At 42.3% G+C, this 288,358-nt stretch overlaps 3 protein-coding genes across 4 annotated transcripts in view; 1 reads left to right on the top strand and 2 right to left on the bottom strand.

The window, feature by feature from the left end:
* Nucleotides 1-79,936: 79,936 nt before the first annotated feature.
* Nucleotides 79,937-169,394, bottom strand: TUBGCP2 (tubulin gamma complex component 2). The gene is made up of 18 exons (XM_075217186.1): nt 169,300-169,394; nt 154,511-154,670; nt 151,582-151,710; nt 149,970-150,140; nt 149,649-149,808; nt 139,663-139,870; nt 131,245-131,444; nt 129,905-130,094; nt 118,768-118,913; nt 118,442-118,622; nt 108,962-109,142; nt 108,328-108,500; nt 107,506-107,634; nt 95,604-95,724; nt 93,563-93,706; nt 82,432-82,560; nt 82,192-82,355; nt 79,937-81,785 (listed from the first exon to the last, which is right to left on the bottom strand). Exons 2-18 carry the CDS (start codon nt 154,658-154,660, stop codon nt 81,677-81,679), a joined length of 2,685 nt encoding a protein of 894 aa, XP_075073287.1. The 5' UTR covers nt 154,661-154,670; nt 169,300-169,394; the 3' UTR covers nt 79,937-81,676.
* A 50-nt stretch (nt 169,395-169,444) lies between these two features.
* On the top strand, nt 169,445-208,598 carry ZNF511 (zinc finger protein 511). Of its 2 annotated transcripts, none has more exons than XM_075217188.1 (6): nt 169,445-169,524; nt 176,735-176,808; nt 177,684-177,885; nt 190,152-190,276; nt 196,738-196,896; nt 208,336-208,598. In XM_075217188.1, exons 1-6 carry the CDS (start codon nt 169,453-169,455, stop codon nt 208,403-208,405), a joined length of 702 nt encoding a protein of 233 aa, XP_075073289.1. In that variant the 5' UTR covers nt 169,445-169,452; the 3' UTR covers nt 208,406-208,598. The 2 variants fall into 2 exon arrangements, with proteins under 2 accessions (XP_075073289.1, XP_075073288.1); XM_075217187.1 differs by lacking the exon at nt 169,445-169,524 and adding an exon at nt 169,802-169,954.
* Nucleotides 208,599-284,658: 76,060 nt separating this feature from the next.
* The window catches only part of LOC142160370 (homeobox protein MSX-2-like), a 12,059-nt gene continuing 8,359 nt past the window's right edge, over nt 284,659-288,358 (bottom strand). Inside the window, exon 2 of the mRNA XM_075215278.1 lies at nt 284,659-285,771. Coding sequence (XP_075071379.1) covers nt 285,356-285,771 — 416 coding nt within the window. The 3' untranslated portion in view covers nt 284,659-285,355. The remainder of the gene's footprint in view (nt 285,772-288,358) is intronic.

Here is a 288,358-nt window from a genome sequence, read left to right as displayed (position 1 = left end):
CAGGTCGCTTTTCCATCCCCTTTTAATTGCATGTCAGCCTGGTCACCTTGGGTGAGTGTTTGATGCTTGATGAAGTGCAGATCATATAAGTCTTCTAGTGATCATACCTGCAGTTGTAGAGATTCCAGCTTTAATTATTGATAGATTTAAAAGAGTTCTGTTTTTATAGAGAGTGGATGAAGAAACAAAGGGAATTATAGATATAGTCTATTCCAGACTAACTGGTCTGTTCACAATGGTCAAGCACATATCCTGAGCAAACCTTATTAAATCAGGGCTTGTAGATGCTAAACTTATAAAACAATATTAGTAAAACCATAGACAAAACCTTGTATTTTGTCCTAACAGAATATTAGCAGCACTTTCAGCATAATGTACTATGTGTTTAATGAGCATTTCTCTACTTTTACATTGTATTTTATTGAGCTTTAAAACGTCTTAATACTGTAGGCAATTAAGCAAAGCGAAGTTAAACATTGTCCAAAAGTGTTTTCCAATATTTGATCTTTGATGGGACACTGGTATTAGTACAAACCTCATATTTTGGCACTTTTCTTGCTCTGTGTTAGTAGTCCAAAATTGTGTCTACAGGTTCAACCGCTCAGATGATATTTTGGACTATAAGCTTCAGATTGTGTTTAATAAGCTTTGAAAATGTGCATTATACATTTTAAACTAATGCTGTTGTGTATGAGGCCTTAAAAAGGGAGTTTATTGGTTGAATTTGAATTTGGCCTGATCAAGTAACGTTACAGCTACAACATGTAAAGATAAAATGCAGAGATCTCTGTACAGAATAGCATTCAGTGGAGCCTGGATATATTAAAGTTTCTTTTTCAAATGTAGGAGATGTCCCTCATATCAAATCCCATGCCAAAATAGTGGTATCTACCAGGCCTTGCTACATGTATAGCTGTAGTCCCAAATTTCAGTCCAGATTCTGGTTCAGGTTTCCACAGCATTGCCTGTGAGTGTGAAAAGATGATGTTGAAAGCATTGTAAATATCAAAGGACAGGGGAGTGGATTAAAAAGAAGGGATTGTTTGTGTCCTAATTTATGTTCTTAAACAAGAAATGGCACTATCAGGATCACCTGACAAAATGATGGATAGCTGCTATTTACTGTCCCTGGAGGTTTTTCAGCCGATTATCGGGCCAATCACCCAATAAATGACCACTCAGTCGCATATCTCATTAGTGTGTATACTTACACGATGAATGACATTCGATCCAAAGTTCTGATTGTCATTTCATTTGGTTTGTCGAAGTCAAATAATTTGATGAAAGAAATTATATTGATTAATATTGTTATACCGTGCGATTGCGATCAGTACGTCACGTTATTATGATGCAATCGCACAATAAACAACGCACTCATACACTTACACATTCACTTGTACATAGTTCATTTTTCTAATAGTTCCAACCCACAGTTGTTTTTGAACAAATGTTATTGAATTTATAGTTAAATATGATAATGTTAGAAGCACTTTATTGACATCTAAGGTTCAGGTTACAGGAAACATATCATGTTTGGTGTAATTCTAATCCCCTATTTATCCTTAGTGATCCGGTTCCATCGGCTATGAGATCGTACCTCGCGTATGCTAGTTATGGAATATAGGGAATTAATGATCAGAATGGTATTGTCTGTGTAATGTAAATAGACCAGTTTGAACTAGCTTTCAGCAGGAAGATTAGTATGCAGCTGTTGGAGAGCTGACCCCGACCCTTGGAGGGCATTGTTTGAACTAACCTATGAACTACACTATACAGGACTGTCCCGGAGCCTGAACCTTGGGAAACATGCCAAAACATCTGTATTGTATTTACTGTAACACCAAATGTATATATATATATATTGCTCTCTGGAACCTATATATTGCTCTCTGGAACCAGCATTCAGTCTCTTTGACCACAGACTTCAGGATTGAATGACTGTAAGCTGGATCCAACAGAGTGCGGCTTATGTATCGGCTGTTCTTATTTATTTGTTATTGTTTTGCTTTTCTTAATAAATCGCTTTGTGAGTTGGAATCACACAAATCGCAGCAGACAATGATTATTGTTAAACGATAAAATAACTTCAATAGCTACAAATGTTATTACACTACCTTATGTATCAACTGTCACCCACACCTCTTGTAAGCTCTTTTGGCAGGGTCATCTTTACATTCTGTTTCACATTTTTATCTTATTTATACTGTGGGTATGACATAACTAAAAAATAATAGTTATGGAGGAGAAGGATTAATGATATGAAGGGGCCTTGAAAGCAAGTGATCTGTTCAGTTCTGCATCTCATTAATGTCCTGTCTAATCCTGGTAACATCTAAGTCTAGGGTACCAATTTTGGGGTCAGGTGCTGCATGTGAACTCAAAAGAGACCTATGGTTGCTCCAGAAGTGGGAAACAGTCTGCAGCTAACATAGCTCCACTAGAGCATGTGCATAGGCTAGTGGTGTAATGACGCCACCTGTACATGTGAACATTAAGGAGTAGATAGGACCTTTTCAAACTATACAAATGATGGAGCAGCTGTTGAGATTTGTGACTAATCTACAGTAGAAATGAGCAACACATTTGCATTGTTCAATGCAGATAGTCTTTGTTTTTTTATTGCCTAAGTATATGAGTTTTCATTAAACAAAGAATGACATAATGTCCATTTTCACAATTTTTAATGCCAGCTCTATAACTGTCACTTTTAAGCTATCTACTGTAAACACGACATATACCTATGATGTGAACAGATAACAGTCTTTGTTTTACATACTTGTCATTACTGCCCTCAAGTGGAATGCAGTTGTTATAACATCTGCTTTATATGAAAGTCCTGCTTTTTTTAAGACATAGTTCAACACAAACACAGATCTTACACAATATATGCTTTGAAAATGAAGAACAGGTATCCCAATAGTTTATATCTCTCTCCCTCTCATATGTACCTAATGTATGTATATACACATTATATATATATATATATACGGGTGGGTGATTTTGTAAACATATTTTGTGGAACTACAGGTCCCAGCCAGCTGTGGGTATCAGGGCATGTTGGCACTTGTGGTTCTCCAAGTGACAACATGCCCTGGCTGCCGTGGGTATGCTGGTGTTTGCAGTTATACAAGTAGCAGAATACCCACACTATTTAGGGAAACCTGGCTTGCTGGGACTTGTAGTTCCACAAAATAAAATGGCGTCTGTTTGTTTTTTTTACATTTATATTGGCATTATTACCATACACCCACAGCTCAGGGGTGTAGGAAGAGCCCTAGTACTATCAGCACTGGGCTGGGTGTCCCAGGGGGGGGGCGCTCGTTTTTTTCGGCGGACCCCACTCCCTAGGGAATCTAGCCCAGCGCTAAACAGCCTGGGGTTGATTAGTCATTACGGCAAGGGGATCCCTGCCGCGTGTCCCCCTGCTATAGTGCCTCCAACCCCGGCTGGTTTGCCTAGTGCTAGTTCTGTGAAAATCAAGGGGACCCCACGTAAATTTTTCCCCTGATTTTCACGGAACCAGCAGTAGGCTGGCAGCACTAGGGTTAAAAGTGAATAGAGGGGGACCCCACACTTTTTTTTTTTAAATCTCTGCAGGAACCTGAGCACTTTTAAATTTCCAGCCCCCCAGCTCAGTGCAGTGAATAAATTAACTGACATCACTTAGGGGCGGGAGGTTTAAAATGGCTCTTTTACACAGCTGCTCTGGCACCGCTCTGAGGGATTAAACTATGAAATAAGAGCGGTTCCAGGGCTAAAAATGCTAGTGTTCCCCCTCCTTAGTCCCAAAACCGCAGCCATCCTCCCTCTACCCCACAAAAGTAGCTAATTTCTCTTGCTCACAGAATATTTTTTCTTAGCAAGAGGTCAGTCATCCAAGTTTCTGCTCTCAAGTGAAGCCACTTTCAGTACACCCAGCACAAGACTCTATCTGAGATGCGCAACGTTATGAACTTTTCTGAAATCCCCTATATTTAAAATGGGGCATGTTTTACCAAATTGTAAAAAAACTGTAACTTTCTCAAACTTGTGAAACCTCAAAGGCACTACTCAGCCCTAATAGCTTTCTAACAAAACTTACAGCGTGTCTTTAAACGCCCTGTACACCGAGTTACGCTCTCCCAAAAAAACCAGAAAAATAGTGACTTTTGCAAAACAGGAAGTGGAATAAAAAGGCAAGATTTTGAAATTTAGATTTTTCCTGAATTGTCATTTTTTATTCTTTTTTTCTGAAATTTAACATACGGCACCAGCGCACAGTTCTCCATTCGCATGCCAAATTTCAGCTTAATAGCTTTAAAATGTTTTAAGATGTAGAGCCTCAAACACCATGCCCCCCCTCTCACAGATTTCAGTAAAATGTGTGTTTGTGATGGGTTGAATGTCAGTAAAGTGTATGTGATTAGCAGCATGTCAGTAAAGTGTGTGTGTGATGGCAGCATGTCAGTTAAGTGTGTGTGATGTGCAGCAGGTCAGTAAAGTGCGTGTGTGCTGGGCAGCATGTCAGTAAAGTCTGTTTATGTGTGATGGGCTGCATATCAGAAAAATGTGTTGTGTGTGTGTTTGATGGGCAGCATGTCAGTAAAGTGTGTGTGTGATGGACAACATGCCAGTAAAGTGTGTGTGTGTGATGGGCAACATGTCAGTAAAGTGTGTGTGTGCTGGGCAGCATGTCAGTAAAGTATTTTTGTGTGTGATAGGCAGCATGTCAGTAAAGTGTGTGTGATAGGCAGCCTGTCAGTAAAGAGTGTGTGTGTGTGTGTGTGATGGACATGTCAGTAAAATGTGTGTGATGGGCAACATGTCAGACAAGTGTGTGTATGATGGGCTGCATAACAGTAAATTGTGTGTGATGGCCTGCATGTCAGTAAAGTGTTTGTGAGCAGCATGTCAGAAAAGTGTGTGAGATGGGCAACGCACCAGTAAAGTGTGTGTGTGTGTGTGTGTTTGATGAGCAGCATGTCAGTAAAGTGCGTGTGTGATGGGCAGCCTGTCAGTAAAGTGCGTGTGTGCTGGGCAGCATGTCAGTAAAGTGCGTGTGTGCTGGGCAGCATGTCAGTAAAGTTTTTTTGTGTGTGATGGGCTGCATGTCAGTAAAGTGTATGTGATGGGCTGCATGTCAGTAAAGTATATGTGATGGGCAGCATGTCAGTAAAGTCTTTTTGTGTGTGATGGGCTGCATGTAAGAAAAATGTGTGTGTGTGTTTGATGGGCAGCATGTCAATAAAGTGTATGTCATGGGCAACATGACAGTAAAGTGTGTGTGATAGGCAGCCTGTCAGTAAAGAGTGTGTGTGTGTGTGTGTGTGTGTGTGATGGACATGTCAGTAAAATGTGTGTGATGGGCAACATGTCAGACAAGTGTGTGTATGATGGGCTGCATAACAGTAAATTGTGTGTGATGGCCTGCATGTCAGTAAAGTGTTTGTGAGCAGCATGTCAGAAAAGTGTGTGAGATGGGCAACGCGCCAGTAAAGTGTGTGTGTGTGTGTGTGTGTTTGATGGGAAGCATGTCAGAAAAGTGCGTGTGTGATGGGCAGCATGTCAGTAAAGTGCGTGTGTGCTGGGTAGCATGTCAGTAAAGTCATTTTGTGTGTGATGGGCTGCATGTCAGTAAAGTGTATGTGATGGGCAGCATGTCAGTAAAGTGCGTGTGTGCTGGGCAGCATGTCAGTAAAGTGCGTGTATGCTGGGCAGCATGTCAGTAAAGTCTTTTTGTGTGTGATGGGCTGCATGTCAGTAAAGTGTATGTGATGGGCTGCATGTCAGTAAAGTATATGTGATGGGCAGCATGTCAGTAAAGTCTTTTTGTGTGTGATGGGCTGCATGTAAGAAAAATGTGTGTGTGTGTTTGATGGGCAGCATGTCAATAAAGTGTATGTCATGGGCAACATGCCAGTAAAGTGTGTGTGTGTGTGTGTGGGTGTGTGTGATGGGCAGCTTGTCAGTAAAGTGTGTGTGTGCTGGGCAGCATGTCAGTAAAGTCTTTTTGTGTGCGATGGGCTGCATGTCAGATAAATGTGTGTGTGTGTGTGTGTGTGTTTGATGGGCAGCAGGTCAGTAAAGTGTATGGGATGGGCAACATGCCAGTAAAGTGTGTGTGTATGATGGGCAGCATGTCAGTAAAGTGTGTGTGTGCTGGGCAGCATGTCAGTAAAGTCTTATTGTGTGTGATGAGCTGCATGTCATAAAAATGTGTGTGTGTGATAGGCAGCATGTCAGTAAAGTGTGTGTGATAGGCAGCCTGTCAGTAAAGTGTGTGTGTGTGTGTGTGTGTGTGTGTGATGACCAGCATGTCAGTAAAGTCTGTGTGATGAGCAGTATGTCAGTATAGTGTGTGTGTGTGTGTGTGTGTGTGTGTTTGATGGGCAGCTTGTCAGAAAAGTGTCTGTGATGGGCAACATGCCAGTAAAGTGTGTGTGTGATGGGCAGCATGTCAGTAAAGTGTGTGTTATGATGGACAGCATGTCAGTAAATTGTGTGTGTGTGTGCTGGGCAGCATGTCAGTAAAGTCTTTTTGTGTGTGATGGGCTGCATGTCAGTAAAGTGAATGTGATGGGCTGCATGTCAGTAAAGTGTGTGTGTCTGTGTGTGTGTGAGATGGGCTGCATGTCAGTAAAGTGTATGTGATGGGCTGCATGTCAGTAAAGTGCATGTGTGCTGGGCAGCATGTCAGTAAAGTGCGTGTGTCATGGGCTGCATGTCAGAAAAATGTGTGTGTGTTTGATGGGCAGCATGTCAGTAAAGTGTATGTGATGGGCAACATGCCAGTAAAGTGTGTGTTATGGGCAGCATGTCAGTAAAGTGTGTGTGAGCTGGGCAGCATGTCAGTAAAGTCTTTTTGTGTATGATGGGCTGCATGTCAGAAAAATGCTTGTGTGTTTGATAGGCAGCATGTCAGTATAGTATGTGTGATAGGCAGCATGTCAGTAAAGTCTGTGTGATGAGCAGTATGTCAGTATAGTGTGTGTGTGTGTGTGTGTGTGTGTGTGTGTGTGTGTGTGTGTGTGTGTGATAGACAACATGTCAGTAAATTGTGTGTGATGGCCTGCATGTCAGTAAAGTGTTTGTGAGCAGCATGTCAGAAAAGTGTGTGTGATGGGCAACATGCCAGTAAAGTGTTTTTGTGTGTGATGGGCTGCATGTCAGAAAAATGTGTGTGTGTGATAGGCAGCATGTGAGTAAAGTCTCTGTGATGAGCAGTATGTCAGTATAGTCTGTGTGTGTGTGTGACGGACAACATGTCAGACAAGTGTGTGTATGATGGGCTGCAAAATAGTAAATTGTGTGTGTGATGGCCTGCATGTCAGTAAAGTGTTTGGGAGCAGCATGTCAGTAAAGTGTGTGTGATGGGCAACATGCCAGTAAAGTGTGTGTATGATGGGCAGCATGTCAGTAAAGTGTGTGTGCGATGGGCAGCATGTCAGTAAAGTCTTTTTGTGTGTGATGGGCTGCATGTCAGGAAAATGTGTGTGTGTGTGTGTGTGTGTGTGTGTGTGTGTGTGTGTGTGTGATGAGCAGCATGTCAGTAAAGTCTGTGTGTGTGATGGACAACATGTCAGTAAAATGTGTGTGATGGGCAACATGTCAGACAAGTGTGTGTATGATGGGCTGCATAACAGTAAATTGTGTGTGATGGCCTGCATGATAGTAAAGTGTTTGTGAGCAGCATGTCAGTAAAGTGTCTGTGATGGGCAACATGTAGGTAAAGTGTGTGTGTGTGATGGGCAGCATGTCAGTAAAGTGCCTGTGTGATGGGCAGCATGTCAGTAAAGTGCGTGTGTGCTGGGCAGCATGTCAGTGAAGTCTTTTTGTGTGTGATGGGCTGCATGTCAGTAAAGTGTATGTGATGGGCTGCATGTCAGTAAAGTGTGTGTGTATGTGATGGGCAGCATGTTAGTAAAGTACGTGTCAGGCGCCGCTCGGCGGCCGCCCGCTTGTCCTCACAGAACGTCTGGTTGCCTAGCAACCAGACGCATCACTTCCCCTTCCGCCCGGCCGGCCAGCTCAGGACCAGAAGCGTCCCCGTTGCTAGGCAACGGGACGCTGCTTGAAGAAAGCGCTACGGCGCTACAGTATGACTAGCGCTACGGCGCTACTGCTATGACAGCACTACCAGCGCTGAGGGCATTGGCTAGCAGCACTATTTAAGGCCCTCTGACCTCACCTCCTGTGCCAGAGTTTCAGGTCCTTTCCTGTCCTCCAGCGTTCCAGTGTTCCTGAGTCTATCTGTGTCCTGACCCTTGCTCCCCTCCAGTTTATTGCTGTTTGCCTGTGACCATTGTGACCCGGATTGCCTTGACTACCCCTTTTGGATCTCCCGTTTGTACCTCGCTGCCAGAACGTTATTGACCCGGCTTTATTCACACCCCGCTCGGATTCTCCTTGTGTACCTACATTGCCCGCACCGTTGCCGAACCTGCCTGTCTGACAATTCTCCCGTGCCTCGCTATCTGACTCGTGGAAGGACCGCGACCTGCGTGTTTCCTGCCGCTAAGCCCATACCTCCATGCGGGGGTCCCTGGTGAACACCAGGGGCACGTTAGACTCCGCGCCTTCTTCCGAGTAGTGCCAACGATAGCAGGTACGCTATACTAGTCGTGACAGTAAACTCTGGCGATGACTACCGAAGGAACGGGGGAACCCTCGGCCCGGGACCTTCTCATTCATTTGGCTCAGCGAGTAGAACAGCAAGAAGCAGCCCAAGCACACCTCCTACAATGTGTTCAAGGTATCGCTACACGCTTCGACGCCTTACAAGGCTCCCTGCCTGCTGCTCCTGCCATTACCACCGCTCCAGGGGCGTCCGCTAGTGTGGTTACTGTATCCACCGCAACTTCTGGCATGCGTATCCCCACGCCTGAAAAATACGCTGGAGATCCCAAGAAATGCAGGGGTTTCTTGAACCAGTGCTCCATCCAGTTTGAGTGCAATGCAGGAGCATTTCCTTCAGAGCGAACGAAGGTGGCGTTTATGATCTCCCTCCTGAGTGGTCAAGCACTAGCCTGGGCTTCGCCTTTGTGGGAAAATGGAGACCCTCTTCTTAATAACACCGGCTCCTTTATCGAAGCTTTCAGGAGAGTCTTCGATGACCCTGGGAGAGTAGCCTCTGCTGCCACCAGCTTGCTGAACCTGCGTCAAGGCAACTTATCGGTTGGACAATATGCCATCCAGTTCCGGACCTTAGCGTCAGAGCTGAAATGGAACAACGAGGCGCTGGTCGCAACTTTTTGGCAAGGTCTAATCGACCGTATTAAGGACGAACTAATTTCTCGGGATCTTCCCTCTGATCTTGATACTCTAATTGCGCTATGTATCAAAGTAGACCTACGTTATCAGGAACGCACCCAGGAACGTCCGGTCTCTAAGCGGTTGGTTCCTCGTCTGGCTCCTCAATTTCAAAACCCAGTTTTGCCTATGGATGAACCCATGCAAGTAGGACGTTCCCGCTTATCCCCAGAAGAAAGAGAGAGGCGCTTCAGGCAGCGTCTCTGCCTTTACTGTGGCGATTCCGGACATGTTCTTAAGGTCTGTCCTAAGAGACCGGGAAACCCGTCCTCCTAAACGGTAGCAGGGAGGCCGGTTTAGGAGTATCCACAGTTGCTCCCTACTCAAAAAACACCCCTGAGCTTCTTATGGCAGTCACCCTGAGCACCCCTAGAGGTCCTTTCTCGACCACGGCCTTTGTGGATTCCGGCTCCTCCGGGAACTTCATTTCTGCCACTCTCATTGCTGGGCTTCAAATTCCCACCCTCCCCTTGCCTCAATCATTATCATTAACAGCAGTGGATGGAAACCGTGTCAGCAGTGGCTCCATCTCCTTCATCACTTCACCTATTCGGCTAATGGTTGGAGCCCTCCATAGCGAGATGATTCAGTTGTTGGTGTTGCCAAAATCCATCAATCCCATTATCTTGGGGCTTCCATGGCTACGAAGACATTCTCCGCAGATGGATTGGGATCGAGCTCAGGTTACGCGTTGGGGCACAGAATGTCATCATAGATGTCTACCTAGTGTTCTGCCTCCTGGTTCCCAAGTTGTTGCTCAGTCCACGGTGACGGAAGTTAGCCTTCCAGCTGCATACACCGACTTCCAAGATGTGTTCAGTAAGACTGAGGCCGAGTTATTACCTCCCCATCGGCCCTGGGATTGTTCCATCACTTTGCTGCCCGATCAACCTATACCCAAGGGGCGAACGTATCCACTTTCTCGCCCAGAGACCCTGGCAATGTCCCAATATATCAAGGAGAATCTGGAACGTGGTTTTATTCGCAAGTCTACCTCTCCTGCTGGGGCTGGATTCTTCTTTGTCAAGAAAAAAGATGGGTCTCTGCGCCCATGCATTGACTATAGACCCCTGAATCGTATTACCATCAAGAACCGGTACCCGTTACCTCTTATCTCCGATCTATTTGACAGAATCAGCGGGGCTCAAGTGTTTACTAAATTAGACCTACGAGGGGCCTACAACCTCATTCGTATAAAGAAGGGTGACGAATGGAAGACCGCCTTCAATACGAGGGATGGTCATTTTGAATACCTGGTAATGCCCTTCGGTCTTTGCAATGCCCCTGCCATCTTCCAGAATTTCGTTAATGACATCTTTCAAGATCTGTTGTACACCTCCGTAGTCGTTTATCTAGACGACATCCTAGTGTTTTCTAAAGATTTGAGTTCTCATCAAGAACAAGTGAGGGAGGTCTTACGAAGACTGCGCAAATATCATCTTTATTGCAAATTGGAAAAATGTGTTTTTGAAGTTCTCCAAGTGTCCTTCCTTGGGTTCATTGTGTCCGGCTCCGGGTTACAGATGGATCCCACCAAGGTGTCATCCATCTTGAATTGGCCTCAACCGCAGGGTCTTAAAAGTATCCAAAGATTCATTGGATTCGCCAATTATTATCGACAATTCATCCAAGATTTCTCTTCCATCATTGCTCCAATCACAGCATTAACTAGGAGATCTGCCAATCCTAAAATATGGTCTCCAGAAGCTGTTTCTGCCTTTACTACCCTGAAGAAAGCCTTTTCCTCAGCCTCTGTTCTCTCTCAGCCGGATCAACAGCGACCTTTCTTTGTGGAGGTAGACGCCTCTTCAATAGGCATTGGAGCCGTGTTATTCCAAAAGACACCTTCAGGTACCCATTCTCCATGTGGGTTCTTCTCCAGACGATTTCTTTCCAACGAGATTAATTACGGAATCGGAGACAAGGAGCTTCTCGCTATTAAAGCAGCTTTGGAGGAATGGCGGCACCTATTAGAGGGAGCCCTATATCCAGTTACCATCTTTACAGATCACCGAAATTTGACATTCATTCGGGAAGCTCGCTGTCTGAATCCTCGGCAGGCCCGCTGGGCATCATTCTTTGCTCGCTTCAACATGATTCTTACCTTCTGTCCAGGTGCTAAGAATGGGCGGGCAGACGCTCTATCTCGTTCTTTTGATGATACAGACCGCCTGAATCCATCGATTCCTCATTGCATTATTGACCCTTCGAACATCATTGCTATTACCAATACTGTGAAGGATGCCCCGCCCACAGGACGATCATTTGTGGAACCACAATTACGACCCAAGGTATTGCGCTGGGCCCATTCGTCCTGTATTGCGGGTCACGCCGGCATAAAGAAGACCACATTCCTTCTCTGCCGTCGTTTCTGGTGGCCTACCATACGCGCTGATATACGGGACTTTATTGCAGCATGTACCATTTGTGCCCAACACAAAACTTCCAGGAAGGTTCCTGCTGGGTTGCTCCAGCCCCTACCCACGCCTGATGCTCCTTGGGAGAGTATAGCCATGGATTTTATTACTGACCTTCCCTGCAGTTCTGGATTCAATACCATCTGGGTTGTCATTGACCGATTTTCTAAAATGGTGCATTTTATTCCTCTTTCAGGTCTACCTTCAGCCAGTCACTTAGCCGACACATTTATCAAGGAGATCTTCAGACTTCATGGTTGCCCTAAGGAAATTATCTCTGACAGGGGAGTGCAATTCATCTCCCGGTTCTGGAGGACTTTCTGTAAAAAACTGGGTACGGAGTTAAAATTCTCATCGGGATATCACCCCCAGACCAATGGTCAGACCGAGCGGATCAACCAGGATTTAGAGACTTTTCTCCGTTGCTTTACCGCTGATAATCAAAGCAGATGGTCACAATTCCTTTCCTGGGCAGAATTCTCACACAATCACCATGTCCATGAATCTACCGGGTTTTCTCCATTCTTTATTGTGACCGGGATGCATCCTATTATCCCAGAGCCATTTCCCAATTCTTCCTCCTCTGTTCCAGCGGTGGACTCACTTTATCGAGAATTCTCTATCATTTGGGCCACAACCAAAACAGCTCTGCAAAAGGCATCACAGCATCATAAGATCTTTGCAGATCGCCACCGAAGAGCTACTCCTCTATTGAAGGTAGGGGATCAAGTATGGCTTTCCACTAAAGATTTAAAACTCAAAGTACCATCTATGAAAATGGCTCCACGTTTTATTGGTCCTTACATCATCTCACAAGTTATTAATCCAGTGTGTGTTAAACTAAAACTACCGGCTTCTTTACGATGTCATAATACTTTTCATGTGTCCCTACTCCGGCCATTGGTGCTTAACAGGTTCTTTGTACCCCCATCTCGACCTCCTCCTATTCAAACCTCCTCTGGAACAGAGTTTGAGATCAGCCGGATTCTGGATGTCCGCATTCGCTACGGGCAACAACAGTTCCTTGTGCACTGGAAGGGATTTGGCCCGGAAGAAAGATCTTGGGTGAATAAACCGGACCTTCACGCTCCTCAGTTACTCAAGAGATTCCTCCAAACAAGGGGAGAAGGAGGAGGGCATACTGTCAGGCGCCGCTCGGCGGCCGCCCGCTTGTCCTCACAGAACGTCTGGTTGCCTAGCAACCAGATGCATCACTTCCCCTTCCGCCCGGCCGGCCAGCTCAGAACCAGAAGCGTCCCCGTTGCTAGGCAACGGGACGCTGCTTGAAGAAAGCGCTACGGCGCTACAGTATGACTAGCGCTACGGCGCTACTGCTATGACAGCACTACCAGCGCTGAGGGCATTGGCTAGCAGCACTATTTAAGGCCCTCTGACCTCACCTCCTGTGCCAGAGTTTCAGGTCCTTTCCTGTCCTCCAGCGTTCCAGTGTTCCTGAGTCTATCTGTGTCCTGACCCTTGCTCCCCTCCAGTTTATTGCCGTTTGCCTGTGACCATTGTGACCCGGATTGCCTTGACTACCCCTTTTGGATCTCCCGTTTGTACCTCGCTGCCAGAACGTTATTGACCCGGCTTTATTCACACCCCGCTCGGATTCTCCTTGTGTACCTACATTGCCCGCACCGTTGCCGAACCTGCCTGTCTGACAATTCTCCCGTGCCTCGCTATCTGACTCGTGGAAGGACCGCGACCTGCGTGTTTCCTGCCGCTAAGCCCATACCTCCTTGCGGGGGTCCCTGGTGAACACCAGGGGCACGTTAGACTCCGCGCCTTCTTCCGAGTAGTGCCAACGATAGCAGGTACGCTATACTAGTCGTGACAGTACGTGTGTGCTGGGCAGCATGTCAGTAAAGTCTGTGTGATGACCAGTATGTCAGTATAGTCTGTGTGTGTGTGTGTGATGGACAACATCTCAGACAAGTGTGTGTATGATGGGCTGCATAATAGTAAATTGTGTGTGATGGCCTTCATGTCAGTAAATTGTTTGTGAGCAGCATGTCAGTAAAGTGTGTGTGATGGGCAACATGCCAGCAAAGTGTGTGTGTGTGATGGGCAGCATGTCAGTAAAGTGTGTGTGTGTGATTAGCAGCATGTGAGTAAAGTCTCTGTGATGAGCAGTATGTCAGTATAGTCTGTGTGTGTGTGTGACGGACAACATGTCAGACAAGTGTGTGTATGATGGGCTGCAAAATAGTAAATTGTGTGTGATGGCCTGCATGTCAGTAAAGTGTTTGGGAGCAGCATGTCAGTAAAGTGTGTGTGATGGGCAACATGCCAGTAAAGTGTGTGTATGATGGGCAGCATGTCAGTAAAGTGTGTGTGCGATGGGCAGCATGTCAGTAAAGTCTTTTTGTGTGTGATGGGCTGCATGTCAGGAAAATGTGTGTGTGTGTGTGTGTGTGTGTGTGTGATGAGCAGCATGTCAGTAAAGTCTGTGTGATGAGCAGTATGTCAGTATAGTCTGTGTGTGTGATGGACAACATGTCAGTAAAATGTGTGTGATGGGCAACATGTCAGACAAGTGTGTGTATGATGGGCTGCATAACAGTAAATTGTGTGTGATGGCCTGCATGATAGTAAAGTGTTTGTGAGCAGCATGTCAGTAAAGTGTCTGTGATGGGCAACATGTAGGTAAAGTGTGTGTGTGTGATGGGCAGCATGTCAGTAAAGTGCCTGTGTGATGGGCAGCATGTCAGTAAAGTGCGTGTGTGCTGGGCAGCATGTCAGTGAAGTCTTTTTGTGTGTGATGGGCTGCATGTCAGTAAAGTGTATGTGATGGGCTGCATGTCAGTAAAGTGTGTGTGTATGTGATGGGCAGCATGTTAGTAAAGTACGTGTGTGCTGGGCAGCATGTCAGTAAAGTCTGTGTGATGACCAGTATGTCAGTATAGTCTGTGTGTGTGTGTGTGTGATGGACAACATCTCAGACAAGTGTGTGTATGATGGGCTGCATAATAGTAAATTGTGTGTGATGGCCTTCATGTCAGTAAATTGTTTGTGAGCAGCATGTCAGTAAAGTGTGTGTGATGGGCAACATGCCAGTAAAGTGTGTGTGTGTGATGGGCAGCATGTCAGTAAAGTGTGTGTGTGTGATTAGCAGCATGTCAGTAAAGTCTCTGTGATGAGCAGTATGTCAGTATAGTCTGTGTGTGTGTGTGTGTGTGTGTGATGGACAACATGTCAGACAAGTGTGTGTATGATGGGCTGCAAAATAGTAAATTGTGTGTGATGGCCTGCATGTCAGTAAAGTGTTTGGGAGCAGCATGTCAGTAAAGTGTGTGTGATGGGCAACATGCCAGTAAAGTGTGTGTATGATGAGCAGCATGTCAGTAAAGTGCGTGTGTGATGGGCAGCATGCCAGTAAAGTGTGTGTGCGATGGGCAGCATGTCAGTAAAGTCTTTTTGTGTGTGATGGGCTGCATGTCAGGAAAATGTGTGTGTGTGTGTATGATAGGTAGCATGTCAGTATAGTGTGTGTGTGATAGGCAGCCTGTCAGTAAAGTAAGTGTGTGTGTGTGTGTGTGTGTGTGTGTGTGTGTGATGAGCAGCATGTCAGTAAAGTCTGTGTGATGAGCAGTATGTCAGTATAGTCTGTGTGTGTGATGGACAACATGTCAGTAAAATGTGTGTGATGGGCAACATGTCAGACAAGTGTGTGTATGATGGGCTGCATAACAGTAAATTGTGTGTGATGGCCTGCATGATAGTAAAGTGTTAGTGAGCAGCATGTCAGTAAAGTGTCTGTGATGGGCAACATGTAGGTAAAGTGTGTGTGTGATGGGCAGCATGTCAGTAAAGTGCCTGTGTGATAGGCAGCATGTCAGTAAAGTGCGTGTGTGCTGGGCAGCATGTCAGTGAAGTCTTTTTGTGTGTGATGGGCTGCATGTCAGTAAAGTATATGTGATGGGCTGCATGTCAGTAAAGTGTGTGTGTGTGAGATGGGCTGCATGTCCGTAAAGTGTATGTGATGGGCAGCATGTTAGTAAAGTACGTGTGTGCTGGGCAGCATGTCAGTAAAGTCTGTGTGATGACCAGTATGTCAGTATAGTCTGTGTGTGTGTGTGTGATGGACAACATCTCAGACAAGTGTGTGTATGATGGGCTGCATAATAGTAAATTGTGTGTGATGGCCTTCATGTCAGTAAATTGTTTGTGAGCAGCATGTCAGTAAAGTGTGTGTGATGGGCAGCATGTCAGTAAAGTGCGTGTGTGCTGGGCAGCAAGTCAGTAAAGTGTGTGTGTGTGTGTGATGACCTGCATGTCAGTAAAGTGTTTGTGATGGGCAGCATGTCAGTAAAGTGTGTGTGATGGGCAACATGTAGGTAAAGTGTGTGTGTGATGGGCAGCATGTCAGTAAAGTCTGTGTGATGAGCAGTATGTCAGTATAGTCTGTGTGTGTGTGTGTGTGTGTGTGTGTGTGTGTGTGTGATGGACAACATGTCAGTAAAATGTGTGTGATGGGCAACATGTCAGTAAAATGTGTGTGATGGGCAACATGTCAGACAAGTGTGTGTATGATGGGCTGCATAACAGTAAATTGTGTGATGGCCTGCATGTCAGTAAAGTGTTTGTGAGCAGCATGTCAGTAAAGTGTGTGTGATGTGCAACATGTAGGTAAAGTGTGTGTGTGATAGGCTGCATGTCAGTAAAGTGCCTGTGTGATGGGCAGCATGTCAGTAAAGTGCGTGTGTGCTGGGCAGCATGTCAGTAAAATCTTTTTGTGTGTGATGGGCTGCATGTCAGTAGTGTGTGTGTGAGATGGGCTGCATGTCCGTAAAGTGTATGTGATGGGCAGCATGTCAGTAAAGTGCGTGTGTGCTGGGCAGCATGTCAGTAAAGTGCGTGTGTGATGGGCAGCATGTCAGTAAAGTGCGTGTGTGATGGGCTGCATGTCAGAAAATGTGTGTGTGTGTGTGTGTTTGATGGGCAGCATGTCAGTAGAGTGTATGTTATGGGCAACATGTCAGTAAAGTGTGTGTGTGCTGGGCAGCATGCCAGAAAAATGTGTGTGTGTGTGTGTCTGTGTGTGATAGGCAGCCTGTCAGTAAAGTGTGTGTGTGTGTGTGTGTGTGTGTGTGTGTGATGAGCAGCATGTCAGTAAAGTCTTTGTGATGACCAGTATGTCAGTATAGTCTGTGTGTGTGTGATGGATAACATCTCAGACAAGTGTGTGTATGATGGGCTGCATAATAGTAAATTGTGTGTGATGGCCTTCATGTCAGTAAATTGTTTGTGAGCAGCATGTCAGTAAAGTGTGTGTGATGGGCAACATGCCAGTAAAGTAAATGTATGATGGGCAGCATGTCAGTAAAGTGCGTGTGTGATGAGCAGCATGTCAGTAAAGTGCCTGTGATGGGCAGCATGTCAGTAAAGTGTCTGTGATGGGCAGCATGTCAGTAAAGTGTGTGTGTGTGATGAGCAGCATGTCAGTAAAGTCTGTCCGATGAGCAGCATGTTAGTAAAGTCTGCGTTTGTGTGATGGGCAGCATGTCAGTAAAATGTGTGTGATGGGCAACATGCCAGTAAAGTGTGTGTGTGTGTGTGTGTGTGTGTGTGTGTGTGTGTGTGAAGGGCAGCATGTCAGTGAAGTGCGTGTCTACTCTGCAGCATTCCAGTAAAGTGTTTTTGTGTGTGATGGGCTGCATGTCAGTAAAGTGTGTGTGATGGGCAGCATGTCAGTAAAGTGTGTGTGATGGGCAACATGCCAGTAAAGTGTGTGTGTGTGTGTGTGTGTGTGTGTGTGTGTGTGAAGGGCAGCATGTCAGTGAAGTGCGTGTCTACTCTGCAGCATTCCAGTAAAGTGTTTTTGTGTGTGATGGACTGCATGTCAGTAAAGTGTGTGTGATGGGCAGCATGTCAGTAAAGTGTGTGTGTGATGGCAGCATGTCAGTAAAGTGAGTGTGATGGCAGCATGTCAGTAAAGTGAGTGTGATGGCAGCATGTCAGTAAAGTGTGTGTGTGTGATGAGCAGCATGTCAGCAAAGTGTGTGTGATCAGCTGCATGTCAGTAAAGTGTGTGTGATGGGCAGCATGTCAGTAAAGTGTCTGTGATGGGCAGCATGTCAGTAAAGTGCCTGTGATGGGCAGCATATCATTAAAGTGTCTGTGATAGGCAGCATGTCAGTAAAGTGTGTGTGTGTGATGAGCAGCATGTTAGTAAAGTCTGTGTGTGTGTGTGTGATGGGCAGCATGTCAGTAAAATGTGTGTGATGGGCAACATGTCAGTAAAATGTGTGTGATGGGTAACATGTCAGAAAAATGTGTGTATGATGGGCTGCATAATAGTAAAGTGTGTGTGATGGCCTGCATGTCAGTAAAGTGTGTGTGAGTAGCATGTCAGTAAAGTGTGTGTGATGGGCAGCATGTTAGTAAAGTGCGTGTCTGCTGGGCAGCATGTCAGTAAAGTATTTTTGTGTGTGATAGGCTGCATGTCAGTAAAGTGTATTTTATGGGATGCATGTCAGTAAAGTGTATGTGATGGGCTGCATGTCAGTAAAGTGTGTGTGATAGGCAGTATGTCAGTAAAGTCTGTGTGATAGGCAGTCTGTCAGTAAAGTGTGTGCATGTGTGATGAGCCGCATGTCAGTAAAGTCTGTGTGATGAGCAGTATGTCAGTATAGTCTGTATGTGTGTGTGTGTGTGTGTGTGATGGACAACATGTCAGTAAAGTGTGTGTGATGAGCAGTATGTCAGTATAGTGAGTGTGTGTGTGTGTGATGGGCTGCATGTCAGTAAAGCGTGTATGATGGGCTCCATGTCAGTAAAGCGTGTATAATGGGCTGGATGTCACTAAAGTGTTCGTGATGAGTAGCATGTCAGAAAAATGTGTGTGTGTGTGTGTGTGTGTGTGATGGGCAGCATGTCAGTAAAGTGTGTGTGATAAGCAGTATGTCAGTAAAGTGTGTGTGATAGGCAGCATTTCAGTAAAGTGTATGCGTGTGTGCATGTGTGATGAGCAGCATGTCAGTAAAGTCTGTGTGATGAGCAGTATGTCAGTATAGTCTGTATGTGTGTGTGTGATGGGCAACATGTCAGTAAAGTGTGTGTGATGAGCAGTATGTCAGTATAGTGAGTGTGTGTGTGATGGGCTGCATGTCAGTAAAGCGTGTATGATGGGCTCCATGTCAGTAAAGCGTGTATAATGGGCTGGATGTCACTAAAGTGTTCGTGATAGGTAGCATGTCAGAAAAATGTGTGTGTGTGTGTGTGTGTGTGTGATGGGCAGCATGTCAGTAAAGTGTGTGTGATAGGCAGTATGTCAGTAAAGTGTGTGTGATAGGCAGCCTGTCAGCAAAGTGTGTGCGTGTGTGATGAGCAGCATGTCAGTAAAGTCTGTGTGATGAGCAGTATGTCAGTATAGTGAGTGTGTGTTTGATGGGCTGCATGTCAGTAAAGCGTGTATAAAGGGCTGGATGTCACTAAAGTCGTTGTGATGGGTAGCATGTCAGAAAAATGTGTATGTGTGTGTGTGATGGGCAGCATGTCAGTAAAGTGTGTGTGATGGACTGCATGTCAGTAAAGTCTATGTTTGTGTGATGGGTAAAATGTCAGTAAAGTGTGTGTATGATGGGCAGCATGTCAGTAAAATGTGTGTGTGTGAGATGGGCTGCATGTCAGTAAAGTGTGTGTGATGGGCAGCATGTGAGTAAAGTCTGTGTTTGTGTGTGATGGGAAGCATGTCAGTAAAGTGTGTGATGAGCAGCATGTCGGTAAAGTGTGTGTATGATGGGCTGCATATCAGTAAAATGTGTTTGTGATGGGTTGCATGTCAGTAAAGTGTATGTGATTGGTTGCACGTCAGTAAAGTGTGTGATGTACAGCATGTCAGTAAAGTGTTTGTGCTATGGCAGCATCTCAGTAAAGTGTGTGTGTGTGATGGGCAGCATATCAGTAAAGTGTGTGTGTGTGATGGGCAGCATGTCAGTAAAGTGTGTGTGATGGGCAGCATGTCAGTAAAGTGTGTGTGTGATGGCAGCATCTCAGTAAAGTGTGTGTGTGTGATGGGCAGCATGTCAGTAAAGTGTGTGTGTGATGTGCAGCATGTCAGTAAAGTGTGCGTATAATGGGCAGTATGTCAGTAAAGTGTGTGTGTGTGTGATAGGCAGTATTTTAGTAAAGTGCATAAAGTGTGTGTGATGAGCAGCATGTCAGCAAAGTGTGTGTGATGAGCTGCATGTCAGTAATGTATGTGTGATAGGCAGCATGTCAGTAAAGAGTGTTTGTTTTTGAGTGAGTATGTGATGGGCAGAATGTCAGTAAAGTCTGTGCGTGTGTGATGGGCAGCATGTCACTAAAATGTGTGTTTGTGATGGGCAGCATGTCAGCAAAGTGCGTGTTCTGCTGGGCAGCATGTCAGTAAAGTATGTTTGTGTGTGATGGGCTGCATGTCAGTAAAGTGTATGTGATAGGCTGCATGTCAGTAAAGTGTATTTGATGGGCTACATTTCAGTAAAGTGTATGTGATGGGCTGCATGTTAGTAAAGTGTGTGTGATAGGCAGTATGTCATAAAGTGTGTGTAATAGGCAGCCTGTCAGTAAAGTGTGTGCGTGTGTGCATGTGTGATGAGAAGCATGTCAGTAAAGTCTGTGTGATGAGCAGTATGTCAGTATAGTCTGTATGTGTGTGTGTGATGGACAACATGTCAGTAAAGTGTGTGTGATGAGCAGTATGTCAGTATAGTGAGTGTGTGTGTGTGTGTGATGGGCTGCATGTCAGTAAAGCTTGTATGATGGGCTCCATGTCAGTAAAGCGTGTGTGATAGGCAGCCTGTCAGTAAAGTGTGTGTGTGTGTGTGTGTGTGTGCATGTGTGATGAGCAGTATGTCAGTAAAGTCTGTGTGATGAGCAGTATGTCAGTATAGTCTGTATGTGTGTGTGTGTGATGGACAACATGTCAGTAAAGTGTGTGTGATGAGCAGTATGTCAGTATAGTGAGTGTGTGTGTGATGGGCTGCATGTCAGTAAAGCGTGTATGATGGGATCCATGTCAGTAAAGCGTGTATAATGGGCTGGATGTCACTAAAGTGTTCGTGATGGGTAGCATGTCAGAAAAATGTGTGTGTGTGTGTGATGGGCAGCATGTCAGTAAAGTGTGTGTGAAAAGCTGTATGTCAGTAAAGTGTGTGTGATAGGCAGCCTGTCAGTAAAGTGTGTGCATGTGTGATGAGCAGCATGTCAGTAAAGTCTGTGTGATGAGCAGTATGTCAGTATAGTCTGTATGTGTGTGTGTGTGTGTGTGTGTGTGATGGACAACATATCAGTAAAGTGTGTGTGATGAGCAGTATGTCAGTAAAGTGTGTGCATGTGTGATGAGCAGCATGTCAGTAAAGTCTGTGTGATGAGCAGTATGTCAGTATAGTGTGTGTGTGTGTGTGTGTGTGTGTGTGTGTGTGTGTGTGTGTGTGTGTGTGATGGACTGCATGTCAGTAAAGCGTGTATGATGGGCTCCATGTCAGTAAAGCGTGTATAAAGGGCTGGATGTCACTAAAGTGTTTGTGATGGGTAGCATGTCAGAAAAATGTGTGTGTGTGTGTGTGTGTGTGTGTGATGGGCAGCATGTCAGTAAAGTGTGTGTGATGGACTGCATGTCAGTAAAGTCTATGTTTGTGTGATGGGTAAAATGTCAGTAAAGTGTGTGTATGATGGGCTGCATGTCAGTAAAATGTGTGTGTGTGAGATGGGCTGCATGTCAGTAGAGTGTGTGTGATGGGCAGCATGTCATTAACGTGTGTTGTGTGTGATGAGCAACATGTGAGTAAAGTCTGTGTTTGTGTGTGATGGTAAGCATGTCAGTAAAGTGTGTGATGAGCAGCATGTCAGTAAAGTGTGTGTATGATGGGCTGCATATCAGTAAAATGTGTTTGTGATGGGTTGCATGTCAGTAAAGTGTATGTGATTGGCTGCACGTCAGTAAAGTGTGTGTGATGGGCAGCATGTCAGTAAAGTGTGTGTGTGATGGCAGCATCTCAGTAAAGTGTGTGTGTGATGGGCAGCATGTCAGTAAAGTGTGTGTGTGTGTGTGTGTGTGATGTGCAGCATGTCAGTAAAGTGTGTGTATAATGGACAGTATTTCAGTAAAGTGTGTGTGTGTATGTGTGTGTATGTGTGTGTATGTGTGTGTGTGTGTGTGTGTGTGATAGGCAGTATTTTAGTAATGTATGTGTGATGGGCAGCATGTCAGTAAAGAGTGTGTGTTTTTGTGTAAGTATGTGATGGGCAGAATGTCAGTAAAGTCTGTGTGTGTGATGGACTGCATGTCAGTAAAGCTTGTGTGATGGGCAGCATGTCACTAAAATGTGTGTTTGTGATGGGCAGCATGTCAGTAAAGTCTGTGTGAAGAGCAGCATGTCAGTAAAGTGTGTGTGAGCAGCATGTCAGTAAAGTGTGTGTGATGGGCAACATGCCAGTAAAGTGTGTGTGTGATGGGCAACATGTCAGTAAAGTGCGTGTCTGCTGGGCAGCATGTCAGTAAAGTATTTTTGTGTGTGATGGACAACATGTTAGTAAAGTGTGTGTGATGAGCAGTATGTCAGTATAGTGAGTGTGTGTGTGTGTGTGTGTGTGATGGGCTGCATGTCAGTAAAGCGTGTATGATGGGCTCCATGTCAGTAAAGCGTGTATAATGGGCTGGATGTCACTAAGGTGTTCGTAATGGGTAGCATGTCAGAAAAATGTGTGTGTGTTTGTGATGGGCAGCATGTCATTAAAGTGTGTGTGATAGGCAGTATGTCAGTAAAGTGTGTGTGATAGGCAGCCTGTCAGTAAAGTGTGTGCATGTGTGATGAGCAGCATGTCAGTAAAGTCTGTGTGATGAGCAGTATGTCTGTATGTTTGTGTGTGTGATGGACAACATGTCAGTAAAGTGTGTGTGATGAGCAGTATGTCCGTATAGTGAGTGTGTTTGTGATGGGTAGCATGTCAGAAAAATATGTGTGTGTGATGGGCAGCATGTCAGTAAAGTGTGTGTGATGGACTGCATGTCAGTAAAGTCTATGTTTGTGTGATGGGTAAAATGTCAGTAAAGTGTGTTTATGATGGGCTGCATGTCAGTAAAATGTGTGTGTGTGGGATGAGCAACATGTGAGTAAAGTCTGTGTTTGTGTGTGATGGGAAGCATGTCAGTAAAGTGTGTGTGTGATGGCAGCATCTCAGTAAAGTGTGTGTGTGATGGGCAGCATGTCAGTAAAGTGTGTAGGTGTGTGTGTGTGTGTGTGATGTGCAGCATGTCAGTAAAGTGTGTGTGATGGGCAGCATGTCAGTAAAGTGTGTGTGTGATGGCAGTATCTCAATAAGTGTGTGTGTGTGTGTGTGTGTGTGTGTGTGATGAGCAGCATGTCAGCAAAGTGTGTGTGATGAGCTGCATGTCAGTAATGTATGTGTGATGGGCAGCATGTCAGTAAAGAGTGTGTGTTTTTGTGTGAGTATGTGATGGGCAGAATGTCAGTAAAGTCTGTGTGTGTGATGAACTGCAAGCCAGTAAAACGTGTGTGATGGGCAGCATGTCACTAAAATGTGTGTTTGTGATGGGCAGCATGTCAGTAAAGTCTGTGTGTGGAGCAGCATGTCAGTAAAGTGTGTGATAAGCAGCATGTCAGTAAAGTGTGTGTATGATGGGCTGCATAATAGTAACGTGTGTGTGATGGCCTGCATGTCAGTAAAGTGTGTGTGAGCAGCATGTCAGTAAAGTGTGTGTGATGGGCAACATGCCAGTAAAGTGTGTGTGATGAGGAGCATGTCAGTAACGTGTCTGTGATGAGCAGCATGTCTGTAAAGTCTGTGTGTGTGCGTGATGGGAAGCATGTCAGTACAATGTGTGTGTGTGTGATGACCAGCATGTTAGTAAAGTGTGTGTGATGGGCAGCTTGTCAGTAAAATGTGTGTGTGATGGGCAGCATGTCAGTAAAGTGCATGTGATGGGCTGCATGTCATTAAATCTGGTGTATGATAGGCAGCATGTCAGTAAAATGTGTGTGAGTGTGATGAGCAGCATGTTTGTAAAGTCTGTGCATGTGTGATGGGCAACATGTCAGTAAAGTGTATGTGTGATGGGCAATATGTCAGTAAAGTCTGTGTGATGAGCAGCATGTCAGTAAAGTATGTGTGTTTGATGAGCAGCATGTCAGTAAAGTGTGTGTGCGATGAGCAACGTGTGAGTAAAGTCTGTGTTTGTGTGTGATGGGAAGCATGTCAGTAAAGTGTATGATGAGCAGCATTTCAGTAAAGTGTTTGTATGATGGGCTGCATATCAGTAAAATGTGTATTTGTGATGGGTTGCATGACAGTAGTGTGTGTGATGAGCTGCATGTCAGTAAAGTGTGTGTGATGAGCTACATGTCAGTAAAGTGTGTGTGATGGGCAGCATGTCAGTAAAGAGTGTGTGTGTGTGTGTGTGTGTGATGGGCAGCAAGTCAGTAAAGTCTGTGTGTGTGTGATGAGCTGCATTTTAGCAATGTGTGTGTGATGAGCAGCATGTCATTAAAATGTGTGTTTGTGATGGGCTGCATGTCAGTAAAGTGTGTGCGATGGGCAGCATGTCAGTAAAGTGTGTGTGTGATGAGCAGCATGTCAGCAAAGTGTGTGTGATGAGCTGCATGTCAGTAATGTATGTGTGGTGGGCAGAATGTCAGTAAAGTCTGTGTGTGTGTGATGGACTGCATGTCAGTAAAGCGTGTGTGATGGGCAGCATGTCACTAAAATGTGTGTTTGTGATGGGCAGCATGTCAGTATAGTCTGTGTGAATAGCAGCATGTCAGTAAAGTCTTTGTGTGTGTATGATGGGCAGCATGTCAGTAAAGTGTGTGTGTGATGAGCAGCATGTCAGTAAAGTCTTTGTGATGAGCAGCATTTCAGTAAAGTCTTTGTGTTTGTGATGGGCAGCATGTCAGTAAAGTATGTGTGTTATAGATACCATGTCATTATAGTGTGTGTATGATGAGTTACTTGTCAGTAAAATGTGTATGTGTGTAATAGACAGCATGTCAGTAAAGTGTGAGTGTGATGGGCTGCATGTCAGTAAAGTGTGTTTAATGGGCAGCACGTAAGTAAAGTGTTTAGGATGGGCAGCACATCAGTAAAGTGTATGTTTGTGTGTGATGAGCAGCATGTGAGTAGTCTCTGTGATGAGCAGCATGTCAGTAAAGTCTGTGTATGTGTGATGGGCAGCATTTCAGTAAAGTGTGAGTGATGAGCAGCATGTCAGTAAAGTGTGTGTGATTGGCCGCATCTCAGTAAAGTGTGTGTGTGATGGGCAGCATGTCAGTAAAGTGTGTGTGTGATGGGCAGCATGTCAGTAAAGTGTGTGTGTGATGGGCAGCATGTCAGTAAAGTGTGTGTGTAATGGGCTGCATGTCAGTAATGTATGTGTGATGGGCAGCATGTCAGTAAAGAGTGTGTGTTTTTGTGTAAGTATGTGATGGGCAGAATGTCAGTAAAGTCTGTGTGTGTGATGGACTGCATGTCAGTAAAGCTTGTGTGATGGGCAGCATGTAACTAAAATGTGTGTTTGTGATGGGCAGCATGTCAGTAAAGTCTGTGTGAAGAGCAGCATGTCAGTAAAGTGTGTGTGAGCAGCATGTCAGTAAAGTGTGTGTGATGGGCAACATGCCAGTAAAGTGTGTGTGTGATGGGCAACATGTCAGTAAAGTGCGTGTCTGCTGGGCAGCATGTCAGTAAAGTATTTTTGTGTGTGATGGACAACATGTTAGTAAAGTGTGTGTGATGAGCAGTATGTCAGTATAGTGAGTGTGTGTGTGTGTGTGTGTGTGTGTGTGTGTGTGATGGGCTGCATGTCAGTAAAGCGTGTATGATGGGCTCCATGTCAGTAAAGCGTGTATAATGGGCTGGATGTCACTAAGGTGTTCGTAATGGGTAGCATGTCAGAAAAATGTGTGTGTGTTTGTGATGGGCAGTATGTCATTAAAGTGTGTGTGATAGGCAGTATGTCAGTAAAGTGTGTGTGATAGGCAGCCTGTCAGTAAAGTGTGTGCATGTGTGATGAGCAGCATGTCAGTAAAGTCTGTGTGATGAGCAGTATGTCTGTATGTGTGTGTGTGTGTGTGATGGACAACATGTCAGTAAAGTGTGTGTGATGAGCAGTATGTCCGTATAGTGAGTGTGTGTATGATGGGCTGCATGTCAGTAAAGCGTGTATGATGGGCTCCATGTCAATAAAGCGTGTATAAAGGGCTGGATGTTACTAAAGTGTTTGTGATGGGTAGCATGTCAGAAAAATATGTGTGTGTGATGGGCAGCATGTCAGTAAAGTCTATGTTTGTGTGATGGGTAAAATGTCAGTAAAGTGTGTTTATGATGGGCTGCATGTCAGTAAAATGTGTGTGTGTGTGTGTGTGATGAGCAACATGTGAGTAAAGTCTGTGTTTGTGTGTGATGGGAAGCATGTCAGTAAAGTGTGTGTGTGATGGCAGCATCTCAGTAAAGTGTGTGTGTGATGGGCAGCATCTCAGTAAAGTGTGTAGGTGTGTGTGTGTGTGTGTGTGTGTGTGTGTGTGTGTGTGATGTGCAGCATGTCAGTAAAGTGTGTGTGATGGGCAGCATGTCAGTAAAGTGTGTGTGTGATGGCAGTATCTCAATAAGTGTGTGTGTGTGTGATGAGCAGCATGTCAGCAAAGTGTGTGTGATGAGCTGCATGTCAGTAATGTATGTGTGATGGGCAGCATGTCAGTAAAGAGTGTGTGTTTTTCTGTGAGTATGTGATGGGCAGAATGTCAGTAAAGTCTGTGTGTGTGATGAACTGCAAGTCAGTAAAACATGTGTGATGGGCAGCATGTCACTAAAATGTGTGTTTGTGATGGGCAGCATGTCAGTAAAGTCTGTGTGTGGAGCAGCATGTCAGTAAAGTGTGTGATAAGCAGCATGTCAGTAAAGTGTGTGTGATGGGCAACATGCCAGTAAAGTGTGTGTGTGATGGGAAGCATGTCAGTAAAGTGCGTGTCTGCTGGGCAGTATGTCAGTAAAGTATTGTTGTGTGTGATTGGCCGCATCTCAGTAAAGTGTGTGTGTGATGGGCAGCATGTCAGTAAAGTGTGTGTGATGAGGAGCATGTCAGTAACGTGTCTGTGATGAGCAGCATGTCTGTAAAGTCTGTGTGTGTGCGTGATGGGAAGCATGTCAGTACAATGTGTGTGTGTGTGATGACCAGCATGTTAGTAAAGTGTGTGTGATGGGCAGCTTGTCAGTAAAATGTGTGTGTGATGGGCAGCATGTCAGTAAAGTGCATGTGATGGGCTGCATGTCATTAAATCTGGTGTATGATAGGCAGCATGTCAGTAAAATGTGTGTGAGTGTGATGAGCAGCATGTTTGTAAAGTCTGTGCATGTGTTATGGGCAACATGTCAGTAAAGTGTATGTGTGATGGGCAATATGTCAGTAAAGTCTGTGTGATGAGCAGCATGTCAGTAAAGTATGTGTGTTTGATGAGCAGCATGTCAGTAAAGTGTGTGTGCGATGAGCAACGTGTGAGTAAAGTCTGTGTTTGTGTGTGATGGGAAGCATGTCAGTAAAGTGTATGATGAGCAGCATTTCAGTAAAGTGTTTGTATGATGGGCTGCATATCAGTAAAATGTGTATTTGTGATGGGTTGCATGACAGTAGTGTGTGTGATGAGCTGCATGTCAGTAAAGTGTGTGTGATGAGCTGCATGTCAGTAAAGTGTGTGTGATGGGCAGCATGTCAGTAAAGAGTGTGTGTGTGTGTGTGTGTGTGTGTGTGTGTGTGTGTGTGTGTGTGTGATGGGCAGCAAGTCAATAAAGTCTGTGTGTGTGTGATGAGCTGCATTTTAGCAATGTGTGTGTGATGAGCAGCATGTCATTAAAATGTGTGTTTGTGATGGGCTGCATGTCAGTAAAGTGTGTGCGATGGGCAGCATGTCAGTAAAGTGTGTGTGTGATGAGCAGCATGTCAGCAAAGTGTGTGTGATGAGCTGCATGTCAGTAATGTATGTGTGGTGGGCAGAATGTCAGTAAAGTCTGTGTGTGTGTGATGGACTGCATGTCAGTAAAGCGTGTGTGATGGGCAGCATGTCACTAAAATGTGTGTTTGTGATGGGCAGCATGTCAGTATAGTCTGTGTGAATAGCAGCATGTCAGTAAAGTCTTTGTGTGTGTATGATGGGCAGCATGTCAGTAAAGTGTGTGTGTGATGAGCAGCATGTCAGTAAAGTCTTTGTGATGAGCAGCATTTCAGTAAAGTCTTTGTGTTTGTGATGGGCAGCATGTCAGTAAAGTATGTGTGTGATAGATACCATGTCATTAAAGTGTGTGTATGATGAGTTACTTGTCAGTAAAATGTGTATGTGTGTAATAGACAGCATGTCGGTAAAGTGTGAGTGTGATGGGCTGCATGTCAGTAAAGTTTGTGTAATGGGCAGCACGTAAGTAAAGTGTTTGGGATGGGCAGCACATCAGTAAAGTGTATGTTTGTGTGTGATGAGCAGCATGTGAGTAAAGTCTCTGTGATGAGCAGCATGTCAGTAAAGTCTGTGTAGGTGTGATGGGCAGCATTTCAGTAAAGTGTGAGTGATGAGCAGCATGTCAGTAAAGTGTGTGTGATTGGCCGCATCTCAGTAAAGTGTGTGTGTGATGGGCAGCATGTCAGTAAAGTGTGTGTGTGATGGGCAGCATGTCAGTAAAGTGTGTGTGTAATGGGCAGCATGTCAGTTAAGTGTGTGTGTGGTGGACAGCATGTCAGTAAAGTGTATGTGTGATGGGCAGCATGTCAGTAAAGTGTGTGAGTGATGGGCATCATGTCAGTAAAGTGTGTGTGTGATGGGCAGAATGTCAGTAAAGTGTGTGTATAATGGGCAGCATGTCAGTAAAGTGTATGTGATGGGCTGCATGTCATTAAATCTGGTGTATGATAGGCAGCATGTCAGTAAAATGTGTGTGTGTGTGTGTGTGTGTGTGTGTTATGAGCAGCATGTTTGTAAAGTCTGTGCATGTGTGATGGGCAACATGTCAGTAAAGTGTATGTGTGATGGGCAGCATGTCAGTAAAGTCTGTGTGATGAGCAGCATGTCAGTAAAGTGTGTGTGTGTGTGTGTGTGCTGAGCTGCATGTCAGTTAAGTGTATATGTGTGTGATGGGCAGCATGTCAGTAAAGTGTGTGTGTGATGAGCAGCATGTCAGTAAAGTCTGTGTGATGAGCAGCATGTCAGTAAAGTCTTTGTGTGTGTGATGGGCAGCATGTCAGTAAAGTATGTGTGTGATAGATACCGTGTCATTAAAATGTGTGTATGATGAGCTGCTTGTCAGTAAAATGTGTGTGTGTGTGTGTGTGTGTGTGTGTGTGTGTGTGTGTGTTAGACAGCATGTCAGTAAAGTGTGTGTGTGATGGGCTGCATGTCAGTAAAGTGTGTGTGTGATGGCCACCGTGTCAGTAAAGTGTGTGCATGATGGGCTGCATGTCAGTAAAATGTGTGTGTGTGATGGGCTGCATGTCAGTAAAGTGTGTGATGGGCAGCCTGTCAGTAAAGTGTGTGTGTGATGGGCAGCATGTCAGTAAAGTGTGTGTGTGATAGGCAGCATATCAGTAAAGTGTGTGTGTGTGATGGGCAGCATGTAAGTAAAGTGTGTGTGTGTGGTGGGCAGCATGTCAGTAAAGTGTGTGTGTGTGATAGGCAGCATGTCAGTAAAGTGTGTGTGTGATGGGCAGCATGTCAGTAAAGTGTGTGTGTGATGGGCAGCATGTCAGTAAAGTGTGCGTATAATGGGCAGTATGTCAGTAAAGTGTGTGTGTGTGTTAGGCAGTATTTTAGTAAAGTGTGTGTCATGAGCAGCATGTCAGTAAAGTGTGTGTGTGTGATGGGCAACATGTCAGTAAAGTGTATGTGTGATGGGCTGCATGTCAGTAATTCTGGTGTATGATAGGCAGCATGTCATTTAAATGTGTGTATGTGATAAGCAGCATGTTAGTAAAGTCTGTGCATGTGTGATGGGCAACATGTCAGTAAAGTGTATGTGTGATGGGCAGCATGCCTGTAAATTATGTGTATGATGGGCAGCATGTCAGTAAAGTGTGTGTGTGATGAGCAGCATGTCAGTAAAGTATGTGTGATGAGCAGCATGTCAGTAAAGTCTTTGTGTGTGTGATGGGCAGCATGTCAGTAAAGTGTGTGCATGATGGGCTGCATGTCAGTAAAATGTGTGTGTGTGATGGGCTGCATGTCAGTAAAGTGTGTGATGGGCAGCATGTCAGTAAAGTGTGTGTGTGATGGGCAGCATGTCAGTAAAGTGTGTGTGTGATAGGCAGCATATCAGTAAAGTGTGTGTGTGTGATGGGCAGCATGTAAGTAAAGTGTGTGTGTGTGTGGTGGGCAGCATGTCAGTAAAGTGTGTGTGTGTGATGGGCAGCATGTCAGTAAAGTGTGTGTGTGTGATGGGCAGCATGTCAGTAAAGTGTGTGTGTGATGGGCAGCATGTCAGTAAAGTGTGCGTATAATAGGCAGTATGTCAGTAAAGTGTGTGTGTGTGTTAGGCAGTATTTTAGTAAAGTGTGTGTCATGAGCAGCATGTCAGTAAAGTGTGTGTGTGTGATGGGCAACATGTCAGTAAAGTGTATGTGTGATGGGCTGCATGTCAGTAATTCTGGTGTATGATAGGCAGCATGTCATTTAAATGTGTGTATGTGATAAGCAGCATGTTAGTAAAGTCTGTGCATGTGTGATGGGCAACATGTCAGTAAAGTGTATGTGTGATGGGCAGCATGCCTGTAAATTATGTGTATGATGGGCAGCATGTCAGTAAAGTGTGTGTGTGATGAGCAGCATGTCAGTAAAGTATGTGTGATGAGCAGCATGTCAGTAAAGTCTTTGTGTGTGTGATGGGCAGCATGTCAGTAAAGTGTGTATGTGATGGGCAGCATGTCAGTAAAGTGTGTGTGTGATAGGCAGCATATCAGTAAAGTGTGTGTGATGGGCAGCATGTAAGTAAAGTGTGTGTGTGTGGTGGGCAACATGTCAGTAAAGTGGGTGTGTGTGATGGGCAGCATGTCAGTAAAGTGTGTGTGTGATGGGCAGCATGTCAGTAAAGTGTGCGTATAATGGGCAGTATGTCAGTAAAGTGTGTGTGTGTGATAGGCAGTATTTTAGTAAAGTGTGTGTCATGAGCAGCATGTCAGTAAAGTGTGTGTGTGATGGGCAGCATGTCAGTAAAGTGTGTGTGTGATAGGCAGCATATCAGTAATGTGTGTGTGTGATGGGCAGCATGTAAGTAAAGTGTGTGTGTGTGGTGGGCAGCATGTCAGTAAAGTGTGTGTGTGTGTGATGGGCAGCATGTCAGTAAAGTGTGTGTGTGATGGGCAGCATGTCAGTAAAGTGTGCGTATAATGGGCAGTATGTCAGTAAAGTGTGTGTGTGTGATAGGCAGTATTTTAGTAAAGTGTGTGTCATGAGCAGCATGTTAGTAAAGTCTGTGCATGTGTGATGGGCAACATGTCAGTAAAGTGTATGTGTGATGGGCAGCATGCCTGTAAATTATGTGTATGAGTGTGATAGATACCATGTCATTAAAGTGTGTGTATGATGAGCTGCTTGTCAGTAAAATGTGTGTGTGTGATAGACAGCATGTCAGTAAAGTTTGAGTGTGATGGGCTGCATGTCAGTAGTGTGTGTGTGATGGCCACTGTGTCAGTAAAGTGTGTGCATGATGGGCTGAATGTCAGTAAAATGTGTGTGTGTGATGGGCTGCATGTCAGTAAAGTGTGTGTGATGGCCACCGTGTCAGTAAAGTGTGTGCATGATGGGCTGCATGTCAGTAAAATGTGTGTGTGTGATGGGCAGCATATCAGTAAAGTGTATGTTTGTGTGTGATGAGCAGCATGTGAGTAAAGTCTCTGTGATGAGCAGCATGTCAGTAAAGTCTGTGTAGGTGTGATGGGCAGCATTTCAGTAAAGTGTGTGTGATAAGCCGCATCTCAGTAAAGTGTGTGTGTGATGGGCAGCATGTCAGTAAAGTGTGTGTGTGATGGGCAGCATGTCAGTAAAGTGTGTGTGTGATGGGCAGCATGTCAGTAAAGTGTGTGTGTGTGATGGGCAGCATGTCAGTAAAGTGTGTGTGTGATGGGCAGCATGTCAGTAAAGTGTGTGTGTGATGGGCAGCATGTCAGTAAAGTGTGTGTGTGTGTGATGGGCAGCATGTCAGTAAAGTGTGTGTGTGGTGGGCAGCATGTCAGTAAAGTGTGTGTGTGATGGGCAGCATGTCAGTAAAGTGTGTGTGTGATGGGCAGCATGTCAGTAAAGTTTATGTGTGTGACGGGCAGCATGTCAGTAAAGTGTGTGTATAATGGGCAGTATGTCAGTAAAGTGTGTGTGTGTGTGTGTGTGTGTGATGGGCAACATGTCAGTAAAGTGTATGTGTGATGGGCTGCATGTTAGTAACTCTGGTGTATGATAGGCAGCATGTCATTCAAATGTGTGTGTGTGATAAGCAGCATGTTAGTAAAGTCTGTGCATGTGTGATGGGCAACATGTCAGTAAAGTGTATGTGTGATGGGCAGCATGCCAGTAAATTATGTATATGATGGGCTGCATGTCAGTAAATCTGGTGTATGATAGGCAGCATGTCATTAAATCTGGTGTATGATAGGCAGCATGCCAGTAAAATGTGTGTGTGTGTGTGTGTGTGTGTGTTATGAGCAGCATGTTTGTAAAGTCTGTGCATGTGTGATGGGCAACATGTCAGTAAAGTGTATGTGTGATGGGCAGCATGTCAGTAAAGTCTGTGTGATGAGCAGCATGTCAGTAAAGTGTGTGTGTGATGAGCAGCATGTCAGTAAAGTCTGTGTGATGAGCAGCATGTCAGTAAAGTCTTTGTGTGTGTGATGGGCAGCATGTCAGTAAAGTATGTGTGTGATAGATACCGTGTCATTAAAATGTGTGTATGATGAGCTGCTTGTCAGTAAAATGTGTGTGTGTGTGTGTGTTAGACAGCATGTCAGTAAAGTGTGTGTGTGATGGGCTGCATGTCAGTAAAGTGTGTGTGTGATGGCCACCGTGTCAGTAAAGTGTGTGCATGATGGGCTGCATGTCAGTAAAATGTGTGTGTGTGTGTGTGTGTGTGTGTGTGTGATGGGCTGCATGTCAGTAAAGTGTGTGATGGGCAGCATGTCAGTAAAGTGTGTGTGTGATGGGCAGCATGTCAGTAAAGTGTGTGTGTGATAGGCAGCATATCAGTAAAGTGTGTGTGTGTGATGGGCAGCATGTAAGTAAAATGTGTGTGTGTGGTGGGCAGCATGTCAGTAAAGTGTGTGTGTGTGTGATGGGCAGCATGTCAGTAAAGTGTGTGTGTGATGGGCAGCATGTCAGTAAAGTGTGCGTATAATGGGCAGTATGTCAGTAAAGTGTGTGTGTGTGTGTTAGGCAGTATTTTAGTAAAGTGTGTGTCATGAGCAGCATGTCAGTAAAGTGTGTGTGTGTGATGGGCAACATGTCAGTAAAGTGTATGTGTGATGGGCTGCATGTCAGTAATTCTGGTGTGATAGTCAGCATGTCATTTAAATGTGTGTATGTGATAAGCAGCATGTTAGTAAAGTCTGTGCATGTGTGATGGGCAACATGTCAGTAAAGTGTATGTGTGATGGGCAGCATGCCTGTAAATTATGTGTATGATGGGCAGCATGTCAGTAAAGTGTGTGTGTGTGATGAGCAGCATGTCAGTAAAGTATGTGTGATGAGCAGCATGTCAGTAAAGTCTTTGTGTGTGTGATGGGCAGCATGTCAGTAAAGTGTGTGTGTGATGGGCAGCATGTCAGTAAAGTGTGTGTGTGATAGGAAGCATATCAGTAAAGTGTGTGTGTGATGGGCAGCATATCAGTAAAGTGTGTGTGTGTGTGGTGGGCAGCATGTCAGTAAAGTGTGTGTGTGTGGTGGGCAGCATGTCAGTAAAGTGTGTGTGTGTGATGGGCAGCATGTCAGTAAAGTGTGTGTGTGATGGGCAGCATGTCAGTAAAGTGTGTGTGTGATGGGCAGCATGTCAGTAAAGTGTGCGTATAATGGGCAGTATGTCAGTAAAGTGTGTGTGTGTGATAGGCAGTATTTTAGTAAAGTGTGTGTCATGAGCAGCATGTCAGTAAAGTGTGTGTGTGTGTGATGGGCAACATGTCAGTAAAGTGTATGTGTGATGGGCTGCATGTCAGTAATTCTGGTGTATGATAGGCAGCATGTCATTCAAATGTGTGTATGTAATTAAGCAGCATGTTAGTAAAGTCTGTGCATGTGTGATGGGCAACATGTCAGTAAAGTGTATGTGTGATGGGCAGCATGCCTGTAAATTATGTGTATGATGGGCAGCATGTCAGTAAAGTGTGTGTGTGATGAGCAGCATGTCAGTAAAGTATGTGTGATGAGCAGCATGTCCGTAAAGTCTTTGTGTGTGTGATGGGAAGCATGTCAGTAAAGTATGTGTGTGATAGATACCATGTCATTAAAGTGTGTGTATGATGAGCTGCTTGTCAGTAAAATGTGTGTGTGTGTGTGTGTGTGATAGACAGCATGTCAGTAAAGTTTGAGTGTGATGGGCTGCATGTCAGTAGTGTGTGTGTGATGGCCACTGTGTCAGTAAAGTGTGTGCATGATGGGCTGAATGTCAGTAAAATGTGTGTGTGTGATGGGCTGCATGTCAGTAAAGTGTGTGTGATGGCCACCGTGTCAGTAAAGTGTGTGCATGATGGGCTGCATGTCAGTAAAATGTGTGTGTGTGATGGGCAGCATATCAGTAAAGTGTATGTTTGTGTGTGATGAGCAGCATGTGAGTAAAGTCTCTGTGATGAGCAGCATGTCAGTAAAGTCTGTGTAGGTGTGATGGGGAGCATTTCAGTAAAGTGTGTGTGATTGGCCGCATCTCAGTAAAGTGTGTATGTGATGGGCAGCATGTCAGTAAAGTGTGTGTGTGATGGGCAGCATGTCAGTAAAGTGTGTGTGTGATGGGCAGCATGTCAGTAAAGTGTGTGTGTGATGGGCAGCATGTCAGTAAAGTGTGTGTGTGATGGGCAGCATGTCAGTAAAGTGTGTGTGTGATGGGCAGCATGTCAGTAAAGTGTATGTGTGTGATGGGCAGCATGTCAGTAAAGTGTGTGTATAATGGGCAGTATGTCAGTAAAGTGTGTGTGTGTGTGTGTGTGATAGGCAGTATTTCAGTAAAGTGTGTGTGATGAGCAGCATGTCAGTAAAGTGTCTGTGATGAGCAGCATGTCTGTAAAGTCTGTGTATGTGTGTGATGGGCAGCATGTCAGTAAAGTGTGTGTTTAATGGGCAGCATGTCAGTAAAGTGTGTGTGTGTGATGGGCAACATGTCAGTAAAGTGTATGTGTGATGGGCTGCATGTTAGTAACTCTGGTGTATGATAGGCAGCATGTCATTCAAATGTGTGTGTGTGATAAGCAGTATGTCAGTAAAGTGTGTGTGTGTGTGTGTGATGGGCAACATGTCAGTAAAGTGGATGTGTGATGGGCTGCATGTTAGTAACTCTGGTGTATGATAGGCAGCATGTCATTCAAATGTGTGTGTGTGATAAGCAGTATGTCAGTAAAGTGTGTGTGTGTGATGGGCAACATGTCAGTAAAGTGGATGTGTGATGGGCTGCATGTTAGTAACTCTGGTGTATGATAGGCAGCATGTCATTCAAATGTGTGTGTGTGATAAGCAGCATGTTAGTAAAGTCTTTGCATGTGTGATGGGCAACATGTCAGTAAAGTGTATGTGTGATGGGCAGCATGCCAGTAAATTATGTGTATGATGGGCTGCATGTCAGTAAAATGTGTGTGTGTAATGTGCTGCATGTTAGTAAATCTGGTGTATGATAGGCAGCATGTCAGTAAAATGTGTGTGTGTGTGTGTGTGTGATGAGCAGCATGTCAGTAAAGTCTGTGTGTGTGACGGGCAGCATGTTTGTAAAGGGTGTGTGATGGGCAGCATATCAGTAATGTGCGTGTGTGGGATGTGCATCATGTCAGTAAAGCGTGTGTGTGATGGGCAGCATGTCTGCAAAGTGTGTGTGTGATGGGTTACAGAAACCATTACAAACTTCACGCCCCTCAGTGACGTTAGTTAATTTATTCACTGCAATGAGCTGTGCACGGGAAATTCAAAAGTGCTCAGGTTTCTGTGGTGATTTAAAAAAAAAAAAAACACGTGGGGTCCCCCCTCTAGTAACTATTAACCCTATTGCTGCCAGCCTGACTGCTGGTTCCGTGAAAATCGGGGACATGAAACAGTGGTCGGCTTGCAAAATATTGGGAGACTCCAGACTAAGGGACCTAGGTGTCGTACTTTTCCCCTAGTGACCTCCCACACATAATTCAGGTACCTTTAGGAATATTTAGCGGAAAGAGAACTAGTCATACTCAATATAATCACTGAGGTATGTGAGAGCACACCCAGCACTTTTTAGTCTACAACCTTACCCACCCAAGAATGATAATCATTTTCAAGGATGCTTGCTCAAGTCCGAATATTACTGGACTGGCATCGCTGGATGTACCTCTCTTCAACTATGGGGTCAACGTACTTACGGACGCAATACTCCTCAGACAATAGCCCCTCGCACTTTCTCCAAGCTCCAAGGTTTCCAAATTTTCCTTTACCCCTGAATTGAATAGAGTAATTGGCTGGACCGATTGTGCTACCAACTTCTCCTTCATCCCCAACTCCTCAATATCATTAGCTTAACCAGCCTCTGTCACCTGTTCACAATTAAAAGAATTGACTGTTCTGAAAAGAGAATGAAATGAGAGAAACACAAAACAGGAAAACTACAACTTCATGCTGGACAACTCTCTTAGTCTTTGGCTCAGGTGCAACTAACTTCATTCGAGGCCTCCCAGAACAGATTCAGGAGTGCACTTGGACCCTTCTCTGGGTGTTGGCTCCTCTGCAGTGGGTGAAATGGGTACCAGTGTGTCTCTGCTACCCTTGAGGTCGTGATGCTGGTAGCCTACACTTGGTACCTGTCTGTCAAATAATCTGAGCCTAGGAAATTGCTGTTCCACAGCTTTCTCTAGTGTAACTTTTCAGGTTGCCATCTCACTATTTACCTTTCCTCTCAAGGTCTAGACCAGTCACTCAGTTACAAACTCATCACAAGAAAAGTCATAAACATTTCAAAAGTCAACAGGTTAGGAGGCAGCCCAGGAGTAATCTTGATAGTGGGGAGGACTAGTGGCCAAAGCTACCAACCACTTCAATCAAGTTACAACCCTCATTCTATTCAATTCGTTCTAACTAGTACCGTTACTTTATGTTCACACTGGTTTGTGGCTAATCAAAAGTATGTAATTTGTTACCACTACTCATACATTATACATTTATTATCAATAACATGAATACCCCTATCACCTATTATAACTCTAGGGCTATCACATTGAATGACAAAAGCTTTGAGTATGACACAGTAATACATTAGACACATTTCAATAAACCTTTACCCAGACATATTGCATCGGTACACCAGTGCATACTTGAGGATCCTGCAAGGTGGTAATTGTATGACAAGGATTTTGTTTTACCTGGAGAAAAACCCATCTGCAGGAGGGATATGGGATGGCTCTATTGGTATCATCTTCCTGACAGTCTCTCAATCAAGACAGGATGTTGCCTTCCTACTAGCTTGAGAAGAAACGTCTGGTGCACCCCAATATACTCTTACCAGCTTGCACATATCTTCTGTACCCAGCTGAGCCAGACCATGTGCTGCCTTCGCTAGGTCTGGAAGATACACCCTGGGAGCTACTGGTCTACCTTGTCCATCTCTCCAGGGTCCGCCAGACTCCTAACCACATCTCTTCACCTTCCAGACAGTTTATTCTTCAGGTAACACAAATCTTCATATATTAACTAATATGTGTATGCGTGCATGTGTGTGTGTATTCACATTTTAAAACAATACAATGAACAACAAAACAAAACATAGATTTGTCCGCTGTCACATAAAACCCTGCTGTCTATTTGACAGACATGTTCGCCCTGGTGTGACAGCCATGTTTAGTCGTGTGTGTGTAAGTGTGGATTTTACTAGCAGCTACTTCAGTTGGTAACTGTGTCACTGTATCAAGTCCTCTATGTAATGTCCTACTCATGTGCTGGTATTGCTATAAAAAGATTTTTCAGTACATTTAATACATTTACCCCCGTGTCTATGTCTTTTTTTTTTTGTATCTCTATACAAGAGAAGAGTGAGATACTAAAAGGGATGTAAAGAATGAAGAATAGGAGAGCAATGAATAATAAGAATATGAAGATTTGAATACAAGGGTTTGAGAACAAGCAGAAATGTAGAAAGGGAGATTTTACAGCAAACATGACAGCTGGATTGGTCACTATGGGAAAATGGCTGTATTCATTCCACTAATCCCCTTAGCTATTCGCTAAACTATGACCCCTCCCCATACTTGACTAGGGGGTCTTACATTAACCGTGCAATCCAGTGTCGTCCGTCATTTGTTCATTAAGAACTCGGTATCACCATAACTATATACCTTTGTGACGGACTTCCTGACTTATAATAGAGAAATGAAAAATTAACTCTTAGTGACTCATACTTATCTGAAATGCATAAAACAATATTTTAGAGCAAAGTATGTACATACTTCATTTTTGAATAAAGATTCTGAGCCAAACAAATTATCATGAGCCACTGCAACCTAAAACAAAGAGTGTTCCAATGATCCATTGTTAATTTGTCTTTCAAGAGTAATTTTTTCCACTTCTCTATCCCACCCCCTTAATCACTAAGTCTATTTCTTTTGTCTACCCTTATCTGTGAGAAAAAAAGACAAGATAGTTATCTTTAAACGACAAATGAAACAAACATTTTCATTCCTTACCATCGGCCAGCGATCAGGAAAGCAAACATGTGACAACATAAAACAAACAAGCAAAATCAACAAAGTATACTTTTAAACCAGTTTCTTTTTTAAACCTGCACACTAATACTTACCATTGATTAGTATTTACCTTGCCTGGTTGTAGGACTACAGGTATGACCTGACTTCTAGAGTTGACTATAGTTCTTCCTCAAAACATTTGCTGCTGTGAGGTGTGCAGGTAACTGTTGAGAAACTTCTGAGACTTGTGTGCGCCTTCTCTGTGGGTGTCTATGTGATTCCCCCTTAGGTGGCCCAAGTCTATTTGCTTCCGCTCTTGTCATTGTACAGTCCCTTGCTTGATGTCCTGTTTTATGGCATCTAAAACACTTCCTCAACTCATGTTGTTTCTTTTCCTTAAACCAGGTGTTATTATACTGTTGTCGTGTGTGCAGTCCCTCTAGTGCTGGGATACTTACCATCATTACCCTATCACTGTATCTCTCTGTTTATTTCTTCTTCTATCGTGTCCTATAGCTGACTCCCTGAGAACATTTACAGTGATTCCTTTCCAGTGTGGTAATGAAGTTTGCACCCTGCTTTTCAAATCTTCCCTGAGGCCATCCATTAAGACTAAAACAGCAACCTCTCTGTTAACCTTTACATTATTCTCACCGATTTCAGCTGCTGCCCCTGCTGGTGGGACCGTTCCTTTTTCTTGTCCGTGTGGTGCCGCTTCCACATTACCAGCATGGGCAATGGCCGAACTGACGGTGGGTACATTTTCTTCTTCTAAAACATGACTTAATACAACATACAAGTTACTGGTTACAGTTTTTACATTTTTGGTATCGGCTGTACTTACCGCCCCGACCGCATTTGTCGGGGGCACGCTTGCGCTCAGTTCTCCACGCTTTGCAATGCACACTTCCGGAACGCTTATTTCTGGTACGCTTACTTCCGCTGCGCTTATACCCTGCCACATGTTGACACCTTCCTGTTGCCACAGTTTTAAACGGTCACCAGATTCAATTCTTGATTTTGTTGATTCAATCAACCGTACTTTATCACTAACATTATTCACCACCTCTGAATCGAAATTACCTATTATTGGGAAAGGCCTAACACAATCCTTGGTCATCTTGACCCATGTGCCGCAATACGCCATTGCGTATGCACCATATTTCTTACACATAAGAAATCTCGCTGAACCACTAGGCCCTTCCTTAGGCAGTACATCAACCATCTCTAGCGTATGTGTAGCACTCATATTAAACAAGCCCCAAGAATACCGCAGTACCCTATCTATCAAACCTCTAACTTTTATTCAACATGCCCCAGGAATACCTCAGTACCCTATCTATCCAGCCTTTAACTTTAAATCTTTGCCACCTACAATCTACCACTAGAGATCTTTACTGGTCGTGGACGTATTTACTCAAGCCGCATCCACTTGCTTCCTCTCGTACTAAACAAGGACCTCCTAACACAGAAATATCACCGTGAACCACAGGAATACCGCGGTACCCTGTCTCTTTCACAAATCTGTTGAGTTTATTATCACTGGTAGCACAAAGACGATACAATCAACCAGCCTTTCCAATATAATTCCTCCTCGCAGTTCTCCCAAGTCACAATCACGGCGTTACTGTGCGATCCGATCGCACCGCTTAAAGATACTATCAGTAAACGTTGCGATAACTATTGGGCGCGCATGCGAAAATCTCCTTTGTTTTCGCTCCCGCTATAACTGCTCCGTATACCGTCCTTCAGTTGGGCAACCTGCTTTGTCAGACAGCAACTGAGCACAATCAAAAAATAAAACAGTGTATATACGTCACAAAATCACACAATATACACCTTTTCTGCGCAGACAATCAACTTCTCAACAATAGTTATATCGTTTCAGAGGCTTTACCAAGTCATTATACTATACATATAACAAACTACACAAATGACTGTTTAAACACGTGGCAACATCACCGGAAGTGCGCATACTCACTGCAGGAAGCACATATACGCTATGCAATGCAATACATTTTAAAACTCAAAACGACAATAAAAAGAAAGGTTTCTTTCTTTTCCCTAGATTCAAGTTAGCGTTCCTTTAGATTAAGCAACAACGGACATTCGGTTTCGCAACACAGAATGAACAACAGGTTTTGAACAAATTGCGTTCTTTCCCGTATGTGACGCGTCTTCCACCCTTTGTTGAGGAACCAAAATTCGTATGCGCTGCATACCTTCCGGTAACGTAACCTCACTGCTAAGAGCCCCCAAATTATTAAAGTAATTCTATCGTTTTCAAATAAGCATTGTCTAAGCGATTGTGTTGTGTTTCCAAAGCACAAAGTAATTTATTTTAGCAGATGCAAAATTTAGCAGTTCAATACATAAATATAATACAGTACAGACAATACCAAAAACATACATACATACTGCGCCCGCATGCGCTCGCTAAGCTGCGCTCCACTGGTACCAGCTTACAGTACTTCACTCCAGAATACTGTGGTCAGAGAAAACTGGGCTAATACCAGCTAGAGCTATATTATATACACTCAGTGTTACAGAGGGAACAATGCAGATGACGTGGCTTGCTTCTATAGGTCCAGGTTTCAGGAGGGTCCAGTGTAAACAGGTCATAGGCTAGTTTAAACAACCCCCTCCAAGGGTGAGGGTCAACATTCCAGATGATTCTTCGGCCCAGAAACCAGTTTAAGCTAGTCTATTTACATATTACAGTTAGTATCACTTTAGACATTTATTTCCTTAACATCGCTAATTAGAGTATGCAATGTGCGATCTCTTCGGCGAATGAACCGGAGAACTGCTGATGAATAAGGGATTAAAATGATACTAAACATGACACAGTTCCTGCAACCTGAACCTCAAATAACACTAAAGTGTACATATAATCATAATATATAAACTAATAATAAACTAAATACTATCTGCTCATAAATCACTGTAGAACAGAACCAATATGAATATGAAATATATAAAATAAACTAAATGTTAGAGTGCGCGTGCGTATTTTACCGCGTGATCGTGCCATGCCACGTGTAACGTGGCATACTGATCGCAATCGCACGGTAAATCAATATTAACCAATATACTTTTGTTCATCCAATTATACGACTTCAACAGTGTACAGTGGGTAGAATGGTATTTTGTAGCCCAATAATTACAATTTTACGAACTTTCTGGTAGAGGTGAGGAATAGCTTTTCTAGTAAAATGGTGTTGTGATGGAATTTGGTAATAGGGACAGAAGACCTCAAGTAACTGTCTAAAACCAGCTGCATTAATATTGGATATTGGACGCAGATCCAATACCAGAATAGTCCCCATGGCGCCTGTGATCCGCTTTGCGACTGGGTGACAGCTTTCTTACTTTCTTCCTCTAGCAAAGGATTGTTTAACAGTCAATTGTTGCAAATTACTAGTAGTATTCTTCTGGGTTGAAGATCCACCCCCAGGAGCAGCAGGACTAAAGCTCAATAATTCTTCAGAGGAATCATGGTTAGTGAAGGTGTCATCTAGCCTTAGCAACTTGGATGCAGGACTAACTCCCATCACTTGTGAGATATTGATGATGAAGGTGTTGGGGGTGTAGAGTGCAGGTGCTGGGATCTAGATGAGAGAAGGGAGGTAGATGATGCTGGACTGCTTGCTGTTATTTTTTAACATAATTTTCTGATTTTTTTCCAACAGCTTTCCATGAACTCGCTTCAAATGCCTTAACATGGATGAGGATCATATATATATAAGCATGGGTGTTTATATATACATATAATTGATGCTTAATTGATGATGAAATAACAAGGGAATAGACCACACACGTCCATGAAATAGCCTTTGAGTCAATTGTCCCATTACTTTTGGTTCCTTAAAAAGTGGGAGGCACATATAGAAACCGTTGTAATTCCTACACTGTTCACCTGATTTGGATGTAAATTCCCTCAAATTAAAGCTGAAAGTCTGCAGTTAAAGCACATCTTGTTTGTTTCATTTCAAATCCATTGTGGTGGTGTATAGAGCCCAAAATATGACAATTGTGTCGATTTCCCAATATTTTTGGACTTGACTATAAATATATATATATGTGTGTGTGTGTGTGTATATGTATATATATATATTAGAGATGCTCACTGACTCCCGTGAAGTTTAGCTTCGTGTTTTGGTTTTGACAAAACTGCCCTCGTGTGTTTTGGAACCGTATTTTTTTTTTAAAAAAAATTGCTAAAATATGCTAAAAATGCCCCCTCTGCATCCAGACACTCTGCCCTCAGGCACTCTGCATCCAGACACACTGCCCCCTCTGCCCTCTGTCACGCTATCCCCCCTCCTCTGCTCTGTCACGCTGTCCCCCATCCTCTGCCCTCTCTCACAATGTCCCCCTCCTCTGCTCTCTCACACGCTGTCCCCTCCTCTGCCCTCTCACGCTGTGTCCCCCTCTTCTGCCCTCTCACACGTGTTTCAGGAAGGGATAGTGAATATAAACGCCCTTTGGGCAACTTAGAACCGGGTACCAATTCAATTGCGCAGTCATATTCCCGGTGTGGTGGAAGTGAATCAGCTTTCTTCTTGCAAAAAACATCACTGAAGTCCTGGTAGGGTACCGGCAACAATTCTGGACTAGGCTGTATAATTCTAAGAGGCAGGGTCAAGCAGGACGTAGAGCATCCGGGACCCCAACGGACAATTTCTCCTGTTTTCCAGTCAATAAGGGGGTTATGACTGCGAAGCCAAGGATACCCCAGAATCAATGGAGCAGAGGGACAGGTAATTAAGTAAAAGGAGAGTTCCTCGATATGGAGGGCTCCTACAGACAACCGAACCATTGGAGTCCTGGCAAGAATTCTTCCCCCGGGCAAGGGGTTACCATCTAACCCACAGGTGGAAATGCTTGATCCTAGCTTGATATCCGGAATGTTGAGCTCACAAGCCAATTTTATGTCCAGGAAGTCGCCAGCCGCACCACTATCCAGAAATGCTGACAGATCCATGGATTTACCACGGAAGGCCAAACGTCCAGGCACTAACAAGGAATTCTCTGAAGACCTAAGCACACCTCTTCGCCTGCACTTAGCTTAGGCTTTGGAGTTTCCCGACTTATTGGGACACAAACGAACTAAGTGGCCAGGTTGACCACAATACATACAGAGACCTAGTGAGCGTCTCCTGGAATGTTCATCTGGAGGCAAGCGGTAAGCGCCCACCTGCATGGGTTCAGAGTAGTCGGGCAGAGTGGTACAGGAACTGAAGGATAGATCAACAGGTACGGATGAATCCCGTTCAGTCTTCCTTTCTCTGATCCGACGATCAATTTTAATGACGAGTTGCATCAACTCCTCCAGTGAATCGGATACCGGATACTGGGCTAAGGAGTCCTTCATCTGCTCGGTAAGTCCTAAGCGAAATTGACTTTGCAATGCTGGACCATCGTCGGAATTCCGCACAATATTCCTCCACGGAGCGACGTCCTTGCCTCAACGCTCGGAGATGAGACTCAGCTGAGGCTACCCGGTTGGGGTCATCGTACAATAATCAAAAAGCTTGGAAAAAAGCATCCACGGACCGCAAGGCTGGGCTTGTTGAAGGCAAAGAGAAGGCCCAAGATTGAGGGTCGCCCTGGAGTAATGATATGATGATCCCTACCCGTTGTTGCTTAGAACCAGAGGAACGTGGTTTCAGACGGAAGTATAACTTGCAGCTCTCTTTGAAATTACGGAAGGCTGACCTGCTTCCAGAGAATCGGTCCGGCAAGTTCATTTTAGGCTCCGGTGTGTCACCAGCGGGAACTTGCTGGAGCTGCAGGTCTCTGGAAGCCCCTTCTTGGACTGCCAGGCGCTGGGATAAATTCTGCACCACTTGGGAAATCGTCTGTATCTGATTTGCCAGAATCTGGGCTGGAGACAGGTCTGGCTCATCGTTGTCCATGGCCGTATAATACCAATCTTCCTTGGCCGGTTATAATGTTAGGAACTCCCAAGCCAGTACAGTGAAACTCGGGGACTACTCTGAAGGCCCGGTGTTCGCTGGAGCCCCTAGTGGTGGGGACAGACTTGGCTGCGGGCCGACCGAGGGTCGAGTAACGTATACTGACTTAAAGGAGTACTTAGGAGTGGAGTGATTGGTGGGCTGTAGTGAAGAGGGAATCCAAGGTCAAAGGTCACTAGCACAGATACAAAATCCAGGGACAAGCGAAGGGTCAGACACACAGGCAAAGAAGCAAAATCCGGAATCCAGGCAAAAAGGTCAAGGTCAGAAGAGAAGGTTCTCAGGTCCAGGAACAAGCAGAGGTCAAAACACGGGTAGTCAATCCAAGGTAGCAATAACCAAACAGAGAGAACAAGCAGGCAGCAGGACTGCGGGCAGAACGCTATAACCGGCAGTGAGGCTGCAAACCTCACTGCCCTAAATACCACAAGCCACCAATCAGAGCCTAGCTGAGCCTCACACAGCCCCTATATTAATTAAATTAATCAGCCCAAAGGCTGTGTTAAATTGCGCGCATGCGCCCGGTCACTAGTACTGCCGGGACGCAGCGCCAGATGAGAAGCGTCGGACCGTTGCCTTGGCAACGGCCGGCCAGGAACTGGAAATGACGTCCCGGTCATCAAGGTGGCGGCCGGGACGCCAGAGGACCCTGGAAGCGAGCCGCAGCGGCTCGTGACACCAGGGTAAGAAGGAGGACCAGTTGTCGTGAAACTCCGAAGTGTAACAACGCAGGAACTGCTCTAAGGACTGGTTCACCCTTTCAGTTTGCCCATTAGACTGAGGGTGGTATGCGGATGAAAGACTGACCTTGATGCCAAGAAGGGAACAGAAGGATTTCCAGAATTGTGCTATGAATTAGGACCCACGGTCCGAAACAATGTCAACCGGAAGACCATGGAGGCGGAATATATGCTGGATGAACAGGAGAGCCAGATTTCGAGCACTAGGGAGCCTGGTTAATGGTATGAAGTGAGACATCTTGCTAAATCGATCTACTACAACCCATATGGTGTTGTGCCCTTAAGAGAGTGGCAGATTGAATATAAAGTCCATGGACAAATGAGTCCAGGGTTTTGCAGAAACGGGCAATGGAATCAACTGACCTACCGGACAATTCCTGGGAACTTTATTCCTGGCACAACCCTCGCAAGAGAGAACATAACTCCTGACATCAATAGGAAATGATGACCACCATACAGTACGGGATAAGACTTCCAATGTTTTCCGGATTCTGGAATGTCCGGCAGTCTTACTATTGTGAGCTTCTGCAAGAACTGCCTTCCTTAAATGACCTGGCACAAATAAACGTCTCTCCGGTGTATTATCAGGGGCTATCCTTTGAAACCTTTGGAGTGTAACGCTCAGGTCTTGGGTTAAGCCAGCGTGGATTATGGAAGAGGAAATGATAGGTTCTGGGTTCGTAATTGGAACATAATTCGCCAGGAAGCTTCTGGACAGAGCATCTGCTCGGACATTCTTAGAACCTGGTCGGTAGGTGATCACAAAATCGAATCAAGTGAAGAACAGCGACCAACGGCCTGTCTGTTCAGACGTTTGGCCGACTGAATATATTGTAGGTTTTTATGATCCGTTATAACGGAAATCTGATGAGTAGCACCCTCCAGCCAATGACGCCACTCCTCAAAGGCCCACTTAATTGCCAATAGTTCTCGGTTACCCACATCATAGTTGGCTTCTGCCTAAGAGAACTTGCGAGAAAAGTAAGCACATGGGTGCAGATGGTGAGTATGAGAGTCCTTCTGAGACAAAATAGCACTAGCACCGACATCAGAGGTCGACCTTAAGAACAAATGTTTTTTTAGGATCTGGGTGTCTAAGGACCTGAGCGGATACAAAGGCCTTTTTCAAGCTTTTAAATGCAGCTATTGCTTGAGGTGACCAATAAGTGGAATCCATTCTTTTGCGGGTCAGGGTAACAATAGGAGCCACAATATCAGCAAAGCCACAAATGAATCTTCTATAATAATTGGCGAAGCCCAGGAACCTCTGCACCGCTTTGAGATTATTTGGTCGCACCCAATCCAGGATAGCTTGGACCTTGGTTGGATCCATGGAGAACCCTTCCGAAGAAATTACATAACCTAGGAAGGATACCTTCTGCACCTCAAACTCGCACTTTTCCAATTTGGCGTAAAGGTGGTGTTCTCGCAATTTCTGTAGGACCTGTTTGATGTGACCGCGATGTACAGTTATAGAATAGATGAGAATATCGTCTAAATAGACAACCACGAAACAATAAAGGAACTCCCATAGCACTTCATTAATCAGATCTTGAAACACAGCAGGTGCATTACTGAGGCCAAACGGCATGACCAGATATTCGTAGTGACCAGAAAGCTTATTGAATGCCGTCTTACACTCATCTCCTTCTCTGATCCGTATGAGGTTATATGCACCCCGAAGATCGATTTTGGTGAAGACGGTTGCACCTCTTAACTGGTCGAACAAAACGGAGATGAGAGGGAGTGGATAGGTGTTTTTGACCGTGATGAGGTTCAACCCTCTGTAGTCAATACAGGGTCTAAACCCCCCGTCTTTTTTAGACACAAAAAAAATCCAGCTCCTACTGGAGATTTGGATGGTCTGATGAAGCCCTTTTCCAAATTCTCCTCAATATAATCCTGCATGGACTTGGTCTCGGGACCCGAGAGAGAATATAAACGTCCCTTGGGTAACTTGGAACCAGGTATGAGCTCGATGGCGCAGTCGAGGTCATGGTGAGGTGGTAAGGTATCCGCAGCTTTCTTGGAAAACACATCCCAGAACTCGTGGTATGGTGAGGGAAGTTGCTCCGGAATAGACTGGATCATCCGCAGAGGCAGTGTCAAGCAAGACTGTGAACAATACGAGCTCCACTGAACAATCTCTCCTTTCTCCCAATCCACAAAAGGGTTGTGCCAGGAAAGCCAAGGATGGCCCAGGATCAAAGGAACTGACGGACATTCGATAAGGAAGAATGTAATAGACTCAGAATGGAGAGCTCCAATGTTCAACTGTAATAGTGGGGTCTCCCAGGTAATCTTACCATCAGGCAAAGGACTCCCATTTAGGCCACATACAGTAATGGCGGATTTGAGGTTTACCATCGGAATTCCAACAGAGCGGGCAAACCCGATGTCGAGGAAGTTGCCCGCAGCTCCGCTGTCAATGAAGGCCAATAGGTCCACAGATCCAGAACTGGACGTGAGCCGTGCAGGAATTAATACAGCATTTTTTGGGGAAACAATTTGCAGACCTAGGAAAACTCTCCCCTCATTTCCTAGGCATGCTCTTTTCCCGGCTTATTAGGGCAGGAACGGGAGAAATGGCCCTTAGTGCCACAATAGAGACAAAGGCCTTGTGATCGCCTCCTATCTCTTTCCTCGGGGGAGAGACGGTATGCTCCTAATTGTATGGGCTCCTCACCATCCGTGGTAACAGGAATCAGGGCAGATGGAGGTGAAGATGCCTCCTTTTCGGTTTTCCGCTCTTTAAATCTCCTGTCGATTTTAAGACAAGGACATACGTAAAACAAGACATACGTAAGACAAGGCAGACAAAATGAATAGAGACATGAAAACAAAGGATCTGGAGTATCCTGCTCATTAGAGAGCTTACATTCCAAAGGGAAGAGGCCACAGCTGAAACAAGAGGAGCGAGTGTGGCTCATAGTGGCGATTGGGATAGTTATGAAGGTGTACTAGTGTGAATAGTGTTAATGAGGATGAGGTCACCTCTAAAAAAGAGATGGGTTTTCAAAGAATATCTAAAGATTTGAAGGCTGGGGGAAAGTCTAATTGAGCGTGGTGGGGAATTCCATAAGTGGGAAGCAGCACGGGAGATGTCTTGAAGGCGGAAGTGAGAGGTGGTTATCAGAGATGAGACAAGGAGCAGGTCAGAGATAATACCGCTGACAACCTGTTTTAAAAACTAAGGCATGTCATTGCAACATGGCTTATCCTGCTTGGACTCTCCTGAGGATATGCCATTTGTGATAACGACACCAATATTGTTAGAGCATTACAGCGGGGGAATTCCATCACATTTCCTGTTTTACTTACACAATCAACTTGGTGGAACAGAACTTTTTAAAAAAATGACAATGAAATGCAGGAGATCCTGTCTGTGTCCTGAAATATTTAGTGTAATTTTCAGGATTGTGCAACAGCATGTAGGAGAATGCTGCAGCTGCAAGAAGAATAGAATTTAGGGGGAATGTACTTTAGTCCAGCAAAGTAGTCACCTGTTGTTAGGAACTCCTCCAGTCGGCACAAAACAACCCGGAGTCTACTCTGCCAGTCAGGTGTTCACTGGAGCCCGTGATGGTGGGGACAGGCTGGGCTGCAGACTGACAGAGGGTCGTGAAGTGTGTACCGGCTGGGGAGAACCCAGGCAAACGGAGTGGAGTCCAAGCAGAGGTCAGGGGCCGGCAGCAGACAACAGTACCAATAAACAAGCCGAGGTCAGGGGTCACGAGCAGAAAGGGAGGTCGGTATTCAAGCCAGAGGTCAGGGTCACGAGATAAACAAGCAAAGTCCAAATCCAGGCCAAGGGTCATACACAGATAATCAACGGCAAGTCCAACAGGCAGGAACAAGACAGAGAGCAGGTTTAGCAGACTGGATACAGAAACTATAACCGGCAGTGAGGCTGCAGACCTCACTGCCTTAAATACCAGTGGCCACCAATCAGAGCCTAGCTCTGAATCACACACAGCCCCCTCACCGGTAATCAATACAGGGTCTTAGTCCTCCGTCCTTTTTGGATACAAAGAAGCATCCTGCTCCTACGGGAGATTCAGATGGCCTGATGAAGCCTTTCTCCAGGTTTTCATCAATGTATTCCTGCATGGATTTGGTCTCTGGACCAGAGAGGGAGTACAAGCACCCCTTAGGTAACTTGGAACCAGGAATAAGCTCGATGGCACAGTCGAAGTCACGGTGTGGTGGTAAAGTATCAGCGGCCTTCTTGGAGAACACATCCCAGAACTCATGATATTGTGAGGGATGCTACTACGGAATAGACTGAATCACACACAGAGGCAGTGACAAGCAAGACTGTGTACAATAAGAGCTCCACTGGACAATTTCTCCTTTTACCTAGTCCATGTGTGGCCCAAGATCAAGGGAACCGACGAACAATCGATAAGGAAGAAGGTTATTGACTCTGAATGGAGAGCTCCGATATTCAACTGTAGTGGCGGGGTCTCCCAGGAAATCTTGCCACCAGGTAACGGACTTCCATCTAAGCCACAGACAGCAATAGCAGAATTGAGTTTTACCATCGGAATTCCAGCAGAGCGGGCAAACCCGATGTCAAGGAAGTTGCCTGCAGCTCCACTATCAATGAAGGCCGACAGGTCCACAGAACGAGCATTGAACGTGAGCTGTGCAGGGATCAATACAGCATTTTTTGAGGAAATAATTTGCAGACCTAGGTGAACTTTCCCCTCGTTCCCTAGGCATGCTCTTTTCCCGGCTTATTTGGGCAGGAACGGGAGAAGTGGCCTTTAGTGCCACAATAGAGACATAGGTCTTGTGATCGTCTCCTGTCTCTTTCCTCAGGGGAGAGACGATACGCTCCTAATTGCATAGGCTCCTCACCATCCGTGGAAACAGGAATAAAGGCAGATGGAGGTGAAGATTCCTCCTTTTCGGTTTTCCGCTCTTTAAATCTCCTGTCGATTTTAATAGAGAGGTGCATCAGATCCTCCAGGGAGGTAGGATATGGATATTGCACCAAAGAGTCTTTAATCTGTTCCGACAGGCCTAGACAAAACTGACTGCGTAAGGCAGGATCATTCCATCCACTGTCAGATGACCATCTACGAAATTCCGCGCAGTATTCCTCTGCCGACCGCCGGCCTTGTTTCAAGGCCCGTAGATGAGATTCAGCGGAGGCCATTCGATCCGGGTCATCATATAGTAGATCTAATGCCTCGAAGAAAGCGTCCACTGACTGCATGGCAGGACTGGTCTGCGGCAAGGAAAAGGCCCAGGACTGAGGGTCACCCTGTAGGAGGGAAATGATAATCCCGACTCTTTGTTGCTCTGAACCGGAGGAGAGGGGTCTCAACCAAAAATAGACCTTACAGCTCTCCCTGAAATTCCGGAACAGGGATCTATTTCCGGAGAACCGATCTGGCAAATTCATCTTAGGTTCACAGGTGGAACTCGGAGTGGGTTGTGAGGTTTTTGTAGCTTCTTCTTGAACGGACAAACGCTCAGACAATCCCTGGATCATTTGGTACAGGGACTCAACATGGCCCGCTAGGGCTTGCGCCGGAGACGGTGTCGTTCCGCTTCCATCCATTCCACCCTCATCTCCGGTACATGTTTTGGGCCGGTTATAATGTTAGGAACGCCTCCAGCCGGCACAACACAACCCGGAGTCTACTCTGCCAGTCAGGTGTTCACTGGAGCCCCTGATGGTGGGGACAGGCTGGGCTGCAGACTGACAGAGGGTCGTGAAGTGTGTACCGGCTGGGGAGAACCCAGGCAAACGGAGTGGAGTCAAAGCAGAGGTCAGGGGCCGGCAGCAGACAACAGTACCAATAAACAAGCCGAGGTCAGGGGTCACAAGCAGACAGGGAGGTCGGTATTTAAGCCAGAGGTCAGGGTCACGAGATAAACAAATCCAAATCCAGGCCAAGGGTCATACACAGATAATCAGCAGCAAGTCCAACAGGCAGGAACAAGACAGAGAGCAGGTTTAGCAGACTGGATACAGAAACTATAACCGGCACAGAAACTATAACCGGCAGTGAGGCTGCAGACCTCACTGCCTTAAATACCAGTGGCCACCAATCAGAGCCTAGCTCTGAATCACACACAGCCCCCTGCATAATTAATATACCAAAGTATTAATCAGCCCACAGGCTAGCGCAAGGCTTGTTTAATCAAGCCACAGGTATTTCAAGTGCTGCGCATGCGCGCCCGACTTCCTCCGCTGTCGGGACGCGGCGCAGAAGACAAAGCTTCCGACCCTTGGCAACGGTCGGCTAGGATCCGGAAGTGACATCCCGGTCGTCATGGTGACGCCAGAGGGGGCCAGAAGCGAGCCGCAGCGGCTGTGAGTACCGCCGCGGCTCGTGACACCTGTGAAGAGAGTGCAGATACAGTTAGCTTGAGTCAAGTGATTGCTCTAATTAGACTTTTGAGAAACAGCTTGAGAAACAGCTAGAGAAACTGAAGTAGGAAATTAAACAAAGCAAATACTCTAACTATATTGTAATTGTAGATTAAGTACTTAATTTGCTTCGCCAGGATCCAAGAGTTATCAACATCTTGTAATGGGATCACTACATTTTGTCAACTGTGCTTGATACTAGGTTTAAGAGCTATGTCTTTATTTCCCACTGTCCCAGATCACAAGAGATGCAATGAGCTCCTGGTCAGCAGGCTGACAGCTCAAGTGGTACATGACACAAGGACATCTCCTTCAGTTTCTCTGCAACTGCTTCTAGGAAAAAAACTAAGCTTTCCTAAGATACCCAGTGGTGATGCAGATGAGGCAGCACAACATTTTGACATTTGGGCTGGTGTACAAGAATTGCCCAAAAATTGTGACAGCTCTGCCATAAATTGAACTACAAATTCCATGAGGAAGGCCATTATTGGCAATTACATCAAAATACACAGACTTCTGTGATGGTGTATTTCAGTGGGGATGAATTAGTACTGTTTGAGGAAGATGTACACAATGATGAGGGTGAATATGATAACAGTGTAGATTGCAGGTGCTGACATCTAGCTAAGAGAAGGAGCTACCTGATGTTGGTATGCTTGGTAATATTTGGGGTAGAATGGCATCTTGGCAATTTTATGTTTGTTTACAGTAAACTTTCAGGTTTATTAGAGAGGCTTGATTTTCTTTAAAAAGGTACAAGCTTTTTATTTACATTTTTGTTTCCCTGACTTAAAACCACTATGCAATTGAACATAAACTTTAGCACATGAGGTAGTGGGATTAGTATCATGGAGAGTGACCAGAACAATGCCACCCCTCCTGTTTCTGTATGAGCTATGGCACATAAGAATGTCACTGGAGACTTTTAAGAACACTGACAGCGCTATTATTACAATTTCTGTTTCAGCACTGAACCCTGCCACCTCTCCTGTTTCTGAGTAAGCTATGATACAAAAAAATGTAACTGCAGATTTAGACCAAGCCTGCCAGCCCTAGTATTTGCATTTCAGCAATGACTGTTAGCAATGGAGCACTCCTCTTTGTGTGCAACCTATATAACACCGTACAATTTGACTGCAAATTCAGAAAACAAGCCTGCTAGCCCTAGTATTTGTATTTCTGCAATGACTCTTAGCAATGGAGCACTCCTCTTTGTGTGTAACCTATATAACACCGTTCAATTTGACTGCAAAGTCAGAATAAAAGCCTGCAAGGCCTAGTATTTGTATTTCAGCAATGACATTTAACAATGGAGCTCTTTTTTTTGTGTGTAACCTATATAACACCGTACAATTTGATTGCAAAGTCAGAATACAAGCCTGCAAGGCCAAGTATTTGTATTTCAGCAATACAATTAGCAATGGAGCTCTCCTTTTTGTGCGTTACCTATATAACACAGTAGAATGTGACTGCAGAATTACACCAAACCTGCCAGCACTAGTATTTGCATTTTTCTGAAATGAGAATTAGCAATGGAGCTCTCCTCTTTGTGTGTTACCTATATAACACAGTAGAATTTGACTGCAGAATTACACCAACCCTGCCAGCACTAGTATTTGTATTTTTCTGCAATGAGAATTAGCAATGGAGCTCTCCTGAATGTCACTGTAGACTTTGTTGAACACTGCTACCCCCTCCTCTTTCAATTCTATGTGGCTGCCCTACACACTGTGCTACCCCTTCTCTGTCCCTCTTTCAAATGGTGCTAGATCGCCGTGGAGGGCGGTATTTATAGATTTCAAAACTTGCGAGATCTGACGATGTAACAATGACGTTTTGCCTTGTTTTCGATTCCGGAAAAGCGCGAAAGTTTGTGTGTGTTCAGTTCTCGAGGAACTGAGCATGAGCATCTCTAGTATGTATGTATATATATATATATATATATATATATATATATATATATATATATTTATATACATATATACATATGGGCTTAGCGGTTAGCACTCCTGCCTCACAGCACTGGGGTCATGAGTTCGGTTCCTGACCATGGCCTTATCTGTGTGGTGTTTGTATGTTCTCCCCGTGTTTGCGTGGGTTTCCACCAGGTGCTACTAGTAGGTTAATTGGCTGCTATCAAATTGACCCTAGTCTGTATTTCTGTCTGTGTGTGTGTGTGTGTGTGTTAGGGAATTTAGACTTCAAGCTCCAATGGGGCAGGGACTGATGTGAGTGAGTTCTCTGTACAGCGCTGCGGAATTAGTGGCGCTATATAAATAATGATGATGATATACGTACATATACATATATACACATACACACACACACGCGCACACACACACACACACACATAAAACAAAACCACTACACAGTGTCATAATGTGGAAAAATAGCGAGAGTATCAACCAAAGATCCGACCGCTGTCATAAAGTATTTAATGAAAATATTACTACAGATTGTACATCTGAATTAGACAACCTATTCTGAGACATTGAGAAACTGCTGATTAAAGAAACATGAATATGGTGTGATGTTAAGGGTTTGGATAGGGCCTGAGCAGCCAGCAGCCTGGGGTGCTGGGTCGGGGGGTGGGTGCAGCGCTGGTTAAGTGAAAGAAAAAAAATTTCTGAGAAAATATGTTGTCACATTAGAATCCTACCTTAAAGACACAACAAGTGTATTTAATCTGTTTGAGAATTTTGAGTGGAATCCTAACTACACTTGGCTTACTATAGATGTACAGTCATTATATACTGCTATTGAACACGATAAGGGGATTTCTGCTTGTAGACAATTTTAGATCCGGACCCTCTCCTCTTCCCAACACATAAAGATTTTATTTGTGAATTAATTCTTTTTATTCCGACTCTAAACTATTTTAAATTTTTAGATACTTTTTATCTCCAGCTATGTGGTATAGCTATGGGGATTATTTTCATGCCCAGTTTCATGAATCTTGTGATAGGGCGTTGGGAACCGGAATTTATTTTAAACCCAAACCCCTTCTCTAAACATATAAAAATGTATAAAAGGTATATAGATAACATATTGATAGTATGGGAAGGAGACACTGACTCAATTAATGAATTTTTATCTTACATTAGTAACAATGACTACAACCTTAAATTTATAGCTAACTTTGATTCTACTAGCATTGAGTATCTGCATCTAGTCTTATCAGAGATTGACAGGAAAGTGGAGACTAAGAACTTTATCAAACAAGGCGATACCAATAGCTAACTACACTATAAAAATGGACACGTTAAAAAATGGAAAACAAATATCCCCTACTCACAATATTACAGGATCAAAAGAAACTGTAGCACTGAATCACAGTGTAAAGAACAAGTTTCCAAATTTGCTGAGCATTTCCCAAATAGAGGTTATCCTGATAATTTAATTTTGCATGCTATAACAAAGATTGAAGGGGTTAACAGGTCGGACTTACTGAAGTATAAAGAAAAGGAAAAGAAAAAATATATAGTTCCCTTCATTACTAATTATAATTGTTGTGAACACAGAATAAGATCCACAATTACTAAACATTGAGAGATCTTGAAAATGGATCCTGTATTGGATCTTTCAATTAAACACCCTCGCCCCATCAAGTTTCAATGAAGGCTATGAAATCGCTACCTTCTTATGATTTGATACTTGTACGGTACTCTGCATGTTATGTGGTTTTTTATAATGACTCCTGTGACAGGATGGACCTATGCCACCCTGTCTGTTGTTGCTGGGAACCGACTGGGCTTACTTTGCCACCGTCCCCTTTCGTTATTCCGAATACACCCTTCCTGATGCAGTGGGAGGGGTCTGCTGCCACCACTTAGCTCCTTTATGGCACTCAGAGCCACGTTCCTTTGCGTGGGTTTCCTCCCACACTCCAAAAAACATACTAGTAGGTTAATTGGCTGCTATCGAAAATTGACCCTAGTCTCTGTCAATCTCCCTCTTTGTCTGTCTGTGTCTGTGTGAGTGTGTGTATATATTAGGGAATTTAGACTGTAAGCTCCAATGGGGCAGGGACTGATGTGAATGAGTTCTCTGTACAGCGCTGTGGAATTAGTGGCGCTATATAAATGATGATGATGATGATGATGAAGTTGTCAAGCAGGTCTTTGAAGCAGAGTGATGTTTAATGCTCAAGTGTCCTGACAAGGACAGTTCCACTGATTAGAGGTATCAGTGGTCAGGTCAGATGGGACATCAGAATGATACATTTCAATGTAGAAGACAGTGCTTTTATACAGATTTCGACACAGGCTATTTTTAGACTCATGATGTACCCTGTTTTCTAAAACATAGATTTACATGCATTGCAAAGCTAACAATATTTACATATAACTGTGAAATTCTAGAAACGCTGTGATGTCCTGCATCTTTGTTTTAGACGAGAAAATGTAGCAGCACGTTTTAAAGTAAACCTTCCTGTCTCCAAGTGAAACCTCACACATCAAAAGGCCTGATTAACATATGGGCCTTTCTTCAAACCATTCGGAAAAAACATTCCCAAAGACAGGAACAACAAAGCATTTCCTTGCACCAAGATATGCAAAAAGGCTTTCAAACAAAGACTTATTGCATCAGATATGCATAAGAGATAAGGTATTTGCTTTTGAAAGGTTAAAACAGAAAAAACAAATCTCAGTGATGATTTCCTATTTCACAATATCAAAAATAAGTGCACGTGCAATTATATAAATAAGTGCCCTGCGCTATTTCCTTTAAATAAATTTGTACCAAAAGTTATTTAGCAGTGATCCAGTCACACTCCTCCCCACCCTTGTCTATGCGGCAACCAGCATGCCATGTCCGACGATTTGGCTCCTGGTCCGAAATATCCTAGGTTTATCGGAGGTGATCCGGCTCTTCCTGCCGAGACAGTCCATCCGCATTGCAGTGAGCCTTTCCTTGCTTGTGAATTATGTCAAGGTCATGAATTTGAAGTGCAAGGCTCCAGCGCAACAAACGGCCATTTTCCTCTGAAGGGGGTTGCAGCCACTTTAAAGGGTTATGATCAGTTACCACAGTAAAATGTCATCCATACAAATAAAGTCGCTTTTTCACTGCCCACACAATGGCCAAACATTCCTTCTCAATTGTGGTATACCCCACCTCCCGATTTAGCAGTTTTCTGCTCAAATAGGCTACAGGGTGCTCCTGCCCATCTGGCCAAGTACTGCTCTCAGTCCATACTGTGACGCGTCAGTTTGCACAATAAATTCCTTGTCATAATTAGGCGCCAATAGTACATGAGCATGAACCAGGGCTTCCTTTAACAACTAAAATGCCAGCTTGCAAGCGGGTGTCCAGTCAACAACTTTGGGGAGTTTATTCTTAGTAAGATCTGTCAGGGGCTTCGCTACAGTACTAAAGTCTGGGACAGAACGTCTGTAGTCCCCTGCAGTCGTTAAGAATGCTAGTACATGTAACTGGGTTGTGGGCTGGGGCCAGTCTCGGATTGTCTCTACCTTAGCTGGTTCTGACCTAACCCTTCCTCCACCCACATGATCACCAGTCAAACATGCCCATCCCAACATCAGCCCTATTTGATTCGGATTATCTTCCCAAATCTTACTGAAATTGGAAATGTCTTCTAGGTAACCCTGAACTCTGTCCAACTCATCTTCAAAAGTGTTAATAAAGAGCACAGGCAGGGGACCTACTATGTCCACAGCCACTCGCTGAAAAGTTTCCACAATTATTGGCAAGGACCTGAGGGGAGCACGAGCACTGGGACGCCCAAGATGCTGACACATCACAGGGCTTACAGTAGGCCTGGAAGCCATCCGTCATTCCAGGCCAGAAAAAGTTCTGTGTCAGGCACTTCAGTGTTTGGTCCCTGCCCTGGTGTCTTGCCATAGGGATTCCATGGGCAACTGACATTAGTTGCGCACGAAAGCCCCATGGTACCACCAGTTGAACTTGTTCCCAAACTGATCTATCCCCATCTACACGGTACAACCACCCTTCATGTCAAATCACACTCCCTAGCTCCCTCGCTGGAAGGATTCCGCCAGCCTGGCGCCTCATGCCTTCCTGTGAGGGATCATAGAGCTGCACTGCCCTGAACTCTTCCCTGTGGCCCTCACTATTGTCTATGTCAGGATACGCTGCAGGGGGGTCTATGCTGGGGTGACTAGGGTCAGTCAAAGGGGTGTCACTGTGGTCAGCTGTACTCGCCGCTGGAGCTGGCATACTGCTAGGGACAGGAGCATCACCGAACACCCCCACAAGATCAGATTGGCAAGAGACAACATCCTCTGTGTTGCTAGGGGACATAGTCTTTCCAGAGGCAAAGGGCTGGCTGTTTCCTGAAGAAAAGCAGATGTGTTATTTTCCTCTGGGCTGGCTGAAGCTGTGGTTGCAAGTGATGACTGTTGTCTAGCAGCTGTGGTCTTTTCCTCTAGGCTGGGTTGTGCAGGTGTAGATTCAGAAGATTGTAGCTTAGCAGCTTGGCTCTGGGTGATAGTGTTGAGAAATGTGGTCAGAATTCCACCCTCAACATCATTGCCCAAAATAACATCAGGTGGGAGGCCATCCATAATGGCAACATCTCGCAACTCCTGGCCATCTCCCCAATCCAGATACACCCTTGCTACAGGCACTTCTTTTTCCAGTCCATCTGCCACACTAACTTTGGCAGTGCGATCCTGCAATACTGCAGCAGGATCAATAAGATGGGGACTCAACATTATCAACATTGAGGCCCCTGAGCCCTTCACCCTGCAGGGGTCCCAGTTGGAGCGGCTGCAGGCTTATCAACATGTTTTTGGGGGGTCTTTTGAACACACAGGTGACTCTCTCCGCTGAATCACCTACAGACATGCTACACTCCATTGGGCTGGCAGGGGTGGAAACAGTCTCCAATGACTCACCTTCGCCAGTTAAGCAAGTCAGCCAGGCCCCAGGACTCGGATTAGGGGCACAAGTCTAGGGTGCTGGGGCTGTGGGACAGTCCATCCTTAAATGACCGGTTTTCCCACAGTTGTAGCACTTCTTCTCCAGCCGGGGCTCCGGTGGTCTCTGATAACTCCCAGGGACAGGGCGGCGCGGTGGCTGGCGAATGGTACCCGAAGGGTTAGGTACTTGCTTTTGTTGGTGAGTAGAAAAGGGGTGTCCCACTGTTTGTACAGTCCTTTGGGGTTGGCTGTTAACCTGGCGCTTCTGCCAGTGTGGTCTCACTGCCACATACTGATCCGCCAGCTGGACGGCTACTTCCAGGGTGCCAGGCTTTCTGTCCAGCACCCATTCTGTCACCTCCGGTGCGCACCGTCAGTGAAACTGTTCTTGGCAAATTAAGTCTATTACCTCATCCACGGTCTGGGCACCTGCTCCGCGCACCCACTTCCTGGCAGCTTCCCATAGCAGGTTGGCAAACTCCTCATGGATGGTGTGGAGGTGCTTTGTAAAGTCCCGGAACTTCAGACGATAGGTCTCTGGGGTAATAGTGTACCATTTAAGAAGTGCCCTTTTCACTACATCATAGTCCACACAGTCCTCTGTGGGCACCCCACGGTAGGCCTCCACTGCAAATCCTTGCAGTGTGGACACCAGGTGCTTAACCTGTTCCTTTCTGGGTACAGCGTGTAGTCTGCAGGTCCTTTCAAATACCTGCAGATGCTCATCAATATTCCCAACACAGTCCTCAAATTTAGGGCAAGGTAAAGATAGCAGTCCTGATCCTCTAGATGACCTGCGCCCGCTCACCTGCAGATGTTTTGTCTCCTAAGGCCGCCAGCTGGATCTTTAGCCCGGCAGCCCTGTGCTCTTCATAGGATAGAGGGGCTGGTTGTGCGGGTGAAGTGTGTTGGGTAGAGGTCTCTGCAGGCGGTTGAGCAGGGATCTCTCCTGTCTGGGCGTCTGGCAGGGCCCGACTAAGGTTTCTGGCTGCCCTAGGCTTATACGGCTACCCGCCCGCACCACCCCCCCGCCCCCGATTATATAGTTGTATGGGAACATTCCTTAATATGAATGTTCAGGGTTATTTTCCAGGATTTAAATTTAGACAGATCGTGCCATTGTTTCTTACCTCTTGCTCTGCTCTCTTGCAGCTTTGTCATCCTCTCGCTGGCTTCTGGAAAGTTGGGGTCCTGTTTTGAAAATGCAAAAATGTATTATAATGCAATATGTTAACAAACCCTGAATGATCAGGCCCTTTAGTTAAAACAAAACAGTCCATTACGGGCAGCTAAAAGTACCCCATTGTACAGGCATATATAGGCAATATCTGACCATTTGTGGTCAATCAAATACAAACCTCTACCAGCCCCATCTCACTAATATTTAGTCAGAGTCGTAACTAGGCAGGTGCGGGTGGTGCCGTCGCCCAGGGGGCGCAGCGGCCGCCCGCTACCTGCCTTTTTGCTGACAGCTAACACCTCAGAATCAGACTGCTGGCCGCCCGGCTTCTCCCCCCTTCTGAACTCTGCCCCTCAGCATCTGATGTCATGAAGCTGTTAGGCAGCAGAGGAGCATAGAAGAGCTAGGCAGCGACGGCTGGACAGGAAGAAAAAAAGGTTGGACTTCAAGCAAAAGCTTCAAAGGGGGGGATGTGTGCTACTATTATGGAGGGAGGGAGGGGGGGATATATGCTCTATAATGGAGGGAGGGAGGGGGGATGTATGCTGCTATTATGGAGGGAGGTCGGGATGCATGCTATTATGGAGGGTGGGGAGGGGGGATGTATGCTGCTATTATGGAGGTAGGGGGGATGTATGCTGCTATTATGGAGGGGGGATGTGTGCTGCTATTATGGAGGTGGGGGGATATGTGCTGCTATTATGAAAGGGAGGGGGATGTATGCTGCTATTATGAAGGGGGGATATATGCTGCTATTATGGAGGGCGGGTGATGTGTGCCATAACTATAGAGGAAGGGGGATGTGTGCTGTAACTATGGAGGGAGGGGGGATGTATGCTGCTATTATGGAGGGAGGGGGGATGTACGCTGCTATTATGAAGGGAGGGGGGGATGTATGCTGCTATTATGGAGGGGGGATGTGTGCTGCTATTATGGTGGGGGGAATGTGTGCTGCTATTATGAAGGGGGGGAATGTGTGCTGCTATTATGGAGGTGGGGGGATATGTGCTGCAATTATGAAAGGGAGGGGGGATGTATGCTGCTATTATGGAGGGGTGGGTGTATGCAGCTATTATGGAGGGGGTGTATGCTGCTATTATGGAGGGAGGTCGGGATGTATGCTGCTATTATGGAGGGGGGGTGTGTGCTGCTATTATGGAGGTGGGTGGGATATGTGCTGCTATTATGAAAGGGAGGGGGATGTATGCTGCTATTATGAAGGGGGGATATATGCTGCTATTATGGAGGGAGGGTGATGTGTGCCGTAACTATAGAGGGAGGGGGATGTGTGCTGTAACTATGGAGGGAGGGGGGATGTATGCTGCCATTATGGAGGGAGGGAGGGGGGGAAGTATGCTGCTATTATGAAGGGAGGGGGGATGTATGCTGCTATTATGGAGGGAGGATGTGTGCTGCTATTATGGTGGGGGAATGTGTGCTGCTATTATGGAGGGGGGGAATGTGTGCTGCTATTATGGAGGTGGGGGGGATATGTGCTGCTATTATGAAAGGGAGGGGGGATGTATGCTGCTATTATGGAGGGGTGGGTGTATGCAGCTATTATGGAGGGGGGAATGTGTGTGCTATTATGGAGAGGGGCATGTGTGCTGCATGCTGCTATGCTTTATGAGGGAAGGGGGGGTATGCTGCCATAATGTGTGAGGGAATGGAGGGGTGTATTAATATAATGTGTGATATGAGGGTAGGGAGGTTGGGTTTGTTAGTACATGGGTGGGAGGTAAGCTACTAAATTTAATGGTGATGTTATGGTGGGGGCTAATTGCTTAATGGGAACTTATTTATTTGTGGGGTGCTGGTGGTTCAGTTTAATTTATTGATGGGGCTTTTTAATTTAAGAGTGGGGTCTATTAATTTAAGGTGAGGTGACGGCACCTTTAATTTAACGCTCGGGTGGTTTGGGACTGTTAATTAACTGTGGGGCTGAGTTTGGTGAGGAGGGCTATTTTTTAAATGTGAATGTAAAATTATTTAATTCCGGGAATTGTCGAAGTCGTATAAATGGATGAACGAAAGCATATTTGTTAATATTGTTTTGCCGTGCGATTGCGTAAAATACGCACGCACACACTCGCATTACAACATTTATTTATTTATGTAATTCATATTCGTATTGGATCCATTACACAATAATTTATGAGCAGACAGTATTTGGTTTATTATTAGTTTATATATTATGATTATACGTACACTTTAGTGTTATCTAAGGTTCAGGTTATGGGAAATGTTTCATGTCTGATATCATACCAATCCCCTATTCATCAGCAGCTGTCCGGTTCCATCGCCGAAGAGATCGCATATTGCATACTCTATTATTGATGTTAGGGAATAAATAGCCAGAGTGCTATCAGAATGTGAAATGCTAATGAATTCATTGTAACTGGAGGATATCCCCTGGAGAGACGACCCCCACCTTTGGATTCCTTAGATTGAATCAGCCTATGACCTGTTTACCCTGGAACCACCCTTGTCTGGACCTATAGAAGCAAGCTACGTCATCTCTATTGTTCACTGTGTAACACTGTACTGTATATAATCATAGCTGCACCCCCACGGCCCTCAGACTTCACTGATCACAGTATTCAAAGGTGAATCACTGTCCAGGGGTGCCTGTGGTTAGCGCAGCGAAGCACAGCAGTATGTATGTAACTTTTGGTATTGGCTGTACTGTACTGTATCATAATATAATAATGTATTGAATTGTTGACTATTTACATCTGCTAAAATAAATTACTTTGTGCATTAGAAACACAATACAATCGCCTATGCAATGCTTATTTGAAAACGATAGAATTACTTTAATAATTTGGGGGCTCGAAGGTGAGTTACGTTATCGGCAGGTATGCAACGCTTACGGTATTCGGTTCCTCAACAAAAGGCGGATTGACGGACGCGTCACATACAGGAAAAAACGCAATGTGTTTAAGACCTGGGGTTCACTTTGTGTTGCAAAGCCGAATGTCCGTTGTTGCATAGACTGAAGGAACGCTAATTTGAATCTAGGGACAAGAAAGAAAAATGTTTCTTTTATTGTCGTTTTGCGTTTTAAAGGGTATTTCATTGCATAGAGTATGTGTATTTCCTGCATTGAGTATGTGTACTTCCGGTAATATTGCCACGTGGTAAACAATCGTTTTGATAGTTGTTATACATGCATAGTATAATCAGTTGTTACCTCTGGAACATTATTACTATTGTTGGGAACTTTTTGATTTTCTGCGCAGAAAAGGTGTATGTCGTGTGATTTGTTGACTTTAAATACACTAGTTTTTTTTTTAATCTATTATGAAATAGAGTGTCAGTTGCTGTTTGACGAGGCAGGTGCCCAACTGCTGTACGGTATACAAGGCAGGTATACCGGGGGCGGAAACTAAGCTAGTTTTCGCGACGTGCACCCAAGGGTAATCGCATCGTTTACTGATAATCAGTATCTGTAAGCGTTGCGATTGCACCGCACGCACGGATATTTCTGGGACCCTATATTGTGGCAGGATATTGTTATATTCCTGGGACCCTATATGGTGGCAGAATAATGAAAGCTGTGATTGCGACTTGGGAGCAACGGGGAGGAATTACGTGGTAAGGCTGGTAATTGACTTTACCGGATGCTTCCGGGCGTAATAAACTCAACAGATTTTGTTGGAGAGTCAGGGGTAATCGAGGAGCTGATAACCCTTTAGCCCACATTGATATTTCTGTATTAGGGGTCCTTGTCTAAGACAAGAGGAAGCGAGTGGACGCGACTTGTAGCAAATACGTTCACGGGCCAGTAAAATATTTCTAGCGGTAGATTGCGGGTGGCAGAGTGTTGAAAGTAGTGGCAGGATAGTGTGATATTCCTGGAACCCTACTGTTCAACATACGCTAGAGATGGCCAATGTACTGCCTAAAGAAGGCCTTAGGGATTCAGCAAGGTTTCGTATGTGTAATAAATATGGTGCATACGCAACAGCTTATTGCGACACAGGGGTCGAGATGACCAAAGAGTGTGTTAGGCCTTTCTCAACAATAGGGAGTTTTAATGCAGAGGTAACAAATAACGTAAAAGATAAAGTGTGGTTGATTAAGTCAACCAAAGTGAGAAATAGACATAATGATTGTTTAAAGTCGTGGCAAACGGAAGGTAACACGTGGCAGAGCAGCGAATGCACAGCGGAAGTTAGTGTGGCGAAAAACACGTGCACAGCGGAAATGAGCGTACCGGAAGTGTGCGTTCCGGAAGTGTGCGTTGCAAAGCGTGGCGAACTGAGCGCAAACACGCCCCTGACAAATTCGGTCGGGGCGGATAGTACAGCCAATACCAAAAATGTGAAAACTGTAACTAGTAACTTGTATGTTGTTTTAAGTAATGTTAAAAGTAATGTTTCAGGACAAAGAAAAGGAACGATCCCACCAGCAGGGACAGCGGTTGAAAGTGGTGAGAATAATGTAAAGGTTAACACAGGGGGAGACATCCATTGTACTGTAGCAGCAATTTCAACAACTAGTTCAGAACATAGTATTTGGTAGGCTTACATCCTGTCTGCGCAACAGCAGTTCCCAATGGGAAGGCGGACAGATATGATGAAGTTCCCTTAAAACATGTAGCAAAGCATGATCCATGGACTAGGTCTGAAATATTTAAAATTTTGTCTGATTTCCCTGATCCTAGGAAAGATTTGACCAAATGTCAGAAGTTCATTAGATATTATGGTAATGTGTACGAGCCAACTAATAACTATTGGCGAGTATTATTGAAGACCTGTCTTCCTCTCAAAACTGATATACAAAAGTTTATTAAGGATTGTATGTTGGAGGAGGATGAATCCTTAACCGAGGATGATAATAAGGACAATATTAGACGTATAATCACACATTTGGCTATATATTTTCCTGTGATGGTAGACTGGAGTAAAATTTTTACTATCAAACAAAAGGACAGTGAAAATGCAACAGACTATTTTTGCAGGGCTCTGATAGCGATGGCCAAATATACTGGGGTTTCAGACATAAAGGATAATGTACACTACAGCGTGGTTGCTGTTAAAGTTCTAATGGATGGCCTCAGGGAAAACTTGAAAAGAAGGGTGCAAACTTCATTACCCCACTCGAAAGGAATTACTGTAAGTGTTCTCAGGGAGTCAGTTATAGGACATGATAAAAATATATGTAAAGAGAAAGAGACACTAAGTGATAGGGGAATGATGGTAAGTATCCCAACACTAGAGGGACTGCACACACGACCACCAGCATACGACCCACACAACAGGAAACCTAGAATATTGAGATGTTACAATTGCAGAGAAGGACACATTAGGAGAGATTGTAAAAAGGAAGAGAAACAATATGCGTTGAGGAAGTGTTTTAGATGCGCTAAAACGGGACACCAAGCAAAGAACTGTACAATGACAAGAGCGAAAGCAAAGAGACTTGGCCCATCTAAGGGGGAATCACACAGACACCCACAGAGACGGCGCACACAAGTCTCAGAGACTTCCCGACAGTTTCCTGTGCACCTCATAGCAGCCAATGCCTTGGGGGAGAACCATAGCCAACCCTAGAGGTTAGGTCAGACCTGTAGTCCCACAACCAGGTGGGGTAAATGTTAATCTGTGGTAAGTATCAGTGTGCAGATTTAGGAAGAAATTGATTTAAAAGTTAATCGTTGTTGATTTTGCTTGTTTTTTTTATATGTTGTAACATGCTTGTTTTCCTAATCGCTGGTCGAGGGAAAAGAATGGAAATGCTTGTTTTGTTTGCTGTTTTAAGATAACTATCTTATTTTTCTTCAAACAGATAAAGGGGTACACAAAAGAAATATAGACGTAGTGTTTAAAGGGGTGAGGTAGACAAATAGAAAGATTACTCTTGAAAGACTAATTAACAATGGAGCATTAGAACACTCTTTGTTTCAGGCTGCAGTGACTCATGATAATTTGTTTGGCTGAGAATCATTATCCAAAAATGAAGTATGTACATACTTTTCTCCAAAAATATCGATTTATGTATCTCAGATGAGTCATCAAGAGTTAACTTCTATATTTCTCTGCCATAAGTTAGAAAGTCCGTTGAAAAGGTATGGAGTCAATGTGATACCGAGTTCATAATGAACAAATGACGGACGACACTGGATTGCACGGTTAAGACCCCCTAGTCAAGTATGGGGAGGGGTCATAGTTAGCAAATAGCTAAGGGGATTAGTGGAATGAATACAGCTATTTTCCCATAGAGTCCAATCCAGCTGTCATTTGTGTTGTAGAATCTCCCTTTCTACATGTATGTTTGTATTCAAATCTTTGTATTCCCATTATTCATTGCTATCTTATTTCTCATTCTTTACACAAATGCTAGTACCCCTCTATCTTTCTTTTTCTCTTTTTCTCTCTCTCTCTCTCTCTCTGCTCTGGTAGAGATAAAATCAGACACAGTCTCATCAATGGGGCTAAGACATATATTTTTTTTTTTTTTTACACAAGACAAATTCAGAGATACACACACTAGATTGACATGAGTTACAGAAACAGTCAGGGGTTTTGTTTTCATGTGTATAGAAACTGCTGATTTTAAGCAGAAAGGTTCTGTTGTGGAAATACGATTCATGTTTTATAGATTGCATATCTGTTTCGTTGTTTTTTTGTTTTGGTTCGTGCCTCCTGTACAAAAATGTGCCTTTATATGGATGCACAAAGAGTGGGGAGGACAGGAGGACAGAAGAATGCTAGAGGTTAAGCATACAGATATGCATCTCTGTACAGAACATTGGAGTAGGATTTGTGCCACAAGATACAACATAATGTGAAACCCTAGAAAATGTAGAATTTTCATGTTTTATATTTTTTCACTGTTAGACAGACATGTACTGGATACTGTTATATTTGAAGAAAGTGTTATAGAAATAGACCCCTTTGCCTTTCCCACTTAGTCAAGTAGCTGAATGTGAGGTACTGAGAATGGCATGTGAGTTGGCAGACGGAAAATCGATTTATATATATTGGTCTTCAGCATTTTTCTAGTCTAGGGGGCGATGTTGAGTTAACTGAAAAATCGTTTCATAGCAATACCAGCACACTACATAGAGGACTTTATACGGCACACATTCCGCTTCCTGTTTCCACCCTGCTCGGACCTGCCCCGCGAGCTCTCCACTGGGACCCAGAGCCTGGGCTCCCTATTTCTGTGGAGTAGCCCCTGGCACCTCTCCGCAGCCTACCGCCTACCCATCTCTCCTCCATCCTGCCTTCTGCCGTGTCCCTACACCCGCCTGGCTACCTGGCTCCTCCGGCTGTGCCTGTCCTCGTCCCCCGGCAGCACCTATTCGGGTCCCCGGCTCCGGCCCAGCTGCCCCCACCGTGCCTCCTCCACTCTTACCTGGCTCCAGTGCTGCCCGATTCTCCTCTCCTGCAGACCTCCAGCCGGCTGTCTTCCCGGACCCTCCCGCTGCCGTCCGCGAGGCCTACTTCCGGTTTCATCCCCGGCCTCGACCGCCGCACCTCTCCACCTCGTCTGGGTCCTGCTTTCGGCCTGCGCTGCTCCAGCTTCTTCTCAGCGCTCCTCCTGAAGACGACCGCCATCCACTCCGCTCCAGTGTTCCCCGGCTGTCTTCCTGGATCTTCCCGCTGCCGTCCGCGTGGTCTACTTCCGGTTTCACCCCCGGCCTCAAGTGCCGCACCTCTCCTCCTCGCTCCAGTGTTCCCCGGACCGACCCGCTCTGAGGCCTCCTCCTGGTGGACTCCGTTGCCTCCGCCGGCCTCCTCGCCTCCGCTGCCTCTCCACTCTGCAATTACCCTCCGGATTTGACTTGAGCAGGATTCCAACAACTACTCACCCATCTAAGCACACACCAGCACCTTGAAACTACAAGCAACTTCCCTTGGCGAGTAATTCAAGGATATGTTACCTGCTTCCACGCCCGGGTCTGTCTCCATCGCTGCCTCCGCTGCCCACGGTCCCTCCATCCATGCCCTGGACTGTCTCCATTGCCACCTCTGATGTCCACGGATGCTGCCCCACCTTCGATGTCTCCTGGCTCTCCTCTAACTTTCACCCATGCTCTCCAGGTAACGTCTACGGACTACACTATTGTTTCTCTGGATCACACCTCTGACATTTTCCCTGACTGTTCCCTGGAATCTCGAACTCTTCCCCTGGCTTGGCTTGCCACTCTGAACAGCTCCTAGCCACATTTAGGCACCCATTGCTTACTGCCATTTATTGCCTGTTACCTATTGCCAATTGCTTCTATAGCCTGTTTTATTGCCTCTATTTTTATTTTCCTGTTACCATCTGTTATTCATTCTCTCCATTCTCAGTTTTTGTCTCTATTATCCAGTTACTCCATTATTTTGTCTCACTGTTTTTGTCTCTATTATCCACTGTTACGCCATTTTATTGTCTCCATTACTCACTGTTTTCACTCTATCACTCACTGTTTTCCTCCTGCCTTGTTTTCCACTTGCCACACCTTTTCTCCCTTCCACCTCTAGCCTCATTAACTGACTTCCTCTCTCCCCCTCATTCTCTTCGTGTCCTTTGTCTCCCCGTCACCTGCAACCTGTTCCTCTGCCCTCCTGGCATCCTCCCTTAGCCCTCTCTCTGTCTCCCTCGCTCCTCTCTGCATCCCCCCCTATCCGCGCCTCTCTCTCCCCCCCACTATGCCGCCCTGTCCAAACGCCATTCCCATTCTCTCCCGCTGCCCCACCTCACCATCTTGCCCCCGTTCTCCCCAGCGCTCTGCCAACCTTGCCAACCTCATCCTTATCTCTCCTCTTTCCTCCTTTCTCTTCTCCTCTGCCCTCTGGAATGCTCGATCTGTCCGCAACAAACTCACCGCTATCCACGACCTCTTCTTGTCTAACTCTTTTAACCTTCTTGCCATTACGGAAACCTGGCTCTCTGACTATGACACCGCCTCCCCCGCCGCCCTCTCCTATGGTGGCCTCTCCTTCACCCACTCCACCAGACCTGGCGCCCGCCCAGGCGGTGGTGTGGGCTTCTTCCTCTCCTTCGCCTGTACTTTCCGTGTCATCCCCCCTGAACCCTCCCTTACCTTCTCCTCTTTTGAATCCCACTCTATCCGTCTCTTCTACCCCATCCACCTCAGAGTCACTGTCATCTACCGCCCCCCTGGTCCCACCTCCCTCTTCATTGACAACTTCACCACCTGGCTTCCTCACCACCTCTCCTCTGACCTCCCCTCCATCATCCTCGGCGACTTTAACTTCCCCATCGACAACCCCTCTGACCCTGCGTCCATTAAGCTGCTCACCCTCTCCTCCTCTCTTGGCCTCACACAATGGACCTCTTCCTCTACCCACTGCCTTGGTCACTCCCTTGACCTAGTCTTCTCCACCCCTGTAATCTCTCTGACTTCTCCATCTCTCCCTTTCCTCTATCCGACCACCTTCTCTCTTTCTCTCTCCTCTCCTCCCCACCCCACGCCCATTCCTGCACAGTCCAGGCGCAACCTTGATGCCCTCGATCCTGCTACCCTGTCTGCTACTCTATATACTCTCCTTTCCCCCCTTTCCTCCCCGGCCTGCCCCAACCTGGCGGTCTCCCTCTACAAGCACGCCCTCACCTCCGCTCTTGACGCTATCGCCCAGGCCCACTCTGTCAACCCTCGTCGCTCCAAACCCCAACCCTGGCACTCCAAATTCACCCGCTTCCTCCAAATATGCTCCCGCACGGCTGAACGATACTGGAGAAAATCCTGCTCCCAGGCCGATTTTCTCCATTTTAAGTTCATCCTCTCTTCCTATAGCTCCGCCCTCTCTCTAGCCAAACAATCTTTCTTTAAATCCCTCATCTCCTCCCAGTCCTCCAACCGCCGCCGCCTCTTCGCCACTTTCAACACTCTCCTGTCCCCCCCTGCCCCTCCTCTCCCCTCCTCCCTCACCGTCACCGACTTTGCCTCCTTCTCCTCGAAAATTGATGCCATCCGACTCAAAATCACCTCCTCCCATCTTCCGCCCCCCCACACTTCCTCCCTCCCCCTCCCGCCACCGCCCCCTCTTCTCCTTCTGCCCCACTACGGGCGAAGAAGTACACTCTCTTATTTCATCCTCCCCTCCGTCCTCCTGTCCCCCATCCCCTCCCACCTCCTTCGCTCCTTCTCCCCCGCCACCTGCTCCCACCTCTTTAATCTCTCCCTCTCCGCCGGCATCTTCCCCTCCTCCTTCATACACGCCCTTGTATCCCCCATTCTTGAGAAACCTAACCTTGACCCCACCTCTTTCTCTAACTATTGCCCCATCTCTCTTCTCCCCTTTGCCTCCAAACTACTTGAGAGGCTCGTCTGCAGCCGCCTCTCCACCTACCTCTCTGACCACTCCCTCCTTGACCCTCTTCAATCTGGCTTCCGCCCCCTCCACTCCACTGAAACTGCCCTGGCCACAGTCACTAATGATCTCCTCTCCGCTAAAGCCAGGGGCCACTTCTCCCTTCTCATTCTCTTGGATCTCTCAGCGGCCTTCGACACCGTTGACCACCCGCTCCTGCTCCTCACCCTTCAATCCTTTGGCCTCTCCGGCCTTGTCATGGTTCACCTCCTACCTTGCTGACCGTTCCTTCTCTGTCTCCACCTCTGGATCTCTCTCCCCCCCCTCTTCCCTTCCAGTAGGGGTCCCCCAAGGCTCTGTTCTCAGACCCCTACTCTTCTCTCTTTACACCTCTTCCCTGGGGAAACTCATCAGCTCTTTTGGTCTCCAGTACCACCTTTATGCCGATGACACCCAACTCTACCTTTCCTCTCCCGATCTCTCTTCCTCCCTCCTCTCCAGGGTGTCTGCCTGCCTCTCTGCCACCTCCTCCTGGATGTCCTCTAGATTCCTCAAACTTAATCTCGCTAAAACCGAACTTATTATTTTTGCTCCCGCTCATTCCCCCTCCCCTTCCGACCTTTCTATCTCTGTTCTCAACTCCTCTATTTCCCCTGTTCCTCAACTTCGCTGGCTCGGTGTCATCCTTGACTCCTCTCTCTCCTTTGCTCCTCACATTCTCTCTCGCCAAATCCAGCCGCTTCCAGCTGCGGGATATCGCACGCATTCGGCCCTTCCTCTCCCAAGATGCCACTAAGGCTCTTGTCCACGCTCTTATCATCTCCCGCTTGGACTACTGCAACCTCCTCCTTACCGGCCTCCCCCGCACTCATCTCGCTCCCCTTCGCTCTGTACTTAATGCAGCCGCTCGGCTCATTTTCCTTTCTCGCCGCTCCTCTTCTGTCTCCCCCCTATACCAATCCCTTCACTGGCTCCCCTTCCCCTACAGAATAGTGTTCAAGCTCCTCACACTTACTTTCAAGGCCCTCTCCAACTCCACTGCTCCCTACATCTCCAACCTTATTTCCATCCACGCTCCATCCCGCCCTCTGCGTTCGGCTAATGACCATCGCCTCACCTCCCCCCTGGTTACCTCCTCCCATGCTCACATCCAAGACTTCTCCCGCGCTGCCCCCTTCACTGGAACCAGCTCCCCCGCTCCATCAGAACATCCCCCAACTTGTCCAGCTTCAAACAGGCCTTAAAAACCCACCTCTTCCTCAAAGCCTTCCAGTCCCCCACCTAACCGACCTACTTCCAGCCTCCCACCTACCGCCATCCCTATCCTGCCCTCCTCCTGCCTCCCTCCTCGTAATTCTCCTCAACCCCCTCTCCCTCTCTGCGTTCTCCCCCTTTCCTCCTCCCACCCTTGTGTCTCTGTCCGTCCTACCCTCCCGTTAGATTGTACGCTCCTTTGAGCAGGGCCTCCTCTCCTCCTGTTCTCCACCACCTTAACTCTGCTCTCCAGCTCCTTGTCTCCTCCGTGAGGTCCTCCTGCCCTTCTAGCTTCACTGCTGGGGGCTCTCACCTTTCATCTAGCTGTACTTTGAGCTTCTGAGTTACTGTGCTTTTTGTTAACTGTACCGTGCTGTCTCACCCTGTATCGTGTTTCTGTATGTCCCTGTACGGCGCTACGGATACCTAGTGGCGCCTTATAAATAAAAAAATTAATAATAATAATAATACAGTGACACAGTTACCAACTGAAGTAGCTGCTAGTAAAGTCCATATTTACACACACGACCATACATGGCTGTCACACCAGGGCGAACACAGCTGTCAAATAGACAGCAGGGTTTTTAAGTGACAGCTAACAAATCTATGTTTTGTTTTTCGTTGTATTGTTTTAGTTTTAAAAGGTGAACACACACACACACTCACGCATACACATATTGTCACGGGCACTAGAAGTCTTGCCCAGGAATTCACCAGATGACTGGGCTTACCAGAGTAGTGAAGTTCACACAACGGTCCTCTGGTAGCAGGGTGACTAGCGGAACATATATCACAGCAGATGGAGAGAGAATGCCAATAAATAATAGGAAAGTCAGTGACTTGCAGCAATCTTGGTCAATGAGTCAGCGACTAGCTGATATTGTGGAAAGGCAGATTTGAACACGGAGATCAGGATGGACGTGCGTAGATGCGGGAAGGTAGTAGGGAAATCAGTGGTCTGCGTACAGCAAGTCGTACCACTGCTATGGTGAGAAGACTTGTCCAGGTGCAGGTAGCTGGCGGGGAAGTCAGTGGTCTGCGTACAGCAAGTTGTACCACTGCTCAATAGGTGAGGATGTGTACAGGTGTCGATGAGTGGAGGCATACAAAGGATAATAGAATGCAGACACTGAGAGCACAGAGGAACTTGATCCCAATAGATATGCAGCGTATCCAGCAAAGTCTATAACGGTATGTGGCGCTGCTTGGTAAAGACTTGCTCAGCACAGATATGCAGGCCAATAAAGGATAGTCAATCACAATTATGCATATAACGACTGAGTAGTACGGTTAATTCCAAACAGATATGCAGCATAACAATAACAGTCTATAGCGGGTATGGATACCGCTGCTGAGAGTGGAAACTTGTCCTAGCGGATATGCAGAGTAAATGTAGAAAGTCAATAACAGATAGGCATACCGCTATTCAGTAGAACAGTCTGTCCACAGGGAGATGCAGGGACTGCAGAGACGCTGGACGGCAGAGACGAGTGAAGGAACCACAGGTGAGTAGATCCGGTAATCAGAGTCCAGCTTGAGAACACAGGCAGGAAACAGGAGACTGTAGCAGGTATGGAAACCAGCGATGAGTAGCACAGGGAATCCACAGGAACTGAAGACACTAGTAGTACACAGGAGACAGTAGCGGGTATGGAAACCAGCAATGTGACACAAGGAATCAGCAGGAAACTGAAGACACTAGTAGAACACAGGAAACACCTTCAGAGACTCACAGGGAATGAGACTCAAGATCAGGCAATTAGGTAATGAGCACAGGTGCCTTAAATAGGGAGTTGCCTGATCAACCAATTTAGATTAAAAGCAACAGTCACCAGAGTTCTTGGGAGCTGCGCATGCACAGACCATCAGGATGGCGGACGGCCGCGGTTCAGGATAGGTGCCAGCAGGAAGGCTAGGGAGCTACGCACCAGCGCAGAGGCACTCACGGTCCGGTGAGTGACACATATTGGTTAATATATGAAGATTTGTGTTACCTGAAGATTTAACTATCTGGAAAGTGAAGAGATGTGGTGAGGAGTCTGACAGACCCTGAAGAGATGGACAAGGTAGACCAGTAGCTCCCAGAGTGTATCACCCAGACCCAGAGGCATCAAATGGTCTGGCTCAGCTGGGTACAGAAGGTATGTGCAAGCTGGTAAGAGTATATTGGGGTGCACCAGACATTTCGTCTCAAGCTAGTAGGATGGCAACGTCCTATCTTAAGAGAATGTCAGGAAAATGATACCAATAGAGCCATCCCATATCCCCCCTGCTGATGGGTTTTCCTCCAGGTAAAACAAATACACGTCATTCAATTACCACTATGCAGGATCCTCAAGTATGCACTGGTGTACCAATGAAATATGTCTGGGTAAAGGTGTATTGAAATGTGTCTAATGTATTACTGTGTCATACTCAAAGCTTTTGTTATTCAATGTGATAGTCCTAGAGTTATAATAGATGATAGGGGTATTCATGTTATTAATAATAGAGGTAGAATGTATGAGTAGTGGTAACAAATCACATACTTTCAATTAGCCATAAACCAGTATGAACATAACGTAACGGTACTCGGTAGAACGAATTGAATAGAATAAGAGTTGGAACGCGATTGACGTGACTGATAGCTTCAGCCACTAGTCCTGTCCCGCTACCAAAAGATCACTCCTGGGCAGACTCTTAACCTGTCAGTTTTTGAAATGTTCTTGACCCCTCGTGAGATGAGATTGTAACTGGGAGGCTAGGTTAAACCTTGAGAGAAGGTAAATAGTGAGACAGCAACCGAGAATGTCCAAAACACTGTTTCCTGAAAAGTCACACTGTCAGGATGTTGGATCAGGAGAGTAAGTTGTGGAGCAGTAATTTCTTAAGCTTAGGTTATTTGCCAGACAGGTACCTGGTGTAGGCTACTAGCCTCACGGCTTCAAGGGTAGCAGAGACACACTGGTGCCCATACCACCCACTGCAGAGGGGCCAACACTCAGAGAAGGGTCCAAGGGCACTCATGAGTCTGTACTGGAAGGCCTCGAATGCAGTTAGTAGCACCTGAGCCAAAGGCTGAGACAGTTGTCCAGCATGAAGTTGTAGTTTTCCTGTTTTGTGTTCTCTCATTTTATTCTCTTCTCAGGACGGTCAATTCTTTTAATTATTGGTAGGTGACAGAGGCTGGTTCAGGTAATGATGTTGAGGTAGTGGGGATGAAGGAGAAGTTAGTAGCATAATCGGTCCAGCCAATTAGTCTATTCAATTCAGGGATAAAGGAAAATTTGGAAACCTTGGAGCTTGGAGAAAGTGCGAGGGGCTATTGTCTGAGTAGCATTACGTCCGTAAGTACGGTGACCCCATAGAAAAAAAAAAGTACACCCAGCGATGCCAGTCCAGTAATATTCGGACTGGAGCAGGCATCCTTGAGAATGACTATCATTCTTGGGAGGGTAAGGTTTTAGACCAAACAAAGTGCTGGGCGTGCTCTCACATGCCTGTGATTATATAAAGTAGGATTAGTTCTCTTTCCACTAAATATTCTTGAGGTACCCAAATTATGGGTGGGAGGCCACTAGGGGAAAAGTACAACACCTAGGTCCCTTAGTCTGGAGTCTCCCAATATTAAACCAGAGTAGTGGGAGACTGGGAAGAACGAACAGACAATAGCCCGCCCACAAGTGTTGATGAAAAGAACTGATGACATTATTAGAAGTGTATATATTAACGCAAGCTGAAGGAGATTGTATATGACATTATTGTTAGACATAGGATGATGCTATTGATGAACATGAAGTGTTTAAATGTATTCTGAGCTTAAAGACATGCGTTGGACAGAACCTGTTAAACTTGAAGAACTGTAGTAGAGTATTCTGTATAGCTGATACATGTTCTATTGTACGTTTCCAAATAATGTATTACGTGTTTTATTGCACCCTTGAAGGGCATACAAAAGGTTATCTCCAAGCTCCAGGAATGTACGGTCTATAGTAAAAGAAGAAATCGTTTTGAGGATTAAGATTCTCTCTTATGATAACTTGTTTAGATCTACAAACAGCGTAGTCTTACCCCAAGGGGGATTTGCATTACATAACAATGAAACGTGGTACTGAGATCCTGCATATAACATCTTTAAGGTGATAGTTTATTGTACTATCAAAGGGTGGACTGTCGAAGTCGTATAATTGGATGAACGAAAGTATATTGGTTAATATTGTTTTGCCGTGCGATTGCGATCTGTACGCCACATAACACGTGGCATGGTGCGATCGCACGGTAAAATACGCACGCACACACTCGCATTACAACATTTAGTTATTTATGTAATTCATATTGGATCCATTACACAGTAATTTATGAGCAGACAGTATTTGGTTTATTATTAGTTTATATATTATGATTATACGTACACTTTAGTGTTATCTAAGGTTCAGGTTATGGGAAATGTTTCATGTCTGATATCATACCAATCCCCTATTCATCAGCAGCTGTCCAGTTCCATCGCCGAAGAGATCGCATATTGCATACTCTAGTTATTGATGTTAGGGTATAAATAGCCAGAGTGATATCAGAATGTGAAATGCTAATGAATTCATTGTAACTGGAGGATATCCCCTGGAGAGACGACCCCCACCTTTGGATTCCTTAGATTGAATCAGCCTATGACCTGTTTACCCTGGAACCACCCTTGTCTGGACCTATAGAAGCAAGCTACGTCATCTCTATTGTTCACTGTGTAACACTGTACTGTATATAATCATAGCTGCACCCCCACGGCCCTCAGACTTCACTGAACACAGTATTCAAAGGTGAATCACTGTCAAGGGGTGCCTGTGGTTAGCGCAGCGGTATGTATGTAACTTTTGGTATTGGCTGTACTGTACTGTATCATAATATAATAATGTATTGAATTGTTGACTATTTACATCTGCTAAAATAAATTACTTTGTGCATTAGAAACACAATACAATAGCCTTTGCAATGCTTATTTGAAAACGATAGAATTACTTTAATAGAATATTTGGGGGAAATGGTTATATTTATTATGTAAATGCCCTCTCCCTCCCTACAGATTTGAATGGTAGATTCCCCCTTCTCCCTCCCTATAGATTTGTATGGCAGACCCCCCCCCCTCCCTATAGATTTGTATGGCAGATCCTCCCCCTATAGATTTGTAAGGCAGACCCCCCCCTCCCTATCGATTTGTATGGAAGATTCCCCTCTCCCTCCCTATAGATTTGTATGGCAGACCCCCCACTCTCCCTCCCTATAGATTTAGATTTGTATGGCAGATCCCCCCCTTCTCCCTCCCTATAGATTTGTATGGCAGATCCCCTCCTCTCCCTACCTATAAATTTATATGGCAGATTCCCCCCCCCCCCCCCCTTCCTGGCAGCCCTGTCACTTACCTGTAGTTGTGCTAGTCAGCGTCGTTCCTCTCCTCAGATCAGCAGACAGGAAGTGAACACTTCCTGCTTCCTGTCTGCTGCACAGTATTGTGGACGCTCACACAGCAACGAGCAGCTTAGCAATTGGCTGCCAGTTGCTAACCACTGACCACCAATGACTTTGGCCTTTCCATAAAATGTAGACCCCCCTCCCCCACGTGGCGAACTGCGCCGTGGGTGGGGGGCGGAAATCACTTTTAAAAAAAAAAAAATTAATTACCGGCAGCGTCACACCTTCCCGGGACCCATCGCACCAGGCTGCAGTCTGATCAGCCTAGTGGTTGATAAGGCCCTAGCGTCTGGGGGTACCATGCGGTCTGTGCAATTCCCTCAGCGCCTCTCATCTCCGCCCTGTTTGGCGAATGGTTGATGTCAATGAGCTTAGCACTGCACAGTCTCGAGATACTCCCTGGACACGTTGGTGTAATCAGACATCCTGTGAGTTCGCCTGGTTGCAGTTATTCCTCTCCTGAATAATTCGGCTCTCCTGATTGGTTCACGAATAGCCGCCTGCGGTTATCTCACTGCTTGCCACCAGAAATCTGGGACAGGATGGACCACCTATACTGCCCTGTCTGTTGTTGCTAGGAACCGGTTGGGCTTACTTTGCCACCGTCCCCTTTCGTCATACTTAAACAATACTAATTCATCCCCGCTGGAATCCACCATCACAGAAGTCTGTGCACTTTGATGTAATTGACGATAATGGCCTTTCTCATGGAATTTGTAGTTAATTTTAAGGAAGAGCTGTCACGATTTTTTGCCAATTCTTTTAGACCAGACCAAATGTCAAAATGTTATGCAGACTCATCTGCATCAACACTGGGTGTCTTGGGAAAGCTAAGCTTTTTCCTAGCAGCAATTTCCAGAGAAAGTGAAGGAGATATTGTGTCATGTACCACTTGAGCTGTCATCTTGCTGACCAGGAGCTCATTGCATCTCCTGAGATCTGGGTCAGTTGGAAAGAAAGAGAAGATATAGCTCTTAAAACCTAGGCTGAAGCACAGTTGCCAAAATGTAATGATACAATTTCAAGATGTTGATAACTCTTGGATCCTGGTGAAGCGAATAAAGTACTTAACCTACAAGTCCAACATAATTAGCAGAATTGCTTTATTTCCTACTTCAATTTATCTTGCTGCTTTTCAAAAAGTCTAATTAGGGAAATCATGTGACTCAAGCTAACAATATCTGCACTCTTTTCTCAAGTGACTACTTCTAGTGGTTTCAGCACCTTGCACAACACGAAAAGTATTCTCCACTGCGCTGGCCTAAAGTACATTCCCCGTAATTTCTATTCTTCTTGCAGCTGCTGCATTCCTACATGCTGTTGCAGAATCCCGAAAATGACCCTAAATATTTCGCATCTCCACATCTCCTACAGGTCATTGTCGTTTTTTAAAAAGTTCTGTCCAACCAAGTTGATTATGTGAGCAAAACAGGAAATGTGATGTAATTCCCCCCGCTGTAATGCTCTAACAATAATGGTTAATCACATATCCTCAGGAGAGTCCAAGTAGGCTAAGCCATGTTGCAATGACATCCCTTAGTTTTTCAAACAGGTTGTCAGCAGTATTACCTCTGACCTGCACCTTGTCTCATCTCTGATAACCACCTCTCACTCCCGCCTACTTGACTTCTCCCGTGCTGCTCCCCACTTAGTGCGTTTCAAATCTATAATAATATGCCTTAGTGAAGCAGATGATACACATAGGAGTCTGCCTCTGAAAATGTGACGTTCTTGGGTACATGCTGCTCTTGTCCCTGTTGGTGAAGGCGAATCACCAACCAATCATATAATCTTTAGTTTGCCCAATTCCGCTTGTCCCCATATCTATGGTTAAGTGTACAGTGGGTAGAATGGTATTTTGTAGCCCAATAATTACATTTTTACGAACCTTCTGATAGAGGTGAGGAATAGATTTTCTAGTAAAATGGTGTTGTGATGGAATTTGGTAACGGGGACAGAAGATCTCAAGTAACTGTCTAAAACCAGCAGCATTAATTGTGGATATTGGACGCAGATCTAATACTAGCATAGTCGCCATGGCGTCTGTGATCAGCTTTGAAACTGGGCGACAGCTTTCTTACTTGCTTCCTCTTGCAAAGGATTGTTTAACAGTCAATTGTTGTAAACTACTAGTAGTCTTCTTCTTGGTCTGCTTCTGGGTTGAAAACCCACCCCCAGGAACAGGAGCAGCAGCACTGGGCCTACCACTCAAGGATTCTTATGAGGAGTCCTGGATAGGGGAGGAGTCATCTCGCCTTAGAAACTTAGATGCAGGATTAACTCCGATCACTTGTGAGGATATTTATGATGAAGGTGTTGGGGGGTGTAGATTGCAGGTGCTGGGATCTAGCTTAGAGAAGGGAGGTAATTGATGCTGGATTGCTTGTTACTTTTGAGCATAAGTTTCTGATTTTCACAAAAGCTTTCCATGAACTCGATTCAAATGGTGTAACATGGATGAGGTTCCTAGATGGTTAAGGTCACCTCTACTGACTGTGGCTTTACTATGCTACAAATGTCTAGACAACTGTTATCAGGATTTGTGCAAAAATAATTCCACACATAAGAGGTGGATTTTTTGGTCTTATGCCCAGGCATGACAATGGCCTTCGTCTTATCACTGGAAAGAACTGCTTCCACTGGTGCATGACTTGCCACAGTAGCGTTCATTAACACCACCGTTTGCTTAGGTGCCTTAAGCCCACTGCTAGCTTGTTTTGTAGGGGTCCAAACAAATAAAGCACTTCAGCCACAAAAGTGGCACTGCTTGTCGCTGAAGTGTTTGCTTTAGTAAACTGTACATGTTCTTTTCAATATCTTACATAAGGGTGGTTGGGAAAGCACAAGGACAATTCCATCTTGCACCACTTTTCTTTTCTGCCACTGTTGTGTAACAATGTTTCCTAGATGAGCTATGAACTGCCGTGTGTTTGTGTCATTGCTCTGTCGCTTAGCATCCAGGCAGGTCGCTGCAATCTTTGTTTGAAAATGTATGAAAATAATATTGTGACCAGTGACATGGGAAAAATTGACTGCAAATGACTTAAAATTAGTGTTATTGAGGTTAAATAATAATGTATGGGTGGGGGGAAAAAAAAAAAAGAAGCAAAAATTATGTGATTTTAGCAAAAAATAAAAATAGGGATTTTAGGAAAAAAAAAGGGATCCACAAATGAAACCAAAACATGCAAAGGCGGTTTTGCCAAAACCAAAACACGGGGGTCAGTGAACAGCTTTAATTGTTATCATAACTTACTAGTTGGAAAAATACTTGTAATCAATTTGCTGGTTGACATCTCCTTTTAGTACAGACAGTTTTTACAGAGAACAACTTATTCATATTTTTTATTATTCATATATTGAAAATAATTTAGCCAATGTTACTGTTGTGAATAGCATCCAGTTTCAATTTACGTGATTAGATAGCTGCTAATGCCCACATCAGAGAAAATATGTCGGTTATTTTGTTTAACCAGGAAGGGGAACACTCAAAACAGCGCACTACAAATTAATAATAAGTTAAAATCACTCAACATAAGTAATGGCATTGAGGAAAAACAAAAAAAAAAAATTTTTTTTTTCTTGCACAAAACATGGCAAAATTTCATGACAATGGCATTTCTTTCATATTATTTCTAGTAAGCATTATATGATGTGGATTTCTATATAAAATAAAATGACAACAAATTAAATAAACTTGTGTTATGTCTGGTCAGCTAGAATTAAAGATCTCACCCCAAAAAATTTTAAATATATATATTCCCCAAATTACGATAAGGTTTTCATACAATTTCTGTAATTTCCTATTGTTCCACAATAAAAATAACATTACAATTGTACTAGTCAGGTCTAAAATTTGCAAAGAAAGTGAATATGACCACATTTTTAGTTGTAAGGAAATAAAATTTACCTGAACTGATGAAGAGTTAACAATGATTCCCCTAGCAGCTTTAGGATATGTTTATTTCCAACAAAAGGCAATAGAATATAAAATGGTTGCAAAACAGTTATTGTATCATGAAGATAGGATTTAAAGATGATCCAGTGGAGTCACAATTTTTTTAAATCAGGTTCTCAATGTAAACAGCAATACTTTAATACCTGTAGTCACCATGGCCTTTTGAATTATTTATAAACTTGAAAAGAAACATAAATACAATAATAGAACATGGGCAAGCAAGACATGACAGCCCAGCTAGATTTGAGAGCTACTAAACTAGGACTCGTTAGGACAGACAGTTGAAATGAAAATGATTAATGGTTGCCTTTTTCTTCACCTGTAGTCCGCATCGGTGGTAGTCAGTTTAACGGTACTGACTACCCCAACAGAAAAGACGACGACAGGAGGACACTGAATGCCTAGTAGAGTAACCTGAAAATAAAAAAAAAATAAAAAAAAGTACTTACCAGGATGCAGATGTCTTCATGGGACACCTCGTTGTGTTAGCAACTTTGCAAGATGACGTCATCACAAACCGCGACTTGACTTAAAGCTGCGATGGGCGGACACAGCTTTCATTGATGTCATAAGTATTATTTTAGGTGTTAGCTGTGTCCATCCTAACCCTAATACCCCTGTCACATCAATGACAGCTGGTTCCGTCCATCGCCGCTTTAAGACAAGTCGTGGTTTGGGATGACGTCATCTTGCACAGTTGGCAACACAACGAGTCGTCCCATGAAGACATCTGCATGCTGGTATTATTTATTTTCAGATCGCTCTGCTGGGCATTCGGTCTCCTTCTGTCGTCTTCTACTCTGTTGGGGTAGTCAGTACCGTTAATAGGTACTACTCCAGTCCGCATAATGTGTAGAAGTATATTTTCCTCCAATGAGCTTTTCTGAAGCACAGAAATCTTATATAAAGACACTACAGATGTGAATGATGGGTGTGAAGCTCAGGAAGGAAGCATCAGGATGGCTTGCACATAATTCCTGTGACTTTTTTGGAAAGGATCGTTACTACATGGCAACAGGCTGTCGAGCCTGTCCTGTTTGAGAGGGCAGCTTTTGGCTTCTTTCCGCAGACAATCTCTTCAAACGATCTGTGTAGAATCCATTAAAGTCCAACCTGTGGAATAAAATTTGTATCACAAACCAGCAAAACACATTACATTTAACCATACATAGCAATGTGCAGTTGTCAGGATATTTGGAAAGTTACTAAAAATCAGGTTGCAATGCTGTCATTTTTTGATGTCATTATTTTCATTTTATTTCACGAGGAGGGATATTCATCACAAAAGCTTTCTCCGTTTCAAAGCACGCAGCAAGTACGATTTTATTACTATTATTGCTAATATTTAGCAAGAATATTTAAATAAAATATTTTTTACCCTTCCTTATTAAAACCAGGGAACACACATATCTAACAAATTAAGGAAATATCCACTTCTAAGTCCCTCGAATTCTATGATGCAACAAGTGAATGAGGGGAGCATTCCCCACTTTACCTTCCCCAACATTTCAGTACTCACCTGTATATTATGTTAATCATGCTGTGCTCGCAGTCATTGGTACTGTACATGCTTAGTTTATCAAGAAGGTCCATCAAGTGGGTTGAAAAGTTGGTATCAAAATTGTTGATTGTGGATTCAAAGCCAGTTGATGACTGAAATGCATCAACATGTTCTGCCAGGAACTGAAAAATGAAGTCACAGGATAAACTTTGATTTCCGTTCCGAGACTGTAATTATTACCTGCTTTACACTGTTTACCTTCGAGGTGAGTTTTTTTTTCATAGCCTCCTCCGTTTTTTCGCTCTGTGTTGGAGGACCCATCATTGTGCCGTGCTCCAATGTCAAACGTTCCATCTCTGTTTGCACCTGCATGCTCTGTGTGAACCTCTAACAAATGTAGGGAGAGAAAAATTATATACAATGAAGACTCAGTGTGTTCGATGAAGATAATTACCTACAATTAAATGCCTATAAAACTACAATGTAGAGAGCTGTAATCGCCTAAACAAAACTGTAAGAGGACAGGTATCACATACTTTGTTTAGCAATGCCAATTATACTTGCTTTTATTATACTTGCTTTTACGCAGTACAACCACAATATAAAATAATCTAGATTTTTACTTCCTTTTGAAAGGAGCAGACTATTTTTTATTTTCCATCTGTCCAGCCAACCAAATATTTGTGTTGCAGAATGTTGTGTACTTTCTATACGTTAATAAATTTGCTTACACATTTCACAATCTAGTAGACTGCCATTGTCTATGTCTGTCTCATAATAACTATATATCTTCTGAAAGCCCTCCTATCTTGTTTGTGTATGATAATTTCCTCGCATTGCAATGACATGAGGGAGTGGCCTAGTGGTAGGGAGGCTTGTGTTTTAGAATTGTGGTGCAGAACATTCAAAAAGTCCAAACTTATGATTGAAAGTAGGTAAAGAAATACCATGTGTAGCAGTATGTAGTGTGGGTTGGGTACGCTTCACAGATGACAAGAAATCTGACAGACAAGACTTACAAAAAACAAAAACAAAAACAAAACAAAACGATTTCAGGAAAAAATGACTGCAATATACACAGACTTAAACAGTTAATCTGCGGGGTCCCGACATTGCCGTTTTAAATTAAAAATCATTTAGATCGCACTGATGTCAGACACTACTGCCGGAAACTGTCCATTCGGAAGGAGGTCCTGTCAGCCTTCTGCTGCTATCGGATATCTGCAGAATCGGTTTTCAGGTAAGTGTGTATATTGCAGTCGTTTTTTCCTGAAATATTTTTTATTTTTTTTTGTGGGTCTTGTCTGTGTCGGACTTCTCTTCCTCAAAGCGATTACCACCGTGCAGTGCCCTGTAGTACACACACAAGTAGAAAACTAAAATGTTTGGAGGCTAGAGTATCTTTAAAGGACCAGTAATCATCAAGGTAATAATGGATCCCTTCAAAAAAATAGACTTCCCTGTCCCCTTCTCCTCTACGAGTTTAACATTGCTACCCTACAGCAAAAGATGGACATCTTTGGGATTCCAGCAATGCATGCCATTGCACAGGTGACTGACCAGTTTGGAATCCTCTTGTTTTTACTTGCCGTTTAAATAGGTTTTCATGGTGGTGATTTCATATACGAGAATAGTCTGAGACAACAATGCGGCTAATCAACTAAAAAAGAGGATTTATGTACTTACATTAAATCCGTTTCTCTGATTCCGTCTGGGGGACACTGCTTACCATGGGTTGTGGAGGGGAGCTCGGGAGTTGGCACCTAGCTAGTTAACTTTAGCACTGCTGACAGACCCCTCCCCTCTTCCTGTCAGTTAATTAAAAAGCCCCAAGGAGAAAGGTCAATCAACCAAGAGCATACAGAGGAAAAGCAGAAGGGAGGGATTGCAGTGTCCCCCAGACGGAATCAGAGAAACGGATTTAACATAAGTACATAAATCCTCTTTTCTCTTTCATGCAGTCTGGGGGAACACTGCTTACCATGGGGACGTTCTAAAGCAGCCCCTTAAGGGTGGGACCGCTCTGAAAACCCCGCTCGTAGGGCACTACGAGCAAAATTTGCATCCGCAGATGCGAATACATTAAATTGATAGAATTTGGTAAATGTGTGGACAGAAGACCAGGTGGCTGCCCTGCAAAGCTGGTCGTCAGAAACCCCATTTCTCGCTGCCCATGACGCCCCTACCGATCTGGTGGAATGGGCCGTAAGTCTCTCTGGAACAGGACGGTTAACCCTTAAGTAAGCTAGCTTAATGGTTGCCGTAATCCATCTTGCAATGGACTGTTTTGAGGCTGGCCAGCCTCTTTTGTTAGAATCATAAAGAACAAACAGAGAATCGGTACGTCTAATCTGAGAAGTTCTTTTGACATAAATACGGAGAGCCCTAACCACATCTAACTTTTCCATAGATTGTTGATCAGAATGGGAAGTAGATGAAAAGACCGGAACTACAATTTCCTGGTTCAAATGGAAAGCCGACACTAGCTTTTGGAACAAAGGAAGGGAGTGTTCTCAATACCGCTCTGTCCTTGTGAAAAACTAGATATGGTTCCCGGCAAGACAGAGCTCCCAATTCCGACACCCTACGTGCAGATGCAATTGCCAAAAGAAAGACGACCTTCTAGGTGAAACACCTAAAATCTGCCACAAGTAAAGGCTCAAAGGGAGGCCCTTTAAGCATACCCGGTACCAGGTTAAGATCCCATGGTGCTGTAGGAGGAACATAGGGAGGCTGAATATGTAAGACTCCCTGAAGAAAAGTCTTGACGTCTGGCAAATCCGCTAACTTCAGGTGAAAGAAAACTGAAAGTGCTGATACCTGAACTCTAAAGGAACCTAAACGGAGCCCTGCTTCCAGCCCATCCTGAAGAAAGGCCAATAAGCGAGGGAGCCGAAAAGAAGACGTGTGACAGGACTTATTTTCACACCATCTGATATAGGCTCGCCAAATACGATGATAGATGCGAGCCGAAACCGGCTTTCGAGCTCGCAGCATAGTGTTCACTACACTGGGGGAGAAACCCCTAGCCCTCCAGAGGCTGGCTTTAACAGCCATGCCGTTAAACTGAGCTGAGATAAATTCTGGTGACGAAAGGGACCTTGAAGAAGAAGGTCGTCTCGTGACGGAAGATGATATCCTTTTCCTTTCGCCATGGAGATTATGTCCGCGTACCACACTCGACGCGGCCATGAGGGAGCTATTAGAATTACCGGCAGACCGCCTTGCCTCACACACCTGAGCACGCAAGGAAGCATAGGAATCGGGGAAACGGGTATCCCAACCTGAATTCCCATGACATGGTCATCACGTCCACCGCTACCGCTAAGGGGTCTCTTGCCCTTGCGCAAAACCTGTGAACTTTTTTGTTGTGTCTTGAGGCCATGAGATCTATATCCGGAAGACCCCACCTCTGAACTAGAGACTGAAATACTTCCGGATGGAGTGACCACTCCCTCGGCATCATTGGATTTTCGACTTAGGTAATCGGCCTCCCAATTCTTTATTCCCAGAATGAACACTGCCGAGATTGCTGGAACATACTGTTCTGCCCAAGCAAAAATCTGAGCTGCAATTCGCATTGCAGCTGCACTCCTGGTTCCTCCCTGCCTGTTGACATATGCCACAGCCGTGGCATTGTCGGACTGAACTCTGACTGGGTGGCCCTGAAGGAGGGTCTGGGCCCCCTGAAGAGCTAAAAGAATTGCCTTCAACTCCAAATGCGTTGATTGATAAGGCCGATTCCTGAACAGACCAAAGTCCCTGGAGCCGGAGGTGCAGGATTACCGCCACCCAACCTATCAGGCTGGCGTCTGTTGTGGCTATGATCCATGACCATGGAGCGAAAGACCTGCCCACCGACATGTGATCCTGATTCAGCCACCACTGGAGCGAATCTCTCACCCCCGGTGACAGCGAGATCCTCTGGAGATCCAAACGTAGGTGGGATCCTGACCATTTTGTTAACAGATCCCACTGGAAGCATCGAGAATGAGCCCGACTGAAGGGGATCGTTTCGAAGGAGGCCACCATCTTCCCAAGCAGCCGCATGCACAAATGAATTGAGAGATTTGGAGAGAACAAGACCTGAGATGTTATAGTTCGGATTGAACTGATCTTCTCCGTAGGCAGGAACACCTTCTGCTGACTGGTATCCATGATGAGTCCTAGGAAGACCATGCGTTGGCACGGAACCACCTGGGATTTCTTTACGTTTATCAGCCACTCATGGCTCTCAAGAACCGCTATGGTGAGTGGTAAGTGCTGACGTAAGCAAATCTTTGAGGATTTGATGAGTAGATCGTCTAAATAAGGAACGACCTGAACTCCCTTAAGGTGAAGACACGCTGCCATCACCGACATGATCTTCGTGAAGACCCTTGGAGCTGTGGAGAGGCCGAAGGGAAGAGACCGAAACTGATAGTGGGAGTTCCCCACTGTGAACCTCAGGAGACTGATGATTTCTCCAAATGGGAACGTGGAGGTATCTGTCCTTTATGTCTATGGACGCCATAAACTGATCCTTCTCTAGGCCGTTTATCACCGACCTCATGGACTCCATAAGAAATTTGTCCACTCGTAAGTGCACATTGAGGCTCTTTAGGTTTAAAATGGGTCGAAAGGATCCGTCCGGCTTCTTAACCAGAAAAAGATTTGAATAAAATGCCTTCCTTTTTCTGGTTGTCTAGGACCCTGTAAATGACTCTTTGCGAAAGGAGAGGAGACATAGGCCTGCATTGCCTGTCCTCTTTGTGGATCTCGGGATAGCAGGATTCCAAAGAAGAGCTGTGGTATTGGCCCCAGCAGATCTATCATGTACCCTCTTGATATAATGCCCCGAATCCAAGGGTCTTGGGATGACGCTGCCCACTGTTCCTGAAAAAGAGAGACGTCCCCCCACCGGCGCCATCTCTTGGGAGAATAGAGTGGCAGTCAGGACGCAGGCTTCTCCTGAGTCTTGGAGGCCTGGCGCCTAGCTGCAAACGAGGACCTGCCTCTGACAGACGAGCCTCGAGAATTCGGTTGTCTACCTTTAAACGACTGTCCCCTGGGCAAGGAGGTTCCCCGAAAGGACTGCCGAAAGGAGCTAAACCGTGGGGCCCGGCCTCTACCTGGGAGGACCGGCAAAGAGGTGCTTTTGCCCCCCGTTGCCTGGGAAATCATATTATCCAATTCCGGGCCGAATAGAGCTGCTGCTGCAAAAGGAATGGATTCCATGGATTTCTTTGATTCTGAATCCCCTTCCCAGGATTTCAGCCATAACGTTCTTCTAGCTGAAACGGACGCAGCCTGAATAGAGGAGGACACAGATGCTGTGCTCTGAGCCGCCTCAAATGTACCCTGATGCCTCTTTCAAATGTAAAGTTAGGGTGAAGCTGAAGCAAAAGTGGGTCTAAAGTGGGTCTAAAGGAAGAACCCGCTGCTACAAATATAGATTTTAATTGAGATTCTAATCTGCGGTCAGTGGTATCTTGCAGAGTTGCTGAGCCCGGGGCTGGAAGGAGAGTGTGTCGGGCCAAACGGGCTACTGAAGTATCTACTTTCGGAATTTCCTCTCAGCGAGCCACGTCCTCCTCCTGTAATGGATACAGGGAAGAGAACCTCTTTGGAACCGAGAACTTTTTAATCAGGCTGTTTCCAGGCTCCCTCTGCAATATCTCTGAGTTCTACAGAAGGGGGAAATCGAATAACCTTCCTTTTGGCCTTCTTAAAGAGACTTCTGTCTCTAGGACTAGGATCCTCCATTTCTGGGAGGTCCAACACCTGCCTCACCGCTAAAACAAATCATCAATAAACTGATATTTAGTGTTTTCTTCCTGTTCCAAGGATTGAACCTGGTCAGAATCCAAATTTGATTCTCTTTCCTCTTCTGAAAATCCCTCCGAATCTGAAAGAACCATGAGAGGATTAGCGGATCTAAGCCGCTTTCTTTTAACTGGGGGCAGGTTTGGGGATTCAAGTAACTGGTTAAGTCTGTCCAAACCCTTTATAAATGCTGAGGACCATGCCGGTTCTGTGGATACAGGTGGCTGGTCCGTAAGCAAAGAGGAAGGTCCTGCTATAGCCGTTTCAGTAGAAACCGTGGCAGCAGGGAGCCCCACAGGTGTAATAGCATTATTACTCACAGAGGCTGCCACACTAGATAACAATTGAGTAGATTGGGAGATCATCTGTGCTAAAGAGGAAACCGACTGTGTCAGGGAAGCCACCCAGGCCGGTTCCTCCGTCAGTGGGGCTGGAAGGAGCTGGGTTTGCGCAGAGTGGACCTCTCCTTCGCAGACTGAGCAGAGCGCCAACGGGTCTTTCTGCACACATGGTAATTTAACTTTACATCTGGAACATGTAAAATATTTAGCCATAGAGCCTTTTCCCTTTTCTGACATTTTAAAAGGAAAAGCACACCCAACACACTTAGATAATTTTGAGAGAGACAGAGTAAACAACAAGTAACCAACTTGTACTTGTATGTGTGTAACAGATAAAAAGATATATGTGCAAGTAAGAAAATACAATAATCCTTACTAGCCTCCCTCTTGTAACCACAAAATACAGTTTGTAAATGGTTAAAGAAAGGTTTTGGTACTTAGTCAAAGGGGCCTCTCAGGGGAGAAGTCCAACAGCAGTGTTGTGCCTGCTCCCTCCAAGATAAGTTCCTTCCCAGGCTTCTTTTGGTGCCAGAAGTCCAAACTGTACCACTTGTGCTGCAGAGCAGGGGAGCTTTGTGATAGTGCCCCCTCTTATCCTTATTTCTGGCAGAGTTATGGAGACCCCTTGAAGAGGTCTCCTGCAGCGTTGAATACCCTGATGCCCCCTCCTATTTTCCTAAGGGGGGATCTTGGTATGGCCCCCGACTCTCCTCTTCCTTCTGTGCACCTCCGCGGACCGATGACGTCATCATGGCCGCTGGCGAGGTAATGCGATAAGCAGCGCTCTATGCCTATAATGGCAGCGCCGGTTATCGTTGGAGCCTCCAAGAGTGACAGCGGTCCGGGAGACCGCTTGTCACTCTGTACTGTGACCACTAATGCTCTGCCATTGAGAGTAGTCTGCTCTCTCTGACAGAGTCCGGTCACCGCTGCCCAGTCTCTGTGAGTGTGTTCTCTATGTATAGAACACAGTCCCAGCTCTGTCCTAATCTAACACTATGTCTAAAAATAAAAGAAAAATTAAAGTTATTAAAAATAAATAAAAATAAATCACTAGCTGTTTCTAAACAAGCCCAACTCCTTTGGGCACCTAGAAAAAAAACTGACAGGAAGAGGAAGAGGCAGGGGGATTGTAGAGGGGAGGGGTCTGTCAGCAGTGCTAAAGTTAACTAGCTAGGTGCCAACTCCCGAGCTCCGTTCCACAACCCATGGTAAGCAGTGTCCCCCCAGAGAAAGCAAACATGGATATGAAAAAAGATGGTGCTATATCTGCCTCAGTTTGATTATATACCGTATATACTCGAGTATAAGCCGAGTTTTTAGCACATTTTTTTGTGCTGAAAAAGCCCTCCTCGGCTTATACTCGAGTGACTTACCTGATCCCGCCGATCTCTCCGACTTGCTCTCCGATCCCGCCGCTGTTAACTTCCGCAATGGAACTCCTATGCGTTCCACTGACAGGAAGTCCGGCATTTGGAAAGCAAACTTGCGTTCCAACTGCCAAACTTCCTGTCAGTGGAAAGCACACGCATATGCGTTCCGCTGCAGAAGTTACCAATTAAATGGAGAGAAGGCGCTCTTTTGAAAACATGCATCCTATTATTAATGTGCTTTTCTGTCGTTAGTGGATACAAAACCCATATTAACAGTGGACAGCTATGAAAGAGCCAGGTGGGTGATAACTTAGAGATTATAAACCTCTGCATCTGTGTTTGTATCATTTGCATTTACAGCATATAATTTGACAAAACAATTGCATTATTTTTGGGTTGTGGGGCTATAAATAGTTTTTGTATGTTTTTCTTTTTACTAAGGTGTAAGCATAGAAAATAAGCACTTCATAATAGTTTCCCATTCTCTTTTTTTCCCAAACTGGAATGTTTCCTATTTAAATTTTCTTCTTTTTAATCAGCCAATCACAAGTGGAAAAAGCTTTGCATGCAATATAGATGACAGAAAGAGGCACAGTGTGTTCCTGCGATAATTGTACAGACAAGAAATGCCCATTGTCACACTCAGCCACTTACGCTCAACTTCTGTTTGTGTCTGCTAAATATACAAATGTTTACTTGACAAAAGCTGAACAAAATTAAGTGGCTGAGTATATACATATATAGGTAGATAAATACACAGGGATAAATAATTTCAAAACAGAAAACAAGTATGCTTACAATTTAATAACTTAATTTCATCGTGTATTGATCAGTAGCTGCAGCATTTCCCACCCTAGGCTTATACTCGAGTCAATAAGTTTTCCCATTTTTTTGTGGTAAAATTAGGTGCCTCGGCTTATATTCGGGTCGACTTATACTCGAGTATATACGGTAATTGCTGGTAAGTATTGTAAACAGGTCAGGAGAGCAGCGAACGCGGCGTTCGCTGATAGATAGCAATTATATAATCTATATCATATTTTTTCATATCCATGCTTGCTTTCTCTTAGAGGTCCGCCTTATAAAGGGAATCACTCCGGAGTTAAAGCTGAACATTTGTATTCTTAACACAGTGAGCTCGAGTGACATGTGTCTGTGAACAATGTACTAAGCAGGGGACTTTGGGAGTATACCAGAACTCTCATACATTAACCCTGCTTGCACACTCCTAAATACATGCCATAAAGTAATTCAATTTGTCTCAAACTCAGGTTCTGTTGAATATGGAACTTTAGCTACACAATATTAGTTCAGCGCTGACAATATTAGTGTATGATACCTATTAATTGAGCCTCAGTCTTATACGAGAGTTACAGAAATCTCATGACATTTGGAATAGGACTTTCCTTTTTATGCTATAGTCCTATGGATAGAAGATTCATTTAATGATGAGTGGGTATATCTCCCTTAGTGCATAAAAACCGAATAAGATATAGTGCAAATAGAGACATCCACAGACAATAAAATCCCTAAAGATATTAAGGGATTTGTCTCATTGTACATATTGGGAGACATCCGAGAACTCACTACTGGTTGCTGTATACGGTCAGATTGATTTATTAAATAGAGTACTGGTTATACCTATATAAAAAGGACAGTCTCATCTATATTTATATAAAATAGTAATATGAGCGGCATCGCGGCTAGGTAGTCCTTGTTACTACCTATCTTAACAGTAACAAATTTAGTTAATCATTTCATATTTCACCTTTTAACAATTTTCGCTATAGGTCCTTGGATGGACTAAATACTCAGAGAACTTTTTAATGGATAATAATAAAAATTAAAGTTTTAATTTCAAGACCATTTGAGTGCCTCGCTATCCCAACACACTTTTTCCTTCTTTTTGTCTTATATTGATTCTAATATGGTGTGAGAGTGCACCCTCTAGTATAGGAGATATAAAATGTATCCAATATACATTATACGTGAGCAATAATGGTCTACTTGGTGCGGTGTAATACTATTTTACTACAAGGTTCAGGATTGACTACGCTAGAGTTTGGGTCCCAAATGGCTCATCGGGTGGAGCCAATACAGGCCACAGGACCCTTGACTGAGAAACCGCAGATGAACGGACTGGTTTGCTATAGTTTCAGCAGAGGAGGCAGAAAGGAGGTTCTCTTGAATACCTTATGGAAATGTGTTTTGAGCTGTGTAAGTTCGTGCAGGGCACATGGCTCTCAGGGTTATCAGATGCTTATGCATTTTTACACACTAAGGTAAATTTTGAGTTACATTTAGAACAACTATAAAATGGAACAGACACCTCTCCTCCAGATTCAACCCTGGAATTGTTCCCTTATAACAGATAAAATTGGATAAAAATGGCAGATACACAAAAGGAAAGTTAAACCTGCAGACAAACACAACCAACGAGGGTGTAGGCAGAACCTGCACAGAAACCTGTCTCGAATACTTCCCTCACGAGATATATAGAGGAGGAGCTGGAGCTCCCAGAGTCTGTTAGCTCTGGCAGGCTAATCTCTGTGAGGATAGGCTGTGAAGGAGGATGTGTTAAGCTGTCTGGGATTTTACATACTCCCCCAGGGCCCAGCACTATACATGACAACTGTCTAGAGGACAGACCCCTATTAGCCTAACTGTGCGTAGTGAGGGGGTTCTGTATACAGGAGACCCAACTTAACTTATCTTCCTAAAACTGAAGGCACTGTACTTCGGTGCAGGCCCTAGTAGTTGGGGGGACTGACTATTACCTGACGCCGCGCCCATGTTGCACGGCGTGGTAGTAGTGTGGGGTCTGACTGTCATCAGCACCTGTGGAAACAATGACTGGGACCTCCCCAGAGCCGGTTCCTTTATAAAGGAGTGGGGGGTGTTCGTAGGAGGCACCAAAAGGGAACCTCTTTAGCCCTCTTATGGCATTCAACTCTTTTTACAAGGCTGTCTGGATGGGGCTGGTCATATTTGTAAAGGAGATTAAATGAAGTAAATAAAATCCTTTCCTGCCAAATGGTAGCCCTGAAAAGCACACCTGTGGAGACTCAGGGAAAAAAAAAAGAAAGAAAAAAAAAAGGAGGTCCTTGCAGGGAGAGGATACCGATGTTAGAGGAGTTTCATACTTTGTGAAGGAAATTTAAGTGCCAAACTCCTACCAAGTCCCTCTTTGCCCATGGTCAGTGTCCTCATAGGACAAAACTGAATTTCTCTGAAGGATTAACAGATGATTTTTGTTTCCTGTCTTAGACCACTGTCTAAGACAGGAGATAGAATCATTGCTGAAACTGTTTCGACTTGGAATAGAACACCCCCCCCACCCCAAAAAAGCTTTAGTATAGTACCATAGCAGGAATTCAGCCTTCATTTTGATAAGAAATCAAAAACAGAAATAAGTGAAACATTAGATAAAAGTAATCAAAAATTCAATAGCACTTTGAAAATGTTACAAAACTAAATCACTTTCCTCTGCTAATATTGCCCCTGATGGACTATGAGAGAAGGGGAATTAACTGTAAGTAACAACCCTAATATATGTCTTGGGTAGTACTAAGGGACACAGAACAATGTTATCTAATATACTACATAAATTATTCTGCCAGTAAAACAAAAGCTGTAGGGTTAATAAGCTCTTATATAAAATTCAGACAACACTAGAGTAGAAGGTGCCAAGTCTTTAGGTCTTGTGGAACAAAATATCCAATTATGTACAAACATAACATTGTAGTAAGGCACAGATCATCATCATTTATTTATATAGCGCCAGCAAATTCCGTAGCGCTTTACAATTGGGATCAGCATTACCTTTGCACTACTAATGACTAAGTTGATAAGTAAAGGTCTGGCACTGACCTGCATGCAGTTGGTAAACATAACACACACGGACATAAGTTTTGAGAAGATCTTGAGAAGCTCTGGGTTGGTAAGCATGCAGTCCTTCAAACAATTGTCAAGGAAGCTTGTGTGGTGGCTCAAGACATCATCTATGTTAGAAGCCTGTTGGGAATGTGGGAAGACATATTTCAAAAACTCTTTACATTTTGTGGCACATACTTCACTCAGCAACCAGGTATAATCATCTGAGGATTCTTGGTCCATTGCAATTAAATCAATTCACTAGTTGCACTCCATGAAAGTCCTAAGTAGCACTAGACTGTGGTTCAATTTCCTGGCCAATGACTCAATCTATGGATTAGGTTGATCTTCTTTAGTTTTATTTTATTTAAAACAAAAATATTTATGAAAAATCATGTCACACTTCTTATAAGATTCACAGAATTTCTGATTTTAGACATGGTCTTTCTCCTGAAGACTTTAGCTTCCTGTAATGAATCTTGTTTCTTTTGGAAATACAATTGTATAACTATAGTGGTCTTTACTGGCTGCGTCACCCCACGTCACAGTATTTCATTTGAGTCAAGATCAGGGCTTAGCTATTATATAAGTCAATAATTGAATTTACAGACGCTGGCTACACACAGCACTTTTGATGCGCTTGTGACCTGAGATGATTTAAAATCATTCGGAATATTTACTTGTAATACATTGGCTTATAGATTTCTATAAAAAACAAACACTTTTCACCACGTATATGTACATAAATGTTAAGTTTATTTAACATGCTTGCATAGTAGGATATATGTAAAGCTCAAAATATGAATAGTTAAAATTAGGTTTTCTTTATTAAATACTATAGTATATATTTAAGTTGCAATCCAACTTCAAATTTTATATTTTCTTAATATTTAATTAACATCTGGGCATTGAGTCCTACAGAGTCTGCCCAAGCAAAATGTGGGTTGGCAGAAAGGGGTTCCAAAGCAACAAGGCTCCCAACAAGAGAGTCTCATCACTGCAGGAAAATCTTGCAGGGGTTGGTGAATGACAGACAGTTGGCTTTGCAAGTTTTTATTTCTGAATAAGAATGAAAAAAAAAAAAAAAAGTTTTAATTCTGGTGGAAAGAATTGTTATAGAGAAAAGCAAATCCATCTCGCTCTAAGGTTAGGACTTCCTCATCATTTATATCTAAGAGTTATTTATAAAATTCAAAATGAGGGGGTGCTCTCACAACCAGAGTAACTATCAGGAAAGAAATGGTGAAAGGAATCACCTTAAGAGATTGTTGATTGAGGCACTCCAGTCCCTTGGAAAATATTTATTTAAGAACAAACTTTATTGAAAATTTATTAAAAACTGATGTGCCAGATAACATCATAGTCGGCGAATATTAAAATAGAGAGGTGATGAAAAATAAAGATAAGTGATAGAAATAATTCAAAATACCCTTCCGGGAAGCCGGTGGTCACACCTGCTGGCTATATGTGACATACTATGTATCGATGAACATAGGGAATATAATTGAATCCCAATAAATTGGTTTATTTTGAATCTCACTGATACAATGTCCACAATTATGGGTATCTTTCCCAATAAATCATAAGTGTCACAATTTTGTGACCACCGGCTTCCCGGAAGGGTATTTTTTAATTATTTCTATCACTTATCTTTATTTTTCATCACCTCTCTATTTTAATATTCGCCGACTATGATGTTATCTGGCACATCAATTTTTAATAAATTTTCAATAAAAAGTTTGTTCTTAAATAAATATTTTCCAAGGGACTGGAGTGCCTCAATCAACAATCTCTTAAGGTGATTCCTTTCACCATTTCTCTCCGGAGAGAATTGTTATACAGTCATGATCACCAATTTACGGTGGTGACTGATAAAAAAAAAAAAAAGCCCCCACATGCTCCATTAATGTGCAGAGATATTGTGCATGGAGCCTACAGAAGAGGCTGGCCCTGCAGATCAGCTTGTATTTTAGGTTTAGTGGCGTTTTGAAGTAATAGTAATAGTGTAATTGACTCTCTTATTTGCAGTGCTACTCACCGATTTTAGGTTTTTCTCCAGAACGTGCCACGTTGGCTCCATCACCTCAAACATCATATAATACTGAATGTTTTGTACAAAGTTGAACATCCTTTGGCGGAGTGTAAATGCTCCTGCAAACCTGGATAGAGATAGAAGGGGAAACCAAAATAAAAAAAAATCACACGTAAAGGAAAGACAATATATCTTTGTAAAAGGACAAAATAAATTCAAGAGGCAGAAAAAACAATCTAGAAATGGTCGCACGTCACTTCTGTTGCCGAATTACAAATTTAAATTAGCCACAAATTGACACATATACATGACTTTAGTGATCACCAATGATTGGCCAGAAAAATAAAAAAACATGTTCAGATTTTTATTGTAACGGCCATGGAAAAGTATTGGGTGATGACCACAAGACTTGTGTGTGCAGTAGTCATCTGACAGCACCAGTATTCCATGAAGTCATACCATTCAATATGAACAACTAAACCTATAGTTTGGCCAATGATGTTTCACGAAAATAGACCTGCATTTGGCCATGTGTGCATCAGGCTAAAGAACCTGATCTGAACATCCCTCATTTTGAAAAGGAAAAGGGAAAGAAAAAAGAAATATAGCAGCATCAATTTGAGATCAAGCAATGCTATTATTGGTCAATGTCTGGTAGCCATCACAGATAGGACAGAAAATAGGAGACTGCTCTTTAGTAAAAGTATGAACGATTATAAAAACAGAATATAGCTATTGAATTTATTATAGCATCCAGTTACTGTACAAGCGTCACAAATTATACAGCACAAGGGAGTTTAACCACCAACATGTGCTCTTTTTTTTTAATATGCAATAAGTATTCATGTCAATAAGGAAGAATGTTATAACCTTAGATCAGCAGTAATGAATGTGTTGTTTCCAGACTTCTATAAACCTGTTGTAACAGTGCTAAGTTGTGGTATAATGAAAAACACCAGAGTAAGTAATTTATTAGCTGTATACTGAGAATGTGTGCGTGAAGAGAACTGGAACTTTTAGGTTATGCTAATATTTTGCACTATAAAAATTGATAAATACATAAATGCTCAGGTTCTATTCAAGTGAACTCAACAACTACATAGTCAGAGCATTTGCTTGATACATATTTTAAGCTAAATTGGCCAGTACTACCATAGCATTGTGTATTTTCAACTTACAACCCATCTGCAATTCATTAATATATTTCACATGTGAGCAATTACTATATATCTAAACATTTTGATCACACATATTGAGAATATTTTAGTTTTGGGTCTTTCTATATTTACAGTTGTATTTTAAGAATGTGAAATACATTTTGACAGAATTATAAAGTTTGTTTTAATTTGCATTTTTTAAAAACACATTCTCATGATGTAGACCCTTTACCTGCACACTAGTCTTACATTCCGGCACACAAATTATTGTTCTGCAAATTAACTTTTTGGTGGGTCATCAGAAATGCTTCAGGAAATGGTAACAATGTAACTAGCCAACCTTATACACATAATTATTATAATTTATTTATAATGCACTGGAATTTTACACAGTGCTGTACACTGAAGGAATTATGGCAACCAAATTACATACAATGACATGAAACCGAAGATAAAGATCTCTCTGCCCAAGTGAGCTTATAATCTAAGCGGTTTGAAGAACACTTGATACAGCAGGTGAAATAAGTACTGAACACATCAAGATTTGTCTTAGTAAATATATATTTAATGTGGCTACTGTAATGAAATTTACAGCACATGTCAGCAACAACCCTTGCAATCCACACATGCAAAGAAATCAAACCATAGATGTCCATAAATTAAGTTGTGTGTAATAATGTGAAATGACACAGGGAAAAAGTATTGAACATGCTTCCTGATTTATTTAATACTTTGCACAAAAGCCTTTGTTGGTAATGACAGCTTCAAGACACCTCCTGTATGGAGAAACTAGTTGCATGCATTGCTCAGATGTGATTTTGCCCCATTCTTCAACGTAAATAGTCTTCAATTCTTGAAGTTTATTTTTCTATAAACTCTGATCTTTAGTTTTTTCCATAGAATTTCAATTGGATTAAAGTCAGGTGATTGGCTGGGTCATTCTAGCAGCTTTATTTTCTTTCTCTGAAACCAATTGAGAGTGCCCTTAGCTGTGTGTTTGGGATCATTGTCTTGCTGAAATGTCCACCCTCATTTCATCTTCAGCATCCTGGTAGATGGCAGCAGATTTTTATCAAGAATGTCTCGGTACATTTTTCCATTCATCCTTCCTTCAATCACATGCAGTATGCTAGTACTGTGTGCAGAAAAACAGCCCCACACCATGATATTCCCACCTCCAAACTTCACTGTTAGTATGGTGTTTTTGGGGTGATGTGCAGTGCCATTTCTCCTCCAAACATTGTGTGCATTATGGAGCCCAGAGTTCAATTTTGCTCTCATCTGACCACACTATATACTCCCAGTATTTCACAGGCTTGTCCAAATGTTGTGCAGCAGACTTTAAACTAATTTCAACATGTTTTTTTCCTTCAGCAAAGGAGTCTTGCGTGAAGAGCGTGCATACAGGCCATGGCGGTTGAGTGCATTACTTATTGTTTTCTTTCAAACAATTGTACCTGCCAATTTCAGGTCTTTCTGAAGCTATCCACAAGTGGTTCTTGGACAACTCTTCTGATAATTTTTTTCACGCCTCTGTCAGAAATCTTGCGAGGTGCACCTGGTTGTGGCCGGTTTATGGTGAAATGATGTTCTTTCCACTTCCAGATTATGGCATCAACAGTGCTCACTGGAACATTCAGCAGTTTAGAGATCCTTCTGTAACCATTGCCATCAGCATATTTTGCAACAATAAGGTAGAGAAGGTCTTGAGAGAGCTCTTTGCTTTTACCCATCATGAGATGTTTCTTGCGCGACACCTTCATAATGAGACACCTTTTTATAGGCAATCAGTTGTGGCTGAACCAGCTGGCACGATTGTTTACTAATTACTGATAAATTTCATCTGGTATCTTGGCTTTCCATGCCTTTTTACACATCCCGTTCTTCGTGTGTTCAATACTTTTTCCCTGTGTCATTTCACATTATTACACAAAACTTAAATTTATGGACATCTATGGTTTGTTTTCCTTGCATGTGTGGACTGCAAGGGTTGTTGATGACATTTGATGTAACTTTCATTAAAATAGCCACATTAAATATATATTTACTGAGAAAAATGTTGATGTATTCAATACATATTTCACCCACTGTACATAAGTTAGTGAAATACCTGTAGCTGCTGGTGGGGAAAGTGCAGATGGCTACTGTAAGGCAGCAGCAGCATTATTCAGTCATCATTAAACAACCATTGGCATTTCTGTGTAGCTACTGGTGGTGTGGTACGGTTAGAATGAGGAGAGTGAGTGTGGAGAGATGAAACTTAAACTAGGTCAGTGTAGAAATCCTGATTAACCATAAATTACATCTGTGCAGCCACCCTAGACAACTAGCAGAGGGGGACAGAGCAGTGATAACTCTCATTAATCATCACCATTTATTTATATAGCACCACTAATTCCGCAGCGCTGTACAGAGAACTCACATCAGTCCCTGCCCCATTTGGGCTTACAGTCTAAATTCCCTAACACACACACACAGACAGAGACAGAGAGACTAGGGTCAATTTGTTAGCAGCCAATTAACCTACCTGTATGTTTTTGGAGTGTGGGAGGACACCGAAGCACCCAGGAGGAAACCCACGCAAACACGGGGAGAACATACAAACTCCTCACAGATAAGGCCATGGTCGGGAATTGAACTCATGACCCTGGTGCTGTAAGGCAGAAGTGCTAGCCACTACGCCACCGTGCTACTCATTATGAAGTGCCAACAACCATACTAAAGTATGCGCTGATCGGCGATTCATGGCTGACTCAAATCAAACATTAGAAGGCTTGCCTTTTGATGGTATTATTATGTATGGTTCAGAGTTAAAGAAGGTTATCCAGGTGGCCACTGGAGGCAAAAGTATGTGCCTTCCCATCAGCTCCCCTGGACCACAACAGGGACTCTATCGGTCCTTTCATTCCTTTGGAAGAGGTTGGGGTACTGCATTGCGAGGTCAATTCTCAGCCCCCAGCGGAGGGCATAGTAGAGGCAGAGGCGCTGTTAGGCGGGGAGCCACGACACCAGATGACAAGCCCGCAGCATGACATACTTCCTCCAGGGGAGTCTGCGGTGGAGTGGTGTCTTCTTCATTTCCAGAGTCAGTGGTAGACATCCACCACAGATGTTTGGGTGCGTGGAATTGTGTCCTGATTGTGTCATAGACCTAGTCCAATTTCCACAGCCCTTCCCCATTGTCCCATCAGGGGCAGGGCACTTCAGGAGGCCATCCAAAAGATGCTGGCAGCTGGGGTCATTGTCCAGGTCCCTCAGCAGGAAAGAGGTCAAGGGTTTTATTCCAACCTCATCCTCGTACCCAAGCCGGATGGGTCATTCCAACACACTTTAAATATGCAGTAAACTAGAAAGTCAGACTTTAAAAATTTCGGATGGAGTCCCTTCAGATTGTCATTCCATCTGGCAGGAATGGAACAGGGAGAGTTCCTAGCTTCCATAGGACATCAAAGATGCCTATTTCCATGTACCAATATAGAGGGGACACAATTGTCTTCTCTGCTTCGCGATAAGGAACTCTCATTTTCAATTCAGGGCCCTACCCTTCAGTCTAGCAACCAAGCCCAGAGTTTTCACCAAAATAATGGTGAACATGGCGGGGCTTCTGCGACACGATAATTCCTTATCTGGACGACCTCCTTCTGAAGGCTCCATCAGCATCGCTCCCATCACATCACATCCAGATCTCCATTCAGTTTAAAGAAGCACACAGCTGGGTTCTGAACCTACTCAAACCCTCGCTCATTCCGGCGCTGCAGATGCGTTTCTTGGACCTCATCTTCAACACTATGACCCAGACGGTATACCTACCAGAGGACAAGGTCCTCTCACTTCAGCGCAAGACCAGGTCATTCCTGGCACGGAGCAAGGTCTCTCTCCTCAGTTGTATGAAGCTTCTGGGAACAATGGTATCAGTGTTCGAGGCAGATCGGTTTGCGCAATTCCACTCTCGACCTCTCCTTATACTTTGAAATAGTTCAAAAGTAGTCAGACTCCAAGGTGCATTACAACAGATGCAAGTCTGTTGTAACCAAGGTTACAACCCCGCCCCAACCATGTTTGGGGCGAGGTAACAGGATACCTAAGATTCCAGGGTCTCTGGTCACTCCAGGAAGCGGCTATCCCAATCAACGTCCTGAAGTTCAGAGCAGTGTACAGGGTGTTGACGCATGCCCATAGGTTTCTGTCAGGAAATACTCTACAGATTCAGACAATGCCACGGCCTACCTGAATCACCAAGGGGGAACTTGCAGCGTAAGGGCCATGCAGGAGACAGCCAGGATCCTGGTATGGTTGGAGCGTCAAGTATATCGGCCATATTCATTCCCGCCCTCCTGGTGGAGCACTGGGGCACGTCAGACATCGACCTCATGGCGCACAGACTGAATGATCAGGTTCCTCTATACGGCTCGAAGTCTAGAGACCCTCAGGCTGGATTCACCGATGCCATGACAATTCCATGACTCTTACAACTGGTGTACCTGTTTTCTCCAATACCCATACTCTCGCAGATGATCAAAAAGTTAAAGAGAGCCCGCAATCCTGGTAGCCCCTCATTGGCCTCGCAGGGCATGGTTCTCGGAAATTCTGGGACTGGCAGTGGCGCTTCCCTTCAGTCTACCAATGCAGCCAGATCTTCTGGTTCAAGGGCCTCTTACTCTGCCACTCTTTAGATCGTCTAGCTTTGCCATATACCATTGTATCTGGTAGGCATACATCCTTTGGTGTGAATCCCAGGGTTTTCACACATCCAACTTTAGACTCCCTTTACGGTTATCCTTCTTGCAGGCTGGCCTAGATAAGGGGCACTGCCTTGGGCCCCTTAAGGTTTAGGTGTCAGCGCTCTCCATTTATTTTCAGCGCAAGCTAGCGGGATTCAGGAATGTTCAGGAGGTACATTCCTTCAGGGAGTTCTTCACGTTCAGCCCTGTGACTGGATCAGTTATAAAGAACTTATTTATTTAAAAGGAAATAGCGCAGGTTGCTTATTTATATAATTGCATATGCACTTATTTTTGATATTGTATATAGTTTGGTAAGGGAAATCTTTAATTCTGAGACCAGTGGAGAAAATTAGTTTTTTCTGTTTTAACCTTTCTAGAGGAAATGCCTTATTTCTGATGTATATATCTGACAAAAAAAGGCCTTTGTGAATGGAAGTCTTTTGTATATTGTGATGTGGGGAAATGGCTTGTTTGGGGGGTTGTACCTTTCTTTGGGGAATATGTATTCTGCAACTGTTTGAAGAAAGGATTCATGTTAATTAGACCCTTTGACTTGCTAATAAATTTCCTGCCTCTGAAATAAGATGCAGGGAATCACAGCAAGGTTTTTAGGATATCACAGATAAGTGTAAATATTGTTAGCTTTGCATTGCATGTAAATCCATGTTTTGGTAAACAGATTACATCCCGATTCTAAAAATAGATCGGACCTCGAGGGGGCTGGCTTACCCAGTGAGACGGTGTTTAAATATGTATAAAAAAAAGCACTGTTTAGTATTAAAAGTTGGCCTTCTGATTTCAGCACGGGAGAACACTAGCAGTAACAGTTATTTAGAAGGAACGTGATTCTTGGCGCCATAAAGGAGCCCAGTGTTGGCAGCAGGTTTCTCCTACTGCGGAAGTAGGGGCGTATTCGGAATAGCGAAAGTGGATGGTGGCAAAGTAAGCCTAGCCAGTTCCCAGCAACAACAGACAGGGTGGCATAGGCGATCCATCCTGTCACAGGCCCCCCTTAGTTCATCCTGTTGAACCATGAGACCTCAATGCACTAACCTTGGCCCCATGTGAACTACTAGATTCCGGTGATTTACACCCTCTTACTTGGAAGACCGTGTTCCTTCAGGCTATCGCTTCCACTTGTAGGGTTTCAGAACTGGGAGCAGTCTGCTGCTTTGCCCCATTCTTAATTTTCCATGAGGATAGAGCGGTGCTTCACACAAAGCTGCGAGCTGAAATCCAGCGAGTAAATTACCATATTAATGTTTTTTCCGTGCAGCATTACCGTAATAATGGTAATCCTGCGCGGACCGCGGGATTTTCGGCAATCCTGCGGACAATTGAATATGTCCCTATGGATCTTGTTGTCCTTTACATTGCTCATAAGCAGGACTGGCCAGCTTCCAAGCAGTCACTTGCCCGCTGCATTACTTCAAGCATTCGGTTGGCTTATATGCGGTCCTCTCGGCCTGTCCCTATGACTTTAAAAACTCGCTCTATACCAGGACTGTTGGCGCTTCTTGGGTGGCGCATCATTGTGCTTCGGCACCATGACGCGTGTGGTATTGCGAGCAGCCGTTCCAGGGCAATCCCTCCCTTAGAGGCAGGTTTGGTATGTCCCCAATATCTCGCAGTGTCCCCCAATGGTAGGAAGAAGAAAACAGGAATTTTGCTCATCGTAAAATCTGTTTCTCAGACTCCACTGGGGGACACAATGTACCCTCCCTTGCTCTGAAAATAGTTATGTTATGTTCAGTTATGGTTAGGTTCTAATTATGCCCTGTTGGTCTTTTTCTCAAATGCTTGGTTATGCAAAACGGAGGTATCTGCAGGAGAGGAGTGCCATAGTAGGGGAGGAGTGTGTGAATTAAACAAGTGTAAGTGCCTAATTCCTAGTCCCAGCTACTATACCCCAATGTCTTGCAGTGTCCCCCAATGGAGCCAGAGAAACAGATTTTACGGTGAGTAAAAATCCTATTTGCAATATAGAGATCAGCTTAATGAAAAATGGACTGAAAAGGCAGACCTACTTGACTAACATGGGCCAAACCACTTTAAAGTATCCCCAGAAGCAGGAAGGACATTTTAGCCAGTCATAAGATGAGCAATGAGAAAGTAAATAAATATAAATAAAGATCCTGGATACAGGCTGGAAGCCCTTTTAAAGATCATTAATTTTAGCTTAATTATTGTTATTAACCTTTGATGGCAATAACTGTATTTACAGCATTCAGAAGATTTTAAACCAGAATATGATGAATATATTTCATCCAATACAGAAGGGTCCTTTTAATTCTTGTAGTGTATTAGTTTGTTTATCAGTTTTCAAGGTTGGTTTCTAGTATTTCTAGTTGTTCGAAAATTCTGGAGATTTTAGTGTCACATGATGTTTGTGGTTTCCAGAAATTATTTTAATCCACAATCTGAAAAGGATGTCTTTAATTTTCATTGAGTTTGTTGGGGTGTTTTAAGTTTTCCTTTGCTGAAGGTATACCATGAAAGCCTGGAGGTATAGCAAATCATTCATATATCAAGGATTTCATGTTTCTTTCTTTATTCATATATTTTTTCAAGTGGGAAATAAATTCTACAATGAATTCTAGGGACATCTGTTGATGTACTTTCTGGCTTTAGAGAAATCTATCAACATTGTGAGGGTGTTCACTCAATATCCAAATCAATTGAATTTGATTATTTCTAAGAGGTTCTCTCTTGTTTTATTTTGCTTGCCTCTGAATTTAAACCCTCAACTAGAGAAAATAGAGTCTGGTTTTGTTGGTGCTTCACATTTCATTCTTCATAATTTTCCAGGTCTACAATCCTGCTGTGGGCAAGTTGCATAGCTGTTCTAAGTTCAACGATTTCTTCTGCCTTACAGGATGTTATGATATGTTGAATCAATTATAAAAAGAGTTCCTCAGTTTACATTTTAGGTATGTATCTATGGTTGCAGTATCAGTTTACAAGTCTCCCTCTTCAATATCTTCCAGATCTATGCCTGGTAGGTAGGTAGCAGGCGCAATCTTGGCAGACTTACTTGCTGTCTGAAGCCCTGGGAAACAGCTGGGTTCTGATGGCAGAAATCAACCATTTCTGTGCTGGAGTTTCTAAGGTAGTATTTCTTTGCTTTTTTTTTTTTGCTTGCTTGCAGTAAGGGCTTTTCTAAAATGCAGTGCATAGACCCATCTTAATGTATTGGAAACAAAATATGACACCGTAGTATATTCAATTTTCACCTTCTTGAACAGCACTGTGTAATATGTTCTCACCATATAAATAAAGTAGAATTTATAAACTAACTACAATATTTCCTTAGCATCTCTTCTTTGTGAGTAACACAAACAGCACCAGTGAGACATCACGACTATTCTGTTTGGTAGAAACACGGCAATGGACACCCCACATCATTAGGCCAGAAACACATGCCAAAAAGTAATTTGCCCAAGAAGCAATATTACTTATTTTGTGGTAAAGATTGTGATTTATTCTTAACATTTCAGAGACGAGTCTGCTTCTTTATTAAGGGTAATACAAAGATGTCTTTTGGCACTACTGATCCTGCTATTCTTACTGAATGAGGTAGTGTGTTCTTTCTTATGAAAGTGGGACACGACTATCTCTATGCTAATATATAGAAAAATCATATTATTAATTTCTAACTAGCTGATTATTGATATAGTTTTTTCAACCTACAGATTACTCTACTATTCCTGGATTTCATTAGTTGGCTTGCCATGAATTTTAAATAATTAAAATTATGTTTGCCAATAGACAATGCTGCAATAGTAATACTACGGGTGATGTGACTCCAAAACATACTATTAGGTTAATTGGCTGTGTCGAAGTCAGCAAATTGGATAAAGTCTTTGTCTGAAAAGATGCATAGAGCACGCTACGGTGTGGAAGGGCGTATCCAGCAACACGTGGCAATAACAGTTTTTACACACATTCGCACAAACACACACATTTGTAATTAGTACACATTAATTGTAGTTGCAACACAGTTATTTATGTCAAAATATAGTAGTATTTATGTTTAATATTATAAGTTATATGCATGTTAATAAAACATAAGGTTCAGGTTATAGGAAATGTGTCTGGTATCATTTTAATCCCCTATTCATCAGCAGTTGTCCGGTTGTATCGCCGAAGAGATCGCACATTGCATACTCTAGTTAGCGATGTTGGAGAATACATGTTTAAAGTCATACTGACTATAAAATTCTAATAGACTAGTTGAAACTGGCTTCTGGGCGGGAAAGTCGGAGCACATGCCCTGGAGAGATGACCCCCACCTTTGGATATTTTGGTTTGAACTGGCCTATGATCTGCAACATCCTGGACCTTCCTGAAACCTGGACCAATAGAAGCAAGCCACATCATCTGCATTGTTTTACTGTATTTCTGACTGCATATAAGCAGGAGCTCTTAATCCAGTGACCAGTCTTCTTTGACCACAGACTTCAGACATGAATGACTGTTCACTGGATCCAGGGCGCCTGCGATAAGTAACGGCTGTACTTATTATTATTTCGCCTGAATTATTCTGCTACTTTTGGATAATAAATTACTTTGTGCTTTGGAAGCACAAATCGAGATTCGACAATCATTATTGGATATCGACAAGACGTGCATAACAGCTGCTATCAAATTGACCCTAATCTCTCTCTCTGTGTGAGTATGTTAGGGAATTTAGACTGTGAGCTCCAATGGGGGCAGGGACTGATCAGAGAGTTCTCTGCGCTGCGGAATTAGTAGCGCTATATGAATAGATGATGATGATGTTGTTGTAAGTGGCTGCATGATTTCAAATTAGGGAACAGAACAAACTTTTTTTTTAAGCTCCAAATAAGGTTCCATTATAGCTTTCAACATTTAGTGAACTGGCATACAGGACTTCATGATCAATGCTAAAAAAGCACATTACTACTAGTGACATGTTCACAAGTCAGTCACAGTAAATATTAAAATAAAATCAGTTTGTATATATTTGATAGCATTTAAGTTACTATTACTGTGGTTTTAAGATGGAATACACCATAGTGCAGAGAACAGAGGATACACTATGCAATATCATATACTGTGAAACAACAGCAGGACAATGTAAAGGGGCCCACATTTCAGCTCATATTCTATACCCACACTTACTATTTTTTCATCTAGGTCGCTAAAGGATTGCAAAATAATGCATAAACAGAGAAACTATTTTGTGGAAACACTATGTACAATGTGGCTGCTGAAGAATGTGATCAATTCTCAAATATTTACACATTTCCAAAGTGATCTACAATGAACAACAAGTTACACTAATTAATATATTAGGGGGGAATTCAATTCCCCAGAAGTACCGCCGCGTTAAAACTATTACCGTTATTATGGTAATAGTGCGCCTAATTACCGTTATTACGGTAGTTCTAATGCCGGCTTTTTGCTCGCAAAGCTGGGTTATTACCGTAATAACGGTAATATCTATAACGCAGCTGTACTTCGGGGGGAATTGAATTCCCCCCTTAATGTTTAAAATTGGGGGTTAACTTCACAGATTTCACACAAAAATAAACAAAAATATACTTTAACCATTACACAAAATAAAGAAACGATAGCAGAAGAAAAAACTATTTTTAAGATGATGCTGTTCACCCATGATTATGCTGTAAACACCACTCCTCCCCAAATATAAGTGTCAGGGGTCCAATGCCTGAAACAACTGCTATAAAGAAACATACATATGAACATTCTAGCGTTGCATTCTGAATGAAATGCAAGAAAAACACTGACAAAAGAACACAGCATAGAGATCCTGTGACCATGTGGATGAGCCATTAAGAGGATACACATTCCTTTGTTCCCTCTGCAACAGCTAATAAGATAAATATGAATTCATGTCAGTGAGCTGCTATCCTGGTATCTTTTATGTTCTGCTACTTGGTAGGAGGGGAATTTTAAGTTAAATCTCTAGTACGGTAGGGCATCTTCTTTGAAAGAGTTTTAATTGTTTTTTTAGATCTCCAATGCTCGAGTCAAGCTTACCATTTGGCGGAATGTAGCGAGAACTGTTTAGCAGCCTTGTTGCTGATCCACACATTGCACAACAGTCTCTCCACATGTTTGCAGTAGAACATATGTCGGAAAAGCATCTGGTAGCGCGTCAGAGCCTTTCTGCAATTGAAAGGAAGAAAAGAAAAGTCACACAATGCTCCAATAGTTAAGAAATAATTTCAACCCTCCCAATCTCCCACATACATATTTTAATAATGCTTGAACTAGTACATGCTCCGACTACAATTTTCCAAGAATAGTTTCCTTATAAACAATATTAATTACTGCCTATCTGATGTACATATATGAATGGTAGACCATAATATGGTGACCACATGCTCCTAAGGTCCCAATGTCGTCACCATTAACAGTCTAACACACTCACAGATGCTCAGTAAAAAATAAATATCTAATTACAATGATATATTTGGTTTGCGGAACAGGTTATATAGAATACATCTTGGAGTACATTCTCTGGGTTGAACTAGTTATAAAGAGAAATTACTACTTTAATGCAAACCCATATAAAGAGAAACTAACAAAACTAGTTAAAGGATACTCAGATCAACATGGTTATAACAAAACACCAACCATCATGAAAAGTTATTAGAATACAGACAGAGAAAATTAAAAGCAATTAGCCCTCTACTAAGATATAAATGGAGCATAGTTTTGATATAATTATGTATAGACGTTTAGTTTTCATTTTACTTCTAAATGCAAAAAATGTAATGTAATGTAAATAAGCAGGCTGAACAAATATTGCTGGCTGTTTCTGCTGTTACCATGTGGTGTAGGTTTATTGTGCTCTACCTGTTAATTATTAGTGAAAGAGGCCACTTGACAATGTAATCAAATGAGAATGCCTCCAGCCCACTAAGTGCTAATTCCGTTGGATCAACATTAATCAAGGCTTTCTCCTGACGAGTTTCAATAGCAAGGACACGGAGGAGCTGCGTGATGAGGTCATGTGTCATAAGATCAATCTGAAGAGAGATTAACGCACAAATTAAAATGTCATCTTTCACAACATATGAAATGAAGGGAGATTTACACATACAAAAAGGGGAAAGGAGCAAATTTAAAATGGGTGTGCCACCCAAAAACAAAACAACACAAAAGAAAAACCACATGAAACTGTTCAGTTGTCCATACAATTGTTAAAATATAAACAGACCCATTATTTCTCACTTTAAAATTATGTTTTACCATTGTGAAAATGGAGTATGAAAATCTTTGTCAATGGTTTACGGCCATATTTGTTTAATAGGCATATATGCAAATTTCTCGGAATAATATTTCAGCAAGAGAGAGCACTTTCTCAATAAAAACGGATTATGGTGCTATATGTAAAGTGGCCAATGTTTGAGCTCATATTTAGCTCAATATCTGCCTCCGCCAGGGCCCGTGTAATAAAGAACATGTAATCTATTGCTACAAATTGTACCTTTAGATCATCCTTAAAAGGGTCATTGTTGGCAGTACTCATTCTCAAGGCCAATTCCAACAAAGCCTCCAGCCGGGTTGGTATTATGTCTTCCACCGATTTTTTCAGTTCCTCCTCTGTCAGGTCCATGAAGTGCACAAAGAAATCACCTTGGTCCATGAGGAAGTAATGTTTTATAGACCTTAAGGGAAAAATAATTAGCTGATTAGAGAGCAACTAAATGCTGGGCAGGTAAAAAAGGATCTTTAGTAGAATGAAGTGAACTTTGTAAATCAAGTGGTTTATCTTTTGACTCAATTGAAAGGCAGAAAAGCAGTTATTACCCCTTTTAACGGGGTTTCAATGATTTTTCTCTCACTGTATACCCCTCTTGATTCAACACCACTGTCTTAAGTTTTTCTCACCATTTATATTTGTGCACAGGCTCTGAAAGGATTGCTATAGAACCATCTGCCAATAAACACTTTGATTTACACCCCTAATACGTTCAAATCCCTTTTTTTTTCACACCCATTAAAGATGTCTCTATTCCAGGAAGTTCAGCTTTATTCTCAGATCTTTGGCATTTGGACAGAGCTGCTCCCCAAAGACTGACTATTTGTATTCTTACTTTCATAACTCCTTTACTCCTTTTTTATTTCTCTTTTACCACAGCATTGATAGTCTGCCTCTATCTTAAATTACATCAAGTAGTCTAACTTTTCCACATGAAGCAAGCTTTGATAATTAGGACTGGAGGTTACTGTACACTAAATTTATTTTGGAAACTCTTAAGGACTCAGTGGTAAGACAGGAAGTGACTGGCATTGGAGCGTTATTCTGAAATCATCCATCCCTCTGACACATCTGCATTTCTCTGCTGGGATGCCCATAAAACAGTTAATCATAGATGTCTTCATGTCATAGGCAGCCAGATTGAGAGAAATTATACAAGGGACTGCTTTCTGCACTTGTTAAAGAACCTAACAAGTGAAATATAAACAAGCAGTCAGCAGTTACAACTTGTAGAGCTTCTCTCACCTACGGCTGACAATATAACTCTATTGAATGGCTCTGGACACCGTATCAGGTGCTTTTTTCTCTGCTGGGGAAATTAAAAGCTTCCCCATGTTTGAAAAAGGTGCGATATCAAATGGTGATCCATGCATGTAAACGAGGCGTGCATGTGAGGCTTTCAGGGTCTACGAGATGCCTTACTCCTTCTCATTGCTTCTGGCAACATCTCGCTAAAGAAATTGGCACGGTTTATAGAAATAGTAGCTTTTAAAATCAGCTGGTGAAATGGACCATTACGGTAAATCTATTTCTCTGAGTCCATCTGGGGGACACTGCTTAACCATGGGGTTGAGTAGGGAAGGGAGGAGTCTGGCACCTAAAGAGTTAACTTTCTTCCTGCTGACAGCATATCCCTCCCACCAATTCCCCACATACCTCAGTTTGATTACCAAAGCCCTAGGACCAGAGGCCAATCAACCAAGATACACCCCTCAACAGAGGGGGGAGTGGAGAGAAGAGAAAAACAACGAAAAAGGGGGGGACCGCAGTGTCCCCCAGATGGACTCAGAGAAAGAGATTTATCATAAGTATAAATCCTGTTTTCTCTTTCATCCATCTGGGGGACACTGCTTAACCATGGGGACTTACTAAAGCAATCCCTCTGAAGGGTGGAACCGCTCGGATCTCCTTGCACGTAGAACACTACGGCCAAAGGAGGCGTCCCCAGACGCAATACATTAAATTGGTAGAATTTCGTAAAAGTATGGACCGAGGACCAGGTGACTGCCCTGCACAGCTGGTCCACCGTGGCTCCATTCCGTGCCGCCCAAGACGCCCCAAACGGGTAGAATGGGCAACAATACGCTTCGGCACAGGGAGATTAATACGGACATAAGCCTCCCTGATAGTCAGGGTAAGCCATCTGGCAATAGTTTGCTTAGATGCTGGCCATCCCCGCTTAGAAAAGTCAAATAATACAAATAGAGAATCTGTCTTACGTATCTTTGCAGATCTCATAACACATATACGTAATGCCCTCACCACGTCCAACATTTATTTGTTCACGTTCCAGGAGACTGAGGCTCCTCTCTGAACACTGGAACAACTATTTCCTGATTAATATGGAACCTGAGACCACCTTAGGGAGAAAGGACAGAATAGTCCTTAAACTGCTCTGTCCTCATTTTTATTGTGGAAGTACACTGAGAAAGCTGATACCTGAACCTTTAAGGTTCCTAGTTTAAGCTCCGCCTCTAAACCACGCTGTAAGAAGGCAGAAATCTAGCCAGACCAAAGGATCTAGAATTGTAAGCCCTCTTCTTACACCATTTTATATATACATGCCAGATGCGATGGCAGATCCTGGCCGAAACTGGCTTCCTGGCACTTAGGAGGGTGCCCACCACACCCCCCGAGAACCCTCTCGCTTTCCACAGACTGGATTCGAAGGCTCTGCCATCAAATTCATCCGGTTCAGATTTAGATGCAAGAACGGTCCCAGGGTCAGTAGATGGCTCCGTAGCCCTACTGGAGTTACCAGAAAGACTGGCATTGTTAGGACGTCCACTGCACTGTCAGTGGATCTCTTGATCCTGTGCAGAACTCTGGGACTTCCCTGCCTTTTGTTCGGTTGTCCTCCAACAACCACACGCTGAGGACCTACTTCCTCCGCTGGTACTTCCAACAAAAGAAGGCCCCTGCCTGCTTCCTCCGAATGTCCCACCAAAGACATCTGGGGTGGATCCATGCGTAGGGTAGGGTCACGAAAGATGTCACCATCTTTCTTAGCAGCTCCAAAGACCTGGGTACTGACAGCTTCTTGCCTGACAGGACCCTGCCTATCCACTCCATCAGGGACCCTAACCTGTCCTGTGGAGGAAACATTCTGCTGCGTGCTAAGTCCCTTACTAGTGCCAAGAAACTCATTCTTAGACAAAGGATTCCCTGTGACCCTATAACACTCCAGAGGTTCAGCCCCGGACTGAACGACCCTTCTGGCTTCAGCACCACAATTGGGTTTGATTAAAACCCTTTCCTTCTCTGGTACCTCCAAACCTGTATAGCTTTGTTTAAACTAAGCCAATCGGCAGCCATGAGCTCTCTCTGTCTTGACTAAGGACACTGAGGAATACAGTTAATGAAAACTTGAGACGAACTGGCCCCATGATTCTATCATGATATCCTGGACCTACCCGTCCGCCGAGGACTCTGTCTACTGCTGGGCGAACCCAAGCAGTCGTCCTCCCACCCCACCCCACCCTCTGTGACCAGAGGCGGGTGGTAGTCATGCTGCTGGTCTATCCGGCAGCTTAGCAGAAGGGGCCTTTTCTGCTGCAGGGGCAAAGGATGACCTTCCTCTACGGGACTGTCTCCTGGTTCCAACGGCCCCTGAACTGGTAGTCTGGCGTCTGACAGACCCGCCCCCGTAAAAAGGCTGTCTGAAAGAGCTAAACCTAGGCTTAGTCCTAGGTTTTGGAGCATCTACAGGCAAGGACGTCTTCTTACCCCCCTGAAGCCTGTAAAATCCAGGAGTCCAACTCTGGACCAAATAGCCTCCCACCCGTATACGGGATGGATTCTAACGCCTTTTTTGACACTGAATCCGCATTCCAAGTCCTTCTAGCTACTATAGCTGTAGCCGAAATAGACGATGACATGGAGGCCAAATTGTGGGCCGCTTCATATACGTAGCCTGCTGCTTCCTTCAGCTGCATGGCCAGAGGTTGAAGATCTGAATCCTGCAGAGCGGACTCTAACTGCCCTGCCCAGACTTCCATAGCCCTAGCTACCCAGGTAGCAGATAGTGCTGGTCTGAGGCTAGTACCGGCGGCCAAGAAGACCGACTTCAGCAGGGATTCTAATTTACGGTCGGTCGCGTCCTGTAAGGCCGCTGACCCAGGTACAGGTAGTGTGGTCTGGCGAACCAATCTCGCCACAGGCGCATCCACCTTCGCCACTTGTTCCCAACGGGTCATATCCTCCTCTTGGAGAGGATATAACGAGCCAAACTTCTTTGGCATAGAGAACCTTTTATCTGGGGATTTCCAAGAGGCCTCTACCATATCTCTCAACTCAGCTGAGGGAGGGAACCTGACCACCTGTTTAGACGCTTTTTTTTAATGAGAGAGCGGTCCAAGGACTGCGTCTCCTCCACTTCAACAAATCCCAGGGTCTGACTAACTGCTTTAACCAGATCGTCCATACCCTGGTGTCTAGAGTTTCCTTCTGACTCTATTATGGACAAGTCTGAATCGTCCATCCATTTCCCTTCCTCCTCTGAGGAAGTCTCAGAGTCAGACACTGACCACAGCGCCTTAGCTGGTCTACGTCTTTTAATACTACGTTTATGTCTGGGATTCTCCAGAAGTTGGTTAAGTCGGTCCAGGCCTTTAGCCACTGCTAGGAGGGCCGGGGAGGGATTTAATCCGACCCCTGGGGAAAATGACTCCTCTGTCATTCCTCCTGTTATACCCTGAGAAGCCACTGATGTAGATGGGATCTCTACAGGTTTCGATAACAGTTTAACAAGGGTATCAACCCCTTGTGACAGGGTAGCCGCCCATTCGGGGGGTTCTACCATCCGAATGGAGCTGTCTTTAGGCTGCAGTTTCACAGGAGCCACAGTGCAAGCAGCACAGAGCCCCCCTGATCCAGCGTTCATCTGTTAATTTAACATTACATTTTGAACAGACAATTAGCAGTGAACAGTGTTCACTGTGGACCTCTTCTGATGCGCAGCCCTTCTCCTAGGGCACCCAATTCAAACTGAGGTATGTGGGGAATTGGTGGGAGGGATATGCTGTCAGCAGGAAGAAAGTTAACTCTTTAGGTGCCAGACTCCTCCCCTCCCTACTCAACCCCATGGTTAAGCAGTGTCCCCCAGATGGATGAAAGAGAAATAAAAAAATAATACTGTAATGATTAACATGACTAGTTTACCTTAGGTACTGGAGAAAAAAAAAGGACTGTATGAAGGAAGGTGAAAACTTCAATAAAACAAAACAAACAAACTGAGAAACCCACTTGCTGCACCTATTTCACTTGCCCAGGAGAAGAGAACATTTCCAACACTGCATATAAGCTCATGTGAAGCCTGTATTATCAAGGTGCTTCACTGGGTGACATCAGGCACACCAGATCATCAGATGTGCCCATTTACTTCGAAACTTTGCTATCAGGATACAAGTCCCTTGTGTTGTTGGTAGGCCAGTCAGTAGGGCAGAAAGCTGTCAGCACTAGACCACAATAAATATGTGGCAGTGGGTAAGCCTCCCATCTGGTAGCAACATCAGGTCATTTAGTGTTTGTTCTTGGAGCGGACCTTGCAAGCCTCGGCTCTGTAGACTATGTGGAAGCAGCAGCGACTCCTCGCTATCACAGTGAAGAGGCCGCTTGTGTGGTAATATACAGCTAATTTTCACCACATGTAGAAATCTGACAGGTCTAACACCTAATCACCACTAAGGCCACAGAGACTGCAGTTTTGAACTGTTGCACATGTACAAAGGCTTGGAGTGAACGTGCGTCACTTACTGTCTGCCCCTGGCAGAAAGCCAACAAATTCACGCCTTTTGCAAACTGCACCAGCCTCTTGGAGGAGTCATTGCCTGGGCAGCAATTGGAAGTCTACCAAAACAAAAAGGTCAGGTAGTGAGTGTCCAGGAGTTAAGAGGTGTAGGAATGGATAGATATTAGCTGTGGCAGAGAATTTAAAAAACAAAAACAAAAACCGGAAGGAACATATGGGGTGGAGAACCTCTCTTATGTGGTCATCTTCTTTGGTGTCACCCTCCAAAAATATATCTAAAACCATTCAGTGGTTACATGTGTAATGTTTCTCCTTGCATTCATTTTTGGATAGAAATAATAATAAATAAAAAGATTTTTGGGATTGTTCATGAATCAATATTGATTGCATTATTTCTTGATCAACTAGCTGTGGTTCTGCAAGTTTTCCCATTCACTTTCATTTATTTTGAAAAAAAACCTGGACGACTACATTATTTATCCTTTTTTCTCATGTTGTTTACATAGCTGTGGTGGTGCGTTATTACCACCTTTTATGCAACTAATGATTTTTATTTTTCACAAACGTAATATTTGTCATTTCTTGATCTATGTTTTGGTGGTTATTAAAGCCTTATACATGGCCATGAATATGTATTAAGCCCTCAAAACTAGGACGCTTCCATCTCCAATGGCCTTTTTCTTTTTTTTTATTCATACTTCTCCAACCCATCATTTGGTTCCACTTGGTATACGGACATTGAATCATAAATATTTTATTATTCAGTGCATATTTTCAACTTGCACAAGACGGTCAAAGTTTGACGTTGTACGATTTTCCACAATATCAGACGTAGTGACTTTGCCAATACACAATTTATGTTAAGAATATGCATTATAAAAGCAGTGACACCAAAGAAGAGATATTTGATGCATCACTGACACCAAAACTCCACAACTGCGTGGAACCATAACAATTGTTACTCCAGAAGTCTCTGCAGCTCTCGATCGGACTAAAACCAGCGATCAAAATGCTGTTCACATATTTTCCTCAATAGGTGCCACGAGTAAATTTCAGCCGGATGTAGAAGAGCTTAATTTAAGCCCCATCGCTATACGGCGAGCAAGAATGAAGGATTGAGAAGCTTACACAAGTGAGATGAAAGCCATGTTTCAACCAAATGTACCACGGATTCTACACTGGAATGGCAAGATCATGGATAATCTCACTGGTCCAGGTCCTGGCCGCAAATAGGTTGACAGGCTCCCTATTCTGGTTTCAGGACAGAATATAATAAAGCTGCTCTCAGTTCAGAAAGTTCAGGATTAAACAACAAAAACTATGGCTAAGGAAATGGTGGAAACCATAGATGAGTGGGGATTGCGGGACAACATCCAAGGGCTATGTTTTGATGCCACAGCATCTAACACTGGAGTGAAAGGTGGAGTATGTGTGCTGCTAGAGTCTGAGTTTGGCCGACCACTACTAAATTTGGCTTGTTGACATCACATCTCTGAAATGCTGAAAAAGGTCTTCAGTATCCATGATGTTTCTAAGTCTCCAAACATGGAGCTTTTCGTCCTCTTCCGAGGCTTTTGGCCTAGAATCGATCAAGCTTCATTCAGCACAGCATTTGAAGATGAAGACATCAGCTGTGGTTTCTCCCTGGAAAGATGACATTAAGTTTGCAGTTGCTCATTTGTAGAAATCCCAACCAAGAGAGGATTACCGTGAGCTATTGGAACTCACCATAATTTTTTTGGGGAGGCATTCCTCCACGTGTAGTACATTTAATATTTCCTGGAACTATCCAATCGGGCTCGGTAGATGGCCCGGGCCATTTACTCCATCAAGATGTGGCTGTTCCGCAACCAGTACAATCCAAAGCAGCCAGGGTTCAGCAAGTCACGGAAGACTCGCGGGATATGGTACTGTGACAAAGTTTGGCATCATCTGCAGGAAGTTAGTGTGTTCATTACTGCCATTTATGTGAGATACTGGTTCCAGAGTTCATCACCAACTGCAGCTCCAAGGAATGACCTTGCCTTGTTACATGCACTCTCTGTGTATCCAAACAAAGAAGTTGCAATGGTAGCCAAAAGGGCATTTAACTACCATCAATGGTGTCTTTCAGAAACACTGGTCGATTTCAGTTTTTTTGATGAAGTGTCAACAGGAAAAAAAAAAAACCCCAAAAAAAACCAAAAACATATGGCTGCTGCCATCAAACACTCAGATGGATCCGACAATCCTCTAAAATGTATTCCACCAGTCCTTCAGCCAGCTACAAAGAGTTTACACAACTTCGTCACAAGATCAACGCTGAATTTGTTCAAAATTCTTGGTCTGTCTGAGGAATTCTTGGAGTATAACCAGGCGGAATGGTAAAACCTTGAATCATACCAAAACAATCAGAAGATTGCAGACTCAGTGAAGGTGGTAAATTATCTTGCGGAGAGAGGTGTGGCGCTAATCCAAGAATTCAATGCTTCAGTAAGACGAAACGAGGAACAGAAAAAATTCCTTTTGCAAGTCGTGGAGGAGCATCACAGTAAGTTCTGCACGCCAGCAAAAACTGTTGCCATCAAGAGATCATTATCAAAGTGACTAACGTAAACTTGGTGATTGTTTAAAATATTTGATGAAAAAAAAAAAATAATTTAGTATACTATGAAACAAATTACCGTTCTGCATTATCGAAATGTAATTGTCATATTATAAACTTTGGTTGAGTTGTGCAATTTCTAAATAGAATATGATTTCAAAATAAAAATTACGGTCATGTTTTTTCACATAATGTTACATTTTGGTGGGTTGGTGGTTGTCATTTTCAAACAAAGATTTTTTGGAATCACCCTACTCAACACTGATCTACAAATTATCAAGTAGCATGTGGTAACATTTTAAAACCTTTGCACAAACTGTTAAAAATGAAAAACAGAAATGATTAAAATGTAAATATGCATACCCCTTGTAGTCCAAATGTAAACACATTATCTCAAGTCACAAAAGGTGCCAATTAGCTCCATATGTGTAACCAATTATTTGGTAAATATAAATACCACTCTCTCTGTGAGGTCCCACAACATGATAGTGACTTTCCAAAACAAGAATAAAAAGCTTCAAAAGAAAAGATGAAATAACTCCAAACAAGTCAGAGATATGATTATAAGGGAATGGTTCATGCAAATGCATGAACACTCATTGTACAGAAGTGGAAGAAGTACACACTACAGCCACACTACTTTTTGTTCAAGCTGTACCCATAAACTTAGATACTGGTCAAGAAAAGAACTTAGAGAAGCTACTGTGAGGCCAACCAGGACGCTACAGAATTCAATGGCTGTGATGGAAAATAACCTGCAAGCTATTCGACATAAAAGGCAAGGATAAAAAGGTTGCAGAAAGAGGCACTAGCTAAAAATAAATAATTTGTAAAAAATCCTCGTCTATAAAATGCCACATAGAAGATAAGGTAGAGGTGTGACAGAAAGTCTTGTGATCTCCTGAAACTCCAATTCTAAACTATAAACAATCTAGGCTGTGAGATTCTCAAGTGCTTTTTCAAGACATTGCATATTTGTTACACACATTTTTGAGTCTTCAGTTGTATGGGTTTAGCTAATGAAAAGAAATACATTCAGACTAAAATCAAGCATGTCAAAGATAAAAAAAAAAAATCTGGAGACCAGTAGGGAAGCATACTAACTAAGGTAAGAGCTTATATTAATAAAACCAGTTCTATTACAACTGTGGAACATATAACAAAATAGCTTTCAATCAGTCTACATTCACTTTTCCCACCACTTCCAAATTCTTAAAATTCTGTTTTAACCTACACTACCACACTGATTATACCAAATTTGATTTATGGGAATAAGATATCTATTTTTTAGAATAACAACAAAACACAAGAAAGATCTGACATGATCAAACCCAAAAATTGTATGCATTAATACTTTTGTATGTTCACATACCGGAGATGAGCCACTAACTCCTTTTCCTCCATTAAGAAGTCCAAGAGCACTTTACTGGCATAGCTGTAAGCTTTCTCAATCTGCTCGACATAGGCACGTTCCTTAAGTGTGTAGATAATCTCCTTAGCATCTGGACAAGTTACATCATGGCCGCACTCTCTGACCACATTCAGGTATTTACCTGGGCAACAAAAAAATTACAATGCCGATCAGAAGCCTATACAGAAGCCAAGACAACGTCTTGGTTCTATGATTTACTGGAAAACATATAATAGACATGGGTTCCAAACAGAAAAGTCAGGTGTATTTTTCTTATTTCCCTTTACCGGTACTAAGGATCTTGTCTGCTACTTTCTGCAGGAAAGAAGGGATTTGCTGTTGTACAATGGTGTAACGTTGATCCCAATACTTGTCATTATAATCCTCCTGGATTTTCTCTTTCTGCAATTCATGTTCCTCCACCATGAATTCACTGCGTTCGATAAATAAAAAGACCAGTCAAAAGGCAAAAATTTAAACCAAGAAAAATCTGCATGTACATTCATACTGCTTAAGGAGCATATATTATAATACATGTTACATTTTATTGAAGGTCATAATAAGATGCAGCATCATATTCTCCAACTATAGACCATCCTCGCAAATTTCGAGGCTGGGTTGAGAGATAGCAATAGACGCACTATGCAGTATAGTTTCAACAGCCTAATAACACTCTTGTTATAATAGAACCCAACATGAAATGTCAGTTGTCCTTACCAGCCTCTTACCAGAGAAGGCAAAGTGTTTATTGATGTCACTGCGAGGGCTGATTGTTGTGCATGAGCATTCAGTTTCTTAAATTTATTATTGAAATGTGAGGACAGTAAGCGTACAAAAGCAAGAAAGGATAAACATTGTGTCATGTCATAATCCATGCATAATTATGCACGACATGACATCTGCGTTACGATTTGACAGGTGTACCAAGAGATACTCTGTCCCCTTTCATCTGGCTATCTACTGGCAAAGCATGCTGGGACTGTGCGTGTTTTGACAGTCTTTCAACATAACCTATGTAATTAGGTACTGTCCAAACATTTGCCATCTTCCCATAGGGAAGGACCACTTTAAGTCACAAATACATCAAAATTGAGGTAGATAAAAAGGAAAAGGTTACATATAATGTCAAACATCTTACAAATTACAACTGAATTGTAAAACAAAATAACCAGCGCTACACCAGTCAAATACTCACTGTATTAGTAGTCTCTTAAGATCAATAGAATATTACATTCTATTAAATTCTATTCATGTGGGTGCTGCTCAAAAATAGATCCCTCTATTCAAATTTCCATATAAAAAAAAAGCGTATATCCTCTAGCATCAGATTATCAATATACTTCATAAAACCACTATTTATTGTAAATAAAATCCAATCAAATTACAAGACACTTCATATAACCATATACATTTGAGGGTAAAAGAACGAAATAAAAAAACATAAATATAAAGTGCTAGATATAGTTGCAGTACATGAACAATTGAATTGTCTCTTAATTCATATGATAATAAAATAATGAATATTCGCCAAAGGATAGACGAAATCCTGTAAATTTATATACCAAAAGGAACCTTATCCAATGTCCTTCTCTATTCAATCTAACTCTTAAGGTACTGATAAACCAGAGCCATATTCAGCCTAATTTCAAGGGTTGAAAAAGTCAAACAGGACGAAACGTGTTGAAACGATCCTATTGGTCCTAGATTTGTCACTTTTTTTTCAAACTGGAAATTGTGCGCACAACTCACCATGCCAAAGGACCGAATTGAAACGCAGCGGAGATCAGGACTGGCAAGGAGACATTAGGCTGAATATGGCTCCGGTTTAAGTGAGTACCGTAAGAGTTAGATTGAACAGAGAAGAACATTGGATAAGGTTCAACTGTTCATGGACTGCAACTATATCGAACACTTTATATTTAAGGTTTTTAATTCTGTTTTTTTCACCCTTGAATGTATATGGTTATATGAAGTGCCTTGCAATTTGATTGGATAGGATTTTATTTACAATAAATAGAATGGTTTTATGAAATATATTGATAATCTGACTTACACTAGAGGATGTGCGCTGTATTACTTAAAATAACAACTGAATGTCAAAACGCAATTTTTCACACATGAAGAACTACAGTAATCATTCATTTTATACCTAGGACAATGGGAATGCAGTCAAACAAGATCTAATTTATGGAATGCCTGAGGAGAGCTGTAACCACTACTACAGCGATTATCTCTTTTTAAAAGCGGAGGTTGACAATTTGATATTTTTCAGAGGGATTTCAAGCATCCATTGGTCCTACAAATGGACAGCACAATTTCTCTGTGGAGTATCCTCAGATCACAAAAAGATCAGAGCACCAGCATGAAGTCTTCATGCAGCCCAAGTAGTAAGACATCTAGTGATCATCCAACTACATACCAATGTACTACACAGGTTGTGTAAATGAACTTTAAGGAGCGGACAACAGAGGAAAGGTAACATGAACCTCAAACGCATTATACGTGGCTCTCCTCAGTTTTCGACTACTGGTCAGTAGAATATTACAGACCACTTGCTATACAGACTTAGTTAAGTGAACTTCAGTCTTCTAACCCATGTCATCTCTTTGCTACCTTCAACTCCCTTCTCTGCCCACCTGCACCTCCTCCCCCTTCTTCCCTCACAGTCCATGATTTTGCCATCTACTTCAAGACTGAAGGGGAAGGGGGGGGGGGGAAGACACAAGTCAATAAAATACTTCCTCATGCCAAATTCCATACGCTCCACCCACTCTTATTTATTCTCGCCAGCAACTGAAAACGAAGTCTCTACACTCATCTCATCCTACAACTTGTCCCCTTGACCCTATTCCCTCCCAACTACTCCACTCACTCCATGCCCACCTCTATTTCACCTCTTCAACCTGTCACGCTCCACTGGCACATTTCCATCCTCCTTTAAACATGGGCATATCTCACCAATTCTAAAAAAACCATCTCTTGATCCAGCCTCTCTCTACAACTACCACCATATTTATCTCCTCTCCTTTGCGCACCAATCGCTCAAGTAGTTTGGAGGCAAACGCCAGTCTCACTTTCTCTACTCTTATTCCAACCTCAACTCTCTGCTATAAGGCTTCCGCCCCCAATATTCCATTGATACTGCTCTCACAAAAGTGATCAATGATCTACTTACTGCAAAGTTTAAGAGTCATTTCTCCATACTCATTCTTCTGGGCCGCTTAGCTGCTTCTGACACTGTTGATCACCCTCTTCTCCTACACACACTTCACTCCACTGGCCTTCGTGGCACAGTTCTTCCCTGGTTCACTCTACCGCAAACCGCTCCTGTAGTGTTTCTACCTCTGGTACTTCCTTCCCTCCACTCACACTATCTGTTGGGGTCCCACAAGACTCTGTTCCTGGCCCTTTACTTTTTTTCATTGTACACCTCTTCTCTTGGGGCATTAATTCGCTCATTGGGCCTCCAGTACCACCTCTACGCTGATGACACCCAAATCTATCTTGTCTTCCCCTGACCTCTCCCCTTCTGTACTAGCTTGTGTAACCAACTGTCTTCACATGGATGTTCCAAAAGGTACCTAAAACTCAACAATCCAAAACAGAGTTTATGATCTTCCCTCCTGCCAGAATAACCATCTGCAGTGGCGCCCACAGGGGGGGGTTTCTGAGTCTCTAGAAACCCCCCTCCCTTGCGCTAACTAAGTGGCCACTGTCCTATACAGCAGCCGCGGCGCTGTCAAAGAAGCGCCCACGGCGATGCTGTATTGTATACAGCACCGCCGCAGCTCTCTCTCGTTTTTGTTTTTTTTGGGTCGGTGGGGAGAAACCCCCCCCCGACAATCCTCCGTGCGCCGCTGATCTTCCCCTTAAATCTCACTCACTGTTAATACCACAATATTAATAGTCACCCAAGCCCGCTGCCTTGGTATAACTCTTCACTCTGTCACCTGCTTTATTCTTCACATCCAGGGGGATGTTGCTCAGAACATTGTGATTGCCGTATTTTTACAAGAACTCTCCACTGATTTTCAACAATAAAAATACACTTTCGCAATGTTCTCAGGAACATCACTGCTAATTGAATGCCCCCCAGACTTGAGCACAGTCCTGTTGATTCCACTTTAAAACCATTTTGCCAGAATACACCCATTTCTTACTCAACATGCTACCAAAACTCTTAACCATCCTCTCATCATCTCCCTTGACTATTGAAATGCCCTGCTTTCTGGCATTCCTCACTCCACACTTCAATATATCCTAAATGCTGCTGCAAGATCTTCCTCTCTCACCATTCCACATCTGCTGCACCACTATGTAAATCCATACATTGAATTGGATTCTGGAGGACACAGGGAGACAAATTACTCAGCCCTACCTATAAAGCCCTTAACACCACCACCCCTTCATACATCTCAAATCTCTTTTCAAAATACTCACCCTCCCGCCCTCTTATAACTACCTGCAATCAGGCTTTCCCACAGTCTTCATCTCGTTTTTGTTTGTTTTTTTAAAATCAATTATTTTTATTAAAATTTTCAAAACAATACAGATACAACATAAATAACTTAGCAAACAGTTCAATTTATTTTGAGTATATAACTCTGCACGGTAATATATATATAAATCATTAATTGTATATGCAACACACAGTTCAAATAAATATCCAATATAACATTTGACCAATTCAGGTATAGCTTCCCCTCTTAGCCCCACCAAGCACCATGGCCCCCAAACCCTAGGAACCAGTTATCCAATAGAGACATATACACCAGAAGTAGGTTTATATTGTTGAAAAAGGGCAGGGGGGAGGGAGGAAGAGGGGGGTACTCATGCTGGATCAAAATCTGCCGCTAGCGATCTCACTACAAATCTAGACTTCACCCAACTAGACCAGACTTTATAGTACTTAGGCATATTGTTTCTGGACTGGTAGGTGAACCGCACATGTCCCACAGCCTCGTTTACCAAAGCTACCCAGGCAGCAAAATTGGGCCCATCACCAGCCATCCACTTTTGGGCAAAAATAACCTTAGCCAATACAAAGAGGTTGGCGAGGTATCCGATTGCATTCCTACCCAATAGTAAATACACTCCAATGCCAAACACGCAAGTCTTAGGAAATACAAAGGGATCCTTACACCTGTAACACGTATCCCCTCCACCACCTCCGTCCAAATGTCCCCAACGACAGGACAGTCCCAAAGGAGGAACCAGAAATCAGCAAGGGTTCCCCCACACTTTGGGCACATAAAGTTAGTTCTGACACCCATCTGGTGCAGCCTGTGCAGGAAGTAATAGACTCTCTGTATTATATATACTGCACCTGCCTAAACCTGGTACAGGAGGTGGCCTCCTAGCACTGTCAAGAATGGCACTCCAGTTGTCGTCATCCAAGGGGCCCAAGTCCATCTTCCACCTCATCTGCAGCTCACCCAGGTCATCAGGAGCAAGAAGGGGAAGGACATTGGTATATAGAATGGAGATGGTCTTGGTTGTGCCCACCTGTCCCAGAAGCGAGAGGAGATGGGCAATGCCAAAGGTAATGGGAGTTCTGCCAAACTGGGCTTCCAGGGCATGTCAGAGCTGCAGGTAAGCAAAGAATAAGTAGTTTGGGAGCGAAAATTCTGATTGCAGTTTCGCAAAGGATTTAAAAACACCATTCCAATAAAGTTGACACATGGATGAGGCACGCCATCGGGGAAATTGCCGCAATTTATACAACTCAGGAAAGGTGGAATTAACCCAGATTGGAGTATCAGGGTCTATCCCAACTGTATCTATCACTCCCTGAAGCGCATTCCATACAAACAAGGCCTGCCTAAGTAGCGGTAGAACAATTCTCGAAACTCGGGTACCCAACAAGGTCTGGACAGGTGGGCACTCAAGACTTTTCTACCTAGCCAAATAACTGACAAGGGTGGCCGGTGGGGAAACCCCCAACCATCCCTTCAGATGCATCAATTGTGCAGCTAGATAGTAGGCCCGAAAGTCCGGAAGAGTAAGTCCCCCAGAAGCTTGGGAATGACACAAGAGTGGCTAACCTGATTCTCACCCGCCCCAAACCAGAGAGGACAGGAATTTGTTAATCTTGAAGAACAGCAATCTTGGGAGATATACTGGAGAGTGGTGCAATGGGTACAGGAATTTTGACTGGAGAACCATTTTTATTAGATTAACTCTACCCGATTGTATAGGGACAATTTTGTCCAAGTAGAAGTCTTGGCCAAAAGAAAATTAATCACAGGGTCAATAACCAGTGGTATGTAATCAGCAACTGAATCCGTGAACCATATCCCTAGATATTTAAATTTAAGTGTCCATTGGAGAGAATGGGAGGTAGCAGGACGTGCTGGAATCTCCCCAGAGATAGGGAATATGTTAGACTTGGACCAATTTATCCTCAGAGCCTAAAAAATCACTGAACTCCTCCACCAGACACAACAGTGTAGTCAAGGACACTCCCGAATCTCTAAAAAACAGGAGCATGTCATCTGCATATAATGCAATTTTGTCACTCCTTGAGAAAGTCCGTATAAGGACGAAACGTGTCGGAGGTCTCCACCTAACTCACCACCCATTGTTGCTTTTGTTCCTGCGAAATTTGTAAATGTTATTTCTTATTTGGGAATAAATTTAAAACGGTACATCACCATGTAGTTTGTTATTCTTTCCTGAGCCGCAGCCGCGAACACCCCACACGGTAAACAGTGTTACCACATCGTCAACAAGGGGCGGGCCCAGAACACAGTTCGGACAATCGGAACTTCTCGAGAGGAACATCGCCGGCAAGACAACCCGGGGACGGACCCCTAAACTCCACATCCTGATCGGTCACTCTGTACACCGGCTCACACAACACTACATCCTCCCGAAACCTACTGGTGCATATCCTCACCATTTCAGGTACTTTGCCACCCACGCTGCGCATCACTAAGACAGGTTCTAAAACACTGTTCACAGCACGTTGATGCCAACTGACCACCTTACCACCGCTCTACTAGTGTTATTACCACAGGCTCGCACTCATTCTTATTAAGGTAATTACACAACAGACACTATACACGGCAGGAGCCCGCAAGACCACGTGCTTCCCAGAAACACAGCACTGATCACCACTGCCTCTAACAGCAGCGCCACCGTTAACATTATCTATTGTTATTCAGACTCAAACTAACTCAGTCTCACTCTGTTAGGACCCTCCCCCACCTCCATTCAGCACTCAGTTGCGCAGCACACATACCTGTTCCATTGATGTACTCGAGTGCTAAGTGATACCCTCTTTCCATATTACTATAGGAGTGTGGTTAACTCCTTTTCACACAGCAGCTCGTACATCCTTATTGCCCTAGTGCATCCACTCTTTCCTCACTCTCAAATTTTGTCAAGCCCATCCCCGACCCTGAGGCCACAGATAGCAGGAGGAGTTCGTATTAAGCAAGCCAGTGGCTCAATACCTATGGCAAACAAGGCTGGGGAGAGGGGACAACTCAGACGTGTGCCCCTGCCCAAGTCAAAGGAGGAGTTAACATGGCCATTAACACTAAATCTGGCTGTCGGTGCCTGAGTAAAGCAACCAAACCCAGCCCCAATCTATACATAACGGACCACAAATATTCCCATTCCACAGAGTAATAGAAGCCTCCAGGCACTCCACACCCTCCATAGATAGTGTAGGAAGAAGCACCTTGGACAGATAATTGTATAGTTGAGTTGCAGAAAAATATGCCTTGGAGGGGTAAATTGGAATAAAAAGATCTGAACACTATGGCTATGCGTTCCGTCGAATAGTGTATGTCATCCAACCAATCAATTATAGCAGTAATTGTATTGTTTTGTAGCCCAGTCCTGTCCAGATAAACCATAAGACTGCCATATTTACCCCCCGTGCGCATATACAGCGTGCCTTGAGAAGAGGAGTTGAAGGGAGGACTTGTCCACCAAGTGATCATTCTATGCCTTCTCTGCGTGGAGTCAGACCAGTTGGTCTTCAGATGTACGTGTGGAGAGGTAAACCTGCTCTAAAGCACCACATTCCCATTCCATCCTTAACTCCTCTCTGGAAAATCGGACCAGGGGAGTGGTCAGATATCGCCCTAGAGAGATAGCGGACCTCTGTGACCAAGGGGGCCAGTCTATTAGAAATCAAAGCCAAGTCTATGCGGGAGAATGTGTTATGAGAAGAGGAATAACAAGAAAAAGTCTGGCTGGTGGGGAAGAGGGCACTCCATATATCTACCAAACCCATATCCACTATCAACTCAACAAAGAGGGATAGACCACTGCCCACCACCTGTGGCGTCTCACTCCACCTATCAGCCCTGGCATCCACAACTGCCTTAAAGCCCCCCATACACACCACTGGAGCATGAGGGGAGACTGCAATAAACTTGGAGGCCTGCTTAAGTACCTCAGAACTGAAAGGAGAGGAGACATAGATGGCCAAGAATGTAACCTGGAAATTATCTATTAGGGCTCGAGTACCCTGCTCCAATACAAATGGCAAATTTCGTCTAACTAGTACTGAAACCTCCCGTGAGTGTGTTGAGTAAACTGAATGGTAGGTCCAACCAACCCAAGATTTCTTAATGGCCAGAACTCTGCCCCCCCACCAGATGAGTCTCCACTAAGCACGCTATATCAGGATTATATTTTTTAAACTGCGCAAGGACCAAGGAACTTTCTATGCGGTCATTAAGACCCTTTACATTCTATGAGAGAAATCTCAGTCCCTCAACCCCTAACTCCACTCGAAGTCATGAGTCATGTAACCGTGAATAGGGGGCAACCTGTATAGACCCAAATTGAGTACTTCTAACAAAAGAGAACTGTTATAACCAATGCATCTCAAGCAAATACATATTGGAGAATTAAGATACTCAAAAACTGTATGTTGCATAAAGGTCCCGGAGTCTTTGCTTCACTAGGGTGAATTGGGCTCTGCTCTTTTGAACTTCAACGGCAAAGTCAGGGAATAGAGAATGTGGTTGTTGAATTTCAGAGGGCCCATGATCCGGGCCAAGCGAAGCACAGTATCTGTCTTGATAATGCAGCACCTTGGCTATGAATGTGCGGGCCGGAGCCCCAGGCTTTAGAGGCTGTGCAGGAAGATTATGAGCTCGTTCAATTACAAATTGTATGGTGAAGGCCTCCCTACCAAATGTCGTTATCAGCCAGGATTCCAGGGAAACCTCTAGGCTAGAGCCCTCCGCTTTCTTAGGCAGGCCAACAAAACGTAAATTGTTGCGGTGTGGGTGCCCTTCAAAGTCTGACATTCTTTGCTTGCAGAGATTAACTTGAGTAGTCAGCTCCGCGATGTCTGCCCGAACGGCTGCATTAGCACCCGCCAACACCGATATACATTGCTATGCCTCCCCAATCCGCTCCCGCATCGTTTGCATATCTTGCCGGATAAGAGACAGGTCCACCTGCACCTCACCAATACAGTCAGCAAGCTTCTTCTCTGATGAGCTAATAGCCACAAGAACTTGTTAGACGGAGGAAGAGTCCTCTGCAGGATGCGGCGGCTGGGGGGGGTGAGTGAACAATTTCCTGGTACCAGCAGAATCCGTAGCACCGACTACAGAAGAGCCACGGGCATATTCTTCTACCTCAAAGTGGCAGCAGCCGCATTGGGCTTCCCTGTGTTGGGAAATATGAAGGGAGGGGTGCGAGGACCACCTAGATACATAGCAGGAGTCAACAAGCCCCGAAAAGGAGGGGATGGATCAGAGATATCAATGCAGCCACAGCACCATTTGTTGGTGGCACAGCTCCTTACCCCGAACTCAGAGGAGCTTACAAATAACTAGAGAAAAGAAGGTCAGATTGTTCTTCCAGTATATTTCTAGAGTGTAACAGCGCTTATGTCCATCAGCATTTGCACACAGTATCAGCACAGCAGATATATAGGCACTTCAGTTGCAACAGGAACACCACCAAATGGCAGCACAGCTTCTCTCCCTGAATTAATAGAATAAGATGAGCTCTGTGAAGAATACTATAGTGATGCACAAGACCAGCAGACGGCAGCACAGCTCCACACCCACATCCGAGGGGAGCTCACATAAAAGGTAGGATAATGAATGTTCATTAGTTCAGGTCTATCTGAGCTGGCGGACCCACACACAGAGACTCAGCTCCTTGTCCACGTCCTTGGGGAGCTTACAGATATTCAGCAGGAGTCTCCAGCTGCAGTTTTAGGTGGCCAGCCGTGCTGTATTTGTTTTTTGGGTGCTGCTGTGGAGATGTCAGTTTTTCCAGTTAGAGAGAACTGCACATACAGTGTCTCAAGCTGCAAACCCAATGTATCAGGCACTGAATGGAAGGGAGGGGGAGTCATCCCCTACACCCCAGCTTCGTGGGGAGGAGAAGGGGGGGCCCCAAGCGATCACAGATTTCTGGTAGCACCAGTAGAGCTAGTTATAGCAAGTCTTGGGTGCCTTTATGCTACGAGCGACGGGTCACCACTGCAGGGGAACGTTCCCCACTCTGGCCGCAGATAAAGATGGCTGCTTCCCGCCAGTCATCGGGAGTGCAGGAGGGGGCAAACAAACTTCTTTTGACACAGGAATGGATTGCCGGCGGCCAGCTCTCGCACAATTCACAAAGCGGGCAGCAGCAAGGGAGGCAGCTCAGAGTCAGAGACCTTCGGGATATCAGGTGGCGGTGCTTACCACCAACTAAGCTCCACAGCAACCGGCAGACTTCACACAGGCAGGGTTCCAACGAAGGTAAATTCAATGTGTGCAGGGACAGGTATGAATCCACTTTCACCTGAAATTCAGCAGATTTAGTGCGTGGAGCAGGATAACAATCAGGATTTTAGACGGAAAGCAAGCGCCATGCGACTTACTCCATGCCCGGTCAAGCCACGCTTACCTTATCCATGAGACTACTCACACTAATGCACCCTCACAGCTGTGCCAATCTCCACTCTAAGCAACACTTGCTCCTCTTGTTTCAGCTGTGCACTCTTCCACTTAGAATGTAAGCTCTCTAATGAGCAGGGTCCTCCATAGCCTTTGTTTTCATGCCTGCATTTATTTCGTCTGACATGTATGTCCTTGTTTTAGGTATGTCCTTGAATTCCCTACTGTATGGCGATGCGTAGCACTATGGCGCCTTACAAATCTACAATATTATATTATTTAGCTGTATAATATACAGATTTAATATATTTTAATGCTCAATGTGGATTTACTTGTACTTTGTCCTGTTATTACAGGAGAAACTTACATATATTTGTGAAAGGATCAAAGTTTTATATGGTGATCTGAACATTCCTATCCACCTATGACTGCACACACAGGCCAAAGAGGTCAAATATGCAACATCGGCAGGCAAATTTAGTTGAAAACAACCAAATTGGCTGACAACCTACATTACCAGCCCTGCCAAGAAAGATTTTTTTATTTTTTTTACCTGTAAGGATCGTTGACGATTCCCCTATAAATCCACCTCTCCAGGATCTCAAAGTATGGGGCACTGGCTGCCTTTGTCAAATAAAGACATAGCTCCTGGGCCTGAGTATCTCCTGTGTAACCAAATGTTCTGTCATGCAGTAGACTGAGTGTGGCTCCACCTAGACACTCACCTTTATCCAATGAACTGGCTGACAAAACAATAAAATAAAGTTTGATAAACCATTAATCAGTACACATTTGTATAGTAAAATAGAAAAACTCATTTATCACCATTGCATTTAGGTGCAAAATTTGCAATAAACCACAGAAAGTAGATATCATCCATGTTCCACTAAAAAAATAAAATCTAATTGGATGTGGGTGCAAACTTTGCTTGGTATTATAGTATAAACTGCATATATTAATTAAGTGCTAAATTCCGGTAAATGTCTGTGGTTGTGCAATAAGCATTTTTTGGACAAGTTGGTAAGTTGAAATACTAGAGAGCAATTTAATGGCATTCTCTCTACAGGCTGAATTGATTATTGCCATCTTCACAGCCTAATTAAGGGCAAAACATTTTTTGGAAGGAGTTAAAAAATTACAACAAACAAAAAGAAAAGATCATAACCACCATGTGTGCACTCACAGGTCAGACACCACTCTGTTCTGTCCTCTTGAATCAGGTTGAGCAGTTGTCAATGCCCCTTCCCTGGGAATGGAACTTGATGGGAGTGGGGCACAGACAGGTAAGAACAGTGAACAGAGCTTGGTGGGACCATTAGAGCATTCATGAATCCAGTAAACCGTGCATCCAAGGTAAGCACGACTTCGCTTTTTAACTGGACTCAACTTAACTCAATCCAAAACTAAATTTTCAGTGTGGGTGAAGTCTGTTAACACTTTGTACAATTAAATAACTATTAGATATTGATGCTTCAGCTTCATCATATAGGTTACATATAGGACATAGAAGACACTGTATCTGTACCTATAGCTAAGAGAAGAACTAAGTAAACATATATGTCCAATAACATCAATAAACAAAACATAGCTTATATCAAAACAGTCTCTGGACTAGATGGTATTCCATCTGGTCCAGAGACAGATGGAATACCATGTCACATTATATCTAGTTTTTATAATTACAACTACGCAACCACTACACAATATATGTATCCAAACTAATCTCTCCACAATCATCGCATCATAGACCAGACTTTAAAGTCCCATTATTCTCCAACTTCACAGATGATGCTAGTCACCACTTAGTGCACATCATACACCCATGTACAGTACTGAGGAAAGAAATCTGTCTGTATATATGGATGAATGAATATTAGGATCATGTCCACTTACCAAGCGATGCCAATACTTCCATTGTTCGGAGTGTGGGTTGGATGTAGAACCACAGTTTTTGCAAGGAAAGCAGACCCTGGCGCTGCAGGTGCTCCAGCTGGGTAATAAGGATCATATACTCCTTCACCAGCATCCTCATAGCAGCACTTAAGGCATGGTTCACTTGCCCATACTCAAAAGAAGATTTTTCCTCAATAAATCTGTGGACGGCATAAGAGGTGTGCTGCATTAGACGGGATGTACCATGCACAAATTTAAAATGCTTATCTGAAGCTACATATAAATGAAAATTGAACAATTTGATTTCCCACCATCGAATTTTCACATATGAACCTTCAGGTAGAAAATACATTGTTCAGTGTTAACCTGACATTCCATTGCAGCTAGTGGTCGAAGTGGGGCGGTATGTGCTGGTAGGAGATACTGGCACTTCTCCTCACTGTCTTTGATGCTTCACACGTCATCTGCAAAACGGTGCAGTGCTTGGGAGGGGGGGGGGGGGGGGGGTTTGCGGCAATTTGTGATACACTAGCTCCATACCTGAATCTCTCTGTTATAATCAATTAATCCTAACTGTGAGGACCTCACTACTGCCTGTCTCTTTGGTGGCAGGACCCTCCTCTATGAACTGCCACTGGGACCTAACTGCATGCCAAGTATTCCCACTAAGTGCGCGCTTGCGACTCTCCAATATCCTCATTTACAGCTTCTTCCAGTGTAGAATATACACGTTTAAACTCGGATTACAATTGAGGTGGCCCAAATACCTAAAGGTCAGTGAAGGATCGCAGGAGGCTAAAGGTGTTACCAGGTAGATGTGTACAATGCTTCTTCTCAGTGGAAATCAAATTACCTTTTTTTTTTTCCTGTGGAAGCGAAATTGATATGCACATGGCACATCAGTGTAATTGAAAGCCTAAATGTGACTGACCTGACACATGAATGACACTGCTATTTCCCCTCTATATTTCAGGGTTCTTTAATTGCACTATGAAGGAACAGTTAAAGTACAGTAATATGACTTTTTTGCAAGCACACGTGTTGCCCTCAGGTCCTGTTGTGTGATCTGTACATGAATCATCTGTGACTTTTTTAAATATGTGTTTGCAGAAATAATGCAGTACTGCATGTGGTATATCGCACAAGTTGTGTAACTTCTTCCAAAGTAATTACAATTATTCTTGTGTTTAATTGTGCTTGGAAAATTTGAATAAAATTATTCTTGTACAAACTGTTAAGTCAAAGACGTGTCAAACCCCTTTAATTATATCAGTTTGGTTTATTAGTACGAAAATCACCAATCATGGACATTCTAAGTGTACAGTCGGACGTAAATAATAGAATAAGTGATAATGATGCTGGAATCAGTGATAAATATTGTAGGGAGAAATAGTCCTGAATGACCCTGGGATTTTTTTTCATTAGACCAGAGACGTATCTTAAAAAAAAAACTGAGCGTTCCCAGATATGGTTAAAATATAATTTTCTGTTTAGTTCCAGTTATGTGATCGCATCTATTTTTTATATCAGTATGTGTTTTAGTGCTCCAAGGTTTTCATTAATAGGTATTTTAGTGTAATTATAGTGTTACAACACCTAACAAATGTCACACTGCACCTACTAATGAAGACTTCATGTAAAATCTGTGTTTTACTGTGTTAAGCAGATTCAAACATACAAGTAATGAATTAGTGCGGAGAGCACTGTCTTGGTTTTCTATGTTGAATGTTGTAGTGCAGAATGTGACTCGCTGGTACAATCATAGGAGTCATAGATATTCAGGAGCAGGGGGTAGTGGTAGGATAGAGTGAGAGGACAAAGCAGGGGAATGGGGCACAAAAAGAGCTTATTGGCAGGGAGAGATGGGATTACCTGGTATGAATATACAGGGTGTGGAAAGAGAAAGGAAACTCATAAAGGAAAGGAGAAGGGTCACATGGAAGACATAAGGAAGAGGTGGACAAACACAGGGAAATATTAAAGAGATTTAGGAAAATGGAAGAAATTAATGAAATGTGACAAGGGAGGGGTACCCGGACACAAGAAAGGAAAGAAAGACAGGGTAAATAGCCTTGCATCATTTAATGTCTTAAACTATACTATATAGTGTAAAAAGCATCTAAAATTATTTTTACACTATGAAAATCCCCCCAGACCGCAAGTCTTTCTATTCAAATCTCCATACTAGCACTTCTAAATTCCCACTTCAACCATGGACTGCAACTGTTAAAAAATAAAAGCATCATCTTCATACTCAATTACAGACAGATGAAGCTCTTCTCACATCCTTAAAACAGCTTTTCATCTAGGTTTATTTTGACCATTTCTGCCCTATGACTTATTGAAGTCTGTGCACATACAACTGTTGTTTTACGTGACAGTAGGAGCTCTTGCAACTTAGTTTGCATTTTTAAAGTGTATGTATCACTGTTTGTTATATGTTATTTTAAATATTTCGCTCTCTTCTCTACCCCCATTTTTAATGTACATCATTAAAAGTTATATTTTATAAACATCCCCTCATTGGAGTGCCCCAATATACATCCTTTTTCTTTCTACTCTATTGGTACAATTTATATCATGTAGGGTGCACCCCCTGGTTGGTATATCGCTATATGTACCCCAGGTTTGTTACACAACATTTATATATTTTTGAAGGAGACCAATTTATATTACATACTATCTGGTGCGGTGGTATACCTCTTTTGCTTTCAATTTGCTCTAGGATGTAATTATCTTCATCCTTTTCATTATCACCAGCACAGATATAATTAACTATAGGGTATTATACCCAGTAACTTGAATATAATCTCCTATACTCTCTCTTTTCCTAGGGGTAGATTACACAACATGTCCACTTTTAGTATTTGTAATGATTTAGATATCAGACGACAAAAAATGTTAAATAACGAGGATTTTAATTTCCTAACTGATATAGTGGAACCAGATATAGAGTCAAAAAACTGGTCAGAATATCTTAATGATCTCAAACAAGCAATGTCAAAACAGATTTAAACACACTGGAATAAAACAATGTTTGAAAATTATACTCGTCAATGCATGATACCACGAGGTCTGAGACCAAAAATACATCCTGCTTTTGACCTTGCTACTGATGATCTTACTAAAGAATGGGAATCAGCTTTAACTAATTGTGCAGAGAAATTAATAAACATCTTAGTTAGACACGATACCATCATGTTAGAACGCTATAATAATGAGATCTCTTCTTTGGGTGAAAAATTAAAAGAATTTGATGACCTTGATAATTTTCAAAAAGCCTATGAAAAAATGAAATGTGATCTTGACAATCTGGAAAAACAAATTATCTTTAAAAAGAAAAATAAATTTATTCGTGATCAAAAAGACTATGCCTCTAAACAAGTCTTCAAAAAGGGTGGATCGAAAACACGGAGATCTAACACATCCATCTCGGCCAGTGAATCAGATTCCATAGAGGTTGATAATTCTTCAAATTCAATATCCAGTAGAGACTCCTCTTACCAAGATTTTTTAGGGAAAGAGGCTATGCCTATGGGCAAAGGAATTATAAATACAAGAAAATACGGAGGGGGAGCAAAAAATTGGCGAAACAGAACAAATATGCAGGAAAACGTGGTGTATCGCCGCAGTCAGAGGAAACACAAGACCTAGATGCCAATTTTCGAATTATTAATCTATCGGATAGGATACTTCAACCAAAACACATAAACCTTTTGAGCAAAGGTCTATCTTTTTCACCTACTAAAAACATGGATCCCTTTGAATGGGAGAAAGATCTGAACCTATTTGTTAGAAAGTTACTCCTCAAGAAATTTTATAAATCTAAAAAACAAGAAAAAGTGGACATTAACATTGTATGTACGGGTTCTCAACAATCTACATCATTGACAAATGACAGCATAAATTTGCCTCTAGTTGGCATTGACATTAATACTGCTGAAGATCAGCAGGCTCTTACAATTTTGGAGGATCTCCAAGATAATACCTTACAAATAGGTCCTTCCAATATGGAACTCAATAAAATTATGAAACCAACATTTAAAAAGAAATCGTCGTTTTTTCCAGACATCACGATATGCCCCCAAATAAAAGTTTATTCTGATTTAGTCTCTAGAGATCTTGATCTCTTTTTTCGAAAAAATCATAAACAGGGCTATAAAAAGAACTTAAGCCCCTGTGAGATCGAAGCACTAAAGGAAATAGATAGTTGGCAGGATATTATCATCAAACCATCGGATAAGGGTGGCAATATCGTTCTATGGCCCAGAGATAAATATATGAGTGAGATTGAGCGTCAACTCAATAACAAACAGTGCTATCAGCGGCTAATTTTCAATCCCACCTCTAATTTTTTAGGTACATATCTTGGCATTATCAAATCTGCACTACAAAATGGTACAATTACACAATCGGAATTTGATTTTTTGGAAATCAAAAATCCTAAGATACCAACGATTTACATTTTACCTAAAGTACATAAAAATGAAACAAATCCTCCGGGGAGGCCCATCATCTCCGGAATTGGAAGTTTATCGGAAAATGCCAGCAAATTTGTAGATTTCTACATGCGGCCTTATGTAGTGGGTCTACCGTCATACATCAGGGATACCCTGGATGTCCTTACTAAAATACAGGACATAGTAGTGGGTCCCAATGTTAAATTAGCATCATATGACGTAGAGTCGCTTTATACCAATATTGGGCATGAACAAGGCCTTAAGGCTGTCCGCTATTTCCTAAATATGGATCTCAATCATGACAAAAATGATTTTGTAATGACACTCCTCCAATTTATTCTAAACAAAAATTACTTTGTGTACAATGAAGGCTTTTACTTACAGATCAGAGGGACGGCGATGGGGACAGTTTGTGCACCATCGTATGCAAACCTGTTCCTAGGCTGGTGGGAGCAAGAATACGTTTTTACGGAAAAAAACGAAGAATTCACCAATCATATAATCATGTGGCTGAGATATATTGACGATGTCCTCATCCTATGGGATGGGGATACTGATCACTTTGATATCTTTACAACCATCCTCAACAATAACGATCTTAATTTAAAACTAACATCAGAAATTAACACAGATAAGATCAACTTTCTAGATCTAACAATTTATAAGACGGATGAGGGATTACTTAGGAGTGATATTTATAGAAAGGAGACTGCCACTAATACTATCCTACATCATACCAGTGCTCACTTTCCACCGGTTATCCGGGGTATCCCTAAGGGGGAACTCCTGAGAATTAAAAGAAACTGTTCGGATAATTCTACTTTTGAAAAAAGAGCAAATGAACTTACAACAAGGCTTAAAAATAGGGGGTATAGTAACAAGAGCCTCAAAAAAGCCACAAAAATTGTTTCTCAAAGAGATAGAGAATCACTTATCTATCCTAAAAATAATTTGAAAAAAGAGAAAGAAACCTCAAAGATTCGTATGGTTGGTACATTTTGCGCAGAATGGCGACATTTGCAGACTATTTTCCAAAAACATTGGCATATCTTGCTTTCTGATAAAGATCTGGGAACAGAATTAGACAAACATATCTCCTTTAGTTGGAGAAGAACTAGTAGTTTGAAAGATAAACTAGTCCATAGTCATTTGCAAAAAAATCAAATAACAAACAAGAAACCGAAAGGATTTTTTAAATGTGGCACTTGCAATTATTGCCAATATATGATACAGACTAAGTATTACACAGATAAATTTGGAAAAGTGTGGCATATAGATGATTTTCTTAATTGTAAGTCTATGGGCATTATTTATTGCCTTTCTTGTCCATGTTCCAAACTGTACATTGGAATGACAACTCGACCTTTCAAAAAAAGATTATCAGAGCATATCTGCAATATTAAAAATGGCCTTAGAGACCAAAAAATTTTTAAACCTATTACCACAGTGGCAAAACATTTTTTGACTCACCATGCGAGTAATCCAAAATTTCTAAAAGCCTTCGCGATGGAAAGTGTCCAACTTGGGATTCGAGGTGGTGATATTCAAAAAGAACTTTATAAAAGAGAGACGAGAAAATTTTTTCTCATGGGGACCATGATTCCCAATGGTCTCAATGACTATAATAGCTTTACCTCTTTTCTCTAAAAACATATCTAATTCTAGTACCAAGGTCCTGTACAATACCATCTACTCCTATAAAACATTCCCACTCCTTTTCTGATTTGGAGATATCAAAATTCTATACCAATATGGTCCTCCAAACATCGAGTATATCTTATGATAAATGTAAAACAATGTAAGATCTCTCATGTGTAAACTTTATTTTGTGGTTGCTACTTATGGAACAGCCACAAAAAAATTACACAAATAAGTATTATAATAAATTACAAATAATTTTATATAGAAATTTCCAATAGAAATAAAATAAAATTGAATGTTACTTATTTGGAAATTGATTGGTGATTTTATTTATAAATCCACCTGACTAATCGATACTATATATGGGACCTGCTGATTGACTGTACTGATAAGTACTTTATCATGTACTGCCTTAAATCATGGCAACTGTGAGGATATGACAGTGAATACTGTTGTACCTACTCTGAATACCAGATTTGTATTTAAATAATTGAAATCTTTTTCTCTATAGAAGTTAAATATTAATAAATTTTAAAAGATAATTATGAACATTACATTATAGATGACGATTTATTATCCCTATGACTAGGAGCCGCTGAGACCAGTACACTTGTCTCTTGCAACTGCAGCGCTTAATGGGATTAGTGCATTTCGTATTTCAGAAATCTCTGTATGACTCTTTTTTACACATCAGGGATTATTAAAAATTGTAACTCTCTAACACAAGTGAATTGCGAGATCTCATTCATTCTACTCGCTAACACCTATGTCAATCAATGCTCTAGAAATACGCTAATTGGCTTTCAACGTGACATGTGATGCATTCATGAATATAAGTGTTGGATTGGTGCAGATCATCATGTGATCGAACACGCTTACAAACCAGCAGTATATAAGAGCTGTCATTTGCCTCCCGTACCCAGCCTTGAAAAAGCAGCCGAGCGAAACGCGCGTTGGCGTTTCAGGGCTCCTACTTTCTTTTTCTGCCTTGTGTCAATTTGGACCTGTTATCTTCCTGATCGCTCCCCAGTTATTATAGGCAGGGAACTTATCACAAAATCCCGCGATCAGGGGGGAATTACTGCTGACCTTACCTCACTTGTGGTGTTTTTCTTTTTTATACCATAAGATAGTCTCTTACTATTACAATGGAGACACTTTGGTAAATGCTCATTTTTTGCATTTAATACAGATGACACTTTTTGAGGTCTGGCGCACATATATATGGAATATCAATAGGCAGTTCTAACAACAGCTTTTCATCTAGGTTTATTTTGACCATTTCTGCCCTATGACTTATTGAAGTCTGTGCACATACAACTGTTGTTTTACGTGACAGTAGGAGCTCTTACAACTTAGTTTGCATTTTTAAAGTGTATGTATCACTGTTTGTTATATGTTATTTTAAATATTTCGCTCTCTTCTCTACCCCCATTTTTAATGTACATCATTAAAAGTTATATTTTATAAACATCCCCTCATTGGAGTGCCCCAATATACATCCTTTTTCTTTCTACTCTATTGGTACATCCTTAAAACAGCGTTGTCATGACCACTGATACAGGTTAAAAGTCTGAGACTGAGTTGCTCTTACCTCACTGGTCCTGCGTTTGGGTATGAATAAACCAATCCACACTGTAAAGCAATTCTACCTAGTTGTCTGTCACTACTTGTTTAAAGAAACACCTGCCACCAAAAATAGCACCATGATTCAGTGGAGTAAGGCCTCACACACACTGGCAGTAATTAAGAGTCTTTAACATGGCGCTCCAAATGCTAGTAAAAACTGTAGTAATAAAATGCAAGTAGAACATGCTTGTGTTTCACATGTATTTTCACTTGCATTTTTACCTGCTAAAGCCACAACAAAGGATGCAAAGTCTAAAAGAAAGAATGTGTGCATATTGCATTTGGTATAAACACTGGATTTACTGCATATATATTATCCAGATCATTAATACACAGTCTTTGACAGATATTAGTATGAAATAGTGGCTTTACTTTCTTTTTAAATTTACTTTCTTTTTTGATCTCATTTAGTTGTCAAACTGTATAGCCAAATGCCCAATATGTGGATTGTGAGACAGACAGAAAATATAGAAATAAGGAAATATTTAATCATTTAGGCATTTCAGCTAGACAATTTAGCAATGGTGCTATTCAAGGAAAAATATATTTTATACTTGCAATGTTTGAAATTGCAATATCTTTTTCTAATGTTTAAGTTATTTTGGTAGACCTGTTGACTAAAGCAAAGTCATTGTTGCAAAGAAAGATTGTATAATAACAGTGCATTAATCATATGTAGTTTCATTACCTCGATACAATGGAGTAGCTGGCAGCCGCAGGCAAGATTCTGTTCACCAGCTCCCTTATAGACATATCCAGGTTTGGGTCTACTGAAAAGGAGCGAGTCTGATGTCCCACCAGGGACTGGGCAGTAATATATCGACCATCAACGCCAATCAAAATGTAAAGTAAGTCCTCAACTATTGCTGCCTCCTGAGAAGGAAGGGGAAGTGTCCCTGTGTGAGAGGGGAAAAAGGGATCTATGAAAAGCCGCTACATGTTAAAACACACAGGTAATCAACACATTCCTTTACAAGCAAGTACAAATTTAAGGGGGAAAAAGTTTTTGTTTTTTTTTATAAAAAGGAGGATTTTTTTTTTTTTTTTACTCACAGTAAAATCGTTTTTTTCTGACTACATTGGTGGACACTGCAAACATTGGAATATAGTAGGTGGACTAGGAGTATGTCACAACTAAAAAACAAAACAACCCCCAATATGGCGCCAATATGTTAACTAGAAATAGTACAATAACCAATATGTTGTAATGCTATACTAATAAAAGATAGCAACTGTAAATATGATGTATGACAGGGGTCAAAGCTGCTGCAAAAACAAGGTGGCTGCACCCACCTGAAAACAAACCGTTAACACACACAAGGATGCAGCGCTAAAAACCCAGCTGTCTCAAAAACTGTTGTACAAATAAAACTGGGTCACAGATCATCAAATGTACATATTTATTAGAATACAATAATAAAAACAATATATAATTATTTTTTTTTAAAAAATATACATAATAATGCTAAATTACCATGGTAAGATGTGGAATACTCCCCATGACATAAAACACAGTGCACTATGATATATTATGTGTGTATATAAAGAAGATGATAATGACGTTGCTCATGAGTTAATTGATCAAAACAGCGCTACTAATTACATAGATCTAACAGCTGTACCAATGTAGCCAATGCTGCGATGGTCAAAAATGTATAAAATATATATAGAGCTTATAGAGTATTTCCACAAGAAAAAAATGCTATTGGTTGCCACGATCATCCAGCCGGGTGTCGGGTTGGTTCCACACACAGCTGTGGACCGCGGATCACGCGTGGTCCATTGATTTAGTTCATTGCTCGCACACAGTCAAGACATTACTTCGGCAAGCCCGAGGTACTACAGATACCATCTACAAGTGTGGTGCGCTTGTGATTCATAGGATTTCCACTTACACTGTGGGACAGCCAGTGTAAGATAGGAGCGGATTTCCATCGGAGTTTCACCTGATGCCGGTATGTGGAGCGGTATGTGACATCTTATCATTCCGTACGGCTAGAGAAAGTGAGCCTATATACTATCGATTGCGCACTCTTGATCTGTCTAATACTATGGGGTATGGACTGGAACTATGGTAGTATTTTCTAAGACTTATGTTCATTGAGACACTTGAGCGTTAGTTCTATACCATCTGTGCTCGAACTAGACTCACATGGAGCCTTACACGGATACCGAAACACCAATATTAGTCTAGATTTGATTGATTACCATTTTTATATGGATCATCAAGGCAACCAATAGCATTTTTTTTTGTGGAAATACTCTATAAGCTCAATATATATATATATATATATATATATATATATATATATATATATATATATATATATATATATATATATATATATATATATATATATATACACACACACACACACACACATTTTTGACCATCGCAGCATTGGCTACATTTGAACAGCTGTTAGATCTATGTAATTAGTAGCGCTGTTTTGATCAATTAACTCAAGAGCACTGTCATTATCATCTTCTTTATTTACACACATAATACATCATAGTGCACTGTGTTTTATATCATGGGAAGTACTCCACATCTTACCATGGTTATTTAGGAGTATGTCACTTTAAAATTAACCTCTTTGAACATACACTCTCCAACTATTAGGTTCCACCCATCCGGGATCGAACTCAGTTTTTGCAGACCCAAGTTCAGAACAGAGTGCCACCCTGGCGTAATAAGAAACCTCAACATCAACAAATCAGAGGAAGGGGAGAGTGCACAGTGTCCCCCAATGGACTCAGAGAAATGGATTTTACGGTGAGTAAAAGCCTTTCTTTTCTTTCCGGCCATTGGGGGACAGTGCAAAAAGAAGATTTATGTACTCACGTTAAATCCGTTTCTCTGATTCCGTCTGGGGGACACTGCTTACCATGGGTTGTGGAGGGGAGCTTGGGGAGTTGGCACCTAACTAGTTAACTTTAGTACTGCCGACAGACCCCTCCCCTCTACAATCCCCCTGCCCCCTCTTGTTCAGTTAATTAAAAAGCCCAAGGAGTAAAGGCCAGTCAAACAAGAGCACACAGAAGAAAAGCAGAAGGGAGGGATCGCAGTGTCCCCCAGACGGAATCAGAGAAACGGATTTAACGTGAGTACATAAATCCCCTTTTCTCTTTCATCCAGTCTGGGGGACACTGCTTACCATGGGGACGTTCTAAAGCGCCCCCCAAGGGTGGGACTACTCTGAAGAACCCGCTCGTAAAGCACTACGAGCGAAATTTGCATCAGTGGATGCAAATACATTAAACTGGTAAAATTTTGTAAATGTATGGACAGAAGACCAGGTGGCTGCCCTGCAAAGCTGGTCTGCAGAAGCCCGATTTCTTGCTGCCCACGACGCCCCTACCGATCTGGTGGAATGGGCGGTTAGTCTCTCCGGCACAGGACGGTTAGCCCTTATGTAAGCCTGTTTAATGGTTGCCGTAATCCATCTTGCAATGGACTGTTTAGAGGCAGCCAGCCTCTCTTATTGGCATCATAAAGAACAAAAAGAGAATCGGTACGTCTAATCCGAGAAGTTCTTTTGACATAAATGCGTAGAGCCCTAACCACATCTAACTTTTCCATAGATTGCTGATCCGAATGGGAAGTAGATGAAAAGACCGGAACTACAATTTCCTGGTTCAGGTGAAAGGCCGAAACTACCTTAGGAACGAAGCAAGGAAGGGTTCTCAATACCGCTCTGTCGTTGTGGAAAACCAAATATGGTTCCCGGCAAGACAGTGCTCCTAATTCAGATACCCTACGCGCAGATGCAATAGCCAAAAGAAAGAGGACCTTCCAGGTCAACCACTTCAACCTTTAAGCATATCCAGCACCAGGTTAAGATCCCATGGTGCTGTAGGCGGAACATAAGGAGGTTGAATATGCAGGACTCCCTGGAGGAAGGTCCTGATATCTGGTAAATCCGCTAGTTTCAGATGAAAAAACACTAAAAGAGCCGATACCTGAATTTTAAGGGAACCTAATCGAAGCCCTGCCTCCAGGCCATTCTGAAGGAAAGCCAACAAGCGAGGGAGAGGAAAGGAAGACGAGGGACATGTCCTGTTTTCGCACCATCGGATGCAAGCTCTCCAAATCCGATGATATATGCGAGCTGAAACTGGCTTTCTGGCTCGCATTAAAGTGTCTACTACTCTGGGAGAAAAACCTCTAGCCCTCCAGAGGCTGGCTTCAACAGCCATGCCGTTAAAGTGAGCTGAGGTAAATTCTGGTGACGGAAGGGACCCTGCAGGAGCAGGTCGTCTCGAGATGGAAGAGGAATTCCCTGTCCTTCCGCCATAGAGATTATTTCCGCGTACCAGACTCGGCGCGGCCATGAGGGAGCTATCAGAATTACTGCCAGACCCCCCTGTCTTACTCGTCTGAGCACGCGAGGAAGCATGGGAATCGGAGGAAATAGGTATCCCAACCTGAATTCCCATGACATCGTCATGACGTCCACTGCCACAGCTAAGGGGTCTCTTGCCCTTGCGCAGAACCTGTGAACCTTTCTGTTGTGTCTGGAGGCCATGAGATCTATGTCCGGAAGACCCCACCTCTGAACCAGAGACTGGAAAACTTCCGGATGGAGTGACCACTCCCCCAGCATCATCTGGTTTCGACTTAAGTAGTCGGCCTCCCAATTTCTTATTCCTGGAATGAAAACTGCGGAGATTGTAGGGACATATTGTTCTGCCCAAACCAAAATTTGAGCGGCAATCTTCATTGCAGCTACACTCTTGGTTCCTCCCTGTCTGTTGATATATGCCACGGCTGTAGCATTGTCGGACTGGACTCTGACCGGTTGGTTCTGGAGGAGGGGCTGGGCCCCCCGGAGGGCCAAAAGAATAGCCTTCAATTCCAGCACATTAATAGATAGGGCTGCTTCCTGAACCGACCAAAGTCCCTGGAGTCGGAGGTGCAGGATTACCGCCCCCCAACCTTTTAGGCTGGCGTCCGTCGTGGCTATGATCCATGAGCATGGAGCGAACGACCTGCCTACCCTCAAGTGATCCAGGACTAGCTACCACTGGAGTGATTCTATCGTCCTTGGGGATAGAGATATTTTCTGGAGATCCAAGCGTAGGTGGGATCTCGACCATTTTTTTAGTAGATCCCACTGAAAACATCGGGAATGAGCTCGACCGAATGGAAGGGTCTCGAAGGAGGCCACCATCTTTCCCAGCAGCCGCATGCACAAGTGCATTGAGGGGCTGGGAGAGTACAAGACCTGAGTTGCTACACTCTGAATAGAACTGATCTTCTCGACGGGCAGGAATACCTTTTGCTGACTGGTGTCCATAATGAGCCCTAGGAAAACCATACGTTGACACGGGATCATCTGAGATTTCCTTAGGTTTATTAGCCATCCATGGCCCTCGAGAACTGCCAAGGAGAGGGATAAGTGATGCCTTAAGCCAATCTCCGAGGAAGATTTGATGAGCAGGTCGTCCAAATAAGGAACTACCTGAACTCCCTGTAGGTGAAGACATGCTGCCATAACTGACACGATCTTCGTAAAAACCCTCGGCGCTGTGGAGAGGCCGAATGGGAGGGCCCGGAACTGATAGGGGGAGGATCCCACTGTGAATCTCAGGAGAGATTGGTGGTGGATCCAAATGGGAACATGGAGGTAAGCGTCCTTTATATCTATGGACGCCAAAAACTGATTCTTTTCTAGGCCGTTTATCACTGACCTTTAGGGATTCCATCCGAAACTTGTCCACCCTTAAGTGCACATTGAGGCCCTTTAAGTTTAAGATGGGCCGAAAGGAGCCGTCCAGCTTCTTGACCAGAAACAGGTTTGAATAGAAGCCCTGTCCTTTCTGGTAGTTTGGGACCCTGCTGATAACTTTTTGAGAAAGAAGAGAGGCGACACAATCCTGTATTGCCTGGCGTCTTGATGGATCTCAGGGTAACGGAGTTAAGAAGAAACAATGTGGAGCCGTGCCCAGAAGGTCTATCCTGTACCCCTCTGATATAATGCCCCGAATCCAAGGATCTTGAGAGGACGCTGTCCATTGTTCCTGAAACAAAGACAGACGTCCCCCCACTGGTGCCCCCTTTAAAGGAACAGGGTGGTCGTCAGGATTCAGGCTTCTCCTGGGTCTTGGAGGTATGACGCCTACCTGCAAACGAGGATCTCCCCCTGGAAGAGGAGCTTCGAGAATTGGGATGCCTGCCTCGAAAGGACTGACCCCGAGGTAAGGAAGTTACCCGAAAGGGCTGGCGAAAGGAGCTGACCCAAGGGTTACGGCTCCTACTATGGAATACCGGCAAGGAAGTGCTTTTGCCCCCCGTTGCTTGAGAGATCAGGGTATCCAATTCCGGGCCGAACAAACCTGCTGCAGAAAAAGGAATGGTTTCCACAGACTTTTTTGATTCCGCATCTCCTTCCCAGGATTTCAGACAGAACGTCCTTCTTGCAGAAATAGATGCAGCCTGAATAGAAGATGAAACAGCTGCAGTGTTCTGGGCCGCCTCATAAAGGTACCCCGATGCCTCCTTTAAATGCAAAGCCAGGGGAAGTAAGTCAGAGTCCTGTAAGGCCTCTGCTAACTGGTCTGCCCATGTTTCCATGGCTCTAGCCACCCAAGCAGAAGCAAAGGTGGGTCTACAGGAAGAACCCGCAGCTGCAAATATAGATTTCAGCTGAGACTCTACCCTACGATCATTGACATCCTGCAGAGATGCTGAACCCGGGGTTGGGAGCAAGGTGTGTTTGGCCAATCGGGCAATAGGGATATCAACCTTTGGAATAGTCTCCCAGGGGGCCACATCTTCCTCCTGTGACGGATACAGGGAGGAGAATCTTATTAGGTACAGAGAACCTTTTATCAGGCTGTTTCCAGGCTCCTTCAGCAATATCCTTAAGCTCTACAGAAGGTGGAAAACGGCTAGCCTTTCTTTTGGCCTTCTTAAAGAGACTTCTGTCTCTAGGAATAGGATCCTCCGGTTCTGGGAGGTCCAAAGCTTGTCTAACTGCTAAAACCAAATCATTAATAAATTGGCTTTTAGAACTTTCTTCCTGACTCAAAGGTTGAACCTGGTCAGGATCAGAATTAATTTCCCCTTCTTCCTCTGAAACCTCCTCAGAGTCTGAAAGGACCATAATGGGATTATCAGACCTAGGACGCTTTCTTTTAGAAGGCGGGATGTTAGGGGATTCAAGTAACTGGTTCAGCTTATCCAAACCCCTTTTAAATGCTGTGGACCATGGCGGTTCTGTGGAAACAGAGGCCTGGTCCGTCTGTAAGGAGGAAGGCCCTGGCATAGAAGTTCCAATAGAACCTGTGGCAGTAGGGAGGCCCAGCTGTGTACTAGGATTATTAGCCACCGAGGTTACAACACTAGACCACAACTGATTGCATTGGCAAACCATCTGAGCTAAAGAGGAAACCGACTGCGATAGGGAGGCCACCCAGGCTGGTTCCTCAGTCGTGGGGCTGACGTTTGCTGGGTTTGCGCAGATGGGACCTCTGCTTCGCAGGCAGAGCATAGCGCCAACGGGTCCTTCTGGCCATTAGGTAATTTAACATGACATTTAGAACATGTAAAATATTTAGCAATAGGGCCCTTTCCCTTATCTGGCATTTCTTAATAAAGGAAGGCACACCAAACACACAGACTAAAATTGTAAAATTTAGCCGAGTAGAGAGAGAGGGAGAGAGAGAGACATATAATGAGTGGAGAGAGAGAGAGAAGTAACTACAAGTAATCAACTAATCTAGATATAAAAGTTGTACTTGTAAAATTTTTAAACACACTAAAATACATAAGCAAGTAGGAGAACTATAAAATAACCCCTACTAGCCCACTTGTACACAGCAGTACAGAATATGTGTTTAAATAAATCAATACTTAGCCCATAGGCCAAACAGGGGAGAAGTCTAGCAGCAGTATCCTGGTGTCTGCTCCCACAGCTCTGATCTCTCTCTTCCCGGGCTTCTCCTTGGCGCCAGAAGACTGGGACAGACCATCTCTCTCTGGAAGGAGAGCTCTATGTCTTAGCTCCCCCCCTTTACAGTAATGCTGTTCCTGCAGCTCCAAATCCGGAAAAAAAAACAAAAAACGGGGTTAATGTGGCAGAGTAATGGAGACCTCCAGGGGAGGTCTCCGCAGCGGAAGATACCTGATGCCCCCTCCTATGCATGAGGGGGGATCCTGGTATAGCCCCCTTTCTCCTCTCCTTAATAGCGCTGTTTCCCCTTCTTGATCCGGATCCAAGATGGCCGCCGCTATAATAGATATCCGATAACCGGCGCTCTATGCCTGCAGTGGCAGCGCCGGTTATCGGGGAGGCTCCAGGAGTGACAGCGGTCCGGTGAGACCGCTTATCACTCCAAATTCAGGCACCCTTTCTTTCTATCCCTGTCAGTGAGAGCCGCTGGCTCTCATCTGATCAGGGGAGTGCCTGCCGCTGTTCTGCTATGTGTGTTCTCTATAGCAGAACACACACCAGCGCTGCCACCTAAAAAAATAAAAAGGTTTTTGAAAATAAAATAAATGAAATAAAAGAAAATTACTGACAGTACAATAAAAAACACAGCCCAACTCACGGGCACCTAAAAAAAAAAACTGAACAAGAGGGGGCAGGGGGATTGTAGAGGGGAGGGGTCTGTCGGCAGTACTAAAGTTAACTAGTTAGGTGCCAACTCCCCAAGCTCCCCTCCACAACCCATGGTAAGCAGTGTCCCCCAGACTGGATGAAAGAGAGACATTGAGGACATACCAGAGCGGACCCTAAAGGAGGGATTGCTCTGGAACAGTTGCGCCCCAAACTAGCATCCAGATATGTAAAGCCTTGCAAACGTTGCAGCCCAGCACAATTGCTCAGCAGAAGCTCCATGAGGCACCAACAGCCCTGGTGGAATAATCTTTTAATCCAACTGGCATAGGCTTAGCCGTCTGGACATAGGCCAAGCAAATAGTTGACATAAGCCAGAGGGCAATTGATTGCTTAGAGGCAGGTCAACCCTGTTTGTGAGCATCATACAGGATGAAAAGTTCAGCGGTCTTGTGAACAGAGAATGTCCGGTCCACATAGCAACGAACGGCACTAACTACATTCAAAAGAGACATCACCAGAAGACCTGGACGCAAGACATTTAGATTAAACCGGGAGACCACCTTCAGCACAAACAACGGTTTTGTTCATAGCACAGCGGACTCAGCAAGAGATACCGCCAAACCTGTTTCAGCCCAGTCAGCTCTACTAACAGGTGTGGTGTGAAGGTGGAATGAATGTTGTAAAGAAGTAAAAGAGTCACCTACCTCTTTTGACTCGGACATCACCCAAGCGAGAGCGGTTATGGAAGTTGTCGGTGATCTAGCTCAAGCTCCTCTGGTACCACAGATGCCACCACAGACGCACATTAAATCACGGAACTCTGCATCACATGCTGCACACAAGGGGCTTCTGGGTCAGTCCATCCACAAGATAATTTTACATTACATTCTGCACAAGTATAATGTTGCAAAGACATTCCAGCGGACACCTTGGTCTTGGAAGTCCCTTTCTCAGATATATTTATGTTGTACAAGAAAATGCCTAAAATCCTCCCTTTTGTTTTTAATATCTAGAGGAGCAGAATTTAAACAGATAATTGTTTTTACACTTGTATGTCACACTCTGAGGCCCACTATACTGAAAATCCGTAATGATATAGCCATCCAAGTGAGAATCAATGCCTACAGCACTGTAGTAACAGGCGCTAAAGGCATCAGAAAATGAGCGCTACAGTATTTTTGATTCTTTTACCAGACAAGATAAATAGGGAGAACACAGTAGTCAGCAGTATTTCTACACTGAGAAAAATGTCTGCTTCTGTGAGGGAGAGCCCGCCAGCACACACAGCAGAGGAGTGAGTCCCTCCCCTGAGCTATACCCGCTCAGTAATTGCTGCCTCCATGAGGGAGATATCTCCGTTCTATAAAATTGGTGACCCAGTCGCTTGCTGCATCATATAATAGGCTACTTACATTTGTATCCTGTGGCACCCACCTCCGGTGCTCTCCCCCCTTTTTCTCCTGACTGCTGGTGATGTTTACTACATTGGGGAGTTATTTTGTGCAGTCTTTCCCTTGCATAGAGATCCCCCGCTGTGAGGGCACTACTCATTGCTATGTGGATGACGGCAAGTCATGAGACTGACATGAGTGTCTTACAGCTTCACTCTCATAGAGCGCATGTGAAAACACACAGCTAATCCCTTACGGCTACTGCAGCATCAGGGGTGAGGGAAGCCCAGAAGCTGTTCACTCCCTGCAGGGACCCAGAGTGATGGCAGCTCCTAGGCTATTCACTCCTGGGGCACAAAATGGGCCCCTGCGATACAGTTTAAAATAAAAAGAAACAAAAAAAGAAGGAGAGGTTAAAATTGAAAAGGATAAAAATAAAACAAAATGGGCAGGAGACCCCCAAGCCTCCCAAAAAAAGAACATCTGAACACTTTAATTAAGACAGAGTTCAATCCCAGATGTGAGGGGCATAGTAGGGGAGGAGTGTATGTTCAAAGAGTTTAATTTTCAAGTGCCATACTCCTAGTGTATCTACTATTCCCCAATCTTTCGCAGTGTCCCCCAATGGCATGAAAGAAAAATATGTAGTTTTGGAAGAGTGCAAAAAGCTTCTATTAAAATATTTTAAACACAGGTTCTATATCATTAACACACACCTATTGGCACTGTTACATCTGTGCTTATGTTGCAGAGAGAAGAGAAGTCCCCTATCAGTGCTGTACGCTCATACACCCATGGTGGGAACACAGGGATGGGCTGTCCACCATTCTTCTTGTTCAGTTTATCCCTGAGATGTTTCCGTAGAACTGCTACTGGCTGTTAAAAGTGTAGTGAAAAAATAAAAAACAAAAGAAAACAAAATGGTAAATACACTTTTAGAAAACAAACAACTCCCCCTCCCTTCCCCAGAAAACTGCACTGCTAATTGTATGCCAGAGAATGTAAGGATGTAGGAAGATCACATAGTTATACATTACCTGTGGCCCACTGGCTGTTGAAGCAGTTACACTTCCCAGTTGCCTGCGTAGCTCCTCCAGCTCCTGGATAGAGATCTTGGACGTGCTAGGAGGGATAGGAAGGCTGCTAGAAGCTGCACTAGTAGTGAGTTCAGCTCTGTCTTTAGCATTCTGCTGCAAATACTGTAGTGTCTGTGGAAACAAATACACAAACTAATTTATAACAAAAGGAAAAGGTGCCTGCTTAGTACTATTCAGGTTTACATGTCTAAGTGGAGAAACTTGAAAGGGTGAAGTAGAATGACAGCCTCTAATAACTGCAAAACAAGGGTTTCTTTGAATCCAATTGCTGGTTGAAGAGATTTGTTTTTGTGGAACCAATAAATTTAAATTTTCAAAGTCTATCGCAGTGGGGACAAACATCCAAACTCCAACATGCATCTTTATTGGATGGATTTTTTTTATCACTACTTTTTGAAATCTTTGTGGATTGCTGATCTGAGCATCAACCAGGAAACATTAAAATAAGTTACTGGACTGCTGTAGCCCCATTCTTCTAATTTTGAGCAGACCAGTTATGTAAAAACCCCACTTCCTATAAAAAAAAAATCCAAGTTATTACCTTTAAAACAAATGTAGTGGAATATATATGTATATTTTTTATTTTATTAAGTGTAGAAAATAAGCGAACGGCAGAAAAAATAAGCTCCTTCGTCTCACCAAAGGTATTTTGTACATTTTCACCAAAATATAAGAATATATATACATATCCTATTAAAAATGAAGTCCTATATTAGTGTGGTTACAAAGGATGGAACAACTCTGTTAAATAAGGGGTTAGAAATATCACTTTGCTTTCCCAAATTCCATGGTTACAAAATGAAGGGAATAATCTAAGTACTGTGCTAGAGGCAGACATGTTACTATTGTCATCATACAATGGAAAAAAGTAAGTAAACAGTGAATTACTAGAAAAATGTTTTAGAAAAATAAATGTATGTACGGATTACCACACATTTTAAAAGTGTCTACGATCAGACCAACTTATGGTCTTCAATTTACATTTAGTTTTTTCTGTGTACCCCGATTATTAGTCAATCATATCAGAATGTTCAGAGTAGCAAGAGAGGAGTTGGTTGAACTTGTAGGATACAGTCACCTGTCCACTTGATGATTATGTGTTTGATTACGTGCTAGCAAGAACAAGCCTACACATGTCACTGGTACTGTCATGATGTGAGCAGGGGATGGAGATAAGCCGGAAGACACAGACTGAGCTATATAGTAGCAGGAGCGGGGTTCGCAAATAGCACTGAGTATTAACGGGAGACTCCTGAAGTACAAATGCCAGAAGACTGCGGAGTAAGATGCACACATCATAAAGTTACTCTGAAAATTGTAAATGTGGGGTAGAAAAAAAGAGTGAATTAAAGAATCATCTGAGAACAGGGATAAAACACACTTTTTACATGCTCACTTTTAAAATTTGTAAAATAAATAAAAATAAAATAAAAGCGGTGAGTTTTATTAAGGAGGACAACCGTTAATAATAGAACTTCTGTTCTTGTGTTTTACTCAAATAACGACATACACTATTTATTGTATTATCAATTTTTTAGATGTGCTCTCTTACCTCCTTGTCTTCTGTGAACTTGGAGAGCAAGTATACTAGTGGATCAAGATTACGTGTGTTTTTTGACTTCAACTCTTCATATTTCTTGAGAAAATCTTCTGGTGTCCTGGAAAACTCTGCTATTTTAACCTAAAAGAAAAAGTGTTTAAAAAAAATAATAATAATAATAATAATAAATATATATCTAGTTAATATTTTCAGTATATAAAGTAAGGCTGGGTTCACACTACAGAAAATTTCTCCCGGTGTGATATCACAATTTTTACCAATGACTGAAAGTCCCAATCAGCATATGCACTTCATCTGTCATAACCATCTGCTAAAAAGATTGCGACTCATGAGTGCACACACACTTTAGAATGTGCCCGACATCGTTCCATCGTTTATAGAAATTTTTACTTTGTTTATAAAATCAAACGATAAGATGTGCTTTGATACAATAAAACATGATTGTTAGAGTGTATACACAAATTCGATATCAGACCGAATGGTCATTTATCGTATGATTGGTACTATAATCAGGTGAAAAACATGTAGAGTGTACCCATCCTAAATAGTTAGAACTTTACCAGTGTTCTCCCCAGCACCTATTTCCCTGGTGCTCCACCTGGCTGTTTTTTACTATTACTTGAATAAACCATTGTTTCCTCTATTAGAACAGGCACTATGTTAGCATTACAGCCAACAGTGTGTTTGGGTGATCAAATTGCGTCCCACCAAGTAGACCATAAATACTCCTTTTAATTTTCCTGATAAGGAAATAATTTTCTTGTGATACTTAGTGGAGGGTGCACTCACACACTATATAGAAATCTATATTAGTTCCAAAAAAGAGAGAAAAAGTGTGTCCAAAGGTTGAGGCACTCAAATGGTCAAGACTTGACCATTTATAGCCAACAGTGTGTGTTAGACCACTGACCACCAGTCCTGTTAGGTGTGGGCAATAACCTCTAACATTTTTCAATATTGTTGCAAAGTATTACAGCTGCCCCCACCAGATTACTTCTTAATGCCACCAGGCTGGCTAAATTTTTTGGGGAGAACACGATTTACAAAACAATTATCTTGCATTCATTAAGAAAAATAAACATTATAACATTATAAAAACAACAACTCTAAGGGCTACAATTTGTTCTTTAATAATGCTCATGTAAAAAAAAAAAAAAAAAAACCAGAAGCGCTAAAAAGGTTGCATGTAGCATTTGCAAAGCATTGGACTGATCAGTCAGAAAAATCGCTACAACAGATGCAATTATTCAGCAGTTCAGAAATGAATTTTGTAAATACAGAGCTGATTTTCAATAGTCTAAGAAAACAAAGGAAAATATTAAAAACATTTTGTTTTTACTATGATCAGTTGAACTATTTTCCCACCTTTTGACAATTTCAAATTTATATTGGAATGTCAAATAGTCTGCACACACAAACATCAGCCAGAAATCCCCTTTAATTCCAGTTATTTCTAAAATTATTACTAAAGCGCAATATAGCTACGAGATGGAAACTATAGATTTTAAATATTCTACAGTGGTTTCCTCCCCATTGAATAAATGGTTCATATGGTATGAATATTTTACGGAATATAGATCAGTGTCTGATTCTTAAGCCCTGTTGAGGGTTTTTTGAGTTGTGCACTTAGGTCAGAACCAAAGGTTCTTGTAATCTGACTGTCGTCAGTCCCGTCTTTGCCCCCTCCCCCACTTGTCCTCCACTCCGTCTGTCCTTCCAGTTGTTTTTGTTGTAAGCGTCTTGTGATATAAGGTGTGTACTTATTTTTACTTTTATTTGTTTGATTGTTTGTCTTTGGCAGTGCTGATTGGTCATTATACTCAATTTGTTGATTTATAACCTGTATTCACTGCTATGCCTGTATTATGTTCTTCGAAAAACTCAAAAATCAAGTTAAAATGAAAGGGGTGAAAAGAGTTTTCTATTCTGCACATAAGTTAAATACTGTCTGTTTTTTCATGCAGCACACAAATATAAACTTTAAATTTCAGTGTACAAATAAGCTGTCAAATATTTGTGTGCTGCATGAAAAAACAGACAGTATTTAACTTATGTGCAGAATAGAAAACTAATTTTCACCCCTTTCATTTTAACATTGTTTTGTCCAGAAAACTTTAGTAGGAAATTTCTTGCTCAAGTTCCTTAATGAATCAGGCCCACAGACATATGTGCACACATTTCTGGTTTGTATATTTGGTTGAGCAATGCCTTGCATAAAATAGGTTAATGTGGCCCAACTGTAAGTAAGCCCTAGGTCTCTAAAAGGATTTCATAAAAATGTAACACTTGATTAAAGGTATGTGCAGCAAATTATTATTTAATTCCATATCTCCTCTGCAGTTTTTTTTGACAGCTGCTCGTTGGAGAGGCAGAAGCATACATAGAGATCATTGATCTTTATGCAGCGATGATGTGCAGTGCACAGTCATCATACAAATGTTTATGATGAAGCGTGGATGGGGGAAAGCTAAAAAGAAAAGAAGAAACTCTGTTTTCCCCATCGCTACTCAGATATTTGCCAAGATAATACAGCCATATAGCACCAGCATTTCTCTGCAAGGACTAGTGATCTTTATTTGAGCTTCCACCTCTCTTCCTTTGAGTTCTGACAGGTGAATGGAAAAGAGATTAAATGAAATAATGCTTGTATGCGTAGAGCCTAACTAAGTAAGCCTCATTTCCCTTAAAATATATGGATTTTTGTACAGGCAGAGCATGATATAGTTTCATTAACGAAAATTGTTCTAAAAGTAACTGTAGGAAATATAGTGTTGCCGATAGCAACCAGTCAGATGTTTATGTTCCTTTTCTACAGAATAGAGAAAGGCAGTTAGAATGTGATTGGTTGATATGAGCTGCACCTTCCTTTCCTATACAGTTACATATGGAAAAGTTTTCATAAATGTAGAAGAGTTTTTACCTTGGCACTGTGGGCAGACACACTGGTGGTGACATAAGGAGTGCGATTCTTCTGCAAGAGATCTATGTAAACCTCAGCTCCTTCAGTTCCATGCACACGGAGCAGGCTGATGAGCTCATTTACATCATGATGTATTCGAAATTCACTCATCGTGAATGATCTGAGACACAAAGAAAGATATTATTGTATTAGCTATTGAAAACGCATTAGTAGAGACTGCAGTTTAGGAATGTTCCAATTAGGTAATTCAGGTATGGGATCCATTATCCACATAACCCTTAAGGTTTTACAGACAAAGTTTTTTTAAGTTTTATTTATGAACAAAATTTTCTTCAATGGTTTTAAATGAACTAATAGGGGTTGGGAAAGATATAGTCAGACGAACTATATAAAAAAAAACAAGTAAGAACAAATATAAATATAAAAAAAAGAAATTTATAAGTAGAAGTATGGAAATGTAATGGGAATGTAAGTGAATGCAATTTGACACAGTGAAAACAGTAGAAGAGTTGGCATGGCATACCACTGTTGACACCCACACTTCGACCACTGGCCTATGGAACAGGTTTATTAACAAAAAAATATTAAGAGGTAAGTCGGGTTAGTATAATAAATAAATTCTCCTTGGTTTGGGAACCCAGGATTGGCTTTAAATTATCTAGTAGTTAACCCTAGTTACTAAGTAGTTAACTTAGTCTTATCAAGAAGCCTGCAAACTATCTAACCTTAGAGATTGGTCCCTTCCCCCCTAACACAAAACCGTGGGTTGATCTAGAACGAGGCTCCTCCCCAACATATCCTTTGATAGACTTGTTGTGGATCCCTAAGAACACTCATCCACTCCCCTCTCTCTCTGTCTCCTCTCCATTTCGGACAATCTGCAGATGTGGGATAGACTAATGACCAGACATACTAAGCTTTCACTGCCTTCACGCCCTTTCTAGGCTTATCCCAGAGCTTAACCTCTCTACCTGGTGCTCCAGGGGTCTGACCTCTCAAAGATCTGTACGCTCAAGATCTGTTCCTCCACTTTGTCCTTATTCAGCAGAATTTTGACATCCCCACCAAAGACATGTTTAAATATGCCCAAATACGTTACTGGATAGGGTCAGCATTTAAGATGCCTCACTCCCTAGCACTACCTCCGGCTCAAATTTTGGACAGGTTATTGAAAGGCTCCAATAAGGGATTGTGACCGGATGGATCGCCTATGCCATCCTGTCTGTTGATGCTGGGAACCAGGTGGACTTACTTTGCCACTGTTCCCTTTCTTTATCCCAAATTCGCTCTCTAACCGCAGTAGGAGGGGCTTACAATGCTGTCACCACTGGACTCCTTTACGGCATCCAGAACCGCATCACTTCAGGGTAACGGTTGCTGCTAGGGTACCCCCTTGCCGGTACCCCTTGGCTGGTAGCCCTGACCTCTTCCTATAGATCAGGGTTGCTGTGAATGGATCCCCCCTGGCCTGTCACACTGGCCAGAGCTGCTGGGTAGCGGGTAGAGCAGTGATATTGGAAAGCTGGGTCCAAACCTCAGAAACAGATTAGAGTTGAGTCTAATCTGTAGGCCATAGGAATTTCAGCATGAAAGAAGTTGTCAAGCAGGTCTTTGAAGCAAGTAATTTTTATTTAACTCCAGTAGTCCTAACAAAGACAGTTCACACTGGTTGAAGGCACCAGTGATCAAAAGATCAGAAGAAACAATAACGATACATTTCAGTACAAACCAGTGCTGGTTTAAACAGTTTTGGACATAACCTCGCAGGGCAAGCCAGCCCCCTTAAGTCCGAGTTATTTTTAGTATCAGGATGCAATAGGTTTCCCCAAACATGAATTTAAATGCAATTTATACTTAAATAAAATTTACACTTATCTGTGACATCCTACATCACGTGTTTTTTACATTGCTAGGTTTTCTGTCTGACCTGGTAACGATTCCCTGTTGTGTATTCAAGTGTTGGTCACACACATTGAATAAACTTACTAAGCATTTCCTGCTATCAGCAAAATAGACTTCATGCCCACATATGCCTAATTGGAGATTTCCTCTAGCAAAGTTACCAAACCAGACTTTCTCAACAAATGCTTATTGCATCAGAAATCAAACCTTATATATTGTGTGGCACTTAGAAATTAATTCATTTCATATACAAAGTGCATTTCCAATACACAGGATCAAGAATCAGTACATTTGCAACAATATAAATTGGCACACTGTGTTAATAATTTAAATATATTTTTACAATAAGTTATTTATAAAAGTGATCCAGCCATAGGGGCATGTAACTTTCTGGCATCAGTATCTTCAAAGCCCCTTCTCAAGTAAGATGGGATTCGGACTTCAATCTCACCTTCTCCTCCCAACACTGGGAAACCATATATACTACATCGCACCGCATGCCTAAGTGCGATGTAGTATATATCCCACTGAAATGTATGTTAAGCTAGTATACAGGCTCAATCTTACTCCTGGCAGGCTCCATGTCATTTGGCTTTCCCAAATTAAATCTTGCTGGCGTCAATGCACCCAATATATTTCATGTACATTTGACATATATAGCCATACAACCACTCTGGTGGGAGGTATTTGACTTTATAGCCATCGTGTTAGGAAGACCTGTAGATATGGACCTGGCTTTGACATTACTTCACCTGTATCCCCACTCGGTCCCTAAACACGACAGGTATCTACTAGGTCACATTTGGATCGCAACACGAGCAGCGATAGCCCAAAACTGGAAGACTCCCGCACCTCCTGTTCTGCCTAAAATTATCTTTAAAATCCACCATAGCTACGAAACGGAGACGATTGAGATGTCCTACTCTACCTCTGCTTCAGCCCCCATCATGAAGTGGTTCAAATGGCACGTATACACCACAGAGGTTGATGGAACCAATAGAGAAACCCCTTCTTCCTCCCCCTCTCAAGTATTCTTAGCATCTCCTGACTCTCCCCGAGAGGACAAGTGGCCCCTATCACATGGATCTTTCAAGCACATTCTTATTACCACACTGCATATCAAAATGTTTTTCTCTCTGAAATGCTTTGGGTTGTTTTATTTTTTGCAATTATGCTAACTACAGTCTCATTTATGTTGTGCTCTTCCCTGAGCAACTCTAATTTTTTTTTTTTTAAATGAGTTTTAACATTAAGTTCACAAACAATAATTAACAATTGGGAACAATAGAAGATGAAAAAGCTGGGGTGGGGGGGGGGGGTGGGGAAGACAAGATAGAGAGTAAAATGTAATCTCATCAACTTGTTCTCATGATAATTGTACAATTATAATCAGCGTACTTCTGTAAAATCACTTTTGAAGAATATAAAAGAAATTACAACTTCAAGACCACTTGTGGTATGTCAACTGGAATATATGAGGTATTATCCTATGAATACACAGGATAGAGGCGAGTAACAAGCCTGCTTTACACCCAATCCTTGCCCCATCAACTACCCATTATAACCTTGGGTAACACTTTGAGCCTCAGTTTTGCCATTTATTTCGACTGACCCACAAATCCCATATTTTATTTTGACAATTTCTTTCTTTGTATATAAAAATCAACATAATAGACAAGTCTGCATTTACCATACTTCCCCAAATTTGTAATGAGGGTATTTCTGGTGACATCCATTTGATGGTAATACATTTCCTACCATAAAATAAAGCTGCGTGGATGACCGCCTCATTGGTGAAGGTTACAGTGTAAGATCCCAAAATGTCCAGCAGGCAAATCTGCAGGTCCTTTGCTATAAAGAATTATGTAAACAAGTGTATATTCTACCACTTTATCCCAGAAATCATTAATTGTGATAGCAGCTCCAAATCCAAGGTATAAATGTACATTCACGATTTTTGCATTTAGGACATTCAGGTGAGTCTCCCCTGCTACACAACTGAACTGGGTATAAGCATACTCTATGCCAATGGTGGGAAGCAGGCAGGAGAAGCATTGAAAAAAAACCCACATATGGACAAAGGGCAGGGAGAAAAGTGGATAAGAGGTAGGTAGACGCATTTTCAGCAGGTAACCTGCGAGTGTGAGAGACATGTTGGGGGCCACCCTGTCTGTTGCTGGGAACTGGCTGGGCTTACTTTGCCACCGTTCCCTTACGTTATCCCAAATGCGCCCTCTTGCCGCAGTAGGAGAGGCTTACAATGTTGCCACCACTGAGCTCCTTCTGGGTAACGGTCAGTGCTAGTGTACTCCTGTGCTGGTACACTTGGGCTGGTAACCTGACCTCTTACTATGGATCAGGAAACCGGTGGATGGATCCTCCTTGGCCTATCACACTGACCAGAGCTGCATGGGTAGCAGGCAGAGCGATGGTACTGGAAAACTTGGGTCCAAAACTCAGAACAGCCAGGAACGGATTCGATTTTGGATCTAATCTGCAGGTCAAAAGAATACAGCAATATTGAAGATTTTCCAAGCAGATCTTTGAAGCAAGATGTTTATTTGCTCTCTCAATGGTTAAAAGGTACCAGGTGATCACTCAAGATGAAATCAGAAGAACAAGTTTTCAATACAAGCCAGTACCTTTTATACAGTTCAGACACAGGCTACTTTTAGAATCAGGATGTAACCGGTTTTCATAAACACGGATTTACATGCATTGCAAAGCCAGCCATATTTACACTTATCTATGAAATTCTTAAAAACCTTGCTGTGATATCCTGTATTTTATTTCAGAGACAGGAGACCTACTAGCAAGTCAAAAACGTCTAACTGGCATGAATACTTCAGACAGTCGCAGAATACACATTCCCAAAGAAAAAGTACAACCCTCAAACAAATCATTTCCCTACATCACAATACACAAAAGACTTTGTAAACAGAGGCTCATTGTATCAGATATATACATCAGAAATTAGACATTTGCTTTAGAAAGGTTAAACAGAAAAAACTAATTTTCTACCCTGGTCTCAGAAATAACGATTTCCTATCTCAACATATACACAATATCAAAACATAAGCGCTTGTGCAATTATCTAAATAAGCGCCCTGCCCTATTTCCTTTAAATAAATTTATACATGATCCAGTCACAGCGAGTTTTGGAGTACATGTAAGATCTGAGGGTTTTGGAGGGTATGAAATACATCTAAATGTCAGGCACTGCCATTGGCACCTCTAACGACTCATTTAAGAGTAAGAAGCATCAGCATAAAATGCAAATTTCTCATCTGGTCCCCCAACGTCAGTCCCTTTATTATAAAATTGTTATTTCTAATACCGATTGCCATCATATCTGCCACCAAAGCAAGAGCTCTGTGCACAGTGGACACTCCTGTCTAGTACTTCTATGCAATTTGAAAATTTGAAAAAATCTTAACTGACCACAAGTATTTCCACTTAATCATGTAAAAGACTTTAGCGATGATACTACTTGTATTTCTGTGAGGTGACGTGCAAATTAGATATCTGCCAATATTTATTGAGGTGAATTTTCCAGGCATGAGCTTGATTGATACCTTTGAATTATGTTGTGGGTAACTCAATTAAAACGGTTAGCCAAAACTTTTGCCAAAAGCTTGACCGTGGTGTTGATTAGCGATATGGGACAGTATAAGCTGCACTCTGCAGACTTTATATGGTTTGGAATATATCACTGATGAACTTTTCAGTCGATGGTTATGACAATTGAAGAGCACATTTAAAAAATATATAGTGTGTACACATGAATCGGCATGCTGATTAGGATTTTTTTTTTTCCAGTCATTTGTAAAATCGTTGTAGATAACACATTGGTCAGAAAATTCTGCAGTGTGCAACCAGCCATACTGTCTGTGACTGGAGCTTTAGCGCCCAGGGAGGATTTAACGACTTCCACTACTTAGGCTTGGTACACACTGCACAAATTCTCCACCAATAGGTTAACACTAACAATTTTACAAACGACTGAAGTTAAAAATCAGTCTGCCGATTCATGTATACACACACTACAGACGATTTACCTTCAGATCTGTACTCTTAATCTGACACAAAAGTAGTATAGTCAGTCATTCCTGTCACACGGATTATAACACAAAATAAAGTTTGACTTTTCCACAAGGTCATTGAATATTTCGTTTCACAGTCACAGAAGCTAACGAAATTTATAGTCTTAGAACGAATGTTTGAATTAATCCACCTACAGCACTCGCTACATTTAACAACACAGACACAGTGACAGGTTCCTATTCTGTCTCTTGCCTGACAGTCATGCGACTGCATACACACTGCAGGATCGGAAGGTGGTTGGAACGAGATTTTTAAACAGCACGAGCAATCAAAAGAATCGTACTTTGGAACAACTATCGTTCATCATGCAAGTATACACACCAATGCGATGTCAGGCTAAACTGTCGTTTGGCCCGATACTCAGCTGAAAATCCTCCAGTGTGTGCCTAGCCTTATTCAATCTTAATCATGTCATCTACCAGAGCTCCATATGTAGAGTGTAACATTGGAAAGGTCATGGAAAGATTGCAGGTCTTTATCATAAAACTCTAAATCCAGTAGGTCTATTAGTAAATTACCTGTAACATCCTAAATTGCCAAGATAGGAGCAATACTGGGCAGCACAGTGGCTTAGTGGTTAGCACTTCTGCCTGACAGTGCTGGGTTCATGAATTAAATTCCTAACCATGGCCTTATCTATGCGGAGTTTGTATGTTCTACCGGTATTTGCGTGGGTTTCCTCCGGATGCTCTGGTTTCCTCCCACATTCCAAAAACATACTAGTAGGCCAATTGGCTGCTATCAAATTGAGGGGTTAGGGAATTTAGACTGTAATCTCCAATGGGGCAGGGACTGATGCAAGTGAGTTCCCCGTACAGCGCTGCATAATTAGTGGCGCTATATAATGGGATTTTTATACTTACGTAAAATCCGTTTCTCTTAGTCCATTGGGGGACACCGGGGACATTGGGGTATAGAGTGGGGACATTGGGGTATAGAGTAGGGACAGGGCGAACTGGCACTTTAAACTTTTGTTTAACTAAGCCCTAGCTCCTCCCCCTCTATACCCCACCTCCTGTCCAGCCTCAGTTTATGTTTAACCAAGCCCACAGAAAGCGGAGAGAAACAGAAAAAGAGAATAAAATTAACAAACAACAACATTCTCTTACCAACAAGACTACATGTCAAACTGTAGGAGAAACTAGAGCGTTAAGGATGGGCACCCGGTGTCCCCCAATGGACTAAGAGAAACGGATTTTACGTAAATATGACAATCCCATTTTCTCTGTCTTCCTTTGGGGGGACACCGGGGACATTGGGGACATCCCAGAGCTGCCCTACGGGAGGGAACGCTCAGAAGAAATGGCACGAAACACCTTTCTTCTAAAACTAGCATTCTTGGATGCAAACACATTAAACTTGTAAAAGTTAGTGAATGTGTGTACAGACTACCACGTGGCCACCTTACTCAGCTGTTCTGTGGAAGCACCATAGCGGGCCACTCAGGAAGCACTTACATATCCTGTAGAGTGCTTGCATAGATTATCTGGGACAGGCTCCCCAGCCTTACTATAAGCTTGACGAATAACAGCCATAATTCACCTAGCAATAATTACTTTAAAAGCAGGCCAGCCTCTTTTGTGAGCATGATAGAGACTCAAAAGATTGTCAGTCTTGCACATCTTCTGAGACCTCTGCACATAAATTCGGAAGACTCGGACAACATTGAGAAAACCAATAGAAATATCATTAAACTGAATACATAAAATCATTCAGGAACGGAATGACACTGTGTTGATTTAGATAAAAACCAGACAACCATAGGAAGGAAAGAGGTCCTGTTTCGAAGAACTGCCCTGTTTTTATGAAAAACAAGAAGAGGAGACTTGTAAGATAACGCACCAAGCTCTAAAAACTGTGCGTGCCGTAGAAATAGGCAAAACCGTTTTCTAGGATAGAAATTTGAATTCCACTGTATTCAAAGGTTCAAAAAGGCGGATGCCGTAAAGCATTCAACACCAAATTCAAATCCCATGGTGGTACCGGAAGAACATATGGAGGTTGTACATGAAGAATGCCCTGAATGAAAATGTGCACATAAGGAATGACAGCAAGTTTTCTTTGAAAGAAGACAGAAAAAGCCGACACCTGACCTTAAAAAGAACTAAGGCGCAAACCTGCATCCAACCCCTCCTGCAAGAACCTAAGTAACCTGGCCAAGCAAAAAGAAGTAGGATATCCCTTCTTTTTACACCAGTCAATAAGTTTTCCAGACTTGATGAGAAATCTTTGCAGAGGCTGGTTTCTGAGCACAAAGCATGGTTTGCACCACAAGTTCGGACCTTAGCGCTTAGGATCATAGCTTCAACAGTTACACCGTTAAAGCCAGACGTTGTAAACGTAGATGACAAAAAGGGATCTTGAGTTAATAGATCTGGGCGTAGCGGCAATCGCCAGGTCCAAGCTCGTCGGTGTACCAGGCCATCTGTGGCCAATCCGGCGCTATCAGAAGAACTGGAACACCCTCTCTCTTTACCTTTCTAAACACCCTTGGAAGCATGGCTCCTGGTGGAAAAAGGTACACTAAGCAATACTTCCAAGGGATAGACATGGCGTCTACTGCAACAGCCATAGGATCTCTTGCACGGGAGCAGAAGAGGAGAACCTTGTGGTTCATCAGAGATGCCACCATGTCGATATTCGGGTGACCCCACCATTCCACCAACTGACAAAACACCTTAGGATGAAGGAACAATTTCCGCATGGCCAAGGAACTTTTGGTACCGCTCTGATGATTGAGGTATGCCACTGATGTGGCATGGTCTGACTGAATCTTCACTGGCCTTCCCTGCAGCAAGTGTTGTGCGCTTATAAGAGCATGAAGACTGCTCACGGTTCAAAGACATTGATTGGAAGCTTGGATTCCTTTTGAGTACAAAAACCCTGAAACCAAGCATGAAGACAAAAGGCCTCTAATCTCGAAGGCTAGCATCCTTTGTGATTAGAGTCCAATTTTAAATTGATAAATTGCGTCCCCTGGCGAGAATCTGTTTATGTAACCACCAAAGAAGCAACTAACTGGTCTGCGGAGACAGGTGAAATACCTGGGCCGCCAGATTCAGATGGTATTTGTTGCATTGCAACAGAAGATCCAACTGGGACTGCCGTGCATGAAACTGAGCAAACTGGACCGACTAGAAAGTTGATACCATGTTGGCAAAAACGCTCATGGCGAAATGTACTGAAGGCTACCTTGCCACCAACCAAGATCTTAACCTGTTCTACAAGGCTAGAATCCTGTCTTGGTTGGTAAGAACACGTGTTTTGACGGATGTGAAATAAAAATACTCAAAAAGATCATTTGTTGAGATGGGAGCAACTTGGACTTTTTGAAGTTGAGAATCCTCCCGTTAAACTGTAGAGTCTGGATTACTACTTGGATATGTCGCCTACAGCACCTTTGGAGACTCTCATTAAAAGAAGATCGTCCAGACAAGGGATGATTGTAATCCTCTTGGACTTTAGCAGAGCAGCCACGGCATGATCTCTGTGAAGATACGTGGGGTCGTGGCCAGACCAAAGGGACGAGCCTGAAATTGTTAGTGCTGTGACCGAACCGCAAACCTCAAAAGGGACTGATGACCCCCTCTAGATAGGTACAAGAAGATAGGCATTTTTGATGTCTAGAATCCCCATGAATTTTCCTTGTTCCATGCCGTGAATGACCGAGCTCAAAGACTCGATCTTGAACCTGGGCACTGTGACATGGGTGTTAAAACATTTTCAGAGTCAGAATTGGTCTGAATAAGCCCTTTGATTTTAGTATGAGAAAAAGGTTGTAATAAAAACCCAAACCTCTTTGAGAATCTGGCATCCGAATCATCACACCGGAATAAAGGAGGGATAGAATCGTTTCTCGTAAAACCAGTCGCTTTCGTGGACAAGTGGGAAGCCCTATGGCAAAAACTCTCTGGGAGAAAGACCGAGCAGATCAATCTTGTATCCTCAATCCACTACAACCAAGCCCAGACATCGGTAGTAGACTGCAACCACTGATCCCTGAACAAAAAGAGACGAGCTCCCACCACTGGAGACAGCGGAGGAGCAAAATGTCCGTCATGCGGACTGCTTGTTTGCAGGTTTCGCTGCTGGACGTCAAGCCGACTAGGCCTGGCGTCCACGCAGCAAACCACCCCTAGGGGCTGCTGACTGGCCTGTAGAAGATTGGCCTGAGGAATATTAACCCTGCAAACCTTCCTGAGGACTGAAAGGACTGGAATTTGGATAATCTTTGTTTGGGAGCATTAACTGGGAGAAAAGTGCCCTTTCCACCTGTAGCTTGACTGATAATGGAGTCAAGCTGAGGTCCAAACAAAAGACCCCCAGAAAACGGTATGGTTTCAAGAACCTTTTCAGACTCCCCATCAGCCTTCCAGAACTTAAGACAGAGAATACAACTAGCTGAAACTGCAGAGGCAGAAATACGTGCACCAGTCAGTCCAGCGTATGTAGCTGCCTCTCGTAAATAATCTATCGCCCTCTGAATTTGCTCCACTAATGGAAGCAGTTCAGAGGAAGGCCTGCCAACAAACCTTGAAAACAGTGTTTTGAACAGCGTTCTACTGCTTTGTTAACCCACGCAGATGCCAAAGCAGGCCTGAAAGAGCCATATGCTGCCACAAAAATGAACTTAAGGACGGCCTTAACCTAATGGTCTGTACCATCCTTAAGAGTGGCTATGTTAGGACAAGGAATAGTAGTTACCTTGGCTAACCTGTAACTGCAGCATCCACACGTGGAAGCGTCTACCATTTAGCAAAAAACTTCAGGAGGAAAAGGATAAACTGACTGCAGTCACCAAAATACTTGGAACTTGCTATCTGGGGAAGTCCAAGGCTCTGACAACAAATCTTCCAGTAAGGAAGAAGCCAGGAAAAAGAAAGAATTTTTTTTTTTTTATTTCTTTTTTCTTTTCCGTGCAAAAAGAGGAGCCTGTGCAACATGAGGAACCTCTTACTTAGGAAAGTGAAGTACCTGACACACAGCTTGTATTAATTCCTCCACACTCTGACGAACCGAATGAATCTCCTCCACAACCGAAGGAGCATCCATGTCAGAATTCACCGCTAAATTACCTTCATTCTGGGAACTACAGTCAAATCTGGCTTATTTTCCTGAAGTTGTGGAGCCATCCTACTACGCTTATGTGAGGAAGACGGTGCCGCAGATTGTAACATCCTCTCTAAGAGGAAAAAACCTAAACCAAACCAAGGATGTACAGAGGATGCAATTCCCTGTACCCAAGCAGGCTGTACAGACTCTGCCAGGGAGAAATAGTCAAACCTTGACTTAGCGAACTAGAACTCATGTCAGTTGCTACAGTGCAAGCAGAATCAGAAGATGGAGCGACCACAGCCTGTGACAGCACCAACTGAGCAAGTTCAGCCACTGTATTGGAGGGAGACCGAACCCAGGCATGTGTTGCCGTATGTAAAGCAGCAGCTGCTGTATTACACGGTATGCTCTCTGAAAGCCGGCAGGCTGCGACCAGAGCCTGCACGCCTGACTGACATGATGGTAACTTAACGTGAGAGACAGCCCAGGTGAAATTCAACATTGATGTAACACCAGCTTTTCCACGCATGGTTTTTCCCCTTCTGACATGTTAACAGATGGGACAAAACACAAACAAAACAGTGTAATTAAACACAATATAAATAACAAGCAGCCCACAAAACTGAACAGAAAGTGAGCCTGCAATACAGCCAATAAAACCCCACAGAGTAAAAAGTAATAAACTTTTGAAAATAACAATCCCCAAACCTTTCTATCAGGATTCAGGACAGAAAAGGGGAGCTATAAAATGGCTATTTATTCTGGTGTCTGCATACATAATAGTGAGAGACTACCATGGAGGAAGTGTAATTAGAAAAAACACCACTCCCCCCAGGGCCCAGCACTGAATTGGTAACAATCAACAATCCAGTGCCTAGCAGGGCTTCACTATCTTAGTGACCCTTGCCTGACCCTGTCTCCTGAGCTAAAAATAGAAGCTCTTGGTTTGTTTTTTTTGGTTTTTTTTTCATAGAATGACTGCTCCTAGTAAGAAGCAGCCTGTTTAGGGACACACTGCGATTTTCTAGCCCTCTCTCTCAGCACTGTGCTGGGAGAGGGTTTCACTTACCTTCTGCCACCTCTCCTCACGCAGTGTCTGCAGTCTATCTGACTGTCAGATCAGGAGGACAGACACAGCCTGCGGCGACTGTGCCCGGCTCCTAGGAGGGTATGAAAACGTTGGGAGAGGGAGGCTGGCAACAGACGCACCTCTCACAGCACCTCCGATCCCCCCTCTCCATACAGCGCTTGCATACTGCAGATTCCTGCCATAAATTAATAAAACTAACAGAAAAAGGCTGCTGAGCAGCCCAGACACAGCCCTTTCGCCGAGCACTTAAACTAGACTGAGGCTGGACAGGATGTGGGGTATAGAGGGGGAGGAGCTAGGGCTTAGTTAAACAGAAGTTTAAAGTGCCAATTCACCCTGTCCCTACTCTATACCCCAATGTCCCTGGTGTCCCCCAAAGGAAGACAGAGAAAAATAGCTGATGATGAATAGTGGTCATTTCATTACATAGTAGTGCCAACGATTAGCATGCATTATCCCCATATTTAAACATTCTAGATCTTAAGTGGGTGAATTATTTATCATTATCTCCTGTACCATTTTGCCATTCCTCTTTATTTTCAGGGGTTTTATTACCAACATAACTTTGTCTAGCTTGGCAGCTTTTGAGCCAGTGCCTCCCTATGCATGCTGTCTCTTATCTCTCTCTCTTCTTTTTTCACACTAGTATGAATACCTTTATAGTAGCTTTAGCTGCATCCATTACAATATGTGTGTGGGCAGCTACAACACTGACAAAAACATATTTATATACAACATGAATGCACTGCTGAAATGCCCAACCAGAAAGTGTTTTCTAGAGAACGCAATGACATGAGAAATATAATGGTATGCATTATGGTTGACAGTCAGAATTTCTTTTTAATAGAATGTTTAAATGCCAGTTTGCAATAGCCTTAATCCTAAAGCTTGCGTTAGTTTTCATGCATTTTTTACAAAAGTTTATGCGAACAAGCACTAAATAGAGAAATTCAGAAGAAAAACGAGACATTTTTTATGCTTTTGATCTTTTTTTAAACAATAGGATTTACCCGAAAGTTATTTGCAACTTGACTAAAGCCAACATTTTCAGAAACTTCAATATTTTTCTTTCTAGTCTTTGCTTGTACAATCTGTGGGCTCATGGCTGTTGTTAAATATGATTTTTTTGTTAAGGCTTAATAGGGCCTTTGTTCAGTCATTTATTGTAACTTGCATAGAAATATTATTTGCTAAAAGAGATTATTCATTTTTCTGCTGATTTGCAGTCTTACAAGATGTGATCCTATGGCCTTGAGGTTAAGCGGACATAGAGAACACCTGAAGAATTTAACAAGATATGAAAACAATAAGTAGTTGCATGTTCAGCTCGTAGTATGGGAGCTGGGCCCTTGATGTTTTGATGTTGGACATAGCATACAGGAGATAAACCTCCAGCTCCCCTTGAGATAAAAATAATAGGCTCATCTGTCCTTAGAAGGGGGAGAAAATAAACACCTCAAGAATACGTGAGAAAGTTAATCAGTAGCGCTTCTCATAGACTAATGGTATAAACTATTGTATGCTTATGACGTAGGATTCATTTATCCAGTAGGCTATAAAAACTTGTATCTTTGTATCAATAAATCAGAGAATATTCCTTGTATACAGAACTTGGTCTGTGTCAATTCTCTCCAGCTAACTGAAGCGCTTCCAGATATACTTGACACCACAGGCAAACTTGGGTCAGAATTCTAGATCTAACACTGGTATATTATGCATGGGCTCCAAGTGGAAAGGATCATGTTGGAGCATCTACAAAGCACTAAGGGGCCCATTTATCAATGTAGTTTCACCATAAAATCCACTATGGTTAACCGCAATATTGAAGATCGGAGTTAGTTATAATTAAAGGATCGCTGCAGATATCGGAGATAAATGCTGCGGTGCCACCCTCTTTCTTTTCAAAAGCAGTGCTCATAGGCTTATCGACATTTAATAAGTTCTGACACTTGTCTGCAATAGGTAATGCCATCTAAATGGTGTTAGCCATTGAAGCCTATGGGGAGAACAATATGGTCGAGGGATCTTCAGATCCCTCACCGCAGCTTACCTGCTCTCCCCTCCAGTCACTATCGCAAACATGTCTCTGTGCATGCGCAAAGCAACATTGCCATCGGTGAGAACAGGAGTTTTAAGGCAAGTGAAATCGCTGGGACAGCCTTCTATCGGTTGCTCTGTCTCGGGATGATTTTATTAAATAGGGCCATAAAAAAAAAAAAACATGTCATCATTGTGATAATGTGGCAAAACCCCATTAATTAATAAATATGCTCCTAACACACATTGTAACATGGTTTTAATTATTTGAAAATACAATTGTGAAAATGGCACCACTAACTTTGATTTGAATACATTTATGAACACGCAGAAAATAAATAGGTGTCTGTATAAGCACTAGTGGAACACCTCCTAAAACTGCTTTGGTGAGTAAGGGCAATATCTGGAAGCTGCTTACTTTTTGGAAAGCAACACCAACTATGGTCAGGTAAAAAGAAAACAAAAAAAATAATGATTAAATATTAATGATAGCAGTGTCGCATTCAAAGTATTATCGGTAATCAGAGGTAGTAAAGAGGAGTTATTAAGCGAACTCTCAAGAATGACAGGACCGCATGCCACTCCTATCTCTGGGGCTTACCCGTCACTGGAGGCCGGAGGCTTCGCGCTCTGTCTTAGGCCTTCTCACAGATGATGGCTGTGACGTGTAAACGCCAGCCAACATTCACACACAGGATACGTCTCCAGTACAAATTACCGGACACCGAAATTTGAGACAACGGTAAAGGTATCCATGACAACGACACAGCGGGAACAGAGAGCGGGGCTATGCAGAGAGTCGTGGAACGCAGAGTCCCCCGCAAGAGTAAGCTGTGAATCGCAAATATTACAAAATTTCTCTGCTACAGAAAACTACAAAGATTTCCTTTACACATGGTCTCCGGAAATATGGCTGCCATTATATGCATGTCTGCAATGTCAATCGGGGACACATGTTCTAAACTGATACGTATTATACTGTTAGCTCCTGAGTTTGAACCGACAACGTATATAACGTTTAGAACGCAGAAAGATCGGAAAGTTGCCTAACAAAACGTCTCAAACGGAAATACTTCTAGATTTGCAGTGCGTAAGCTACACATATGGTACCCACGGAGCTCATCGCTGCATTATCTAACCCTGAGATGCTGAACCTTGTAGATTTCCCGGTGTTGCCAGTGAAGGAGAATCTAGATGCGCTGGGGACTTTCACAACACGCAGAGTTGGTTTTACACGAGACCACGAGTTTTTCGAGGTGGGAATAAATGATATTCATTAGTTTATTTTGGAAATGGATGGAATTCATTATACAAAACGCGGTCATCAAAGTCAGTTTTATGTGTGTTGTCTATTTAAATTGGGTACTTTTTGTGTTATTATTAATCTCAGCGAGATAAACGAATCATGTACTGAACTATTCTTGCTGTCTATACTTTTATGCAACACAATGATATTGTGCAAGTCGGCAGGTCTGGATGAATATTTAATATTAGTATATTTAAGGCAGGTTACCCACTGGCTTTGCCTTGTGAAAAAAATGGAAGTAAAAAAGCATATGAATGCCATTTTTGAAATTTGGTTCACTGCATTTAGAAACCCCATTGAAATTAATGAGAGCAGCTTTGTACATTAAATAAATAAAATAGCAGGTTCTTCCCACTATTGAAAGAGAAACCAGCAGAGTGGGATCTTCCAGTTAGGCGGTGTAATTTGTGTTTCCGATACTGAATTTCTACATACTTAAAATGTAGACACTGATTATCGACAGTCACAATGTCATCATTCAACGACCAATGCCGGCGGGTCCGCCAGCCTGAAACAGTTATAACAAATAAATAAAAACTGTAATAAAGCTGCATACTAGATTTTAATAATGAAGCCACCATTATGTGTTGTTGCTCTACAGGTCCCAGCAAGTTCAGACTGCCTTTAAGAATTTTGGCATGATGGTGTGTGTAGTACTACAAGCACCAGCATGCCCAGGAAATGCTGGCACTTGGGGAACCACAAGTGCCAGCATACCCTGCCACTCGGGGCCTGTTGCACCCTGATGAGCCCGAACACAAAATTTAAATAACCCACAACTCGTTTTAGCACTAAATTTATTTAAAATAAATAAAAAAACAGTACTACACACATGCTTGAATGGGTGCCACACACGGCAATGAAGGTGTTTGGAAAGGAAGTAGCGTACAGGGCAGCCTAGCACTTCAAGAGAGCTAGGCACGCCCCCGTTGTGACATGGCCATGCCTCCTGTCCTGATGTCAGATACACAAAAGTTTCCCCCAGCACAACTGCTATAGCCAGCAAAAGACCAGCCATTTCTACTGTAGATAAAAATGCAAAAGATATGCTAGTGGGGAATATTGTGCACCCTGGAGTTGCAATGTTGCCACCTTAGTAGTCCCAATATATTATAGTAAAGGATCCATAACACCCCATTTCAATATACTGAAATACTAATAAAATGTAAATAAACACAGACACAATTTGGTAAATAAACTTTTATTAAAAATAAAACTCTGCAAACCCTTGATCTCCAATTTATTAAAAAGAAAAAATAAACTCATTCTTATATTTAAAAGTGATCTTTTTCTTGTAATTCATGGGAATTCTGTTGGTTATACCTTGTGATGTTAGGTGTTCAGCGGCGTTAATGTGGATGTTAAGCCACAACGCTTTTGTAACTTAAACAGGTTTTTGTTTATTAAAGATAACAGATGGAATAGATGCAGCTACTCACAGTTGGTTACTTGTAGTAGAGCAGTGGTTCAACAGTAGTACCAGTGTGTGTGTGTGTGTGTGTGTGTGTATGTGTGTGTATATATATATATATATATATATATATATATATATATATATATATAGAGAGCCTCCGGTCACTTTCTCTGTGCGTTTGGGGGACATATATACAGAGTGCAGCTAACATTACTGTGCCCGTTATTTTTACTGGTCTGACAGAAAGTGCCCCCACTTCCTGTTTCTTCACCAGACCACAGGGGGTCGTGCTGCGGTTGCCACACCAACGCAGCAGGAGAGACAGAGCGAAAGCACTCCTATATACCAACAAATTCCTCCTGAGATCTAAGAGGTTTTATTGTAGTCCAACGGAAATAGTTTATATTCGTTATCCACAGGGAATGAGGTGAACTGCTTTGCACAGAGCCACATCGCAGATTGACAGTTATTTGAATTGTTCGTCACACCCCTTAGCCTTTCAGACAGTCACAAACTGTTTCCTATGCTAGCTGCAATGTGATTGGCTGGATGAAAGAGGAGTCCCAGGACTCCCTAATTCCATCACATGTTAATAGAGTTTAATTGAGTTAAAATAAATGAAGTCTCCATTTATGTGGGGAATTGGCAAATTAATAATGCTGGGAAATTATCATTTCAATGGAATTTCTACATGTAGTGCACAATTCCAAATTGAATGTGAAAAATATAGCACATTGCTGGTTAAACTGCTCTTGTTAGCCTATAATGGATTTGTACACAGTACACTCCCAAGAAGAGCAATTGACATCTGTAATGATGTTTTAACATCACTTGGTATGAACATATATTTTAAGTTTTGAAAGATACATGTGTAAGGTAAATTATGGGATACCTGCCCCACTCTAGATTTGCGCAGGCTGGCCGGTGGTGCGGAGTCTAACGAACCCCCTGGTGTTCACCAAGAACCACCACAAGGCAGGATGGGCTTAGCTGCGGAGGCTCGCAGGTCGCGGTACACCAGTCTGCCTTTAGAGGTAAGGCTGAGGGAGATATCCGAGGGCAAATACCGGAGCAGGCACACAGAAGATGGGTAGATATCGTGGTCAGGGTAGCCGGAACTGATACACAGGTAGTCAGCAGGACGTGGTCAGGCAAGCAGGGTTCGGTACACAGGAATTGGAGAGCAGAATTGTAGTCCGGAAGTCGGGTGTGGTACACTGGGGTTAGAGAGCAGGGAAAGTCAGAAGCAGGTCTGGTACACGGGAGAAGCTAGCACAGGAACACAGAACTAAAGTCAGGAACGGAGGAAGTTGCTCTAACGATGCCCAGGCGTCAGAGCGAAGTTTACATGGAGGCAAGTTTGAATTCCCCCTACCGCAATCATGTGACAAAGCCGACACCCGGAAGAGAGAGCCGGGGCTACAGTGATCGTGGCGCAGGTACGGGGAAAGGTGAGTGTAACAACATGCACACACATCTTGGCATACTATTGGATATTTATTATAATAAAATACATCTTACAATACACAATCCTAAAAGGCATATTTCAACAACTCATACGAATGAATAGGAGACACATGAAATTTATTTTGAAAAAACAAAGATTGGCTGCTATTCAACAGTATTAAAATATTATACCTATAAAATAAACCGTTAATGAATATACTGCAGAAACCTAATTTAATGAAAAATAAAACACCATTTTAATATTAATCATATAGAAACAGTAATTCATATAAAACAACAAGGCCACATGGAGCCTGTGTAGCAACTGTCAGAGAGGCACAGCAAAGATAGAGCAGCGGGAGCGAAAAGTAAGGCGTGCAGCGGCATTGAGGGTAGAGTAAAGAGGGGGAAGGTGGGGCTTGGCTAGGCCAGAGGAGAAGATGTTACAGTAATCAAAGCGAGAGATTGTAAGAGAGTGAATGAGCGTTTTGGTAGCTCCCATGGTGAGAAAGGGACAGATGTTGGATATATTCCGGAGGTGGAAGTGTCAGGTTTTGGAGAGGGATTGAATGTGAGTTTTGAAGAAGGAGGAGCTAGTGATTACTCCCTGGGCAGCGTATTTGAGTGACAGAGCAATGGATCGTGTGCTCTACAGAGCGAAGGGGTGGAGTTGAGGGAGCCCCGAAAGAGGGAAAGACAATGATTTCAGTTTTTGAAATATTAAGTTTAAATTCTAAAGAGAAGCCGGGTTAAGGAACATTTTTTGTTGTTGTTTTTTTTTTTTTTCTTGAGTATGGAGGAGATGAGAGCATGTTTGAAGGAGGAGGGGAAGGTATTTGACTAAAGGAATAGGTGGAGGCTGTTTTTAAGGTGCAAGCAGAGAGGGCGTGGGAGGAGACAATTGGGTCAAGCGGGCAAACAAAGGGGGGGTGAAAAGGATAGAAGGAAAGAGAAGCAAGTGTGCTTTGAAGGTGGGGGAAAACAATCAGCAGCAAATCCAAAACAACTACCAAGTCAAAAAGTAATTGTAAAATGCATGATTTACAATATAGGTTACAGTGACCTGGAAATAGACTTGTTAATCACAGGAAACTACCATACTCTCTTTCATTTATAACCAATATTATCCAAACTGTTTGGGTAAGGTGAATAGCTCCATCAAGTGACATGGTCTATAGGAGCAGTACTGGGCTGTGTATTAAATTATTTGGGATAAATGTGAATACGCAACAAATAACCAATGCATTAATTTATTAGCCAAATATAGCTATTTTACAGTAAAATAGTACAGTTTTTAAGGAAACCGATATCTCTAAGAACCGAATATCTCTAAGAATATGAGTAAACCTTAGAAAATAGATACTGTATAGTGATTGTAATAAGGTGTGTGAGCAACATGATGGATGCTTGACTAATCTGTATACTACCTTGCCCAGAGAAAGCTTACCAGTGAGCATTGGCGTTAGTGCTGTATATGCCAATAACTATTTCAATTTAACATGACTTATTTCAGAGGAATACCTTTATTATAGTTACCTAATCTAACACTGTACAACTCTGAGCTAGATTCTGAAGGTAGTTAGCAATTCACCCCTGTCACAGCAATTAATTTATTTGGCTGAATTTTATAACCAGCTCATATATTGGAGACTGTGTGCTAGATACTGAGAGTAGCAATTGTTTGATGGAAGGGGACATTTTTAATCCCATAGGGACTATATATATATATATATATATATATATATATATATATATATATATATATATATATATATATATATATATATATATATATATATAGATAAAACAGAAATTTGTCACTAAGAAATTACTATAAAAATGAGTGACAATCTAAAATTTATATGGAAATAGATATTATCACACACCGGTCTCCCACGGCCGCCACTCGGGGACCGGCACGCGTATCTGCTCCCTGATCCTCTGTTTACCCCCACTCCGGCTGTAATGCCGGCGAAGGGCCTGCGCAGACTGTTTCACCAGTTCTACCTGTCCAGTGCTTCCATCGGCTGCTCCCCTCGGGCGCTCCTTTATAAGGCTCCTCCCCTCATTCCTCAATGCTGGTTCTTCGCGTCGGTCTCCTGGCCTGGAAGCAGCTCCCTACTGCTCGATGTGTTCGCTCTCTGTGTACTGCCGTTGATCTCCGCTTACCTGCTCCACTTGTTAGTGGTAACTGCCGCAGATCATCACTCCCCAAATCTCCAAGTGTGTGGTCGTAATTCACCTTTACATACTCCATCGATTGATGTTAACTGATGTAGTGCTCCATGTGTTATCTATCCTTGTGTACTGCCTCTACCTTCATCATCATCCACTCCTTAGTGGTTACCTGGGGCAACTCATTTCTTGTGTCTGTTCTCTCACTTCATACTGGGAACTTCCCTGGAAGGCCATCACCTGCAGGGTGGAAGCTGCGAAGCCCAAATTCCTTTGCAGGATTCCCTGGTGAAAACCTTCCGCTCTGTTAGACTCCGCGCCTCTGAGAGGCGTCCTGCCAATCCCAGTCATAACCAACAGGACCCCACTCATCCTAGCGGATTTGTGACAGCTATCTTGAGTATTTATTGGAGTACTATAACTTTATAAAATATTAAGAAACCAACCAGGTATTCTATTGCAGAATGTGGGGACATGAATCCATAAACACCACCTTCTATAGAATTAATAGATTAATAACCATACACCTCATTTTTTAAATCACTTTATTGCACTTTTTCACTTTTATATTTTGCTGCTTTTTTTAGAATACAATATTTTTTTCAACAATAAAAGTTTTAATACTTTCAGCTCGCAGCTCAACGTTAGAACTACCGTAATAACGGTAATTACGTGCAGTATTACCATAATAATGGTAGTAATGCGCAGGCCACATTACTTTTAACAGTAACGCGGCCAATTGAATATGCCCCTGTAAGAACGACAGAATAAATTGTTTATTATCTGCAACATGTGTAGTGATATGCATAATACGCAGATGCAATAACTCCACATGAGAGACATATATTAAGAAAGCAGCACAACAATTGTGCATTTGGTGCAAACCATAAAAGAAAGTAAGATTAGAAATAGTTGGCACTGTAAATATAATAGATGATGAATATGAATTTTAATACAAATCAATAAAATCTGTTTTAATGTATCTAGTCCCCCATTAGGAATAATTTTCTTTTGTGTTTTTGGATTACTCTATTATTCCGGGGAGCACCACCCACACAAACAGAATTATTTAACAACCATATTAACATCCTACTATATGAAAATTAAAAATTGGGTTGTGTGATATTTACTTCCTGGTGCGGATTTACACCATTGCGAAAGCTTGGGAGCTAAACAAGCACCTTTATGTATAAGTGCCGTCTGATAGTGAAGACTGATGCGTATGTATGCCAGAACATTTGTTTGCAAGTAAGAGAAACTAAAAATGCACTTTACGTACAGTATGCATTAAGAGCATCTTGATTTCTGTGTTTCATGTAAAAAAAAAATATATATATATTTTTTAAAGTATTTGTAGTAATGATTATTATATTAAGAGTTGTTAATGTATTTAAAAGATTTTTTTTGGCATGCGTTCTTATGGGACTTTCTGTAGTGTGTTCTGTATGGCTGCATATGGCATGTTAAGTATCAGATCATACATGTTAAGTATTAAAATCATACTTATACCTATATTCAAATGGAAAAGTATCTTGAGATCTGCTTGTATAATGGCGTATTGGTGTGCAATTCACATCCAATTTTTATAAATGCAAACTGCGTTCCAAGATGAAACTGGCCCGAGGGGTTCAAGTGATGGGAGGGAGATATGTGTACATCTGTATATGTAACCTGTGTCTCATTTACTATATGCAGGATGGGGATGTACATCGCCATTTATACCTACAAGATGTATTGACAAGCATTGGAAAAGTGGAAGAAAGACCCAAGTATGTAAATGCTCCCAAGCCTATTATTTTTTGCCCTCTTGTTTTTGAATCTGTGAATACAATATAGTTTACCTGAAAGCCATTTGTACCTTAACTAAACCCAACATTTTTAGAAACCATAATTTCCGTTGTAGTTTCGCTCACAATCTAAGTTTTTAAATAATACACTTTGCTTCAAAATGTAATTGACCACATCTATATGTAACTTTTTTTCACCAAATACACAGTTAAGTACAAACTAAGTCTTGCAACAGTCTCCCATATTTGCCTTCCAGAGGGGGCATGTTTATTTAAGAAGGGGTTGTCCAAAAGTGACAAAATGTTTAATAGGCATAAAATGATAATTGTAAATATGTCTTAATACTGTTAATTCAAAAACATGTAAAGCTTGAATGTAATCAAATCATCGTTAACTAGACATTTTGAACATAAATAGTGCTAGCCAGTCAGTTTGAATAAACTGTGGCAGGACTGTTTTGATGAAGGTCTCCTTGTCATCTGTGTGGGAACATTATTTTACAAGTGCTAGAGCCAGTATATCTATATTGCAATATTCTTTGTGCTTTAAAGCTGGATCAGTGTAATATATGTCTGTGACCATATTAATCATTGATCCAGGTCTTGGTTAGTTGTAACAAACATTGAGACTGCAGCTTGTGTGGGGTCCTTAACATGGAAGTCTGTTTCCATTTACAAGGCACACAAATGATACAAATTGTGACTTCTTGAATATGTGCAAATCTCTCATTAACCATATTAGCACTGTCAAGTGTAATTTACATATTTAGAAACTTGTGATTTCCTAGATAGGTTTAGAAGTTAGACAAAATATTTCTGATGACAAAAATAATTGTTGCTGTTTTGATTCTTTCAAGGTTGTCAGAGTTTCCCTGCCAGATGGCAGGCTGCGCTCAGATCTTTGATACTCTGGAGTGTTATGAACATCATTACAACACATTGCATCGAAATGTCTGTTCCACCTGTAAACGCTCATTTCCATCTGCCCGCCTTTTGGACATTCACATTCTGGAGTGGCATGACTCCCTTTTTCAGATTATGGCAGAGAAAAGCAATATGGTATGTGATATAGTAATATGCTGATTGAACACTGCTTCAACAAGATGGTCACTAGTCCAGTGTTATAAGGGCCAGTCCTATATTTTTATGCTTCTGCATTTTAGATCATTTTTTAAAAATGTATATAATCCGCTAGATATTAAGAGCACAATCTAAATGTAATGGTAAGTCGGTTAATAATAATCATCATCATCATTTATTTATATAGCGCCAACATATTCCGTAGCGCTTTACAATTGGGGGCAAACATAGTAAACATAAACAAACTGGGTAAAACAGACAAAGAGGTGAGAAGGCCCTGCTCGCAAGCTTACAATCTATGGGACAATGGGAGATTGACACATGAGGTTAAGTCTACATTTTGCATTTAGGCCCAGCTAGACTGCAAAGGTAAAAGTGACTCATAAACTAAATGATCCTGTAACACAACAATGTTGGTCAGGGGGTAGTTGTCTTGTGTGACACTGTGTAACAGGCTAAAGGTAGCAAAGTTAAGAGGGTGGCTGAGGAATATTCTAAGCTTGTCTGAAGAGGTAGGTTTTCAGAGAACGCTTGAAAGTTTGTAGATCAGAGGAGAGTCTTACTGTGCGAGGGAGAGAATTCCGTAGAGTGGGTGCAGCCCGGAAAAAGTCCTGTAACCGGGAATGGGAGAATGTAATGAGGGTGGATGAGAGACGCAGATCTTGTGTAGAGCGGAGTTGCCGAGTTGGGAGATATTTTGAGACAAGAGAGGAGATGTATGTTGGTGCAGCTTTGTTGATGGCCTTGTACGTTAGTAAGAGTATTTTATATTGGATTCGGTACAAAACAGGCAGCCAGTGTAGAGACATACAGAGTGATTCAACATAGGAATAACAATTTGCAAGGAAAATCAGTCTTGCTGCAGCGTGCAAAACAGATTGTAGGGGTTTGAGTCTGTTTTTGGGAAGACCAGTAGGGAGGGAATTGCAATAGTCAATGCGGGAGATGATTAGTGCATGAATTAAGGTTTTTGCAGTGTCTTGCGTGAGATATGTGCGAATTATGGAAATGTTCTTTAGATGTATGTAGCAGGATTTAGATATAGAGTCAATGTGGGGAACAAAGGATAGGTGTGAGTCAAGGATTACACCTAGGCAGCGAGCTTGTGGGGTGGGATTTATGGTCATGTTATAAACAGAGATAGAAATGTCAGGTATGCTCTTGTTGGTGGGTGGGAATATTATTAACTCTGTTTTAGAAAGATTAAGTTTGAGTTGGCGAGAGGACATCCAAGATGATATGGCAGAAAGACAGTCAGTTACACGTGACAACACAGATGTCGAGAGATCAGGAGAGGATAGATAGATTTGGGTATCATCCGCATAGAGATGATACTGGAAGCCAAAGGAACTTATTAGATTACCAAGAGAAGCGGTATAGATAGAGAACAGCAGAGGACCTAGCACTGAGCCTTGTGGAACTCCAACTGATAGGGGAAGCGGAGCAGAGGTGGCTCCAGAGAAATTAACAGTGAAAGAGCGATTAGAGAGGTAGGATGAGAACCAGGATAGAACAGTGTCTTGAAGCCCTAGGGATTGCAGCGTTTGTATGAGAAGAGAGTGGTCAACGGTGTGAAATGCAGCTGAGAGATCCAGGAGGATTAGGAGAGAGTAATGGCGTTCAGTTTTAGCAGTAATCAGATCATTGACAACCTTGGTCAACGCAGTCTCTGTGGAGTGTTGAGAACGAGAGCCAGACTGAAGAGGATCCAACAGGTTGTTAGCGGAAAGAAAGCGTGTGAGGCGAGTGTAGGCAAGCCTCTCTAGAAGCTTGGAGGGGCAACGGAGCTGAGAGATGGGATGGTAATTTGAGAGAGAGTTTGGGTCGGAGTTTTGTTTTTTTAGAATAGTAATCACTGCATGCTTGTATAGTGAGGGGAAAAATGCCAGTAGAGAGTGAGAGATTACAGATTTGAGTTAGAGGTGAAATGAGCACAGAAGACAGGGATCTACCAATTTGCGAGGGAATAGGATCAAGAGGACAGGAGGTAGAGTAGGAAGATAAGAAGAGAGCAGAAATTTCCTCTTCATTTGTGGGGTCAAATGAAGAGAAGGTGTCAGGGTAGTGGGAAGGAATTGAGCGGATTGCTTGTCGAGGAAGAGGATACCATTTCTAGTCTAATCTTGTCAATCTTGTCCTTGAAGTAGGAAGCAAGATCCTGAGCACTGATAGTAGATGGAGGGTTCGGGGTGGGAGGATTGAGAAGATATTTAAATGTATTGAAAAGGCGTTTGGGGTTAGAAGCCTGAGCATAGATAAGAGATTGGAAGTATGTTTGTTTTGCAGTGTCCAAAGCATTTCGATAGGAGTAGTAGATAGAAGTATATGTGAAGAAGTCATTAGAGGTGCGAGATTTACGCCAGTGACGTTCTGCTTTACAGGACAGTGTTTGAAGATTTCGTGTTGCTTTAGTGTGCCACGGTTGACATCGAAGTCGACGTGTAGTATGTAGTGTCGCTGGAGCCACTTGATCAAGGGCCGTTGCTAAGGTTAGATGAAAATGAGGTACTGCCATCTCAGGGGATGAGAATGTAGAGATAGGGGAGAGAAGGTGTTGGAGAGAGGTGGAAAATTGTTGAAGATTAATAGAATTCAGATTTCTGCGAGTATGAGGAGGCTTGGTAGAGTTAGACAGTAGAGCGGTTAGGGCAGTGGGGGTGAGTGAGTAGCTGATAAGATGATGATCTGAGAGGGGGAAGGGTGTGTTAAGAAAATTAGAAACTGAGCAAAGTCTAGAGAAAACAAGATCAAGGCTGTGGTCATCCTTATGAGTAGCTGATTCAATCCACTGGGAGAAGTCAAGTGAGGAGGTTAGAGAGAGTAGTTTGGAAGCAGCTTTGGAAGGTGGGTTATCAATAGGGATGTTGAAATCACCCATGACGATGGTGGAGATGTCTGAAGATAAGAAGTGAGGGAGCCATGCAGAGAAATCCTCAAACACATCACCTGTCTCCCCTCTCTTTCAAAGTCCTTTAAATGTGCCCTTTGGAATGCACGCTCTGTTTGTAACAAACTTACCCACATTCATGATCTCTTCCTCTCAAAAAACCTCAACCTTCTGGCAATAACAGAAACATGGCTCATGCAATCAGACACTGCCTCACCTGCAGCACTTTCACATGGTGGCCTCCATCTCACCCACACCTCCAGACCTGAAGGCAGACAAGGAGGTGGGGTTGGACTACTTCTCTCCCCACAGTGCACATTCACAGTTCTACCAAATGTCCCATCACTCACGTTCACATCTTTTGAAGTACATGCTATTCGCATTTTTAATCCATTCTCTCTACGTGTTGCGGTGATCTAGCGTCCCCCTGGAGCGCACCAACAATTTATTGAGGTTTGCTATAGAGCGGTAGTGCTCTGATGTATGTGTGTGTGAGGAGTGTGGGGGACCTGGATTAGGTGATATATCACCAGCTAATAGAAGCAGAGTGAGAGAAAGATAGGCAAGGGGATTGTAAGATGTGTGACTTTTTATTTTCAGGCGACAGGTGGAGGCTGTACTTGTTAGAGACAATAAATAGGACAACAGTTCATGGGTGTTAACTAGAGGTGAGTGGAGTAATGCAGGTGCAATATGAACAAATGTTTGTGTTGGTGGAGGGGTGAAAGATGACACAGTTCTAAATATCATGCCATGAAAAAAGACCAATAAAAGCAATTTGTTAAACATTGTGAAAAAGGAATTAAAGCCAAAAAGTAAGGGGATTTTAAAGAATTACCTATTTGTAGTGTTCCATATAGATAGACAAGTAATGCAGAAATAGGCTGTGGCAGATGTAGCTTATTACTGGAAGTAAGATCAAGTCAAATGTATTCCAATGTTTGTCCAACTGTGTTGTCTAACTGTGCATTTTCGTCCACTTTGTGAGAATTACACCTGCAGCATCTTACAGAAATGTAAGCTATTCTATTACTATGTATTGTATGCTCTGTGATTCTAATTTGCTTGCGTACCACCTGGTATAATGTTACCCTTTAGCACTGAACCTCATCAACCTTGCCCTGGTTTTTGCTACAAATAGATGCTGCAAATAGCAAACAGTGGAATATTTCGTTTTTTAGTGCTAGAATAAAAGCCTACTACAACATAGAACACGTGTAAGTGCATGTAGCTAAATGTTCATCAGTCTTAATGGTTAGTGGTGAACTGCAGTCCTCTATTTTTGTCAAATGCCTTATTCAAAGCTGGACAGAATTTGACATCATCGTTCAGCACGAATATCATTCAAAGTGAACTCAGCTGCGACCAGTTTCAATGGAGCTGGCAGATTTCACACAATTGAGTCTACTGAAAGTCATTTATACAATCTGGAATAGGATATTGATGAGAATCCGTTTATACTGCAAAATATTATAGTTACAGAAGAAGCAGCAAAATTGTGATTTAAACAGGATTGTTAACTGCATTAATGTTGTTCAAATAATCATAACCTTAATTTCTAAACACTCTTTGTTTATCCACCTTTTCATAAGATAAAACACTTTAAAAAAGTAACAAGTCTTTTCAAGTATTGACCAAGCATATGCATAGTTCTGAGGAGTTACTTAATTAATCATACAATTTTTTATTCATTCTATTAAAAATGATAATGTGTCATAAACATTTGTGGGTAAATGTATCAAGCTGAGAGTTTTCCGGTGGGTTTAAAAAACCAATCAGATTCTAGCTATCATTTATTTAGTACATTCTACACAATGATAGCTAGAATCTGATTGGTTGCTATAGGCAACATCTCCACTTTTCAAACGCCGGAAAACTCTCAGCTTGATACATTTACCCCGTGGAGTCACAAGTTAAGTGTACCAAAAGATATTTGGTGATAAGAAGGGCACTTGTCAAGGTTTGTATAATATACACTATTAAGCAAACATTTCTATTAGCTAAAAGGGGCATGGTATCCATTTGCTCACAAAGTTGATTATTTCCTATATTTATTTTATGTCTACAAAATTTTCTCTTTCACCCTCTGGTTGTTCCTGTGAACATATAGTCCCTATTGGCAAAAATTTATTTAGAGTCATGCGCAGATCCAACTAATAGGAGCAGGTTTGCACCTTGACAAACCATGTTGCTATGCAATGGGTGGAAATGCATTTTTTACATTCATACCACTTTCATACTGCCGGCCCGGCAATATCCCTGGTTGTTAACCCGGGATATTGCCGGGGCACAGGGCAGTATAGATAAGAAGATTCCCGGGTCGGGCGGGTTCATACTGCACCTGCCCGACCCGGGTTTTAGAAAAAAAAAAGTGTAAAAAAATGTTTTAATTAAAAAAAAATACATAACAAATGTTTACTTAACTTATTTTCAGCCAGCGTTGTCTCCGGTGCGTTGCCGGCTGTCAGGGGGACCTCTGGGTACTAAAATGACGTAATTTCTACTCCATTAGAAATGACGCAAAAATCCCGGGTTTTAGACCCGGGATTTTGTGGTTGGACTATTCATACTGCACCAAGACCCGAGTTTTTCAGCGTGCCTCTGCAAAAACCCGGGTTTTTGGTGCAGTATGAATGGGGTATCAGTTAAAAAAATGTGCCCGCTTTTTTTTTTTTTTTTATCCAATATTTTTATTTAAGTTTTGAGAGTAGTACAAAGGAAAGAATATTAACAAAACACACATAATTGAGTTCCAAGGTAAATATAGAATTGAATATCATAGGGCAGTGGTTCCCAAACTTTCGCGGCACCCTTAGAGTCTCCATATTTTTTCAACACATCCCTCCAAAATAATTACAGAGCAGTCCCATTTTATAAGTAGTTGGGTCAAAAAAACATAATAAGTATTTAGACCAGGACAGAAATACTTATTTAGTTGTTTGCAAAGATACACATAAATCGAAGGGAAAATAATATTTTGATATATTTTTTTCAATTATATTTCTGTCAAAGAATAATTTACAGCTAACTCACTCTGTGCCCCTGCATCATCATCCACAATCTCTGTGCCCCTGCATCATCATCCACACTCTCTGTGCCCCTGCATCATCCTCCCCACACTCTGTGCCTCCTCTGCATCCTCACCCTGCCCCCTCCTTCATTCTTTTGCCCCTCCATTGCTGTTACCTATCACTATTCCCCTCCGTTTCTTTACTTATCATACTTGACCTTCTTTCTTCTATTTCTTCTGTCTTTTCTTCTTACCAATTGGGCGGTGCCTGGGAACCAGCATCCTTACTCCTGCCGCTTGTCACTGAATGTCGGGCATGGTGAAGCCCGGCATTCAATGAGAAGCGAGGTGGGAAGAGGATTCTAGGTCCCGGGCGCCGACGGATTGGAAAGTTGTTGGTTTTTTTTTTTGTTTTTCTTTTGTCCCCTGGCAGCCGCGGCGCACACTTTGGGAACCTAGGTCATAGGGCATGAAAACTTGTTGACAATAAGATACAGCACAATATTCTGGAATTTACTGATAAGGTATCTTTAAACACTGGCATTACCCTTAATACGGTAAATTCAACGGTGGATTTCTACTTGCGGCTCCCTGAGCTGGGAGATGAAATCTATGTTAAAATTACCATATTAGCGGTAATACCGTTAACGCCGCGATATTCGCGGGAAAATTGAATCGGCCCCATAGGATTCAATAATCTTACTTTAATGCCATAGTGTTTTATATATACAGTCAAGTCCATAAATATTGGGACATCGACACAATTCTCATATTTTGGGCTCTATACACCACCACAATGGATTTGAAATGAAACTAACAAAATGTGCTTTAACTGCAGACTTTCAGCTTTAATTTGAGGGAATTTACATCAAAATCAGGTGAAAAGTGTAGGAATTACAACGGTTTCTATATGTGCCTCCCACTTTTTAAGGGACCAAAAGTAATGGGACAAACTGAACAATCCTACATCAAACTTTCACTTTTTAATACTTTGTTGCAAATCCTTTTCAGTCAATTACAGCCTAAAGTCTGGAACGGATAGACATCACCAGATGCTGGGTTTCATCCCTTGTGATGCTCTGCCAGGCCTCTACTGCAAATGTCTTCAGTTCCTGCTTGTTCTTGGGGCATTTTCCCTTCAGTTTTGTCTTCATCAAGTGAAATGCATGCTCAATCGGATTCAGGTCAGGTGATTGACTTGGCCATTGCATAACATTCCAATTGTTAGCCTTAAAAAACTCTTTGGTTGCTTTTGCAGTATGCTTCGGGTCATTGTCCATCTGCACTGTGAAGCACCGTCCAATGAGTTCTGAAGCATTTGACTGAATATGAGCAGATAATATTGCCCGAAACAGTTCAGAATTCATCCTGCTGCTTTTGTGAGCAGTCACATCATAAATAAATACTAGGGAACCAGTTCCATTGGCAGCCATACATGCCCACGCCATGACACTACCACCGCCATGCTTCACTGATGAGGTGGTATGTTTTGGATCATGAGCAGTTCCTTTCCTTCTCCATACTCTTCTCTTCCCATCACTCTGGTATAAGTTGATCTTTGTCTCCTCTGTCCATAGGATGTTGTTCCAGAACTGTAATGGCTTTTTTAGATGTTGTTTGCCAAACTCTAATCTGGTCTTCCTGATTTTGTGGTGAACCCTCTATATTCACTCTTGTGAAGTCTTCTCTTGATTGTTGACTTTGACACATATACACCTACTTCCTGGAGACTGTTCTTGATTTGGCCAACTGTTGTGAAGGGGTTTTTCTTCACCAGGGAAAAAATTCTTCTGTCATCCACCACACTTGTTTTCCATTGTCTTTTGGTGTTGCTAAACTCTCCGCTGCGTTCTTTCTTTTTAAGAATGTTCCAAACAGTTGATTTGGCCACACCTAATATTTTTGCTATCTCTCTGATGGGTTTGTTTTGATTTTTCAGTCTAATGATGGCTTGCTTCACTGATCGTGACAGCTCTTTGGATCTCATATTGAGAGTTGACAGCAACAGATTCCAAATGCAAATGTCACACCTAGAATCAACTCCAGACCTTTTACCTGCTTAATTGATGATGAAATAACGAGGGAATAGCCCACACATGTCCGTGAAATAGCTTTTGAGTCGATTGTCCCATTACTTTTGGTCCCTTAAAAAGTGGGAGGCACATATAGAAACCGTTGTAATTCCTACACCGTTCACCTGATTTGGATGTATATGCCCTCAAATTAAAGCTGAAAGTCTGCAGTTAAAGCACATCTTGTTAGTTTCAAATTCATTGTGGTGGTCTATAGAGCACAAAATATGAGAATTGTGTTGATGTCCCAATATTTATGGACTTGACTGTACCATATCAGTAAATTCCAGTGTGTTTTATCTAATATCATAAGTCAATAAGTGCCTAACTATTACTTAAGTTTAAGGCATTAGGATGAGTCCAGCTCATTCATGCATATTATTGCAAGGGAGAGCAGAAGACCAGAGTAGCAACAATGAGATGAGTTGGTTAACTAACAGTGCCATAGATGCATAAGGGAGGAAAGGGATGGGGGAGTAGACCCAAGCCTCGTCATATGAGGGAGAAGAGAAACTTAAACAGGGTCAAATTCGGCAGCAAGGGACTGCACCGCATATCTTTACTTTGCCCAGCGTGACCAAGCTTTAAAATATTTTGGCATAGTATAAAATTTCACTGCTTTTCAATGCACATAAATACCTGCATTGCAATTCAGAATTGAGCTATGATGCTCCCCCTGACCGTTAATAAAGCCATAATGAATGGGTTAACTCTGTAGTCAGCTGTGTAGTACAGGAAATAGAAACATCCCATGAAGGTATATAGTGTGATTCCTCATTCCCCTAGTGTTCCTTTCCTGTGTCTCAGCTGAATGCAGTGTTTAAGTATAATTTTGGCGTTTGTGTGTTTTCTTTTTCCTGGTTTTCCTTTTTCTTGTATGTTCTGGAGGGTCCCAGCGACACATCCCACGGCGTACAAGCAGAGATCAGTGATAACGCCCCTGGGGATGCTAGTTGCTAAAGTGGTGTAGTGAACATGGGGCCTGGCTTCTGAGCCTTCCCCTTGGGTGCGTGCATGTGTTATCACTCCTGGTTCAGAGGTTATAGTCGGAACAGAGCCCTAAAACAACATGAGACCTTGAACCTGTCTTCTGTTCCCTGCACCCTTCAGGAGCACTATCTGTGGAATATTCTGCTGTTATGGAGCCTGAGACCATCCCCAAAAACCTGTAGAGCACCCATTCCAGGTAAGCCCCTTACTTAGGGATGCTTTCTACATTTTTATTAGTTGGTAATTCTTCCTTCTCAGTGCTCTTTCAGAGCCTGTTGAAGGAAAGAGTAGCTACAAATCACTATGCTTGTCTGAGCATTTTGAAACTGCTTTCTGTGCAAGCTAATCCTCAGCCCATGTCACGATCTGCCTGCAGCATACTGCTTTGCCTGGCAGCTCCTGCCTCCTGGACTATCAGACTTTATTATTTGTGTTCACTTTATGTGCTAGCAGCCAGTACCTCTGATCACCAGAGGTGCTGCTATTGTGCCTGCTCCTAGTTCCTTAGGAGTTAACACTGCCTCACTCATTATCTCATGCACCTGGGTGTGTTCCATTTATACCTGTCTCTCCCAGCATTCAGGGCTGGTTATTGTTGTCACATCCTGATCTGGTCACTTCCTCCTGTTGTGCTTTTGGATTCATGCTGCTGGAGATCTATCTCAACATACATTCTCCTGACCTGTTTCTTATGTGAACCTGGGACTTACCTGTGCATTTCCCTGTACATGCTGCCTGGAATCTTTCCTCACCTTCCATTTACATGCAACTGCTGTATATCTGGTAATTTCTGCAAGCTCATGATTTCATCACCTGTTCATACTCTCCGGCAATAAACTTTGTTTGTTTTTTCACCTTATCCATGGCTCCTTAGCTATATTTCTACATTGATCCGTGACAGCCCAAAAGGGCCACTGCTTAGCCTTCTGAACATTGTGGAATTGATTTCCAGGATTATGATGGCAATTAAGGACACATTTGTCACAAATGAGTATTTATATGCCATGCAAGAGGTTAAGAACGTTAGACCACAGACAAGTGTGGATCTGCAGCCTGTTAGGCCTGGACCGTCTGCTTTGTGGTCATTGTGTTCTCTCATTGATTCCGAACAGTCATCTGACAGTGAGTAAGGTGTATCTGAGATGATCCCCAGGTCATGTAACCCTGAAGTTGTGAATGTCCCCCTAAAACATATTACTAGTACCATGTGGTTTGATTATACACCAGCTTCTCTCCAAGATTTACTTTTTGAGGATCATCAGCATAAAGACAGAGTGTTCCAAGTGGATGGGTTATTTATGATTTTATTAATAAGGAATAGTCACACCAATGTAACTGTCGCCCTTTTAAGTGCCGACCATCACAGTGCCAGCTTGTTTGGCTCTCTGTTTATAGCAACGTTGCCGGAAATGTTCTGTGTAACTATTTCAGTAACTATCCATTTTTTTTACATGTTGAGATTACTCAATTAAAAATTAAATCTGTTTTTCAAGACATTAGATAAGCTACTGAGGATCATGTTTTTTGTTCCCCCGAGCATTTGTCCACTTATTAATCTTTTTGTGGCACCTTGGAATCTAAGGGGTATATTTACTAAGCTGCGGGTTTGAAAAAGTGGGGATGTTGCCTATAGCAACCAATCAGATTCTAGCTTTCATTTATTTAGTACCTTCTACAAAATGACAGCTAGAATCTGATTGGTTGCTATAGGCAACATCCCCACTTTTTCAAACCAGCAGCTTAGTAAATCTAGCCCTAAGTGTTGTCCTGGACACCTTAACATTTGCGCTTACTAGAGTTCTCACACCAGACAAAAGGTGACTGCTGTTAGGGATCAGGAGGTTGTTCCTTGCATCTTTGCTTTTAGTTAAGCCTGAGCTGCTGTGTCTCCCCTGAAGAACTGTTTTCTGCATCCTTGCTTTCAATTAGTCCTGAGCTGCAGTGAAGGTGTTCCTTCCTTGAATAGCTGATCAGTAAGCTGCACTATTTAAATCTCACCAGTAATACCGTTATGTGCAAACTTCAGCTGCTCTCTGGATTCAGATCCAGGTGGTACACCACTGACCTCCGATTCCTGGCTGTGAACTCATTGGAACAGTGTCTCCTTTGCGGCTTCTTACATCTAGAACTTAGATGAATTTATGCTCGTCTCAGTGGTATCCACTGAGCTTTGTAGTGTCATCCGTTTGAACTCTGCATACCTGTTTCCCGTATTTCCTGAGTCTCCAGCATTTGTATGTACATCACACTATTCAGTTTTCAGAATTCTTGGTACCTCCTATCAGTTTATTTGGTGCAAGACTTTTGCTTCAGTCTGCATTGCCTAAGTTGTTCAGTGAACGTTGCCATATCTGCATTTCCTCACAGCTACATAGACTGTTGCTTCTAACTACAATTGCCTAACTTGTTCCATGAACCTTACCATACCCTGAGACTGCTCCTGTTACTTTATTTCTGCATTTTCTGCTGTTTACTATGATTTACCTGTACTGAGGCTTTAATAAACTTTTACTTATTTCTAAACACTACCTTATTGTTAATATGGCTACGCTCCACTTCTCATCTTGGTAGGACTCTTCCTTGTGATCTAGTGAAAAGAGAGAGCGCGGCAGCCTCCACGGTTCGCATCGCTCTACTGAGCATGCACAGAAAAGAAATTCAGCTCTCTGTAGGTTCCTCCAGTGACACTTGAACTGTAAAGACGTGATAACTGAAGCTGCATCCTTTTTGAATCCTAACAACTGTGTAAAGATCCCCCAGATATGTCATTAGTCTGGTCTTGCATCACATCTCCATGGAGACATGGTGCTCCCTTCTTAATACTACCCTTTTGTTGGCGATAAAGCCCACAACTTTCTATTAAATGATAAATAAAATGTATGCACTAAGGCAGAACTATCTGCATTAAGCCACCAAGCTAACTGTTAAACTATCACCTATTAATAAACACATGACATTTAGCACAACAGATTTATAGTAACTTCCCTATGTAAACATGACAAATGTCATGAAATCAGACTACTACCCCTTGAACTTTTTAAAAAAGGAAACGGCACATTTACTGTTAAATAATATCCCTCATCTATTAATATTTAAGTAAAATAAATATTATGAACTTTATTATATTAATGAAAATGTAACTTCACTAGGCAATAGTCTACATCAATGAAAACCTACAGTTTTTATATATGCTGATCTAAAAATATATAAAACATTGTAATTGTTTTGTCTAAAAACCGATTAATAAATGCACTATGAATCTAATATGTGTGTTGGTTTAATCTAGTTTCAATGTTTGGTGGAGGGATGTATAGAGAAATTCAAAACAAGTGGGGAGAGAAAGCACCATTTGATCAAGACTCACCTCTATCCTTCTGACTTTCGGTTTGACAAGCCCAAGAAAAACAAAAGGTGAGTGTGTCTTGTTTCTAATAAGACAGCTGATCTGCCAAATTACTAGGTTTGATTTTTATTAATAGGTAGAAAGAATTAAAAATCCAGCTGAAGCTTGCAAACCATGTTTTGTTTTGTTTTTTGTGTATGTGGGAAAAGTACTGCCTGCCTTTTCATGTAGAGCGCAAATACTTGGCAGCATACTTGCCCCTCTCAAATCTAGGTCTGTTTGCATGTTTTAAATCCTTAATGGCCTACCCCCACTGTGCAACATGGTTTTGCCAAGGGGCAAAATTGAGGCCCTTTGAGTAAGCATGAAAAATAAGATTTATACTCACCGTAAAATCCATTTCTCTGACTCCATTGGGGGACACTGCGAGACATTGGGGTATAGTAGTCGGCTCAGGAGTTCTTGTCACTTTAACTGTTAAGTCTTTGGACTCCTCCCATGCTATGCCCCTCCTCTCCAGAGAGATCCTCAGTTTTGACTAACAAAGAGTGAATTTAAGGAGGTAACATAACCTAGACAGGTCTTAATAATAAAGAACCATAATCAAAATTTCCGCACACAGAACTATATATAGAGCAAGGGAGGGTGCGCAGTGTCCCCCAATGGAGTCAGAGAAATGGATTTTACGGTGAGTAAAAATCTTATTTTCTCTTCCCTGCCATTGGGGGACACTGTGAGACATTGGGGATATACCAAAGCTTCCTCAAAGGTGGGAATGCTCTGGACCAGCTGCACGCATAATCCTGCGACTAAAGCTTGCATCAGCCGATGCAAAGCCCTGAAGTCTATAAAATTTAGTGAATGTGTGCACGTAAGACCAAGTCGCCGCTCTACACAACTGCTCTGCCGACACGCCGTGCCTAGCCGCCCAGGAGGCACCTACTGCCCTAGTAGAATGTGCCCTTAAAATCTGCGGAACGGCTACAGAAGCTGAAACGTAAGCCTCACGAATCGTGGACGTAATCCACCGAGCAATTGACTGCTTTGAAGCAGGCCAGCCTCTTTTATTGGCGTCCTATAAAACGAAAAGATCTCTGGTCTTTCTAACCTGCGCTGTACGATCTACATAAATCTGTAGAGCTCGCACCACATCCAAGTACTGCATAGACCCTTCTGAAGAGTCCTTCTTTGCTTTAAAAGCAGGGACAACAATTTCCTGATTTTAGGTGGAATCTAGAAACCACTTTAGGAACAAAAGACGGCTTGGTCCGAACGACTGCCCTGTCTGTGTGAAAAATAAGAAAAGAAGGGTCACAGCAAAGTGCCCCAAGCTCAGACACTCTTCGTGCTGAAGCTATAGCCAACAAAAATACTGTCTTCCACATAAGATACCTCAAGTCAACAGACTGTAAAGGCTCAAACGGAGGTTTAGAAAGAGCACGAAGAACCAAATTGAGGTCCCAGGGTTTGACAGGATGACAAAAATGAGGTTGTATGCGCAAAACTCCTTGCAAAAATGTCTTGATATCTGCATATTCAGCAATCTTTTTCTGAAAATAGACAGAAAGGGCGACTATCTGCCCCTTGAGGGAACTAAGTCGCAAACCCTTCTGAACACCTTCCTGAAGAAAATCCAGGACACAGGAAATCTTAAATCTAGAAGAATGAAATCCCTTAGACTCACACCACACAATAAACCTCTTCCACACTCTAAAAAATGGAAGATGACGCAGGCTTTCTGGCCCTAATCATGGTGTTTATGACCTCTTGAGAGAAACCCTTAGGCTTAAGTATTAGGGTTTCAATAGCCAGGCCGTCAAAGCCAGCTGATCCAAACCTTGGTAAAGGAATGGACCCTGAACCAGAAGATCTGCCTGCATGGAATGGAGCTATTAGAATAGCGGGAACCCTCTCCCTCTTCACCTTCTTTAGCACCCGCGCAATCATTGGAATGGGCAGGAAAATGTACACCATCCGGAACTGCCAAGGGGCCGACATGGCGTCTACTATTTCTGCCGCTGGGTCTCAAGCTCTTGCGCCGTAGCGCGGCACCTGATGGTTCAGACAGGAGGCCATCAGGTCTATATCCGGACGGCCCCAACGCTCCACCAGTAGGGAGAATACCTGACTGTTTAGAGCCCATTCCCGGGATGATGGGTGTGTCTGCTGAGAAAGTCTGCTTCCCAATTCTTCACCCCCGGAATGTGAATGGCTGAAATCCTGCGGACCTGATGTTCTGCCCACGCTAGTATGCGTCTGGCCTCTCGCATGGCAGCCGTGCTGCGAGTGCCCCCCTGATGATTTATGTACGCTACCGTTGTGACGTTGTCGGACTGAATCTGAAGAGGTTTTCCTCTTAGAAATTCCTGTGCTACTATCAGAGTATTGTACACTGCTCTGAGCTCCAGAATGTTTATTGGAAGACGTGATTACTGAGGGGACCAGAGACCCTGAAGCCTCAGGGTTCCTGTTACTCCTCCCCAACCCAACAGACTGGCGTCTGTTGTGACTAGCGTCCAAGACCATACCTGTAAGGATTGGCCTCTCTCCAAGTTGGATCGGGACGTCCACCAGACAAGAGATAGCCTTGTGGCCGTGGACAGACAAACAATCTGTTTGTCTAAATTCTTCTGAGATCCTGACCACTTCCGCAGGATCTCTACCTGAAGTGGACGGGAGTGAAATTGAGCAAAAGGAACTGCCTCAAATACCGAGACCATCGTCCCCAGGAGCTTCATGCAACTGAGAACCATAATACTCCTTTTCCTTAGCATGGCTCTGGTCTTTGTCTGCAAAGCTAAGACTTTTTCTGCTGGAAGATAAACTCTCAGAGACTGAGTATCGAAAAGCAGACCCGAGAAGCACATCTGCTGAGTTGGCACCAGCGATGACTTGGGTAAATTCAACACCCAACCGTGACTCTGAAGAAACTGCTTAACAGTCTGGATCTGTTGGGATACAAGGACCGCAGATGGTGCCTTCAACAGAAGGTCATCTAGGTAAGGGACAATTGTTATGCCCTTCTGGCGCAATAGACCGGCCATGACTGCCATGATCTTGGTAAATACTCTGGGAGCGGTAGCCAGGCCGAAGGGGAGTGCCCTGAACTGAAAGTGCGCCTTTCCTACTGCGAACCGAAGGAGACTCTGGTGTCCCTCCCTGATCGGTATATGTAGGTAGGCATCCTTGATGTCTAATGATGCCAAAAACTCCCCTTTTTCTATCCCTGCTATCACAGAGCGAAGGAATTCCATGCAAAAAATTTTAATCTTCAGCTGCTTGTTCAGAGACCGAAGATTCAGGATGGGCCGGAAGGATGCGTCTGGTTTTGGCACCAGGAAGAGGTTTGAGTAAAAACCCCGCCCCCTTTCTAGAAAAGGAACCTGAACTATTACTTGAGCAGTAAGGAGCTTTTGCATGGCTTCCTGAAGTGCTACAAGTCTGAGGGGGCAAGAGGGGAGAGGAGTGACGAAGAACCTGTGAGGAGGGGAGTGGGCTAGATCTATGACGTAGCCCCGGGACACAACTCCTCGAACCCAGAGATCCGTCATAGATTTCCACCACTGATCCCTGAATTGAAGAAGTCGTGCCCCCACCTGATGCTCTCCCTGAAGAACTATGTCACGCGGAGGGCTTGTCTGCTGGACGCGCAGAACCTCTCCTTGCTGTACTTCTACCTCCTCTGCCTCTAATAGCCGATGATCTAGACGCTGAGAAATGCCCTCTATTAAAGGCACCTCCCCCTCGGGAAAAACTCCGAAAGGAACGAAATCTAACCTGACGGGGTCTGTTTGAAACCGTGGGTAGAGCAGTACTCTTTCCTCCCGTGGTCTCCTGAATAACCCTTTCGAGCTCCGCCCCGAATAGAGTTAGTCCGTCAAAGGGTAAATTCTCTAAAGCTCTCTTAAAGTCTGCGTCCACTGACCACGTCCGTAACCATAGGTTACGACGAGCTGCTACAATAAGAGCCGAGGCCTTGGCATTTACAGAAACTGCATCCATGGCAGCGTTCGCTATGTACTCCGAAGTTTCTAGTACATGTTCTGCTAGATTTACTAGCTCTGTACGCGGAGTGTTATCTCTAAGGCCCTTAATTAAAGCCTCCATCCATAACTGCACCGCCTTGTTGGCCCATGCTACAGCCATATTAGGCCTAAACAGACTTCCCACAGCGGTATACGCTGAGCGAAGAGCCAGATCACACTTCTTATCAGTGTAGTCCTTAAGGGTTATCCGCTCCTGGACCAGTATAGCTGAAGATGAAGCTAAACGGGCTACCGGAGTGTCCACTCTAGGTAAAGTCTCCCATTTTACTGTGTCCTCAGGGGGCAGAGGATAAAGGGATTTGAATTTACCCGGCATCATAAACTGCTTATTTGGTTGTGCCAAGCTTCAGAAATAATCTCCAACATTTCTGGAGAATGCGGGAATATTGCTAACTGTGCCTTCGGTCTTTTAAATAAGGAGATACCCTAAGGCATGTCTGATTCCCAAAATAAGACTATCCACGCTCGTGGAGCCAGAGTCAGGATCATAGAGAGCCTCCCCTTCCGGGTCTATATCTACCTCACCTTCCTCTGCTGAGGAGAGATCAGAGACTTGACCTATGTCCAGGCCTACTTCAGTAATGGCCCTCTTACCCTTCTGGGAAATAGATACTAGCCTATCTTCCCTGTGGGTAGACCCTGCCTGTGATGCGGAAGCATTCTCGTCGGACTGGCTGCCTGCAAGTGTAAGTGGGGTAGTGTTCTCAGGTACCTCTATTACTCGCATGCATCACGGTCGTCAGTTTCTCCATAGATGAAGAAAAGGCCTGCATCCAGGGCGGTTCTACCATTGCAGAAGATCCCTCCTGGGCTGAGTTGTCCCGCCTCTGAGCGTCTGCAGTACAAGCTGCGCACAGGGCGTTTCGGTCTGTGTGGCCAACAGAATGTTTTGTTACATTTTGAACAGGTATAAAACATTGCAGCAGGCACATAAATACCCTTGCCTTTAGCTGTCCCATTCTCCGCCATTGTCTTGCTTCTTAAAATAATTATTAAAAGAAATGCAGACAAATTAAGGCGACAAAATAGAATATTCCTGTGCTAGAAAGTCTCTGAAAGAGCACCACTCCAATAATAACACTGTTCAATATAGCACTGTCTGTGAAAATTTCCTCTACATGGAATAACTCACAAGACCTTAACAATACATATAAACATTCCACCACTGCTCCTATATCATACAGGCCTGTAAAGATTAGGGCAGAAATAGATATCCCCAGATGGAGAGGCAGAGCAGAGGGATCATCCAGCAGAAGTGCACGCTTTACAGTTGGTGACTCTCCGTTCACCGCGCGGGAAGACCAGGACCAGGAAGCTGTAATCTTGCTCCTCCTCTTCCTGTCGTTGCCCGCTCTGCCTCCTCCACACTCGCTGGTCCCATCTTCCAATGGCCGCCTAGGAGTGTATAGGCGCGCGATTTAATAGTGCCCAGCGCCGCGCGCTTCTATCCTGCAGCCGCTCACCTCTTCCGAGAGTGAGCGCTGCATATGTCCCCCCAATCTGCTCGTTTCGTCCGGGGAGAGCGGGGACCTGCCAGCACGCTGATCGCGGCAAGGGGAGGAGAGGCTGATGCAACTTCCTCCCCTGTCGCTGCTACACAGTTTGTCCTGGGCTTGTTTTGTTCTAATAAAATAAATTTAATGTCCTCAGGAGTCTTTTCCTTTGTCCCTCTGTCCTGGCTTTTGGGCTGTTCAAATAAACTAATGGCCAAAATGGAACTAATGCCAGCAGAGGTGCTGGTGAAATGAGCGCTAGGCTTCACTTACCTGCGCTGGGATCCAGAGTGAGTCCTACTCACTTTGCTGGGTCTTGTTTAGGATCCCGCACTGCACCTGAATAGAGAATAAAATAAAAACATGAATTCCTACTGCTAAACAGAGTATAGGCAGGAGCCTCTACTCCAGTGACTGAACTCTAAGTCACTTACAAAAAACTGAGGATCTCTCTTGAGAGGAGGGGCATAGCAGGGGAGGAGTCCAAAGACTTAACAGTTAAAGTGACAAGAACTCCTGAGCCCACTACTATACCCCAATGTCTCGTAGTGTCCCCCAATAGCAGGGAAGAGAAATTAAATTTTATTGTAAATGAACACTGACAAAGTTTCAAACACAATTATACTATCAAACCTTCAAAGTGAAGGTGATGCCCATAGCAAACAATCCAATTGTAGCTATCATTATCAAGAATGTACTAGATTAATGATAGCTAGAATCTGATTAGTTGTTGTGGGCTCCACTTTTCCTTTTTTAAAACGATTGATAAATCTAACCCTAACTTTTTCTTTCCAAAATAAGTCACTAGATTGATAAACATTATTTAAATTGGTAATACAAATGTGAATAAACTCTTGTAAAAAATGAACATAAAATGGATATATTTGTATAAAACTAGAATTCAACTCTTAAATTAAAGATGAAGAGTGGAAAAATTATTAACATTGCTATTGTGGTTCTTGGTGCCAATATCTTCTTTTTTTCCTGAAGCAAAGTCAACCAGGAGTGTAGAACAGGCAAAGAGTTGTCTATGGACATAGCACCTGAACAACCACCAGTAGTGGAGTCTATGGAGATCAGTCACTCAGCTGCTGGTGACCACAGTGCTTCACATACTACAAGATTATCAAACACCCATAATAAGAACAGGTAAGTTTTGAGATGTCTCATTTAGTAGTATTTTAGAAACGACCACAAAACTAACCTATTAGCAGTTCAGAAATACGTTTAGAACTTGCTTTTCTTCACAAATTACTATTACATGTTCAGATTGGTATTATAGACAGCCATATGCTCTACTGATTTTAACAGATTGTACCGACAACCATTTAAAGCTGTATTACCACCTATTCACTAAATTTTACTTGTTCACCTCTCCCTGGAGCCCTTGGAGATTCTCAATGCTGCAGTTTTTCCTGGGGCCCCCCTAGGTTCCAGGGAATTGTCTCATAGCCCCAACGGAAATCTCTAGGTCTGTGAAACTGCAGAGTTGTGTGAACATAAGACCAATAATAAGCCACGACCACACAAATTGTAACTTCTGTTTGGCTCCCTGCTCATCAAATAAACCTCCCCCCCTTCACGTTATTAATTTGAACCTGTATCTCAAATTTAAATGTTTCATTCCTTTGCCGGTTCTATATTGTGGAAATAGAGTAGTCGCAGGAGACCTCTTCCTTGGAACAGCCGACCAGGCTCTGGGGAGGAGAAGGAGCAAGTGAGTAAAATTTAGCGATTGGATGGTAATACACCTTTTAAAACATTGGAAGGACAGTTGTATAAAAATGTGGTCCTGATGCACAGATTAATTTAATATTATAAATATAGCAGCAAGGTTTCAACTGTTTTTGAAGTAAGGTGAAATATATTTGGTAAAATAGAGCAGCTGCAACATAACAAGCACTAGAAGATCCCGTGCTGTTTGATCCTTTACTGCTCTACTGAGGATACCAAAGCCTTAGATACTCCATAAGAAAATAATCCTTACTAGATGTGGCTCTTTGGTTTTCCATGCTATGCTCTTGTTTGTGGAAAGTCAGCCATACAAGGGCAGTTTGTTGGTCCAAGCAAAGTTTTTAAAGGAGAGGTGGGGTAGGGTGCTAATGGGACATAACAGTACAAGTGCCTACTTATTATAAATAAAGCTTTAATAATTGCCCTTTAGCTCTAACTATAACTTCAGTTCATATCTTTGTCATTTTCTTAACTTTATATGCACATTTATAGTGGATGTGCCCCAACAAAATAGCATTTTTCTCCTCCTCCTCCATGGCAGCAAATACTAGGATTAATCATCCTTTAAAGGGGTGTTAGGACAGAAAATAAAATGCTTCCAAAAGGTATATAAGGCCACTTTCCCTTTCTTTTTGTTCTTTTCCTTTTCCTTCTTTGTCGTATGCTGAGTGCAGGTACAAGCTATTTTTCTTAATTTATACAGGGCTTAGTTGCATCTACGACGTCTAATAGGAGGTGGCAGTGCTTCTTCCAGAAGCCCCCCAGTAGCACAAAATAATAATAGCATTGGCAGGAGTCCGGGAACCAGCCTTGTGGAAAATCCATCTTTCAAGTGAAGCACTTTGCACTCGGGGACTGCAAGACAGCGAAGGCCTATTCTTTTCATAATAATGCTGGAAGTACAGGCATATCCACACGGGGTATGGCATGGCTATGTGGAGGCTGGGATAAAACCAGGTCCAGGATTTTTTTTAATTCTCTATTTCAAGAGTCACACTAGTCTTGCATAACAACATGGAGGAAAAGAGATCCCAATAATGTAATGACTCCGGGTATGCCCCAGGGAATTTCTTGTTATATTTTCTTTTCTACTAGCTAGGGTTTAATTCTTTTTAGTTTATTTTCTTTCTGTGAAGAGCCTCCCAAGGAAAAGTTCACTTCTGTGTCCAAGGTCCATCATATACAGAATAAAGGGTCTCCATTTGCAGAACCCATGTTAAACACCTTCCAGAAGGATATTCTGGGGAATTACGTGCAGGTTGTGTGTAAAGAGAGTAAGAGCAGCCATTTCCTCAGACAACAGAGTTAATTAAATGGATGAAAATTGCATTAGTGGACAACTAACTTAAATCTTTGGCAGATGCAGACTAATAAAATCCCATTCCCAGACAAGTTTAAACATAGAGGAAAATGGCTCAGAATATGAACAGCAATTTGATTGTGATATTTGGTAGCTGGGCAGCGGAGTTAGAGAAAATTCCAGAAGAGGGTAATTTCAGTTCGGATCCAATAGACTGCCTTAGCTGAAAAACAGATGTTGCAAGATATGATTTTTCTGAAAGCAAGGACTTTCCCATTCAACAAGGTATTTAAGGGCATTATTATTAGTGAATTGGAGCACCATTTAAAGCTACAACCAAATGTGACAAGGTTAATTGATTCGTATCCTTTACCTTCTGTTGAAATCAGATCCAGGGCTTTGCTTCCTTAGGTTGATGCAGAGCCGTAACTTAGAATTCTAGCGCCCTGGGGGAGAAAGACAAATGCCGCCCCCCTAGCCCTCAATTTTAACCGAATTAACCTAAAATATTCCTAAATTGCGCCCCCCCTGCAGCGTTGCGCCCTGGGCGGTCGCCCCTGTCGCACAGCCCTAGTTACGGCCCTGTGTTGATGCATGTGTTTCCAGACACTTCGAGATATAGTATGGCCAGAAAGATTGAAAGCATTTCAAAGAAGTTTCAGGACAGTGACCGTGAAAGGTACATCCAGGATGGCGCCAAAAGAAGTGACTTTTAGAAGACATCGATATGCAAAGGGCAATCAAGTTCATCTGTGAAACATCAATTGACACCCTTTGATTATCTGCAGTGTAACTGTGGTAACTGTAGAGTTTTGTGATTTCGTTCATGGATATCAGGTACTCACTCCAAAAATATATTGTGCCTTAGAGCGCTGGAGCGATGTCTGCGCATGAGCGTGCACCGCTTCATCACTGGGCACCAGAAAATGGCTATGGGACTCTGAACTGAACAAGATCCCATGACTGAACAGAGAGCACTGTTCATAGCTTATATAAAGCAACTTCATGTTGATCAGCAAAATGGAGCCTGAGCCCAATCCCAAATCACTGAAGAGCACCCGTTCCAGGTAAGCCCATAAATTAGGAATATTTTTTATATGATGCATATCTTGGTCAGTTAGTTAAGTGTATTTATTGTCAGTACTCTTGCAGAGACTGGGAAAAGCGAGAAGGAAAACAAGTCAAAAGGTTTGCAACTTGTTATAAAACATTTATGGCAGATTCTGAAGGAATGTTTTGTGCTATTCTCAAGACGAAGGGAAGTTCAGCTTTCTGAACAATTTAAAGAGCTTATTGTATGGTTGAAAGAGAACTCCTTGCAACATATACAAATCTTCTTTAGTTGCAAATTAAAGAGAATGAGATCAATATCAAGCATATATATGGAAGATAGATACTCTGAGTGGAATTCTCCAGGAGAATATATACATCCATATGTACACACTCACAAATCGGCTACAACATTAAAATCACTGACATGTCAAGTGAATAACATTGATTATCTTGTTACAGTGGTACCTGTCAAGGGGTGGGATATGTTATGCATCAAATGAATAGTGAAAAAGTGTAAGGCTCTGAGCAACCTTGACAAGGGCTAAATTGTGATGGCTAGACGAGTGGGTCAGAGCATCTCCAAAATGACAGGTTTTGTGGAGTATGCAGTCATTAGTACCTACCAAAATTGGTCCAAGGAAGGACAACCGGTTAACTGGCGACAGTGTCATGAGTGCCCAAGGCTCATTGATGTCTGTGGGGAGAAAAGGCTAGACCGTCTGGTCCAATCCCACAGAAGAGCTACTGTAGCACAAATAGCTCAAAAAGTTAATGCTGACTTTGATCAAAAGGTATCAGAACACACACTTCATCACAGCTTGCTGCTTATGGGACTGCGCAGCTGCAGAATGGTCAGAGTGCCTATGCTAACTCTTGTCCACCACCGAAAGCATTTACAATGGACACGTGAGTGCCAGGGCTGGTTTATGCAGCAATGAAAGAAGGTGGCCTGGTCTGATGACCCCTGCCATCGGGCATCTTCATCATCATCATCATCATTTATTTATATAGTGCCACTAATTCCACAGCGCTGTACAGAGAACTCATTCACATCCGTCCCTGCCCCATTGGAGCTTACAGTCTAAATTCCCTAATATAGACACACACTCACACACAGACACAGACAGCATCTTTGGCTCTCATGCAAGTCTGCTTGTATTTACTTCGTTTTTTTGTGCAATCGTTTTTTTGGGGTTTTTTTGTCGGGATGAAGGATGTCGGAATTGTGGTCATCAGTAATACGATTACCACCAGAAAAGATATGGTACCAGGATGCACTAATGGAAGAAAGCATGGGAGAGTAAGAAATGATGAAACAGAAAGAAGTCACAGTTCATTCCAGGAAAAGAGGAATTGTGAAATCGGAACCAGTGAGCCCGTGTCACAAGAAATTTGGGTAAGGTGTTGTTGAGAATGGCGGTAATGTATTCTATAGAAGATATATGCCATGTTCTCTTCTGGACAGGGGGACGGCCTTTTTCATGCCATTTGCTATCAGCAATTTAGAGGCATGACTAACATGCAGTATCAGTTGGTCCGTCGGATTCTTTAATGAGCTGATGGGGTTATTAAGTAGAAGTATTAGCGATTCCTTTTATATATGGACATTGATGACCTGTTTGATTTACATCTAGGGCAATATCCCGGAACTGTTAGATGATAGGGCAATCCCACCAAATGTGGAGGTATGTGCTGATTGCACCGCAGTCTCTCCAACATATGTTGGATGCCATTGGGTATAGTTGATTGTACGTGTTCCCAAGAACATCAGTCGTGAGTATATTTTATGAGTTTTCTTTTATTTTCAGATTAATGGAGGCTTTCGCAATTATCTTCCTAATCACAGATCATCACTCGTTGTCGAATGAGATCCCCAATTCCTTCTCCCAGGCTTCCTCATGGGGTTCCAACGACAGGGTTCAGAAGGGGGGATTGATAAATTATAAATATGTTGCCTTTGCAGCATACAGAGTAGATAAAGTGTCTTTTGAAAGATTGAATGCAACCCCAAATTTGTAGATATGGAAGTACAGGCAAGAGGGGGGTAGTATTTTGCCTGTATCTCTGCAAAGGAAAAGGGGTTGAATTCCCTCAGGATTTGGATAAACCTATTGAAGTTCTTGGATCTTCAGGGCTCAATTGCCCTATCTATGTGACTTGGAGAAAATAGTAGCTCTTTCCAAATAGGCCAGTTTCAAATGGGTATTCTCAGTGTCCCACATAGAAAGGGTAACCTTAATCCGGTATATGCCAAGGCAGGCCTGTGGGTCTTGGAGAAACATGATAGGTAGTGTAGTGGCCAATGGGGCATGGCATTCTCGATGTCCAGGATTGATATGCCATGAAATGAGATGGTGAAGTTAAGTAGTATAGTAATTAGAGAGCAGAGGAAGGCCAAGACTCTATTGTCCGTAAGTTTCGCTAATATGGTTGTATTGAGTCTGGGTGTTTTGGCTCCCACACCCCCCCCCCCCCCATATAAATTTATTGAAAGGTGTTTGAAGAGCTGCCAGGGTGGAGGGAGAAACCCAGGCCGGCAGAGTCTGGAATAGGTAAAGCAAGTGTAGGGTGTGGCAGAACATTATTTTTTTATTAACAGTGTTGATTCCCTCTGTCCAGTAAATGTACAAAGATTGCCAGTTAGTAAGGTCATGAAGAATTCTAGTAATCCGGGGAGAGTAATTGAATTGATGTAACCCGGAGTAATTTCTCATGATTACAAATCTTAGGTAGCGAAAGGCCTGATGATACCACTGGAATTTGAAAGAAGATTACAAACATTCTCTGGGTTTGAAGAGGACATGGAACGCCAAAGTCTCAGACTTTGGGGTAAAAGTATCGTGCTGTAATTTTTTTTATTTTTTATAAAAAAAAATTTAGCCTGCAATTTAAAATTGACGCAAATCGCGGGAGATAACCAGCAATTTGAATCCTAAAGTCACTATATGTATTAAGTAGCAATTTTTAGTCTGAACTTCAAAATCGCTGTTAATCTCTCATAGTTTGCAGCGATTTCAAACTCTCCCATGTTTAGCAAACTTTCCTGTGTTTAGTTGAAAATTGTCATTTGAAAGACAAGACTCCTTTCTGATTGGTTGCAAGTTTTGCATGCAAAACTCTGGTGATTTTGGGCTCCCTAACATTTTATTATTTAAAAAAAAAGAAAATGTGTGAGGTCCCCCCTCTAAGCACTATTAACCCTAGTGCTACCAGCCTACTGCTGGTTGCGTGAAAATCATGAAAAAAATTGTGTGGGGTTCCCCTGATTTTCGTGCAACCAGCACTGGCTGGGGTGGTCGGCACTATAATGCTAAAACAACCCCAGGCTGTTTAGCACTGGGCTGAATTCCCTTTGGAGTGGGGTTCGCAAAAAAAAACGTGCGGGACGAACCAGCCCAGAGCTTGAAAGCATTAGGGCTCTTTCTACACCCCTGGGCAGTGGGTGTAGGTTAGTAACGGTGATAGATTGTTTATTTGGGGGGGGGGGGTGTTAACAGACGCCATTTTTGTTTGTGGAACTACAAGTCCCAGCCAAGCTGAACTGTCCTAAACAGTCTGGTCATGCTGGTGCTTGTATACTACCTGTAGTTCCACAAACAATAATGTTAAATAATCTACAACTCCCTCAAAAAAACAACAACATTTTAATAAAAATAAAAACACAAAACACCCTCTTTAATACCACCTATATTTATTAAAAATAATAAAACCCCATATACTCACCAATATGTTTTCTTCTTTTGTCAGCAGCTTTTAATCCAAAACGGCTTGAAACCCATGTCTATAAATACTTTTAATTCCAAAAGTCCATGCTTGAATAACATCTTCTGTTCTTCGGGTCACATAGACCACCATATTTGTAATTCCACACGTCCTTGCTTGAAAAAAATCTTCTGATCTTCTTCTAGGGAATTTAAGCCAGCGCTGAACAGCCTGAGGTTGGTTTGTCATTATGGCAGGGGAACCCCTGCTGCGTTTACCCCTGCTATAGTGCCAACCACAGACAAACCGGCTGGTTTGCCTAGTGCTGGTTGCATGAAAATTGGGGGGACCCCACTCAAATTTTTTCCTGATTTTCGCGCAACCAGCAGTAGGCTGTCAGCACTAGGGTTAATAGAGTTTGGACGGGGAGACCAAACATATATTTTGTTGAAAAAAAAAAAAATCATCTATTTTTAAACTTGACAGCCGCCAGGACCTGCGACTCTATAGGCATGGCAGTGTAACAGTGATGTGTTTGGCAGTCTTGCATTTAGAATGCAGCGTGTTGTGTGTGTTGAGTTTTTTTTTTTGGTTTTTTTTAAACTGTTGGGTTTGCAAAATCGCAGCTTCATAAATTTGGAGAATTGTATAACTAAAGTGGAGAAAATCCAGCGACTTGCTGCAAGTTTAAAACCAGCAATTTTTACAGTAACTCCTCTCCAGTGTTTTTACATCAAATCTCAGGTTAATACATCTGCGAGTTTCAATTCGCCTGAGAAAATTGCGGTATTTTCAAAATCGCAGTTTGATACATTTATACCTTGGAGTCATTAATCTTACAACTGGATAGGTTCCTGTATTGTTCCAGTTAGGATAGGAGATTTGGGAGAGAGGTTTGTGTGTTGGTCTGTGTGAGAAGCACATCCTCCGCAGAAAACGAGATCTTATACTGGTGGGTCTCAAGGGAAATCCTTGTAATGTCACAATTGGCTCTGATTTTAGCAGCTAGGGGTTCTATGCATAAAGCGAAAAGTAGTGGGGACAAGGGACAGCTCTGCTGAGTGCCGTTGTGTAGATAGAATAAGTTAGAAATCTGTCCGTTCATCACAACTCTTGAGATGAGGTTGGTGTATTTGGCACGGATTGCTAGCAAAATTTGCGTTGAGGGCCAGATGTCTCCAGTGCAGAAAACATGAATGGCTAGGGGACTCTATTGAATGCCTTTTCACCATCTAAGGCTAAAATAATAAATGGGAGTTTTAGAGTGTTGATGTGGTGGATGAGATCAATAACTCTGTGGGTGTTATCAGACACCTGTCTGTTGGGAAGAACCCACTTCTTCTCAGATTAGTGAATGTTGCACAATATAAACACTCCAAAAACATACTGGTAGGTTAATTGGCTGCTAACAAATTGACCCTAGTCTGTGTGTCTGCGTGTCTCTCTGTCTGCGTGTGTGTGTGTGTTAGGGAATTTAGACTGTAAGCGCCAATGGGGCAGGGACTGATGTGAGAGAGTTCTCTGTACAGCGCTGCGGAATTAGTGGCGCTATATAAATAAATGATGATGATAAAAAGGTGATAAAGTGTAGAATTCCATTATTTCAGGTTGGGGACATCCTCTAGATCTTTCCCCAAAATATTTGTTACATTGGTAGCAGAATTAAAGAAACAAGGAGTCAAAATATGTAGGGGGTAAGTCAGAACAATTAGTCAGCCTCAGAATAGCCCAGGTAATTTGTTTGGATGGGTAATGAACAAGAGAGAGAGTCATCTTGTACCAACACAGCAGATGAAACCTGTGGAAGTTCAAATAGACACCATACAGAACAACATATCATTGTCAGAAGAAACAAAAATTCTAGGCCAGGCAAGTTCAGATTGATTATCTGACAATGATAAGGAAAGGGCTACGGCTATTGGGAATATTTTCTTCAACAATGGGAGTAGTTCCGTTGGCAAGTTGGCACATGAGGGATCTCCAGCAGGAGCTCTTGAGGAAGTGACATCACAAAAGTTCTCATTGGACCAAAACAGAAAATTGTCAGAAATCACCACAAGATTTCTTAGCTGTTGAAGTAGCCCAAACTTTGTGACAAGAGGAATGTCACTTGCAGAGACCGAGTGGTTGATACTCGCAACAGACTCTGGTGCGACAGGATGAGGAGTGCATCTTCAAAAAAAAATAGCATGAGATGCGTAGACACAGATAAAAAATTACACAAGTTTCTCTGGGAAACCAGAGCAGTTTGAAAAGCAATCCATCATTTCCAGCACACATTTCAATTTCAGGGAAAACATTTTAGAGTATACTCAAACAACAGAACCCTGGTGGTGATCATAAATAGTCAGGGAGGAGCCAGAAACAAAGCATTGATAGCATAGATGCAAAAATTATTATAATGTAAAGTTGCTATCCGTATTACATGTGAAAGGCAAATGGATCATACTAGCCGACTATCTCAGACACACCCACAAATCCACCCAGGGGAGTGGAGACTATTAATAACTGGAATACCTCCTGATTTAAACGTTTGGAAACAAACAGATATCATGGCGGCAGACCACAATGCCAAAGTAGATTTCTTTCTGTGCACAAACTTCCATAAATAGAAGGAATGCATTTTCTAGCAGTTTGTGGGTGTTTCCTCTAGTTCCTCTCATTCCTCATCTCCTGAGGAAAATCAAATACGAAAGAGCAGAAGTAATATCTATTCTTCAAGAAAGGCCATGGCCTCTACTTCTTTGGGCGGATTTATTAAATCAATGTCCAGTCCTACACCAAAATGTAAAACCTCTGTCCTTGATGGCTTGAAGATTGAGCGGGAGTTGCTCACAATTAAAGGAGTTTCAGAATCCGTGATCAGTACACTCCTGCAATCTAGGAAAAATAATTCTGACATCTACTACAGAATCTGGAAACTATTTTTGTCTTGATGTCAATCTAAAGTTATTCCAACTTCAGTGACACACATCATAGACTTCCTAAAAGATACACTTACTAAGGGTCTTGCAGTAGCCACACTAAAATTACAAGTGTCTCCACTATGGGGGGGAATTACTGCACAGGCCGCATTACTGTAAAAGTAACGCGGCCTGTGCACTATTACCATTATTACGGTAATAGTGCATTTAAATACCGTTATGCTTATGGATGACCCCTTTGAACGACTATAAGAAGTTACTGTGAAATGGATGACTTTAAAAGTGTCAGTGACTTCTACCTGGAGAGTTTTGAAGTTACAAGAACTATGGTGCAAGGAACCTTTCCTGAATATGTACTGTATGCACATAGAGTGGTGTTGAGAGCCAATGTTTCAATTCTACCAAAAGTAGTATCTACACACCACCACAATAGTCAATAAGTAGTGCTACCAGTTTTATTTCCATAACTTAAAGATGAGAAAGAAAATAAAATTCATTCACTAGCTCTTGTAAGGGCCATTTCTATAGTCTTACCTAGAACATAGGAGAAAATAAAGCAACTGTTTGTGATACATGTGGACCATCGGAAAGGAAATGCTCCTTCTAATTAAGCTAATATGTAGGAGAGGAGATGGCCTATAAACTCTGGACATTTTTATTTACCTGTCTCTAAACAAATCTGAGGCAAAGCCATAGTAAAGGTTGCCATGCATTACTTAAAAGGAATTAACAAAAAGATAATTCACTTTTTTTGGGGAGGGGGGGAAGGGGGGCTCTGTGTTCTATCTTACAGCCATAAGAGCATTATTGCCAGATGGGTTAAATCTTGTATCCAAAAAAAAGAAGTTCCAAGTTATATCAAGGGGCATTCAATTAGTGCAATGGCACATCATGGACGGGCAAAGCATCTGCCTCAGCTGAAGAGTTGTGCAAGGCAGGATTAACCCCTGTAGTATCTCCTGCTATTGAGATCAAGACAAAATAATGGTAATAATGAATTTTGTTAGTGCCAAAAGGTACATATGTATGATTTTTTTTAAAAAAAATAAGTAGTGTTAAAATGAAATTATGTTGTTTTGGATAGATGGTATAATGAACATGCTGTATATTTGTGTCTTTCCTGTTTTTCAGCTAAACATTATAATTACATGTGTTAAACACCACAAACCCTATTTAATTTCTCTTTGTAATTGTCTAATGTATTAAAGAATATATCCACATTTAGTGGACCTGTTGCTAACTACGCATGTGTCTATGTAGAGCAAATAATGGGTGCTGTTTCTGTCCCATAATGCCAGTATCTCCTCCCAAACCTCTCATGTCAGTCTTATTTATGTGTGATAAATGCCTCACAATATGATGGCCTTGAGATGCAGCCAAATTCGAGAAGGTCAGAAATATAACCAACAGCAGGTGAAAAGGAGGCAATCCCAAAGTTTACTTCATAACTTGAAGAGGTGCATCTGCCCCCAGGGCCAGTCCCATAGTTTGGTACCTCTACCTTGGGCTGGATCACTGGGCTACCTGCATTTTTCTTCTTTTAAAATGTTCCTAATAGGCTGCGTTTTGGTTACTGCACAGCGAGAGAGTAAAATATTTATTGCTCCTCAACAAAATGGATTCTTCACTTGTTTTGATACTTTTAATAATTTATGGGCAATAGGGGGCCTTCGACTATTCACTTGCGGCCCAGCTCCTTCCTGCTTTGTCAGATTTGTTATAGCTTGTAGCACTTGCTTAAAATGCCTATTGATATGTTATTATAAATGGCTGTCTCTTTCTGTAATCAAATGTGTGGTTTTAACTCATTACTGAGATTAAAGTAATAAGTTTAATACATTACACATAACTCATGTATTTATGTATATTTTGAAGGGTTCCTTCTACAATCTGCTTCGGACACGGATCTGTGAGAGGATTCAGACATACACAGAAAAAGAAATGAACATAATAACATAAAAGAACATTTTAGAAAGACTGGTGAAATTTGGTGATCTCCCTTCCTATTATAACCAATAAAGGCTGTATGATGTCTCTCGGATTGTTAATGCAATGGTTGTCAACACCAGTTCTTCCAACTCTTTCTGTATATAAGAGAAATGAACAGTCAGCAAAAAATAAAAACAGCAGATCATAAAGCATTGAGTCATGTATTAACAGTAAATGTTTTATTTTTTAAAATAAGAAAATAAATATATACAGTGAAATCAGTTAACATAAAATATTATAACACTATCTAACATGGCAAGGACATGTGATGTGGAAATAAGTTGAAAGGTACCAGTAGATGGTGCTCTTGCAATATTTTAACAAACCAGAGATAGGCTTGATGCTCTGCAGTGGTTGTGAAGCTACATATTTTATCCAGTGAGGGATAGAGTGTCTATGGCAGTCTCCTAAAGAACACAGCCAGGGTCAAGTGGGGCTGTGTCTTGAAAAGGGAGCAAGTCCGCTGTACAAAATTTCACGTGTCATTGTGTGTTTGAATTACTTTTGCAAGTAATGATCAAGTAATACAGACATTAATGCTACAACACCTCCAGCTGCAGTTAAATGGCAGAAAGTCTCATACATGCAATCGGGAGAAAGCAACACTGTTGGGTAAAGTAACATTATAGTTTTGCATAACTTGTGCAGCTGTGTCGCAAGGAGAAGGAAAGTAAAGTTAAAATGTATATGTGCCCTGTTAGCATCCAATGCGCTGAGCCTGATGGTCAGAATGCAAGTGGTGTATTATTGTATTTTTTTCTTGCCCTATGTAGATACCATGAAAAACAGTATTGGAATAAATAAATTAAAGGACCATTATGAGTAACTGCAGTTGGGGAAAAAAGATAATTCAGTATAGTTTATGGTTTTCTGATTAACTTTTATCTGTCTAGAATTATATTTGCCATATCTTAAAACCTGATTGGCTTTTAAACTATGCATTGCACACAAATTTACCATTTGTTTATATATCTGCTATAAGTATTATGGATGTTAGAAGTCACAGTTCTTTCCCTGGTATAATAGCACTCAACCAACAGCCTTGTGCTTGTATATGGTCATATAGAATACCTCAGTGAGTTACACTATCCATATAATTTATAGCAGGCATTTTTTTATACCAGATATTGATTAAAAAAAAGTGCAATTAGAATCCATTGGTCATCAAACTTTTCCATAGGTCTTTTCTACCAATATTGTATTTTAAATAATCACATTCTAATTCGTATTGATATACAATATATGTGTTTAATTATAAAAAATAGGGAAACAATGTTGCTATATTAAACCTCTACTGACTCCAGCCCAGCCCCTAGAAAGCCACAGCTGGTGATGTCAAGTACTTTACAGAGCTTGTCAACTTATTGTGTCCTGTTATAGAGTACTTAGATCAGTAATTTAAAATGGTAAATGTTGGTCAGTTTAAAATCAGATCTGCCTTTTGTGAAATCGCCACGCATATCTCTGTCAACTGTAGGTTCTTTATGAGTGTGACAAAACTACTTAGATGAAATAAATAAGCTGCAGTGATGATTTCCTATACAGAATTGTTCTTCTATATGCTTCTGGGAGCTGCAGTGTATATATAGGGATTTGTGGCGATACTAGTATTCTGAATGATGTAATCTATATTCATCTTTATGCAGGGCCATTTGTAGACAAACTGGCTCCATGGTAATCTGCATACAGGAGCAGGTCATGTCAACTGTTGGCAGAACATGAGCACACTGTTCAAATTGCAGCTATGTTTCTATTATAGTGATTCTAATAAAAGCCCTTTTCTATTGCAAGAGCTCTGTCCTGGTGCCGTTAGTCCTTGGTTGTCAAGAAAAGGAGAGCTCGTGTTATCTGCATGTCTTTTCCTTGTCAGAGAAAATAGTCCAAACAATAAAATGTATGTCCGATGGTAGTTTAATAGATGCTTTAATAATCAAAATATAGATAACAAATAATTTTATAAATGGTCAATATAAAAAGGCACCTTTCACATAACTAATCATATAGAAAATAAATTGCATGTTGTTCACGCTATGGTCTACTAATTCTTAGCAATATGTGACTCCACTGCTTGGCTGTATCTTTCCGTTCCTCAGCCCACTCCGTTTATCCCTCTTTTTATTTTGCCTGAATTGGTGGGAGTGGAGGTCGGCGGTCAGCTGGTCTAACCGCCGTCAGGAAGCGCCGCTTAGCGTCTCCGTTGCCTAGACTCGATGTTTGGGCGCATGTGCCAGGTACTGGGTGCGCCCACGGAAGTTACGGGTATCCAAAATATGACTGATCTCATATTCGTCACCGGTGGTAGTTAATAGAGGGTGAGGTGAAGAGGTCTTGCGGGAGAATCTGTTGAGAACCAATGGTTTTAGTAAGGAAACATGGAAGGAGTTGTGAATCTTCAGAGAGGGGGGGGTGCAATTTGTAGGTTACTGGGTTAATGACCTGTGTCACCGGAAAGGGCCAGATGAATCGTGGGGCAAGTTTCAGTGAAGGTACCCAGAGTCTAAGGTTCCGTGTGGAGAGCCACACTCTGTCGCAAATATGGAGGATAGGAACAACTCTACGATGGCAGTCAGCGGCTTGTTTATATTGTTGAGATGTTTTTAACAAGTTTTCTTTTGTTGATGCCCAGATGTGAGACAACTCTCGAACAAGAGGGTGAGCAGCAGGAACATACGGTGTTGGGGGATGAGAGAAATCAGGAAGGATGGGATGGGTACCAGAGACTGTAAAAAGGGAGAGGAACCGGTGGAATCGTGAATATTATTGTTGTGTGTAAACTCTACCCATGGGAGCAAATTATACCAGTCGTCTTGATTACCGGAAGGGAAACAGCGGATGAACATTAGGTTGATTCCAAGGTCCTTACAGAAAGTCCTCCAGAACCGAGATATGAATTGTACCCCACGGTCCGACATAATTTCTTGGGGGCAACCATGGAGCCGGAACACCTCTTTAATGAAGACTTGGGCCAGTTTAGGGGTGGAAGGCAGGCCCTTAAGGGGTACAAAATGGGCCATTTTCGAAAACCTATCGATAACCACCCAAAGGGTATTGAAACCTTCACTGGACGGCAGATCGGTAATAAAGTCCATGGAAATGCTAGTCCAGGGGCGCTCGGGCATGGTAAGAGGTAGGAGTAACCCAGAGGGAGGGAATCTAGGAATCTTGTTTTGGGCACATATCTCACAAGAATCTATGAAATCATTGAGAACCAATTGGAGCGTAGGCCACCAGTAACTTCGGGTGAGGAGAGAACAAGATTTTTTAAATACGGTGTGTCCAGCAAACTTTGTAGTATGGGCCCAGCGGAGGGCTTTCAAACGAAGGTGGGGTTCCAAGTAGGAACAGCCAACTGGGGGAGTTCTGGCTCTGGTTTGTGCAATTATGCTGGAAGGTTTGAGGATGTGAGGAGGCTCAGTTGCGGGCGCAATATCTGATTCGACGAAGGATCGGGAAAGAGCATCAGCCTGAGAATTCTGTGAACCAGAGCAATAGGTGAGTTTAAAATCAAATCGAGCAAAGAAGGAGGACAACCTTGCCTGAAGGGGATTTAGGCAGCATGCCTCTCGGAGGTAGGTTAGATTTTTATGGTCTGTGAAGAGGATGACCGGGTGCCTAGCTCCTTCGAGAAGATGGCGCCATTCTTCTAGTGCTAGCTTGATGGCAAGTAACTTTTTATCTCCGATTCCATAATTACATTCAGAGGAGGAATATTTTTTGAAAAATAATCCACAAGGTCGGAAAACACCAGAGGGAGATCTCTGGAAAAGGACAGCTCCTACCCCGACAGATGATGCGTCCACTTCTAGAAAGAAGGGTTCCTTTTGATCCGGTTGAGTAAGGACAGGAGCAGAAGAAAAGGCTTCTTTCAAGCATGTGGATGCTGAAATGGCCTCCGGAGGCCAAACCTTCAGATTTGCTGATCTTCGGGTGAGAGTTGTGATGGGAGCAATCAATGTGGAGAATTGGTTAATGAATTTCTATAATAATTGGTGAATTCCAACAAAACGCTGAACTGGTTTCAGGCTCAGAGGTCGAGGCCAGTTGGTGATTGCGAAAACCTTCTCCGGATCCATATTTAATCCTGAACCGGAGACAATATACCCCAGGAACGGTATTTGAGAAACTTCGAAAATACATTTTTTAAGCTGGCAGGAGAGTAGTCAGGGAGCCAGAGGTCAGAGCCAGGAGATCAAAAGCAGGGACCAGGGAGAATCCGAGAGAGTGGGCAGGCAGGGGTCAGAATCCAGAAAGGCAGCAGAATGAATATATACTATATAGATAACACAGGAGCCAAGAGACAGGCTAGAAGACTAGATACTCTGGCACCCTAGTGATGCCAAAGTCTAGTTTACTGGTGCCAGAACTATCATTGATAGGAGTGGAGGTCGGCGGTCAGCTGGTCTGACCGCCGTCAGGAAGCGCCTAGCAACGGAGACGCGTTGCGCCCGAACTTTCTGTCACACCGGAAGTGACGTCTCGTTGCCTAGCAATGGGACGAGCAGCTGCAGAGAGGGCGTTCGTCCCGGTACCCAGTAAGTGTGCGGGATGGTACCTGACAAATTCACAGTCCAGCAGCCGAAATTCAGTAGATGTTCTAAACATTCCTGCCCCTAGTGTTATGACACTACATTGTAATTTTCCACCGGTGGTAATCGTATTACCAATGACCACAATTCCGACATCCTTCACTTAGCCTGCGGGGTCCAGACATTGCGCTTTAAATTAAGATTCATTTAAGTCGCGCACACGTCACACTCAAGTGCAGGAGAGCTGTCCATTCGGAAACACTGCCTGCCAGCCTGCAGTGCCATTGGACATCTGCATCTTCGACTTTCAGGTAAGTCTGCTTGTATTTACTTCGTTTTTTGTGCAATCGGTTCTTTTTTGTAGGATTGTTGGAATTGTGGTCATCGATAATGCATTTTTAAATGTTTACATTTTTTTTAAAACTATTATTACATAAATGTAATAGTTGATACATTTTTTTTATCAACTTTTTACACTTATAAGGATAATGTTGTTCTCTGAAAGTTTGATTCAACAAGTTTCCCAGAAGTGGTCCACAGATTGAATAGAAAAATAATATGCAACATAAAAAGTCAGTTCAGGGGCTGGGGACAGCTGTTTGGGAGAAGCTTGTGCTTCTTCACAAGCTTCTCCCCACTGCATGCTGGGGTATGTAGTTTTTTGCCTGTAGGGGAGGCATCCTAAATGCATGTGCAGTCCGCTTGCGGCACCGGCTTCACATTCACTTTATTGTGGCTTAAATAAGTATCCATCAGAGCGCTGTTTTTCTGTTTTATAGCTCTGAAGATTAAGTAATTTCTCCATAAAGCAGAGAGTGGAATCTAAAAATATATAGTAGAAAATATAATACATTTGCACCTGGGTTTGTTGACTAAAATTCAAAACTTTTTAAAAGTGATCTTTAACAAGCTACTTCCTCAGGTGAGTAAGTCACCATAAGATAAATAAACAGATGATATAGATGTAATTTTAAAACAATACTTAATTTACAAAAACTACTTAAAAGATCAAAAAAAGTGTGTCCCTTTGTCAAATATTAATAATACACTGTAATACTTTGTAACAAAAGCTAATCTTTTATCTGGTCGTTCAGTGAAAAATATACGGTATGGACCTGACTTGAAATCTAGCTAGATTCATATGCAAACACTAGCTTCAAATTATGTAACCTAGAGATATAATCTTAACAGACTCAAATATACATTTTTCAAATTTAGCATATAAAGAATTCTCTCTCCAACTTGATAAGACTAAGTGAATATAGCTTTCGATTGTCTTGTCAAGAGCAGGAAATTATATGTAACACCCCCTCGGGCCACTCTAGAATGGGATGTTGCTGAAAAGCTATGTTTCTAGTACTCCCTTCTCAGCACAGGACCCTCTTAAATCCACACAATCCTCTCAAGGATAACACAAACACAGTGTCTATATAAAACCACGTTGGTACGTTTATTAGATGGAAGGGTGATTGAAAAATAAAGTTAAATTAGCAGGTGCTACAGTTAGAGTACGTTGTAACATATAGATTGCAATACAGTAGAATCTCCAATATTACTCTCCATGAGGAATAGACTACACCTCTAAGAGACATGTCTCTCAAACATTATATGTACCTACAAGCTTACCACACAGGAATAAAACACTCCCAAGTTAACCTGGTAGCCTGTAGGCTGTAACCACACACTAATATAACCAAATAGACAAAGAATTAGATTAGCGCAATATAATTGAGTCTAGTTCTATTGTCAATTTAATGGTTATTCAAATACAAAATAGACTTAGAACAATCTATAAGTATCTCAAACTCTTCTTCCTCTGCTGAGCCACTCTGTCAGTCTCTTCATTGGTTGCCTGTTTTTCAACAAATCCAATATAAAATTCTTCTACTAACCTACAAGGCCATCAATAAAATTGCACCGACATACATCTCATTTGTCTCAAAATATCTCTCAACTCGACACCTCCGTTCTGCTCAAGATCTGTGTCTCTCTTCTACTCTCATGATATCCTCCCATTCCCAGTTACAGGACTTTTTTCAGGCTGCACCCACTTTGTGGAATTCCCTCTCTCGCACAAGAAGACTTTCCTCTAGTCTTCTTACCTTCAAGCGTTCTCTGATAATCCACCTCTTCAGACAAGCTTATAATATTCCTCAACCACCATCTTAATCTCTCTAAGTTACCCTATTACCACTCTCTACACAGCTAACACAAGACAACAACCCTCTGACCAACATTGTGACTGATCGCACAGCCCACTCAATACTTTTTACCTTTTCATTCTAGCTGGACCAATGTGCAAAATGATGTAGCACAAGCCCTTGTGTTTCAAACTCCCATTGTCCCATAGATTGTAAGCTTGCGAGCAGGGCCTTCTCACCTTTCTGTCTGTCTGTATGTATTACCCAGTATTGTTTTATTATTGTTTGTTCTCAATTGTAAAGCGCTACAGAATTTGCTGGCACTATATAAATAAATGTTGATGATGATGAAATATCACACTGTATGACTAACAGATCAGCTGCTAAATGCTGGGATACGCATCTCTTCTGTCATTAATTAAAGCAGAATGAACAATGTGGCTATGTCAGTAAATGCTAGCATATAATATATTTGACAGTTAATAAACCTGATCGTAGTCTTTTGTTTATATGTCAGCAGTGATTACTTTCACACAAAAGTAGTTCTTTTTTATGGCTCACCTGGAGTTTCACAGTCACATGTCCCTTGTAAAATGTTCCCCACAGCATGTACACTCTTAGCAATCTCAGAAGGGATCAGGCTCTCCAAGTCACTCCAGCCCTCATCACTGGCTGGACTCTTTCTAGTCTGTCTGCTCTGTTCCAACACTTCTGTCACAGTCTATCTCTCCTGCGGCTTCTTCACACTCTCCTAAGATAGCTGCTGCTTCTCTCTTGGGAAGCTCTTATTTATATCCTCCCCTCTGCTACTCATGCTGCCTCTGCCCTTCCTCAGTTTCCCTCCCCTCCACCAACCTAGACTGCGTGGAGATGCAGATAGATGACTGATCTCAGTGCCATTTTTTTTTCAGGCTTTGGGCGGCACCATGTTGTTGTAGCCCTCCGGGTGCATGAGTCTTATATTAATATATGTGACTCATTTCATCCAGATATACCACCATGAAATGACTTAGATATTCTGAAAACTGTAATGTATGCTTCCAGTTATTTAATAAACCTATAGAAAAGAAGATCTGGTCTTCACCTATAGCAGCGCTATTTCCAACTATACATCGTCATGAGCAGTCACGGCCGAGATCAGAATGGTACAGGGACACACAGCAACATGGGGACCAATCAGTCTTGGGCCCAAACAGATTTGTTACAGGGGAGGAGCTTTTGCAATGAATTAAGGGATACAGCAGCGCATCCGCCTCCATTCCCAAGATTTGGGCACTGTCACGGCTGTCACTACTTGGTCCATCCCAGCACTCCAGATGCGGATCTTCCCGAGAGAGAGGCACCTGACTCCTGGACTTGGAGCTGCAACAAGGCAGAGAGGTTCTCTGCAGCGTCGCAGACGTCACATAACTAATGACTTCACAACACTGTCAATGGAGAGGAGTCGAAAGCAGCCTGCAAGAAGAAGAGAGGCAGCGATGTAAGTAAACTACTGGAGGGGTTAGAGAACCAGGGATAGCGGCTGGCAGGAAAGAACAGGGATAGGAGCCAAATGTGGGGTTGAGGTTAATTTAAAAATGGGAAATAAATATAGAAATAAGGTGCCACTCGCACCCTGTCTGTTACATTTGTGCTAGACCTCGCAGTTTCTGGTGGCAGCCCTACTCACTGGTACTCTGTTGCCCCCAGGCCTTAGTGCAATAGTATAGATTTATATTTATAAATTGATACAAAAGATAGGCTGAAGACTAGTACTTTGAATCAATGCAGAGCGAATCCCAGATGACAAATGGTAACTGAATACAAGCAGGTCTCGGAATAATCTATGACAGGCTGAAGTCAGAATAACTGTTTTAAACCCTTGACCTTTCTACAGGACTATACTCCTTCCAGTATACCAGATACTGTAACTGGCCACTAGATCTGGAATCCAATAGACTTCTATTTCATACTCTGTCTCGCCATCTATGATGACAGGGGCAGATTTGACCATATTCCTATTAATATTGAACCTAGGTTTGAGCAGGGAAATATGGAACATCTTGGGCATTCTCATGGAGGGAGGTAATTTTAGCCGTACGTCCACCTGGTTGATAATCTTAGAGATTTTAACTGGACCAAAAAAGATTTCTGGTGGATAGCCACTCAATCCCTATCCCGAACTTAAAAGCTCGTCGGCAAATCTTTTGTACTGGGTTACAGAGTTTTTCAGAGAAGTTGAACCCACCTCCAAATGGTTCTCAACAGTTGTAAGAAGTGACCCACCTGTCATATACCATAGTAGGTTGCTTTGACAAGTAGTCAAGGGAGTAAAGCCTTACTCATTGAAAGAAAATTATTATAGAAAGTTGACATTGAAATACCAGTCCTCTACTTTTGATGCATTAGTATTATCAGATTAAGAAATCCTGACTACACATGGGTGATAATGTCATCATGGGAATTGGAAATTGTTATAAAAGGCTATCTCAGGCACAGTTGGCAGATTATTGGTATTTGATCAGTATCCTTGCTGCCACTGAAACCCTGGGGATGTCAAATACCTGTAATCCATGAATCCAGTACTGCAAGGTTAATCACAAGTTTGGACTTTGCTTCTGAATCACTTTGGTGTCAGGTTGTATGAGCATTTAACCAGAGCTTGCAGTTTCATCAGTCCTTGCATTCTGCATGCTGAAGTGTATTTATTATCCTGTACTTGGCTTGTTCTACACACACACATATAACTGTATATGTGTGTGTGAATATATATATATATATATATATTTATATATCTAATATATAAGCCTAGCGGCGTGTGTTAGTCTGTGTGTGGAAAAAAAAAACAACAAGCTGCAGCGCCACCTGCTGGGCGGAGTTATACACTGACCTACTAATACCCCATTCATACTGCACCAAAATCCCGGGTTTTTGCCGGGGCGAGCTCAAACGACCCGGGTCTCTGTGCAGTATGAATGGTACAAGTTAAAAATCCCGGGTCTTCAACCCGGGATTTATCGAGGGATAATTCCCGGGTCGGACCCGGGTTGCCTGCACTATGAATGGTGCAACCCGGGTTTTTCAACCCGGGTTGCACAGAAAACAAGCTGATTGGCTGTCTGCCTGTCTCTGGAGGATGATGTCATCGGTGGGAGCAACTCCAGGGGTCCACAACACTGCGGGCATGGGTTTGATTTAGCCTTATCTGTGTGGAGTTTCAATTTTGAATTAGGCATTTCTCAATCATTTTATGCTTGCCAAAAAGAGGCCATTAATTTTCCATCTAGAAGTCTAGTCTTTTGGGGTAATCATTGAAATATGCAATGCCTAGCTTTAAAAGCTCCTTCAACCTTCCCTTAAATATATGTTTCCCAGTCTCTTTATGCCTTTCAGAAAGCCCTCCTAGACTAGTACAACTAAATAAATATAAGCCAATTGGAGGTATCCTTTATCCATTATTGTATTATTATATTGTGTATCACCATTTTTCAGCCAATGAAAACTGCTCTGGTGATGACTCCCACAAATTGCCAGGGCACAGACTTGTGCAGTATGAATGGGGTCAACCCGGGAAATTCCCGGGTCCGAGGTGCAGTATGAATGGTGTTTCTGAGCTGGGACGCTCCGAGCCCAGGCAAAAACCCGGCTTGAAAAACCCGGGATATTGCTGGGGCGGCAGTATGAAAGCGGTATAAATTCTTAGCATTATCTAATATTATAAAAGTAAAAGCCTAGCGGCATGTGTTAGTGTGTGTGTGTGTGTGTGGAAAAAACTATTTTCTCAGAAAGGGCTCATCCAATTGACCTGAAATTTGGAATACTGACATTATTTGACAAAAAAATTAAAATAGTGAAGTCAGTTAACTTCCATCATACCCCCTTCCCCAGTGGGAGGGGTAGTAAAGGCTAAATTTACGAGTTGAGGGGTTAAACTCATTTTCGTGAGGTAATTTTACCTCATGAACACACATTAAAAAGGGCGCTTGCATCGGGAAGTAACGCTCATCCCCTGAGGAGGCCTGGGCTAGGCCCAAATGCATGACAAGAACCTTTTTAAGACCTTAAGTAGCTTGATTTGACTAGAATGCATGAGTATCATGCACGGGTTAAATTGTGTGTGTGTATATATATATATATATATATATATATTGTTATGTGTGTATTGTCGCTAACCAATAACGATTGTCGAACCTCGAGTTGTGTTTCCAAAGCACAAAGATTTTTCGCAAAATAGTAGAATAAATATGCTCAAGCGAAGTAATAGTAAATACAGCCGTTACTTATTGCAGGCGCTCTGGATCCAGTGCAGTCATTCAATCCTGAAGTCTGGGGACAAGATGTCTGCACCCTGGATCACAAGCTGCTGCTTATATACGCAATCAAATACAGTAATACAATGAAGATGGTATAGCTTGCATCTATTGGTCCAGGTCTCAGGAATGTCCAAGGGGTTGTCAATCATTGGCTGGTTCATCCTAAGGAATCCAAAGGAGGGGGTCATCTCTGCAGGTGGTATGCTCTGCTCTTCCCGCCAAGATTCCTTAGTCTTAAGTAGTTCATAATTCCCTATCATTCATAACTTGTGTATGCACTCTGCGATTCCCTCGCAGAGTGAACCAAACAGTAAGATATGTAACAAGGTTCATTATGATACCACTCATGATGTTATTCCTTCAACCCGTTCCGTGTATTTCACTAATATGCATGTAACTCTGATATAACATATAAATACTACTATATTTCGACATAACTGACTATGTGTTGCAACTACCATTAATGTGTACTATTTTATAAGTATGCGTGTTTGTGCGAATGTATGGTAAAAGACCAATTACTGTTGCTGCCACGTGTAGTGGATGCGTACGCCCTTTCACGCCGTAGCGTGCCCTTGTACGTCGATGCGTACCGTACGCATCTTTTCAGACAAAGACAACCAAGTTTGCTAGACTTTAATTGAAATGACTTTATCCAATTTGCTGACTTCGACAGCTCCACCCTTTGATAGTGTACTAAACTATCACCCAATCACCGTTTCAAGTTCAGGATTATACAATACTTCTTCACAGACCATGATCTCGTTATCTGGTACCACCCTTTCAGTCTCTTTCTCAGTGTTACTCCTATGAGACCGTTTTCCACACTTCAACACAGTAGGAACACATTTGACAACTAAACCAATTGCTAAGATGACACCCAGTATAAGGAGAAGGAGCTTACCTACACTAGCAACCATTCCTGTACCCACTCCCCCAGAAAGGAGAACCATTTCACAGGGTTCAACCACGAGAACCAACCCGCCACCTTTTCCCCGACCTCATATAACGAAGAATTGTGACTCTTTCGAAATTCCCATTTCAGCTGCAGAATTTCATCCATCTTCCGGTCTATAACCTCTTTAGGGTCATCAGTATTATAAGTAATGTATGTGCAACATTTGACACCGAACTGGGTGGCCAGTGTCACACAGTACCCACCAGTAATAGAGGTGAGATAATTTAGTACCAGTCTATGTTGCACCAACTCCTTCTTGTACGCTTGTAGCTCCCTTCCAGTATACCTGAAAGTGTCATCATACATCTCGGTGATATTATCTATTAATTTGGCTAGGTCTTGGATATATTTAAAGTTTAATGTTCCCCGAGCAGTCCTGGTGAGTTCTAAAGCAACCATAACTTGGAAACCAGCAGTTTCACTAATCAATTTTGTAGCTATGGGTTCCTCACCAGAAATCATATTTCTCTTGCCACGGTGTTCATACTGTGTGTGTATGTATGGTGGTGATGTAGTCTTGTGAATACCAACCATTTCTTCATGAGTAATAGTCATGATTTCAGGAACCACTTTAGCTAAGAAACACAAGCCCTTGGAACTCGGAGTCACCCAGGAATAAGCTTTCCTCCCACAAACAAAATACACATCATCAGGGAGAACATAAGGAGCAGTATGCCCATGAATTATATCACACAGAGTTTTGATAAAACTACCCATGCCCAGTGTCTCCATTTGTTCTAGACACGTGTCGGCATTAATGACATTTTTACATTTATCTGTAGAGACTTTTCCAATGGATACCTTATGTTTGGTTATACGCCCTAATCTGTGACTTCCATCAACATTCCTGCCTAGTAGTGACCTTGTGAGTCTCCCTCTAAAATGAGTGTGGCGAGCCATTGTCTGATCTGATAGGTCAGCCTCCCAATTCTCCAGGCGCTTTGCATGAGATATGTTTAGGCACAGCAAAGATCTGCCTATGAAGTATTGTCGAAGCGTCAGACTAGGGGACCTAGTATAATTGTACCTCCCTTCTATGGGCCTCCCACCCCTCAATTCGAGTACTTCAGATATGTTTAGAGGGAATGGCACTAGTCCTATATTATGCTGCCCTCGAGGCACGTGAGAATACACCCAACACTCGGTTTGGTTTAGCACTTTACCCACCAGGGAGTGATAATCCTCCAAAAGATGCCCGCCTATATTCAGAGTACTGGGGGACTGGCATCGTTGGATGCATCTCTCTTCAACTAGGGAGTCGCAGAACTTGCAGATACAATACTCATCAGACAATAGCACCTCACACTGCCTCCGAGTTCCTGAGCTAGCAGACCTTTTCATAACCCCTGGACCAAGTTTGATAATGGGCTGCTCTGAGTATCCTATTAACTTTTCTTCGGCCTCCATTTCATCCGTATCACTCCCAGAACTCTCCTCCGTCCTCCATCCTCCTTCACAAAAATAGAATGTCCTAGAAAGAGTAAAAACAAGGAAAATCCTGGAACAAAAGAAAAAGAAAAACCGCCACTCCATCGCTGGAAAGATAGTTCTGAGGCAATGTCTCTGGTTCAGGTGTCTCGACTGCAGGCTTTAGGTCTCCCGGAACAGGCTCACAAGTGACAGCTCTATGTCGTCTGTCTTAGTTTTATCTTGCACTTTCTCAGGATTATGGACTCTCCTGCAGTGGGTGGAATGGACCCAAGTGTCTCTCTCTGCAACCTTCAGTGATGTAGTACTGGTCAGCAGCACTTGGTACGGGCCTTCCCAACGGTCTGTTAAACAACCTGAACGTAAGAAATTGCGAATCATAACATAGTCTCCAGGTTCAACATCATGACAGTTCGTTTCTGGCATACCAGGTGACAGCATTTTTAGTTTTTGTTGTTGTTTTAGCTGTCTACTCATTCTTATAAGATATTGTACAGTCACTTCATTATTACACTTCAAGTCGTCTTGTGGACTCACGATCAAATGAGGTTGTCGTCCGAACAGTATCTCAAAGGGGGACAGATTAAGAGGAGGTCTAGGAGTGGTTCGAATGCTATGGAGGACCAACGGCAAAGCCTCAGGCCATGCCAACCCAGTTTCAGCCATTATCTTACCCAGCTTGTTCTTTATAGTACCGTTTACTCTCTCCACCTTACCACTGGCTTGTGGTCGGTAAGGGGTGTGAAGTCTGCTACTGATTCCCATGAGTTTACACATATTTTGGAAGATATCACCAGTAAAATGGGTACCCCTATCACTTTCAATGATTCTAGGGATACCGAACCTACACACAAAGTCTTGTACAATTTTCTTTGCAGTGAACACAGCAGTATTAGTGGCTGCCGGATATGCTTCTACCCAACCGGAAAACACATCAATACACACTAACACATACTTTAGATTCCTGCACAGTGGTAATTGGATATAGTCAATTTGTATTACCTGGAAAGGTCCGTCTGTAGGAGGGATGTGGGATGGCTCAGTTGGAATTTTTCCTCAAACAAGTAAGACATGACATTGCTTTCTTACCAGCCTGAGAGGAAAATCCGGGAGCACACCAGTATGCTCTCACCAGTTTGCACATACCTTCTTTACCCAGGTGAGTCAGGCCGTGTGCTGCTTCAGCCAGGCTTGGATAGTATGTTCGGGGAGCTACAGGCTTACCTTGTCCATCCCTCCAGAGTCCTGAGGACTCTTGACCACATCCCTTCGCCTTCCAGACCGCCTTTTCCTGCAGGAAACACAAGTCATGCATTTCAATTAATTTCTGCATGTCTAATATCTGAAAAACCATCATAGTCTCGGTCGATACAGTCATAGGTTGCCCTGCTGCCCATTTAGCAGCTTCGTCTGCCCCGTTGTTGCCCAATGACACTGGGTCTTCTTCAAAGGTATGGGCTTTGCACTTTATGACGGCTACTGTTCTGGGTAACTGTATCACTGTCAGAAGTCCTTTTATGTGTTGTGAGTGTGCCACTGGTGTACCTGCTGCTGTCGTAAAGTTTCTAAGACGCCAAAGGGCCCCAAAATCGTGCACTACTCCAAAGGCGTACCTAGAGTCAGTATATATATTGGCTGATTTGCCCTCTGCCAATTCACACGCTCTCCTTAGTGCTACTAGTTCCGCCACCTGGGCTGAGTGAGGTGGACCAAGGGGTTCAGCTTCTACCACATCCTGATCGTCTACAACAGCGTAACCAGTACATAGCTCTCCTGTCTCTGTCTGTCTATGGCAACTTCCGTCTGTATAAAACGTAAAATCTACATTTTCTAAGGGGGTGTCACGTATGTCGGGCCCTGCAGTAAAGGTCTGATTCAGGTGTTCCATACAGTCATGCGTGTCAGTATTCTTGCCTAACTCATCATCAACCAGGGTCTCCTCACCTCCCACCCTTTGTGTCTCTAGAGACACATACGGAAGGTATGTATCTGGATTTAAGGTGCTACATCGTTTGATGGTGATGTTTGAGGGTGCCATCAACGGCTAGTTCCCACTTTGTGAATCTAGCTGAAGAAACATGTCTGGTTATGGCTGAATTTAACAGACCTGATACAGCATGGGGTGTATAGATAGTTGAATTATGTCCTAATACTACGTCCTCGCTCTTACTCACCAGAAGAGCCGTTGCTGCTACACTTCTGAGACATGCTGGGAGTGATCTTGCCACATTGTCTAATTGTGCACTGTAGTATGCTACCGGTCTGCTAGCGTCACCATGTTTCTGTGCGAGGACACCTGCTGCACAACCATCAGCTTCTGTACAAAATAGCTCAAAAGGCTTTTCATAATCGGGTATTCCCAATGCAGGTGCTCTAGTCAGACTATCTTTAAGATTAAAGAATGCTTGCTCTGACTCTTCTGTGTGTACCACACGTTCTGGTTTTGAGGAAGAGACTAGCTCCTGCAATGGTAATGCCAGAATAGAAAAACCTGGGATCCAGGATCTACAGTATCCACACATCCCCAAGAAAGTACGAATCTGCTTCTGGCTCTGCGGCAGAGTCATGTGTTGTATGGCCTCAATTCTGTCGGTTGTCAGGTGTCTTAGCCCCTTAGTGAGGCAGTGTCCTAAATATTTGACCTTAGTCTGACATGGCTGTAATTTATCCTTTGCCACCTTGTGCCCTGTTTGTGAAAGATGAAGCAACAACAATTTAGTATCATGTAAACATGACATAAAAGAATCAGAGCACAACAACAAATCGTCCACATATTGAATTAGAACAGACCCATTGTGGGGTTGAAAGGATTGCAAACAGTCATGTAAGGCTTGGGAGAAAATACTGGGGCTGTCAATGAACCCCTGGGGTAGTCTGGTCCATGTGTATTGCACTCCCCTGTAGGAGAATGCAATAAGGTATTGGCAGTCAGGGTGAAGAGGGACTGAGAAGAAAGCAGAACATAGATCAATGACAGTAAAATGACTGGCATACGGTGGAATCTGCATGAGGATGACAGCTGGATTCGGCACTACAGGGAATTGGCTCTCAACAACTTTATTAATTCCCCTTAAGTCCTGGACTAATCTATAGCCCCTCCCCCCATTCTTCTTCACAGGGAAAATGGGACTATTTGCTGTACTGGCTGTACTAATTAAAATCCCTTGTTGTAACAGCCTCTCAATAACAGGATATACCCCTAGTTCCATCTCCGGTTTTAATGGATACTGTGGGATTTTTGGATCTATCCTACCACTTTTTAGATTGACCATGACAGGGGCTACGTTTGCCATCAGTCCAGTGTCCTGTCCATCTCTGGTCCATAGGGAACCTGGTATTTCCAGCAACATCCCCTTTACTTGAGATGGACTTTGTTCTATAACAGGAGAGTGTAACATTAACCTTTGAGGGGTGTCCAATATATCCTGTACCTCATGTGCGACCTTCTCCGGTATATCTAAGAACACACCATCAGAAGTACAGTATATGACATCCCATTTTACATAACAAGTCTCTCCCTAGCAAGTTAGTAAGAGCCGCTGCAGCCAAGAGAAACGAATGCTTAGTATGCAGAGGCCCGATAGTAACTTCAGCGGGTTTAGTTAGAGGATAATGTAACACTTTTCCCGTTACCCCCATAGCTGGAATGGTTTTACTGGTCACCTGTAGATTGAAAGGAGAGGTTATCACAGATTGGGCCGCCCCTGTATCTACAAGAAAAGTTTGTTTCCTACCAGCTATGTCAACTATCATTTTTGGTTCTTCACTCTGACTCTCAGTTAACCTCACTGGCTGTAGACTACAGGTATGACCTGACCCCTAGCGCTGACTATTGATTTCCCGCGCAGCATTTGCTGCTGTATAATGCGCGGGTAGATGTGAGTCTTCTAGTCTATGTGAATCCCTCCTTGGAGGATATGTGACCCACCCCTCTGTGTATTGATTCTTTCCTTTTTACAATCTCTCATGTAATGTCCTTCCTCGTTACAGTTGAAACATCTGATCACTTTAGGTTTCTTGTTATATGGGTTGTATGCTGGTGGTCGTGTATGCACCCCTTCTAGAGCCTGTATACTTACCGTCATTAACCTATCACTTTTCTCCTCCCTTTTACTAAAAAGGTTTTTGTCATGCTCCACAGCAGACTCCCTAAGAGAGTCTACCTTGACGCCTCTCCAATTAGGTAATGTGGTTTGTACTCTCGTCTTTAAATTTTCTCTAAGGCCATCCATCAGTACTCCTACAGCTACCTCTCTGTGATGTGGGTCCTCACTTATGTTGGATATCCCAGTAAACCGTGTTATCGCTGCTATAGATCTAGTGAAGTAATCTGCTGTTGTTTCACTATACTTTTGTTTAATGGTGAAAATCTTACTCCAATTTACTACTACTGGAAAATAGATGGCTAAGTGTTTGACAATTTGTTCTATATTCTTTTGGTTAATCTCATCAGTCAAGGTGTCATCTTCCTCCAACAAACAATCTTCAATGAATTTTTGTATGTTAGTATTGGGAGGAAGACACGCCCTCAACACTACACGCCAATCCTTATTGGTTGGTTCGTGGGCATTTCCTAAGTCTTTAACAAATTTCTGACACTTAGCCAACTCTTTTCTAGGATCTGGGAATTCAGTCATAATGGAACGTAATTCTGATCTAGTCCAGGGACAATGCATTGTAACATTTCTTAAAGGAACTACACCATCCTTATCCGGTTTCCCATTGGGAACTGATATTGTGCGGACTGGGAACGCACCCTCTGGTACAATGACTTCAGGGGACACTACAGGATTTGCTGGTTCTAGATTTAGAACGCTTTCACTCCTAGTGATCATGCTACTCTCACCTATCTCAGCCATTTTCTCATACTTGCGCTGAGCCTCTAGTACACTAACAGCATGGGCAATGGCCGAAATCACAGTGGGTTCATCTTCATTTTCAGATACACTTGATTTAAACTGGCTTAAAACAGGATACAATTTAGCAATTTTTCTATTTTCAGTTTTAACAACGGCTGTACTTACACCTCCCGCCACATAAGGTGGTGGGGGCGCGCTTGCGCTGAGTTCGCCACGCTTATCAACGGTTACATCCGCCTTGCGCGGGCTTTTCGCCACGCCTACTTCCGGTTTGCATTCGCTGCTCTGCCACGTGTTACCTTACATTTGCCACAATTTTAAACAATCATTATGTCTATTTCTCTTTTTCGTTGACTTGATCAACCATACTTTATCTTTTACAGTATTTAGTACCTCTGCATTAAAACTTCCTATTGTTGGGAAAGGCCTATCACAGTCTTTGGTCATCTCGACCCACGTGTCACAATACACAGTTGCGTATGCACCATATTTCTTACACATGAGAAACCTAACTGAACCAATAGGGCCTTCCTTAGGCAGTACACTGACCATCTCCAGCGTATGCTTAGCACCCATGTTGAACAATATACCTTCTACCCGGAACACAGACACACCGCAATGCTCTGTTCCTTCCGGCTAACAATTCCAACTCTGTTGCTACAATCACAGCTAGAGATCTCTAATGCTCGGTGAACGTATTTCCTTTAGCCGCGTTCACTCGCTTTTCTCGCACCCGGCGAGGATCCCTAATACAGAAATATCACTGTGGGCCCCAAGGGCTATCAGCTCCTCGATACCCTGGCTCAACCACAAAAATCTGTTGAGTTTATTATAACTGGGAGAACAAAGTCGATACAATCAACCAGCCTTTCCAATATAATTCCTCCTAGCTGCTTCACCAATTCGCACTAATGGTGTGGTTAGATCGCACTGCCTACCAATACTAATTATTAGCAAACTTTGCGATCTATTGGTAGCGCTTTGCGAAAACCCGGAACCGAAATCCGTTGGTCTTGCGTATCATCGGCAACGAAACCTCCAAAGCTCACGAGCCCCCAAATTGTTATGTGCGTATTGTCGCTAACCAATAACGATTGTCGAACCTCGAGTTGTGTTTCCAAAGCACAAAGATTTATTTGCAAAATAGTAGAATAAATATGCTCAAGCGAAGTAATAGTAAATACAGCCATTACTTATCGCAGGCGCTCTGGATCCAGTGCAGTCATTCAATCCTGAAGTCTGGGGACAAGATGTCTGCACCCTGGATCACAAGCTGCTGCTTATATACACAATCAAATACAGTAATACAATGAAGATGGTATAGCTTGCATCTATTGGTCCAGGTCTCAGGAATGTCCAAGGTGTTGTCAATCATTGGCTGGTTCATCCTAAGGAATCCAAAGGAGGGGGTCATCTCTGCAGGGGGTATGCTCTGCTCTTCCCGCCAAGATTCCTTAGTCTTAAGTAGTTCATAATTCCCTATCATTCATAACTTGTGTATGCACTCTGCGATTCATCTCGCAGAGTGAACCAAACAGTAGGATATGTAACAAGGTTCATTATGATACCACTCATGATGTTATTCCTTCAACCCGTTCCGTGTATTTCACTAATATGCATGTAACTCTGATATAACATATAAATACTACTATATTTCGACATAACTGACTATGTGTTGCAACTACCATTAATGTGTACTATTTTATAAGTATGCGTGTTTGTGCGAATGTATGGTAAAAGACCAATTACTGTTGCTGCCACGTGTAGTGGATACGTACGCCCTTGTACGCGGTAGCGTACCGTACGCATCTTTTCAGACAAAGACAACCAAGTTTGCTCGACTTTAATTGAAATGACTTTATCCAATTTGCTGACTTCGACAGCTCCACCCTTTGATAGTGTAATAAACTATCACCCAATCACCGTTTCAAGTTCAGGATTATACAATACTTCTTCACAGACCATGATCTCGGTATCTGGTACCACCCTTTCAGTCTCTTTCTCAGTGTGACTCCTATGAGACCGTTTTCCCCACTTCAACACAGTAGGAACACATTTGACAACTAACCCAATTGCTAAGATGACACCCAGTATAAAGAGACTACTATATTTCGACATAACTGACTGTGTTGCAACTACCATTATTGTGTACTATTTTATAAGTATGCGTGTTTGTTTGAATGTATGGTAAAAGACCAATTACTGTTGCTGCCACGTGTAGTGGATGCGTACGCCCTTTCACGCCGTAGCGTGCCCTTGTACGTCGATGCCTACCGTACGCATCTTTTCAGACAAAGACAACCAAGTTTGCTAGACTTTAATTGAAATGACTTTATTCAATTTGCTGACTTCGACAATATACAGTCAAGTCCATAAATATTGGGACATCGACACAATTATCATATTTTGGGCTCTATACACCACCACAATGGATTTGAAATGAAACTAACAAGATGTACTTTAACTGCAGACTTTCAGCTTTAAATTGAGGGTATTTACATCCAAATCAGGTGCACGGTGTAGGAATTACAACGGTTTCTATATGTGCCTCCCACTTTTTAAGGGACCAAAAGTAATGGGACAATTGACTCAAAAGCTATTTCATGGACATGTGTGGGCTATTCCCTTGTTATTTCATCATCAATTAAGCAGCTAAAAGTTCTGGGGGTAAATGTATCATAGTCCGGTTTATGCATCCAGCGCAAGATCGGCGAGATGACAGCTAAAATTTAAAGCGGCGCTGCCTTGTAAAGGGAAACTTGCCTTTACAAGGTAGCGCAGCTTTACATTTTAGCTGTCATCTTGCGCGGGATGCATAAACCGGACTATGATACATTTACCCCCTGGAGTTGATTCTAGGTGTGACATTTGCATTTGGAATCTTGCTGTCGACTTTCAATATGAGATCCAAAGAGCTATCACTATCAGTGAAGCAAGCCATCATTAGGCTGAAAAATCAAAACGAACCCATCAGAGAGATAGCAAAAACATTAGGCTTGGCCAAATTAACTGTTTGGAACATTCTTAAAAACAAAGAACGCACCAGAGAGCTCAGCAACACCAAAAGACTCGAAAGACCACGTGTGGTGGATGACAGAAGAATTTTTTCCCTGGTGAAGAAAAACACCTTCACAACAGTTGGCCAAATCAAGAACGCTCTCCAGGAGGTAGGTGTATACGTGTCAAAGTATTGGGAATATAAATGGGCAAATGCTGCATTACATATAGATATTTAGGTTGCACTATCATTTTAAAGAGATTGATCCTTCCAGTCACAGTCAATGGAAGACGTTTCCAGGTGTGATATCTAAGCTTGAAATCAGTGATGGGGTCAACGTTTAGTTTAACATAATCTGCTGGTTTGGGGGAGATCCATATACCGAGGTACCTGAAACGGAGCGTCCATTTAAGAGGTTGACCAGTTGAGGACTAAGTTGGGAGAGTACCGTGGACAGGGAAAATATTGGATTTGTCCCAATTAATTTTAACTTCAGAATAATGCCCAAAATTATCAGCAGTCTCCAAAAGGTTATTGAGAGACCTATCCTACAGAAACAACAGCATATCGTCTGCGTACAAGGCAATAGTATCTGTAACCCCACCAGCAGGAAGGTCCCATATACCCAGATGAGAACGAATCAGACAAGCCAATGGCTAAATGGCAATAGCAAATAATTCCGGTGATAAAGGGTGACCCTGATGGTACCCCTACCCTAACCAAACTGGGCTGAAGTATATCCATTCACACATACCCATGCCACAGGAGCATAGCTGGAGCCATTGGAAGAATGTTGGGCCAAAGCCAAACCTCCCTTAAGTAAACAAACTACCGAATCAAAGGCTTAGGCTGCATCGAGAGATACCACCGCAGCCCCGGGTTCAGCTAGATGAGTCATCTGCAGGTGCATAAATAAGCGACGCAAATTAATGGTAGTGGATTTGCCCGGCATGAACCCCGTCTGATCCGGTTGAATAATTTGGGTGATGACCGAATTAAGCTGTGTGGCCAAAATTTTAGCAAGGATTTTGACATCAGTGCCCAGCAGAGAAATTGGGCGATAAAAATCTGGGTACAGAGGATTTTTCCCAGGCTTGGGCAATACAACAATTAAGGCCTCTGACATTGAAGTGGGCATAACATCCGAGTCCAGTATTCTAGCATAGTGTGTGTGTAGTTGTGGGACAAAAAAACTTATCACATTTTTTATTCAATTCCACTGGAATACCACCCGAGCCTGGGGATTTCCTATTGGGGAAGGACTTAATTGCCAACTCAACTTCTTCAATTGTATGGGGGGCATTCAACAAAGCAACAGAATCACTAGTCAAACTAGGGAGTTTAATAGAATCTAAATATGCGTGGAGTTGTGTGTCCGTGAAGAACACCCTAGAGCCATAAAGTTTTTTAATAACACAAAAAGGAACTGGCAATGTCCACCCCTGTATAATGTTTCACACCATATTGATCAAGAATAACTGTAATCACCTTATTAGCCCCTTCCTCCCAAGACAAATAGGCCAAGTAACTACCACCCATATCAACTACCGAATACTATGAATGCCTAGTGAATAATAACCTCCTTTTGGACTTAATCAAATAAAAAATCTGTGCAACCAGCCACTGAACTCTATCTTCTATTGATCGTGATATCAAATAAGTTGCTTCTAAGTTTCTACATGACTATTCCAGTTCCTTCTCCCTGGAGCGGTTACATTTTTTAGTGTCCCTTTCTTTATAAGTGTTCTCCTCAAAAAGGCCTTGATGGCGTCCCATAGAAGAGCTGGACTAGCATGAGAAATAGCCTTCCCAAAGAGCTATAAGATCAGCACCACCTTCCATCGGTTGTAACCAAGCTGGATGCAGCTTCCAGAAACGGGTTCCCTTATCTACCATAGTGTCCACCTGAGCCAAAACAGGATAATGGTCTGATATAGTTCTCGGCAAATATTTAATCTTAGACACCAGAGGCAACAGAATAGGGGATAGGAGAATGAGATCTATCCGGGAAAGTGTATTATATGTAGTAGAATGGCAAGAAAACTGTCGTACATCAGGATAACGAGCTCGCCAAACATCCACAAGCCCCATTCCTTGGAGAAGTTTAGAGAATGCCGTTGAGGTATTAAAGGGAGTTGTAATAGGACTCTCTCTCCATCTGTCAAGCCTGGGATCAAGCACATTATTAAAGTCCCCATGCAGATAACAGGAGTATCCGGAGATTGAGATATGAAGGACGCCGCCTTTCCAAGCACCTCAGTACTGTATGGGGGAGGAATATAAATTGCAAGAATTATTACTGGAGAGGAATCAATTATTGCTCTTATAAAAACATACCTACCATAAGGGTCTAATTGCAGATATTCTAGAGTAAAACACAGGTTTTTCTTTACTAAGAAGTGGAATTTGGATAGTGTACAGAGTGGTAGGCCCACCCCACCCATGGTGCCAGAACTTTACCACCATACAAATGTGTCTCCACCAAATAATTCATTTCAGGTGCATATTTTTTAAGCTGGGAGAGCACTAAATTATGCTTAACCCTCTAATTTAGGACCCCTACATTCCAGGTGAGCAGGCAGAGCCCCCTCACCATCCGGTTAACCCCTACCATAACATATCAAAAAGAAAATCAAAAACAAAATACTTGATATGGGGGAAGAGACATATAACTCAAAGAAGCCATTCCCAGAACTAGATTTACATATGTCTAAGGAGAATGGGACAACACTGGTGCAATCACCATACAGTTGAGGCATATCATGTTCATACCAAATATACATATTATGCATTTTGAATCTGCCCCACATTAATCCCACAGAGCACCTTTATAAAAGCATAACAGAGATTTACATGGCTAATAATCAAGGAGGAAGAACAAAACAAAATATATATATAGAAAGTAAACAGATCAAACCATCCCACCCACATACTCAGCGAAACACTAACAGCTAGAGTGCACTTAGATCCCTAAACTCTTAAAAATGACCCCTAAATAATCTAACTGCCTATCTAAATGCAAATGTTGAGAGGTTAGTAAGCCATTACTAGCAGGAGGTCTCCCGTATATAAATCCTTAACCAATTCTGCAATTATGAACACTCCACCAAGAAGCCATTTTGTGATTATAGTTAGAGAACCTAAACAGTATTAGAAAAACATCAATTGTTAAACAAAAAAACCCTTAAAACTTAAGCCATCAGGTGTCCAAGTCCTCAAACGGCAGTCTGCGATCCAATCAATCGACAGCATCTTTAGGTAACGTGAAGAAGTGTTGTCTCCCGTCTGCTGACACGCAGAGGGCAGTTGTTGAACCTCTCAATCTTCTTTTAACTTGAGCAAACTGAGATCTAGACTTTTGTACATCCAAGGCGAAGTCAGGGAATACTGAGACAATAAGATTATTATATTTAAGAGGGCCTTGTTGACGCACCAATCTGAGAACAGCATCCCTGTCCTTAAAATGTAAGATCTTTGCGATAAATGTATGAGGTGGAGCTTCAGGAGGAGGAGCCTGATGAGGGAGGCGGTGTGCCCTTTCGACGGAGAAATGAGGGGAGAAGACTTCTTTCCTGAATTCTTGAATCAACCAGTTCTCTAGAAATGCTTCAGGGTTAGAACCCTCTGATTTTTCTGGGAGACCCACAAATCTCAGGTTACTGCGATGCAGTCGCCCCTCCATATCTGAGAACTTTTGTTTACATTGATTTATCTGAGTCGCTAAATCCGCAATCTGACCCAGTACAGGAGCGCCAGCAACGTCCAGAGAGGAGATTCTATGCTCTGCTTCTCCCACTCGTTCTCGCATTTTTTGAAGATCGTGTCGGATAAGAGAGAGATCGGCCTGCACCTTTCCTATCCTATCTGTGACCTTCTTTTCACTAGTGTTGATAGCCTGAAGTATCTGCTGCAGGGATGGGGTGGTCTCAGCGAGCTGCGAACTCGGAGTGAGTGGGTTATCTGATGCTGTAGCTGGATGCCCATCACCTTTAGGAGCAGCTGATGTAGATTGGCGAGCATATCACTCCAGTTTAGCCGCTGCAGCTGTTGCAGAGTTATGTTTTCCCATATCGCTGCAGCAGTAGTATATCAGAGTATACAGCAATGAACACCCAGGGTTTTTTCTCCCCTTTTCTTCCTCCTTCACCCGAGACAATAATACAGAATAATGCTGAAAAGTCACTGACTTACAGAGAGTATCCCACAATAACTCTCTTACAAATTGTTAGCCTCAAAGGGGTTTGCCAGCACAGAGGAAATAGCCAATATAGTATTTGCAGCAAGCTTTCACAGAAAGCAGCGAGTGGATATGAATCCCAGCAAGTGCCAAATTTTGACACAGGAGATAACAGTATAGAGATATAGATTTACAACCTGCGTATCTCGGACTCAAGAAGGCGGATATCGGCCCCACAGCGTTCTCACTCCATGCATGTCAAGGATTGTGTATTATAAGGAAGGCACAACTTGTCGGCTGCACTCCCAGCGACGTCCGGACCACAGCCTGCAATACCGGAGCAAAAATCAGAGCTGGAGGTGAAGGGCAATGCTACTACATCAACCGCAGTGCATCGGGGCCTGCAGGTAATCTGATCGCGCCAAGAGGTGAGTAGTTGTTCCACCACAGGAGCCGCACACCCAGGCTGCAAACTAACACTCGGCACACAGGTCTAGATTGAGCGCACCTGAAAGGTAGGACGGGCCAGAGCCCAGCACGGCACCACAATTGTGCCCCGCTCCGCACACAGCACCAGATCTCCAGGAGGTCCAAAATAGTGTCAGCACAAGTTCGGCAAGTAGTATATAAAGTTCGGCTTCAAGACTGAAGTGCGGCAGCAATCAGTAAAAGGAAAGAACAGATGGACTATAGCAGATTCTGTGGGAGCTCAAAGAACTAACGTCCTACTCCATACTGTGCCAGGCCCCGCACCCATTGCGTTGTCATTTTTACTTATGCCAGAGAATATTACATCTTACCTTGTCTCATTTTCAATTATCATTTTATTTTTATTTTATTTCTATTTTTATTAATGATTAATTTATATGAATATTTTATTTTTTCTAGTGTTGGTTTTATATTGATGATTTATGTATCATTATTATTATCATCATATTTATGATTTATTTTATGTATATATTATGTAATATTCAATTCATTTGTTTCTGGCTCCTGCCTCAATTTTTGTATATATTTACAGTTATATATTTGATATATGTAATCGACTCAATTGATAGTTAGAACAAAGAGAATTAAGTACCATTGTGCCCACATCCAAAATGGCCACCGCTACAGTTCTTTTATCAAAATGCTAGATAATGACCTTTGATTTCCTACAATGCATTAGTGATATTGATTGGGAGCCTGATCTTTGCCAGAAATTCTTATTTCGAACAAACTAACACTGGAAAGTATTTCTGACATTGGCATGGACTCGCGCATGCGCTGAGAGCCATGGTGCTTACTGCGCATGCGCAAAATGGCGGCGCCCGTTATTTAACACCGATATGCTAATTGTAGAGTCATTTCCCTCTTGATGAAGTTTCTCAACGAAACGCGTGGAGTCTGTGATTCAGAGTGCACACTGCATATCCACTGCATATGTTTCTGGATATAGTAACATTCTGGAGAGTTTTTCTTCAACTTTTTGTTTGGTGGTTGTGGAATAAGAACATCCACTCACCAAGAGGGACATCCCAGATACCATCTGAAAAGACTGAGAGTTCAGATAAGCTATATGTGAATATATTTCTTTGTAAGTGCAAAATCTATATTTTTATTGGAACAAAATGTTTATGTGAATATACTACACTATACGGTATCTCTATTTTGTCTGTTCCTTGGTAGCAATGGAGAGAACTCGTTGCAGTACATCTGAGATTCAGATGAAATACGCTGCTAGAGTGTTACGAAACTCACTGTTTATGCCTCCATATGATCTCTCTGTGCCATTCTCGGCACTTCTCTACAGCCAGGCCCCTATCACACTGATTGGTTACTCACCTGTCACTCGTTCCAGCGTCTGTCTGTGGTGTTGTGATCGGCTCTTGATGCAATCACATGATCGGGTCTCCGGGGCACGATTTCCGAACTGCTTCCTATTTAAACCCGCACTGACACTTGCTCGGTGTCAGTGCAACTCACTTGCTGTGCTTCTGACTTCCAGTTCTCCTCAGCTGCTACCTAGACGCTACCTACTCCATCGGATCACCGTGTACCAGTATCGCCTGTCTAACCAAGTCTGTGAAACATCCTTGTGTACCTCACTACCTGATCTCCATGTACCAGTTCCTGGTGTGTCTGGCTACTCACTACCTGATCTCCGTGTACCAGTTCCCGGCGTGTCTGACTACTCTTGGCCTGATTTCAGTGTACCAGTTCCTGGCGTGTCTGGCTACTCACTACCTGATCTCTGTGTACCAGTTCCTGGCGTGTCTGACTACTCTTGGCCTGATTTCAGTGTACCAGTTCCTGGCGTGTCTGACTATTCTCTACCTGATCTCCTTGTCTGACTACTCTGATACCTTCACTGCATCCTTCCGGTTCTGCTGTTCTCTAGTGACTTCAGATCCAGTGTTACATTCTGAGTCAATCCTGAGGGCCGTGACCTGCGGATTCCTGGCAGCTAAACCCATCCCGCCGGCGGTTCTTGGTGAACACCGGGGAATCCGTTAGACTTTGCGCCTCTGGTCTGCCTGTGCTAATCAGGATTAATACAGGTATCTGAATCGTAACATAGAGATCACTACAGATAAGCCTGTTTTCTTTGTGTTTTGGTACGCACATACATGATAGGTAGAAGTGGTGTTAAATAATTATAAAGGATAACACACTATCTCTGGTATTCTATCTCTCTCTTCATATGTTTTGGAGCCTGCTGTGATACACATCTGTGAACCGGGGACCTTAATTTAAAACGAGCTCTAATCACTCCTTTATCTGATACGCATATTTAATATCACATACCACACCGGATCGTACATTCTAACTACTACACTATCGGGCGCCATATTCATTTCCCTTGTCTATATATATATATATATATATATATATATATATATATATATATATATGTATGTATATATATATTTATTTAAGTTTTTTATACATGGAGTGCTGGTCTCAAGGATTTACTTGGATCAAGTACATATGATATTCTATTTGACCTGGCACCCTTTATTACTACTATGTTGTTGTGTGGGTCTCCCTGAACAGTAAATATATGTATACTACCTCTGGTACATCTGAAGGCTGTACCAGAGAAGTGAACATGACTTTGGGTGAAACACTTACACACAAGAGAATGGGAAAAAGCTTGGAAGGGGAATGTGCTATACATAACAGGCCCACTTTATGGAGATTAGCCTTGCCCAGGTATTGATCAATCAGTTACAGGTCCTTACCCAGTTGCTACAGGACGTTTCGATTAGATTTAATGCACATTAGTGTATTAGAAAATGTTGACAGTGCAATTACTAGAATGAAACCTGAGGAGTCAAGTGAAGACAGCTGTACTGAAGAGCTATCCAGACTCTTAATAATAGTGATGTAAAAGGGACATACAGCAATAAATTCTGGACTGTTAATATATAAATAATATAATAATGGCTAGTAATTGCGTGAGGGGAATGTCAATTGTGAAACATTACCAATGAGGATATTTGATTATAATATGTTATTTAGCACACTGTAGTTAATATTCACCATACATTTTACAGGCAAAGAAAAAACACATCCCATTGGGCAATGTGGATGTCCAATTGAAATCGTGCTTACTTATCTTTAGTATATTCTTGCATTGCCTTATTTTTTTATCTCAGTACACTTACAACTCTTCCTCTTGGGGGTATAGTTCTGGGCATTAAAACAATGAGTCATATGACCTTTCTAGAGGCAATTTGGCTGTAAATTGTTTGCAAACAATATTCGCATAATCAGCATAACATGATGGCAACTCTTCAGGGCTACATGAGTAGGCTGAACAAGCTGGCTCCAATGGACAGCATCTCCAATCTGCTCTTCTACTTGTGTGTTACATTTGGCAGGTCTAATATGACAAGCAAGAAAGAAAATGGATGAAAAAAATTCAATATGCAAGCATGAAAGTCACGAAAGAAATTAAAAGGGTCTATTGTATAAAACTAAACTATAAACAATCTGTAAACTGGCAGACAAGGCAGGAATAAGGACTTAGCAACAGAAAAATAAAGGAATTTACTTGCAGAAGTACAATCTGAAAGAAAGTTACAACCTAGGTAAATGCGAATTCCTAACATTATTGTACAGGAATGTGTTTTCTAGCAAGTTTTGAAGGCACCTGGTCACCTACAGTGCATCTAAAAAGTCTATACAACCTTGACAAGCCTGACATCAAAATAAATCCTATCAGACCTTTTTCAACCTTTAATGTGAGCTTGCAACAAACAAATGCAAGTGAAAATGTCAGATCTTCAGGACACAACATGACAATAGGTTGTTCTGTGGCAGTCGATATATAGAATTGATATTGGAAGTCGTTAGAGTTGAGGACCAACCATCTTTCTTTAGATCTCTGGTCTACTTTAATAGTTAGCAGATTTAGCACTTTGCTATGGTGTCTATAACTGGCAATGCACAAAGGAGTCCTTGATAGTCTTAGCCAACCAATATAGAACTGGCTCCAAACTGCAGTGTTGTTCTGTTGGAAATCCATAGCCGAACAGCAAAATGCTAGAGACATTTTTTTGTCTGTCTTGTAGCCCTGTCTCTAAGGATCAGAGGTTTACCACAGCTGCGGTGGACCAATCTGGGCTGTTATAAAGTAGACGCAGAGCAGGAAAAAGACATTGAGATTTTTTTATGGAAGATCCTTTTTAAACATTGCACTTTAAGATATTGAGCAAATAACTAGGATCTTTCCTCAGGACCATAATTTTTCCAATATATAAGATTGCAGGTGCAAGTCACTTTAGGATGCGCAGATACACCCCATTGCACATGACTGCTTTTGTACATGATGAATGGACATTGAGGAGTGCATGCATAAGTAGACGCCAACAAGCATTAAAGAAGCGCAGTTCTCTTAAGCATCCACATAATTACTGTGCCTGCTGCCAATACTTATGGATATTAAGCATAAATGGATTGTCTTTAACCTAGAAAGCTTGATACTAGATGGGGTAAAGGTGTCTCTTCTGGGTTAAATAAATGTTCATACATCTGGTGACCAAGAAGAGACGATAACTTACCACACTGCAAAGCAAATCTATCAGACTATTATTGCAGTGTACTTATCATGCATATTTAAAAAATATCTAGTATCAATATTACATTTTCAGTAAAAGACTAATTGCGTCAACAGTTATTAACATTAAAATTCGTAATAAAATCAGCTCTACAGGCCACTCTGCCACTTTGATCGCTGCTCCTGCCTCGTCGGACCTACAGCCTTCTAAACCCCTCCTCAATCTCATAAAATCCCAGCTTCTCTATGACTCTTGGAGTCATCCACCAGTGAATACATATTATATTCCTCACCCCAGAACTCTTACTACAGTTTTGATATGATCCTGCTCAGGTACGATTTTGCTTTAAACCTCAAATCGGCCTGGGTGAATCCACTCTTCTGGTCCTACCATGCTCCCATATCCATTGATCTTTCTGACCTGATAGCCCACCCCCACCACATGACGTGTGCACCTTAGCGATTCCTTACTTCACATTATCCAAGCTTAGGACACCGGTAGAAGATTGCCCGGATGTTTCCAAATCCACTCTTTGGCGGTTCTGAGGGACACCTGCTCAGCATGGCTTCCAGGAAAAAAATAAAAAAATGTAATCCCTTACCAAGACTAACGAATTGTCCATCAAACTCCACCACTTAGAAGCAAGACACAAAGTGACCCCTAAACTTGGTACTCTGGCTGAACTCTGAGAGACCAAAGCCAAGCTTGATCTTTTCCTTCCTTGGCATGTAGCCAAACACCTCCAATGGCTTTGACAATGTTTTCATGAGAAAAGGAACAATGTGGATAAAATTCTTACGTTGCATCTACGATCGGTTAGGACTCACAAAAATATTATCTTGATCTATGATCCACATAAATAGTTGATCCATGACCTTGCGGCTATCAGAACTTAATTTCAAGACTACTATACTAACCCTTACAATCTTCCACCTCACTCTACAGCCCCATACTCCCTAAATTGTCCTGTAGCGCTCTCACACACCTCAATGAAGAGATCTCAATCTAAGAAATCAATAAAAGCATCAAGGAACAGATAACCCCTGAACCTGATGGGTTTACGGCCACGTATTAAAAATATTTTTTTTTGGGTCTGCTTGTTCCTTGCCTGCACTTTTGTTTCCATAATGTTCTCAAGGGAGACTCCTTCCTCTGAAATGCTAGAAGCCAGGATTGTAGTGATCCCTAAGGAAGGTAAGTGTCACTCACCGGACCGTGAGTGCATCTACGGTGCGTGGCTCCCTAGCCTTCCTGCCAGCACCTATCTTGAACCGCGGCCATCCGCCATCCTGATGGACTGCGCATGCGCAGCACCCAAGAACTCTTGTGACTGTTGCTTTTAATCTAATTGGTTAATCAGGCAACTCTCCCTATTTAAGGCACCTGTGCTCATTACCTCATTGCCTGATCTTGAGTCTCATTCCCTGTGAGTCTCTGAAGGTGTCTCCTGTGTTCTACTAGTGTCTTCAGTTTCCTGCTGATTCCTGATCTACTCATCGCTGGTTTCCATACCCGCTACTGTCTCCTGTGTACTACTAGTGTCTTCAGTTCCTGTGGATTCCCTGTGCTACTCATTGCTGGTTTCCATACCTGCTACAGTCTCCTGTTTCCTGCCTGTGTCCTCAGCTGGACTCTGATTACCGGATCTACTCACCTGTGGTTCCTACACTCGTCTCTGCCGGTCAGCGTCTCTGCAGTCCCTGCATCTTCCTGTGGACAGACTGTTCTACTGAATAGCGGTATGCCTATCTGTTATTGACTTTCTACGTTTACTCTGCATATCCGCTAGGACAAGATTCCACTCTCAGCAGCGGTATCCATACCCGCTATAGACTGTTATTGTTATGCTGCATATCTGTTTGGAATTAACCGTACTACTCAGTCGTTATATGCATAATTGTGATTGACTATCCTTTATTGGCCTGCATATCTGTGCTGAGCAAGTCTTTACCAAGCAGCGCCACATACCGTTATAGACTTTGCTGGATACGCTGCATATCTATTGGGATCAAGTTCCTCTGTGCTCTCAGTGTCTGCATTCTATTATCCTTTGTATGCCTCCACTCATCGACACCTGTACACATCCTCACCTATTGAGCAGTGGTACAACTTGCTGTACGCAGACCACTGACTTCCCCGCTACCTACCTGCACCTGGACAAGTCTTCTCACCATAGCAGTGGTACAACTTGCTGTACGTAGACCACTGACTTCCCTACTACCTTCCCGCATCTGCTCACGTCCATCCTGATCTCCGTGTTCAAATCTGCCTTTCCACTATATCAGCTAGTCGCTGACTCATTGACCAAGATTGCTGCAACTCACTGACTTTCTTATTCTTTATTGGCATTCTCTCTCCATCTGCTGTGATATATGTTCCGCTAGTCACCCTGCTACCAGAGGACCGTTGTGTTAACTTCACTACTCTGGTAAGCCCAGTCATCTGGTGAATTCCTGGGCAAGACTTCTAGTGCCCGTGACAGTAAGGAACCGCTCAAGGGTGCTAGCTACAGGCCCATCTCCCTCCCTCCCTGGCAAATTCATTATATGCATTCCTCCCTTCACTATTTAATTACAGCCAGGTGGGCTTTATTCTAGAATGCCAGGAGAGGTATAATACCAGATGTGATATTAATCTTATCCACATTACAAACTCCAGGACATTCCCCACTATTATGCTCTCTCTAGATGCAGAAAAAGCTCTTGATAGGATCTCCTGGGGCTTCATGAGGGCCGCCATTGAGACCGTTGGCTTTGCTGGTGAGTTCCTTTCTGGCATCCTGGCATTGTACACTGCTCCTTCTGCTAAGGTCCTGATTAATGGTATGCGCTCTAACCCGGTCTCCATCAGTAATGGCAAAAGACAGGGCCACCCCCTGTCCTCCCTGATATTTGCCCTCATGATTGAACCAATCACATCTCAGATTATATCCAATCCTCATATGCATGGTGTGCAGGTAGGTAACGGTGTAAACTCCAAGGTTTCTCTTCTCCTGCTTTCATTGACCCAACCAGCGATATCCCTTCCCAACTTCTACACCTTTCTCCAGGCCTATGCCATTTATGCCTGTATCGGCTTACAAGATTAATTATTCCAAATTGGAAGCCATGCTGCTCCATGTCTCCCCTCAGGAAATTGAAACTCTAAAAATCAGCTTCAAATGGCAGTCCAGACAGATCAAATACTTTGGGATCTTCCTCTCTTCCCGCTATGACCTTCTCTCTGCAAAAACTTCCCGCCACTTTTCTCCAGGATGAAAACCAATTTGGCCTCCTGGAACTGCCGTGTCTTCTGTCTGGGCAGTGTCAGAACTGTTAAAATAAATATAATACTCAAATGGCTTTACTTTTTATAGAACTTACCTGTAGCTGTACACGAATCCCTCCTTACCAATATCCAAAAGGCCCTTATCCACTCAAATCATTGTCTCATATTTCCCTCCCCCACCCCCGGCTCTACCTCCTGGCTCGACATAGAACTGGCCTATGTCACTCTATCCAACCTGACTCCCCTGTGGTTCCTGCCCCTCACACAACGACCCACTACCACCAAATTGCTCATATTCCTTTTGAACTGAACCTCACCTCATCCATATCTCATTTGACTCCAATCTGGTACAAGTCTCTTTCCACTTGGTCTTCTACTATGAGATACCATTGCTTGAACGGGGTGGGACTTAAGTTCCCTGTAGAATTTTCCAGATGGGGTCAATGGCTATCCCTGGTGGAGCTTCAACAAAAGTCCCCATCCCAGATACTCAATCCCTTTGAATTTTTCCACATTCAACATTTTCTAAGTTCCCTGCCCCCAACTCATGTACTCCAAGATGTTTTCCCTTTTGATTCCAATGTATTAACAAAAATAAGTATTCAATTTGACACCCTCAGGGCATACAAATAAAAATGTTGATTTAACTATAATAAAAATGTTCAACGAAATTAGATTGCTTGATTACTATAGTATACAGTACACCTGATCATAAAATTATTTACAAAACCTTTCTATCAAGCATGCATGTGAACATAAATTCACTGAACTTATTTATTTTAAATGATGGAACAAAAAAAGTCGAGGTAGGTTCATGTTAGTGTCACTTCTTGGTAAAATGATGGGTACAAGTTGTATAAAAGCACAGAATTTATTGTCTTACTGTCACGAGCCGCGGCGGTGCCCAGCCGCCGCGACCCTCTTGCCTGCATCCCGGACGCCGCTATGACGACCGGGACGTCACTTCCGGGAGTCGTCCCGGCCTTTGCCTTTGCCTGTAACATTGACCTATTGTCTGTTTCCTGATTCTGAACCCTTGCCTGTGACCTTTGACATATTGTGCCTGTACCCGGATTCCGAACCATTGCCTGTGACCCTGACCGTGCCGATACCTGACACCTTCTCTGGTGCTCCGTCTAGTCTGCAAATCGCTGTTCCGCCGCTGTTCCGTGTGTCATCTCCTGTACCTGTACGCAGCTGTGTGAGTATAAACCTATACTACTTTGAGTTTAAGACCTGGGGGCATCTGAGCACCTGTGAGCATAACCAGTCTCTACGGGAAAGGTGACTGCTAAAGGTGAAGACCTCTTCTACCTGTTCTATAGGTTTATGCCGCATTGGTTGTCGTAACATTATAATCGGCCAGTGAAGAGCGGGAAACTATTCCCATGCGTGAAAACGGAACAAATCTTTCCCCAGCTCAGGTTTTGGCGGGCCAAATTCAAACGCTATCTCAGATGGTCCAAGGTCTGTCACATAGGTTGTCTGCACGAGAGGAATCAGCCAGAGCCTCACAAGCCCAGCAAGCTCCCTTGGCCTTTTCTGCAGAACCTAAATTGAACATGCCAGATCGGTTGTCCGGGGATAAAACCCTATATCACAATTTTAAGGAAAGTTGCAAACTGTACTTCCGCCTTAGGCCTCGCTCGTCGGGATCAGAGCTTCAAAAGGTTGGCATTATCATATCCCTTCTGCTGAGAGACCCTCAGTCCTGGGCATTCAGCCTTGCCCCTACAAGTCCTCAGTTACAGTCTGTTGATGCTTTCTTTGATGCCCTAGGACTGCTCTACGATGACCCAGACAGAGTCGCCTCGGCTGAATCTTATCTCAGGACCCTGAAACAGGGTCGCTGCACTGCTGAGGAATACTGTGCGGAGCTCAAGTGCTGGTCCACAGGCAGCGAGTGGAATGACCTGGCACTCCGGAGCCAATTCCTTTTGGGTCTTTCCGAACAAATAAAAGATTCTCTGGTGCAATACCCTGTACCAACTACACTGGAAAATCGTATGCAACTGGTCATTAAGATTGACCGCAGGTAGGAGCTGGGTTCTTTTTTGTGTTTAAGAAGGACGGCTCTCTTCGACCCTGTATTGACTTTCACGTGTTAAATAAGATCACCAATACCTACCCACTTCCACTCATATTGGTCTTCTTTGATCAACTTAGAAGTGCCTCAATATTCACCAAGATTGATCTCAGAGGAGCGTACAACCTTATACGCATCAAGGACGGGAATGAATGGAAGACCGCATTCAATACCCAGTCAGGTCACTATGACTACATGGACATGGCCTTTTGGTTTATGCAACGCTCCTGCTGTCTTCCAGGAGCTAATTAACAATGTTCTACGAGAGTTCTTGGGGTGCTTTGTCGTAGTATACCTGGATGACATCCTGATATATTCTTCATCCATGGAACAACACCGCCTGCATGTGAAACAGGTTCTTACTAAACTTCGGCAACATCAACTCTTCGCCAAGCTAGAAAAGTGCAAATTCGAGGTCCAAAAAGTCTTGTTTTTAGGATATATTATCTCCCCGGAGGGTTTCTTCATGGATCCCAGCTAGGTCCAAGCAGTCTTGGATTGGGTACGCCCAACCAATTTGAAAGCCATACAAAGATTCTTAGGCTTTGCGAATTACTTATGCAGATTTATTCATTCTTTCTCTGACATGGTATCTCCTCTTACTGCCCTAACCCATAAAGGGGCTGATACTGCCAATTGGAACTCTGATGCTATTGCCTCTTTTGAAGACTTAAAGTCTGCCTTTGCCTCCTCTCCAGTTTTAAGACATCCCAATCCGGAATTGCCGTTTGTCGTCGAGGTGGATGCCTCTGATACAGGTGCTGGTGCTGTTCTATCCCAGAAGGATCCTCGGGACATAAACTGCACCTATGTGCTTATTTCTCACGAAAATTCTCTGCTGCTGAGAGGAATTATGACGTTGGCATCGAGAACTTTTAGCTATTAAATGGGCGTTTGAGGAATGGTGACACTGGCTGGAGGGTGCTATTCATGTCATCTCTGTACTCACAGACCACAAAAATTTGCTGTTTATTAAGTTGGCCAAACGTCTAAATTCCAGACAGGCACGCTGGGCCTTGTTCTTTACCCACTTCAGGTTTATCATTTCGTACAGAACAGGTTCCAAGAATGTTAAAGCAGATGCACTCTCCCGCAGCTTTGTGTCCTCTCATGCTCCTTCCGCTATGCTGCTCCCTATTGTGCCCTCTTCCTCTATTCATTCGGGATTGACCCAGGATTTGGGTGCTGTTCTCCAAAATTTCCAAAGAATCGCTCCTGAGACTCCGTCGGGTAAATTGTTTGTAGCGGTCCACCTCAGGAAGGCTGTACTGTCCGAGGCTCATGGCAACAAAGTTGCTGGACATCCTGGAGTATTCAAGACTACCGAGATCCTCCTACGCATGGTGTGGTGGACCTCCTTGACCGCTGATGTTAAAGAATTTGTTCTCTCTTGTAGAGATTGTGCTAGAACCAAGACTACAAGAAGTTCTCCGTCGGGTCAACTTATGCCGTTATCTACTCCCAGTAAACCTTGGTCGCATCTATCGATGGATTTCATTGTAGATCTACCCTGGTCATCCGGTCACAATACAATCTGGGTGGTGGTTGATTGTTTTAGCAAGATGGCTCACTTCATCGCTTTGGCAGGTCTACCCAATGCCCAAACTCTGGCATCATTATTTATCCACCATATCTTTCGTCTCCACGGTTTGCCCGAAGATATTGTTTCTGATCGTGGCTCTCAATTCATCGCTCAGTTTTGGAGATCTTTCTGCAACCACCCTGGCATCAACGTCAGTCTGTCCTCCGCTTACTACCCGCAGTCAAATGAACAAACAGAAAGAGTCAACCAGTCATTGGAACAATTTCTTTGGTTCTACATTTCCAAATTCCATAACAATTGGTCATCTTTACTCCCCTGGGCCGAATTCGCCTACAATAACTCTTGCCATTTTTCCACACGCATATCTCCTTTCTTTTGCAACTACAGCCTTCATCCCAGGTCTAACTCTCTTGCTGCAATCAACCCTTCTGGTTCTCCTGGGGTACGCCAAACAGGTTCCCATCTCAGAATCATCTGGAAAAAAGTCCATGCCGCCTTGCTTCAGGCCTCTGCTCGGTCAAAATTTTTTGCAGACCGTCATGGCAGGAACTGTTCTATTAAGGTGGGAGACAAAGTTTGGCTGTCCACCTGGAATATTAGGCTCAAACAACCCTGCAAAAAATTGGGACCTAGGTTCATTGGACCTTTTTCTGTTATAAAAAAAGTCAATCCTGTTGCCTTCAGGCTGAAGATTCCATCTTCTTTGAGAATGCCTAATACGTTCCACTGTTCTCTCCTGAAACCTGTTGTCTTGTCTTCCAAGTTTGAGACTCGGGAAAAACCCAAACCTCAACCAGTCAACTTGCACGGTTCCCATGAGTTTATTGTAGAGAAAATTCTCGACTCCAAGAGGGTTCAGGGACAAACCCATTTTCTGGTAAATTGGAAGGACTACGGCCCAGAGGCACGCCGACAAACTCCTCAAAGTTTTCTTTAAACGGTTCCCTGGAAAACCTGGTTGTCAGGGTTCCTTGACCCATCCTCTAGCCTATCACTCTGCACTTTTTCCTTTTTACATATATTTTTTATCATGTTCTATGGCATGGTCTCTAATTTCATTCACCGAGAGATCTCTCCAATTAGGGAAAGAGGTTTGTATCCTGGTCTTTAGATCCTCACGGAAACCATTCATTAGTACTGCAACAGCTACTTCCCTGTGTTCCACATTTTCCTTTATATCTGGTATCCCTGTGCACTTAGTCATGGCTGCTAGAGCCCTAGCAAAATAGTCAGTTGTAATCTCACTACCTTTTTGTTTGATAGTGAAAATTTTTCCCCATTCCACTATCACTGGAAAATATATGGTCAACTGTGTGATTATACGTCTAATATTGTCCTGATTATCATCCTCGGTTAAGGATTTATCCTCCTCCAACATACAATCCTTAATAAACTTTTGTATATCAGTATCGAGAGGAAGACAGGCTCTAAATACCACTCGCCAATCTTTATTAGTAGGCTCATGTGCATTACCTAAACTTCTAACAAATTTCTGACACTTGGCCAAATCTTTTCTAGGATCAGAGAAATCAGACATAATTGTAAACAGTTCTGTCCTAGTCCATGGAAAATGCGTTGCTACATGTTTTATGGGAACTACACCGTCTCTGTCCGCCTTCCCATTGGGAACTGCTGTTGTGTGGACAGGATGCAGACCTACCAAATCACTACATTCTGAACTAGTTGTTGGAATTGTTGTTGCAGTAAAATGGATGTCTCCCCCTCTGTTAACCTCTACATTGTTCTCATCACAACTGAATACATCATATAAATTACTGATTACATTTTTTCTATCTTTGGTATCGGCTGTACTTACCACCTCAACCGCATTTGGCGGCGAGGGCGCGCATGCGCTCAGTTCGCCACGCTTTGCAACGCCTACTTCTGCTGTGCACTCGCTGCTGTGCCACGTGTTACCTTCCATTTGCCACAACTTTAGACAATCATTATGTTTAGTTCTCACTTTTGTTGATTTAATAAACCACACCTTTTCTTCAACATTATTCAGTACCTTTGAATTAAAACTACCTGTGTTTGGGAAAGGCTTCACACACTCCCGGGTCATTTTGACCCATTTGTCGCAGTATGCTGTTGCGTACGCACCATATTTATTATGCATAACATACTTTGCCGAACCAACCGGCCATTCCCTAGGCAGCACACAATTGGCCATCTTTTCTTGGCCCTGGACGATTTCAACAGGTATGTCCCTTCAACTCTACATTACTGAGTACCACTGAACAATAACACACGATTGTCAAAGTACTCATTGGAGAAACAACCTAACACAACTGGGATCAGACAAGAACCAACTTCGCAATACCCTGCTTTTCCTAGTTTGAGTACTTTACAACTGTTAGCAACCGATACCCATCACGAATATCAGTGGTTGCAGAGTATTTCCTCCCACATCTCCCAAGTCACAATCACGGTTGCACAAAATCAACCATGCGGTCTGATCGCACCGCTTACAGATACTAACTATCAGTAAGCTTTGCGATTACTATTGGGAATGCCGCGAAAACCTGTTATTTTTGCTTTGAGTATACCTGCCGTGTATACTCTGTGGCGTCTCTTTTTCCCATGCTCTTTGTTAGAACAGAACACCACTCACACAAAGGTTTCTTTATATCCTGTTCACCCTTAGAACAGAACCTTTGTTTTCAGGTCCTCTTTTTACCATGCCTCGTCAGATACACCTGAACAACAGCTCCCTCTCTTTTCAACAGTACATAAACTTTTCTCTTATCTGTCTCTTTTCAACAGTATACAACTTTTCTCTTATCTTTCTCTTCTAAACAGTAAATAAACTCTTGTCTTTATGCATAACATTCACATACACATACAACCTTTTGTTTTCTGCACAGAAAATAAATTTCCCAAACAATAGTAATATCTTTTCAGAGGCTTTAGCAAGTCATTATACTATACATATAACAAACTATAAAACGACTGTTTAAACACGTGTCAATATCACCGGAAGTGCGCTTACTCAATGCAGGAACACATACGCTATGCAATGCAATACATTTTAAAACGCAAAACGACAGTAAAAAGAAACAGTTTTCTTTCTTGTCTCTAGATTCAAGTTAGCGCTCCTTTAGATTATGCAACAACGGATATTCGGTTTCACAACACAGAATGAACAACAGGTTTTGGACGCATTGCGTTCATTATGTGACGCGTCAATCCACCCTTTGTTGAGGAACCGAAAACCGTATGCGTTGCTTATCGTCTGGTAGTGTAACCACCAACTTCGAGCCCCCAAATTAGTAAAGTAATTTTATCATTATCCAATAAGCATTGTCTGAGCGATTTGTGTTTCCAAAGCACAAAATAATTTATTTTAGCAGATGCAAAATTTAGCAGTTCAATACATAATTATAATACAGTACAGCCGATACAAAGAGATACATACATACCGCGCCTGCATGCGTTCGCTGCGCTCCACTGGTACCAGCTACAGTACTTCACTCCAGGATACTGTGGTCAGAGAATGACTGGCCAGCTGGTCCCAGGGAGCTTGTGTATATATATATATATATATATATATATATATACACTCAGTGTTACAGAAAAAACAATACAGATGATGTGGGTTTCTTCTAGAGGTCATAGATACAATTGTAAGGCGCTGCAATTACCCTTCAAGAAAAGCTAGTGCTGCAGCTCTTCAAAGACAGAATCTGGATCTGTCAAAAATACAAAATAGCATACCCAACAAAGAAGAGCGCAAAGCATCAAGCATATTAAAAATACAATTTATTCTAAAATAAAAATCGGATAAGACATATAACCATAACTGGTAACAATATTGAAATAATCACTGACCGCTATTGTTTAAGCAAGTCAACCATAAACCGGATAAGATGGCCAAAAAATTGATTAATATGGTACCATATATAGAAAAACTGCCGTTATCAGTGTCCATACACAGGCTGGAGGATTAGATATTATTGGAGGTATTTTAATCCTTTTAGGCTTATGCAATGATGGATAATTGAAGAACCTGCATCAGTGTCCCAATATTGTATACACCGAAAAGTGCAATCAGCACTTAGTAGATATTATCAGGTACTTAGCTTATCTTCATAAGCCCGTGGATTCCAAACTGCCATAAAGGGTCCTGATCCAAAGCCTCCAGTAGGGTAAGAATGACAGCATAGATATTATCAGGTACTTAGCTTATCTTCATAAGCCTGTGGATTCCAAACTGCCATAAAGGGTCCTGATCCAAGGCCTCCAGTAGGGTAAGAATGACAGCATAAAGTGCGCTGTTTGACGGCAATCAATGCAAATGAACCCCGGGGTTGTAAACTGGCCACCACCTATTTATGCTCTATGAGTATCAATTCTAACACGTTTCTCGGCATGCCGCCGCTTCATCAGAGGTAGATATAATGAGAGAATCCAGCGGCGCTGGTTTAAATACACAAAACTAGTCACATGGTGCTGGTCACATGGTCATCAGCTGACCGTCCGAAGATATCCGGCAGCTTGACATTAGTCACGGAAATATCCGATTTCCTATGTTCCAAGATCCATGATCACATGATCATCAGCTGACCGTCCGGGACTGTCCAATAGTATAACATTCATTGCGGGGATATCCAGCAGAATAACACTCGCTTAGGAGACATTACATCTCTTGTGATCACATGATCATCAGCTGACCGTCCTGGACTGTCCAATAGTATAGCATTCATTATGGAGATATCCGGCAATATATCACTAACTTAAGAGATATTACATCTCTTATGATCCAGATCCCCTGACCAGAGAAAACATAAAAATGTATGTATTGCTTATCCACATAAATAAAATCTCAGGTAAAAGATCTTCTTAAAAGAATTTATATCACAACATATATATAAAAATTATTACATTATATTAAATAATGCATATAACAAATGCATATATACAACCTAACATAATCCACAGAACCAAATATACTACATGTACAGAGCATATATAAATCAATATACAGTATACAATCGAATATACGATAATATGATAAACAGAATGACCAATAGTATAAGTGGTCAACCTTAAACAACCTATAAAGACAAAGATAACGTTAAAAATTGATATTAATAACCATAACAATACATAGACCATAAATTGAAGGCCATACATCAATTTGTAGAAGATACGCTTAATTTGGATTTTTTTATATGTTGTTAAGTTCAATACTGTCATTGAGACCAGACGGTAACAACGTTTTTAGTCTGAAGATCCAAAAAGCCTCACGTTTACAAAGAATATTGAAACGATCTCCCCCCCTGGAAGTTGAATTAATCTGTTCTATTGCTCGAACTTTTAAACCCTCTACATTCCCTTTTTGACATACATTAATGTGAAGCGATAGGCTGTGTGATTTAATGCCTTTTAAAATGTTGCGGCGATGTTCTAAAAACCGCACATTTAGTGTACGGATCATACGTCCCACGTACTGCATCCCACACTTGCAGTTAATGAGGTATACCACATAAGAAGAACAACACTTCAAGGTTTTCTCAATCTCAAAACTCTCTCCTGTTGAGAAGGAGATAAAATCTATACATTTATGATCGGCAAATAAGCAGGTGATACACCTACTTTTACCACATTTATAAAAACCAGTAGGTTTAGTTGTTAGCCAACAACCTGTAAAGGGATTCATTGAAGGGGGTTTATCACCCAAACTGTTCCTAAAGAAACTTGGTGATAATTTATTTTTAAGATTCTTCGATTTCCTAAAAACTGTATTTCTACCCTTTATGACATTATCGACCTATACAGTCATTCAGTTCTAATAGAGCAGAATTTTTGGTAATAATACGTCTGATTTCATTTGCATGACTGTTATATTGGGTAATAAATACCACAGATTTATCAGAATCAATCTTTTTATGTCGTGTAGTTAAGAGACAATCCCTATCTGTACCTAGAGCTTCGGTATATGCTTTTTGTACAAGCTCTTTCGGATAATCCTGCTCTATAAAGGCTTCACGCAATTTATCAGAATGTTTATTGAAATCCTTTAAGTCTGAACAGTTTCTTCGCATACGGAAGAACTGGCTTTTAGGTATACTGTTCTTCCAAGAATTCAAATGACTACTTTTATAGTGCACATATCTATGTGAATCGACTTGTTTTGAAAAACTTTCCGTGACAATAGAGGATTCTTCTATACGCAGAGTGACATCCAAATAATTCATTTCTGTTGGATGGTGAATACTAGTAAAACTTAAACCAAAATCATTAGTGTTGAGATGTAATGAAAAGGCAGATATAGATTCAGAGTCCCCATCCCAAATAAAAAATAGATCATCAATATAGCGGCTGAATAGGACCAGGTTCGCCCCAAAGTCAGAACCCCATATGTACCGCTCTTCGAACAGACCCATATATAGGTTCGCAAAACTCGGGGCGAACCTGGTCCCCATCGCCTTACCTTTCACCTGTAAATAAAATTGGTGATCAAATAAAAAATAGTTCTGGTGTAAAATAAAATGAATAGCATCAAGTAAAAAGTCACATAGTGGTTGATCCATTATATCTTGTTGTAGTAGATAATATTGAACTGCAGCTATACCTTTTAGATGTGGAATATTGGAATACAGTGCCTCCACGTCGCATGTCAGAAACTGATATGAAGGTTTCCAAACTATATTTCTGACTAAATTTAAAAAACTTATAGTATCCTTAATATGTGACTTGAGCTTAATGACTAGAGGTTGTAAATGTGAATCAACATAAAAAGATAAATTACTAGACAGGGACCCAACACCTAAAATAATAGGACGACCAGGAGATGATGTAAGTGACTTATGAATCTTGGGTAAATGATAATACGTGGGGCTAATCGGATATTGGATAAAAAGAAAAGCAAAAGTTTCTTTAGAAATTACACTGTTAATTAAAGCACCATCCAGCAGATGTATAAGGTTGTTTTGAAAAATTAAGATGGGGTCTTTATCTAACTTGATATAGAAGAGACTATTATTAAGCTGTCTCATAGCTTCATTTTGGTAATCAACCACATTCTGGATAACCAGGCCTCCCCCTTTATCTGCCGATTTAACAATAATCCCAGAATCACTTATAAATTCTTTTAATGCTTTCCTTTCCCTTGGGGTTAAATTGTCCCTAAGGGGTTATTTCTCTGCCTTAGTACATAAAGTTCTGAATTCATTCATTGTATTTTGATAGAAACTCTCAATGAGAGGACCCTTGAACTGAAGGGGATAAAAGTTCGATTTGTTGCGAAAAATTCTATGTCTATTTGAAGAATTGATATCAAAAAGCTCCATTTCGGAAACATATTCAGGTTCAGAGCTTTCTTCTCTCAAGTATTCAAGATTTAAAAGTGCCAGTCTATCGTCCTTATCCAACACAATTGGAGATGCTTCACTTTTAACTTTCCTCAAAGCTTTACAAGCAAAATATTGTTTCCTGCTCAATGTTCTTACATACCTATTCAAATCGACAAATAAGTCGAAAAGATTAGGTTTGCTCGCCGGCGCAAATTTGAGTCCCCTTTCAAGTAATTTAAATTCTGTTTGTGAAAGTTTCTTAGATGAAAGATTGAAGACACCTTTGCCCATTAATAAAAGCGTGTATTTTTTACGTGACTTAGCAGAGCCTCCTCTGGATCCCCTGAGTCTTCCTCTCTTGTTCTTTTAAATGAGGAAAAACTTTTTTCTTGCATTTTTTGTGCATATGTCGGAGCAAACATTCCGTCTCCTAAAAAAGAGGATGAATTAGAGGAAGCAGAGGCGCCCTGATCATTACAACCATGTTGGTCATGACTGTTAGTACTTTTAGCTGGAGGACTTTTGACAGTAGGCTCATATTCATTACGAGTTGATAGAGGTTTACCTCCTAATCTGTTATTTCCTCTATTTGTATTATTCGTACTTCCACTATATTGTACTCTTGACTCCCCACCGTGATATGATGATTTCCTCATTGAGGGTCTCTGTGGCTCAGATCTATAGGGGGATGAAGAATGTTTTTCTCTAGAGCGGAATCTTCTTTGATTAACCGAATTATAAGGGTGTTATGCACGTGAAGTATCTCTACCCCTAAAAGGAATCTTTTGTTTTTTAGTAGTGCTATAGGATCTAACTTGATCTAATTTGTAATCCTCGCGATCCCTATCCAACTTGTTATCCTTACGCATTATAAGGGATTTTTCAAAATCCTCTACTCTTAAATTAATTTTATGATCTCTTTCCTTGAAACCCTCTATACTTTCATATTGTTTGAGGGATCCCTGTATATTCTCAATCTCTACCTGTAAGGTATCAACTTTACTGTTTCTATATTGAATCAGCACCTGCATCAAGGAAAAAGAACAGTTATCTAAAAGTGTATTCCATTCTTTAGTGAAACCAGGATCCTCTTGAAAAGAGGCAGATTTAAAAAGTCGTAAACCCCTTGGGATAATACCTCCATCAAGATATTTTTGTAGTGTGATCCGATCCCACCAATGGCGCGTCTCAGTTAGGCATAGGGATTCTAGTTTATTGAAAAGTTTATACATTTCAAGATTATTAAAACCCATATTATTGGATGCAAAACTATTAGGCCGAGTAGTGTAGCCATGCCTTCTTTCTAGTCTCTCGGTCACACATCTTAATGAAGACATAATGGATAATATTAATAAATAGCGATAGTAAATACACCTGGACAAAATAATATATTAAATGCGAACAATCAGCTCAGTCCTACCTTCTAACTATGGATCATGAAGGTGACAATAAAAAACATATAAAAATATAAAGAAGATCAGTGCTGCAGCCTTATCAACCAGATTGGTAAATAGAACATAGATACAATTGTAAGGCGCTGCAATTACCCTTCAAGAAAAGCTAGTGCTGCAGCTCTTTAAAGACAGAATCTGGATCTGTCAAAAATACAAAATAGCATACCCAATAAAGAAGAGCGCAAAGCATCAAGCATATTAAAAATACAATTTATTCTAAAATAAAAATCGGATAACACATATAACCATTGTTGTAAGCAAGTCAACCATAAACCAGATAAGATGGCCAAGAAATTGATTAATATGGTGCCATATATAGAAAAACTGCCGTTATCAGTGTCCATACACAGGCTGGAGGATTAGATATTATTGGAGGTATTTTAATCCTCTTAGGCTTATGCAATGATGGATAATTGAAGAACCTGTATCAGTGTCCCAATATTGTATACACCGAAAAGTGCAATCAGCACCTAGTAGATATTATCAGGTACTTAGCTTATCTTCATAAGCCCATGGATTCCAAACTGCCATAAAGGGTGATATATTGCCGGATATCTCCGTAATGAATGCTATACTATTGGACAGTCCAGGACGGTCAGCTGATGATCATGTGATCACAAGTGATCACAAGAGATGTAATGTCTACTAAGTGAGTGTTATACTGCTGGATATCCCCGCATTGAATGTTATACTATTGGACAGTCCCGGACGGTCAGCTGATGATCATGTGATCATGGATCTTGGAACATAGGAAATCGGATATTTCCGTGACTAATGTCAAGCTGCCGGATATCTTCGGACGGTCAGCTGATGACCATGTGACCAGCTCCATGTGACTAGTTTTGTGTATTTAAACCAGCGCCGCTGGATTCTCTCATTATATCTACCTCTGATGAAGCGTCGGCACGCCAAGAAACGCGTTAGTATTGATACTCATAGAGTATAACTAGGTGGTGGCCAGTTTACAACCCCGGGGTTGATTTGGATTGATTGCCGTCAAACAGCGCACATTAGGCTGTCATTCTTACCCTACCAGAGGCCTTGGATCAGGACGCTTTTTGGCAGTTTGGAATTCACGGGCTTATGAAGATAAGCTAAGTACCTGATAATATCTACTAAGTGCTGATTGCACTTTTCGGTGTATACAATATTGGGACGCTGATACAGGTTCTTCAATTATCCATCATTGCATAAGCCTAAAAGGATTAAAATACCTCCAATAATATCTAATCCTCCAGCCTGTGTATGGACACTGATAACGGCAGTTTTTCTATATATGGTACCATATTAATAAATTTTTTGGCCATCTTATCTGGTTTATGGTTGACTTGCTTACAACAATAGCGGTCAGTGATTATTTCAGTATTGTTACCAGTTATGGTTATATGTCTTATCCGATTTTTATTTTACAATAAATTGTATTTTTAATATGCTTGATGCTTTGCGCTCTTCTTTATTGGGTATGCTATTTTGTATTTTTGACAGATCCAGATTCTGTCTTTGAAGAGCTGCAGCACTAGCTTTTCTTGAAGGGTAATTGCAGCGCCTTACAATTGTATCTATGTTCTATTTACCAATCTGGTTGATAAGGCTGCAGCACTGATCTTCTCTATATTTTTATATGTTTTTTATTGTCACCTTCATGATCCATAGTTAGAAGGTAGGACTGAGCTGATTGTTCGCATTTAATATATTATTTTGTCCAGGTGTATTTACTATCGCTATTTATTAATATTATCCATTATGTCTTCATTAAGATGTGTGACCGAGAGACTAGAAAGAAGGCATGGCTACACTACTCGGCCTAATAGTTTTGCATCCAATAATATGGGTGATAATAATCTTGAAATGTATAAACTTTTCAATAAACTAGAATCCCTATGCCTAACTGAGACGCGCCATTGGTGGGATCAGATCACACTACAAAAATATCTTGATGGAGGTATTATTCCAAGGGGTTTACGACTTTTAAAATCTGCCTCTTTTCAAGAGGATCCTGGTTTCACTAAAGAATGGAATACACTTTTAGATAACTGTTCTTTTTCCTCGATGCGGTTGCTGATTCAATATAGAAACAGTAAAGTTGATACCTTACAGGTAGAGATTGAGAATATACAGGGATCCCTCAAACAATATGAAAGTATAGAGGGTTTCAAGGAAAGAGATCATAAAATTAATTTAAGAGTAGAGGATTTTGAAAAATCCCTTATAATGCGTAAGGATAACAAGTTGGATAGGGATTGCGAGGATTACAAATTAGATCAAGTTAGATCCTATAACACTACTAAAAAACAAAAGATTCCTTTTAGGGGTAGAGATACTTCACGTGCATAACACCCTTATAATTCGGTTAATCAAAGAAGATTCCGCTCTAGAGAACAACTTCTTCATCCCCCTATAGATCTGAGCCACAGAGACCCCCAATGAGGAAATCATCATATCACGGTGGGGAGTCAAGAGTACAATATAGTGGAAGTATGAATAATACAAATAGAGGAAATAACAGATTAGGAGGTAAACCTCTATCAACTCGTAATGAATATGAGCCTACTGTCAAAAGTCCTCCAGCTAGAAGTACTAACATTCATGACCAACATGGTTGTAATGAACAGGGCGCCTCTGCTCCCTTTAATTCATCCTCTTTTGTAGGAGACGGAATGTTTGCTCCGACATATGCACAAAAAATGCAAGAAAATTTTTTTTCCTCATTCAAAAGAACAAGAGAGGAAGACTCAGGGGATCCAGAGGAGGCTCTGCTAAGTCACGTAAAAAATACATGCCGTTATTAACGGGCAAAGGTGTCTTCAATCTTTCATCTAAGAAACTTTCACAAACAGAATTTAAATTACTTAAAAGGGGACTCAAATTTGCGCCGGCGAGCAAACCTAATCTTTTCGACTTATTTGTCGATTTGAATAGGTATGTAAGAACATTGAGCAGGAAACGATATTTTGCTTGTAAAGCTTTGAGGAAAGTTAAAAGTGAAGCATCTCCAATTGTGTTGGATAAGGACGATAGACTGGCACTTTTAAATCTTGAATCCTTGAGAGAAGAAAGCTCTGAACCTGAATGTGTTTCCGTAATGGAGTTTTTGATATCAATTCTTCAAATAGACATATAATTTTTCGCAACAAATCAAACTTTTATCCCCTTCAGTTCAAGGGTCCTCTCATTGAGAGTTTCTATCAAAATACAATGAATGAATTCAGAACTTTATGTACTAAGGCAGAGAAAGAACCCCTTAGGGACATTTTAACCCCAAGGGAAAGGAAAGCATTAAAAGAATTTATAAGTGATTATGGGATTATTGTTAAATCGGCAGATAAAGGGGGAGGCCTGGTTATCCAGAATGTGGTTGATTACCAAAATGAAGCTATGAGACAGATTAATAATAGTCTCTTCTATACCAAGTTGGATAAAGACCCCACCTTAATTTTTCAGAACAACCTTAAACATCTGCTGGATGGTGCATTAATTAACGGTGTAATTTCTAAAGAAACTTTTGCTTTTCTTTTTATCCAATATCCGATTAGCCCCACGTATTATCATTTACCCAAGATTCATAAGTCACTTACATCATCTCCTGGCTGTCCTATTATTTCAGGTACAAAATAATCTCAGGCGCTAAGAATCATGAATGATATCATATAATAGAGGACCGCTGCTCCCTAGAACAGATATCTGAATCTGTTAATAAACAAAAAGTAAACAGGCAAAGAAGGGGCGCTGTATCCAATATGTAATTTAATAATATAAATCAATTACTTAAAATAATATGTAAACAATATAATTATCTGTCACATAACATACTACTATGGACACCAATAATTACAATGATAAAAAATCACATTAACACACTTGTGACTTGCAAAGATCAAAACCAGCTGGTAAAATATACAATACATGCAGTTGAAGTGATTGTATAGAAGAGCTCACAACCATTTGGTCCACCAAAATGGGTAGAGAAGATTATACACACACTATTTTATTTATTATGTCCTTCTAGACAAAAAGAACCATATGATTTACTGATATTATATTTGGTTCTTATGGACTTGTAGCATGCAGGCACCGCTGCAGTAGTTTGAAATGATTTAAGTCCTGTGGTGTATTTCAAAAGCAAGTTATCTTACTTGCAAGAAAGTAATGAGCACTTTTGACTTCCGCAGATGTTCATCAATCAAACGGATCAATGTTTAGCATGTATGAGAGTTTAAAAATCTAGCGGTCTATAGTGCAATGTTTCACACACTTAATAGATTTGACAGCCGCTGTAGTAAGTAAACACAATTGAAATCCCGTGTTCCAGGCAAAAAGCCAAACAGTCAAATGGCCAATAGTACACTCTCCTGGTTTCCACAGATATTTAGCAGCCAAATAGGATAATAGTAGCGTACATCGAGGCTGCAGTAACCATGATCAAAGATTTATAACATGGCAATCCTCACGCTTGATGGCTTATAAAAGAAGCATGGAGGCAGTAATTTGGAGAGCCAACTCGATCCACTTACTTGATATCCAATTGAATACCCCGGGGTATAAAAAATAGGTGTCCACAAATCATGTATTAAATAATACAGATTAAATATCCTGACGCGTTTCTCTGTGTAAACCACAATTTCATCAGAGGAATTATTTCAGGTGTTGGGTCCCTGTCAAGTAATTTATCTTTTTATGTTGATTCACATTTACAACCTCTAGTCATTAAGCTCAAGTCACATATTAAGGATACTATAAGTTTTTTAAATTTAGTCAGAAATATAGTTTGGAAACCTTCATATCAGTTTCTGACATGCGACGTGGAGGCACTGTATTCCAATATTCCACATCTAAAAGGTATAGCTGCAGTTCAATATTATCTATTACAACAAGATATAATGGATCAACCACTATGTGACTTTTTACTTGATGCTATTCATTTTATTTTACACCAGAACTATTTTTTATTTGATCACCAATTTTATTTACAGGTGAAAGGTATGGCGATGGGGACCAGGTTCGCCCCGAGTTTTGCGAACCTATATATGGGTCTGTTCGAAGAGCGGTACATGTGGGGTTCTGACTTTGGGGCGAACCTGGTCCTATTCGGCCGCTATATTGATAATCTATTTTTTATTTGGGATGGGGACTTTGAATCTATATCTGCCTTTTTATCACATCTCAACACTAATGATTTTGGTTTAAGTTTTACTAGTATTCACCATCCAGCAGAAATGAATTATTTGGATGTCACTCTGCGTATAGAAGAATCCTCTATTGTCACGGAAAGTTTTTCAAAACAAGTCGATTCACATAGATATGTGCACTATAAAAGTAGTCATTTGAATTCTTGGAAGAACAGTATACCTAAAAGCCAGTTCTTCCGTATGCGAAGAAACTGTTCAGACTTAAAGGATTTCAATAAACATTCTGATAAATTACGTGAAGCCTTTATAGAACAGGATTATCCGGAAGAGCTTGTACAAAAAGCATATACCGAAGCTCTAGGTACAGATAGGGATTGTCTCTTAACTACACGACATAAAAAGATTGATTCTGATAAATCTGTGGTATTTATTACCCAATATAACAGTCATGCAAATGAAATCAGACGTATTATTACCAAAAATTCTGCTCTATTAGAACTGGATGACTGAATAGGTCGATATGTCAACAAGGGTAGAAATATAGTTTTTTGGAAATCGAAGAATCTTAAAAATAAATTATCACCAAGTTTCTTTAGGAACAGTTTGGGTGATAAACCCCCTTCAATGAATCCCTTTACAGGTTGTTGGCTAACAACTAAACCTACTGGTTTTTATAAATGTGGTAAAAGTAGGTGTATCACCTGCTTATTTGCCGATCATAAATGTACAGATTTTATCTCCTTCTTAGCAGGAGAGAGTTTTGAGATTGAGAAAACCTTGAAGTGTTGTTCTTCTTATGTGGTATGCCTCATTAACTGCAAGTGTGGGATGCAGTACGTGGGACGTACGATCCGTACACTAAATGTGCGGTTTTTAGAACATCGCCGCAACATTTTAAAAGGCATTAAGTCACACAGCCTATCGCTTCACATTAATGTATGTCAAAAAGGGAAAGTAGAGGGTTTAAAAGTTCGAGCAATAGAACAGATTAATTCAACTTCCAGGGGGGGAGATCGTTTCAAAATTCTTTGTAAACGTGAGGCTTTTTGGATCTTCAGACTAAAAATTTTTTTCACCGTCTGGTCTCAATGACAGTATTGAACTTAACAACATATAAAGAATCCAAATTAAGCGTATTTTCTAAAAATTGATGTATGGCCTTTAATTTATAGTCTATGTATTGTTATGGTTATTAATATAAATTTTTAACATTATCTTTGTCTTTATAGGTTAAGGTTGACCACTTATACTAAATGTCATTCTGTTTATCATATTATCGTATATTCGATTGTATACTGTATATTGATTTATATATGCTCTGTACATGTAGTATATTTGGTTCTGTGGATCATGTTAGGTTGTATATATGCATTTGTTATATTCATTATTTAATATAATGTAATAATTTTTAGATATATGTTGTGATATAAATTCTTTTAAGAAGATCTTTTACCTGAGATTTTATTTATGTGGATAAGCAATACATACATTTTTATGTTTTCTCTGGTCAGGGGATCTGGATCATAAGAGATGTAATATCTCTTAAGTTAGTAATATATTGCCGGATATCTCCGTAATGAATGCTATACTATTGGACAGTCCAGGACGGTCAGCTGATGATCATGTGATCACAAGTGATCACAAGAGATGTAATGTCTTCTAAGTAGTGTTATACTGCTGGATATCCCCGCAATGAATGTTATACTATTGGACAGTCCCGGACGGTCAGCTGATGATCATGGATCTTGGAACATAGGAAATCGGATATTTCCGTGACTAATGTCAAGCTGCCGGATATCTTCGGACAGTCAGCTGATGACCATGTGACCAGCTCCATGTGACTAGTTTTGTGTATTTAAACCAGCGCCGCTGGATTCTCTCATCATTACTACCTCTGATGAAGCGGCGGCACGCCGAGAAACGCGTTAGTTTGATACTCATAGAGCATAACTAGGTGGTGGCCAGTTTACAACCCCGGGGTTCATTTGGATTGATTGCCGTCAAACAGCGCACTTTATGCTGTCGAAGTCAGCAAATTGGATAAAGTCATTTCAATTAAAGTTGATCAAACTTGGTTGTCTTTGTCTGAAAAGATGCGTACGGTACGCTACGGCTTAAAAGGGCACGCTACGGCGTGAAAGGGCGTACGCATCCACTACACGTGGCAGCAACAGTAATTGGTCTTTTACCATACATTCGCACAAACACGCATACTTATAAAATAGTACACATTAATGGTAGTTGCAACACATAGTCAGTTATGTCGAAATATAGTAGTATTTATATGTTATATTAAAGTTACATGCATATTAGTGAAATATACGGAACAGGTTGAATGAATCATATCATGAGTGGTATCATAATAAACCTCTTTACATTTCCTACTGTTTGGTTTACTCTGCGAAGGAATCGCAGAGTGCATACACAAGTTATGAATGATAGGGAATTATGAACTACTTAAGACTAAGGAATCTTGGCGGGAAGAGCCGAGCATACCCCCTGGAGAGGTGACCCCCTCCTTTGGATTCCTTAGGATGAACTAGCCAATGATTGACAACCCCTTGGACCTTCCTGAGACCTGGACCAATAGATGCAAGCTATACCATCTTCATTGTATTACTGTATTTCTGTGTGTATATAAGCAGCAGCTTCACATCTAGTGTTCAGACATCTTGTCCCCAGACTTCAGGATTGAATGACTGCACACTGGAGTCACGCCTGCGATAAGTAACGGCTGTATTTATTATCAATTCGCTTGAACATATTATTCTACTATTTGAGAATAAATCTTTGTGCGTTGGAAACACAAATCGAGGTTCGACAATCGTTATTTGTTAGCAACAATACGCACATAACAATTTGGGGGCTCGTGAGCTTTGGAGGTTTCGTTGCCGACGATACGCAAGACCAACGGATTTCGGTTCCGCAACAAAGGGTGGAGACGCGTCATATACGGGTAAGAACGCAATGTGTTCAAAACCTGAATTTTACTCTGTGTTGTGAAACCGAATGTCCATTTTGCATTATATAGGGCACGCTAACTAGAACCTAGGGACAAAAGAGAAAACTGTTTCTTTTTACTGTCATTGTGCGTTTTAACTGTATTGCATTGCTTAGCGTATGTGTATTTCCTGCTGTGCGTACGCGAACTTCCGGTAGATTTGCCACGTGGTTAAACAATCGTTTTGATAGTTATTATATGTATATAGTATAATTACTTGTGAAAACCTCTGAGAAATTATTACTGTTGTTGGGAACTTTTGATTTTCTGCGCAGAAAAGGTGTATAGTGTGTGATTTTGTAACGTAGATACATTGTTTACTATTCATTGTGCTCAGTTGCTGTCTGACGAGGCGGATTGCCCAACTGAAGGCCGGTATACAGGGCAGGTATACCGAATGCGAAAACCGGGTTTTCGCAAAGTGCTACCAATAGATCGCAAGGTTTGCTAATAATTAGTATTGGTAGGCAGTGCTATCTAACTGCACCGTTAGTGCAAATTGGTGAAGCAGCTAGGAGGAATTATACTGGAAAGGCAGGTTGATTTTATCAACTTGTGCTCCCAGCGATAATAAACTCAGCAGATTTTGTGGTGAGCCAGGGTATCGAGGAGCTGATCGCCCTTGGGGCCCACTGTGATATTTCTGTGTTAGGGAAATCTTGTTCGGAACAAGAGAAAGCGAGTGGACGTGGCTATCTGGAAATACGTTCACAAGGGCATTAGAGATCTCTAGCAGTGATTGTAGCAACAGGGTTGAAATTGTTGGGTGGAAAGAACAGAGCATTGCGGTGTGTCTGTGTTCCGTGTAGATTGGAGTTGTTCAACATGGGTGCTAAGCATACGCTAGAGAAGGTCAGTGTACTGCCTAAGGAAGGTCCTATTGGTTCAGCGAGGTTTCTCATGTGTAAGAAATATGGTGCATACGCAACTGTGTATTGTGACACGTGGGTCAAGATGACCAAAGATTGTGATAGGCCTTTCCCAACAATTGCAAGTTTTAATGCAGAGGTAGTAAATACTGTAAAAGATAAAGTATGGTTGATCAAGTCAACGAAAAAGAGAAATAGAAATAATGATTGTTTAAAATTGTGGCAAATGGAAGGTAATACGTGGCAGAGCAGCGAATGCACAGCGGAAGTAGGCGTGGCTAAAAGCGCGCGCACAACGGACATAGCCGTTGAGAAGCGTGGCGAACCCAGCGCAAGCGCGCCCCCGCCACCTTCTGTGGCCAGAGCGGTAAGTACAGCCGTTATTAAAACTGAAAAAAAAAATTGCTAAGTTGTATCTTGTTTTAAGCCAGTTTAAATCAAGTGTATCTGAAGATGAAGATGAACCCACTGTGATTTCGGCCATTGCCCATGCTGTTAGTGTACTAGAGGCTCAGCGCAAGTATGAGAAAATGGCTGAGATAGGTGAGAGTAGCGTGATCACTAGGAGTGAAAGCGTTCTAAATCTTGAAACAGCAAATCCTGTAGTGTCCCCTGAAGTCAGTGAACCAGTGGGTGCGTACCCAGTCCGCACAATATCAGTTCCCAATGGGAAACCGGATAAGGATGGTGTAGTTCCTTTAAGAAATGTTACAATGCATTGTCCCTGGACTAGATCAGAATTGCGTTCCATTATGACTGAATTCCCAGATCCTATAAAAAGAGTTGTCAAAGTGTCAGAAATTTGTTAAAGACTTAGGAAATGCACACGAACCAACCGATAAGGATTGGCGTGTAGTGTTGAGGGCGTGTCTTCCTCCCAATACTGACATACAAAAATGTATTAAAGATTGTTTGTTGGAGGAAGATGACACCTTGACTGATGAGATTAACCAAAAAAATATAGAACAAATTGTCAAACACTTAGCCATCTATTTTCCAGTAGTAGTAAATTGGAGTAAGATTTTCACCATAAAACAAAAGGATAGTGAAACAGCCTCAGATTACTTTGCTAGAGCTATAGCAGCGATAACACGGTTTACTGGGATATCCAACATAGGGGAGGACCCACATCATAGGGAAGTAGCTGTAGGAGTATTAATGGATGGCCTTAGAGAAAATTTAAAGACGAGAGTACAAACCACATTACCTAATTGGAGAGGCATCACAGTAGATTCTCTTAGGAAGTCTGCTGTGGAGCATGACAAAAACCTTTTTAGACAGAAGGAGGAGAAAGGTGATAGGTTAATGACGGTGAGTATAGAGGCTCTAGAGGGGATGCATACACGACCACCAGCATACAACCCATATAACAAGAAACCTAAAGTGATCAGATATTTCAGGTGTAACGAAGAAGGCCATATTGCAAGAGACTGTAAAAAAGCAAGACAGGATACACATATGGATAGGGAATCATATAGGTATCCTCTACGGAGAAACACACATAGGCAAGAGAACACACCGTTACCTGCGCATGTTATAGCAGCAAATGCTGCGCGGGAAATCAATAGTCAGCGCTAGGGGTCAGGTCATACCTGTAGTCTACAGCCAGTGAGGTTAACTGAGAGTCAGAGAGAAGAACCAACAATGATAGTTCACATAGCTGGTAGGAAAGAAATTTTTCTTGTAGATACAGGGGCGGCCCGATCTGTGATAACCTCTCCTTTCAATCTACAGGTGACCAGTAAAACTATTCCAGCTATGGGGGAAAAGTGTTACATTATCCTCTAACTAAACCCACTGAGGTTACTATCGGGCCTCTGCATACTAAGCATTCGTTTCTCTTAGCTGCAGCAGCTCCTACTAACTTGTTAGGGACAGACTTGTTATGTAAAATGGGATGTGTCATATACTGTACTTCTGATGGTGTGTTCTTAGATATACCGGAGAAGGTCGCACATGAGGTACAGGATATATTGGACACCCCTCAAAGGTTAATGTTACACTCTCCTGTTATAGAACAAAGTCCATCTCAAGTAAAGGGGATGTTGCTGGAAATACCAGGTTCACTATGGACCAGAGATGGACAGGACACTGGACTGATGGCAAACGTAGCCCCTGTCATGGTCAATCTAAAAAGTGGTAGGATAGCTCCAAAAATCCCACAGTATCCATTAAAACCGGAGGTGGAACTAGGGGTATATCCTGTTATTGAGAGGCTGTTACAACAAGGGATTTTAATTAGTACAGCCAGTACAGCAAATAGTCCCATTTTCCCTGTGAAGAAGAATGGGGGGAGGGGCTATAGATTAGTCCAGGACTTAAGGGGAATTAATAAAGTTGTTGAGAGCCAATTCCCCGTAGTGCCGAATCCAGCTGTCATCCTCATGCAGATTCCACCGTCTGCCAGTCATTTTACTGTCATTGATCTATGTTCTGCTTTCTTCTCAGTCCCTCTTCACCCTGACTGCCAATACCTTATTGCATTCTCCTACAGGGGAGTGCAATACACATGGACCAGACTACCCCAGGGGTTCATTGACAGCCCCAGTATTTTCTCCCAAGCCTTACATGACTGTTTGCAATCCTTTCAACCCCACAATGGGTCTGTTCTAATTCAATATGTGGACGATTTGTTGTTGTGCTCTGATTCTTTTATGTCATGTTTACATGATACTAAATTGTTGTTGCTTCATCTTTCACAAACAGGGCACAAGGTGGCAAAGGATAAATTACCGCCATGTCAGACTAAGGTCAAATACTTAGGACACTGCCTCACTAAGGGGCTAAGACACCTGACAACCGACAGGATTGAGGCCATACAACACATGACTCTGCCGCAGAGCCAGAAGCAGATTCGTACTTTCCTGGGTATGTGTGGATACTGTAGATCCTGGATCCCAGGTTTTTCTATTCTGGCATTACCATTGCAGGAGCTAGTCTCTTCCTCAAAACCAGAACATGTTGTACACACAGAAGAGTCAGAGCAAGCGTTCTTTAATCTTAAAGACAGTCTGACTAGAGCACCTGCATTGGGAATACCTGATTATGAAAAGCCTTTTGAGCTATTTTGTACAGAAGCTGATGGTTGTGCAGCAGGTGTCCTCGCACAGAAACATGGTGACGCTAGCAGACCGGTAGCATACTACAGTGCACAATTAGACAATGTGGCAAGATCACTCCCAACATGTCTCAGAAGTATAGCAGCAACGGCTCTTCTGGTAAGTAAGAGCGAGGACGTAGTATTAGGACATAATTCAACTATCTATACACCCCATGCTGTATCAGCTCTGTTAAATTCAACCCAAACCAGCCATGTTTCTTCAGCTAGATTCACAAAGTGGGAACTAGCCCTGATGGCACCCTCAAACATCACCATCAAACGATGTAGCACCTTAAATCCAGCTACATACCTTCCGTATGTGTCTTAAGAGACACAAAGGGTGGGAGGTGAGGAGACCCTGGTTGATGATGAGTTAGGCAAGAATACTGACACGCATGACTGTATGGAACACCTGAATCAGACCTTTACTGCAAGGCCCGACATACGTGACACCCCCTTAGAAAATTTAGATTTTACGTTTTATACAGACGGAAGTTGTCATAGACAGACAGAGACGGGAGAGCTATGTACTGGTTACGCTGTTGTAGACGATCAGGATGTGGTAGAAGCTGAACCCCTTGGCCCACCTCACTCAGCCCAGGTGGCGGAACTAGTAGCACTAAGGAGAGCGTGTGAATTGGCAGAGGGTAAATCAGCCAATATATATACTGACTCTAGGTACGCCTTCGGGGTAGTGCACGATTTTGGGGCCCTTTGGCGTCTTAGAAACTTTACGACAGCAGCAGGTACACCAGTGGCACACTCACAACACATGAAAGGACTTCTGACAGCGATACAGCTACCTAGAACAGTAGCCGTCATAAAGTGCAAAGCCCATACCTTTGAAGAAGACCCAGTGTCATTGGGCAACAACAGGGCAGACGAAGCTGCTAAATGGGCAGCAGGGCAACCTATGACTGTATCAACTGAGACTATGATGGTTTTTCAGACATAAGACATGCAGAAATTAATTGAAATGCAAGATTTGTGTTCCCTGCAGGAAAAGGCGGTCTGGAAGGCGAAGGAATGTGGTCAAGAGTCCTCAGGACTCTGGAGGGATGGACAAGGTAAGCCTGTGGCTCCCCGAACATACTATCCAAGCCTAGCTGAAGCAGCACACGGTCTGACTCACCTGGGTAAAGAAGGTATGTGCAAACTGGTGAGAGCATACTGGTGTGCTCCCGGATTTTCCTCTCAGGCTGGTAAGAAGGCAATGTCATGTCTTACTTGTTTGAGGAAAAATGTTGGGAAAACTATTCCAACTGAGCCATCCCACATCCCTTCTACAGACAGACCTTTTCAGGTAATACAAATTGACTATATCCAATTACCACAGTGCAGGAATCTAAAGTATGTGTTAGTGTGTATTGATGTGTTTTCCGGATGGGTAGAAGCATATCCGGCAGCCACTAATACTGCTGTGTTCACTGCAAAGAAAATTGTAAAAGACTTTGTGTGTAGGTTCGGTATCCCTAGAATCATTGAAAGTGATACGGGTACCCATTTTACTGATGATATCTTCCAAAACATGTGTAAACTCATGGGAATCGGTAGCAGACTTCACACCCCTTACCGACCACAAGCCAGTGGTAAGGTGGAGAGATTAAATGCTACTATAAAGAACAAGCTTGGTAAGATAATGGCTGAAACTGGGTTGGCATGGCCTGAGGCTTTGCCATTGGTCCTCCATAGCATTCGGACCACTCCTAGACCTCCTCTTAATCTGTCCCCCTTTGAGATACTGTTCGGACGACAGCCTCATTTGATCGTGAGTCCACAAGACGACTTGAAGTGTAATAATGAAGTGACTGTACAATATCTTATAAGAATGAGTAGACAGCTAAAGCAACAACAACAAAAACTAAAAATGCTGTCACCTGGTATGCCAGAAACGAACTGTCATGATGTTGAACCTGGAGACTATGTTATGATCCGCAATTTCTTACGTTCAGGTTGTTTAACAGACCGTTGGGAAGGCCCGTACCAAGTGCTGCTGACCAGTACTACATCACTGAAGATTGCAGAGAGAGACACTTGGGTCCGCAGGAGAGTCCATATTCCGGAGAAAGTGCAAGATAAAACTAAGACCGACGACATAGATCTGTCACTTGTGAGTCTGTTCCGGGAGACCTAAAGCCTGCAGTCGAGACACCTGAACCAGAGACGTTGCCCCAGAACTATCTTTCCAGCGATGGAGTGGCGGTTTTTGTTTTTCTTTAGTTCCAGGATTTTCCTTGTTTTTACTCTTTCTAGGACATTCTATTTTTGTGAAGGAGGACGGAGGAGAGTTCTGGTAGTGATACGGATGAGATGGATTCAGAGGAAAAGTTATTAGGATACTCAGAGCAGCCCATTATCAAACTTGGTCCTGGGGTTATGAAAAGGTCTGCTAGCTCAGGAACTCGGAGGCAGTGTGAGGGGCTATTGTCTGATGAGTATTGTATCTGGAAGTTCTGCGACTTACTAGTTGAAGAGAGATGCATCCAATGATTCCAGTCCCCCAGTACTCTGAATATAGGCGGGCATCCTTTGGAGGATTATCACTCCCTGGTGGGTAAGGTGCTAAACCAGACCGAGTGTTGGGTGTGCTCTCACGTGCCGCAAGGGCAGCATAATATAGGACTAGTGCCATTCCCTCTAAACATATCCGAAGTACTCGAATTGAGGGGTCGGAGGCCCATAGACGGGAGGTACAATAACACTAGGTCCCCTAGTCTGACGCTTCGACAATACTCAATAGGCAGATCTTTGCTGTGCCTAAATATATCTCATGCAAAGCGCCTGGAGAATTGGGAGGCTGACCTATCATATCAGACAATGGCTCGCCACACTCATTTTAGAGGGAGACTCACAAGGTCACTACTAGGCAGGAATGTTGATGGAAGTCACAAATTAGGGCGTATAACCAAACATAAGAAGGTATCCATTGGAAAAGTCTCTACAGATAAATGTAAAAATGTCATTAATGCCGACACGTGTCTAGAGCAAATGGAGACACTAGGCATGGGTAGTTTTATCAAAACTCTGTGGGATATAATTCATGGGCATACTGTTCCTTATGTTCTCCCTGATGATGTGTATTTTGTTTGTGGAAGGAAAGCTTATTCCTGGGTGACTCCGAGTTCCAAGGGCTTGTGTTTCTTAGCTAAACTGGTTCCTGAAATCATGACTATTACTCATGAAGAAATGGTTGGTATTCACAAGACTTCATCACCACCATACATACACACACAGTATGAACACCGTTGCAAGAGAAATATGATTCCTGGTGAGGAACCCATAGCTACAAAATTGATTAGTGAAACTGCTGGTTTCCAAGTTATGGTTGCTCTAGATCTCACCAGGACTGCTCGGGGAACATTAAACTTTAAATATATCCAAGACCTAGCTAAATTAATGGATAATATCACCGAGATGTATGATGACACTTTCAGGTATACTGGAAGGGAGCTACAAGCGTACAAGAAGGAGTTGGTGCAACATAGACTGGTACTAAATTATCTCACCTCTATTACTGGTGGGTACTGTGTGACACTGGCCACCCAGTTCGGTGTCAAATGTTGCACGTACATCACTAATAATACTTATGACCCTAAAGAGGTTATAGACCGGAAGATGGATGAAATTTTGCAGCTGAAATGGGAATTTCAAAAGAGTCACAATTCTTCATTATATGAGGTCGGGGAGAAGGTGGCGGGTTGGTTCTCGTGGTTGAACCCTGTGAAATGGTTCTCCGGTCTGGGGTAGTGGGTACAGGAAATGGTTGCTAGTGTAGGTAAGCTCCTTCTCTTTATACTGGGTGTCATCTTAGCAATTGGGTTAGTTGTCAAATGTGTTCCTACTGTGTTGAAGTGGGGAAAACGGTCTCATAGGAGTCACACTGAGAAAGAGACTGAAAGGGTGGTACCAGATACTCAGATCATGGTCTGTGAAGAAGTATTGTATAATCCTGAACTTGAAACGGTGATTGGGTGATAGTTTATTACACTATCAAAGGGTGGAGCTGTCGAAGTCAGCAAATTGGATAAAGTCATTTCAATTAAAGTCGAGCAAACTTGGTTGTCTTTGTCTGAAAAGATGCGTACGGTACGCTACCGCGTACAAGGGCGTACGTATCCACTACACGTGGCAGCAACAGTAATTGGTCTTTTACCATACATTCGCACAAACACGCATACTTATAAAATAGTACACATTAATGGTAGTTGCAACACATAGTCAGTTATGTCGAAATATAGTAGTATTTATATGTTATATTAAAGTTACATGCATATTAGTGAAATATACGGAACAGGTTGAAGGAATCATATCATGAGTGGTATCATAATAAACCTCTTTACATTTCCTACTGTTTGGTTTACTCTGCGAAGGAATCGCAGAGTGCATACACAAGTTATGAATGATAGGGAATTATGAACTATTTAAGACTAAGGAATCTTGGCGGGAAGAGCCGAGCATACCCCCTGGAGAGGTGACCCCCTCCTTTGGATTCCTTAGGATGAACTAGCCAATGATTGACAACCCCTTGGACCTTCCTGAGACCTGGACCACTAGATGCAAGCTATACCATCTTCATTGTATTACTGTATTTCTGTGTGTATATAAGCAGCAGCTTCACATCTAGTGTTCAGACATCTTGTCCCCAGACTTCAGGATTGAATGACTGCACACTGGATCCAGAGCACCTGCGATAAGTAACGGCTGTATTTATTATCAATTCGCTTGAACATATTATTCTACTATTTGAGAATAAATCTTTGTGCGTTGGAAACACAAATCGAGGTTCGACAATCGTTATTGGTTAGCGACAATACGCACATAACAAGGCCTTGGATCAGGACCCTTAATGGCAGTTTGGAATCCACGGGCTTATGAAGATAAGCTAAGTACCTGATAATATCTATGCTGTCATTCTTACCCTACTGGAGGCCTTGGATCAGGACCCTTTATGGCAGTTTGGAATCCACGGGCTTATGAATATAAGCTAAGTACCTGATAATATCTAGTAAGTGCTGATTGCACTTTTCGGTGTATACAATATTGGGACACTGATACAGGTTCTTCAATTATCCATCATTGCATAAGCCTAAAAGGATTAAAATACCTCCAATAATATCTAATCCTCCAGCTTGTGTATGGACACTGATAACGGCAGTTTTTCTATATATGGTACCATATTAATCAATTTTTTGGCCATCTTATCTGGTTTATGGTTGACTTGCTTACAACAATAGCGGTCAGTGATTATTTCAATATTGTTAACAGTTATGGTTATATGTCTTATCCGATTTTTATTTTAGAATAAATTGTATTTTTAATATGCTTGATGCTTTGCGCTCTTCTTTGTTGGGTATGCTTTCTTCTATAGGTCCAGGCTTCAGGAGGGTCCAGTGTAAACAGATCATAGGCTAGTTCAAACAACCCCCTCCAAGGGTGAGGGTCAACATTCCAGATGATTCTCCCGCCCAGAAACCAGTTTAGGCTAGTCTATTCACAATACACAGTCAATAACAGTTTAAACATTTATTCCCTAACATCGCTAACTAGAGTATGCAATTTGCGATCCCTACGGCAAATGAACCGAACAGCTGCTGATGAATAGGGGATTAAAATGATACTAAACATGACATGTTTCCTGTACCCTGAACCTTAAATATCACTAAAGTGTACATATAACCTTAAAATATATGTATAACTATAAACTAAATACCATCTGCTCATAAATCACTGGGGAATGGAACCAATATAATATGAAATATATAAATAACTAAATGTTAGAGTGCGAGAGTGTGCATGCGTATTTTACCGTGCGATCGTGCCATGCCACGTAACATGTGGCATTCTGATCGCGATCGCACGGTAAAACAATATTAACCAATATACTTTCGTTCATCCAATTATACGACTTCGACAGTAGCTTTGATTTGAACTAAACTAATGATATACATTTGGTCATTTTTCAATTAGAACGACCAAAATAAATATATATGGTTCTATTCCATACACTCCTTCTCCTACTGCCTTTATTTTAACACTATCAAACCCCATTCACTTACATTCCCATTACATTTTTCATACCTCTTCTTCTAAATTTTCACTTTGATCACTATATATATATATATATATACTGTATATATCACTTTCTAAAGAATTTTCTCTTGGTTTTCAAGGTTGTTTTGTTTACCTACAACATTTTCTTTACATGTGTTCAGGGAAAGTTGCCAAATTTAGAAATGGCGGTATGGAAAATTTAAGTGCATGGAATCTGATAATTTTACAATTGAAAGAGTATTAGAAGTGTCCATATGGCATACCACCGTAAACCAGCCCACTTTGTCCACTGACCAACAAGCTAAATAGTATTCGTGAAAGTCTGCAGTTTTCACTCCTGAAAAATGATGCAATTTTGTAGCAATGCACCACGGAAAAAGATAGACCCACATATATTTAGTTCCATGGGGATTCCTCGCTTTGGACATGTCTTGTAGGCTACAGTATATCAGTACTGAATATGCTGGCTAACCTAAAAAAAGAACAGAAAGTAAAACAGGAAACATTTTGAAGCTTGCCTCATTTGTAAGTATACTGTTTTAAATAATGGATCAATCAGACAAATAAAATCTGATATTGTTTCAGCAATTTGCCAATTTAAATTGACACCAACCTCAGTTGGGTATTCTTTATATTTTTTTGCTGAAAAGTGTGAAAATATTGTGTGTTTTATGTTTCATCTTTGGATTAAGACACTTCTGTGTGAGACAGTGAGTTTGTTTACACACAGCAGGAAACCAGTGGTCCCTGATGGTCCCTTCTGTTCCCTCTCCCTATAAACAAATGTCTGATAAGAAAGATAAATGTTTCTATCTACAGTGGTGCAGGTAGGACTGAAAGGGACACAAGAACTATAGTAGTAGTACAAATTAGCTGTTTAAGTAGTACTGCCACATAATGTAGTAAGAGCCTTTCTGCACAAATTTGTATATACATATTTTTTTATAATTCCATTTGATAAATCTTAATAAAAGATTGTTGTTTTTTTAAGTAATGGTGTTAATGTAGCTTTCAATACAATCTTTTTCTGTCTCCAAGTTTTATGGTCCTTTTAGTAGACTATTACTCTTTAATACTACAGCCGAATCTTGATTATTTGTGCAGTGCACTTGAGCTGCTTATTTTCCTTAATTCTGCATTTGGTGTTCACACCTGTAGACTAGTTCTCATCCTAACTATCTAATCGCTCTTTCAGTGTTAATTTCTCTGAAACAACCTCCACTCCGCTTCCTTTATCAGTTGGAGTTCCACAAGGCTCAATGCTTGGTCCTCTGCTATTCTCAATCTATACAACCTCTTGGAAAACTAATAAGCTTCTTTGGATTTCAGTATCATCTCTGTGCATATGATACACAAATTTATCTATCCTCTCCTGATCTCTCACCATCTGTGTTGTTTTGCATTACTGACTGTCACAGAACTGCAGAGATGGCCGCTAACCCGTATTGGCGCAACTGAACAGGGAGGCGCAGAGTCTAACGTACCCCCGGTATTCACCAGGGAACCCCCGCAAGGGAGTTTGGGCTTAGCTGCAGAGGGTCCACAGGTCGCGGTTCTCCAAGACAGTTACTGGTGTAGCGACAGTAGTAGACAGGCGTAGTCAGGCAATTCAGGTTAGAGCCAACCGAGCGGTGCAGTACAGAGGTAGGATCCAGAGAGAAGTCAGGTCAAGCCAAATAGTCAAACCAGCCGGGCAGCGAGGTACCAAAACGAAATACAGGAGAATAGTCACAGGAAGCAGGAGTCAGAACTGAAGAACACTGGATCAGAAGTTCAGGAAGCACTGGAGAAGGAGTGAACCAAAACTCTGACTGCCGACAGGTGAGTGGAGATAGCGTCCTGCTGCTAGGCAACAGGATGCGGCTGCTGAGAAGGTGCAGGCGTCTTTCTCCTGCACCAAGTGTCAGTGCGGAGAAGGCACCTGATACTGTCTTTCTGCCATTTCGTCTTGAATGGCCTCTCCTCTACTCAATCTCAATCTTTTAAAAACAGAATTAATTAATTATATACCCACCCACCAATAGAAGCTTCCTGTCTGACATTTCTATTTCTGTTGAGAATATCACCATAAATCCCATCCCGCAAGCTCGCTGTCTAGGTGTAATCCTTTACTCACATCTATTCTTTATTCTCCACATCGAATTTATATGTAAATCATGTTACAAACATTTAAAAAACATTTCCAATATACGTACATATCTCACATAAGAAACTACAAAAACTTTAATTCATGCACTCATCATCTCCGCATCGACTATTGCAATTCCCTCCTTACTGGTCTTCCCAAAATCAGACTCGAACCCCTACAATCTATTTTGCATGCAGTGGCTGGATTTATTTTCCTTGCAAATCGTTTTTCCTCTGCTGAGCCACTCTGTCAGTCTCTACATTGGTTGCCTATTTTTCAACGAATGCAATATAAAATTCTTCTACTAACATACAAGGCCATCAACAAAATTGCACCAAAATACATCTTCTCACTTGTCACAAAATATCTCAGAACTCGACACCTCATCACATCCTCCCATTCTCAGTTACAGGACTTTTTCGGGCTGCACACACTTTGTGGAATTCACACCCTCGCACAATAAGACTTTCCTCTAGTCTTCAATCGTTCTCTGAAAACCCACCTCTTCAGACAAGCTGATGATATTAATCAACCAGCATCTTAATCTCCCTAGGTTACCCTATTACCATCCTCTACACAGCTAACACAAGGCAAAAACATTCTGGCAGAAGAATCAAAAGTTTGTTCACAAGGTGCACTAAGGTTTCCATTGAACTCAATTACAAATTTAAAGGAGCGTCTATTGAATAAAACTTAAATTTTAATAAATTGGATTAAATATCAATTAACAATAGCAGCAAAATATTTAAAAAGATCTATAAATTGCAGTTGCAAAACAAAATTGTATAAAATAAATAAAATAAAATTTGATAAAATAGCTGGGTGCACTGAATTTGGTCTACTGGATTAAACTGGGTTGAAGTAATATAGATAGCAAGTTCTATTGTTTTAGGGATAAATTTCCCTTTAAAATATTCCAGCCTTGTCCCTCTAGCAAGTAGTTTCCTATTGTATAGTTGATCATTTATGGGCTACATGTCACTTCTTATATTTGAACAGATTGGAAAGACTTGCAAACAGAGAGCAGTAAACTAGTCTAAGGAGTAGTATTACTGGCCAACCCTCAGATGCATCAGTTTGCTATATTTTAACTGCCTCAACATCAAGAGTGCAAAATATATAGGGAGTGATTTGCTGCCTGCCTCCTAGGTGCTCTGTGCTAACTGTGGGTTTAATGGATCTGGGCGCGTACATAAGAAACCCTCTCATGGATGATGGATAATTCCTCCAGAGAGTCTCAGGTTAGGAGGAAGTATATAAAGGGCTTACAACCCTGACAATAATTGGACGCTCTGAACATTATACCATCTGGTACGATTATATCATCTCACAGAGTTTGTTTTCTATTATGTGTTTTAATGTTTTAATGAAACGTGAGTTTTTTATAATAGCAATTTGCTCTCCTTTTAATACAGGATTACGCTATGTTATTTTGTTTCTCTCTCTCTGCATTGATACATATATCTATTGGAGTTCACAAAAGATCTTGATGCACTGCGTAAGGAGAGGAAACACCTTTGCGTTCTAAATACCTTGGATATTTGAAATCAGGATGTTATTGTATTCACACACGAGTCTGTGTTTGGAGGAGACATCGGAGAGAAGACTACTTATTGAACAGCATTTACTATATATCCAAAGGAGGGATTGACCACGGTCCAGTAACTTTTAATTACTAACATTTATTAAGTGGTATCCGATCAATGTGTATATTATATACTTACGGACTTTATCTGTTAAGCTGTCTCTAGACGTTCATAAGAACCGCCAGACCTTATCCTTTCATTTGTTTGTGTATATTTTACTAGTGTAGCATTTCTGGATGTACATGCTTTGTGGAGGAGGGGTTGCATCCTTATTTGGCGCGTGTCAGGCGCCATCCCCGTACATATGCTAGGTGTCAGGGACGGTCTCCTTCGCTGCTGCCCGGGCGTCCCATTGCCAACCTACTTCCGGTTCTCGGCCGGAAATTCGGGCGTATACACCTGAACATCGCGTCTCAGTTGCTAGTCAGAACAGCTGACCGCCGATAGCACGTGCACCAATGAAAGTAAGTCAGTATGTATTTAAACCTGACTCTGGCACCACTAGGGTGCCAGAATATCTAGGTCCCTAGACTCCAACACTTGTTTATTTACTGAGCATACCTGTTATATTGTATTTTGACCCCGGTTCTGCCTGACTACTCTTTCGGATCTCCCTCTGGGCCCGTTCTGATTCCCTGGTTTTGACCTTTGGCTTCCTGATGCTTCTCCTGACTACTCCTTCGGTACCTGATTTGCCCGCTGGGTTTGACCTTTGGATTGCACAACTACGGTAGTTCACTTATACCTCACTGGTAGCAAACTGGGAGGGCCGCGAACTGCACGTCTCTGGAGCGAACCCCAAACCCCCTTGCGTGGGTCTCTGGTGAAGACCTGAGGTGTGTTTAGACTCCACGCCTCCTAGCTTAGCAGTGCCAATACTGGCAGGTAAGGCCATCAGAGCAAGTCTGTTTGTGACAGTGCGCCTGTTGAATCTGTGATTTTATTTTTCATGTTTAGAAGTTAATTCATTGCTTAAAAGAACAAATTAAGTATCTGAACTCAGAATCACCCAATGGAACAAATGTAATGTGTTTCTCAGAATTATTCAAATTGTTTTATTTTATAAGACAGATAGACATATTGCTCAACGTTTACATCTTTATGTAGTTTCATCCCGATTATAGGTAACACCCTATATTATTTTATGATATCCTGATTTCATATACTCAAGTAACAATAACCTGGGCCTTTTACCAGCTATTGATGTCTCAGCTGGATTACTCTAGAGAGACTGATCTTTCCAGTATTGGTATACATTGAGGGTCCATGGTTAAAGAGACGTGTGTGCCCACTTCAAAATGTATGCAACATTATATCAGTGATTGCACCCTTCTGTCCTTAAAGGAAACTAAACTGCTAGTAGCTTTTTATAAAGGAGATTTCAAAGCTACATATTAAAGACTTTTAATAGCTTATAAGAAATTGTAATCATGTATGGTATGCTAACTAGGGAATATGCAGATTAGTGGGTTCTTTCATCATTGATACCTCCATTTTTCTCTCACCGTCTGCCTGTGCCATAGATTCCATTGTGGTTAATGTGAATAGTGCATACGGGATGACATAGAGATCAATATATGCCTCACACTTCATATTTTTAAGGCTGTTCATGCATATTACAGTCTCATTGGACCATGTGTTGTGAGCAATTTGGACACACATACACAAAATATACTGGTAGGGTAATTTGGTTGCTGACAAACATGGACCCTAGTGTGTGTGTGTGTGTGTGTGTGTGTGTGTGTGTGTTTTTGTATGGTAGTATATTAAGGCTGGGTACACACTACAGGTTTTTCACCCGATTATCTGGCCAATCACATGATAAACAAACGTTCAGCCCCTTATCCCATTAGTGTAAACAACTTTGTCAAGGGTTTAACCCTTGAAAAAGTCTTATAGACACAACCTGTGAGGTAATATATACTGCACTTTATCCAGGTTTCTGATTAGCTGGGGACGGTGGATCGGTTGTTCCATCTGAACCTGCTTGAGGATTTTTATCCTGTGGCCAAGGCTGTGTCCCAGATTCCAGATCCTTGCTAACCTGGAGGAGCACCGATAAGCTGTATTTTTTCTTTTTAATATCTGTGGGTTATGAAAATCTGAAGAAGGTGCTAACCAAGACTACATTATCCACATCATCAATATCCCAGATAAGCTCATTAATAATTACACTTTAGTACAAGTCCATTTGGCATTATATATTTACTGTGTGTGTATATTATCATCATAATACACTATGTTTGGCGCTTCTGTTCTTTTTTTGTTTTTGGACTAAAAATCTCGTTCAACGATGGAACAATATCGTTCTAATTCCTCAGTGTGTATGCACTCATGAACAGCAGTGTCCATAGATCTCTATGGAGTGTGCAGAGTCACAAACTTTTCAGCCAATGGTTATGACAGATTAAAAGCCTAGATCTGAATGTGTTTAGTGTACACACATGAATCTGCATGCTGATCGTAACTTTCAGTCGTTGGTAAAATCGTTAATTCGTCACATTGAGAGAAATTTTCTGTAGTGTGTACCCAGCCTTAGAGGCATATTCAATTGGTCGCGTTACAGTTAAAAGTAACAAGGCCTGTGCATTATAACCGTTATTGCGGTAATAATGCGCAGAATTACTGTTATTACGGTAGTTATTATGGTAGTTCTAACGCCGGCTTTTTGCTCGCAGCTCCCTGAGCTGCGGGCTAAAACTACCGTAATAAGGGTAATAGTTTTAGCGTGGTGGTACATGGGGGGGAATTGAATACCCCCCTTAGATTGTAACTTTCAATGCAGCAGGGACTGTTAATGATTCAATATTTTCTGTAAAGTGCTGTATAATATGATGGCACTATATAAATAAACTGGATAGCAAAACTCTTAGTGGGTATGGCTAGCTGAAGACCATACAAGGGTCATTAACATAGAAACATAGAATTTGACGGCATATATTCTGCCCATTTTTTAACCTATGTAGCCTCAAACCCTATTTAATCCTTATTTCTTTTTAAGGATATCCTTATGTCTATCACAAGCATGTTTAAATTGCTCTACCCTATTAGCCTCTACCACCTCTGATGGGTGACTTTTACACTTATCCACTACCCTTTCTGTGAAGTTTGTTTCTGAACTTACTCCCTTCCAGTTTCAGTGCATGTCCTTGTGTTCTAATACTTCTCTTCCTTTGAAGAATGTTTCCCTCCTGTACCTTGTTAAAACCCTTCAGACATTTGAAAGTTTCTACCCCCTCCCCTTTCTTTTCTATGCTCCACACTATACAGTACATATTAAGCTCTTTAAGTCTTTCCGGGTAAGTTTTGTGATGTAGGCCATGCACCATCTTAGTTGCCCTTCTTTGTACAGTCTAATGTATTCATATACTTCTGGATATATGGCCTCCAGAATTGAACACAGTGAGCCTGATTCATTAAGGAAAGTAAAGCAAAAAAATGGAGAAACATTTTGGCAAAACCATGTTGCATTGGAGGGGGAAGTAAATGTAAAATGTGGGGACAGATTTATAGTTGGGGTAAGGCATGTTCTAGATCAACGTCAAATTTCAGTGTAAAAATAAATCTATCAAGGATTTGTGTGTTATATGAAAAAACAGCCAGTATTTTTACTTTTGTGCAAAATTATAAAATAATTTTCACACTTTGCATTGTAACAGAGTAATTTTTTTGCCTTACTTTCCTTAATGAATCAGGCCCAGTATGTTAGATGAGGTTGAGGTCTCCCTGCAATAGTGCCAGATTAATCTACAGTCATTTACAGTCTATTTTCTAATAATCACTTCACAACTTCCACCCCACAACTGAAACTTGCTGGGTGTGATACATATGTTTGACAGGTTATATGGTCAACCCTATAATATAGACAGGGTTGGAATTTCGACAATAATGACATCGACAGTAGTATTAGGTTGATGATTGCAATGTAGGCAGTATTTTTAGGTCCAAAATTTGAATGTAGATTATTACAGTATTACAGTATTACTAGGTTGACAATTAAAATGTATAAGACGTTGTATGGTCCCCAAACACATCACCTGCACTGACCTCTCATTTTTTTAAAAAATCTGACCAACTAAGTTTTGTGTTTAAACCATGCTACAATCCCTCTGAAACATAGTGACAGAGCATTGGCTGAAAGAATGATCATTTTAGACAAGTAGATAGATGAAGGTGATCTGCACCCAGAAGAAAACTGGTGGAGAAAGACCACGGACACAATATTTTTAACTTTATACAGCATGCATCATGGAAAGTGAAAGGGCAGTAAGAATAAGAGGTCATTAGACAGACAGCAGTATCAGTAGACACCACGCACCTAACCATATGTTAAAAAGGACATGGACATAGTTTAACAAACCAAGCACTTCGGCAACAGGGACTGCCACTTTTATGGTCGAAGTGCTTGATTTGTTTGGGCCTCCACAAAAGAGAACATTTTGGTCGTTTATTGATAAACAGGACAATAGATAGGAATTTTAATAAATTTCTAATAGCCATTTGGCTAACTATGTTAACAATGTCATCACCCTCATCATCATCCTAATCACTGAAGTCAACATCATCATCGAACAAGATTATTTCATCCCCAGTTTAATCTAGCATTACAGATTCTGTTTGTACTTGGCCGGCAAGAACAGTATTCCTCATACAATTTTTTTATTCATTTTGATGAACACCAGATTTCTACATTTTTAGGAAGTAGCCTCCTCCGAAGATCACTCATAATGGTCCCAGCTGTGATAAACAGGATTTTCTAATACATGCTGGAGGATGGGCATATTAGTTACACCATAGCTAGTTTGTACAAGGTGTTGCCTTTTTTTCTCCCAGAATTCAAATGGACTGCCTGAGATGCTTATTTCTACTTTATCTTTAAAGTAATCATCCACCATTCTACTAATACAAGGTGTATCAGATTGAGACATGTTAAATGTTTCAATATATTTGGGCATTTCTTTTAAGCCTAACCAGATATCATAATATCCTTTCACATTGGTGTGTTGTGTTGATTCGTTATCAGTGTGACTCTAAGATAATGGAAGTTTTTTCTGGCATTTGCAGGAGAAGCTGAAGCAGAATATGTGTCATGTGCGACTTGTGCTAACAATGTGTTCACAAGGAGCTATTTGCATCTGTGAATATTTGTGTCAGGTGGAAAGAATGACATTACATATGACTTAAACATAGGATCAAGCATGGTTGCCAAAATGTAGTGATCCAATATGAAGATGTTGCAAACCCTTGGGTCCTGGCGAAGTGAATAAAAAACTTGATTTACAAGCCCAGCATACTTTGCAGAATCACTAAGTTTCATCTCCTTCTTCAGCTTCTCCAGCTGCTTTTCCAGTAGTTTGATTAGGAGTATAACTTAATTGAGGCTGGCAGTGTCTGAACTCACTTCATTTGTTACAATTTCAAATGATTTCAGTAGCTTGCATAAAACTTCTCCAGCTTGTTTGAGTAAAGTAACGTGTCCCCTCTCTCCCTATCTCATGGTTTGATAAGTAGATCTTGATGGATTGTTGCTATTCCTCCAGTCGATGAAGCATATAATGTGAGGAATTCCACCTTATTACTATCTCTTGCTTCAGTTGGTGCCATGGCAGATGATATTTTTTTTGCAGCTGCTGCAATGTTCTACATGTGGTCGAATATGCCCAAAATGTTTACAGTTTATGTTTTAAGAAATTCTGCACCACCAAATTTATTGTGAGTGCAAAGCATGGTATTTGCTGAAATTCACCCAGTCGTAATGCACACACAATGTTCGCTCCATTCTCAGCAATAAGGGATCCTGAGGAGAGTCTTAATAGGGTGAGCCATTTTGCTATGACATTCCTGAGTTTCCAACACATTGACACTGGTATGTTTCTTTGTGAAGCCAGCGATACAAAGAGTGCTAGCATTAATATGCTGAAAGGATGAGGGGGACTAGTACCAATTGTCCAGATATCCATAGTTAAGTGGATAGACTGAATTCCTTTTTCTTTAACCTCCTGGTACAGCTGATGAATTGCTGTTCGAGAGAAATGGGCTTGAGATGGAATTTAGTTGTGTGGAGATATAATCACAAATTGGTTAAAACCTGATGCATTGATGGCGAAAACTGGACGCACAGTCACTGCTAACATTGCTGTCAAGGCTTTAGTGATTTGCTGTGTAACAAGAAGCTGACTATCATACTTAGTTCCTCTTGCTTACTTTACAGACAATTGTTGTTTAAACCTATGCTTACTCTCCTTGGTCCCCTTCTGTATAGATGTATCACCCCTGCAGCAGCAGCAGCTGTAGCGCGTAATGATTTCTCATGGAAATCATGGATTGTACTAGGGTAGTCAGCTTGAATTGGAAAATTGGACGCTGGACTTCGTACTAATAATGAAGAGGTTGATGATGAAGGTGTTAATGGTGTAGATTGCATGAGGTGTCTATCCATTCAGCTGCTAGCTGATGCTGTGCTGCTTGCTACTACACATAATTTTCCAGTTTTTTAAAAACTACTTGAATGAACTCGCTGCAAATGACATAACAGGGAGCAACTGACTAAATGATCAACATCCTTACCTCTACTTGCTGGTGTTAGATAGGCTACAGAAGCCTTGACAAATGTTGTCTGGGTTGGGATAAAAATATTTTCAAACACAAAAGGTGCTTTTTTTGGTCTTATGCACTGGCAAGACAATGCGCTTATAATGAGGCATGGGGTGGTGGTAACACTGATGGCTGTCTTACTTCAACACAATCATCATTGTCCTCCTCATTATCTTGCTCAAGTACAACACATTCATTTTCAGATTGCTACGCATCACCAGGGCCATCTTTTCCATTGGGCACGATGGGCAGGTGCCCGGGGGCCCCACAGGCAAGGGGGCCCCATAGGCAGGGCTCTTAGTTAGAATAAATAATCCTGAAAAATTAAAAACCTGCAAAAAAAAACCTTCAAGGGTTACTGAGCAAGTACATCTATCTCTCTCTCTCTCTATATATATCAATATCTCTCTCTCTCTCTCTCTCTCTCTCTCTCTATATATATATATATATATATATATATATATATATATACATATATATATATATATATATATATATATATATATATATATATATATATATATATGTATCTCTCTCTCTCTCTCTCTCTCTCTCTATATATATATAGGGGCCCCGGTGCACTGCTTTGCCCGGGGGCCCATAATGTTGTTAAGATGGCCCTGCTCATCACCACATTTCTAATTGGTTGAGAAATTTGGGAATCTGAAATGTCAGACTCACATGTAGCACTCTTGGATAGCCTTAGACTCTTCTCAGGATTCTGTGAGTGCCTAAGTTGTTCTTCAGCCTTACTGTTCATTTCAGGCACTGATTTGTCTGTTTTGGAGGTGGCAAACCTACATTCTGAATGAGAAGGTGGTGCATGAAAAGTTAAGGAAGATGCATGACCATGTTAGGCACTCTCTTTTGCAATGGGTATCCTAGTATGTGTACCAGCAGTAGCAGGATCCCTACTAGCAAAACGTGGGCATGGTCTTAGCCTTCTCTTGCCACTGCAGGTAGTGTATGGAATGAAAACTATTTTTTTTTGGGACAAATCACATTGAGAGCTGATGTTTTCTTTAAAATTAGTATACTCTATTTTTTGGCTGCTTACTAAAGATGTCACTGATACTGCCTTGCACACACAATTGCATTCAAATTGAAACTCTTGGGATTTTGAAGAAAGAAATATATTTTTAATTCTTTTTGGGGTGTGCTGCTCAGAGTAAAAGAACACCCTCTTTTTTGTCCGTTTACTAAAGATGTCACTGATACTGCCCCTCACACAAGATTGAAGCATTTGGAATGTTAAAAGCAAGAGATGTATTTGTTTTTTCAGGGTGTGCTGCATAGAGCCAAACAGCAGCCTGTTTTTCGTCCACTAAATACTTCAGATGTTACTGATACTTCCCCTCACACAATTGCTTGCAGATTGAAACACTTGGGGCCTGATGTAGAGTTGGATGTAATTTACACTGAAATCGTAAGTGTAAATTGCATCCCGCAATTTACACAGGATCCGTGCATCTTAGAACGCTATACAAAGCACAAGGTTTGGTTATGCTGTGGGATGCACACCTTTTTTTAAATTGAATTATTTTTTTACTTCTATTTTTAATACAGCAAGATCTGTTTACCTGCAAAAGATACGTCTCCTAGAGACTTATCTGCGACTGCTTTCAACTCAGCATAGTCTGTAAAGAGCGTGAACACACCTTTATATTGCTATATATTTAAGACTGTCCCAAAGAAAAAGTTATGTCATGCATTTAGGTAGTGCCTGTAGATCAGGGAGCCAGTGAGTTTTGTCCATCAAATCAAGTTTAATTAACAGTAAATGGTCAACACCATGACCAAGAATGTGTGAATGAAATTGATGCTACAACATGAAAGCGTGGGAGTTAGTTTAAAGTGTAATGGGCATATATAAAAGTGGTCAATGATAGCATGAAATTAGTGCATCTACAGTATTTTAAAACCTGGGGCTGCAACACCAACAACATTCACAGCAAACCATTGTTTTGATAATCCTGTACAGGAATATTTATCTTCTCCTTTTAATTTTTGTTTGTTTTTTACAAACAGTGCTGCAATCATTTTTACTCCTTTACTTTTGCAGCATTGCTGGTCACTTATGATGTAGAAAAGGCACCTAACAGTTAAGTGCTCTCTATTATGACACTGCCATATAAATTCACATGAATTTAATTTTTTACCCCAATGGGAAAGCAGTCCTGTAATGTGATTGCAGTATATTCAGCATTGCCTACAGAGTCTCACATCCTAAATGATCAGTCAGCTATCAGCACCAAAATAGATGTAAGTATCCGATGCTCATTAGTACCTGCTTCCCTCCTTAATTACCATTATGTTGCCCCTTACAATGCCACACAGGGGCTCCCTGTATATAATAAGGGATTTCCTCATCCCACACCTTTAAGATAAGTAATACATTCCATATGTCACAGGAGTTGTGAAAAGCCCAGGCACAGGCAAAGCAGGTCTCTGGAAGGAGTTAGGGGGTCCATATACTGATGTAGACCCCAGCTGAGCATTAAAGGGGAATGGTAAGGCAAATGAGGGTAACAATGGCTTTGCAGCCATTTTCAACTTCTCCAGTTCGGCCTCCTGAAGCCTTTTGGCTTTGGCTCGTCTGTTTTGAAACCAGATCTTCACCTGTGTCTCAGTAAGGTTTAAAGAGCTGGAAAACTCAGCTCGCTCAGCAATGGATAGGTATTGCTTCTGTCTAAATTTCCTCTCCAGGGCCAACAACTGAGAAGTGGTGAACGGAGTCCTGGGCTTTCTGTTATTTTTGTGCTTCCTCAAAGTGCATGGCGGAGGGCTTGAATGTCCTGCAGGGATGAAGAAAATCACAGTTAGAATGTTTAATATTATATAACTATGAACAATCCGTGTATCTTAAATATGTTGCCCTCTGCAAAAAATATGCTGTTTTTTCATAATCAAACGAAAAGCAAAATTAATAAAAATCCATATATAAACAGTTAATAACAACAATAAATAGTTATTCAATACTTTGCCTTGAAAAAGTTGCAATTCCATTACATAATAATAATAATAATGATAATAATAATAATAAATAATAATTGTTAGTATTATTATTCTGCATCTGTGGAAGGGGGTAGGTCCTTTGAAATGTCATGCACTATATTTGTTACTCTCTTTGTTGTCTCAAACTAAAATAGCTGTTTTTCCAGCCTTATTCAGGCATTATCTTTGTCAAAGTACTATGGCAGTAGAGGAAGGCACTTAAATAGGAACACCACCACATCTAAATGGAGGTGCAGGGAATCTAAAACTCATAGCTATTGAAATTTGTTTAACTCCCATGCTACCATCAATCACAAAATTAGTGTCTGATGTTTCTTCTGCAAGTTGAAAATTCTTTAAAAAGCAATTGACATTTGGGGGGACCTGAATATAATATACACTGATCAGCCACAACATTAAAACCACCTGACTAATATTGTGTAGGTCCCCCTCGTGACCCCAAAACAGCTGTGAGCCATCGAGGCATGGACGCCAGAAGACCTCTAAATGTGTGCTGTGGTATCTGGCACCAAGACAATAGCCGCAGATACTTCTTTAAGTGGCGAAGTGTGGCCTCCAGAGCTCAGACTTGTTTTTCCAGCACATCACACAGATGCTCGAACAGATTGCAATCAGAGGAATTTGTAGGACAATTTTTGCAGTGTGGCAGGGCACATTCTCCTGCTGAAAGAGGCCACTGCCATCATGGAATACCTCTGCAATGAAGGGGTATACTTGGTCTGCGCACAGTATTCCCATTGTAGGCCTATCAGCGGTGGACAAGGGTCGGCATGGGCATTCTGACTGGTCTGCGGCTACGCAACTCCATACACAGCACCATGCAATGCAATGTGTGTTCTGACACCTTCCTATCATAGCTAGCAACTGCTTTGTCAGAAATTTGTTCTACTGTAGCTCTTCTGTGGGATTGGACCAGACGAGCTAGCCTTTGCTCCCCATGCTCATCAATGAGCCATGACTCTGTTGCATTGGCAGCACAGTGGCCTAGTGGTTAGCACGTCTGCCTCACAGCACTGGGGTCATGAGTTCGATTCCCAACCATGGCCTTATCTGTGTGGAGTTTGTATGTTCTCCCTGTGTTTGCGTGGGTTTCCTCCGGGTGCTCCGGTTTCCTCCCACACTCCAAAAACATACTGGTAGGTTAATTGGCTGCAATCAAAAATTGACCCTAGTGTCTCCCTCTCTGTCTGTCTTTGTGTGAGTGTGTCTATATTAAGGAATTTAGACTGTAAGCTCCAATGGGGCAGGGACTGATGTGAATGAGTTCTCTGTACAGCGCTGCGGAATTAGTGGCGCTATATAAATAAATGATGATGATGATGATGATGATGATGATTGGTTATCCTTCCTTGGACTGCTTTTGTTAAGTACTAACCACTGCATACGGGAGCCCCCCACAAGACCTGCTGTTTTGGAGATGCTCCGACCCAGTTGTCTAGCCATAACAATTTGTCCCTTGTCAAGATGGCTCAGATTCTTACACTTGCCCATTTTTCCTGCATCCAACACACCAACTTCAAGAGCTGCCTGTTAACTTGGTACCTAATATAGCTCATCCCTTGTCATGTGCGACTTTAGTGAGATAATCATCATTATTGACTATATATATACATATACATATATATATATATATATATATATATATATATATATATATAGATAGATATTTATATATATATATATATATATATATATATATATATATATAGATGTATAAATATATATATATAGATATATATATATTTTTTTTTTTTAAATATTTAAACAATGAATAGACCACAACGCTTAGTGAATAATAATAGTAGTGACCAACACGTGCTCAATAGTAAAAATAAATAAACTCATACAGTAGGCAGCTTCACATCACAGAGCACCTATTTGCAGATGCATGCTTAAAATAAATACAAAAAAACAGAAGCGCCAGACATAGTGTAAATCTGTAAACCATAAAGTGAATTATAATTCCAGAGAGTGGCCGCATATCAAAGATCAATAAACAAGGGGCTTATCTTATTAGAGTCCCAGATCTTCTTTGCAGACCATCAATCCAGTAGTGTACTGCACATAGCTTTAAAGGCAAGTCTTTCCCAAGCACTAGCAGTCATGGGATCCTAAGATGGTCAAAAAAGCATAGCATTTGACACCTTCAGAGGTATTGCAAAGTTCATGACATGATCATCATGATAATCATCAACATTTATTTATATAGCGCCAGCAAATTCCGTAGCGCTTTACAATTGGGAACAAACATTAATAAAGCAATACTGAGTAATACATACAGAGAGGAAGGAGAACCCTGCTCGCAAGCTTACAATCTAAGGGACAATGGGAGTTTGAAACACAAGGGCATGTGCTACATCATATTGC

The sequence above is a fragment of the Mixophyes fleayi genome, chromosome 6 (assembly GCF_038048845.1).
Source record: "Mixophyes fleayi isolate aMixFle1 chromosome 6, aMixFle1.hap1, whole genome shotgun sequence".
In the NCBI taxonomy this organism is placed as follows: Eukaryota; Metazoa; Chordata; class Amphibia; order Anura; family Limnodynastidae; genus Mixophyes; species Mixophyes fleayi.
The sequence above is the reverse complement of the archived record's forward strand: the minus strand, read 5'-3'. Positions and strand labels throughout refer to the sequence as shown.

Coding starts and splice junctions, on each gene's coding strand:
- TUBGCP2 (XM_075217186.1), bottom strand. CDS start 154,660: ATGAGTGAATTTCGAATACATCATGATGTAAATGAGCTCATCAGCCTG. Junction 109,143..118,441: donor GAGTTAGTGGCTCATCTCCG/GTATGTGAACAT, acceptor TTTTCCCTTAAG/GTCTATAAAACATTACTTCC. Junction 82,561..93,562: donor TGTTTACCAACTGCATGCAG/GTCAGTGCCAGA, acceptor TACATTTGTTAG/AGGTTCACACAGAGCATGCA.
- ZNF511 (XM_075217187.1), top strand. CDS start 169,802: ATGGTACCCACGGAGCTCATCGCTGCATTATCTAACCCTGAGATGCTG. Junction 190,277..196,737: donor AAGCCCAAGAAAAACAAAAG/GTGAGTGTGTCT, acceptor TTTTTCCTGAAG/CAAAGTCAACCAGGAGTGTA. Junction 196,897..208,335: donor AACACCCATAATAAGAACAG/GTAAGTTTTGAG, acceptor TATATTTTGAAG/GGTTCCTTCTACAATCTGCT.